This window comes from Helicoverpa zea, chromosome 30 (genome assembly GCF_022581195.2).
Source record: "Helicoverpa zea isolate HzStark_Cry1AcR chromosome 30, ilHelZeax1.1, whole genome shotgun sequence".
In the NCBI taxonomy this organism is placed as follows: Eukaryota; Metazoa; Arthropoda; class Insecta; order Lepidoptera; family Noctuidae; genus Helicoverpa; species Helicoverpa zea.
Window position 1 is genome coordinate 3,681,357 of NC_061481.1, and position 252,068 is coordinate 3,933,424.

Consider the following 252,068-nt stretch of genomic DNA (forward strand, 5'->3'; position numbering starts at 1 on the left):
CTCCTTCAAAAAGCATGAAATAAAATTAAATTATAAATTTAAAAAAACCCCCGACCCAAAAAAAGTACGCAATTAAACTCTATAAAAAGCAAAAAATAACTTTAAACACTACGTAAGTACCAACTAAAGCATGTCAGACTAAACAAAATTTTGTCGTGTCGGGGGACCGCTCTTTACCTTTAAAAATACTTACATAAATCAAATGATACCTACCTAATTACAACACTCGTATAAAAACACAATTATATACAAAGTTATAAGTAGTATATATAATGTAGTAGTATATAATTACTTCTAACGTTAGGCTAATAAATTAGAGCGGTCCCCCGACACGACAAAATTTAGTTTAGTCTGACATGCTTTAGTTGGTACTTACGTAGTGTTTAAAGTTATTTTTTGCTTTTTATAGAGTTTAATTGCGTACTTTTTTTGGGTCGGGGGTTTTTTTTTGTTTATGCGAAACCTGATACACCTATCTAGTATTTTTATGTAAAGAATCTATGTACGAAATTTCAAAACCGTATCATGAAAAATCACAAAGTTATAAGCTTGTTAAGTTACGGGACTGTCCGTAAAAATACATAATCATCACAAAACGCACATGCCGCGCAACGCGATAGCACTGTGCGCTCGCGCCCGCTATGAACTCGCCGTGACCTTTGTTGTGCGAGAATAAATACCTATTTGTGGTGTCCAACATTCAAAGTTTTTTAGATAATTTTGGGGAAAAATATAACATGGTGTAAAAACTATTGGAATCGATTCAGTTACTGATTCTGAACAAACTATATTGAGGTTTCGAACAAACAAAAAATAACGTTGTATAAAACAACTGAAAACAATAATTGTTATTATAAAATGGCATCAAAATTATAATAGAATTTCTCTATTCAATGTATGCCAATAACGAGCAAAACAAAACAGAACAAAATCATTTTGACACTATAACACACGGCGAATTTTATTTCAAACGCTGGCAACTCAAATCAGGTAGGCAGGCATGCTCATCCAATCACCACTTCAACTCGTGCGCAGTTACGAACATACGTCTGTAGACGAACCCCGTGATTGTGTACAATAAAAACAAACTTATTCTTGGAAAACCGCGCCTAACGATAGTTTCCGTCCTGTATTTCGGACTAAATAGTGCTGTGCCTAGATCTGTGTGTTTGTGAACTGTGTGGATATAATAAAACTACTGGATTTTTTTGCATTGAATTATCGGCGCTTGCAAATCTGAGGTGAGTGCCCCAAATACATAGGCCTTCACTTTTTATTTGCAATTTTAAGTTGTAAAGAACGTACTTAGCGGAACGGATCGTTGCTTGGTTACTAAAAAAAACAAAGAAGCGTCAGAATTGAGAATTTAAAAATAGAATGTTGTGTCAAGTTGGCGGGGAAAGGTGCTTATCCATACAAGTTCTGAGAATTATATAAAACCTACTAAGTGTGGATTTCAATAAGCAAACTATCCTCTGTTTTGTGTTTCAAGATTGAAATTTGACTGGTATGAAGCGAATGTCAAAATTCGGAAAACGGATTGGTTATTGAAATCAGAAGAACGTTTCTGTTGCCCTGTTGCCAAGTATTGCTTTCACTGTCTTGTAAATGTTTGTGATGTAAGTTAAGTCTCAAATATTGGTTATAATTCAGCTGTAGGAAATGTATCTAGATATGCCAAGAGTAGATAACAACTTTTATAACTTGATTACTTGCAAAAATTATTCATTTTGATGCCAAAAACACTAGACAATAAGTTTACTATAGGGAGAAGTTAAATTAAATATTCATTCTTTAATATTAAAAGATCGAACGGTCCTGGCTGTCAGATGTACCTACATCTTTGGCAGTCCTGCTTAGTACCTATTGGGTTACCCAGGTAACTGGTTTGCTTAGGTCAGGTAGGCAGTCACTTCTTGTAAAACACTGATACTCAACTACATCCGTTTTGACTTCAAGCCGACCTTAACATAGTTGGGAAAAGGCTAAGCAGATGATGTTGAATATAAAAATACTGTTATTTGTAGCCTGTAGGCAAAATGCTCTTCAAACTAGATACTTGAAACTGTCAAAACACTGCATAAATTCTATTTGCTTTGGCTAGAAACTTTTTAAACAAAACTATTTCTAAACTTAGGTACGAGCAATGGCCAACCGTGACTATGAAAACTCAAATAGGTACTTAGTATTTTATGTATATTTATTTTTCACATGATTCAATATTATGTTTAAAGTAATATTTTTTGTTGTATGACAAAATATGCAAATTAATAACATTATGAATAAGAAATTTAATAGTTTCTTTTATAATATTAACCATACTTAAGTATCTTACATTCATAGATTTAGAACTTTGACTTGCAATGCATGACAGATAACTAAATGTTGTACTAGCCGTTTTACCATGGTTTCACCTGTGTCCCGTGGGAACTACTGCCCGTATCAGGATAAAATGTAGCCTATGTTACTGAGGAAGAGTTAAGCTTTTCAACAGTGAAAGAATATTTCAAGGATACAAACAAAAAAAATGATTCCCCTTTATTTATTTTATTTGTGTTAGTCACTGTATACATAGGTTATCTAGCATCCCCAACCTTTTAACTTGTATACTGTTCGTACTATTTAATAAACAAATGATAAACTTATGTGTAGTTGTTACTAGACTTCTGTCACGTCTGCATTGACTGAGATATACAAAAACGTTAACTAATAACACAAAATTGAAACAGGTTAAGTCATTAATCTCCATACTATATGATAAAAAAAGTTGTGTATTTAAAAACAAAAAAACCCGCCTGCAAGAAAGATCTCAATAAGGTAACTAAAAAGGCATAAACGAGTTAAATAATTACAATTTGGGGAATTAAGGGTATTGGGTTGCCTGGGTAACTAGGTTGAGGGGGTCAGATCATCAGATCTGGGAATCAGGGCAGTCGTTCCTTGTAAAGCACTGGTACTCAGCTACATCCAGTTAGACTGGAAGCCGACCCCAACATAGTTGGGAAAAAGGCTCGGAGGATGATGACATATTGATTTTAGGGTCTCTTCCCAATATCCTATCTATCTATCTGTTTTGCTTACTACAGATAGGAATTTGACATAACTTGTATGAGACTAATGTCATAGTATAAAGATACTATGCTAATGTCAATGTGGAGTTAGTCGCTGTGGAAACGAGACAGAGATATCAACAAAAGTGAGTAAGATGAGCGAAAACGTGTTTTTTAACAAAAAGTGGCGCCAAAAATGTTGATGACGGCATTTAAATTACAATGTCAAGACGTATTCTATGAAGGTGGTGTTTTCCTTGTGGTAGGTATGAGCGAATTATTATAATATTTGAACGGATGAACACATGCCATGTATCCATGGATAGTATAGTATGTATAAACTTCCCAAACTTCACTCATAATGGCATGGTACGCTGCAACTCCTACACAGCGATTGTCATTTAAATTTAACCCTTAAGACATCATCCTCCGAGCCTTTTTCCCAAACTATGTTGGGGTCGGCTTCCAGTCTAACCGGATTCAGCTGAGTACCAGTGCTTTACAAGAAGCGACTGCCTATCTGACCTCCTCAACCCAGTTACCCGGGCAACCCAATACCCCTAGGTTAGACTGGTGTCAGACTTACTGGCTTCTGACTACCCGTAACGACTGCCAAGGATGTTCAATGACAGCCGGGACCTACAGTTTAACGTGCCATCCGAAACACAGTCATTGGTGTCTAAGATATACTTAGAAAGTACATACAAACTTAGAAAAGTTGCATTGGTAAGTAAATTTAACCCTTAAGACGTATCTCATACAAAACCATATTATAACGTCCATGTTAAAAGCCAACGGCGTGGTGACAGCTATTTTGCCGTTCATATAAGCCATGACTTTATAAAATCTTTTATCATCTACTTACACCCAAACGAAGTTTTTTCACCTGAAAACGAAAACAAACAAAATAACACCTCTTGTCATTAAAGTCAATCTGTCAGCTGTCAAATCGAAAATAAAAACAAGATGGCGCCGTTTGTTTTTATTATTTGACCCTGTTATTTCTTAGAAATCGTTTCCATGTGTTAATTTTGTTCGCCCACTCTCTGTTGCCTAGCAGTAAATTAAATTCATCTGGCCTTCTCGGATAATAACAATGACCATACGAAATACAATACAGCTCCGAATGTTTGAAAGGCAGGGGACAAGTTTTTTACTTTTTCACGCTCAACTGTTGAGTGGATATCGTTGCAACTTGGCACACAGGTAGCCCCCGTTTTGGGCTACCAAATATGATAGTTTTTATTTCGTAAAACGTTTACTTTATTCTCATGGAAAGATTATAGTGCCGCGACGAATTAATTTTATGTTTTTAAAGTATGTCTTAAATATACAGCTTGCCTTGAAGATACATAATTTGAAGCCTTTCTCTCTCCGATTCAGTTTGGATTGCCTTCCAATCCTATGTTAATCAGGCAACAGAAACCTGTATTCATAACTTTGTTGTATGTAAGTATTTATATACTCTGTATAAGCCACTACTAAGTTGCAAATTGACACCTGCCGCCCTTAACGTAAGTGCTTTCAATTGCTATTGCAATATAACTGTCATTTTGATAGCTCAATGACATGCCGGTTCGACTGTTTCGTTGGTCTAGTGGTCGAAAGCGCAGCTGCTGTGTCTTGTCTTGAGTTAGATTCCCTGGTCAGGTCGTTATCACCTTGAGGGTTTAAGAAGCTTCCACAAAGCAGGCAGCAGCCTGGAAGTTGGTGATTGATACACCCGTGCATGGGAGTCTTGCTTGTGATCTCTCTCCGGTCGTGTCGGATTGCCGTCTCATCAGGCTATGAGAGTGGACCTATACCTGCGCAAATGCTTGTGTACTACAATATGTCCTGCGCAGTCGGCTGATCTCCTTATATGGGAACAGCCCTCAGAGAGAGAGGACGCAGTCCATCAGTGGACGTCTTTCGGTTGTAACAACGGATGTAATTACTATATTAATACGCACGTCTTTTAAAATGTCATTATAACTATTAGATACTAAACTTAGAGTAACAATACATTCTGATTTGGGTCATCAATCAAACTAGACGACAAATCGTCGAACGACTCCTAAATTGTTTAGGAGGCAATAAAATATTTAATTGTCAGTCATTATAGTACATAAGATATCTATTAGGACATCCTGGCGGACATTTCCCGTTACGTAATACATAGTAGCGATATATAGGTATGTCATCTGCCGAGACTTCCCAACTATGTTGGGGTCGGCTTCCAGTCTAACCGGATGCAGCTGAGTATCAGTGCTTTACAAGGAGCGACTGCCCTATCTGACCTCCTCAAGCCAGTTGATACATACTGGCTATATATCTGTCTGTAAATCAAATTAAATTAGATGAAACATCGTTTTAGAATACTTTGAAATGTATAGAAAGATAAGGTCCTGCGGGACTGCGGCATTGTTCGCACGAGATACCGCGGCCCTGGTACATAAAGGGCTTAAGAAGGAACATGGTGGGTTTTAGTCAGTAAGAGTCTGACACTCCCTCACGCTGCACCCACAGCGGGAACGGTCATTTCATGATTTCACATACCTATAAATTGAAATTCTGTCAGCTTATGAAAATAAGAAACGGCGATAAACAAACTCCCCTGCATCACGGCTATCTATTGCAACTGATTTAATTACACTGTTTATTATTTCAGCATATGCAAATGATATTAAAAAATTATAAATATAATTTCATCATCTTTCAAATTTATTTTTATGTAAAAACAAAGATAAGATAAACGTGAAATAATGCTTCTTCATCTTCTGACTAGCCTTTTCTCAACTATGATGGGTTCGGTTTCCAGACAAACCGGATGCAGCTGAGTACCAGTGCTTTACAAGAAGTAGGTAACTGACTGCCTATCTGACCTCCTCAATCCAGTTACCGGGGCATCCCAATATACCCCTTGGTAAGACTGGTTGTCAGATTTTCCTGGCTTTTGGCTACCCGTAACGACTGCCAAAGATGTTTCTAAAACCTAGAGTTATTTCGGTCCAACCCATTTCCATTTGCCGTAAAAGAGTCGTTCGTTTTCAGCGACAACCGACAACAATTTGAATTTTCAATCAAACGTTTTGGTGTTCCATTTGATTTTCCATTCACTCATTCATTCGAAAGGCAGTGGTCCAACTGCCAGCGGGAAAAACTTTCCATCGGCCATTTTCTTTCTGAAGAAACGCACAATACATAAACTTCTATTCTATTCTTTTCAATAAATATACATTACTTGATAATGAATGGAATGCCTTTTATAATAGTAGACTGTTCTCACGACTAGCGACGACCCTCTTTTGCATCACAAAACTGAGTGACTGCGTATGAAGCGAGTGGCTTCTTATCCTTGCTTATTAATTACCCAACAAAAAAACCATAGTAATCAAAGAGTAATTAACGTTTTAGGAATCTAAAAACCTTATAATGTCTAGCCAACTTTTCTATAGATTCTTTCTCGCTTGTCACTGGCGGTCGGACCACAGCCTTATGGTAAAGTTGAAAAACACATAAGTGTTTGCTTAAAGAATGCAAATTGTCTCCTTGTGTTAAGGAAAGTCAAAGGTTCAGCCACACAAATTCTTATTTTAGCTTCATCTGCATACATCCTTGTTTAGCAGAATAATAAGTTATTTTTCATGACGAAATGTCGCAGAAGTTAAAATGTCAGATTTCCCGCGCGTTAACTTTAAATGACAAACAAAATTCTTGACATTGACAGTTGCTGTCAAAATCTATATAAACTACAAAACTGCGTTTCGTTTTTGTTATCGTATGACACCAAAGAGGTTTCTATAGTGTCATAAAACCTTGTTGTTGGACCCAACATGGGTAAATGGACAACATATATGTACTTTTGGGAATCCCTATCCTCAATAGTGTCTAAATCTTATGTCCAGAATTCGCTAAACCGGAAAACCAAGTGTTTTTGCACAAGGGGAAAATATTAAGTCACACGGTAGCCATGTTTTTAAGTCTGACTAAATCATTATGTAGAATTGTAGATCAATTCGTTTGAAATTTGATAAGTAATATCTATGTTATCAGCAACAAAAATATCTGTGTCTTGTCACGAAATACGAGTCCTTGTGATAAAGTTCGCATTTATTACGTGTCAGCCGTTTTCCCGCGTTTTCATCCGCATCCGGAACTACTGACCTGCCAGGATAAAATATAGCCTGTGTTACCCGGAGATCGTGTAGCTTTGTATGTACGCTTACTGTGCCAGTCCGACATGCTCTTGTATAATGTTTCTTTTATTTCTTGTATAATATTTGATACGTAATCGAAGTCCAGGACATAAAGTTGAACCAGCAAGCCGGGAGTAGTTAGAGGGATACCCCTCTTAAAGTACCAAAAACGCGTCTTTTTATGAAATTTGATGTAATTTTTTGAGGACGTCCCTTCATGCGCGGGTCCGATTCGCAATTAGCCAGTTTTTAATATCTCACAGAAAGCCTTTTGTTTTTTTAACGATAATTTTCATCCAGAAACTATAAAAATAATCTTGAATTCCGAACAAAATAGTGTACTAACTTAGTTACAACATAAACAAAGTTATTGATGACTCCACAAAATAGTTTTCCCTCTCAACATTCTTGGCTTCAAGCCACTGCGTGCGAGAAATTCCAAGTGCATTACCTATTTAAATTCACAACATACAGACAGTACGACGTCTTGTATGTATTTATAGCTTCAATACATGTCCTGCTAGCCGATTATCGGCCACGGCGGCTGTTCTCGTGCAAGGATCAGCCAGCTGCGAAGGATAGTGCACAAGCATTTGCGCAGACACAGGTGTACTCTCTATTCCTTCACTGTCATAACGTGTTGGGACGGCAATCCGACACGACCGGAGAGAGATCACAAGCAGGACCAAAATTTACGTACTCTCCGATGCACAGGTATATCAATCACCCGATTCCAAGCTGCGGGCTGTTTTGTGAAAGTTTCTAAATCCCACAGAACGATTTCAGCGACCCGGGAATCGATTTCGAACCCAAGACCTCGTACACAGCGCTATTACGTTTCCCACGATTGATCCCTATGATAGATAGGTTTCATACTTATACAACAGATAAGTAATTATAAAACTAATCAGTGTGATTTATGTCCGTATATTATCTATGACCTCTACTTATCTGGTAAGTGGCCAGTACTTTCTAATGATCATTTATTAGAGGCTTCACAGACGTTTCACACCAAGTCATTATTATACCATTCATGTTCAGATCACATCTCATCTTATACCATTTAAGCATGGGGAACCAAATGACTAGCGGAGATGTTATAACACAAACTCTCCTTAGAAAGTATCGTCGCCAAAATGCGGGTGTTCGGGGGACGAACTGACAGCTGTCAACTGCGCAAGACATTCCGTGCACCTAAAGACAGGCCATTTCAAGAAAGAAGTCCCGCAGAAAATTGTGGAACTATATCGAGGGTTCCCGGGCTAATTGGTTTAAGCGACATTTTGGGTGATATTGAGTTATATATATATTTGGAATCAGCGAATTTTTCTCCGTCGAATGGTGCCGGTTTCATTAAAATCGGAGCACTTTTTTGGCGCTTGAAACAATTCTATTTTCGTGGTGATTCCTTAATGGCAGTGTATTAAACGACGTGGATTTTGCATTTTTTGTTAAATTATGCACTTGAACCATACCATCATAATAATAACCGAGACATAAACCAGTCACCCTATCTCTCATAAATAAGTCAATGAGAGTTAGAGCGTTTTTCCTGTATCTACTTTTTTTATTAAGAAGTAACTTGAATCATTTTGCCTTCCCACTAATCACACGGTGTGATGTCACTTAAACCAATAGTCCGTGACCCAAATAAGACAGGTTTGTCGCTTAAACGCTTTTGGCTGCATCTATTTTGAACGCAGGGTGCTACTTAAAGCAAATAGTCGTTTTCGTTCAGATGTTTTGTTTGGTCGTTAAACCATTTAGTCCTACTTTTTTTTTAAATGTGTGTCGTTTAATACTGATGATAAAATTAATGATGAATAATGAAACATTTTGCCAGTATTCATAAAAATACGAGTCGGTCTTTCAATCACAAAATTTTAATATGGTACATTTCAACCATGTCATATGATACCATATTCATTTCATCGACCGGGTGTCAAAAATCGTGATTTTTCAACTGGACTATCGTGCGCGGGCGCTTCAGTCTCACTCAAGAGTGCGCCGAGGACTGACGTGACGCTTTGGGCGGATGCTTTGGGCGGCGGCGACCTCTCGCGTCCGGCCCTGGTTCAGGCCATGGTCCGGGGCGAGAGGGAATGGGATGCCGTCGCCTCCTTCTGCGAAGCGGTCATGCTCGAGAAGGAGGAGGCGGAACGCCAGAGAGTTCGCACCTCTCATCCCGGCCGCCGCGCTGGACCAGGTAGACACCATGGGCGCCGGGTGTCGCGAGATGACTCCCGGCCACCGTAGGCGTGGGTCTGTGGGCGGTGAGTTCGGGTGGCTCATCGTCCCTCTGTCTTTCTAGACGACAGACCCGTGTCGACGGCGCGCGTTGTTCCACGCGCTCCTCAAAGAGATGTCAGCAACCCCAGCGGGGCCCAGCAGGGCCAAGGCCTGCCGGGGCTGCGGGTTGTTCGAAAGAGATACCGCGGCCCTGGTACATAAAAGGCCTATGACGGAACACGACGATTTTAGTCAGTAAGAGTCTGACACTCCCTCACCGCTGCTAACCCACAGCGGGAGGGGTCATTTGATGATTTTACGTCGATAAAAAAAAAAAAAAAAAAAAAAAAAAAGGACTGACGTGACGCGCGCAGGCCGCCAGTGTTTACATAAAACGCTCATCAAAATTTAATCGTAAGTACTTTAATAGGCGTAGCAACCAGTCTTGCATTTCTTTTTTGAGGCTTGATATAGTTGGCTTCTTCTCAACCTGAACGCTATGGTAAGACGCGTTGTCCATTACAACAACAGAACTTGGCAGCAACTTATCTTTTAACTTTTCATCTACCCACTTATAAAAAGTAGGCCCGTTCATATCTCCATGATAGTCGCCAGTTTTAGCATCTGATTTGAATATAGTCAATGCATCATCCACCAAGCCATTTCGACTCCCAGCGTGGAGAATTACCAATCGCCGTCCTTTCCCAATATCAGCATGAATTCCGGATTCTGAAGATGATTGCCAACATAGCAATACTACCAAAGAATGTTTAATAGACACAGACATAGAGGATGTCGATGAAAATGACAACTAAGTACCTGCATTATTTTTCATTACACTTGATTATTGTTTTCAGCAGCAGCTGTGTTTTATGAATACGAGAAGTTTCTTTGTTGATTTTATATTTTTTTTTATTTTAAAATTTTATTGTTATCATGTTACTACAAGTTTATTATGTTTAATTATACTTTAACTCAGTAAAGTTTTAGGATAACTAATGAATAAGGTCATAAACAATTTTATTATAATCGACGTTCCCACATTGAGACTGATTTTACTTAATTATAATACAAAGTACTAAAATTTAACTGATTTTGTTGATTAAGACTAAAAAGTTAATAAATATTATTTGATGTTCCTATTGAGACTGGTCTATAATGATTATAAATCTAAATAAATACTTTGATTGATATTGTGTTGTTTTTATTTATTTATTTATTCGATATAAGCACCTTAGATTTTTGGCGATTGCGATATATCCAGGTTGTTTTATCAGCCATTGAAAGTCTTAGATGTAAATAAACATAGACATTAAACGTTACAATTTCAATGTCACATGTCACATAAGTAAATTAGCCTGTCAGTCATTTTGGTCTAAATTGGTAGTTGAGATAAATACCTTGGTTCTATTAATTTTGGGTTTCGTTACTTCATACTTTTTGGCTTACTCTGTAAATAGAATGCGTCGTCGCTTAATTTTTTTTCCCTGTAGCCAATTGTAGTTATGAAGTCACTTAAATCGTTTTTCCTGTTTCTAAAAAAGGGCGGATTGTTTTAAGCGACATTTATCTTTGCAATTAAAGGTCCGTTTTATTTGGTATTAGCATCAACAACTAGATATTTTTAATTAAAATTCAATACCGTTTACCCCATTAAAATAACTGCAGAAGTTTTTTTGTTATGATTTTTTTTTCGAAATTTCAAACTTTAAATGGCTCTCCTGTAAAGTTGCAAAAATGTCGCTTAAACCAATTAGCCCGGGAACCCTCGATATATTTTTGTACGTATTTACTGAACTATCGCATAAACACTAGCGCTGCGTCTGCGGGACTTCTTTCGTAAAATTGACTTTAGGCATTATGTGACACTAGACCACAGATATCGAAAACGCGGGAATCCTCAAGTAACAATTCAATTAGAATGTACCTAAAGATTGCGTTAACAATTCGGATAGATAGTATTTATTTTAAACTTTATGTGAACCGCTGTATAATAAGTGAAAGTTAAACAACAATAAAAGTTAAATAATGAAAGTTTTGACTCGACTTAACGATAGTTTTTGTCATCCCAGGCATTCAATATGGCACACCATTTCAAAATCTATTAACATTTTTTTTGCATACATTTTAATCTTGATATAAATTCGCTGTAAAAGTAGTTGTACAACCAAAAAGTTTCGTATATATCTGTTATGACTAAAAAAGAGGTTGCATTAAGTTGTCTTTACTCTGTGCTAATATTATAAAAAGGAAACATTTGTTTCTATCATAAAAGCTGCAAAACTTCTGAACCGTTTTAAAAATTCTTTCACTGTTGGAAAGCTTCACCTTCCCGAGTAAAATAGGCTATACAAGCTGTTGATTTGCATTTGTGCCATATTTCAGGAGGAGGACATACAATACGTATATAATCGATTGGAATTACAGTAGATGGGAAATAACTAATATGCACTGCTTTTTTGTCATTGTAAAGTCGTGGTATTTCAGAAGTAATCCAATTTTATGAATGTAATTTATGAGTGATCGTTGCGTATGCTTTGTGTTTGCGTTTGTGTGAGGGCGCAGCACGGTTTTAAGGCCATTAACACACGCGCCAAGTTTAAATAAGGCTAGATGACATTTAAGGAATTCCGACAAAAAAATTAAAGAAAAAAAATTGCGTACCTACCAATTTTTTTATTGATTTGGGTCGAGAATCATTAGCATAATTACCTCCTTGAATATGGCACGGATGCAAATCAACAGCTTGTATTTAGGGCAGTAATTCCCACGACACACGGGTGAAACCGCGGGAAAACAGTTAGTCTGTAACAAATATGTATTAGGATTACATCACATGAGCATTCAATGCGAGAAAACAATCCTTTACTTTGCATGTAATAAGTAATTTATAAAGGCTTATGTTTAACTGATCACCAGATATAGTAACAAACAGCAGACAAAAATAGTAAATGATCACCAAAATGAAACTCGCATTTTAATGTAAAACTATCACCAAAGTTTTAACACTTTGCTATCCTATTTAAGTGAAATTACTCCAAAATAAATCATGCGTAAGCCAAAAATAGTAAATGATCACCAAAATTAAACCACCATTTTAAAGTAAGATTATAACCAAACTTTTTAAATTCTGCTATCCTATTTAAGCAAAATGAGTCCAAAAAAATCATTGTTATCCCAAAAGTAGTAAATGATCACCAAAAGTAGTAAATGATCATCAAAAAAGTTTTTACATCTTGCTATCCTGTTTAAGTAAACTGACTCCAAAAAAATAAGTTCGGCCTGATAAAATAAATGTAATAACATTTTGGGGACCCTTTTCCTGCACTAGCGTGGAAAATTGTCTATTGCATGCCTCTAAACAGTGCGATAAGAGTGTATTGAGAAACACATTCTTCTTCTTCTTTCTCCTGCCCTGTTCCCAATTTTACTTGGCGTCGGCGCAATATGTCATTTTCTTCCATTTTCCCCTGTCACTCGTCATACTGACACTCACGCATGCATTGCAAGCCGGACACATAACTTAATATGGCATCATAATACTTTATTTGGTAATAAGCCTACATTTTATGGCAATCACAGTGACTTATTTAGGCAAAAATAATACATTAATTTGGTCGTCAAGAGTTGGTGATCATTTACTAAATTTGGTGGTCGAATACAATTTAAAGTGGAGTCGTGACTAAAATAGCTGGTACTATTACATTTTTAGACTTTATTTTTCTGGTGTTCAGTAGATATTTCTGGTTGCAAAACTTAGGGTATCAAAGCATTTTATGGTGGTCATTATATTTGTTCCCCATTTATAAACAACCTATGTACACAATTTTATAATCAGTTTCCTTATAATGTACGTTTATATAAACTAAGAATATATTGAACAATAAGTATATGTCCAGACCAATTAAGTAGATAAAACTACTGTTATTATTATTTATCAGTATTTATATAGTAAGTATATCGCTTTTTTAACGATGTCAAAAATCATCAAATGACCCCTCCCGCTGTGGGTTAGCAGCGGCGAGGGAGTGTCAGACTCTTACTGACCAAAAACCGTCGTGTTCCGTCATAAGCCTTTTATGTACCAGGGCCGCGGTAACTCTTTCGAACAATCCCGCAGCCCCAAGTCTATCTTGAGCTATTATTGAACATCTTTGGCACTCGTTATGGGAACAGAACCCAGTAAGTCTGACAACTTGGTTGAGGAGGTCATATAGGCAGTCGCTCAATGTAAAACAAAACTGCATTCGGGTAGACTGGAAGCCGACCCCAACATAGTTGAGAAAAGGCTCAGGAGATGATGTACATGTATTAGACCATATAAGACAAGTATTTTTTTAGATGACATCCAAACTAATATTATAAATGCGAAAGTAACTCTGTCTGCCTGTCTGTCTGTCTGTCTGTCTGTCTGTCTGTCTGTCTGTCTTTTCTTCACGCCTAAACTACTGAACCGATTTGTGTGAAATTTGGTACAGACATAGTTTGAAACTTGAGAAAGGACATAGGATAGTTTTTATTACAAAAAAAAATAAAATTATTCCGGACATATAGCGCCATCTATTGGTCAAATCAAAAATCTGCTGGTAGTCACTATTCCACGCGAACGAAGTTGCGGGCAAAAGCTAGTAGTTTATATGCAGTCAATGTCAAAGTTCAATCTCTATAAAACAACAGATAGGTTATAGAAAGACGTCTAGACAGTAAGTAATCTGTAGTCTGGGTTCGTTGACACGAGATAGATTATATTTGGATTGGTACCAATATTTTTTGCTGCTATTGTTACGGTCAAAATAGTCTTCGACTTTACAGTAATTCGACGACTGAAAGCTTAGTAAACGTCTGAGATACTATTAAATACTTTTTAGTGAAAGACTTAGTAGTGCTGACAGCTATTTGTCAAAAGTATTTTAAACTAACGAAAAAATAAGGTAAAAGTTTGAGTCTGACACGCGCTCGATGAATTTTGTAGGTACCATAACCTGTCTATGATGGTTAAAAAATACCTGTTTGTTTATGGAATATGGCAGTCTAATTTTATTTTTTTCGCGCAAGTTACCGCGGCCCTGGGTATATAAAAGGCCTACGATGGAACACGACGGTTTTTAGTCAGTAAGAGTCTGACACTCCCTCACCGCTGCTAACCCCACAGCGGGAAGGGACATTTGATGATTTTTGACGTCCTTTAAAAAAAAACTGGTAGACAGTGAAATCTTGTGACATCTCTCGTGTTATCAGATAAAAAAATATACTTAGCTATGGGAAATTTTAATCCGACTTAATTAACTGCTGATTAAATCTAATTTCGTCTCATTATAAAAAAAAAAAAACTAAATACCTAATGGCGAGATTGTAGACCTAACAAAAAACTAAATTGTTATTACATAATACTTATATTACTCATATCTTCCAACTATGGGCGATTCTCTGTAAGCTCGTAATCGGCTGTCCTGACCGATTTTTTCAATAAATAGTTTAATTCTTTAAAAAACATTCACATTTTATGAAACTTTAACCCCGAAACTTCACGGGCCCATTGTTTTTATAACCATAATTATTTTAATTTTTTTTCTAAACGTTATAGAAGCTCTAAAAATACAGTCCCCTGGCTGTCCCTTTCACTGCATTGACACCTAGAAATGCGATTTCCGAAAAAGTTAATGAAACTACATTCACTTGGCAGTTAGTATCACAAACAAAAATAATCAAATTATATTATTTTCCTAAAACAAGCACTCATTTCAACTTTATTTATTTTAATAAACTCCTGTAAACTTTGTCCTGAGAATTTTAATACAGTCCCCTGCCAAAAATTTAAATCAAAAATTAAGAAAAACTATAATGTTTTATAATCGGTTTATTACTGAAACGAAACGCAATTGTTATGAAGTTAGCAACCTTGTCAAATGCGGTAACGAGAGGCCATTATGTTTAGTGCCAGAGCGTCATTTGTGAGGTGAAGACGCATTTGGGCCGCTACCACACACATTCCTCTGGTAAATCATTCTGTGTAATTTAATTACTTAAATTATCTCTATTTATAGTTAATTGTTACATTATTTATGCCTAAATTGATCGGTAGGTTCTTAAAAAACAATAAGCCGCCGGTTTTATAAATATTGTGAAATCTAACTGAAATACACAGTCCTCTGACAACAGTCCTCAGTCTAAAAACGCAGCAGGGGACTGTTTAACAAAACAGGGGACTGTGTATTTTGCGTATTACTTCAAAAGTTTTCATGAATTGTTTGTGTAAATTGATTCGCTAGTCTCTTTTATAAATTTAAGAATCAAACTATCATTGCTTCGCATTATTTTATTCTTTTATAAACTTGAATTATATTACACAGGCTGATCAAACGCACGTGATATGGCTCTTAAAAAGAAGAAGCTATCCCGACTGGAATTACTACAGAAAAAGAGAGAAACAGAGCGGCAGGAGCGGTTGTCTTATCTGACCTCCTCAACCCAGTTACCCGGGCAACCCAATACCCCTTTTTTAACGACGCTAAAAATGATCAAATGACTTTTTTCCCTTTCCCTTTGGCTGTGTTAACAGCGGTGAGGGAGTGTCTTTTGCTGAGTGAAAATCCGTCGTGTCCCGTCATAAGCCTTGTACCAACTCTTTCGAACAATCCCGCAGCCCAGGCGGGCCTTGGTCTTGCTGGGCCCGGTGGGGTTGCTGACATCTCCTTGAGAAGCGCGTGGAACAACGCACGCCGCCGACACGCCGACGGAGGAACGATATGAGCCACCCGATCTGGACGCCCATAGACCCACGCCTACGGCGGCCAGGATAAGTCTCGCGACACCCGGCGCCCTTGGTGTCTACCTGATCCAGCGCGGCGGCCAGGATGAGCGGTGCGAACTCTCTGTCCGCCGCCTCCTTCTCGAGCAGTCATGCTCGCAGAAGGAGGCGACGGCATCCCATTCCATCCGACCATCGCCGAATGCGAGAGGTCGCCACCGCCTAATGCCTCGATGAGGACCCGGCGCGGCGGTGCCCTTCCCACGCAGGGCACTCCTGGACTGTGTGGTCCGCTGAGTGGTAACATCCGGGCGCCTCCTCACGACCGATTCGATGCAGATACCTCCCGAAACAACCGTGTCCGGTGAGGACCTGCGTCATGCGGTACGTGAGGGCGCCATGACTCCTCCCGAGCCACTCCTCAAAGAGGAGACTTACCGCTACTATGGTGGCGTGCCCTACCTCAAAACCCCCGCTAGACTGGTGTCAGACTTACTGGATTCTGACTACCCGTAACGACTGCCAAGGATGTACAATAACAGCCGAGACCTACAGTTTAACGTGCCATCCGAAACACAGTCACTGGTGTCTGTGATGTTATTAGAAAGTACAAACAAACTTAGAAAATTTTGCATTGGTACTTGCCTGGCCTGGAATCGAAGCCGCGCCCTCATACTTGAGAGGTTGCTTCTTTACCCACTAGGCCCACCACGACTTTTTCGCCGGCGACGTCATTAGTAAGCAGTTCAGTAAAGAAATCGAAACGCTCAAAATCGCGATACATATCTTTGTATAGTTCACAGTAACATAAACATGAATGTCAGCGCTCTTCATACTGCTAACATATTAACTTACAACAATTACCAGGAGTTGTTGGAAGATCTATGTTGCGACCGGTATAATGAGGATTGTTTGGCGAGATCGTGCCATGCTTGCGGTAATAAAAACCCGAGCTTTTGATAATAGAAAAGTCATAAAATGTGGGTTTCTGTTCACATTCAAAACAGTCCCCTGATGTTTCAAACAGTCCCCTGTCATGATTTTTTGGAAAATCGCTAATAACTCGGAAAATAGGTACAAATTCAGTGGACCTCCTTGTCTAACTAAATAAATAGTTAATTTTCTTTGGCATAGGACTAGGTTATTTGCCAAATTTAAAAAAAAATTGCCAGGACAGAATTTGTATGGAGCTGAACGAGCTTACAGAGAATCCCCCCTATATATTAATTGTACAGTCAACTTCAGGTCAGTGGTAACAGTTTTATAGGAAAATCGTACTTATTACTATTGAGTTAAGGTGCATGACAGTTACCATTGTGATAGTGATGTGCAGTCTATTGTACCAACCTTTGTACTTCGAGCAAGCTATAATTTTGCAAAAATATCAGTTGGCATATACTCCATGCTGTATTATCTTTGTTTTTATCATCGCCCTTGATATTAAAGTATTATCTAACAGTACCTAACACACGATATCAGATAAAATGGTGCCATTTTGTAACACGATGAATGAGATTTACCTCAATACCTACTTTATTTAGTCATTCATGTCAAAGATACAATTACTGGAATTTCTTGAAGCCATCTATTCGACGTTTTGTCAAAAGTCGTTTTTTTTTTCTAATAGGCCTTTGCAGGCTAGTCACACTAGTTGCACGGTTCCAAAAAGTTGGTCTCAAGATGAAGAGCCGGCAAGAAACTCCATAAGTATATGTGATAAGTGTGTAAAGCTCATGTTAAAATTCAATCTACAATTGCAGAAATACGGATAGATTAGGTTATAGAAATCCATTGTAAGAAAAATCAAAAAGTGTTTTCAAAGTAGGCTGAAAATCAGCACTTTTCGAACGTCAGAATTACATGAGACAGTCTCCAAAAACGCCCACCCTTCACCACTTCCTATGCGTTATTGCTAGAAAGAAGAAATGGTGGAACAAACTCCCCAGCAACACATGTCTGTCTGTCTTATATCATCCTCATCCTCCGAGCCTTTTTCCCAACTATGTTGGGATCGGCTTCCAGTTTAACCGGATATAGCTGAGTACCAGTGCTTTACAAAGAGCGACTGCCCTATCTGACCCCCTCAACCCAGTTACCCACTCGGGCAACCCGATACCTTTGGTTAGACTGGTGTCAGACTTACTGGCTTCTGACTACCCGTAACGACTGCCAAGGTTGTTCAATGTCTTATACAGAATCTTAAAAGTTAAAATCTAAATACATTTTACTTAGAAACATTAGTACTTGTGTGACCTAGAATCGAACACAATCGTTCTTGAAAGGTGGGTGCTTAAATATAACTGAACTATTAGCCAAAATAACAGGTAAAACTGACTAAAAACTAGCCAGATTATTGAGCCTTTTAACCGCACACATTTCACTTCAAAATAATAGATCACTTAGCAATTGTTTCAGTATGAATACTTTTTGCTGTAAACTTTTTTGCTTTGAGGATATGTACCTAGATATAGCACCTATATATACGGATAGTCAGAAGCCAGTAAGTCCGACTCCATTCTAACCAAGGGGTATTGGGTTGCCCGGGTAACTGGGTTGGGGGGTCAGATAGGGCAGTCGCTCCTTGTAAAGCACTGGTACTCAGCTGCATCCGATTAGACTGGAAGCCGACCCCAACATAGTTGGGAAAAGACTCCGAGGATGATGATCCTAGATACAGTACCCATAGAGTAAAGGTACCAAATGTTTTGGTGTAGTTGACAGCTGGCAGTATTCAAGGAGAATACGTTTGTTTTTCAACTATCAAATGACTGACAGCCACTGTCAAATGCACCAAAACACGGTCTACTTGTTTTATCTTGAATCAGAATCAAAGATGAAACAAGAAAATTACATACAATACAAGCTGTTTTGCTAATTATATTATTTTGTATACCTACGTTAGTGCCATTAATAAATATAAAAAAAAAAACCATATATCGACAATCGGCATCACTTATTTATTAATTTAAAAGTTATCGAATGGCGTATTACAATTATTATGACTCAGCACTGAAATCAATGCGCAACTAAACGTATTACGACCTCTTCTTAACTACTTTGAACTGTCAATGACAAATGAACAGATAAGTGGGGACATCCTATCTTACTAATTAACAATTATAAACAAGAAACTTACTTCAGTCAAAAACTACTCAATAAGAGTGTAAATGTTTTGAAAACATTTTTTTTTTAGCCTGTGTTGCCCAACTGCTGGGCAAAGGCCTCCCCCATAGCCTTCCATCTTTCCCCATCGGTCGCCATTTGTGACCAGTCCTTGTGGAAGCTGTCTAGGTCTTCTCCTCCAGCGTTACCTTGGTCTTCCTCTTGGTTGCCTTCAATCATCAGGGATCTGTTTTGTGGTGATGTTGGCCCACTTATACTTTGAAAATATGTAATGATAAAAAATAAAAACTCATTTACTCAAAATAGGCTGAAAATCAGCACTTTTTGAAGGCACCCCTCTTACTATGTGATATTGCTGGGAAGAACAAATGGGGCTGCGGGACTGTTACGCTAGTTACCACGGCCCTGGTACATAAAGGGCTTAGGAAGGACCATGATGTGTTTTAGTCAGTAAGAGTCTGACGCTCCCTCACGCACCACCAACAAGGTGGACAGACGACCTTATAAAGGTCGCCGGAAGACGCTGGATGCAGGTCGCCACCAAAAGGTATCTGTGGAGATCTTAGAGGGAGGCCTATGTTCAACAAACAGTGGACGTCCTATGGCTGAGATGATGATGATAATCATGACTCACGCTGCACGCACAGCGGGAGGTGTCATTTAATGATTTCCCATAAAAAAGGGACGATTAAATAGGGGGATAAACTCCCTAGCAACACAATTCTGTCTGTAAGGTTTTAAGAACCTATTCTATACAAGTAAAAAACATAATTATGCAGGAGCAACCGCGGGCGGATACTATGAAGCAAGTGGGTCGCCATTTTGTCTCAATGGGCGCCGAGCGTCATTACTATTACTCAAACCGCGCATAAGGTCATTCACAGCAATTGCGTGATTAAATAATCGTCTTTGATTAATCGATAAATGATCATTCGAAAGTTTGAACCGTTCTATCGATGTTTGGTTTCATATGAGATACTAGGTTCAGCCCGCGTCGAGTTCGGTTATATCGCGTTTCTAAGGGAACTCTTCAAAAGTCCGGGATAAAAACTATCCTATGTTCATTCTCAAAGTTAATTCTATTTCTGCACTAAATTTCATTAAAATCAGTTCAGTGGTTTAGACGTGAAAGCGTAACAGACAGACAGACTTACTTTCCCATTTATAATATTATATAGTAGGGATAATTGTATCCATCCGTAGTTGTCCGATCAGAAATTTATATTTGACAATCGAAAACCAACGGATGGATCGGTAATTGAAATGCGCATTCAATATTTTAAGTTAAGACAGTTAAACTCTTACTTATTGTAAGTTGCAGATTCATGCAACATACTCAGAGTGAGCTACACAATGTTTGTATGTCGTCGACACACTCATTTCAGTTCCATTAAAATCCATTTAGTAGTTTTAGCGCAGTTTTAGTGTGAAAGAGTAAGGTAACAACCATACCCACATACACACATCATCATCCTCCGAGCGCTTTTCTCCAACTATGTTGGGGTCGGCTTCCAGTCTAACCGGATGTAGCTGAGTACCAGTGCTTTATTCATATTCATATTATTTATTTGCATTCCACAATGTATAAAATAGGTGTAACTTTACAGAAGCGACTGCCCTATCTGACCCCCTCAACCACATACACACTTAATTATATATACATTGAATTTATAATATTAGTAACATGCAGAAGCCGTGGTGGCCTAGTGGGTAAAGGACCAATCTCTCAAGTATGAGGGCGCGGGTTCGATCCCAGGTCAGGCAAGTACCAATGCAACTTTTCTAAGTCTGTATGTACTTTCTAAGTATATCTTAGACACCATTGGCTGTGTTTCGGATGGCACGTTAAACTGTAGGTCCCGGCTGTCATTGAACATCCTTGGCAGTCGTTACGGGTAGTCAGAAGCCAGTAAGTCTGACACCAGTCTAACCAAGGGGTATCGGGTTGCCCGGGTAACTGGGTTGAGGAGGTCAGATAGGCAGTCGCTTCTTGTAAAGCACTGGTACTCAGCTGAATCCGGTTAGACTGGAAGCCGACCCCAACATGATTGGGAAAAAGGCTCGGAGGATGAGTAACATACAGAAGCTATAAAAATACAACATGTAACGTAATTAACGCACACCCTCAAACACCCCAATTAGAATATTATGTTATAATCATAATACATACACTGAATTTTCAATTTAACATGTATATGCATTGTTATTTACTAAATTATAGTTCGGCCATTCAGAGAATGCGTTCCTGACACGTCGCGATTGAACTGACGACGTAACTTTGCAATGGCGTTGCAGTTACGATAAAAATATTTTTGCTGGTTGTTTACCGTTTTAACAATTGAGGAGCATTAAAACAACATTATTATATCAATAATCAATGAATGTTATTACGTCGTCAGTTCAATCGCGACGTGTCAGGAACGCATTCTCTGAATGGCCGAACTATAGTTATACCAATTCTTGGAGAACTTTTTGGTCATACTACTACGCACGCAATAAAGCGCCGCGCGCCGCTCGACTCGACACAACATAACGAAACTACGGAAAAAGCCGACAATACACGAAGTCTTATTACTTTGAGTTACGGTCTATTTGAATTTGTTTTGACTGTACAGGGTTAATATGACAATAATTTCCGTAGTTTTAATTATTTTTGGGATAAAAAATTACCTATATTAAAAATGATATAAATCGATTCAGTAAACGATTCTGAACAAACTAATTTCAGGATGTGCGTTAATTAAGTTACATGTTGCATATAAATTACACATGTCTTCATATATTTTTTGTCCATTATGTGACCGCAAAACAGTGAAAGTCGTCATTAGTATAGTTTTTATATGCGGTGTTTATATGCTGTAATGATATAAAATTATATGTTTTGACATATACATAATCATAAATATGGTTGCTAAGCAACGAAGCTCAGTAACCTGTCTAGATGTTGTGGATGTAGCTGAGTACCAGTGTTTTACAAGGAGCGACTACCTATCTGACCTTCTTAACCCAGTTACCCGGGCAGCCTAATACCCCTTGGAAAGACTGCTTGTCAGACTTACTGGCTTCCGACTACCCGTAACGACTGCCAAAGATGTTCAAATGACAGCTGGGACCTACAGTTTATCGTGGCCTTCGAACCAATAATGAACAAATTGACGAGTAAATTGCTTACAATTAGTTTAACGGGAAAACTTCTAACAAATTGACAGATGTCCATAGGGGTATACGTTTATGTTTGCAAAAACACCCGTAGATTTACATACTTTGAACATTTTTGAAACATAATGTTATTTTTTTGATATTTTTTCCTTCTAAGACGTTTTTTTGTTTGTTCTATTTTGATTTAATTTAAAAGGGTCGACTTTTTATTAAGTTATTTATTTTTTGTTTGCAGGTAACAGGCATTTTGCTGATTGATGGTACAAAGTTTAAAAAAAAAAAAAAAGCAAATTCGAGGACATTACCTACCACATTTTGAAAAGGTATGTAATTTTAGCCATTTTGGGACGTAAAACAAACAAAGAATTTAGTAGATTACTAACTGGAATCAAAATATCGAGGAAAAAAACCATAGACTAAGATTCAGAGCGATCAATACTTTTTATTACGAAACTTTTTTCTTTTAACGCATTAATAGACAAGCCTAAGAGAGTAAAAAAAATAATAAGTTTCCGTTCATACTAAGAGTGAATGACTTTTAAAAGTGTTTATCAAGATGTTTTTAACACAATCAATTAAGTTTAACGCGGAGTTATATATTATTTAAAGTAGATTGAAACCATTAGTACAGTAACTAGTATTAGTAAATTCTACCCGTCTTTTGATTGGCTTACTGGAGACAGAATTATGACATTTGCTCTATACAAGTAATTAACGTCAAATTCCTATCTCTTGGCAACTGATACATATAATATAATATATAGAATATAACAGCTATTAGAATATATAAACGGCATTTGACGTTAAAAATCATCAAATGACCCCTCCCGCTGTGGGTTAGCAGCGGTGAGGGAGTGTCAGACTCTTACTGACTAAAAACCGTCGTGTTTCGTCATAGGCCTTTTATGTACCAGGGCCGCGGTATCTCTTTCGAACAACCCGCAGCCCCGGTTTGAGAACCCTCATAGGTATAATAAAAATATAATGGCGTCCACGGCCGATTTCGGCCACGGCAGCTGTTCTCATATACGGAGATCAGCCAGCTGTGCAGGACATATATAGTGCACACGCATTTGCGCAGACACAGGTACACTCTCTATCTATTCCTTCGCTCTCATAGCCCGATGGGACTCATTGGTATAGGTGTGTCGAAAGTTTTGCGCAATTGACAAAACTGACAGCTGTCAGTTTTGAAGGGGAAATAGAATATAACGTTGTTTGTACTAACTGAATACCTTAATAGTTACATATAACTTGAGAAAATTACCTCGGTACTTTCCTGAACTACCCTTTTCACGTTCGACTAACTTGCTCAGACTTGAGAGGCAATCGATTTCACTACTGGGTCACTTTTTCTGTAACAACGTGACTGGCTTTTTACCCAACTAAAAATAATAGTTTAAAAAAACTAAAAAACACGCTTTTTATAGAAAAACGAACTAAAAAATAGAAAATAAATTTTAACGAATTTAAATTAAGAAAACAGTGTTAAAAATTTCAATGAATGTAAATTAATAATAGTGTGAATACAAAAAAAAGATTTAAAAAAAAGCGTGGGGTGCATGGTGTCAATAGTTATAAATATTTTATTGACAGATATGAGTACAGTGATTTTCATTTCGATAATATCTTAAAAAGCACCCCACGCTTTTTTTAAATCTTTTTTTTTTGTATTCACACTATTATTAATTTACATTCATTGAAATTTTTAACACTGTTTTCTTAATTTAAATTCGTTAAAATTTATTTTCTATTTTTTAGTTCGTTTTTCTATAAAAAGCGTGTTTTTTAGTTTTTTTAAACTATTATTTATTTTCTACTTTTTAGTTTGTTTTAAAACTATTATTTGTTTTGTAGAATTAAAATTCTCTTTAGTATACAAAAAAATGTCAATATTAGAGAAAACGGCTAAAGATAATGATTGGAAATAAAAATTAACACCGAGTCCTGCCTTATCGACTGCAGAGAAAAATTCTAGAAAATTTTAATTAATTTTCTTACCTTATCGACTATAGATGAAAACTATATAAATTAACAAAAATCATATTTTGCAAATTGAAAAGCCTAGAAGTCGGTGTCTAATGGATGTTACTAAGTTAATTTTGCCACCGACTTCTAGGCCGATGCACCTAAAATTAGTTTTTTTTTTGCTTTTTAGTGTTTTGGGAAGTCGGTTGAATTTTTTTGTAAAAAGGTTATTTATTTAAAGCTTTTCAGTGATACGAATAGTTGTCACTATCCATACAAGTGGGAAGTTCTCATCAATACAAAGAATATAAGTCGTAACGAGGTATTTTACATATTCAGTTGTCGAGTTCCCTCGACTTTCTCTGGTCTCCATCATCAGGACAGCTCCAAACCTTCACTGTTGCATAGGTCTTGTCAATACAAATAATTTAAGTCCAAACACGAGGTAGTTTACATATTCAGTTGTCGAGTTCCCTCGACCCTCTCTGGTCTCCATCATCAGGTCATCTCCAAACCTTCACTGTTGCAAAGGTCTTGTCAATACAAATAATTTAAGCCCAAACACGAGGTAGTTTACATATTCAGTTGTCGAGTTCCCTCGACCCTCTCTGGTCTCCATCATCAGGTCAGCTCCAAATCTTCACAGTTAAATAGTGCTTTTAGGCGTACACCTGAGTGTCAAGTTTTTACCCTATGTATGCCTACAACTTTTGAAGGTTGCCCTCTATTTCTCAGGGTTTCCATCATCAGATCCTGACCTGATGACTATGGGACCAACTGGCAGCTATTCCGAGTCGAACAAAAAAAGAATCGCGTAAATCGGTCTATAAACCTCGGAGTAATCGATGTGTATGTGTAACCTCCTCCTTTTTGGGAAGTCGGTTAAAAATGGAATAATTTTATCAAATTGGTGTATTGTCATCGGTCCTCAATAAATCTACAAAGTTTGAACGAAATCTGGCTGTTTAAAGTGGGTCAAAATCGCGCCCAAAGAAGTCGGTTACAAACATACAGGTGAAGCTAATAAAAAGCGTGTAAAAAATTAAGGGTAAATTCGGTTTTACCCACAAAATCGGGAAAAAATTGTCCCGAAATTGTAAGAAAAACACAGCAAGACCCGTTAAACGTTCAGTATTTTCAAAAAAGGAGGCCTCTATCACGACTTAAATTATTCTTATCTAGTTCAATGCCGTAAGAAAATAAAGATTAAGATCAAATTTATATAATTTGTAGGATTTCTTACCTACAAATTATTTTATTAGGTAAATATTTTATTCTTCCATGTTTTAAAATGTCAATCAATGGACCACAGATACCTAAGCATTTTGTTGTTCTGTCCCTATCAATATGAATCATTATTTGAATTTGCGTCACTAAGTATGTTAGTATACTTAGTTCTTTTAATCGTGGTATACCGCAAGTGTTATTATGTCCCTAATGTAAACAACTTTTAAATCGACTTCAAACAAATTAATAGTTTAAAAAGCACTACAAAAACACGCTTTTTAATAAACAAGTTAGAAAAGGAAAGGAATCTCGGAGAGCAGAGGAATTTAACAATCTTCCAAGGATCATAGGGTCATGAAAATTGCCAGCTGTATGTAGTTCTGATGACAATACAATAATATGGTACTGTCGAACTGATCTGATGGTGAGGCCGGAAGATATGAACTGGAACTTCATCGTATCATAGCTGTGTTTTTACTTGTTAGGACAGTCTTGTACTGACTTTTTACGTGTATTTATAAAAGCGTTTTTTTAGTGTCTTACTATTCATTTATTTCAATAATATGTGATTTTGGAAGTCGATTTCTCCCATAGACTAAGTACCCCAAACATAGACACCGCTGCATCAGGCCGAGACATTGTCGTGACGTTTTTTACAAGCTGTCAATTGCGTTCCCGCCATTCGCCATCTTGGATTTGGATTTGAGAAGGAAAGAATGCGTTTGATTTACATTTGCAATTTAAATGACAACTAGAATAGTTTTTTTTTTGTGGTCCCAGTAGTTTCTTTTTAAGGATATAAATAAACTTTTTTGGTTTGGCGCCACAGCGAATTAATATTGGCACCATGCTCTTCAAATAAAAGCATTATGCCGTTTATCGACCACGGCAGCTATTCTCCATAAGGAGATTAGCTAACTGCACAGGACATATTATAGTGCACGCACATTTGCTTGGACACAGGTGCACTCACTATTCCTCCACTCTCATAGCGCGATGGGACGGCAATCCGACACCACCGAAGGGAGACCAGACACTAGACAGACATTTACGTGCCCTTCAATGCGAACCTATCCGTCTGCGGGAAGTTGTTACCTCGGACGCTGGTGGAAGCTAGTAAATTATATTATCATTGTGAGTGTGATGCTACACGTTATCTCACTATACACATTAATATGAGGTCAAACCAATTAAGCGTTTATCTTATTCGTTTAATTGGACATTAATACATACTTACTATACCAGCTGTTTTCCACGGTTTCACGCGCGTCCCTTAAGAAGTTATGCCCGTCCCGGGATAAAATATAGCCTTTGTTGACCGATGCGATGTGTTTGACAAATTATAGCTCTGACAACAGTGATATAATTTGTCAAATCGCATCGGTTCATCCAGTACTTTCAGGTACAAACAAAAACATTTTCGTGTTTATTATAACAATACTTCATAAATTTTAAAATTGACTGTAATTGAACGACATTTAAGCCACATTTCGCCTTAATACCTACTTACTTACGTAATTAAACCATATACACATTGCAGGGTACCGTTTATAGTTTCGCATGTCCCGTGTCCCATGATGTATCTTCACGCTTGCACGGGACATCATCGGAGGATGATGTCCCGTGCAAGCGTGAAGATTTTTGTGAAGAATTTGATAGCTCCGATGTACGTACGTCATTCGATCCGTTCCGGGAAGTTAAAGATCACTATACACTATAGTATTGTATGTATACGAGGCATCAATAACTCACTTGTAGCCAAATTTTGGACAGCGATTTTCAATCTAAACTTTTTGCAATCCGTCGATCGATCCCGAATCTGCATTTCTATGCCTACCGATACTTGAATTTCAGATTTGTCAAAGATGGATATGTCAACTTAAAAGATTGGATATAGAAATTGTTAAAGAGTTACATTGTCACTTAACCAATTCGTCCTCCCAAAGATAAGTTAAAAAAATTGGATCGCCACAACGATCTGCCGATAAGTTACTAATAAAGTGTAAATAAACAAAAGAAGATCAAATCAAAGCCGGTTTTAGATTGCTTATAGAAAGCGGTTGTACGTATGTGTCTATCTTCCTTAATACATCACGATTGCAGTTGCTCTGAGTCACGCCTGTCAGGGATAGCTTGATAGCGAGTCATTGGGAAAGCCAGGAATGTTCCAAGCTCCAATGCATATGAACATATCACTAACAATACATATAAGAAACAATGGTTTATTTGTCTTTATGTAGGACTACAATTAAAAAGATGACATCAATAAGTAATTCTAGACATTACTTTCCAAATTAAACAGACAACTTATCGGAAGAATACGTTGACAGCTTTCGTATAGACAATTATGTCAAACTGTCATATTTATTTCTCAGATAGAAGTTAACTGATGATCGAAGCTAATATAAGCGTGTTAAGATCCCGACGAATTGAAAAACTCCATTTTTTTTTAAGTCTGTTGAAAACTGGCCTTAAATAGATTAAAAGTATAGATTTTCCAATTTATTTTGACTTTAAAGTTCTCGGGTTTCTTTACTTTGCACTTTTTCGACTAATTTTTCGACGCACTTTATTATAGTTCGGCCATTCAGAGAATGCGTTCCTGACACGTCGCGATTGAACTGACGACGTAACTTTGCAATGGCGTTGCAGTTACGATAAAAATATTTTTGCTGGTTGTTTACCGTTTTAACAATTGAGGAGCATTAAAACAACATTATTATATCAATAATCAATGAATGTTATTACGTCGTCAGTTCAATCGCGACGTGTCAGGAACGCATTCTCTGAATGGCCGAACTATAGTTTTAAGTTTTTGTTCGGCTTTTTTTACTTAGCACTTTTTCGACGCACTTTATTACTTTTAAGTTTTTTTTTTTAACGTAAGTATAGATCTGATTTGAGTTGAGTTTTTTTTTTTAAGATAATAAACAGCTTTGCACTATTTATCGTATCACTTATCTCCAGTCTATACTTATAACAATTTTGCTATCACTTTGAACTGAAATTCGATAAAAAACTGCAAGTTTTAATCAACGTATTGTCGTGTGGTTTTGTTACTGCAAATTAATTGACGTCAAGCATTTTTGATAGTAAACAGATAAGTTATATATTTATATTTACAGCGCATTTTTTTGACTTAAGACTTATGTAGTTATGCAGGCGTTTTATTTTATCTATGGATAAGTATTGACAGTATTAATTGATGTGTAAAATGTCGTGTAATGCTTTAATTTTGTGACAAAACTGGATTCTATCTATACATCCGTATTTTAGGCAATTAAAGTTGGTAGAATGCAGCTGAGTACCTACCAGACCCGCAGTACCCGCAGCTAACGCAGTTACCCGGGCAACCTGAAACCCCTTGGTAAGACTGGTTTTCAGACTTACTGGCTTCTGACTACCCGTAACGACTGCCAAAGACGCTAGCCTATCCTAAAACCTCTGAACCGATTTTAAAAACGTATATGCACACTACCCTTGAGTAGTAATCTGTGCCTCGAGTAACATAGGCCAAATTTTTCTCGGTAAGGGCCCGCAAGTTAAACCACGGGAAAACACCCTGTTGCGTTTAATTTTACATAACAAAACGTAAACGAAAAAGTCGTGGTGGCCTAGTGGGTAAAGAACCAACCTCTCGAGTATGAGGGTGTGGGTTCGATTCCAGTCAAGTTCGATGTCAGGCAAGTACCAATGCAACTTTTCTAAGTTTGTATGTACTTTCTAAGTATATCTTAGACACCAATGGCTGATATAAAGGTGAAGGAAAACATCTTGAGGAAACCTGGACTATAAAGTCTGTAATCACCAACCCGCATTGAGCAAGCGTGGTGATTAATGCTCAATCCTTCTCCGTGTGAGAGGAGGCCTGTGCCCAGCAGTGGGACGATAAAAAGGCTGTAACAGTAAAACGTATTCTTTACTACCATATTCCGTAATTATTAATCTCCGTCTTAATGAATACTAAGGAAAAATATCTTGAAAGAACCGATATTATGCAGCTATGCATTTTAAAGCTTTGCCTTTTTAATTCGTAGTATTTGTACAACATGACCTCGATGGCGCAATGGTCACCATGCCGATCTGCCGTACATGAGGTCCCGGGTTCGATTCCCGGTTCGGTCGACATTTGTGTGGTGAACATGCTTGTTGGCCGTGGTCTGGGTGTTACAATATGTATTTATAAATATGTGTATATATGTAGCTATATGTAGTTTATCAGTTGTGTTAGCACCCATAACACAAGTTAATAAATAACTTACCATGGGGCTAACCGACCGTGTGTGAAAAAGGTGTCCAGACATTATTATTTATTTGTGGGCAAAAATGGAAATAACATAGTACTACGCATGAGCGAGGCTAAGCCACTGGCTTGCTTTACAGATGTCTAAGTCAAAAAGTCGGTAAAAAAAAAGAAAATGATTTTATTAAATATTTTATTTATTTATAGGTATTTTTTGAGTTGACGTTTTTACCAGTCTACCTTAGGGTAGGTAGTGATGAAATATAAGTATTATTAAATGATTAGTGGTATTAATAAAAGAAGAATCAGTAAATGGATTACATGTAACTACGAGTAAGTTTACCATATCATTAAAACTTGCTGTCTCACACAATCATTTGAAACTGACAGTGACAAATATATTCGCATGCAATCATCTTGTCACTCTACTCTGCAGTCATGTCAATTGATTTTAAACCCTATTTCAACGGCAACAAAGTTGATAATAGTTTGTTTAAGGAAAATGCACTTCGCTTAAAAACTTGCATGGCCTACTAGATATGCATCTGTACCATGGAGAACAAAATGACTAGCGGAGGTACCATAACGGAAAATCTTGTAAGACAGTAGCGCGCCCAAATGCGGGTGTGCGGGGGTGATGAACGTGACATTCTGCGCCTTCTTTGAAGCCGGCCTTTTTTGTAATACCAAAAATCGTTGACAGATGTCTCTAGGAACTGCCGAGGCTGCGGGTTGTTCGAAAGAGATACCACGGCCCTGGCACATAAAAGGCCTACGACGGAACACGACGGTTTTTAGTCAGTAAGAGTCTGACACTCCCTCGCCGCTGCTAACCCACAGCGGGAGGGGTCATTTGATGATTTTTGACGTCGTTAAAAAAAGAAGATGTCTCTAGGAACCCGAATACCTCGTTAGTTCACTCTGAGGTTAGAGTCTAACTGATCGTTTTGGTCATGGCCACTGTATGTATTTGACCTAGGAGAAGGCGCCTGTATTATGGCATCTCCGCTGATCTTTCTTTACTCCGTGGTTCATACCATTATGATACACACTACTTACTCAGTTTCTTGTTGCAAAAAACCGGTACGAAAGCTTATACCACGATGTTGGTGCGTGCTCTGTTTATTAGTTGCAAAATGGCCGACTTTATACTCTGTGTGAAAGAAATTGAATCTCTTCAATGATATTGCCTCGTTGATCTAGTGGTCGTACGCACAACTGTTGTATATCAGGCCTCGGGTTCGATTCCCAGGTCGGGCCTAAATCGCTTTGTGGGTTTTAGAAACGTTCAAAAAACAGCCTGTAGTCAGGAAGTTGGTGATTGATTCATCGGAGCGGTCCTGTGCTTGATCTCTCTCCGGTGGTATCGGATCACCGTCTCATCGCGCTATTAGAGTGAAGGAATAGTGAATGCACCTGTGTCTGCGCAAATGCTCGTGCACTATAATATGTCCTGCGCAGCTGGCTGATCTCCTTATATGAAAACAGCCGCAGTGATTGACAAGCGGCCTTGAACGCCATTATTTATTCGACTGCTATGTAGGATTAGATTTTTCGAGTGAATCTTGTATTTTTGTTTGCATTTGATATAATTTATTGCCTCATTTCTTCAAAACGGCAAAACAGATGACGATAACCTGGGCATCGTGGCATCATCATCATCTCAGCCATAGGACGGACAGCAGTGGATGCTGAACATAGGCCTCCCCCTTAGATCTCCACAGATACCTGTTGGAGGCGACCTGCATCCAGCGTCGACGGCGACCTTTATAAGGTCTACCTTGTTGGTGGACGTCCTACGCTGCGCTTGCTAGTCCGTGGTCTCCACTTCAGCACTTTTCGACCCCATCCACCATCTGCTCTGCGAGCAATGTTAGCATCGTAGAATTTGTCTCAATTACCCAAGTGTTCTTAGACAAATGACGTCCAAAAAAACAATATGGCGACTGAGATTGAATCGCCCTAGACTGAAGTATTTTTTTCCTACAATATGGGTATCAAATTAAAGACTTATCATGATTTAAAATGCCTTACGTACTTAAAAATTTTTTATTTCAATCTTTTCAGTTTTTATATGCGTATAATGGTAGGCTAATTTCGACGTCGAAAGTCCAAGGGCCGTACTATCTATCTGTATTTAAATTTGACATTAACCCCATACAAGTTATGTCAAATTTTTGTCTCTAAGTACTAAGCAAAACATCAGATGGTTAGAATATAGGGAACGGCTGTAAACACACTTTGTTTTAGCAGCGGTGAGGGAGTGACTCTTACTGACTAAAAACCGTCGTGTTCCGTCGTAGGCCTTTTATGTACCAGGACCGCGGTAACTCGCGCGAACAATCCCGCAGCTCGCTGTAAACACACTTGCTTCTATCTCCAGTATCCATTAAATTAACTTTTTTTGTTATTTTTTTATAAGTTTTAAGGAGCTGGATGCTAGAAGCCGAAAATCGATCTCAGTGGCGTGCACTTGGAGAGGCCTATGTCCAGCAGTGGACTGCGATAGGCTGATGATGATGATGTTATTTTTTAATTATTGATTTGCAATTAATAAATAAAAAAATACATAATCTTATTCCACAGAGCATAAACTAGACGCTTCTATATTTAGTCTGTTGGACTGTCAATAACAGTTCTCCTATCCCGTTAGTCTAAAATTCACCATGAAGGTTGTAAACTTTAAACTTTTTGCCGATTTAGCTGAACGCACGAATACAATAACCGCAAAATTAACAGGTTAGATGTAACCACTGGTTAGAAACTAACTTCCAGTCTAACTGGATGCGGCTGAGTCATCTCCCGAGCCTTTTCCCAACTATGTTGGGGTCGGCTTCCAGTCTAACCGGCTGCAGCTGAGTACCAGTGTGCCACAAGGAGCGACTGCCCTATCTGACAGCTGTCAATTCAAGGGAAATTTCTTTTTTTTTTCAAAGGCGTGTGTGCTATGTTCAGTTTCAGACAGCTCTTTTGCTATTGTAGCGATTAAACCAAGGAGTAATAAAAAGTTATTTGGAAAACTTCTTTGTAATCATAAGTAGAAAACCGGCCAAGTGCGAGTCGGACTCGTGCACGAAGGGTTCCGTAAATTACAGTTAAATCAACCTATCTCAAAAACTATAAGAGATACTTTGATCAAACCAAAAATCGTTGAAAGAGTTAATTAGCATGCATCACCTCTATTTTTTTTAGAATTTTATACCCCGTAGTTATAAAAATAGAGGGGGGGGGGGGACATACTTTTTACGACTTTGAGAGCTGATATCTCAAAAACCGTTCACTTTAAGAAAAATGTTTTTTAGAAAACTTTATATCATTTTAAAAGACCTTTCCATTGATACCCCACACGGGTATGTACATCGAAAAAAAAAATTTCATCCCTCAGTTACATGTATGGGGGGCCCCACCCCCAATTCTTTTTTTTACTATTTAGTGTCATATTTTTGTAGCGGTTCATACAACACATATTCCCATCAAATTTCATCACTGTAGTACTTATAGTTTCCGAGTAAATCGGCTGTGACAGACGGACAGACGGACATGACGAAACTATAAGGGTTCCGTTTTTGCCATTTTGGCTACGGAACCCTAAAAACGTGCTCAAGTATTGGTCACTATTAATTACCAGTCACCCTATGAATGTCAAAATTGTACGATCGAAGAGTACAAGGATATTGATGGCTTTACTTTTTTATTCCCAGCCGAGTAGAAAGGGTAGAGTGTCAATTCTCATTTTAAACTTTAAAGCAAGTAGGTAAATATCTTCATAATGCGTAGAGTTCGGTTATATCGCGTTTCCAAGAGAACTCTTCAAAAGCCATGTTCTTTCTCAAGGTCAACTCTATCTCTGTAGCTTTTATTAAAATCAGTCCAGCGGTTTAGACGTGAAAGCGTAGCAGACAGACAGAGTTACTTTCGCATTTATAATATTAGTAGGGGTTTAAAAAATGGCCCTGTGCATGCCCCTATTGCAATAAAACCATAGTGCCAGGAAGATCCTGCTTAAACGAGTATGCCAGAAAAGAATAAAAACTCAAATTATGTACTTCCTTAAGTAACAACAGAATATTCTGTCTTCGGGAAAATTGATGCACAGAACTTAACGCAATTTATTTGTGAGGTACCAGTAAAGGTCAGATAATAATTCTTGTAACATAAGAGCATTAATTTATATCCTTATCTAAAGTTATAATAATGTCCAGACCGATTGACGACCACAGCATACTTTCTAAGAAAATTATTATAGTGAACGCACATTTGCTTGGACACAGGTGCACTCTCTATTCATTCTCATAGCGCGATGGGACGACAATCCGACACCATCGGAGAGAGATCAGACGCAGGACCGATATTAACGTGCTCTCCGATGCACGGGTGTATCGCCACTATCTTCCAGATTCCTGGCTGCTACATGTATAACTTTCTTAAAAAGTTAAAACCCCCAAAGTATTTTCGTTTATTGTTGCTTTTGCTGACCTTCTTCTTCCTCATGCCCTGAGTGCCTAGTGCGAGTTTTGCAAGTTAATTTTTTCGATGCGAAAATTATCATACCATTGAATCACGTAGCACTTATCATAGAATTGTTTATTTAATAAAGTCTGTCATCGGTACTTGGTCGTATAACACTCCAGCTCACTTTTGCGAGTATAGGCATTATTAACCGGCAAAATGAAAGAAGAAGTAATACCTAAATCATGTGACGTAGAATACGACTCTTTATTTCAATAGACTTATAATTACGTATCGAGTTGCGAACGCACACAAAACTCGGAATCAGCACTCTGTTCCCAATTTTATTTGGGGTCGGCACAATATGTCATCCTCTTCCATTTTCCCCTGTCACTCGTCATACTGACACTTCCCCCCCCCTATTCATGTCATCTTTCAGGCAATCCATCCATCTTTTCTTAGGTCTTCCTTTTCCTCTCCATCCATCTACATTCATACTCAGCACACACTTTGTTGCATGCGTATCATCCCTCCTCATTACATGCTCCTACCATGACAATCTTCTACTTCTCATCTTTTCTGTAACTGGTGACCACAGAAACAAATGAACACAGAAACGTGCAAATGACTTTGTAGGGATAACCAGTATGCTAAAATGTAGTGATTCGAGACCACTTCAACGCTTGCAGTACTAATATGTTTATAAATAGCTCGTGTCGTTGATAAACAGACATATTATAGTATATGTGCGTATATGTATGTACCGGTTTGGAGTACACACACTTTATAAACGTCCCACGCGAGTTCGTTCAAATGACAATACTGTTTTCGTTGCAAAAGAATTTTGTGTTTATTTTTCTTTGATTATTGTTTTTATTCAACATGGTGGACAGACGACCTTATAAAGGTCGCCGTCGACGCTGGATGCAGGTCGCCTCCAACAGGTATCTGTGGAGATCTAAGGGGGAGGCCTATGTTCAGCAGAGGACGTCCTATGGCTGAGATGATGATGATGATTGTTTTAATAACAAAGTCCTTTTTCTGTCCCCTATGTCCTTATATCCCCATGTCCTATGCAACCGATTTTCATCTGTTTTTTTTTTAATATAGAGAGTGATTAAAGAGGAAGGTTTATATGTATAATAGCATACATTAAAATAGTGGGGAAATACTGTTACCCCGTGCGAAGCCGGAGCGGGTCGCTAGTTTATAATATAAGGAAAGATTTTGATTGACATAAAAAAAAATCTTAGCTCTATTTGTCAAGCCTATTAAATTAATAAACTTATTGATGGCTGGTTATAACATCAAAACAATATAGATATAAATTGTCTATCAATAAAAGTACTTTAGCATTACATATTACTAGACAGGGCTGCAAAATAAACAGATATCTTGCCATTCAAATATATGTCTTAGAAACCAATGAATAGGGATCATATTCTTTCAAAAGTCAGTATAGAATATTTATGCATACCAGTTTTATCTGAGCTCTATGGTATATGAACACTCGGGGATCCCCGCAATGTTAAAATATTGTCAATGGTTTTATTGTAAAGAGGTTTTATATGTTAAGGGTAATCCCTCAAACTAGACCAACATTATCTATGTGTTGGTCTAGTTGATTTTCTAGCTTTTTTCCGCTTTCAGTGGAAGCTATTTCCCATACCCGGAAAAATATAGTTATGTCACCCGAGCAAAGCGCAGCATCCCAACAGTAATATATTTACACTTAAGTCGTGGCGGCCTAGTGGGTAAAGAACCAACCTCTCGAGTATGAGGGTGTGAGTTCGATTCAGGCAAGTACCTGAAGTACCAATGCATCTTTTCTAATGTATGTACTTTCTAAGTATATCTTGGACACCAATGGCTGACAAAAACATCTTAAGGAATCCTGGACTATTAAATCTGAAATCACCAACCCGCATTGAGCAAGCGTGGTCATTAATGCTCAATCCCTCTCCGTGTGAGAGGAGGCCGCAGCCCAGCAGTGGGACGATAAAAAGGCTGTAACGGTAACAGTAATTCGTGGTGAAATACTTGATTATACCCAATATGGCGGCAGCGCGAAAAGAATTTACACTAAGTCAAAAGGGCCATTTTGGCCCCCAAATATCATGGAAAACAAAGAAACATTTTTTGTTTTCACTTGACATATATGTATAACACACACAAATATGTAAAATTCGAGTTAATACAATTCAGATGAACTGACAGATAAGACGCCATTTTGAAAGACCTTTTAAGTCAAGTACGCCACTGTTTTGGCATTAAATCATGTTATGTCCTTAAAAAACTTGAATCGTGTTTTCAACCTTTTCTAATTTTAGGACTTTATATTATTTTGAAAGAGTTACCGCGGCCCTGGTACATAAAAGGCCTACGACGGAACACGACGGTTTTTAGTCAGTAAGAGTCTGACACTCCCTCCCGCTGCTAACCCACAGCGGGAGGGGTCATTTCACGTCGTTAAAAAAATGACTTTTATTATACTAGTGTTTTTTCCGAGGTTTTACTCACGTCCCGTGGGAACTACTGCCCGTACCGCGAGAAAATATAGCCTATGTTACTCGGGAAGATTGTAGTTTTTCAACAGTGAAAGAATTTTTCAAATCGTTTCATTAGGCCAAACAAAACAAAATTTTTCCTTCTTATTAAAATAGAAATAGCAATTTTTCATAGTTTACGTTTTTATTATACCAACTGGTGCAGGCAGAGATTTGAGTAGAAACGTGACATAAATAGTATAATCAGGCGTCAGTCAAAATGCTAGACGAATACTAGGTATTCATTAATCCTAAAGGTGATACGATTTATAAGAAGTCACTTTATGTAATAGTCAAAAGTCGTGGTGGCCTAGTGGGCAAAGAACCAACCTCTCGAGGATGAAGGCGCGGGTTCGATTCCGGGTCAGGTAAGCTCCAATGCGTCTTATATGCTAAAGTCATCTTAATAGACTTCTTCTAATAGTCTTCAAACTATCTGTTTATTTCTTTAATAGGGATAAAATACTGGGAAACTACATACGTAAGAGAAGGCATAAATTAATCCAAGTTGACTTGACAAAAATGGCCGCTGCTCAGCTGTCATAAGCTGTCTATGGTCAGCGCCATATTTGATATAAGTACTTAGCCTCATTATTGTCTTCTCGCATTTAGCCGGTTTTTTAGGGTTCCGTACCCAGAGGGTAAGACGAGATCCTATTGTTTTCGCTCCTCTGACCGTCCGTACGTACTGTCACCAGGCTGTATCTCATGAACCGTGATAGTTAGAGAGTTGAAATTTTCACGGATGATGTATTTCTGTTGCCGCTATAACAACAAGTACCTACTGAAAACTAGAATAAAATAAATATTTTGGAGGGCTCCCATACAACAAACGTGATTTTTTTGTTCATTTATGCTCGATATCGATAACGGCAAGGTAGATGCGGTTTTATAAATAATGGTACGGAACGCTTCGTGCGCGAGTCCGACTCGCCTTTAGCTGGTTTTATTTCATAATTCCCAAAATTAATCTAGTTTACTTAGAATACAGGTGTAATGAGGTTTACAACATGCACTTACATCTTTATTGTTGGTCAAAATGGTCACTTTATTTTTGAACACAAAAACGTTATGTTTTTCCTCAACGCTTAAAAAGTGTGATCTTAATAAAAAATACAAAGGTATGCAAATTAAAACGGATAACTCAAGTCTGGGACTGTCAAAACAAGATGTATTCTGTAAAAAAAACATAACTTTGTCGTGTAAAAAAACTTCTGAAAAACACGCTTTGATAAATGCACGTAAAAATCATTGCAAGACTTTTCTAACACAGACATAGTTATGATACGATGTTCGATCATGAAGTTCCAGTTCATATCTTCCGGCTTCATCATCAGATCAGTTCGAGAGTACCATATTATTGTATTGTCATCAGAATTACATACAGCTGCCAATTTTCATGTCGCTACGATCCTTGGAAGATGGTTTTTGTTAGCTTAGATTCCATTACATAGTTAACATACAGGTCGACCTAATAAAAGCGTGTTAAAAATAAGTACGACTTTGACATTTGACGTCTTAAAACATAATGAACATAAGTATTTGACGTTTATACATAATGCTTTGTAGGAATTCGGAATCTAGACGATAACCTATCATATTTTATTTGTATTTCTACGAAACATAATTTTAATTCACGTTGAGGAAATCTTAACAAGATCAATAAAGACACTTATAATAATTTAGATTATAAACTAATAATAAACATAAATGTTTAATGCAACCGAACGTAAATCTGATCGGACTGACGGTAATGTTACGTCAATCCGCCATCTTGGATGCGTACGATGTTCGAATTTCAAAATTCTAACGCGGATGCCATATTTCTTTTTTCTTTTATTACAAGCTTGTTATGTGAGAAGAGGATGTGCTGAAGTCAATATAGAATCTATTTTCAACCCACTTCCCTAAAAAGAAGAGGTTCTATATTCGATGTGCTTTTTATACATGTCCAGTGATTTTTCTCTGTCATTTGCCAACTTATTTGAAATAGGGACAATGTTTTTTTTACCTGCTGTAAGGTCATATATACGTCTAAAAAAAATTTATATTTGCCACATTTTAAAAGATAATTTTCCCACTTTTAAATGCAGTATTTTTACATGGCAACTTTTTTTTTGAAAACCTTTTGATGTTCGTGTGTCCAGTCAGAATTCATTATTTTTGGCCCTAGACTTTGTTGATTTTTGCTCTTAAAATTTCTTCGGTGCTGTAATACTTCTCATACATCCTAAATAGGTTTTGACCTGATTGACATACATAACCTCTAATATTTTCCTTAACGTTTCAAAACATATTTTTCAATTATCTTTAAGTTACTATTGTATTATATAATACTCTATTATTTGTTAATAGTTGGGTAACTACATAGACTTATTATGTATTATGTCCGTGTCTGATCCGGTTGTAACCAGTTCATGTTTTTAAATGTCAAATCTATAGTTGTCTGTTTTAAGGCCTTCGTACGATTTTCCTTGCATTATTTACAAACTTTTATTTACCTTCAATGAAGGTTTTATTTATGTTTTATGAAATCAACTTACTCCTTAATTTTTATCTACAGTAATAAAATAAAGAGGAAACATTTTTTTTGTTATTTTTTATTTTAGCTCTGAAATTACTGAATATACAAAATTATAAAGGAGATGGCCAAAAAAACACCCAGAGTCGACAGGAACTTCATATGTATGATTGGATTCAGTATAATTTGTGGATTTTAAAAAGTATTTCAAATCATCTAAAAACCATGGGGTTCTCTTTTTATAACGTTTTTTCGATCAAGATTTTAGTTCACAAAAAAGTTTACTTTTACTGTTTGATGTTTGTTAGAAGTTGAATGCAGACTCGTGATTGGACCGTTTTACATTGCTAAGTCATTTGTTATATTTGACAATGTCACATGGCGCGATTTTCAAAGACAATTTCTCCAAAAACATTTCATAGCCAGTTGTGAAGGTTGCATGGAACTGCGAAACCTCTCCAAGTAGGTAAGGTCGGTGCTTAATCGTATCTGGAGTGGTTAAATACAAGACCTTTTAATCACCAGGCCAACTCTGAAACTATGGGGTTATTACTAGTGGCTTGTATAATGTTAGTTTACTTTGCTTTTTTATGTCCCTTGATGTTAATAATCTTTAAAATCAACATATATTCAACATAATCTGTTTTTGCGATGATATGAAATAGCTCCTATACCCCATGGATTTCAGTCTGGATTTTTTGGCACCATCAAAGGTCTATCATAAAGAACCTATTGGTAACCATTTCATTGCTGTCGATTCTGGGTTTTTTTTCTATGAAAATTTGGCCATCTCCTTTAAAAAACCCCCGACCCAAAAAAAGCACGCTATTATTATGACAAAAGGTTAAAAACGCTAAACCCTATAAAAAGCAAAAAATAACTTAACACTACGTAAGTACCAACTAAAGCATGTCAGACTAAACTAAATTTTGTCGTGTCGGGGGACCGCTCTAATTTATTAGCTTAACGTTAGAAGTAATTATATTCTACTTCTTATAACTTTTTATATAATTTTGTTTAGATACGTGTTTTTTTATACGAATGTTGTAATTAAGTAGGTATCATTTGATTAATGTACTATTTTTAAAGGTAAAAAGCGGTCCCCCGACACGTCAAAATTTAGTTTAGTCTGACATGCTTTAGTTGGTACTTACGTAGTGTTAAAAGTTATTTTTTGCTTTTTATAGGGTTTAGCGTTTTTAACCTTTTGTCATAATAATAGCGTGCTTTTTTTGGGTCGGGGGTTTTTTAAATTTATAATTTAATTTTATTTCATGCTTTTTGAAGGAGCTACTTAATTTTTCCTTCTTTCATTTAATTTCTTTTATTTTAAGATGTGGTCGCTATATGCGATCTCGGCCAAAGGAAGCTGTTTAACAATCCTCATGACAAACTGGCTCTGGGAGAATTGCACAGATTGAGAAACAATAAAGATTATCCTTTGGTAATTTTAGACTTTCAGCAAAAATACATATAAATCGGTTTATCCGTTTCATTCCGGCATTCCAGGGTTTCATCCGCCACATCCTATTTCCTGCATCAGGTTCTAGTCAATTAGAAAAATGAAGAGAGCTAGTCAAGACAAATTCAACGAGCCCAAACTCGATGGGTTTACTAAAAGGCAGTTCAGGGTTACGTCTCCTATCTTCGTGTCCTAACAGCAGACCAGCTCAGTGGTTCCAGAAGACATTAGTGTTTCAAATGTCTGATCCCACATATGCTTGCAAGTAAACTGAGCGTGTAACATTCCTATCACACCTAACAAACGAGCTGATGACCTTGAAGACCTGAACCGATTTCTACCAAACATAGCTAAGAACACTCCCGAATGACATACCTTTCAAACAAAAAAAAACGCATTACAATCGGATCATCCGTTTGGGAGCTACGATGCCACATACACACACACACACACACACACACACACACACACAGACACGTCAAACTTATAACACCCCGTCGTTTTTGCGTCGGGGGTTAAAAATATATATAAACATAAAACATAATATAAAAGAGCATCGATCAGGCGTCGAAGTATTACTCCACATCACTGTATATACGTATTGTGTGTACATAAACTGTTAAATAAATACCGTACTTAATAATCTAAAAAAAAAAAAAATACTGAATCTATTTGAAATTTATTTAACTGTTGGAAACCTACACTGTTCCCGAGTAACATAGGCTATATTTTATCCCGGTACGAGCTGTAGTTCCCACGGTACGCGCGCCAATGAAACCTTTAGGATCCAAACAAGCACACAATAATGAAAAAAATATTAGTACAGAAGTTGTAGATGAATTCAATAATTTTCATAAAATAATAATCAAGAATCTAAATCAACGAAAACCGCAAGAAACCAAGTTAGTAAAATAGTATAGGAGATAGGAACCCATTTTCTGTTATCTTTGTTATATAAGTAATAAAAAAAATTACACGCCTGTCAAGTTAGTTTTTGTATTGAAAAAAAAAAAATACTAACATCCGAATTGATAACCTCCTTGATTTTGGGAAGTCCAAAAACGTAGTTCGGCCATTCAGAGAATGCGTTCCTGACACGTCGCGATTGAACTGACGACGTAACTTTGCAATGGCGTTGCAGTTACGATAAAAATATTTTTGCTGGTTGTTTACCGTTTTAACAATTGAGGAGCATTAAAACAACATTATTATATCAATAATCAATGAATGTAGTTACGTCGTCAGTTCAATCGCGACGTGTCAGGAACGCATTCTCTGAATGGCCGAACTATAGGAGGTTATCAATTCGGAAATACATATTTTTTTAATATTTAATTTTGGTAAAATCTTTTTCTTGAAAATATCTGCAAATGACATCTAATAGTGAGATTCAATAGAAATAGCAAATGACAAAAAAGTGGGATCAATGGAGAATCGGGAGCTGTGGGATTTTCGCGCGAGTTACCGCGGCCCTGATACATAAAGGGCTCCAGAAGGAACATGGTGGGTTTAAGTCAGTAAGAGTCTGACACACCCTCACGCTGCACCCACAGCGGGAGAGATCATTTCCCTTAAAAAAAGTTTTATCTTTGTCAATTCACAAGAAATAAATGCAAACAAAATTACCTAAAGAAAAAGTTGGGTTACTTCCGAAAAACACTGAAAGAAACAATCATTATTTACTTTAATATTGCTCTACAACTCGATAGCCAAGTAAATACAGCTGTAACCTTGAGATCGGCTAGATAATTTATACATTTTCCATAAAAAATATATTTTACTTAGGAGTTTATGTAAATTCTATTGAGTCCATTTTACAATGCCTTAGAAAACAAACAAAATTATAATATTTAAAGGCCCTTACCTGCGTTTTTCGAAATGGTTCGATCTGCATAATTTATTTATTAAAATTATACTGCGAGATTCATCAATATAGTTCTCGTCACAAAAACACGCTTCTAAAAAGTCCAAACGCAGCTATGATACGATGTTCCATCTAGAAGTTCCAGTTCATATCTTCCGCCTCCATCATCAGATCAGTTCGACAGTACCATATTATTGTATTGTCATCAGAACTACATACAGCTAACAATTTTCATGACGCTACAATCCTCGGAAGATGGTTAAATTAGTTACCTTAGATTCCATTACATAGTTACATACAGGTCGACCTAATAAAAAAACATGTGCCGATCACATAATCAAATCTATGTATTTAATTTAATTTCACTTTTCGTTGTAATTTTTATACTCTAGCACGGGCTCACCTATCCAAACCAAATATGTACTTAGGCTTTATTCGGAATATTTAGTAGATGGTTTATGTGAAGTTTTATCCCGATACAGGCAATAGACTTAAAGAAAATATGAGAAGTAGAAGATTGTCATGGTATGGGCATGTAATGAGGAGGGATGATACGCATGCAACTAAGTGTGTGCTAAGTATGAATGATCTACATTGGGATGGAGAGGAAGAGGAAGACCTAAGAAAAGATGGATGGATTGCCTGAAAGATGACATGAATAGGAAGGGAGTGAGTGCCAGTATGACGAGTGACAGGGGAAAACGGAAGTGAATGACATATTGCGCCGACCCCAAATAAAATTGGGAACAGGGCAGGAGAAAGAGAGAGGCAGTAGTTCCCACGGGACAGCAGTGACATCGGAAAATGGCTAGTTACTTAAATTAGCAGGAGGATGATGATGATTCTCGGTATATAGGTGTCAATGTCAGTTACTCAGTTCTTGCGTTTATCATACAGATAATATTTACATACGTACACATATAAATAATCCCTGTTTAGCCAAATGAGCTGATAACGACAGCTTTGTAAAGATAACTAGGCTTACAACATATGTAACTCGCTATAAATGTTTAGGTACCGTTTCCCTCGATTCATGATATAAAAATGTCATCACTGTTCATGCACAAAAGATGCAATTTCGGGAACATTTCTGTTTTGCCTCGCAATTTGTTACTATCAAAGGGATGTTTCTAGTAGCCCGTAAGGGTGTTTCGGAATGCACGATAGATAGTTGTGTCCTGTCTGTCATTTGAACATCCTTGGTCGTTACGGGTAGGCAGAAGAACAACCAATTTCAGCAAGGGGTATCCGGTTGCTTTTGTAACTGGCTTGTGGAGGTCAGATACAGTCGCTCCACATACACCACTTGTTCTAGCTACATACGGTTATACTGGAAGCCGACCCCAACATAGTTGGGAAAAGGGCCGTAACTCGCTAATAGAGGAGCCCTCAGCCCTATATTCAGCAGTGTGTATGATAGTTGGCTGATAACAATGCTTGTACTTCAAAGGGGACAGACAAAACAGATTGTAGGACACAAAAGTATGAAAATACTCGTAAACTCAAGTCCTGACGTCAAGTCGTTATCAATAGCGATGATAAACAAAGGAAGTGCGCTGATAACAAGCTAAATTAATGTTTTTCAGCTGACTAATGTAACATTTAGCAATGTATTTTATAAATGTTTAGCAAACATATAATATTGAATACTGAACCGGTTGAACCGGACTCAAGCGCAGCGTAAGATGTCGACCAACAAGGTGGACAGACGATCTTATAAAGGTCGCCTCCAACAGGTATCTGTGGAGATCTAAGGGGGAGGCCTATGTTCAGCAGTGGACGTCCTATGGCTGAGATGATGATGATTATGATGTCTAAACCGATTTTAATTCTTTCAGCGTTAGATAGCTCTTCGAGAACGGCCTCTTTTTATCCGGGTTTGAGAAGTTACTTCTAAATATTACAGCCAACTCAAATCCTTGAAGACACCAGCTGGGATTTCGGATTTTTAGGACAGAAGAAAAACGAGAAAGATTCAATAAATATCATAACAAAGTCTTCTTATTGAGTTAGCTGCAGGTTTAATCACCTAACAAGCCCTAGTGTCAGAGTTAACTCAACTCCGCCCGACGGCCTCTGACGTGGAATTGTAACAACGACTGCTACTGAGTAGCATTCGGGGACGCCGGCGACACGTGCCCTCCCAGGCACGGGGGTGTAACACCAACTTCCAGAATCCGGGCTGCTTTGTGAAAGCTTCTAAAACCCTCGAAGAGACATAAAAAATTAAATGACTATAGGTGAAGTGATAAATCTCAAATTAGCACATAAGGTCATAATTATATTGCAATATTTCAATATGCAAATTAATGACCACTTAGAACAACAACTTGCTATCCAATAGTCGACTTTATACTCTCAAACATAAAGTACAAATTCAGTTGACAGTGACGGATTCACAGAAGAAATGGATCAACAGTCACTTGTCATTTTAAAATACACTTTCTGTGTCTCGTAATAAGGTTGCTTTTCCTGTAAAAAGTGTGTTGTAGCAGTGCCAAACAAAAATAGACTTAGTTGGCACAATGTTAAGGTTGCAAAATGCATGAGTAATGATCTAGTTTTTTGTACTGGCAAGGATTAATAGTATATGTAATACATCCTATTAAAATATAATAAGACTTTAATTTATCCTGTTTTTGCACTCAGAGTCGAGGAAACAATAATCTCCATTATTAATAATAATAATTAGCATGTAACAATGCTTTTGGTTCTTTAATTATTAATAGAAATACGGGCTTATTAATTTTATTTATAGTAATAGATGTACTGCTATTATAAGATAATCCTATATTCATATGACAATTTTAAGCTAAAACTACTGGATAGATATCGATGATATTTAGCCTATATATAGACAATAATATAGCCTATATTATCAGCCACATGCCAGTTAATCCCTTTTTTTTAACGACGTCAAAAATCATCAAATGGCCCCTCCCGCTGTGGGTTAGCAGCGGTGAGGGAGTGTCAGACTTTTACTGACCAAAAACCGTCGTGTTCCGTCGTAGGCCTTTTATGTACCAGTGCCGTGGTAACTCTTTCGAACAATCCCGCAGCCCCGGCAGAATGCCAGTTATCCCTGTGGTAACTTATCTGGCACCTCTTGCTAAAAACTATTTATACTAAAGGATCGATAGGCAGTGCTTTCGCAATCCCTATGCGTACTGAACATCTGAATCAAGCCAGCTTTTGCCCTTTTGCTCCACGCGAGGTTTCTACAGTCTTGGTAGCCTAGTGGGTAAAGAACCAACCTCTCGAGTATGAGGGTGTGGCTTCGATTCCAGTTCAGGCAAAGTTCCAATGCAAGTTTTCTAAGTTTGTATGTACTTTCTAAGTATATCTTGGGCACCAATGGCTGTTAAAAAGGTGAAGGAAAACATCTTGAGGAAACCTGGACTATACAGTCTGAAATCACCAACCCGCATTGAGCAAGCGTGGTGATTAACGCTCAATCCTTCTCCGTGTGTGAGGAGGCCGCAGCCCAGCAGTGGGATGATAAAAAGGCTGTAACAGTAACAGAGATTTCTACGCTACTTTTTAACCATGTGCTGAAAGTAGTAGTAGACGCGGGTGTGTATTAGCTATTAGCTAGTATGTCTACATCTGCTTAGCCTTTTCCCAACTACGTTGGAATCGGCTTCCAGTCTAACCGGATGCAGCTGAGTACCAGTGTGCCACAAGGAGCGACTGCCTATCTGACTTCCTCAACCCAGTTACCCGGGCAACTCGATACCCTTTGGTAAGACTGGTTATCAGACTTACCGGTTTTTGAATTAGCTGAGAATAATGTGGAAAAATACGCAAATGTATAAACTATGTGTTGATATAAATAAAACACCGGTTCTAGTTTAGATAACAACATTATTATCATTAACTATTGTTATGTAAAGCCCCGCAAACTAGTTTTATTTGTGTTATTTTTAGTTTCGGTTAAGTCATATACATAAAGTAGTTTTTGCAGAACTTAATAATCTTCGTCTATCAAATGTTATTATTCTTCATGGCAATGTCGTCGATAAATACATTACCGTATTATCAAGAAGAGAAAGAAGAAAGAAAATACCTCATCCTCCGAGCCTGTTTCCCAACTATGTTGGGGCTGGCTTCCAGTTCTTACAATTATTTATTACACAGACAAAACAAAAGTAAAATACAGACAAAAAACTATGAACAGGATAACAAAGATTTTTGACGGAGAACAAAATGACTACCTATTGTCATAACACAAAATCTCTTAAGAAAGTAGCGCGCCAATATGGGGTTTCGGGGGACGTTACTATAGTCTGTTTTTTAATCTCGTAGACTAAATTGACACTTGCAAAATGTCAAACTTTCTAATAATTTTGCTAGCTCTGTGGTGCAGTGTTGTACTTACGATACCGGTTCGTTGAATCGTAACTTTTTACAATAAGTCATCCTGAAATAATGGGCTTATCCTTGATGATTACGCATGGCTTTGCGTGGTCAGATATCCCTGGCAGTTTGTAGCACGTCGTACAGCCATGTGTACGTACGTGAATTTTAAATATAAAACTTTGAATGAATATTAAATTCGTCTATTATAGATAAAAAGTTACGATTCAACGAACCGGTATCGTAAGTACAACACTGCACCACAGAGCTAGCAAAATTATTAGAAAGTTTGACATTTTGCAAGTGTCAATTTAGTCTACGAGATTAAAAAACAGACTATAGCTCTGCCCTTACAAGCCTTCTTCTATAGAACTTGTCCATTATTTTCAAAACCAAATCACCAATCAATCAACGCCAATCTTTGACAGATTGATTTTGAATTGAGAAGTAACCCGAACGCATCGTTAGTTCTACTGATCACGGCCACTTGGCCTACGAGAAGGTCCCTGGCCTACCTTAATTATGGCATCTCCGTTGTTTTTCCTTCCTTCCGTGCATCGATCGAAATTGCCTCTTCTAATGGGTCGCCATTATCACGCTTGAAGCAGAACCCGATTTTACTCTTTAAAGTCTACATTTCCTCAAGATGTTTTTCTTCTAGGGATGTAAAGATTCTTCAAGACACGGATGAAACAGCGAGGCCCAGCAGGGCCAAGGCCTGCCGGAGCCACGGGATTGTTCTTAACAGTTACCGCGGCCCTGGTACATAAAAGGCCTACGACGGAACACGACGGTTTTTAACCCCCGACGCAAAAACGACGGGGTGTTATAAGTTTGACGTGTCTGTGTGTGTGTGTGTGTGTGTGTGTGTGTATATGTGGCATTGTAGCTCCCAAACGGATGATCCGATTGTAATGCGGTTTTTTTTGTTTGAAAGGAATGTCATTCGGGAGTGTTCTTAGCTATGTTTGGTGGAAATCGGTTCAGGTCTTCAAGGTCATCAACTCGTTTGTTAGGTGTGATAGGAATGTTACACGCTCAGTTTACTTGCAAGCATATGTGGGATCTGAAATTTGAAATACTAATGTCTTCTGGAACCACTGAGCTGGTCTGCTGTTAGGACACGAAGATAGGAGACGTAACCCTGAACTGCCGTTTAGTAAACCCATCGAGTTTGGGCTCGTTGAATTTGTCTTGACGAGTTCTCTTCATGTTTCTGATTGACGAGAACCTGATGCTGGAAATGGGATGTGGCGGATGAAACCCTGGAATGCCGGAATGAAACGGATAAACCGATTTATATTTTTGCTGAAAATCTAGAATGACCAAAGGTTAATCTTTGTTGTTTCGCAATCTGTGCAATTCTCCCAGAGCTGGTTTGTCATGAGGATTGTTAAACAGCTTCTTTTGGCCGAGATCGCATATAGCGACCCCATCTTAAAATAACAGAAATTAAATGAAAGAAGGAAAAATTAAGGAGCTCCTTCAAAAAGCATGAAATAAAATTAAATTATAAATTTAAAAAAACCCCCGACCCAAAAAAAAGCACGCTATTATTATGACAAAAGGTTAAAAACGCTAAACCCTATAAAAAGCAAAAAATAACTTTTAACACTACGTAAGTACCAACTAAAGCATGTCAGACTAAACTAAATTTTGACATGTCGGAGGACCACTTTTTACCTTTAAAAATACTTACATAAATCAAATGATACCTACCTAATTACAACATTCGTATAAAAAAAAAAACACGTATCTAAACACAATTGTATAAAAAGTTATAAGAAGTATATGTAATGTAGTAGTATATAATTACTTCTAACGTTAGGCTAATAAATTAGAGCGGTCCCCCGACACGACAAAATTTAGTTTAGTCTGACATGCTTTAGTTGGTACTTACGTAGTGTTAAAAGTTATTTTTTGCTTTTTATAGGGTTTAGCGTTTTTAACCTTTTGTCATAATAATAGCGTGCTTTTTTTTGGGTCGGGGGTTTTTTTAAATTTATAATTTTTAGTCATTAAGAGTCTGACACTCCCTCACCGCTGCTAACCCACAGCGGGAGGGGTCATTTTGGAAATTTTTGACGTCGTTAAAAAAAATACACGGATGAAACAGCAACCGGAATCTATCTTATAACCTTTGACATTTTGAAAACTACATATTGCCAGAAGGCTTCTCACAATTCGATTGTCTAGACGTCAACACTTCAGCACTTTTTCAACACCCACGACTGACAGTTCTTAGACAAATAGCAGTCTATCAGATATTTTACTGAGCTTTCTAATTTTTTGAAGTGCTTCTACCAAATTCCCACGAATTCGTCTGTTCCCTGATCCTATATTAAAGTACTAGGTGTTTTCCCGCATTCCGTGGGAACTACTGCCGGCACAGGGATACAATATAGCCTATGTTACTCGGAAAGAATGTAGCTTTCCAACAGTGAAAAAATTTTTCAATTCGTTTCAGTAGTGTCGGAGCCTTTAGGCTACAAACAAATTAATGTTTCCTCTTTATTATTTACAATTTAAAACAGATTTATGTTTTGTGATTAGAGTTTTCAATTTTGACATTAGCTAAGTATTTTTGACAAATGTTACGAACTGATCTGATGATGGAACCGGAAGATTATGAACTGGAACTTCATGATGGAACATCTTGATGTCAAAATTCAAATAGATAGATAGATTATCGAAATCCACTACCTATACATAGTTGTTTTTTCTATATATTAGTTTGTAAAGATAACATCTCACGTTGCTGTTATAAATCAAAACAGTCTTCACCTATTAGGTATCGTACGAAAATATCTGCGTATTGACTCATACGAGTTTAAGGTCATATGGGTACATACATACTTATTTAGAAGTTAAAAATAGACAGTAAAAAAACAATCATAAATATATATTTTTTACTTCAATCTTCGTATCACAGTTGCCATTTTAAGCCTGCAAACTAAACTGTCGGCCCGGTGTTTTAGAACAACATTTTTAATAGAAAAACGTGAAATCAATCTAAGTTTTTAGTCGGTCTGATACTGGACGAATACCTGATCGTTTTTACGTGTGTATAGTTATCGGCACGAATCTTGAGCTCTGACCTACATCTGCGCAGAAGTGATCTGCATTTGCGGCTTTTCGTTCAGTTTTTTCGAGCGAGAAATTGACAGGAAAATCAGGCTTTTCCGCTCGGAAAATACGATCAGTGTGAAAATATTTCGCTGTCCGCTTGTCCCTATATTGTACCTTTAAGTCTATGTAAGTATTAAAAGCTCATTAAGAGGACGAATTGGAATTTTTGGCGCCAAGGATCTCAATTTTTCTCAGTAAATACAAAACGGATCAAAATAAAACTTGGTTACCTGAAAGTTCGTGATATAAACCTTATTTTGTTAGACGTCAAAACATGATTAGGTAACTTTTATAACAGAGAAAAATATATCAAACATACCTCTTTTTAAAAAGAGATTCACATATTATGGGCAAACGGGACCGATTTAAGCCTCTTAACTTTTTTAGTAGTTGAGTATATACATACTCTTTAAAATTGTAGAAGGAATTTTTATCAAATTATCATTTCAAAATAATAAAATTACAAAACCATTTTGTCGCTTACGACTTTTAGTTATAAGCTAGCGCGGGTATTGTTATCCTCGCCCCGCTCAGACGCTCCGACCCCTTTTGGCGCCTTAGATGCGCGTGCCGGTTATGGAATTATTGTTGACCAATTCGTCGCCTTAAGAACGACTTGTCAAATACAGTATTTAAAATTAGTTTTAGTTATATCATCATAATCATCAGCTTTAGTATCGTCCCACTGCTGGGCTGCGGCCTCCTCTCACACGGAGAAGGATTGAGCGTTAATCACCACGCTTACTCAATGCCGGTTACTGACTTCAGACTTAGTTTCCTCGAGATGTTTTCCTTCACCTTTAATCAGTCATTGGTGTCCAAAATATGCTTAGAAAGTGCATACAAACTTTAAAAAGTTGCGTTGGTACTTGACCTGATATCGAACCTACATACTCATACTTTAGAAGCTTCACTAAGCCACCACGAATCATAAATAATTTTTAGATACATAAAGCAGTGTAAACACTTAACACTCTTGTCACCCATCCACGTAGTGACCGCGTCAATTGTCGCTTAACCTTGAATCTTCAGCGCAGAATGATATCATTACATACAAAAATAGAAATAAAGTACTTAAGTAGATTGGACACACATACGACCATAGATAAGTAGATGAACGATAATATTTATTAATGTTTCCTTAACCGATATCTATACTATCTATACATATAATAAATCTGTAGAAAAGTCGTTTTTATACATAGAAAATGTTGAACTAGCCGTTTTCTCGCGGTTTCACTACCCGTACCGGGATAAAATATAGCCTATGTTACTCAGGAAGAGTGTAGCTTTCCTTTAATGAGTCTTTAGGGCACAAACAAACAAAAAAATGTTTCCCCTTGATTATACGCACATACATAGAAGGCCTACGACGGAACACGACGGTTTTTAGTCAGTAAGAGTGACACTCCCTCACCGCTGCTAACCCACAGCGGGAGGGGTCATTTGATGATTTTTGACGTCGTTAAAAAAATATATGTATTAGTATAGACAAAACACATCTGTTTTTTCTGAAACTCGTCAACATATTATTAAAACAACGCTCTTATTTCACAAGTTTCGAAACGACATTTTACCGGGAGAGCTTTAACATCCCGAAATCTATAAAACTTGTATATAGGACGAGGACTTCTGCCAAGGTTAGGAACAGTCCATTTGCACGTCGCTTCTCAGAAACTTGCTGAATTCAGATCTATATATAACGTCACTAGCTCTTCCCTTTGGTTTCACCTGCTTCTAGACAATTTGTGTACCAAATTAAATTTGAATTGGTTAAGTCATTTCGCTGTAAGGGCTCAATAGACAGAAATAAATTGTCCTTCCAAATAAATTGTCGGTCATCCTTAGGGCAACTATCAGCCGACAGTTACAGTGCAGTCTATAATGAGTGTGGCTTAAAAAACAAACGAACACACTTTACATTTGTTATAAGTATTAGTAAAACTAGTCATGCAATGCACGTTGGCTGAATGCCAAAATCTAACAATTTGTTGTAGATAAAACGACGTGTTTTGGCTAAAATGTGACTAGTTCTGGGTACAATGTCAATTTGATGTTTAAATAATTGATTCTGAATTTGTTGGCAGCAGGGAGAGCAAAATTACTAGCGGAGATGTCATAACGCAAAATCTCCTCCGAAATACGGGTGTTCGCTCCGTCCTTACATGTCTTATACACTATAGACTTATAGACTTTCACAAAGCAGCCCGGAGCCTGGAAGTTGGTGATTGATTCACCCATGCATCGGAAAGAACGTTAATGTCGGTCCTGCGCCTGATCTCTCTCCTCCTGATCTCTATCCGGTCGTGTCGGATTGCCGTCCCATCGGGTTATGAGAGTGAAGGAATAGTGAGTGCACCTGTGTCTGCGCAAATGCTCGTGCACTATAATATGTCCTGCGAAGTTGGCCGATCTCCTTACATGAGAACAGCCGCCGCAGCCGATAATCGGCTAGGAGGATATCATCATATGCCCTATATGGAACGAGCCCATTTATTTTCAAAAATTAATCAATCAAGACCAATCTTTGACAGATTGGTTTTGATTTGTAACTGATCACGCCTACCGTACGTTGCTTGACGTACAAGATGACCTACCTTCCTTATGGCATTCATACTATCTTTCCTTCCTCCGTATTGGCAGTCATTTGTTATGGCAAGCCCTACAAAATGTTCGAGGTGCGAGTCCACAGCTAGCATGTGTTCGAGCACAAAGGTTGCAGTTTCGCGGACATTGTAGAAATGTTTGCATGCAGTGTGTTACTGTTTGCTAGAGCGAGTACACCACGAGATACATTTGTGTGCGTCACAGTGCCGCACACCGGTGGAATCGCGAAACCGTTATTGGTTCATAAGACCTAATTTTATTATTGCACTCTCATTTTCTAAGAAGAATGTCTATTTTGATGGCCAAGAAATTTCTTCGAAAAACGTTTTCTTTCAATACATTATTTTTACTGTCGAGTTAACACTAGAATAATTCGTATTGAAATATATATTGCGAAAGTCACACTTCAAAACGAAAATCACATTTTTTTTCTTTTAGAGAGTAGTTCACGGAATTCTGTCTTTTAAGCTATTAATTTTAAAAGAACATGTCATCCAAGTCCTTTCATTTATGATTCAATAATTAATAGTATGTATTTTCTTTGTTTCAGATGTAAAACCGAGCTTGGAAAATAAAAACAAAATATAACAACTATGGGAAGTGCCAGAGTGTCAAACGCCAAACCAATCCCAATGGAGTCCACAGATAAAAAATCTTTTAAAACAATCATAAAAAACCTCTTCGGAAAGAAAAAGGAAAAACCAAAAATCGATAAAAAAGAGAAAATAGAAGAGAAACCTGAAATAAAGACAGAAGTCAAACCACCAAAAAATACGAACACAGTCGCCGCCATTTTGGAGAACCTCGATAAATTACATTTGGATGACAAGAAGCCCGTTAAAGAGGAATCCTCAGACAATGAAGATGACGAATTAAATAACTTCGAATTCAAAATCATTGAGGAGCCTTTCAAAGAGAGGATACACTCTCATTCTTCAGAAGACAGCGGCTTCTCCGACACTAAAGAGGCGGAGAATGTCGATAAACCTGAGAATGAGGATAAAGCCGAGAAGGATGAGCAAGCCGAGGACCTGGCGGAGGAATTGGAGAAGTTGGGGCTAGATGAGGACAGTAAGAAGAAGAAGAAGAAGCAGACAGTCTGTATTTCTCGAGGACCTATTAAGAATAAGTTGACGAACTACTCTTCAGTGCTACCTTACCCTGCACAGGATCAGGATTACAAGGTTAGTAATTAAATTAATTTGTATAGTATCCCCTAGTATCCTCACAAGCCTAGATGAAAATAAACCTGTTTCATATTCACCGTCTACTGAGCCTTTTCCCAAACTATGTTGAGATCGGCTTCCAGTCTTACTAAATGCAGTTGAGTATCAGTGTTTTACATGGAGCGACTGCCTATCTGATCTCCTCAACCCAGTTACCCGGACATATCCCTTGGAGAGACTGATATCACTTTCTCGCTTCTGACAACTTGCTTATGATGTTTAAATGAGAGGCGGGACCTAGTTTATCGTGCCTCCCGAAACACGGAAGAATTCGTTATTATAAATATGGTCACACATCCACGTACCGACCGCTTCAAGCATTGCTGAACTTTTATGATCGATCGATCCGCGTGGCTTTGACTTTGCCACGAGCTCCCAAAATCATTGTAAAGAATCTAAAGTAGGTACTTCTATCTTACACGTTGACGCACGCAGTAACAACAATTTATATCAATTATTAGCACTTGTGTACTCTCTCTGGTAGTTTTGATAGCGCAGCCAAACACATATGAGTCATCTACATAAGACCCCACTGACCAATTCAGAGTCGACCTGTACCGTGATTATCTTGTGTTGACTCGAAGGCAAGATAAATTGGTGGGTCCCGGCTGTCATTTGAACATCTTTGGCAGTCGTTACGAGTAGTCAGAAGCCAGAAAGTGACAACCAGTCTTACCAAGGGGTATAGGGTTGCCCGGGTCACTGGCTTGAGGAGTTCAGATAGGGCAGTCGCTCCTTGTAAAGCACTGGTACTCAGCTGCATACGGTTAAACTGGAAGCCAACCCCAACATAGATGAGAATAGACTAGTTATACGATGATGGTGTATTGTTTGAAGTTAAATGTTTGCAAATTAATTAGATAGGTAGGTATTTGTACTATAATTTTTAACGGATGACGTACCACGTGATTTGTCACACGATTTATTTTTTCTTCAAAAACGTCCCCCAAGCCCAAGCGTGACATCTTGTCATGCGCTCTTTTTAACTCATGATGAAAAATTCGATACGTCATGGAGAAATGTCTATGGTACTCAAGTGACATGCTTTCTCTTTGATTCTGAACGAAAGCGTCTAAAAATCTCTAACGGCTGCCATAGATAAAAATAAGAGGAATATAAACTTCTTTATGCACTAGGCCACCACGACTTAAGAGTGTTATAATCTGTGCTAATATTATGGCGCCAAAAGATATTATAACACTTATAACAAGAAAAATAATCCATTAAATAAAATATATTTGACCTAACGATTATCAATAAAATTAATTAATTTTAACTAAAACGATGTTTGCAAATAACATACAATTCATTCAGTAATATAGTTCAAACTGGCTATAAAGAAACAAGGTTTTATACTATACCTAAACCACAAACAAAATTAATAGCATGAAGTTTTTATACGTATGCGTAAATACTTTGACGTAATAACTACAAAATTCTAAGAATACTTTTTATCATCTAGGGTTAAACAAAACACAAAAAAAATGTAAGCTAGTTCATCATCTGCCTAGCCTTTTCCCAACTATGTTGGAGTCGGCTTCCAGTCTAACCGGACGCAGCTGAGTACCAGTGTTTTACAGGGAGGGAATGCCTATCTGACCTCCTCAACCCAGTTACCCGGGCAACCCAATACCTACTCCTTGTTAAAACTGGTTGTCAGACTTACTGGCTTACTTACTGTCTTCTTGGCATCTGACTACCCGTAACGACTGCCAAAGATGTTGAAATGACAGCCGGGACCTACAGTTTATCGTGACAGAAGAACTCGTTGACATTCTGTCAAGATGGTCACCCATCCACGGACCGACCTCGCCAAGCGCTGCTTAACCTTATATTCCTCACGGCTTTGACTTAAATTCGAGCTTTTCAAAATCTAAGATAATTTTATTCGTTTCTCGACTCGTTAATTCGAATTTAAATCGATCCATGTATGCAGCCATTGTTAATATTCATACAACGATGTTGGATTTTTGCACAGCACATTCTATGCGGAAAAACAACTTGATGATATACAAAGTACTGTATTTATACGAACGACACACAAGGCCGGCTGCTAAGTTTTCTCTCGTAGATACTAGATGGCGCTGATTTAAAGAGAAGAGTTTACGTTTGTGTGTAATAGATGGCGTTTAATTCAATGTTTAGTTTTCTAGTTTCGAACCCGGGGTAAAAGTTATTGCATTACAGCCAGTTTCTTCATCAAAAGTTAAAGCCAAAGTAAAAGTCAAAGTAATGTCTAAAGTAAAAGTAACGGTCAAATTCAATTTTTCTATTAGTTTTGCTGTCACTTTAGCCTTGAAAAAACGTATTTGACCGTTACTTTTACTTTAGACATTACTTTAACTTTAACTTTTGATGAAGAAACTGGCCGTTAGTCAAAATATTCAAAGAAACATTTCAAAACATTCAAAAAAAGTAAATTAATGTTTGTCATAGCTCCTAGCGGCAAACACCGCACTTTGAAGTATGGAAATCGATAAAAAAAAAAAAAAAAAAAAAAAAACAAATAATTAAAAGCAGTTCACCACGAACATGTTACAAACCAAATCACTTTCTTTTGTTTCAATTAATAATTTGGCGCGAAACTTCGCCATCTTTTTTTTACAAATAATTTTGTTCATAGAGCTCTTTACTATTTGTATGGTTTTGTTTAACCGTTACCAATCTTACCTAGGGGTATTGGGTTGCCCGGGTAACTAGGTTGAGGAGGTCAGATAGGCAGTAGAGTAGCTCCTTGTGGCACACTGGTACTCAGCTGCATCCGGTTAGACTGGAAGCCGACCCCAAAATAGTTCAAAAAAGGCTAGGCTGACGATAACGTTTCGTTTCTTCGATGACGTTTTTACCTGTCGTAAAAAGGGCGTTGTGACGTCAATATCTTTTACCTGTGTTTATAATCTACTTAAAATATATCGTCTTAAGGAAATTAGATATACCGGAATACCATAACAGGTAAGGTTCTGACGTAGGTGCGCGGGAAAATGCGAACTCGAAAGAGTACGTACGCAAGAAGTTTTAAATTCATTCATACCTGAAACAGCTTATGACTAAGTATATATTTTTTATATTAAAAGACCTTGAGTTTGGAGACGATAGGTTTGAAAATAAATAGTAAGAAAACACGCTTTTATAACTGCACGGTCAAAGTTAATTACAAGATCTGTCTTACACAGCTATTATACGATGTTCCATCATGAAGTTCCAGTTCATATCTACCGGCTCCATCATCAGATCAGTTCGACAGTACCATATTATTGTATCGTCATCAGAACTACATACAGTTGTCAATTTTCGTGACGCTACATCAACTTTCAAAATATTAGGAAAGCCGTGCGTGAATTTCTCTAAAAACGCAGATGAAACCGCGGGAATATAGTTGTGATCTGTGTCCATAGAAAACAATGTATTTACTCGTATTTTTGTGTACAAAGAGAACACCTGCTTCCATTATTTGCAATGCAAAATGAACAGACAATCAGTCAATATTTTTTCAGTAGTTTTCCAACATGTTATAAGCACATTATGTCTATTATTATTGTAATCGACTTTGACCTTGAAAAGTATAGGTAAATATGTATTTTGGGTTTATTATTTTAAATGGCGTCCTTGACAGCTGTCATTAATTTTGCGTGTCGTACAATGTGCCTACTATAAAATTTGAATTGATAAAAAATATGATAATTTGCAAACTTTTAAGAGGGCTATCACAAATTTTCGAGTTTTATACGAGTTTTGATGCGTCATTATGCTTTGGATATAGTCACAAAAAAAAAAACAAAAATAAGATTAAGAAAGTTTGATCATTTATCTTGGGGCTGTTTTCAATAAATATTTTAATTTGTCCACGTACATCAGTAAAATCTTTGTCTCTGCAAAGGATGTTTCATAAAATGTTGCTTTTGGGAATCTTTTGATGCTTCAGTACTACTAGGATATAGCAATTTAACCATTTATAAAAATGTTCAAGATACAACTATATCTTGTACTTGTGCTTGCTTACACCAATTTATTACAATTCATACAGTAATACACCAAAAATAATTCTATAAAACTGAGAGTTACTGACAATTTTCCGTACAAAACTATATTTTTTATCTATGAAAGTATAATCCAAATTCAAATAAAACATATTTAATAATTAAGGTGGTATTGTTATAAAGCTTGAAAAAAATAATTGGTCTATTTAAAAGTAAAACAATATTTTAAAATAATTTTTGTTTGCAATGCAAAAATCAATATAAATCTTGTGACGCGCGGTGTTCAACTTTAGTCAGCGCCAAGCGCTTATCGAGGGAGGACGTATCGCTCGCTGTTGCGCCGCGCAAACTCGCCGGAGCTCGAAAAATATAGCGCAACCTGCGCAACGAACTCGTTTTGATACTAGTGAGTTTTTATTTTATTTATTAGTTATAATGATCTGATTGAAATGTAATATACACAAGTATTGACCCATGATATTGTAATGCGAAAATGTTATAGATTGGGTTCTCTTTTTTTGATGTTGGTTATATAGAAATATGTACGTAAATGTCATCGTCGTTAGTTTCGCTGTTGCATAATAATATTATTGGATATCTTTGATTCTTGCAGGATAATGAAAGCATATTTAATTCAGATTATCAGACTCAATCGGATACCAGTACAAATAATATGGTAAGTATTTTTTGTCACTCGCAACAGACATATTTGTTTTAATAAACTATTTACATTCCTAGTTTTTATTGTTGCAGGAAAATGAAGATACAATACATGGAAGACGAATTATAGATTTTAGTTTTTTTATAAATCAATTACTTATACCTAATTGACAAACATGGTGAAAAGTTTGGTTGTCGATTAGATAATTTAAAAATTGTAAACGATTATTTGTTTATTGTAACTCAATCGAGCTATTCTAGGTTATAAAATTCATCGGTACAAATAATATTTCATAAACTATAAAACCAATAAACTATTTCGAAAATAAAAGTGGCAAAGTCTCAAGTTTGTTTGTGCCGCGTGGCGGTCCGCAGGTGTGCGTTGCGTATTTCACTAGACGCACACGCGCGCAAGTGCTGCCGGCTATCGTCTAATTTACCTAAACCTGAGCGATTCGATTTTGTAATAGCGCTCTTAATAAATTAAATGCTGTTTAATGTTTTCGCACAAAAAATACTTAACGGATTATAATTTTTTTGGCTGTCATTTGAACATCTTCAACGGTCGTTAGGGTAGTGAGAGATGACAACCAGTCTTACCAAGGGTACTGGGTTGCCCGGGCAACTGGAATGAGGAGGTCAGATAGGCAGTCACTCCTTATAAAAGACTGGTAATCAGCTGCATCCGGTTAGACTGCCGACCCCAACATAGGGCTCGGGAGATGATGATGGGGAAAATATGTATATTTTTGTTTGTTTGTACTATAAAAGGCTTCGAAGCTACGGAACCGATTTGAAAAATTATATCACTGTTGGAACACTTTTCCCCAATAACATAGGCTATATTTTATCCCAGTACGGGCAATAGTTCCCACCTGCCGCGGGTAAAATCGTATAGTACCTCAATATTTAATTACTTAATCAATCACCTTTTAAACAGCCGCTTTTCTCGAGTCCTTGTATTTAATTCCACAAATGGCTTAGTTTTTATTTGACAATCAAATAAATTCGCGCCAAACTGTGAATACGTAATAGCTACGTGTTAATTAGAAACCGATTCACATTTCTTCTTATTACGTACATAGTTTTTGCGCTCAGTTTGAACTATTAAAAAAAACTTAACACCAAATTATAGACGTAAACAAACAAAAAATATAAACTCTGCGTCAGAGAGGTATTTGCTACGACATTATGAAGTCACTTCCATAAATTATAGTTTATTTATGGCTACATAGACACGTAAAATAAATTACTAATAGTTTAGAAAAACACAAGAAAAACATGCTCTCATAAAACACGTAAAATCATTACAAGACTTTACTAACAAACACAGCTATGATACGATGTTCCATCATCAAATCAGTTCGACAGTACCATATTATTGTATTGTCATCAGAACTACATACAGCTGCCAATTTTCATGACGCTACGATCCTTGGAAGATGGTTCAATTAGTTACCTTAGATTCCATTACATAGTTACATACAGGTCGGCCTTATAAAATCGTGTTTATAAAACCGCACTCACAGCTCTAAACAGGTTGAGTATTACCTAAGTAAACAACTAATTATAAACCGTTTATTTTTTCAGATAAATCAAATAACAACTACAAACAAGCACACATTATCTGGCGGCCAGGTGTTAGTGAACCAATGCCAGACTACAGACAACTTTTCCGAGGTCAAACAGGCCTTAGAAACTGTACAAAAGAACTCACAATACCTACAAAATGACAGAGAAACATACCTAGAAGATGTTATGGAACTAATCAAAGAAGAAACGAACAGTAAATCGATACCTAAGGTAATCGTAACACCCGAATACGATTACCAGCCCTCAAATATCGATTACACGCAAAAGAAATCGGTAACAAACACCTATCTTACCGATTATGCAGAAAAATCGGTTCAGCATAACGAATTGATGCAGTTATTAAACGAAAACTATGACTTTTCACCTGAAATGCCTCAAAATAATGGTATGGGAAGCTTCGGCCACGAAGAAATCACTCAGATCATGAATTACGTACAGAATGAATACAGCAACACTTCAAATGATGCTTATGTTACAACGGACTACGCTTTCCCCACTCCCCCAAGGTCGGAAGCCGTTCCGAGCCCAATGTCAGCATCCCCAGGGTCATTTTACCCCACGAATTCAGAATACACACTATCCCCCGAAAGGTCCCCTATCTACAACAGCGATTATGAGAAATACCAAGAAATCCCCCATTTTGATGAGGAAAAAGAAAGCACAGATAAAAAATCGCGGGAAAGGACCGCCTCTATGTCGTCTATGACTTTAAAACAGTTTAAGGATATGCAGAAAGATATCGTTTACAACTTTTCTAAGAAAGATTGTTGTCAAGTAACGAGAAAGAGTTGTCAGGAAATATTCCAGGAACATTTGCAAAGGGTTGAAGAAGGTGTTAGGAAGAATATGTGCCTGGAAATGTCTAAACGGGATCTGAAAGAAGTTTATGGGTAAGTTTTTTTCATCATCATCATCATCATCCTCCGAACCTTTTTCCCAACTATGTTGGGGTCAGCTTCCAGTCTAACCAAATGCTGAGTACCAGTATTTTACAAGGAGCGACTGCTTGTCTGACCACCTCAACCCGTTTACTCGGGCAACCCAATACTCCTTGGTTATGGTTCTCAGACTTACTGGCTTCTGACTAGGTACCTGTAAAGACGGCAAAAATGTTCAATAATAGCCGGGACCTACAGTGCCTCGTGTCTCAAAAAGTAAAAGAACCGTTTTCATTTGAACTATATAATATTTTTAAAGGAATCGAAATATTTTCTTAATTTACTTCCTTTTGAATGCATTTTATATTCTAATTTTAACATATAATCTGACAAAGACCTTTACAAATTAAATAGCTTGCAAGCTTGGAATCGCTTCACATTAGAACGATTTTCCTTAAATAGGACATATAATATACTATATATACTTATATATATGTAAATGCGAATAATATACTTGTTTGATATTATTTTTCCTCGTTTCGACGCAGTTGCGTCAATCACTTGCAAAAACTTAATATGGAGAAAATATATAAATGATTCATAAACAAGAATGATCTATTAAAACAATAAAAGAAAATCTTTATGGTCGGCCAACGGTACTCTAGTGCGTCATACTATCAGATGTGGTGTGGCTAACATAATAATTAAAAATAAATTATAACTTAAAAATACTACAAAAATACACTTTTATGAATGCATTTAAAATATTTATAAGACTTTACTGACCAGTCCAAACACTGCTGTGATATGATGTTCCATCATGAAGTTCCAGTTCTCCTCCATCATCAGATCAGTTCGACAGTACCATAATATTATTGTATTGTCATCAGAACTGCATACAGCTGCCAATTTTCATGACACTGCTATCCTTGGAAGATGGTTATTACTTAACTTATAGGCGTCGTCTTAATTGGGAGCGATCGTACGATGGCGCGATGCGTTTTTCATCTCACGATCAAAATGGTCGTACGATGACATAACAGGTATCCTAATAGATCGCGCGATGTCTATCGTGCGATGCCGTCGCTCGATGGCTGGCGTCGCGCTTACGCCACTTTAACGATGGCTCTATATAGAGATGCACAGTTTTTGCTGTCGGGCAATATTGCTTTAAAAATTGCAGTACCTACTGTGTGTCACTGGTGTTGGCCCTTGCCCCTTTCGTCCCGCGCCCTTCGCGCGTCGACGCATCCCGTATGTAACCAATTAGGACACTCAAAAGAGATCTGTTGCTTTGATTACATGGTCGCACGATCAAACGTATCGTACGATCGTTATTAAGCATTTCATGTGCTAGCAATATTACTTGCGAGGTTCAAATAGGACACTGATGAAATCTGTATGTTTGAACTCATCGCGCGACAATAACGCATCGTGTCATCGTACGATCGCTATCAATTAGGGCGACGCCATACACACCTCTTTCCTTTATTAAAAACCGGCATTTATTTTTATGTTATTTTTATTATTTTCCAGTGTCCTCCACCATATAATATTGAGTCTATCGACCACCTCTGACAAGGAGGACATGCAGTACGGACTCTTCGCTCTCATATGCGACAGATTGCTGGCTCAGAACCCTGCTCTGTTCGTCGGTGATGGTAAGTTGAAGGTCAAGGTCGAAAAAGTTGAAGGTCAAAAGTGATAAATGTCTAAGGTCAAATTAATAAAAGTGATTTCAAATTAAAATTAAATTATTAAAAACCAGTGTCAATCATCTATTCATTTGGTGATTTGCTTCCCAGATATATTATTTTGACATTATCTCATATATTATGTGTATCCTTTGTTGGAGTTCCTTACTGGATAAAATAAAATCTCATACAACACTGTTTAAATCCTATCTCTTGTAATCAAATCCACGGATAGTTTGTTTATTGAAATAGGCCGTAAATTGTTTTTGATAATTCACATTCAGCTTTGCATGGAGCGACTACCTATCTGACCCTCGAAAACCAGTTACCTGGGCAATACGATCGCCCTTTGTAGTGCCTACTGGTTACGGATACTATAATGAGGGAACATATTTACTTTATTTTTTTACCTTAAAAGCTTCGGAACTACTGAGCCTATTTGAAAAATTCTTTCACTGTTGGGAAGGTATTCCCGAGTAATAAATATAGTTAGGTACCTATGAAGCAATTCCCCCAGTTCTAGACGCGGGAAAACAGTCTTGTAACAAAATTGTTTACTGCACAACCAAGCCAACTTTTAGACTCATGAAATTCATCAGACTTACTGTGTGATGGTCGTTTCCCATATTTTATTTATCTGTTGATTGGCTATCTAGAGATAGAATTTCTCCACAAGCCTCATATTCCTATCTCTAGCAAGCAAATCAACAGACAGCATATTAGGAACAGCCGTAAGACTAAACAATAACCGATGCTTCTCTCTCCACAGCAGGCCTAAGTCTTCTGAAGTCAGCAGCGCTGCGGTGTCCTCAACGGCCGATCCTCACTCGATACCTGGTCCAGTGCATCCGAGCCGCCATTAAGAGCGATCCCACTGTGCTTACTACTAAGGAGTTTGTGTTTCATGAGGTACGTCCAGTCTTCTTCTTATGGAGTAAGCATCATTATCCGAGCCTTTTCCCAACTATCTTGGGGTCGGCTTCTAGTCTAACCGGATTCAGCTGAGTACCAGTGTGCCACAAGGAGCGACTGCCTATCTGACCTCCTCAACCCAGTTACCCAAGCAACCCGTAACCCCTTACTTAAACTGGTATCAGACTGGCTTCTGACTACCCGTAACGACTGTTAAGGATGTTCAATGACAGCCGGGACCTACAGTTTAACGTGTCATCCGAAAGCAGTCCGAAAGAAGTCAGTGAGCAGCAGATTTTAATCACCTAATAAGTCCAAGCAGAATGCACCACCTTCAGGTTCCCAAGTGCCGGTGGGAGTTCATATTGGCGATGAAGTCAAGGGCCATACGGCTAATTCGGTAGACCCCGAATCCCACATGATCTCCCGAAAAAAAAGTCCTAGTGTCAGAGTTTTCTCAAAGAACCTTGACGGCCTGCGATGTGGAATTGTAACAACGACTGCTACTGATCCATTCCATTGATACCATTCGGGGACATCGACTTTACGTACCTTCCCTGACATAGAGGTATACCTAACATCCACCACCACACCACCAACATCCAGACTCCTGGCTGCTTTTGTGAAAGTTTTTAAAACCCTCAAAGCGATGTCAGCCAATAAGTTAAATTAGGCGTCATCATCACCCTTTTTTACAAGAAGCAATGAGCCTTAATCACCAGCACGCTCAATGCGAGTTGGCAATTGCAGATCTTGTAATTCGGGGTTCCCCAAGACGTATTCCTCGTGGAATGAATGCGAGTGAGCGAACTGCGCTGGGACTAACAGTCGGTCTTGAAGCCTAAACAATAACCGATGCTCCTCTCTCCATAGGCCAGTTAATTAACGGTATATTCTGTTTTCCAGGTGGACGCTCTAGGCGACAACTTGGTGACGGCCTGTGCTCGGGCCGGCGACCGCTGCGCCGACGTGCTGAGCGAGCTATTGCGTCCCAGCGACGCCCAGCCGCCGCTCTTCCGTCCGAACCACACCAACGCTGATGGTGAGTAGTACTCACTCTATACTGTGTGTGTATACTAGCTGCCCGACGTGCTGAGCGAACTGCTGCGTCCGAGCGACGCCCAGCCGCCGCTCTTCCGTCCGAACCACACCAACGCTGATGGTGAGTAGTACTCACTCTATACTGTGTGTGTATACTAGCTGCCCGACGTGCTGAGCGAACTGCTGCGTCCGAGCGACGCCCAGCCGCCGCTCTTCCGTCCGAACCACACCAACGCTGATGGTGAGTAGTACTCACTCTATACTGTGTGTGTATACTAGCTGCCGACGTGCTGAGCGAACTGCTGCGTCCGAGCGACGCCCAGCTGCCGCTCTTCCGTCCGAACCACACCAACGCTGATGGTGAGTCATCTCCCGAGCCTTCTCCCAACTATGTTGGGGTCGGCTTCCACTCTAACCGGGTGCAGCTGAGTACCAGTGCTCTATAAAGAGCTCCTCAACCCAGCTACCCGGGTTAACTGCCACGTAGGTCTAGTGGTCGCAAGCGCGACTGCTATTTTATGAGGTCTCGGGTTCGATTCCCGAGTCGGGCAAAAATTGTTTTCATAAACTTTCGCAAAGCAGCCCGTAGTGTGGAAGTTGGTGGTTGATGCACCCGTCGCTAATGTCGATCCTGCTTGTGATCTCTCTCCGGTGGTGTCGGATTGCCGTCCCATTATTGCGCTATGAAAGTGCACCTGAGTTTGCGCAAATGCTTGTGCACTACAATTTGTCCTGCGCAGCCGGCTGATCTTCTTATATGAGAACAGCCGTCGTAGCCGATAATCAGCAACACAACAATATTCTTGATCTTTGAATTTAGTTGCAGACCGTTTTTGACATAGAAATTATACTATAATTAACTATTCCTTATTACATTCGCAGGTTATACAGCGTTGCATGTGGCGAGCAGTCAGCACAGCGCGGCTCGCCCGCGCCTGCACACGGCGCACGTGCTCATCGTGCACGGCGGCATTGAGATCACTGAGGGGGTGAGTGTGTATATGTGTACATATATCTAGTGTATTCTAGTGTATTATCCTCATCATCGGCCTTTTTATCACCCCATTGCTGGGCTGCGGCCTCCTCTCACACGGAGAAGGATTGAGCGTTAATCACGTACGCTCAATCCGAGTTGGTGATTTCAGACTTTATAGTCCAGGTCCCCTCGGGACCTCTTATTAGGTCGATTCAAGGAATTCGACCTTCAATAAGCCATTATGTCCAAGACATATTTACAACGTACTGACAGACTTAGAGTTTTGGTACTCACCTGACCTGGAATCAAACTTAAACACTCATATTTGAGAAGTTGATGTTTTACTCGCTTGGCTCCTATAACTTTCCCAAGACAGTTTAACGAATACGTTGAGCCGAGACGCCTCTCAAACCGCGGGTAACTAATACTACTAGTAACTAATGATTCTTATTTACCCTCAGGACCTAAAAGGCGGTGACACAGCACTCCACCTAGCAGTGAACTCTCCGAACTGTGACCTTCAAATGATCCTCATGATGTTCAAGCAGTTCGAGCGCAAGGACTGGAGGATGTTGGCGCATTATCCTAATCTCAGGTGAGTCAGACCACTAATATACTAACTCACTCATGTGTTATACCAACTCACACATGTGTTATACCAACTCACTCATGTGCTATACCAACTCACTCGTGTGTTATACCAACTCACTCATGTGTTATACCTACCCACTCGCGTGTTATACCAACTCACTCACGTTTTATATCAACTCACTTGTATTGTATCAACTCACACATGTGTTATATCAACTCACTCGCATTGTATCAACTCACTCATGTGTTATACCTACTCACACATGCGTTATACTGACTCACTCATGTGTTGTGCCAACTCACTCGTGTGTCATACTAACTTACTCATGTGTTATACCAACTCACTCGCATTGTATCGACCCATGCATGTGTTATACCAACTCATACATGTGTTATACCAACTCACGCGCATATTCTCACTCACCGCCCACTCATCAACATCTGCCTAATCTTTGGCAGTCTTTACGGGTATTCAGGAGCCAGAAAGTCTGTCAACCAGTCTTACCTAGGGCTATCGGGTTGCCCGGGTAACTGGGTTGAGGAGGTCAGATAGGCAGTCGCACCATGTAAAACATTGGTACTCAGCTGCATTCGTATAGACTATAGACTGATAGCCGACCCCAACATAGTTGGGAAAAGGCTCGGAAGATGACGTTTTAACCACGTGATTTACATTGTCGGTACCTAAGTACCAGTCACCCTTAAATATACAAGCTGTTGATTTACATCCGTGCCATAGTCAAGGACGTAATTATACTAATGATTCTCAACCCAAATCAACAAAAAAATTGGTATTGGTTTATTCGGAAATTCGTCAATGTCACCTACCCGTTTTCAAACTCGGCGCGTGTGTTACTGGCCTCAAAACCGTGCTGCGCTCTCACACTAACGTAAACACAAAGCATACGCAACGATCACTCATGAATTTTATTCATAAAATTGGGTTATTTCTAAAATACTATGACATTACAATGACAAAAAAAGCAGCGCATATTAACTATTTCCAGTTTACTGTAATTTCAATCGATTATTTACGTATTTAATGTCAACCTCCTTAAGTATGGCACACATGCAAATCAACACCTTGTATAAACATTCAAATATAAGTTATCAGCACTAATTTAATTTTATTTTGTTTCACAGCACGAAAACGCCCCTGGATCTCGCCCGCCTGGCTACAAAATCGTCGACCAGACAAAACTACCCCATCGAAGTGCTGGAATTCCTCAAAAAATGCCGCTAAACGTACAAAATACACCAGAAATTACAAGTAGTGCCTTATAGAATTCAAAAAATGAGTTACAAGAATTTTTTAGTTATGCACTTTATAAAGATAGAAAAACACTGGTACTCCATTTGAGTAGACATTTACAAAAAAAAACAAAAATATGTTTTTTTTTTTATTTAAAAACTCGATTAAAAATAAAATGCAATTGAAAATATTAAATCAAAAATACAAGAACTTATTCAGTTATGCAGTAGTTTATTTGTTTAATATGTATTTGTGTTAAAAATCCAATCAAGATTATTTTATGTCTTTTCAAAAAGAGTATGAATCCGTGTTTTTATTGTTGTTTATAAATACTTTTCGGGACTCTGCAAAAGTGGTCCGTTTTGGGGTATTTTCGTAAGTTAAACGGTAAGTCTGACAAAGAATGTCTGAAAATGCAGACTGAACAAACGTTACGAATCTTCGACTAGGTTTTCGCTGTGAAAACCTAAATTTTCGAAGTTTACACAAAGTAACTGAATGTGGAACGAAAAAGAGGTTGTTGAGGATTTTATGATTGCATTGAAAAAGTTCTCAGAAGTAAGGAACTCTTGCATGGAGTTAGACATAAACTGAAAACTGGTTTTAAAGCTACGGACATGACAATGACAAAAAAACGTATTGAAAAGTTCGTATTCTAAAACGTTAACGTAAAAAAACCTTACATAAGTTTTTTTTATCGGGATGAGTTAGTTATTCGAGGTAATTCTCGAAGCGACCTTTTGAGGTGCACTTTTATTCCTCAGAGTGCACCTGTTAGTAGCGCTAATAACAATTACTACTAGAAGGTGCCTCGTCAGGTCCGGTGCACATCAAAACGGTGCCACTTCGAGAAATACCTCATTTTTTAACACTTATATGACAAAACAAAGAATTCGGAATTAAATAAATCACAAAAAAAGCAAACATAAATTCACAAAGGAATGGAATATAAAAAAAAAATACCATTAATGATAAGTTTCGAAAATGACAAATTCGCTCGCAAAATCGAAAAAAATGAGCTAGAATATATTCTATGACGGAAAATGAAATTGTATATATTAAAAAATGATAAAAGTATATTTTTTGATAATAACGAGTATATATTATTACATATTTTGAGAAACTGGTTGTGCGTTTAAGGAATCGTTAATTTTGTTAGATTTAAAATAGCGTTTACGATATTATTTCGCGCCATTTCTATGATTGGATAAATATTTTGAAAATGATTTTTTATTTCGAACTTTAAACCATTGAAATTATCATCCATTGAAACCATTAAAATGATTTTTTTTTATTGGCCTAATGATAAAAAAAAATACAAATATGTCAAACTGGATTTTGGGCGCGAAAATAAAAGTTTTATAGGTTATTAATTTTAGAATTAACTGTGCGATCAATTAATAAGTATTAAATATATTGTTATTAAGTCATTTTTACAATGTTTTTAATCAATAATAAAAAAACCCAACCAAGGGGCAAGAATAAAAATGGCGAATCTGAAATGAGTGTTTAAAAATAATGTAATAATGGCCTAAAATTTTTCAGTCAAAATATCTATACATTTTGGTACCATTTATTTTTATTTTTTTTATACTTAGAATTAAAAATAATGTTAATTACGACCTGGGGCTTACTATCATAATTACTGATTATTGATGATTTTGACATAATGAGATTTTAGCACAAGTTATCAACCAATTTTGAAAAAAATATGCCAAATAAATTAATCAACGTAGGTGAGATTCCACCGGTGTGTACTGTAACGCACACAAATGTAACTTCTGGTGAACTCGCTCTAGCAAACAGTAATACATTGCGTGCGAACATTTCTAAAATGTCCGCGAAACTGCAAACTTTGTGCCTGAACACACGCTAGCTAGGTGGACTTACGCAGACTTTTTTGTTCGCGAAAAAATGACGTATGAACGAATAAGTTTTGGTGGAATCCTACCTTTTTACGTCACGAAATTAAAAGTTAACGAGATTATAGTAAGCCCGATTCTGACGCTTTGATTACAAAAAACAAAAGTTTTAAATTGACTTTCCTAAACTGTGATTTAATAGGAATAAGATCAAGCGTCAGAATTATAGGTTTTTAGATATTAAGCTGTGGCTTAGATTAGGGCCTTTTATTTTAGTGGTTCGAAGTGAGCTGGTATACAGTACGCTCAGAATACGACTATTGTATTGTCATCAGGACTACATACAGCTGCCAATTTTCATGACGCTACGATCCTTGGAAGATGGTCTTAGTTACCTTAAATTCCATTAGGTACAGAGTTACATACAGGTAGATGAAAGCGTGGTAAAAATCATTGTGGATATAAAATATTAGGCGTACTGTAGTTCGTAGCAACTGGTAAAGAGCATAAAGTTTGACATAATAAATGTTTTAGTGTTTTATACTGAAACAAAAAGTTACAATTATGAATAACATAGATGATAACCATTTTATTAAAATAACAATTTAGTTTTTAAGAGTACCTAGTGTTAAGTTTTCAATTTGTTTTGTTTATAAAAGTTATATATGTATCAAAATAAAGCAGACGAAAAATAAAGCACAATCTTATATATTTCTGTATATATTTTCAAAAATACTGGTGTTACAGTTTTGATAAGTTAATAAATATGTGCTTTGTTGAACTTTATTCTTCATCATTTGAATAAAAAATGATTTTCGTTTTACACAAAAATGCAATTTTATGTCTGCTGTGAGAGCAATGTGAAATTTTATAATTTTATGATCTCTATTTTTGTCATTTGTCAAGATAAATAAAAGTACATGCATACGAAAAACAAATTGTTTTATTTTTTGCCATTTCACAAGGCTTGAAGGAAGATCCTTCATGAAAATTAAATGGAACTTACTTTCAGATACGTTCTCTACATTAAAAAAATATATACATATATCAAAATCGGTCCACCCAACTCCGAGTAATTGGTTAACAAACTTGAAGTTAATTTATTATAAACTATGTATAGAAACTAACATGTCTTATATTTCCAAAACCCCTATAGATTACACATAGATATTGATTGATATACAAAAAAGGTTGTTGTATATCAATGGTTAACGCATAATGTTTTATGTAGATCCATCTGATCCGTATTTAAGCCGGGTATCCACTTAGGTTCGCCGTGGTTCGCGAACGCGCCCGCTCCGCAAACCAAACATAATGTCGTGATCGCGGAGCGCGACTGGAGCACGATCGGAGCACGGCGGAACGCTCTGGAAGCGGTTTTTTGCGCGAACTCAAAGTGTGGGTCCACACTGCGAGCCTAGCACGGTTGCGACGACGGGCGCGAAGTATCAAACATATAAAACTCGCCTTTGCGTCCATATTGTAGTGACTAAGGCGGAAGCCTAGTGCGATGGGACTGAGCGAGACAGCGCGCGTAAGTTTCAAACACTTCTATCTTCGCGTTCTGGCCACACTACGGGCCTAGTCATCGAGCGACTCAAAGCGCGGGCGGCGGGGGTAACAAACCAGTTCGATCTTGTCGTTCGGCGTATGTGTGTTTATATTTGTTTGTCTAAAAAATGGCGATGAATACTGAATCGTTCATAAGTGCAATTCAATCTAAACCACCGATCTGGCAAAGCAAACATCCACAACACAATAATCGCACAATAACAAGAAAGTTATGGAGTGAAATAAAAGAACAATTTCCTGGAAGTGAAGGTGTTGCACTCCTGATGTACGTCAAACCGCTACAAGAGCTCGCGCCTTCACTGTGGCCACCCCACGCCACCGCTCGCCGCGCCTGCCTAGGCTCCAGTCACCGCGCTTGCAGTGTTGACCCACACTAAGGGGAGCGCAGTTTGTTCACTGATGTTGCAGCCTAAGTGTGTACACTGTACACGTCCACGTTCGCGGAGCACACAGTGTTCGCAAACCACGGCGAACCTAAGTGGATACTAGGGAATGCAATCCCGACTCGAGATTGCAAATTCGAGATCACGTCTAATTAAAAAAAAATTAAATTCAGATGACTGAAAAAGCCAATAACTGCTTGTTTGTGATAGTGAGGTTAATTAAAATAACATATTACTCGAAAGAAAATAAAAACCTTTATTCTTTAATCTTACCAACTAAATAATAATCAGGTTGTAAGGAAATTAACGTAGGTAAATTAGGTAATCAAAACAATAAGCTTATTTCAAAGGAATTAGGAAAAAGAGTGATTTTGAAAATGACTCCTTAAAAAACAAAGGGTATTAATAGTTCCATCTGCTAAACGGCATCTAATGTCCGTTGCAATGTACCCCGCTGCTGAGAATGCCCTCTCCGACTCAACGCTGGTTGACAACAGCGTGGCGAAGCAATTATATGCAAACTGCAAAAATCGCCCCCTTGTTCCTCCACACTCAAGCAAATCCATTTCTTTTTTAATGGTAGATTCTAATTTGTCTAAGCTCGTGGACGTATATATACGTGCAAAAGGACTTGGTTGTGTGTGTGTTGCGTCGCTAACCACTACCGCCCAATCCCGTCAATCTCGAACGGGATCTCGTCATATGATGCGTCGGGATTGATCCCGAAAAATTACACGAGATCTCGCGAGATCGGGATCCCGCGGGATCGGGACTGCATTCCCTAGTGGATACCCGGCTTAAAATATACGATTAGTTAGATACATAGAACGCAAAGCCGGGTCCAGAGATGTATCATCTGCCAGATCCGATCACCGTATCCGTATCGTCGACGCGTATGTGGGCGCGTAATGATACGCGATCTCGATACGCCGTTATGATACGACCCGTCCCATGTCGAGTCGGATTTTGTTCGATCATCAAAGGTGACTACATGACTATTGTGAAGATACGGAGTCAATAGGAGGTGTCCACAACTTCATACGGGGCATGATACAATACGCAGATACGGTACGGTGATCGGATCGGGCAGATGAGACCTGTCTGGACCCAGCTTTAGATTCCTTCATGGTCGTTATTATAGGGTATTATTACCCAGATTGGAGGTTATTCACAGCAAAATAAAACAAAAAAGTAGAGTCTTCAACTGTTTATTTGTTTATTCTCATATTTCGAGATTACTTTGACTCATGCACATTTTCTTTACAAAACTGACATCACATTCACACACACATATATAACGGGAATATATTCAGAATTTACAATTAAATGCTGATTCTATTGTATTGACAAATTTTAATGCCACAGTCTAACAACATTTAGTAGTACAATGTTTTCGACAAAATCGAGAAGGAACATTTATTTAGACTGTGACTTATTTTCCTACGGGGTTTTTAATCGTTTATTAAATAGTCAATACATAACTATACATTGGTGTTTCTGTTGCCTAGAATTAATCTTTTTACAAAAACACTCCGTTCAGTACTGAATTTAAAATTCATGGCGTCATCCGCCATTTTGGATCGTAAATTCGACACTGTTGTAAGTATTTACATTGTTAACTTAGAAAATAATATTAAATACAGCTGCTTATTTGAGTTATTTATAAAGCTTCTTTAGAATATTTACAAGGATTGTGCGTTGAGATTTAACTACTATTTTTACATTTAAAAAAACTTGGCATCTTATATTAGACTGTACAATCGATCTATTTAGCATCGAAAACATTTTAAATTCAGTACTAAATTAAATTTATAAAAAGTTCCGATCTTATAACCTTTTATAAAAAATTCGATCTTAAAATATTATTTCGAGATGTCAAAAATTTATCGATCACATCTTTTTTTTATACATTTATTATCAAAATTGAAAAAAGTAGGTCACTTGTACATTCGGAAATCTGAAAAATTATAGAATGATCTAGATTTTTTATCTAGAAGCGAATTTATTCAAATTTTCTCGAGTCAAATGACATACTTTTAGCATTTTGATGTTATCACAGAGTGTAAATGTACATAGCTTTCTAAAATTCAAGGCGATTATATTAATGTATTTTCAAGGAATTGTATGCGTAAGAAAAAATATTTAAAACATATACTTAGCTTTAACCACAGGGTGAAATGGACCAATGCACCGTTGACACATTTTCCGAGACTTATAAAAATATAAAATTATAAAAGAAATTGTGATTCGAAACGCATGGAAAGTATGTCATACGCATACAATCCCGAAATTTGCTGTTTTTTTACTAAAAATTCCACGTTTTTTTTTGCAAAGAAAACTACAAACTGAGATCATATTTTTTTTACAATTTTTTTCGTAAATTTGTATTTTTTTTTTGTCATTTATACGTTTATAAACTACCATACGATATTAAGAAAATTGATTACTACTACTGAAAATAATAAAAAGTAATTGAAAAATAGAAATAATAATGCCAATTTTTTTTTTTTACTCTTGTCAAGAGCTTGTCGCGAATGGAAATATATTATTTATAATTAAAAATTATTTTTTTACAATAACTTTAATACTTAAAATTATAGATAATAAGATGTACTTACAAAAGAAAACTTCGGTGGATATTTTTTTTTTCACTTGTTTTCCTCATTTAGATACATTCACTCACTTTTATGTGACTCGATTACTTACAATTAGAAACTGAAAGCGACATTTGGGGAGCAACTGCGGCGCAACAGTCGGGCAACTGTCGCACAGCTGTTGGGCAACTGTGGGCCAACAAAAACCTCACCCATTCGTTATTAAAGCTCGCCAATTTTATCCTAAATAAATTTAATACTATTTAATATTTAACCATAAACCGCAGTCCTACCCCAGATCTCGCCAACTTAAGAGCTAGTAAAAAATATGGAATATTTATTTTTTTTGAACTTTTTTTTCCTCTAATAAGAATAATCACAGTAAGGAAAGCTTCGGGTAGACGGAGAACGTTCCTTTCAAATATATTAATAACAAAAACATTAGTAAAGCTATAAGAGGGACTGATGATATTAAAGTTTTTGGGGCTAAACCGTGGAGCAAGTTTATACTAGCTTACGAAAGCCCCGCAAAACGAAAGAAACGTTATCCGTCGCAATGCAAAATCATCATTAAAAAAAAAAACAACTGTTCGCATTGAATAATACTCCAAATATTACTTTTATTAACCATTAAAATTTTGAACTGGATTTTTTTGAATTTTAAAATTGCACCATTTTTTATAATTTTTTTGTCCTTTTTATACGGATTACACTAACTTATGTTCTTAACATACAATTGAGCGGACGGGGCGACTGCGTGACCACCACGCGACGGTAGAAAATTGGTCACGACATTTGAGTATTGTGATATAGTTAGGTCAAAATATCGGGCAAAACTGTCCTAATATCGGGCAAAATTGACCAAACATTGGGCAAAACTGTCCAAAAATCGGGCAAAGTTGTCTTTATTGATCTAGCGTCTAAATTATCGAGAAAAATAACCGTACCATATCGCAACCTCAACATCTTTCTCTTCCCCCCTTTATTTCAAGTCGGGTAACTTCCCCGTGGCACCCACACAGACGCAGCGCCGCTCTCACTACACACGCACACAAACACGAACGGATCACATACATTTTGACAACTTCAAAATTAGGATCGCGCGTACACGCCGAGAGACATAATTCCTTTTTTGAAAAGTAAATAAAAAAGAAAAATACTTAAATTTAGAACCACGGCTTTTTATCTCTTGTATATAAATTAATTAACACAGTATTGTATTTTTTTTTCGAATTTATTAAATTTAAACGTAAAATAATTATTATTTATTAAATTTTCGTTAAATCGGAGACGAGATGTAATAGATTGGTTCAGTTTAACTAATTCTCTAGAAAATTAACCCTTAACGAATTAAATGCTTAACATATTCGGAGTTTTCTGTACCAACCGTATTACGGACCTCGTCTTCAATTTTTCAAAATTTCGACTGCATGGACCCAGCTTTCTAGATATGTTCTACTTGCCATCAAAAAGATTTATTTATCAAGTCTAACAATAAACTATTTTAAACAACTATAATACCTTTTAGAATTCGAGTTAATTAAAAAATAAATGTCAAAATAACCAATTCGAAATGTCAAAAAATTTAATGAAAATTAATATTTGAATTATTCCAAAAGGTTGTATAGTTACAAGCTGCCAGGTACAAGTTCAATAACTTTAGAACTACCCTCCGAAAATATTAACAGTTTTAAAAATACCGTTCGAAGCTAGTTTAGAGAACTTATCGATAAATTTTGACGTATCGAATCGTTGCGTTTATCGATATTAAGAAAAATATCGATTTAAGTATCTAATGTATTTTCTAAATATACAAAGATAGAGTTGGAATTCAATAGTTTTACGCACGATTTGATACGTTCAAAATTTCAACCGGTTTCAAGTTTTTCAGAAGGGAGAATTTGCGAAGTGCAAAAAATTCCAAAAGACCTTTGGATTTTTTGCAAATTATCTGCTGTTAAATCGCTAAATTCCACCCACATAACTTAGACACGCTTATGTTAAGACTTTTTGCATCGAAATTAAACCTTATACACAGTACCGGAAGTCTTTGATATCAAAAACCACCTTATTTAGAATCTTCTTTTCTTAAAGTCGTTGAACCATAAACTTAACAAGACCTAGTTCATTTTGACACCTAACAGTTTTTCTTCGAAACATAACCTTTTCAGACTTCAAGTGTATCTTACAGCGTGTTTGACGGATTTCAGTATTCTCTAGCTCCGGATTTCCGGTAATTCCGTGCTGTTAGATCCGGCGGCGGTAAGTACCGGTCGCGGTGGCTGGTGGCTCGTGGCTAGTTGTCGCAGTACACTGGGAGGACGGGGCTGCGCGGCCAATCGGATGTCTCTTCGTTTTCGCTGCTTTCACTGCCCGATCTGGTGAGAAATGGTTGGGTTAGTTGCTGATTTATATAAAGTAGGTATCTGTCATAGTTTATGTGAAATTAATATCAAACTTTAATATGTAATCGCAAAATCAATGGATAGAGTTCCTTATGTATGTGATGAATTCTAACTAATATCATAAATATGAAAATAACTATGTATGTCTTTTGGTATGAGCATGAGAAAGGACATAGGCTACATTTTATCCAAGTGCAGAAAGTAAGTAGTTCCATTGGGACAGAGGTGGAACAATGGAGGTCAACAAGTCAACACTAATATGTATTTATATCAACACTTAAATAGAAAACTGTGCTTGTTAGTACCCTAAAATAATAAAAAAAATCACTACTAGGAAGCTAGACTATCCCCGAGAAATATATGCTATATTTTATCCCGGTAAGAAATTACGCCCGGATGCGGGTGAAACCAGAAATAGCCAGTTCTACATATAATTAGATGGTTTATGTACCTGTTCCTGGTGGGCGTGGAGTCGACGGCTAGATGTTGTTCCTCGATGGTCGGTAGCACTTCCCGCAGACGGTCCGTAGGACGTAGTACCTGGGTAACAAAATAGTTATATGATTAATTTGTTAATTAAATATATATGTAAGAAACTTTATAGCTTATTATCGAGGTATGGAGAAGATAATCTCGTTTTTTTATGCACACCAAAATATTTGCAGTTGTTACAGTCTAAAGCTAGAAAGTCTGATTGCCAGTTTTACCTAGGGTATTAGGTTGCTCAAGTAACTGGGTTGAGGAAGTTCGATAGGCAGTCGCTTCTTGTAAAACACTGATACTCAGCTGTGTTACCTTGGACTTTAAGCTCGCTTGAACATAGTTGGAAAAGGCTAGACAACTATGTTGGAGTCAGCTTCCAGCCAACCTCAGTACTGTAGACAGAATATTAAGTATATTGTACTTATGTTGAGCGCTGACTTTTGCACTCAAGTACAACGCAACGGTAGTTTTTTGTTTTTTATTTTTCTTACTGTTGACGCTATCTTGTATATGCTTTAGCTGGTTTTTTAACTGACTTCTTAAAAAGGAGAATGCTATCAATTTTGATGTTATTTTTCCTCGCTCATATCTCCCGCATTTCCCAACCGATTCAAACGATACTTTTTTCATCTTTGTCCACATGCACAGCTTACCTTGAGCGTCCTCTCGGACAGCCTCCACACGAGGCGCTGGCGCTGGTCCCGGCGCGCCTCGCAGCGCTCGTAGCGCGCCGCCGCGTGCCGCACGCGGGCCCGCGCCGCCGCTAATGTCGTGTCGCACATCTGTGGGACAATGGTAGGTATTAATATCACATATAGTAATATCATATTAAAAAAAAGAAAAGGATAGTTTTCGCAATAGTAAATGGTAAAAGGGTAAATGTGTCGAGACGTCGAAGTGGCAACGTTCGGTTGTTTTGCATCACAAGAATAAGTATGTGTGACGACGAAGGTTAATAGTGATACTATAGTTCGGCCATTCAGAGAATGCGTTCCTGACACGTCGCGATTGAACTGACGACGTAACTTTGCAATGGCGTTGCAGTTACGATAAAAATATTTTTGCTGGTTGTTTACCGTTTTAACAATTGAGGAGCATTAAAACAACATTATTATATCAATAATCAATGAATGTTATAATTTTGTGCCAAACTGAGTGTCAAATAACTTGGTAAACAATATTTTTCTAAATCTATACTGCGCTATTACAAGGTTATGTCAGCGGTTTATATTTTGTAGTGCTGTGCTAAAAATAACAGGCAAGTATCGTAATCTGTTCTTATACAGTTATAATATAAAATAATACGTTTTGATTTTCTTTTTAAGAATTGGAAAATAATGGACTATAAGACTTAATTATAACGTTTATGAAATATAAAAATAAAACTATGACCAAACCGCATTTTTATACTTAGATTAAAAATGGTAACCCCAAATGGCGTTATGGGCCGCCATTTTGTGACGCTAAAACAGTCGTCCGTTGTCGTTTCGTGCGCATAGACCACGTTTTTCAAGTGTTTTCGATCTGTTTTTATTTGATTACCCGGCTTTTGTTAGACCGAGATATCAGGATTGATTCTGTTATTGATAATAATATAATTATACATGTAGGCGAAGATGATGATGAAGACACCACCTCCTCAAGCAAATCGGAGTCTGATTAATATTCTGTTCGCACATTCAATTCAATGTACTTGTAACAAAGAATAAATAAAACAATTTTATTATATGAATATTACCTTTTTTTGGTTTCCACTTAAATAACTAAAATATAAAACAAATGATTCCGCCAATTTAAAACGAAAATAATCTTAAAATAATGCGGCGGTTCATTTTGAAGGAACGGTAACGAACTCAGTGTTATGTTGTGCCCATCACTAGTCGTGACTAACTGATAGGTGTCAGGAACGCATTCTCTGAACGGCCGAAGTATAATTAGTCCACATTTTAGATTGGCAAAAGATATTGAAGACGTATTTTTTTATTGTAACTAAACATAGACCGTCTTACCACAAAAACTTTTAAACGTCAGTTTAAGCCTTGTCTAAAAAAATGACAAATTATGACGTTGACATATGGTTCATTTTGCAGCCACAATTTTTTTAGACAAGTGTAAAATAGGCGTAATAAATATTTACTAAGATTATAACGCAACAAAGAATGAGAATGGGGCTTCGTGACGTCACGTCTACCTAAAATTTGTTGTTTAATATGACGTAGCACAAAATTCAATCATTTATGTCAATAATTGTTGTATCTTCATTACTATGTGTTTGTGAGAGAAAAGATACAGGTACAGTGTACGACATTTAACCCGTTGTATGCCGCGAGACACAATTGATTTCCTATTGTTCTATAATTAGCGGCATACAAGTGGTTAATTGCTATAAAGTTACTGACTACTTTAAGCAATTTTGATGATATACAAAAGATCCTTAAAAAACACAAGCTTGCACTAAAAAGGCTTATGTTTTATATTATAGTTAAATAATAATAAACTTACATGGCAGTGCAGCTGTATCTGCCGGGCGAAGTCGTAGAGATAGTACGCGTGCTCGGGGATCGCGTCCGTCGCCGCCACCGACCACTCCGCTAGCTGTTGCTCTGTGCAGACAAACATTGTGGAATGTTAGTACATGGTATATTTCATCACATATGGGCGTTCAAAATGACATTAAATTAGAGTTTAAGTTAAATAAATCAGGGGAAAAGGCGGATAAGAAATTGAGTGAAATCTCATCAAGCAAGTTGCTTATTTGGTTTCGTGAAAAACATAAATGGAAATTAATGAAACATTGGGAGCATTAGCATCTATATAAAAAGTAAGCTATAATTATTTTTCTAGTTCCTTAAATTAGTATATTGAACAAGCAACTAAACTCTTCAGCTTTATTGGTAAAGAGTATCTGTTCAGATCGACAACCACTTCTTTTTGTGCCAGTATCTTTAATTTTCATGTTAATTTGCTTTAGTTTTGTAACCGAACATTTTGTCGCATATTTTTCTGTCTGTTTTCTAAATGTGTGTAACTATGTACATAAATGATCAAATAAAGGTAAAAAGTAATGCTCACCTAGTTTATAATACAGCAGCACTAGTGCGAGCTCGCTAGTTCGCACGTTGGCGCAGGCCGCGTCGCAGCTCACTATCTCCAGCAACTGGACTAACTCATCTTCCTGTTCACAAATTATATTATATGTTAGATATTTATTCTCTTTAACTTTTATATAGTTGGTTATGATGTCAATAACATAATCATGGAGTAAGGAAAGATGAGAGGAGATGCCAAAATTGCAGGCAGGTCAGGCAATGGTCCGTGGTTGGGTGACCATATTGTCAAGAGTTACACCATGTTTCGGAAGGGTAAATTGGAGGGTTCCAGTAGTCATTTGAACATCTTTGGCAGTCGTTGTAACTGTGTGTGAGTGTGTAACTGGGTTGATGAGATCAGACAGGCAATCGCTCCTTGTAAAGCACTGGTACTTATATATTAGCTGTATCTAGAAGTGACGGTGGTCTAGCGGGTAAAGAACCAACCAGGTCAGGCAAGTACCAATGCAACTTTTCTAAGTTTGTATGTACATTCTAAGTATATCTTGGACACCAATGGCTGATAAAAAGGTGAAGGAAAACATCTTGAGAATCTGTCTTATCTTATCTTAAGAATTGTTGAGAAGATGTCTGAAATCACCAACCCGCATTGAGCAAGTGTAGTGACTAACGCTCAATCCTTCTCCGTGTGAGAGGAGGCCGCAGCCCAGCAGTGGGACGATAAAAAGGCTGTAACGAACGAACTGCTCGTGTGGACGCCAGTGGCCCAAAGTTGGGAGAAAGGCTCGGGAGGTGATGATGAGGTGTTTACCTGGCAGACGACAGGCAGAGTGCCAGCATGGAAGGTGAGCATGGCCCGCAGCAGTCGCAGCCAGTCGAGCGCCGTATGAGCTCGGCAGCCACCCACTAGAGACAGCTTATCCACGATAACTCGCGACATGCGGGTGACGTCGCCTGCTGTGCATGCTGACTGAGAGATTGATACTGAAACAATTACATTGTAATGTTAGGAACTTGTCATGGAAAAATTGACACAGTCAAAATCGTTTATTGAAAGTGCCCTAATAATGATAATAATGGCGTCCACGGCCGATATCAGCCACGGCGGCTGTTCTCATTTAAGGAGATCAGCCAACTGCGCAGGACATATTTTAGTTCACGAGCATTTGCGCAGATACAGATGCACTCCCTATTCCTTCACTCACATAACCCGATGGGACGGCAATTCGACACGACCGGAAAGAGATCAGGCGCAGGACCGACTAAAATAAAATAGCCACTACTTTTGTGTTAAAAATTACATAGGAATCCCCAAAATCGCCACCCTTTTAAAGTGTTATGGCTCGGAAGAAGTGGGGACGCACCTTCATCTTTGTCAACAAACTGTCTATAGTGACAGTGACAGTGCATGGTACTCACCCAACTCCTCAACAGAGATGCTGCGCTTAGTGTTAGTGTCTGCGGCGTACTGCTCGAGCGCGATGTTCATACACGACACCGTGATGCACGGCACGTGGCACGGACGCACCTTCATCTTTGTCAGGAACCTGGACAAGAGCAGTAGAGAATTTTGTTAGTACATGTCTTCTAGAACTTTCGAACAGTCTATGTCATTCCACAAGATCCCACCAGCAAGATCCTCATGGGACCTATTGTAAAACCCAAAATACTTTTATGGTTATCGGCAAAAATAGGGGTTGAACCTTTTAGGAAATAATAGGAAATTAAACAACCTCGTTAAAGAACGCTTCGCACACGGCGCAACTTTGGTTGAGGTATCTAACAACTTTTTGCAAGGTTTCTGTTAGGAAAAGGTGCTGTAAGGCCACAATCCTATTTGATAGTATGTAAAGAGCCAGTTGTTACAGCAATAGTTGCTTCATATATAAAGCGCTATTTGTTGTATTTGTTATCGATTCCTTGCTGCTCTGCGGACCTATTATTTGAATGTGCGATGCGGGATGCGGTCTACCCAAGACCCGGATAGTTTGCGCTTATTGGGGAAAGCCCATGTTCTACACGGTAAAAATAATGATATGATAATTTAGTTGGAAGTCTCCTCACCTGTCGAACAAGTTGATGGCAGTGATGAGCACGTCGGCGGGCAGATCGAACCACACCTTGAGGCAGCGCAGCACGTGCGCCGCGCCGTCGCGAGCTCCCGTCGTCACTTCACCATTCTGTTGACGAATGTTACAATATGAATGAGTATGTAACACATGATAATATATAGATACTAGTGACCCGTTACATACATCGCTACGTATGAAGAACCCCTCGACCAATTTTGTGCAAACTTCACATAAACCATTTTCTGAATACAAACAAAACCTGAATATTTGGTTTGGATAGGTGACGTTCTTGATAAAATTTCAACGAAAAGTGGCATTCGTTTTTATATAGGTACATAGATACATGTTGGATATGGGTATTGCTCTGGTGAAAAACGCTGGTACTCAGCTGCATCTGGTCAGATTTGAAGTTGACCTCAATATAATCGCGGCCAGACCTACAAAACAGAGGGCTATTCTCATACAAGGAGATGAGTCAGCTTAGCAGGACATATTAGTGCACGCACATTTGCTTGGACACAGGTGCACTCACTATTCCTTCACTCTCATAGCGCGATGGGACGACAATCCGACACGACTGACCAGTCGCAGGACAATTTGCTAATGATTTCTTTTCTAATTAAGACTGAACTGGTAAAAACTAGTTTTCTTAAGGTAAAACAGTAATGTTTAGCGTTAACAACACAAACATAGTTGAGTTCTGACCTCCATACAAAGCATCTTATTGGACCTTCACAACATGTTAATTCGTCAACACATTGCTAAACATAGTGTTTTTATATGTATGTGTACTTGCGTAAGAAATGCTTTGAAATTAATAAAAAAGCTTTACAAAATAAATACTTCAATAATATTCTTTAAATTTTCTCTCATGTCTTACAAATACTATGCTGAAAATCGCATCAAAAACTGCTCCCGATAATCGCGCACTACGTAATACAGGCCAAACTGAGAACCCCCTCTTTTGAAGTCCGTTAAAAAGTGATATTATTAGGGTTACATTTTTTTTCCTTTTGAGGTCATCATATGCTTAGCTATTTCCCAACTATGTTGGGCTTTCAGACCAGCCGGATGTAGCTGAGTACTAGTTTTTTTTTATATGTAATATTATGATACGTTCATTTTATGTATCACACATACAAAATAAATGAATGACTTCAACTATGATGTAAATGATGACACCACACCGGAAAATCTTCAGGTGGTCCAACAACCATATAGCAATGACGTAACGTATTTGGTGCGTGTATCGGAGCGTCGAGATAAAATCGTATGCCTTAATGGAACCCCACGGCCTTGACCAATAGAGGCGAACGCACGTGTACTTCGCGTGTAAGTTGTGGACTTTTATAATAGTGTTTATTTGTGTTTAGTGTTAATTATATGGGTTAAGGGGAGAAACTGTGGCAATGTTGCAAATTATGTATAAAAAAAAAACATTAAACAAAAAATAAAATCGGCTTCAAAAGTTGAGTTGAGTACCAGAGTTCTACATGGAGCAACTGCCTATCCGACCTTCGCAGCCCAGTTACCCGGGCAACCCAATACCGTTGATAAGACTGGTTGTGAGACTTACTGGGTTGTGACTACCCGTATCGACTTCTAAAGATGTTCACTGACCCCCGAGACCTTCAGTTTAGGGAGGTTAAAACATAACTGTGTTTAACATAAGTCTTGGTAGCCTAGTGGGTAAAGAACCAACCTCTCGAGTATGAGGGTTCAATTCCAGGTCAGGCAAGTACCAATGCAACTTTTCTAAGTTTGTATGTACTTTCAAGTATATCTTGGACACCAATGGCTGATAAAAAGGTGAAGGAAAACATCTTGAGGAAACCTGGACTATAAATTCTGAAATCACCAACCCGCATTGAGCAAGCGTGGTGATTAATGCTCAATCCTTCCCCTTGTGAGAGGAGGCCGCAGCCCAGCAGTGGGACGATAAAAAGGCTGAAACAGTAACAGTAAAACATAACTGTTGATGACTTACCTCAGATTCAGCCGGCAAACACAGCTTCGGCTGCGTCTTATGCTCCAAAAGCAGGTACTCATTGAGTGTCGCGTACAGTCGCTGCGCCTCTTCCTCGGGCGAGCGCTGCCGCGAAGTGGACGCCTCCGACTGGCCAGCATCCGGGTGCCCCGCGCCCGATCTCAACATTATCGGGATTATTGGCGCGAGTTGAGGGTGAATCGGCACCTACAGAAACAAAAATTATTAGGGTCTTTCTGGAATGTTCCTCGGTAGTAATTGTTGGAGAGAATCTATACAATAATTTCTTGTTTATAATCATCGGCACGAATATTGAGCGCTGACCTTCACCTGCGCAGAAGTAATTTATTGGGTCCCTTTTGTGGTATGAAGTGAGGCGTCATAGCCGTCACTCGAAATTGGTTCTTTGCTATAAATCACTTCTGCGCAAATGAAGGTCAGCGCTCAAGATTCGTGCCGATAACTATACCCTACTTGATTTTGTGGCAGAGGTGTGGTAACACCATGCATTCTATTGTGAAAGATTTGATTGAAGTTATTCATTCACTTGAGAAAGTGGTATCTACATATATCGGTATGAATCTATAAATTATTCTTCGTCTTAGACAGAAATATCTCCTTTACACACTTCACAATGCATTTATGATAGAAGTGATGACTGCAGAAAATTGGCTTTGTGAATACCAAATACACATGTAGTGAAAGAATTTGATTTGAAGTTTTAGCTATGCGCCTGGGGAAAGCGGCGTCTATTCCGGAATTCATTCAAGTCTGAACTAGTCTTACTATTTAGAGATGAATCTCTCTGTTTAGAATATGCGTCATTATTAATTTGTGAGGCTATGAAAATTTTATTGATGACAAATATAACAGTCACGATTTTAATCTACCGATATCTTCTTTAACGTTAATTTGAATGATTTAAGACATTCCAACACGAGTCATCTAATTCTACTTTCTCATCACACGTAACATATTGTCGAACCTAAGAATTTTCTTTACTATAGATGATAGGTGGATTTCAAAAACTCTGACACTTTAATAAAATCCTGACCAAGGTATTGGCCGGATACTGAAACGTCACTTAATTTTAAGTGCTTCGCAAATGTCACTGTACATAATCTCTGCATCACGTACGTTAATTGTTCAGACAGAAAGACAAGAGTTGAGAAAGAAAAGTGTCCGCCAAAGTACTTGCAGAACGCAGAGTTAGGCTGAGATTAGGTGAATAGATGGAGTGAGAGGCACTTTGGCTTACTTCGGATAACTTTGCCATTCAACACTCCTTCGTTGGGTCTATCCAACTTTTCCTTTTACAGAAACTTTGCGATTCGTATGGCGGACGCTTAAGCCTTAAAGTTAAGTAACATTTCAGTATTTCTAAGTAACCTATATAAAAAAAAAAAAACACAATAGATCCTTACCTAAGCTCGTGCAGGAGCAATCAGCGGCTTCTTGTCGTTGTATATGCCCGCACCGATCCGCCCACAGCTCGACTTCCCGAAGATTTGAGCGACCGGGCGCGAGGGCCCTAGTGCCTGACACAAGAGAGAGCGCGGTCAACGCACTGCAGCCTGGGTAGGCCGCTGAGCGATGATACAGGGTGGAAGGATAGAAGGAAAGAGAAGATCTTTGGATGAGGTAAATGGCTTTACTGATACGTGAAATTGCAAAGGTAAGATCAATGTATTGATGCTAAGGACCTGAGATTAAGTCGTCAATGTAAACGAAGACTAAGATTGGGTAGTGTAGATTCTTTTTAAACAAATATCAGAGATCTACAGTGGATTTTTCCTTTTATTGTTTTCAATAAATTAATTGATAAATAATTCGTACTTGATTATAGTCGAGAGATTCAAACTAGAAAATACTGCAAATACTGATTAATCTCAATAGGAACTTTTTGAGGATTTCTAGAGGAATTAAAGGATTTGTTTTAAGGATCTGGGGAGATTCAAGAGCAAAAGCTCAAGAAGGCTACCGGGAGCAATGTTTTGTTGAAAAACAATTGCCCAGCCGCCACTGCGCCTCTCAAACAGGTCAGATACGCTACAGCAGTGGTTGAGCACTGTTGTAGGCCGAATCTATGCGCTCTAAGCGAGACGCAAGACAAGCGTTTAAAAAAACACAGTTAAAAGCCACGGTCTATCCCTTAGCCCTAGTACACACTGGGTTAAAACCTCCTGGTAAAACCCTTTGTACTATTTTTACGTGAACTTTTGACAGTTCGATCGCAGCAAGCGACACGGGCTTCTTGACAGGGAATAATTTGCAAATAGCAGTAGAGAATCTTTATAAGTTACCTGTAAAATTTGTACAATGAATATGGCATATGGGTTGGTATGATATATGAACCTTTGAAATAGGTACTTAAAAATATCAACTATGTACAACCTTTTTTGAAGTCAACCAGTGTCTTATGCAAGGATTTGACAGTTCATAAAATATGTTAATAATTTTTTGCATTATAAATACCAGTTCAAGCGTCGAGGAAGTTTTTTTCTAAGTAGCACCTGAACCTACGCACTTTTTGTAGACATGTACTTGAAAATACGTTAATATAATCAATATAGTTGCTGAGTAATACAACCTGTCGTGTTCTAGCGATGCGGATAATATTATGACTATAACCGAAGCTTCCGCGTGACGTCATAGATAACAGGCAGTCAACAAAGATATTTTTATTCTTTTTAAAAGTAAATAACACTAAAGAGGTCTTATTTCATGCAGTCATCATGACTATCTCATGTTAAAAATGAGGACTAACTCCGTCTGTCGTGCTTTCACGCCAAAAATACTGAAACGATATAAGTTTTGTACATAAGACAGACAGGACATAGGCTACTTTTTATGACACTAAGGGAAGTAGTTCCCTCGAGACGCGGGAGAAACTACATTAAGTGCAATATTTAGATGAAAATCTACTATGTATTACATAATAATCTAGTTAGACACTCATTAGACTATCTAAATTCTTTTATTTATCTACATGACTGACAGTTTCCTAATCAGTTAAAGATAAAGTACTAATTTAAGTTAAGAAATCATTTAAAACCTAACGCGCAAAAGTCGTTCCGTTTTACGTAATTGATAGATTGTGTTTTACAGATAAACAAATGTCAAAAACAATACGTGAATGATAAGTGAGGTGTTTGTAAAGTGAACTTTGAACTAATGTTGATGCTTGCATTAATATGCGGAATCGATTGAAATATAGCTTGATATTTTATTTTGTTGGTTTTAGTTTTAAATATTAACGATGACCAGCCATTTAGACGTCAGTTTTAGTTTGGTTATCATTCTACATAGTTAGATGGTGCAACCCACCCTAAATAATTACAAATTCTTCTTCCTCCTGCCCTGTTCCCAATTTTATTTCGGATCGGCGCAATAAGTCATTCTCTTCCATTTTCCCCTGTCACTCGTCATACTGACACTCACTCCCTTCCTATTTATGTCATCTTTCAGGCGATCCATCCATGAAATAATTACGAATTAAATTCAAGAAATATTTGACTCACCATTAGCAACGAAATTGTACTATTCAACAAAAATCTAGAACTTAATATTATAAGTCACTTAAAAACTTCGTGAAAATAAATAAAAAAATATATTTTTCGCAGGTCAGGTTTCCCGCTCAAACAAACAATAAAAACAAAAATTCCTAACCACAGATGTCACAAATTAAATGCAAATTAATCACGTAACTTAATAATGAAACATAAACAGCCTAGTTACGAACTCAAATTAGCATTACTAATTAAAAAAAGAAAATAACGGTTTTCAACTGTTTACTAAGCGTTAACGTTATTTTAACACGTTATTTTATGCAAAGAGGTTAGTTGAAATTGTGGTGCCAGAGATTAAGAAAAAAAAGTTACGTGGTATATTTTCACTTTTTATTTTAGTGATGCTTGAAAGTATTATTTATGTGTTTTAATTTATTTATTTTTGTCGCTAAACTAACAGCAAGATATTTAATTTTATTAATTTCAAAACATTTTAATTTAAAATAACGTTTCAATCATTTTGAAAGGCAAATCATCATAACTGTTCTAAAATTCTGAATTCAAACAGCACAAAAAAAATATAAAATTCAATTTCTACCCTCAAAAGAGGTCGCATTGATTTCCGTCAACCCGTTCTCTGTGCAAAATTATCAAGTAGATCGAGGTAGCTAGTTCACATCCCGAGGGCGTTGACCCGAGCCTGGCCAACCGCCGTGACGTAGATAGACTCACTTTCATACTAAAATCACTGTTTGACTCATTATCATAAATAATGTTTGATGTTGAATTTCGCAGTGTTATTGCGCCAATATTTAGAGAAACTTAATATAAACAGGACTGTTATATGGACGGACATGTCTTGCGCTACATTGAAGTGACATCCATATTTCGTTAAATATCAGGTAAATATAAGAACTTCAGGCCCACTCCTTTTTAATACGCACGATTGGCTGAACTAAGGACCTGTTGCTAACTAACTCTTCTTGGCAGTCGGGTAAAAGAGTACCTAACCAAACTACGTTAAGTACTTGCCAAGTGAAAATACGTGCTATGCAAAATGCAATTCGTCATCATTATGTACTTCTTTATCAGTCCTTTGTTGCTGTTTTTTAAATAAAAAATGTTATTGCAACGAAAACATTAATCAGCTGTTTTTGTTGATATTCTGAAAATTTATTATGATCCTTTATTAACTTGTTTGACATTGAATAGGTACACATGTCCCCATCATCTGCCGATCCTTTTCCCAACTATGTTGGGGTCGGCTTCCAGTCTAACCGGACGCAGCTGAGTACCAGTGTTTTACATGGAGCGACTGTCTATCTGACCTGCTCAACACAGTTACAAGTTCTAGCCACACTTCTTGTCGTCATGAAACATTGCGCGAAACGCTGCGCAGAAACCACTTTTAGATACCAGAGGGTGGGCTGCGGGATTGTTCGAAAGAGTTACCGCGGCCCTGGTACATAAAAGGCCTACGACGGAACACGACGGTTTTCAGTCAGTAAGAGTCTGACACTCCCTCACCGCTGCTAACCCACAGCGGGAGGGGTCGTTTGATGATTTTTGACGTCGTTAAAAAAAAAGAGATACCAGAGGGTGACGAAGGCGCGGGAGGGGTATGTATGAGCCATGAGCCGCGAGTGGTCGGAATTTAATCCTAACTTTTCTTCTTTTCTCTATCTTCAACGTCGTTTTCAGGACCCTGGCACTGCTTCATACCCTTCACCAAGACATTCCTCCCAGACCGATATCTAGACACACGGCAGTGTGTCCGCCAAGTTCGAGCAAAAAAAGCGACACACCGGCCGTGGGTTATATTACACGAACCATTTCGGGCCAAATTCGACCCCCCTATAACTCAAAATCTATTTTATTTACGCATATCAAATTTCTAGTATCTGTTGAGACCCCCTCACTTATCTAAAATACAAAATTTCATTAATATACCTATTATAGGTCTTGAGATATTGACGTCAGAAAATCGCTATTTTTACTATACACTCACTGACTGACTGACTGACTGACTGACTGACTGACTGACTGACTCACTCATCAAAAACCTAGACCACTTCCAATGGTCGTATTGACTTGAAATTTGGCATGGAGGTAGGTCTTTATGTCAAGGTAAAGGGAAAAATCTGAAAATGGCCAAGTGTGAGTCGGTTTCAAAATAATGAAGGTGTTTATACCCCTAAGGAACTAAAACGAACTAAATTTATCTATATTTATATAATATATCTTCGAATGGTCGTATTGACTTGAAATTTGGCATGGAGGTAGGTCTTTATGTCAAGGTAAAGGGAAAAATCTGAAAATGGCCAAGTGTGAGTCGGTTTCAAAATAATGAAGGTGTTTATACCCCTAAGGAACTAAAACGAACTAAATTTATCTATATTTATATAATATATCTTCGAATGGTCGTACCGATCTGAAATTCGTTACAAAGGTTTGTATTTAGTCAAAGTAAAGTAAAAATCTGAAAACGGCCAAGTATGAGTCACTTTCGAAAATAATGAATGTGTAACTTTGATCCACGAACATAATATATGATAACATGTCATGTCAGTCTGTTGGTAAATCTAGTACATTTAGTTAATCTAGTTTATTTCTTTGTAAGAAGCATAGTGCATATTCAAAACTTAATAATAAGAAAACAATAAAATAAACAACCTTACAAAAATAAATGAAATCCCACCCAAAACAAAAATGTGAAAGACTGCCAAGTTCGATAAAATGGGAATACTTCGCCTATAAAAGAAGTGAGATCTGAATAAGTACCAAGTTCCATACACATACCTTAGTTAAAAATAGTTCCTTTTTAATGATGTTACTTGGCAAGTTTCAATAGAAAATTAAATACTTGATTCATTGCGTTTAGTAGGTTTATAACAAGGTGTGTGAAAACTTGCCAAGTAACATCATGAAAAAGGAACTATTTTTAACTAAGGTATGTGTATGGAACTTGGTACTTATTCAGATCTCACTTCTTTTATAGGCGAAGTATTCCCATTTTATCGAACTTGGCAGTCTTTCACATTTTTGTTTTGGGTGGGTTGACTTTAGCGAACACTATCCTACCAAGTTCAGTTATCATACGATATATCTAATAAATAACATATTTTCTAACGTCATTTTATTTGTGCAAACAATATAATTTACATATCTAAACGCGTGGAAAAGATAAGCAGAGTTGTATGTCTTACTGCTGACTATCACGTTTGGCGAATATCTTTACGTGTCAATTCCTATCTATATAGTGTTACATAGAACGATGTTCATGGTAAGTTTATTTTGAAGACACGTTGTTTTAGAATATTTAATTGTGTCCAAAAGAAAACATACCAATATCTAAGAACCTTATAATATGACTATGCTATCCATTCCGAGTGTGAAAACGAACCATCAAATGACCTTCTCGTCTTACTTCATTGTCAAACTCGTATAGCCTCATCAAATAACTTTGCTACTGAAGTTGACACAAATGGCCGACTTCAGAGGCATTTTTATCTGACATGTGTAATTCTGACTAATGCCTCACCCTTTTTCATTGCAATTCCAGTACTCAACCATGTTTTATAGCCGTAACTGCACTTTACAAGGCTAGAGAATTTAGACATACCATCGAGATTCTCAGTGCACAATCTAAAAGTAGACTTTTCTAAGAAGATTCTCATTAACTTTGACCGGGCATTCGCCCACAGGCAGAGATAGACTGTTTGAAAACAAACTATTTATAAGACAAACAACTATTGCGAAACGGGTTGCGTAAATATTATGTAGCATTGAGATAGTTTTGTTAAACATCACTCTTGTGGCTAGCTACCAGAGATTTCAGCAGAGATATTAACTACCATAGAGTACCTATTTTGTAATTTTTCTATTTTGTAAACCAGATATTTCAGCAGAGATATTAACTACCATTAAGTACCTATTTTGATATTGTTTTGACTATCGTGAAGTCACTAAATAGCTAACTTCGGAGCGCTAAGTAATTTGACGGTAACAGGGAGCCTGATTTATGCCCCAGGACGCGAAGGAAACCGCGGGGAACAGCTAGTGTTATATGTTACTTCAGAAAAATATTTCATCAGCACAACTGAGTGACCATTCGCTGTATAAGAAGTAAATAAATGTGTGGAACTAAAGAATTAAGTTCTAGGTATAATCGAGTCTGCGGAGTTGTTCGAAAGAGTTACCACGGCCCTGGTACATAAAAGGCTTAAGATGGAACATGGTGGGTTTTAGTCAGTAAGAGTCTGACACTCCCTCAAGCTGCACCCACAGCGGGAGAGGTCATTTGAAGAATTCTCATAAAAAAAGGCTAGTCGACTGACGTAAAATAAACTGATAATAATGATGATATTTCGTTTATTTATTTCAGCAATAACATTACTAACGGCCTATCTAAAACCGTTGACGAGTAGGCGTCGAAAAACATCTGAAACTCGATAATGCATAGTTGTTTTCATTTAAATTCGGATGTCAATGAACTTCAACCGCTGTGATTATGTAAAAACCGTTATTTTTTCTAGAAACACGTTATTTTTGTTAGGCTCGAAATATTGTGAAGTACTTTAGCAGTTAGCACGTTTTCTGAAAGGGTGTATAAACTAAATTGGTGGCTTAGGAAATCTCTATTTCAAACATTCTTCATCAAATGACGACATTAGATCCTCATTAAACTTCCTGAATTAAAACGAGATTGAAAAATAAAAAAATAAGGCCCCAGATTAGAAGACTTCCGTACCTATTTGACCCAGACATACGTAAGAGATTTGTGTAACTAGCACGGCACTAGTTCTTCATTCAATACTAGCAGTTTTCACTCGCATCTCATGGGAACTGGTGCCGGTACCATGATGAAATATAGCCTATGTTACCCAGGGATAAAGTAGTTTCAGCAGCAAAAGGATTTTTCAATAAGAAGTATGTATAGATAATTAACACAACCCAAAAAAACTGCAATTACCACCATATTCCCATACGCATAAACAGAGCTAACATACCAATAAACGCAGTAAATCTTAGCAAACAATAAACAATTGTTCGCGGTTTCCCCCTTACGAAGCGCAACTTTCACTACTGGACATGCTCCAAGCGACCATTGTGACGGAGAAATTCAACATGAACACACATGCATGGTTTCAGTGGAAATGTACATAATTGTGTGTGTGGCTTAATTATTCGCACTTTCGTTTGTTTTAGCGTTCATCGCCGGTTCTTGTTTGTAGTTGTGATACTAGGAAGTGGTGAAGGGTTGGCACTTTTAAGGGTGCTCTATAACTACAAATACTCAAACTTAGCTTCTACTTAAAGTATGTCTATTGAAGAATTTACGCCAAGCGTGACAGATACAAAATATTTGAGCAATCCTTAAAATTGATCAGCGTTTCAGTACTCGGCCATTAGTAGGCTAAATTCAATAAACGTTCTAAAATTTGTGATTCTTGATACATATATCTTATCTCAGGAGATATTTGACGAATTGAATACCATTATCACAGTTATCTGCAAAAAGCTAGGCAATGTTGTGCCTATATATATTTTTTTTAGTCCTATTTAAACATATAATTAATAATTTTTTCTTAAGGCACGATAAACTGTAGGTCCCGGCTGTCATTTGAAAATCTTTAGCAGTCGTTACGGGTAGTCAGAAGCCAGTAAGTCTGACAACCAGTCTTATTAAGGGATATTGGGTTGCCCAGGTAACTGGGATGAGGAGGTCAGGTAGGCACATGAGTTTCTGTATGATATAAATTACATATTTATACATAATAAGAGGAAACTGCGTAACACTTCCAAGCGTAGTTGTTATTATTATAATAATTGTTTCAATGCGACAAAATAAGCCGATTGTTCTAACATCAGTTTATGTACATACAAAAGCGTATTATATTTTTTCCCTGACCAAAATGAGATCATGGCAATGATTACACGATAACAATATGAGAAAAATAGGGATTTAGTTGAGTGTGTAGGTAATTACATCATGCTATATTTTTCTATCTATTTTCTATCTATTTACCGGGTTAATTAGTGATAATCTATAATTCATTCGTGGGTTACACTCAGTTAAATTAACTTAAGAAAATTTTGTTAAAACTACTAGTATGGTGAATTTTTCCATACTCATTAGGCTTAAAATTATAACAATGTGTGGCACTTAGTAACAAACAACAAAAAAATAATTAATAAAACAATGAGCAGTATAAAAACGTTTTGGAAAGCCCGTACCTATTCGCACGCATATTAAATACGGGTAGGTAGACAATTACACAACTGTGACGTCACAGCGTCAACGATTTTATGGTGAAGCTGGCTTCTTATGTAAAAGGGAGTGCCATCTTCATAAATGTATACGTGACAATTGAGCAGTTAACATCACCTATGAATTGACATACTTTTTAACCCGATGTATGTTGGAGCGCAGATATACGCGAGACGCAATTGATTTTCTATTGTTTTATACGACACTGAGGTTATGTCACCTAAACGCCATTTTTTAGGCTAGAGCGACTCTCTATTGTTCCTAAACATCTCTTATTTTGTTACTAAATATTCAGTCTATACTGGTTTTCAAGGGTAAGGAGCAGTCGTATTGTCGAAGTAGGCTATAGTTATAGTATAATCTAAAGTACGTTTGTTTGCTTGAAGCGCTTATCTGAGGAACTACCGATCCGATTCAAAAAGTTTACTTCAATGTTAGACAGCCAATTTATCGAGGAAGGCTATGGGGCTACTTTTTATCCGCCTGCGCGAAAAACTTGCTACGGTTGAAACGTCGGGTGGATGCTTGCCCATCTACGATTCTCAGGCCTAAGATATTTTTTCTTAAAAATCTTGTTTGACAAGTCCATTAATAATGAATAGTTTATCGTCCAAAGAAAGTTGTACGAATTCTTCGCATAATTTACGAGGACATCAGCAGATCTGATGACTTTTAATAAGCTGTCATTAAAATGAAAATATTTGAACGCTCGAACATTAGCTAAATATCAAACAATTCATTAGTTTTAGTAAATAATCCGTCTTCAAGGACCAAAACAAAACTATGACTTCAGAAAAACTACCATAGCGTGTAAACTGTCAAGAATTTACCGTTACAACATGGCCGCTATCATAGACTACGCCGCGTCGTTCCAAATTCAAACATACGTCTATTCCGGGGAGCATATTGGCGCGAAATTGGGACAGAGCTGTTAAACGAAATTAATGGCCGACCAAGTTGGTCTTATGAATTATGTTTTTCACGTGTATTTGTTCATAAATATGTTGTTTTTTATTGAAATAATGTATTCGTGGCGTGATCTCCCGCTAAGTCTGCTCGTGCTTGATAATGTGTGTAAACAATTTAAATAAACAGATAAGAAAGGTTTTAACATTACGAAATATGACATTTGTGGCGTTTAAAACCAGAAGCTGTGAAATGATAATTACTTATTACTGTTCTTAAACAGTAATTTTCTGGATTCATCCACATAGCAAAATGACGTCACAGACAAATGCTGTACTTTAAAACATGCTATCCTAAATCCAAAGTTTTACCATTTTGTGCTACAATGCCGTGTTTTTCATAGAAAATTATTCACGAATCGGTCCACTTAAGTTACCGGAACACAGCTGCCAAGATAACGGACAAGCTAATCGCGCGACCAGTCCTTTACGGCGGTTTAAAAATATATGTCGATGACATCACCGTACTGAACTGATGGCAAAAACTTTTCTATTGTCTCTCTTTAGATACCTTTTGAAATTTGAAGTTAGAACACAATAAAGCATTGTGTTGGAGAGAAAATTATCTTACTCAAAACACTGGTAAAATCTTAAGAATGTAAGTTAGATACTAGACAAGATTCTGTATCTATCGTATCTTATCGATTGGGAAAGAGATAAAAACTAGGCTGGAAAATTTCACAGAAACAACATTGAGATTAGAATTTTAACTAGACGTTGAACAAGTCCAAATCACGAAACATGTCTTTTTTTGGTGGTAAAATCATCAGATTACCCCTCCCGCTGTGGGTTAGCAGCGTGAGGGAGTATCAGACTATTACTGACTAAAACCCACCATGTTCCTTCTTGAGCCCTTTGTGTACCAGGGCCGCGATAACTCTTTCGCACAAGCCCGCAGCCCAAAACTCCCTCCTCAGGTAAGAAATGCAGATGATTTAAAGAAATGGGTACAATTTAAAGATGAAAGTTCGCGTGTGTCCAATTCTGAACCTGTATCATCCTGCTACTCAGCCCATAACCAATTTGGGCAAATAAATCATCAGCACGAATAGAGAACTGGTTTAGCCAGACGGCACGCGACACGCAATTTCTTTCGAACGATTTCGACGCGTCCCCCTTAATTGGTCTTCATTGGACTTGTATAATATGCTTTACGAAGTGGGATGATTTAAACAAATACTTCTAACAGTCTTCAAGAATGCCTTCAAGCATAGCTGCATCACCAATACATAAAGTGCTAGATATAATTCAAGAGGATTTTAAAGCTAAATCCCATATAATTGGGTAGCAAACAGGAAGGTTTAAAATGACCATGGCTCGAGTTACTTACAGAAAAATGTTATTCAAACGAAGACAAGATCTAATTGTACTGTTACACAAGTATTTGGCACAAACAACGAATGTTAAAACTAACGTGCTTGTATTTTTAGAAGCAGGTAAAGTCTAAGGGGCCGGACGAGCGGACGTCTTCAAGTTCAAACGGAACCCAGAAATAACTGAGACTAATTAGGATGGCGAACGGAGAACCCTTTGTATGTCTTAGTGAAGTGAAAACGTTTAGAATCGAGGGAATTTTAGTTATTTAAAGACACAGAAGCTCACGAAAAACTAGCTTGAATAGGTAATTTGATTTGATCATCATAATAATTTGGAAGAAGGACGACATCCTCTAGAAAAGATGGGACCATACAAGTCCAACAAACTAAAACCTATTTGCCCCAATAATCCAGTTGTATGACTAGGGGACCTAAAATACTCATACCAATACCAGGACACAGATGATTGCAGGCAAGTTAACTAAGGTCGTTCAAAAATACCTAACTGGGTACCTTGGCCTGCACGCGAGCACGTTGTCAATGAAACCGGTCAAGGGTGGTTCGGTGTCAACAAAAATATGTTCAAGAAATATTGTTTTCTTAAATGTGAGAAGAATCATTGTCGTTGTCTTTTCAAAGTATAATAAGTAACAAATGAAGTATCTAATAGCAAAGTTCCTTCATTACGTTAGTATAAATTATCATATTCATGCTAATAACAATAGGAAGTGGAAATCTGACAATTAAATGGGCGCTCAAAGTCCAAAACACGGTAAAAATGGTTCTGCCCTTGAAGGTTTCTGTGATTAACGGAATAATTAACAGGCATGGCCTCTTGGATTAGGACAAACTCTTCTAGATACAGACATTGTAAGGACTCAAAATCATCCTTCAATTGCCCTTAGCAATCCCTAACCGTGGTAGCATTCTCAAACAATCCCAGAACAGGTTATGACCTTTACCAAATATTGCGTACGAGTGAACAAATGAAATTGAGACATGCCTAAATGCTTACATTGTTAGCATTGGTACAAAGCAGTTTACGAAATGGAGACATCGCGTTTTCAATACGATACACGCAAATCAAGGCCAATTTTTTGCGTACTGCAAATGATACAAATTTTTAAGTCAAGGACTTAGAAAAAACTTGATTTTTCTACTAGCAAACTCTCTGAGGCAATTTAGAAAATGGACTAATTAAATATTGCAACAACACTTCCTATGGTTATGAAGGAATTACTTAGCAAGTAGTAGTAGTTAAACTACGTAATTTAGGCTCAGTGAAAACGATGTCGAAGAAGATTAGCAAACTGCTATGTATGCCATTTGCGATATTTGTACCCAAAGCGGTTGGATCGTGGGTAGAATACTAAACAGTTAGAATGGGTACGAGCGATTGGCAATAGAGATAGAATTCGCGTTTGATGCACAACTGTACATTCTGTATTGAAATGTTCTTTCAGCTTTTTTCACATTTTTCGACATGTTCCTAGCCAGTCTTTTTAATGCAATCTTGCAGTGCAATTACAAAATGTATGTGAGTAGTAGAAAGCTGGTTTATTGTTCTTTCGATATTATGTTTCACCCACACATAGCGCTAAATATGTCGAAAATAGGACCTCGAGATATTCAGAAAACAATTAGTAGAAGAAAAACAACTAATTTTCACTAGAACAAAACACCTTAATTTGGTCATGTTTGTTTGTTTTTCGCGTAGGTTGATACGTAATATTTCCACGTACATTTTGGCAAGTGAAAATATTATGAAAATATCTTCATTTTCATACGTAACATGTTTCGTAATCTTACAATGCCGATGTACGTTCAAAGCCATGGACGATTGCCCATGTTTTTTTTCTTTCAAATTGTTCAAGGTAGCTTGTTTTCTACATTATGACCTCATACTCTCGAATGATCTGGCTATAATCGTGTTTGTGTGAGTGGGCGCATATTGTATATTTTAATACTAAGATGATGCTGGTAGGTTTACTTTTGATTTATTTTTTGGAACCAGTTGTGTCGATGTTTGTTTGAAAATATTTGTGTCTTAGGTCAACTTAAATAATAATATTGACGTTAACATTTTTGTTGCTTTATCCTATTTCATAAACAAAGTTTGCAGACGAAATATTCTTATATCTGAGGAAAGGGATCACCAAAGAAACGATGGATGGATTGTGTGAAAGACTGTGTTATAACTGGAAATAATGTCACTTGTGCGATGATGTCAGACAGAGAAGTATCGAAAGGGAAGACACTCTGTAACCCAAAAGTGAAACTGGAATAAGGGCAGTATCCTTGAAAGCTGAAAGATTTTCTTAAAGATGTTATCACAAGTAAACATTTCGTACTACGTAGAAAGCTAAGTATAGACGTTCATTATCTATCACTCGCTATCGCGTATCAATTTAGGATGTAATAACAAAAACATGTAGAAACGTCATGTTGATCAAAATGTCACCTTCAGATAATAACAACAGTTGTTGCTAACTTTGCAAATTGATTTAGACGCAATTTGCAGCTGGGCGAAAATTTTCACTTTTATACTTATTGGAATGCAAGACTAAACTGAAGGTCCCGGCTGTCATTGAACATCCTTGGCAGTCGTTACGAGTAGTCAGAAGCCAGTAAGTCTGACACTAGTCTGACACCAGCCAAGGGGTATCGGATTGCCCGGGTAACTGGGTTGAGGAGGTCAGATAGGCAGTCGCTTCTTGTAAAACACTCAGCTGAATCCGGTTAGACTGGAAGCCGACCCCAACATGTTTGGGAAAAAGGCTCGGAGGATGATGATGATGAATGCAAGATTAAGAGACGCGGACAAAATCACCAGGAATACAGAGGGGTAGCAATTATTGAGCAGACTCTAAAGAAGGTTAAGAGAACATAATTATATATTTTTTTAATTTAGATGGTTAATGATAGAATCATCGTCTGTCTAGCCTTTTCTCAACTATGTCGGAATCGGCTTTCAGTCTAATCGGATGCAGTTGAGTACCAGTGTGGCACAAGAAGCTACTGGCATCTGACCTCCTCCACCCAGTTACCTGGGCAACACAATACCCCTTGGTAAAACTGGTTTTCATACTTGGATCGTTTCAGTGATATATATCAATGATCCCTCGTAATCGAGATATTCTTTCTGAACAAGCAACAAGTAATGCTTGATGCAAAATTCTAATTAAATAAAACCAACTTCTAATTCAAGGGTAGAGTATCGACCATGAAAATAACACAGCATTTATTACTTGCACTTTATTACACAATTGTTACCATGTGGGTAGGACATAAAACACCAATGACGTTATCCCGCTATCGGTACATCTTGACATGTTCAGCGGACAATGTTAGAAACCCTATATTGTGTTGCTGTTGCATAAATATGGTTGATTATTGATTACGTGAATAGTATAGAAAAAGTCCCTATATTTCTGTAATAATGGCGTCCAAACCAAGTTCTGTGTGCTCGAAGGAGACCAGCCAGCTGCGCATGACATATAATAGTGCACAAGCATTTGCGCAGACACAGGTGCACTCTCTATTCCCTCACTCTCATAGCACGATGGGACGGCTATCCGACACGACCGAAGAGTCGTCAGTTCGTTCAAGTACCAGACCGATTGCTAAACCGTTTTCTTTAGACTCCTTATAGTTTGGACTACAGGCTGTAATATGCCCTCAAAGTTCAGGACTACAAATATCATCATCCTCCGAGCCTTTTTCCCAACTATGTTGGGGTCGGCTTTCAGTCCAACCGGATTCAGCTGAGTACCAGTGCTTTACAAGAAGCGACTGCCTATCTGACCTCCTCAACCCAGTTACCCGGGCAACCCAATACCCCTTGATTAGACTGGTGTCAGACTTACTGGCTGTATATATATGTAGTATTTAGCTCAAATACAAGACTGATGACTGCACAAACTAAAAGAGACAGGTAATTCAATCACAGTAAAGTATAACCTCGTTCGGAGGTCAGCCTCATCGTTTTAGTAGCAGTCGGCCTTAAAACATTTGTTTTCCTTCCTTTAATCGCGTATCCTATGGCTTTATTTCCTAATATAGTATGCTCATGACTCGTAGCTAATTTACCAAGGTTGATTTACGTAGTACGTGTAGGTTGAATTGACGTCAAGTCATTATAATTCTTGTCAAATATTGTTGCTGCTCTTAAGTTACTACTGTTCCTAGTGACTTGACGCAAGCCAAGTGTCCGAACAATATACTATTATGCGTTCCCAAAGCTCTTATTAATAACTAGCTTCCGCCCGCGGGTACGCCCGCGTAGAGTTCGGCTATATCGCGTTTCCAAGAGAATTCTTCTAAAGTCCGGGATAAAAACTATTCTACGTTCTTTCTCAAGGTCAACTCTATCTCTGTACCAAATTTTATTAAAATCAGTTCAGTGGTTTAGACGTGAAAGCGTAACAGACATATAGAGTTACTTTCGCATTTATAATATTAGTAGGGAAGTAGGGATCTTTCTTGCTAAAAAAACCTGGTAAAAACCTTCAACATTTCATAGCAAGACACCGTCCACGCTTCAGAAAGCATGACCCCATTGACCTGGCCAATAATTCGTACTTCTTAAAGGTTCTTATATTACGTGACGTCATTCTTCTGACGTTGACAGACTCGTTGCTAGGCAACCGTTTCAACTCTATTGATAAGGCTCGTGTTCTGTTAAGCGGAACGCATTAGAATGACGTGGTTTTGTATGGGTGTAATTTCAAACGTATGCTTTAGTTAGTGAGTTATTTAATATGGTTTCTGAGCTCATTATGAGATTGATAAGTTCGTCTTTACAATTTCTAGAAAAAGGTTCGTCGTGCTGCCTAATATTCTAAAGCTGAAGTTTGTTTGAAACGCGCTAATCTTAGGAACCACTGATTTTAAAAGCTCTTTCAGTTTAAGATAGTTTCAGTTCGAGCAAGGCCATTTTTTTTGAAGGGGAAACCTACATACGTTTTACCTACAGATTTTTTACATGTGTTAAAAAAAAAAGTAGCTACTATAACTATTTGAATACACACTTCTAAATACATTTTCTGCCTTCAAAACGACTACAAAAACCCACTAACACGACACTTACACATTAATTTCGGCATACCAATTAACTGAATAAATTACAGTCGATATAAAAACTTACAATATACATGTACTCAAACAAGGCCAGTTGTTGCGTTCATGATAACCAGTGAGGGGGGATATAAATAGGTCAGCGTTGTAGTTTACTTTAAATCCTTTTGGAGAACAGTGGCAGTTCTGTGGTATTTTAATAATATGGAAGAGACGAACATGCTTTGCCTTTTAAAATTTTCAGTTCTGCATATTTTGGAAATTCGGTTTTATAAAAATGGTCCAAGATAATTACAAAACTTTTCTAACAAGTATAAACACAGCTATGAAACGATGTTCCATCAAAAAGTTCCAGTTCATATCTTCCGGCTCCATCATCAGATCAGTTCGACAGTACCATATTATTGTATTGTCATCAGAACTACATACAGCTGCCCGTTTTCAAGACGCTACGATCCTTTGAGCATGGTTAAATAAGTTACCGTAGATATAAAAGCGTGTCAAAAAGAGAAAACAAGCCAAGATTTCTTCAACCAGAAACATGAAGCTTTGACAACATTTTCTTACTTCGCAAATAAAAATACTTCGAAAAACATCGACCGATTTAATAGAAAAATACAAAAACAGCTCGCCACATTAATTTTGCAAATAAAATGGCTAGACTGCAATAAAATTTGCATTTCAAAACAACATACTCAAACTCAAGGTCGCCTATCCAGGCTGGTTTTAATAAAATTGAATATTTAAAGTTCTACTAGCTTATCCCGGTGACCCTCGATAATTTAGCGACCTTATAAAATGAGGTCGCTATACCAAGAGTCTGATTCAGAATTTTAAACTTTACGCTCTCAATACGTAATTATAACTCGGCTGAAATAAAGAGCCGTATGGTATGGCATATCAAATGATTTGAATATTACACCTTCATTCATTTTGCACGATAATAACGTTTGCTATTTCGTGAGAGAGCGCGTTTATAATGCGATCAAAAGCCGATGACAGCTTTATTTAGCCCCGACAAAAATCTAGCTTCCTTATGAAATGAGGAGTCGGCAGTCGCCAGTCTTATCATGTGGCCAAGTGTGTTAAGCGCCTAACACATCCCGCTGAATGAAATAGTAAATCAGGGACAAGGCCTTTCGTACTACGAAAACGTACTATTACTAGTAAACGTACAATTTACGTTCATGTTGCTCTATTTAGTACTAACGAATCGACTTTTAATTAGCTATAGTGACGTAACCAGTGTAGAATAGGTGAATTTTAACACGCTTTTATTAGGGCGACCTGTATGTAACTATTCAATGGAATCTAAGGTAACTAAAACTATCTTCCAAACATCGTAGCGTCATGAAAATTGCCAGCTGTATGTAGTTCTGATCACAATACAATAATATGGTACTGTCGAACTGATCTGATGATGAAGCCGGAAGATATGGACTGGAACTTCTTGATGGAACATCGTATCAAAGCTGTGTTTGAACCTGTTATAACCTGTAAAATACCAACGGTTCTATGATCACTAGATGAATAAAAAACTAAGAACTTTCGAGAACGATAGCATGGAGGTGGAACATAAAATTCAGTCACTTCTCAAGTTCTCAATAACTGCACAAAAACAGCAGTTTCATATAAAACTTCTCACAAACATTAACTTCACTACAATGGGTGCAAATGTATTTTCTCATTCTATTGTCACAGATTTCTTTTAGACACGGATGGGTGAATTCGTATCGAGTATCGATATGTTTGCACGTTGAACGTCACGACCTGTCGCCCTCCACTTGCGTAGTTGAGTAAAAAGTAAAGACTATTTGACTTTGAAGTTTTAGTTAAGGGTAACTTGACATTCTTAAGTCTCTTATATTCGGAGCTTGGGAGTTATTGGAACTTCTATGATAGTAAGAAGACAGCTACTAAAAGTATCCGTGTTTTATCTTCTAGCGTCATGTTTCTATTTGAAACAGAAATCATCAGAAGGCAGTTCCGGGGAAAAATCTATTAAAAAAATCCGTACGTTAATCTCTGGTCTAGAATTAAAACCATTTCCTCATACACTAGGAAACTGTCACACCTTATCATAGAGCAGCACAACCGTTTTTTTTTTAATCGAAACTTTTTATCATGCTACCTACATGGAGGCACCAATTTGTTCAAGGTCTATGCTATTTAGAGGACCAAAGCATGTAGGTTATCATACAACTGGCGTGTCGCCAACTGGTTAAAAAATAAACCACACTTCATAAAAGGTGACCGCGGTTTTTCTGCGTTATTTTTATTTTGCGGTTACACAAAAACATATTCTAGATTTTTTTGCCAAAATACAGATCATGTAGAGAAAAGTCTAGAATTCATACAATCATGTCCACACTTTGCAAGTTACACTGTTAGTTCTCAAAGTAATAAAAGGCGAGCTTATTTGACAACTAGAAAACACAATGACACTTATGGACGCAGTCAGAGACATTTAATGGTTACTTAAGCCATTCCTTAGAGAAGAATTCTTCGACAATCTGACTTAAGTAGGTAATCATTAACGGCCTTACTACAAAAACTTTAACCACTGTTTTACACTTGTCTAAAAAAAATGTGGCTCCAAAATGAACCATATGTCAACGTCATAATTTGACATTTTTTTAGACAAGTTTTAAACTGACGTTAAAGTTTTTGTGGTAAGACGGTAAATGTCTCTGAGTGTGGGGTATTAGATCTTTATATTTAACAGCACCTGTAAGGCAGACTACGTTTGAAAAATTAGACAGTCCATGGCCAATTAACAAAACGGAACTGAATTCAAATTAAGCATTACCTACATTTGGAGGCTCTCAACCACCAAGGTTTTGAGCGAACTTTCAAACACAAGTCGTGAGTATGAACACCATAGCCAATTTTTTAAGGTAAACCCGTCAATTGCGCATACATTTCAATTAAAAACCTTGGTACTGTCATATGCTAGCTGAGGTTACTCTTTTGAATTGAGCCTCTATAGGTCTTAGCTTGGATCACCTTTTGATAGGTAACAGATGATCTGCCGGTGCTGCTGGATTGTTCGAGATTTCAAATTTTAGGGCTCCAAAAGGGACATGATGGGATTTAGTCGGTAAGACTGACACTTCCTCACGCGGCACCCACAGGGGAAGGGCTCTTCCAACCAAGAGGTGGGAGATGATAAAAGATGAAAGGACATTACATAACCGTTCTTGGAATTTGAAAAGAAAATACTTAGGAGTCCTTTTAAAAAGACAAACTGTTTCCCGCACTCTCCTAAACCTCGTGATCTACAACTGGACTTCTACTTATCCTTTAGCCAATACCAACCGTGATGCTCAGCGCTTACAAGTAATAGCATTAAAGAGGATTATTGTAACAATAATGATTTCAAGGCAAATTGGTTTTGCGCAGAAATGGCGTCACTAACAATTGTACAAACACGTTTTGCGCTTAACAATAAGAGAGTAGAGTATTTTGTATTGTAGGTGACTACGTCATTGTATGGCAAATGCGCAGTTTTTCTGCTTTACCTAAAGGACCGTAAAATAAGACAAACTTCTCTTGGCGTCATTGGGTTTTTATATCAAAAATAAAATACTTAATATAATTAGAAAAACACGCTTTTACAAATACATACAAGGAAAAACCCAAAATCCATCATGAAGTTCCGGGTCATATCTTTCGGCTCCATCGTCAGGTCAGTTCGAAAGTACCATATTATTGTATTGTCATCAGAACTACATACAGCTGCCAATTTTCATGACGCTATGATCCTTGGAAGATGGTTAAATTAGTTACATTAAATTTCTTTACATAGTTACATACAAGCCTAATCCTGCTAAATCAATATTTACCAAAACTTTCTGTTATCTGCCCTGCCTTTTTAAAGGTCGTCGCTCGCGAAATTACATCAAAGTTATTTATTTCTAAATCTATAAACATAGGATTCCAAAGTGCTGATTATTGATTGTAGCGCATCATATCGACCTATCGGTAGATAACTTCATGTTAATTTAATTAAAGACGAAAACAGGCGTGATCGACACTCTTTAATCTGTGGTCACATCATGATAAGATAGAATCCTACGGCATAGGCGAATACGTCATATTTGTACTCACGAAGCTAACACATATGTGATAAAATGATTTTTCGAATATGAACACATTTTCAATCGACCTTAGGGAAACTCAGTTTTTGTGTAGCGTAGTAGCCGTTTCCCTCGGTATCGAGACCGCGTCCCATGAGAATTACTGCCCGTTCCAGGATAAAAATATAGCCTCGGAATGAGTGCAGCTTTCCAACAGTGAAATAATTTTGAATTCTCAGTAGTTTTCGGAGCCTCTAAGGTACAGACAAACTAAAAAATATATTTCCTCTCAAAGTATAGATAAGGCAGTAGCTATAGATTCTGAACCACTCTTTAAGTTAAGAATTATTACATTACAATATCAAAGAGCGCAGTAATACTGAGTTTTAAGTATTAAAACATTATCAGCAAAAGATTAAAATGATTTTCACATGTTTCAAACGTGATTGTTGTTTTTATAACGTCGCGTCGTTTAATTATCATTGGATGAAAGAACTCGTTTGACGATCTTTGGACGCGTTTCGATGCACGTTGTCTTTCTTATTTTTTACCGACTTCAACAAAAGAAGTGTCTCAATTTGACTTGTATGTACGTTTGTATGCGATTTTCTCTGGTTTGGTATAATAAAAACGATTTTGATGCGGTTTTCAGCATAGTATTTGTCGGACTCATAGAAGTATTAGTAAGTAGGTGTATTCCGTGTATTATTGAAGTCGTTTTTTTCTTCAACATTTAAGGTACAAGTTGGCAGCCGACCGCAGGCGACAACTGCAGACGACATGTCGTCGCTTCATTCAACTACGGAGGGAATTTCATAGAAATACATAGAAACCAGTAGTGTCCTTGCGACACGTCGTCTGCAGTTGTCGCCTGCGGTCGGCTGCCAACTTGTACCTTAAGGAAATATCTTCATTGGTTTATTTATAATTCCTATTTAAAGATTAGTGATTCACACATTTATTTCCGGATTTCTTGAAGTTACCAAAAGTCCTTTCCACAGGCTATAACCAATCATAATCAATTATATGCAAATACCCCACGAAACGGCGAAAGGTGCACATTTTTAAGCAATTTATTCGGGCGTAATGTGAGCATACGATTGACTGAAACCGACATGTGGTGACGGCAGATGGTCCGTATTGAATGTCAGCTGTCCAGTACAAGGGACATTTTTATGGCTTTTGAGTGCTCAGCTTTGATTAAGCTTCCTATATTTTTTAAGAACGCAGAAACAAAAAACTTTTTTTTAACTACTTTTTATTATTAGATTTTTTCTTCGGTTAAAATACCTAACCTCTCCGGAGTCTGACACATACTCCTCCGAAAACTGCATCAAAAATTGGTTCAGCCAAACGAGATATATACTGGGATACTGAGAACCTCCTTTTTTGCAGTCGGTTATAAAGAACACACTAAATAATTAAATACCAAGTCAGTGATTTAGAGTACTTATTGGCAATTTTTTTAATTTTCTTCAAATACCTTGAGCTATGTTTTGACTGTGCTCCTCATATAAAATATCTAAAGATTATTTGAATGAAAACAACTATATGTATAAACTTGTTTACGAACGTATAATTCGGCGCAGTTTCTTAGTGACTACGTGACTTCTCGCATATAACAACTGTGCCCGTATTTATCCGTGTTTCAACAGTTTTGCCATTGCATTGAAAATCTATCCCTACTAATATTATAAATGCGAAAGTAACTCTGTCTGTTACGCTTTCACGTCTAAACCACTGAGCTGATTTTAATAAAATTTGGTACAGAGATAGAGTTGACCTTGAGAAAGGACATAGGATAGTTTTTATTCCGGACTTTAGAAGAGTTCTCTTGGAAACGCGATGTTACCGAACTTGACGCGGCAGGATGCTATTAGGCTATATTTTATCCGAGTAGGGTAAATACGCCAAATGTCGGCCCCCTTAGCGATTTTCTGATTGCGGTTCGCTATAGCACCGTCAGTTTCCAACGAAAGATAGTTTCTGATGCGGTTTTGGATAGTTTGATTCATCTATGTCATGTTTATAGGCATAAGATTGATATTTCTACGAAAAGAAAAAAGTAATAAGGCTTAGATGCGTCGAGAACAGAAAAACCCTAAAGTCGGCCATTCACGGCCCAAGGTCGGTTGCGTTTTTTCCAAATGTCGGCCAGGTATAGGTTGTTTTAAATTAAGGCAGTGACAAATATTATTAACATGATTTATTTTAGCAGAATTATAATATAATACTAAGTATACATTTGTAATTGTATTTGTTTAATTTATAGTAAAATATTTTTTTGTTTCCCCTAAACAAAAAAAGTCGTATTCACGACCAACCATTTATATTTTTTAAGCTAATAAGAACGGTTTAATAGATAGCAAGTATCAAACTATAAAGCTACCATAAACATGCCTACAATACTGTCAACTCCTACATTTAAACTTAACTCCTATACGATATAATGAATTATAATAAATAAATTATTTCATTTTGAGAAAATGAAAAAATATAAAAGTATTTTTTCATCAGCCTGTATAGTGGCGCTTGAGTTCGAGGCTGGTCGACATTACGATTATTTACGATTCTAATGTCGGCCCCTATTTCTTGTACCTTATTTCTCGAGATTCAACTAATATCACCCCGGCCGTTATTTGGCTATTAAACGTAAAATAGATCTGTTTGCCTATAAGCTTTGCAAATTCTCTTGTTAAGCCAACGGAATTAGTACAATAGGAATTTATAAAATAGACTGCATTTGCTTTAAGTCGGCCACGGCCGAGACTCCGGTTTTAAGTCAAAACTGTTGTCCTAATGGCGGCCTCCTATTTTTCTTTGAAAAATATACGCAAAACGCTGAAAAAACTATCTTAAAATATAGTAAAAATAACCCATTAGTGACAATCAAGCTTAAAACAAAAATAAATAAATGTTTTATCGTTCTAATATCAATCCCCAAAATGTGAGTATTCACTTCGAGTAAGCTACTTTACGTGCGAATTTGATGTTTCAACGGCGCAATCGCTACTGACGCTCAGTATGAGAAGAGTAAGTGACAGAATCGGATAGTAACGATTTGTACGTATAGAGTATAAACCAAGGTTGCAATTCGAGGAGCAAAACTAACACTTAATTACCTTTTGAATGAATGCAAGCTGAAAATGTACAGACGGCCGAAGTTTGGGGGGAGGCCGACATTTGGCGTATTTACCCTACGAGCAGTAGTTCCCACGAGAAACGGGTCAAACCGAGGAGAAACAGCTAGTGTAAAATATACTGAGGATCTGAATGATGATATTATTAACTGAGAATCCAAACTAATATTATAAATGCGAAAGTAACTCTGTCAGTCTGTCAGTCTGTCTGTCTTTCTGTCTGTCTGTCTGTCTTTTCTTCACGCCTAAACTACTGAACCGATTTATGTGAAATTTGGTACAGACATAGTTTGAAACTTGAGAAAGGACATAGGATAGTTTTTATTACAAAAAAATTATAAAAATAAAATTATTCCGGACATATAGCGCCATCTATTGGTCAAATCAAAAATCTGCTGGTAGTCACTATTCCACGCGAACGAAGTTGCGGGCAAAAGCTAGTGTAATTATATTCCAAAGGAATTCCTTCCTGAATTATCATAGTAATGCCACGACCTCTTTAACAAAAACATACACAAAAGCCATAACCTACTTTTAAAACCATAGACATTGCACGGAAACCTCTTTAGTCACGTTTATCGAAATGCCTGTAAACTATTCTGTTGTATGTTCGAGTTTTAAAACTAAGATAAGCCCAAATTAGGGCAGATAAGAATGTGTCGAAACGTTACTGCGCGTCTGTGTTACGTTATACGCAGCATTATTGAAATACCAACATAAAAACTCGTAAAGGTCTTAATCCCTAATGTTATAAATGGAAAGGTGACTGGGTGTCTGTCTGTAGTACTATCGCGATAAAATAGCTTTGGCTACTTTACTAGTAAACCCTAGTGCTGGACCTACAGGATTAATAATAATGTAATAATAATAATGTCGGGACACCTTTTTCACACACGGTCGGCTAGCCCCATGGTAAGTTATTAATTAACTTGTGTTATGGGTGCTAACACAACTGATAAACTACATATAGCTACATATATACATATTTATAAATACATATCATAACACCCAGACCACGGCCAACAAGCATGCTCATCACACAAATGTCGACCGAACCGGGAATCGAACCCGGGACCTCAGGTTCGGCGGTCCGGCATGATGACCATTGCGCCATCGAGGTCGTCAACGAACTGACGAGATTGTTCGAAAGAGTTACTGCAGCATGCAGGGTTCTAGTAAGTCTGTCACTCCCTTATGTTGCACAGAAAAGGTGCACAATATAAGATAGTTTTAAGTTGGTGCTAAAAACATTATGGTATATTATGGTACATTATTTCCAAAGGTAGTCTTAAAATAAAATCTTTAAAATTGGCTTGCACATAATGAATTTTAATACCTAAAATGACATCACTGTTATAAAACACACAAGTATTATAGTATAATATTGTAACGGTTATTTTAAAAATAGCATGATTAATGATAAGGCAGCTATTATCCTGAACATGAAATGTAAAATATTGCATTAATATCTAACTAGAGGCACTGAAATACAGTTTGATTTCTGTACGTTAATTGCTGACTATAAAACTGTCTATTAGGATTCAACCTAAATTCGATCTGAATGGGATTAGGTATTTAGCTGTCACAGCATAACAGAAAAGACTTAATTTCAGATTGAAAACTGTTAATATTAAGTGAATGGTCTATCTAAACTTTGTAATAATCAACTTACAAAAGTATGACTCATGCTTAAAGAATTCCGTTACTCAGTCCTTAAGCTGATGAAACTGTCAAAACGAAATAAATAAGATCACCCTTTTGAGTTTGGTTTAAAATAAAATTATGATTCATTCGGTAAGCAAGATTGTGTTACCATTTATGGTATGAGAAGAGAATTTTACTAATTAGATGACATTACGAAGTTACAGAGTATAGTTATCAGCACGAATCTTGAGCACTGACCTACATCTGCACAGAAGTGAAATTAGCAAAGCACCAATCCCGAGTGACGGCTATGACGCGACGCGCTGCGGGCCAATCACCGCTTTAGCCCGCCCCCGCGCCTTACTTCATACCACAAAAGGGACCCAATAAATTACTTCTGCGCTGGTGAAGGTCATAGCTCAAGATTCGTGCCGATAACTATAATTCCGTATTGTGTTGGATTTTTTATATTACTCATTAAGGTACGTCTTGGATGCAGCAACAGCAATACTAACTTGTATGTTTCTACATGATATTGTGTAGGTGCAAAGTGGCAGCAGCATGAGCAGTCCCCTTAGATATCTATGATTTCACAAAATCGCTGTACACAGTATATGTGTGGTCAGTAATTCAGTTCCAAAATGGGCCTTCACCTATTCTGTGGTATTGAGGAATAGGTTATAACTGACCTTTGGACTCCACATAGTACATGTAGAACAAATATGCTATGAATGTCTATTATAATTTCAAATAATAATAAAAGTAAAGTAAAATGCAATTTTCATTCAAGTCAATGAACTCTATGCGGTGGTAGTTGACCCCTGAAAAATTTTGGTATACATTGTAGTATTGAAACTGTAAACTTGTGCCTATTGTCTTATATAAAACTAGCGACAAACCCTGGTTGCACTTGGGATATTATATTCATGTATTTTATGTACACCTCCTGAAGAATAGCTTTCTATTACTAGAAAACAGAATAAAAATCTATTCAGTAATTGTCGAGATTATCGCGGACTAATCAATCAAATTCATACTTTTTGGTAAGACGATGAATTAAACTGAAACATTAGACAAGAAAATATTGTGTTTAACATTTGTTTAATTTAAAAAATTGAGTTTCAAAATGAAAAATTAAAACATCGGATATTACACCACACTTTAAAATTGAAGGTTAATCATAGGTACCTATTTAAAATGATTATGCAATAAATTGAACATGCTTGAACATGACATGTGCCTCTAATTTTAGCTATCGGTTCAAATTAACTCATATTTCTCAAGAAATATCTTAGAAACTGCATAGGTGTCTGGAATTTTCTAGAAACAGTGCATAGAGCAACATAAATGAATTTTGAATATTTTGTCCGAGGGCATTTGCAAAAAATTGAGAAATAATCATGTTTTAAGTGTAATTTGACGAAAAAAGTTTATTAAAAATAGTTAAATATAGGTTTTAATCCGATACTTTGACGTTATCAAGGTTACATAAAAACTATATATAAAAATCCTACATAAGGTTTCGAGTCTAACTTTCTAGTTTCAAAAAACTTTTAGAAACCTCCAAAAAGCGTCGATTTCACTCCTATGAGCACCTAAACACATAGCTTATGCTAATAAAAGACATGCAAACACGGTGTTTCACCATAAAAGACACTGGTTGACCTAAAAAGTGGCGTAGCAACCAAAGAGGTTAGTTTCAACAAAGAAAATTTTATACATAAAGAAAGCGTAATGGTCGACGTCTTGAATGAGTTAAAATAGTTAAAAACTTACCCGGATGCTTCCGTGGTGGGTTTTTGTAGAAAAACCACCCTATAAGAGTTGATTTTTTTGGTATACACCCTTCACGAACTAAACCAAGAATGCTTGACAGATGACTGATGGTACAAAGATGGCGGACTTGGAACGACAATTACGTCATTCCGCGGGAAAATCAAAACGACCGTTACACTTCCTTTTTATGTTATTTTAGGTCAATTAATTAAAATAAACACTTATAATTAAAGCTTACCTCATAAAAAGTGAAAAGATGTGTGATAATAAATAATAACTGATGTGTTTGGCTAATACATCAGTAAATTATTCAGTCCGATTCTTCGCGCTGTTGCCAGATAGGTATTGCGTCAGACAATGTATAACGTTCAGAATTACACATTTCAATACACTGGAGCATTACTTTATTACTACACGCACGAAATTATCACAGCTTTAACTTATAATGCTAAACTTTCATGTAGATCCTCGGGTGTAGTTTTCTCTTATAAGAAAACTAGGAATGAAGAACGGCAACGTCGCTTTTTACACTCTTCGAACAAAGGATTACTTTACTTAAAAATCAATTTAATAAGTACGGCGTTGTAAAATAACGATAACTATTGTTGTAAATAAACTAACGGTGTATAGTAAATTACAAAATGTTGAAAATTCTAGACGCGTATCGTGACAAGGTATAAAAATAACTGACTCGCTTTGAACTTGTTTTTGTTTCGTTTGTTCTGGCGTTGTAAACAATGGGGGTCAGTGTTGCTGTTTCAAGAAAAATGGAATCCTACCATTTTAATGGCATCCTCACACAACCGAAATGGGTTTCTGAATCAGAAAGTCAAAATACCGGTCTGAAATATTATGAATAATATTATATCATGTCTTCTGAAATTCGGTATCGTATTCCGTATGTACGTAAAGACGAGCATCCTTTTTTTTTCAAATTGTAAGTTTCAGACACACGTTTTTTCGTAATTTCAGTCATGATTCTGAAAAAAAAATGTCCTCGGGTAGGTCATTTGTATATGAAGTTAATTCCACTTTCTTAATTCAGTGGCAAAAAGTTAAAAGTAAACTTTAGTAAACATTACAAGAAGAAACCAAATTCCAGACTGAAGTGTGTTTATACAGAATCTTATAACGTTCGAGCATTCGCGTTGTGATGCCTCATAGAAACGGAAATATACAGAAACACGGGCATGCAATGGCCGGATCTCAAAAATACCTTATTCCCTTTCTTATGTTTTAATAATATATATCGGTTTAGTTTTGGCCTGAAAGCGTGACATACGTGAGTTACTTTTGCATTTATAATATATACTAGCTTCCATCCGCGTAGAGTTCTGTTAATCGCGTTTCCGAGAGAATTCTTCAGAAGTCCGGGATAAAAACTATCCTATGTTCTTTCTCAAGGTCAACTCTTGTTTCACGGTCAACATTTTTTTTTAAAATCAGTTCAATGTTTTAAACGTGAAAGCGTAACAGACAGACAGATAGAGTTACTTTCGCATCTATACTAATATTATAAAGCTGAAGAGTTTGTTTGTTTGAACGCGCTAATCTCAGGAACTACTGGTCCGATTTGAACAATTCTTTCGGTGTTAGATAGCCCATTTATCGAGGAAGGCTATAGGCTAGGCTTTTTATCCCGGTACGGGAAGTAGTTCCCACGGGATGCGGGTAAAACCGCTGGCAGAAGCTAGTGTGTGATAAGCCGCTTGCGCTTATTGCTTTTATATAAGTCTAGGGTAGCGCACATTCTTAACTTATATTAGGTACACTGATCATCAATCGGCTGGTACGTGGCGTGCAACACGAAATGGCAAGACACAACTAATTTCACGGAAGACAACAAGAGCGTTAACGACTTTGGGAGTTGAAAGTTAATACGTCATACCTTTGCATATTAGTAGGAAAAATATAGTGACATATCCGGTCGTGTCGGATTGCCGTCCCATCGCGCTATGTGAGTAAGGAATAGTGAGTGCACCTGTGTTCAAGCAAATGTGTGTGCACTATAATATGTCCTGCGCAGTTGGCTAATCTCCTGACATGAGAACAGCCGCCGTAGCCGATAATCGGCTAGGAGGACATCATCGTCATAGTGACATGTGATGGATGTGAGAGGATCAAACCTTTGGGACATTAGCCTTTTAACTTGTTCTTAAAAGATACGAAAGAAAACAAACGTATTAGTTCATAAGTGTATTTATTCATACTTAGTAATAATGTAAAAATATTATGTAAATAGCTTAAATTTATCTAATTATAACTTATTATGAAACTTAACTAAACCAATAACAATGACAGCGTTGTTAGTCATTATCAGTTTCAATAACATCTTAATTTGCGTAGTAAATAGCAACTTTATTGCAACGGAGAATAGAAAGGTTACAAGATAAACATGGTTGAATATAACAAAAAGAATCAAAACCATCATTAAAGTATTTTAGAAATTCAATTTACAAATTATACACACAAATCGAGAATTCTAACTAAATTTTGTTCGCTACAAACTTGAGATCTCATTCATCGTCCCTTAAAGTAAGATTTTTCCACGATTAAGAAACTACCGTTTTGGTAGATTTAAAAAAGTGTAAACACAGGTTATCGAAAATTTATTCCGCCTTGACCGATATTCATTATATGGAGAAATATATAACAAAAATGTATGAAACAGTAATTAAAAATATTACTGACATTTAGAGATAATACATTGAAAAATGTGAATGCCATATAAACATTTGTTGGCCCTTCAAAATAACATGTCTTACAAAATCATTAAAGTTATACTGAACTTATTTATAGCCTATGTTATTCGCAGATATAGCTTTCTATAGTTCGGCCATTCAGAGAATGCGTTCCTGACACGTCGCGATTGAACTGACGACGTAACTTTGCAATGGCGTTGCAGTTACGATAAAAATATTTTTGCTGGTTGTTTACCGTTTTAACAATTGAGGAGCATTAAAACAACATTATTATATCAATAATCAATGAATGTTATTACGTCGTCAGTTCAATCGCGACGTGTCAGGAACGCATTCTCTGAATGGCCGAACTATAATGGTGAAAGAATATTTAAATCGGTCCAGTAGTTTTTGAGTTTATCCATTACAACCAAACAAACAAACCAAGTTTTCCTCTTTATAATATTAGTTATGCATAAATTGTATTTGTATTTATTAAGTGTCACTTACAAACTATTTCTTGTGATATAAACATGATAATAGATAACTTAAACAGATAAAAAATGCATAAAAATATTGCGTGCGCCTTAACAGAACAGAAAATAAAAACATTTATTTCCTAAAAGGCACTTGACTTACGAATCTTATAAATAATTATACATTGTAATATTTTATTCTCAATACTACTTTCAGTAGTACTACAATATAAGGCAGTCCCTAATATTCTGTCTATCTGTGGATTTTCTTACTAGGGATAGAATTTTGATACTAATCCCATAGAAGTACTGCCAAATTGCTGCGGGATTGTTCGCGCGAGTTACCGCGGCCCTGGTACATAAGAGGCCTACGACGGAACACGACGGTTTTTAGTCAGTAAGAGTCTGACCTCACCGCTGCTAACCCACAGCGGGATCATTTGATGATTTTTGACGTCGTTAAAAAAAAGTACTGCCAAATTCCTATCTCTAGTAAGCAAAACAATAGATAGTTAGAATATTCGGAATGGCCGTAGAACCCAGTTACACCATTTAACTATAACGATAACCATACCATAACCAACCGTATACTTGCCGCCCAGTGGTCAAATCGACGCCTTGGCTAATGATTTTTTTTGTGGGATATCATGAAATGACCCCTCCCGCTGTGAGTTAGCAGTGTGAGGGAGTGTCAGAGTCTTACTGACTACAACCCACCATGTCCCTTCTTACGCCCTTTATGTACCAGAGCCGCGGTAACTCGCGCGAACAATTCCGCAGCAGTACATTGACATCTGACATTGATATCTGAGGGCGACTGCACGTGCGTGCTGCTGCCTTCGATCCAAAACGGTTTTATATAAATACATACAAACCAGTAGTGCAGCTGCGGCCGACTTCATGCAGTCACGGCATGTGTGGTCGGTAGCCAGCATTTTAAACATACCTACAGACTTTTTCAGTATTTTGTAGACTATTAGCCTTTAATTTCTCAAGAAAAATCGTGTCCCTTCGTCCAGCATACTCATCATGGAATCCTGATATTTCATGAATGTCAAAAAACTGTTCTGAAATAGTGCTAAATAGTGCCCAAAGGAAAAAAATAGTGCTCTTGTACGAAGATATAGCCATAGTTCGATGAGTATGCTGGACGAAGGTTTCGCCCAGCATACTCACCTCCGTCCGGAGAATCTGTATACGCTTCAAACATAATTCATACTTCAAAAATTAGTTCCCAAATAGTGCCAAACGGTGCCCAAAAAGAAAAAACAGTGCTCGAATAACTTCGGAGTTATAGGCTTCGTTCAGTGAGTATGCTGGGCGTAGGTTCTACGCCCAGCATACTCACCTCAGTGCGCGAATATCGAACGAGCTATAGGTACAATTTACGTCTCAAAAAATTGTGCTTGAAATAGTGCCCAATATCAGTCCAATTTTTGCTTGACTTTTGACCTAGAAAACCATTAAATTTGATTGTAAACTTCTACATACATTACATTGAGTACACTCGAATACAATATTATTAACTTTCTTTCTAACAATTTTTGTCTTGTGTAAATTATTAATTGTCTATGTAAGGGAGTATTTACTTTAGAATCGCAATATTATTAATTACACATTATTTTAATAATACTTTATAATAATATGATTAAGCCTTCGCGCGTCGCATGGGACCCCGGTAGCTAGGAACAATGATTTTATATATTTTGTCTAGATCACGGCGCTTGAAGGATTAAGATATCAAATGAAGTAAATCATGCATGAAAAATAAAGTTGCTGTTATTAATGCTTACATTACAACTGACAAAATTATTCAAAATAATCATTTTCCGGGTCAAGGACGGTACCACAACGTTTACGGAATTGACCTGTATTCCTCATGTGATAAAGTTCAATACATATAGTGTGGCAGTAATGGATGCACGTACGGTCAATAGGTATGGGGCTTACGACGCGCGGCGCCCGCGACGCAAATGAATATGTTTATGTTTAAATACTAGATGGCGCTGCCCTAACATCTTACGATTATTAGACAAGACTGATCTGTATTTTGAAGGTGATAAGGGTCCATTTTGTGTCACAAAGCGAAGCGCGAGTTAACTAGAATTCTGATTACTTTGGCCCTTTAAATAGTAATAAATAACGTAAGTAATTAAAAATGTTTTTTATTGCTAAACCTTTCATTGATGAAACTATTGGAAAGAGTTTTAAAAATTTGTATAACTATGTCACAGTACTAGTTTTGACTGGTTATAAGTTTTGCCTGCAACATATATACAAAAAGAAACTGTATAATTTCCTTTATACAATTTTTCAAGATATTAATTTTATTGGCTGCAAATGACTGTTTTTATTCAGACAAACACACAATGCAATGAAGTAATAGACTTCATTTACGCTTAAAGTTTCATTCATTTATTATTATTTATAAAATATATAATAATGCATTTAATCGAAAGTTTTTAACATGTGAGAAAATACCATAATTATTTCCAATAACATGAAGTCTACAATTAGAAAGTTTAATATTTTTGTCCAAAAACATGTGTCGACGACTGTACCCCATTTTACGTTAGTATGTAGAAGTTTACAATCAAATTTAATGGTTTTCTAGGTCAAAAGTCAAGCAAAAATTGGACTGATATTGGGCACTATTTCAAGCACAATTTTTTGAGACGTAAATTGTACCTATAGCTCGTTCGATATTCGCGCACTGAGGTGAGTATGCTGGGCGTAGAACCTACGCCCAGCATACTCACTGAACGAAGCCTATAACTCCGAAGTTATTCGAGCACTGTTTTTTCTTTTTGGGCAACGTTTGGCACTATTTGGGAACTATTTTTTGAAGTATGAATTATGTTTGAAGCGTATACAGATTCTCCGGACGGAGGTGAGTATGCTGGGCGAAACCTTCGTCCAGCATACTCATCGAACTATGGCTATAACTTCGCAAGTACAAGAGCACTATTTTTTTCCTTTGGGCACTATTTAGCACTATTTCAGAACAGTTTTTTGACATTCATGAAATATCAGGATTCCATGGTGAGTATGCTGGACGAAGGGACACGAAAAATCGCATAAATAATCTTATTCTTCCTCCTGCCCTGTTCCCAATTTTATTTGGGGTCGGCGCAATATGTCATCCTCTTCCATTTTCCCCTGTCACTCGTCATACTGACTCTCACTCCCTTCCTATTCATGTCGTCTTTCAGGCAATCCATCCATCTTTTCTTAGGTCTTCCTCTTCCTCTCCATCCATCTACATTCATACTTAGCACACACTTTGTTGCATAATAAGTACTATAAACCTTCATTGATCATTCTTTACAAGGCGTTTTAACTTTAAAGAATTTCTGTATAGAAGTCTGCACCAAATTATCCGGTGATTTCTCCTGCTTTATATATTTTCTTTTTTTAATTGGTGTTATATCAATTTTCGGTTTAACCGTCGAACACTTTTCAGGCGAAAAGCTCAACACATATTGCTTGAACTTTTTAGATTTCTTTTTCTTTTTTGAATCTGTAATTTTCAAACGTAATTGTTCCTTCCTCCATTTAATCTTAACTTGAATATTTTTGTCTTTAATAGAAATATCTTTATCTTTACGACTTTTTTTACGTTTCTTAGATTCGTATTTCAAAACCAATTCCTTATCCTCAATTTTCCGTTTCCGATTTTTTTTCTTAGAAGATTTTTTTGGTAGTTTATTTTCTTCTACACCGGTTTCATTTTTCACACGTTGCAACCCTACCTCATTTAAATACTGGTCTTTAAAAGTTTCCATGTCAATATCAATATTTTCAGCTTCCAATACTTCTTTATTATACGGACTGAATTTAAAAGCGCATTTTTTGCTTATTTCCGGACTTTTGAGTTCTAATTTCTTTAAGAATTCACTGTTTTGACTATTTTCTACTTTAATAACATCTATGTTTATAATTTCGTCATTCGCTGAGATTTCTAGACTGGAATCTTTTTGTATTTCTACAGTTTTGAGTTTTTTCGGAGTGTGTAGTATAGGGTAGTTGTCACAATCTGGATTGTATTGCCTGAAAGCTATGGAGGGTGATTTTTTAGGCGTTGTGTGGTAAAAGTCTGCATTTCGGTCTAGTCTGTTTGGCGTTTTGATGTTTTCTTTGTCCGACTTCGATGGGGGCGTGTCCTGGGAAAGAAGATATGTGTTAATTGGAGTATATTTTATTAGATTCTTTTCACTGTATTTTCAAGCATATAAATCTCGTGAAAGGTCTAGTTAGAATGTTATGAATTGTTTGAATTGACACGTAAGGGTTTCTGTAATTTAAACTTAGTAATACATAAAGTGTCAGCAACTTATCTGATTGTAAATGCTATCTGCCAGATAAAAACTGCTTATAATTTCTGACAGATATTGCTAATATGCTGTCAGATAAATTCCTGAAAGGCTATCAGACTTTATCAGTAACCAGTGAAACTAGCCCCAAGTAGCATCAACTATATTTTATCCGGGTATTGGCAATAGTAATTTATACAGAAATAATATCAAAATTCAATCTCTAATCCAAAATCAACTGTAGGATAGCATATAGGAATCCACTGCAAGCCATAAAACTTATAGGTAAATATAAATGCATGCTTACGTCTAATATTTCAATAATTTCCGTGACGTCACACTTCTTAGGCGAGCTCCACTGTATGACGGGCTCCTTCTGTTTCGGCTCTTGCAGTAAATTGTCGAATAGACCGTTTAGAATGTCACTGTGGACGAAAAATAAATATTATTTTAGTTTATTTTGCCTTAATATTATTATGTATGTATATCACAGTAAAATATCACACTTATAATAAAGGCGAAAGTTTTGTATATATGTTTGTTATTTCTTCACGCGCAAGCGGCTTATCACAAACTAGCTTCTGCCAGCGGTTTCACCCGCATCCCGTGGGAACTACTTCCAGTACCGGGATAAAAAGTACCCTATAGCCTTCCTCGATAAATGGGCTATCTAAAACTGAAAGAAATTTTCAAATCGGACCAGTAGTTCCTGAGATAAGAGCGTTCAAACAAACAAACAAACTCTTCAGCTTTATAATATTAGTATGGATCAGGATAAAATATAGGTAACATTTTAATCGGATGCGGAAAGTGGTTTCCTCGATACGCGGGACAACCCACAGAACATAATTGATCTATACTTATACTAGCTTCTGCCCGCAACTTCGTTCGCGTGGAATAGTGCCTACCAGCAGATTTTTGATTTGACCAATAGATGGCGCTATATGTCCGGAATATATTTTTTTTTTTGTAATAAAAACTATCCTATGTCCTTTCTCAAGTTTCAAACTATGTCTGTACCAAATTTCACACAAATCGGTTCAGTAGTTTAGGCGTGAAGAAAAGACAGACAGACAGACAGACAGACAGACAGACAGACAGAGTTACTTTCGCATTTATAATATTAGTTTGGATTAGAGAGGATTTTTTTTGTTGGTACCATATAGGCTCCGAAGATACCGAACCGACATGAAAAGTCTTCCTCTGTTGTCAAGCTTTACTCTTCCCGAGTAACATAGGCTATATTTTATCTCAGTACGGGCAGTAGTTCCCACGGGACGCGGCTGAAACCGCGGGAAAACGGCTAGTCTATACTTACTTAACAATCTTTCTCTTCTCACTCAAAGGTTTAGGCTTCCTAAACTTAATTCTTAGCTCTTCAACTAACTTCTCATTCAGAACCGCCTTCTCACCAATTTTACTCTTCAAACTATCTTCTAACATTTTAATAGGTGACAAATATTGATCAAGACTTCTAGGTGACAGACTTTGGAAGTCGTCACCGGCTCTCGAAGTCTGCTTGAAGACTTTCTTGATTGGCGATTGACTTTTTATGTAGTTTTTGGAATTTTCGTGTTTTTTCGGCGTTTTCAGGTTCAAATCTTGGCGACTTGATGCTGTGTTTGTTGCTGTAAATAATATGGGAATTTATTTATTAAATGGTTTACCAACAGCTTGTGTAGATAAAGCTTAGAGTATAATTTCTGTTATTACTAGGACTTATACAGTCGCCAATTACAGGTTAACCAACTTACACAAATTAACGATAGGATATAAAACTAGAAGAAAATTGTATGTACTGTAGTCCTTTCACTCTTATACTACTGAACATATTTGAGCTTGAGAAAGGACAAAAGCCGTTTCTCGAGTTATCCAGGTGCTGGAAGTAGCTTCCGGAATACTGAATACATTTGAATGAAATTTTGTACACATATAGTCTAGGTAGACCATGACAGAGATCAGTTATCGGGTTATCGGGGTGCGGGAAGTAGTTCCTTTGGGACGCGAATGAGAGCGTGGGGAATCGCTAGATACTGTATACTATATTGTGTAAACAATTCTATAATATCCAAGTATAAGTGATCTTATTATAGGGAAATATTAAAACTAAGTATCAAAATATTCATCCGCATCGCTGTCAGCTGGGATCGTGCCCAAAAGGCTGGCTGCATTGCCACGCTGGATGGCAATGCATATCCTTTGACCGAAGTATAGGCCAGCCCTTTGGTCACGAGTGGACTCCTCTAATCGCTTACTAATTTCTCGAAAGAGTCTGTGGGGGCTTGGGCCCCATGGTCCCAGGGTTTCAACCCCAAACGGCTCAAAAATGCAATTGCCGGTGAGGTTTACATATTTGTGCCGCTTGAGGTTTTCCGCGGCTGCAGCAGCTGCACCGACACAGCTCGCTTATATTGTGTATAAGTTTTGTAAAAATTATTACTTACATTCAAATTCTATTTTTATTTCAGTTTTGATACTTGCACTCAATCCTGAAGATGAACACGATGGCCTGGAAATAGAAATAAAAGTATTATTACTAAAAAGCTGAAGAGTTTGTTTATTTGTACGCGCTAATCTTAGAAACTACTCGTCTAATTTGGAAGTCTTTCCGTTATAGATAGGCTATATATAAAAAGAGATGTTATTACATTCTTTTGTTAGGTAAAACTGTATGTAAAAGGTCACAGATAGCAATATCTTCAAATTACAAGCAGCGATTAACTGATAACCAGAAAATATACACTTGGATCAATCGATCATAAGGTAAAACAACGCTTGGCGCAGTCATTCCGTGGATGGATGACTATCGTAGAAGCCAGAAAGTATGACAACCAGTCTTACCAAGAGGTATCGAACTGCCTTAGTAACTAGGTTGAAGAGGTCAGATAGGCAGTCGCTCCTTATAGCATCCGGGTAGATTGGAAGTCGACCCCAACATAGTTGAAGAAGGCTCGCCAGATGACGATGAAGTTGTGTATATACTATTACTTACAAATTGTGCACATTAGTATGCTGTTTAGTCCTCCGTAGCGACATTCGGGACGGCATGAGTGGGCCGCGCCGGCCACGAGACGAGCTCTGCTGTTGTTCCCGTACTATCACTGAAATATATCCAATAACTTATTATTAATTGTATAAATGTTTAATGGAAGATTACAGAAAGGACATTTGTTAGAATATACTCCATTTGAGTATGTACCTTACTAAATATTTACACAAATACAGGTAAAAATATAAAAAGTCATGTGTTCAAACATGGCTGCTAAAAAGCAGTTTTTGAAGGTAAAATTTACAAAAGACAGCGCCCAAAACGCTGGCTCTTCACCACTTCCTATGTGCTTTTGCTGAGAAGAAGTATGTAATAATTTTTTTGTAGAATGAATATAGAAGTCTATGATATAGCATAATATCATACATAAGACATATACGCAAAATACTACCCTTTACATAGTCGGGTAAAAATATACGAACAAATTTGTATTTGTATTAACATCTCACCTGCTTCAATACAACTCGCCAACTGTTCTATATGATCAGGCGCCGCCGGAGTGCACACCGGACACACGAACACATTTGTATTTGTATTGCTTGTATTTGTATTGTCGCTGCATCCTGCGTGTGTGCCGCTTGAACCGCAGAGTAAGCAGAGTTTGATGCACCATGATCTGTGGGAAGTGAAGACTAAATTAGGTGGTTTCACTACTAATATTAGTAAACTAGTTAATTTTAGTGAAACTTAGCAGCAATATAGCTCAAAAACATAAGAAAGACTAAGGCCTCGGCCTCGAATTTAGCGGGCAGCGGGGCGGCAGCGGCGGCGGCGCGGGCGGGCACCGAGTGCACGCTCGGTGCCCGCCCGCGCCGCTGTATTCGAGGGCCGGTCCATATGAATATACGCGTAAGATCCTGCCGCTCCCGCGCCGCCGCCGCTGCCGCCCCGCTGCCCGCAAAATTCGAGGCCGAGGCCTTATAGTCTACTTTTATCTATTTACGATAAATAGGCCGGTGAGGGATGTGGAATAGAATTAATAATAAAAAGTAGTAGCTGTTGCCCTAGATTACACTTAAGTCTCGAGGGAACTACTTCTCGTGCCCAGATAAAAATTTGATAAATGCCAATAAAAAATTAGTATTGAGTAAATGGGCTATTTCCCGCCCGTGACCATGGGCTGTAAAGGATCCGAAACGTCAGGATTATATAAAACTAGCTTCTGGCAGCGGCTACGCCCGCGTCGAGTTCAGTTATATCGCGTTTCCAAAAGAACTCTTCAAAAGTCCGGGATAAAAACTATCCTATGTTCTTTCTCAAGGTCAACTTTATCTCTGTACCAAATTTTATTAATATCAGTTTAGTGGTTTAGACGTGAAAGCGTAACAGACAGATAGACAGACAGAGTTACTTTCGCCTTTATAATATTAGTAGGGATTAATATAACCGCTATAAAATCCGTAAAAGTAGTTTTATTTCAATGTCTTACTCGCGTAAGTCTTAGAAATCAACATTGTATATCATATTTTACCCCGCATCATCATCATGGGCCCTCCCCATAGGACAGAGGCAGTCGGCGGCGGAACATTCCACGTCGCGCTCGTATATCTCCGCAAATGCATTCTGTTCTAGCTCCCACGCTGCGTCTCTGTAATTATACAGTTAGAAAATATAAATATATTTTGTAAATGTTATTGTTTTTTAAAGCATTTTTTTAACTTGATAAAACCAGCCAAGTGCGATTCGGACTCCTGCACAAGGGGGAGAAATATAAAACAAGTAAACTTCTTAAGCCATGTATTCACTGGGAAACAATATTTCAGATACACAGTTTCTGAAACAGCACGTAGATGTTTACAGCAACAATGTTTCGGAAAGTCTTCGTCCACATCGTCCACAGAAACAAAATTATACGTTTCTGAAACAAAATTATTTGTTTCAGAAACACGTAGATATTGTTTCTGAAACAGTGTTTATAAACAATTGTTTCTCAGTGAATACATGGCTTAAAATATTCATTTCATTGCAAATAAGTATTGGTGATAGTGTTATAGCAGAAACAGAAATACATCAACTGTGAAAATTTCAACTGTCTAACTTGTTAGAACTTTGTAATGAACTTTGACTATTTTTAGGTGCACATATATTATTAAGTTTCATTTTGACGTGATAACGTCTTTAAAATCGTTTTAGTCGGGTGACATGTTCAGAAACTTGTTTCACACCAAAACCTCACGAGCGCGATCGCAGGTATAACGAGAGAGAGACGGACCGATCTCCCGTCTCATCTCGAGCGCTGCCAGTCATTCCGTGAAACTTGTCACGCGGAATCCTCACGAGCGGAGGCTGGCATAGCGTTCGAGTGAGTGGACCGATCTTCCGTCTCTCTCACTCTAGCGGCATACAAACGAATGGAGATTTTTACACCCGAAATTTATCATCAAAAGTGTGAATAAAACGATAGATGTAATTTAAAATTTGAAAAAATTGTTATCTTCATTAATTCCTTACTTCCCAAAAACTTATATCACCAATAAGACGTTATCACGTAAACATCTCGATCGTAAATCTACTTTACAAACAACCAATTTTTTTTTAAGCTACACTATTATAGCAAAACAAAAAATTACATAAATATATAAATAATATTCACCTGTCCGGTACATAGTATCCTTGAGTGACAACTGCTTCATAGAAATTCTCCTTATCATTACAGAGAGGACACTTCAAGTAGTGCATTCCTGCACTGAGGGCCATGCGCTGGAAACATAAAAAATAGATTTTATACATAAATCATACTAATTTATAAGATAGATGAAAGTTTTTGTGTGTATGTATTTTATTTGGTATATCTTTAAGGCGCAACGGCTGAAGATACTGATTAAATTTGAATGGCATTTATGTTGTTCTGACTGATAAATTAATGACTGGTTGTTTTCACGTAGTGTACTGGGGAAACCATAACCATCTTATCATAACGAGTTCTTCCGCATTTTGGAAGGTACCATAAATTGGTGAGCGTTGGCGTTTGAACATCTTTGGCAGTGTTTACATGTAGCCAGAAGCCAGTAAGTCTGACAACCAGTCTTATCAAGAGTTATTGAGTTGCCCGGGTTGAGGAGGTCAGATAGGCAGTCGCTCCTTGTAAAGCAGTGGTACTTAGCTGCATCCGATTAGACTGGAAGCCGACACCAACATAGTGGGCGAAAGGCTCGAGAGATGATGTTGTTACCTGTAAGCAAGTCCTATGGAACCAGGCGTCCCGTGCACAGCAGGACGGCCAGAAGGTGTTGACTGAAGGGTACCCTTCCACCGGCTCGTAGCATATCACGCACACTGACTGTATTTCACATTCGCTAGCTGAAAATTTACAAGAAAATTCTAGAGAAATTGGCTTGGTCGTTACGGGTAATCAGATGTCAGAAAGTCTGACAACCAGTCTTTGCTAGGGTTACTGGGTTGAGGAGATCAGATAGGCAGTTGCTTCTGGTAAAACACTAGTACTAAGCTGCATCCAGTTAAGACTAAGATCATTTGATCACAAGGATAAGCAATTCTTAACACGCGGTCGGTATGTGGATGTCACCATCTCGTTATGACGAGTTCATCCGTGTAGGTATATGCGTTTACAAGAAGCCAGGAAGTCTGACAACCCGTCTTACCACAGTTAATAGGTTTGCGCAGGTAACTGGGTTAAATAGGTCAGATAGGCAGTAAAACCATGTAAAACTGGTACTCAGCTACATCCGGTTAGACTGGAAGCGGACCCCAACATAGTTGAGAAATGGCTAGTCAGATAATTACAGTGCATATACACTTACAGTCATCATCAGCACAGCTGACGGCCAACTCCTTAAGATCCTTGAAGTAAGGATCTTTCTTCTTAATCTTCTTTTTGTCACACAACATCCTCTGCTTAGCTTTAGCCATTATAGTAGGGGGGATGCTCTGTTTCGGCGCGTGCTGTTGGCAGAATGACCTGAAAATAATGCATTTAATAATTATTAGACTAGTAATCTGTGTAGGCCATGGTGCTCATTTTATTTTTCACTAGCCGTTTTCCCGCAGTTTCACCCGTGTCCCGCCGGAGCTACTGCCCGCACCGGGATAAAATATAGCCTATGTTACTCGCAGATAATATAGCTTTCTAATGGTGAAAGAATATTTAAAATCGGTCCAGTAGTTTTTGAGTTTATCCATTACAACCAAACTAACAAAGTTTTCCTCTTTATAATATTAGTATAGATATTTGGCAATAGGCATGATGACAGTAATCAAAAATCATTAAAATAATATATTTATTAAATTAAACTTGAAGCTTGGAATATAAAACGCGCATTGTTTTCTTTATTAATAATGTGATTAATATGTATTTTTATAAAATAAAATTACGAAATAAGGCAATCAATTGTTTACTTGCGTCTTGTAATTTCAGTCGTGACGTCACAAGTGACGACATGACACTGACAAGCGTTTTCGCGCCGGATTCAAAGTGGACAGAGAAAAATGCAATTATTTGATAAAAAAACTTCGCATTTTCTTAAAATTAATAATTTTTCATATAAAATAGACGTATACCTACATCATACAAAGGAATTTAAAAATTTGTCATCATGCCTATTGGGTACTCAGAAGCCGGAAAGTCTGACAACCAGTCTTACCAAGGGTTGTCTGGGTAACTGGGTTGTCAAAATCAGGTAGACTGTCATTACATGTGGCACACTGGTACTCAGCTGCATCGTTATATTAGAAGTTGTTTTTATGGAAAAATACTCAGTACACAAGTATATCTCTTAGTATACCTCACATGACTGGCTTTTTGAATAGTAGAAAGTATGATAAAGTAATTTTTACAAAGCATGCTAAAAGTCAGCACTCTTTTAAGGTAATTTTTCAAAAGACTACAGGAGGCCTCCAAAGGCCCTTCACCACTTTCTATGTCTTTTCACTGTTAACAAGCTGAAACCAGCACAATTCTCTCTACATGGTTTGAAGTAGCAGTTCTGTCAATAGAGAACTTACTTGTAATTCCCGTAGAACAGTGAGACAGCATTGCGTTCTCTCCCGCACGGCAGATGGAACTGCTTTCTGCACTGTGAGATCGAGCAGCCAAGGTTGGCGCCGCCGCGACTACAGTAGGAACACCTCTGAAAACATAGTCGGTAGTTTTAGGTTAGTAGTTTAGGAGATTATTTTTTAAACCAAATATAATAATGGCATCTAGGTTAAATGTGTTAGTGGCTGTTGTCAAGCATAAGATCACCTTGCTAAGAAAAACATATTATAGTTCACATGCATTTCAAGAGACCATCAACTAGTTCAAATTTCAACTTGGTATCTCCACACAGTCCCAAAACAAAAGACATGCATGACAGGCTAGCAACAAAATAATCTTATAATAGCTCCGATTTTTCTATGGTGGAGAGCAGAACCCTAAAATTGAAACAAACTGGCATAGCTTGTTGGATAGCTAGACTACGCCTGGGTAAAAGGCTTATACTGTTTCCAGTTACAGAAAGTAGCTTCCATAGAATATTGGTTAAACTGCAGTAAACAGCTACCGACGTACCACAAAAACTTTTAAACATCTGTTGAACACTTGTCTACAAAAATGACAGATTATGACGTTGAAATAAGGTCCGTTTTGCAGATATACTGTTTTAAGACAAGTGTTTAATAGATGTTTAAGTTTTTGTAGTAAGGCCCTTAGTCTATACTAATATTAAAAAGAGGAAAACTTTGTTTGTTTGGTTGTAATGGATAAACTCAAAAACTACTGGACCAATTTTAAATATTCTTTCACCATTAGAAAGCTACGTTATCTGCGAGTAACATAGGCTATATTTTATCCCGGTGCGGGCAGTAGATCCCACGGGATGTGGGTGAAACCGCGGGAAAATGGCTAGTCTTTAATAATTTACTTACATGTTTCTTAGCCCTCTCAATTTCAGCCAGTATGTCTTCATACAAGAAACCAAAGAGGCCTTCCATATCTCTGCCTTTTTGTACCAAACATGATGATAATAGCTGAAATTCATAAAAAAACATTTTAAGATCTACAAGTTCACCTATCTAAATTACTCTTGTGGGTTTAAATGGATCCATTATAGCACATCATCATCATCATCATCTCAGCCATAGGACGTCCACTGCTGAACATAGGCCTCCATAGGGTCTTTACAGATACCTGCATATAGCACATAATATAAATAAATATATACATGTAAAGAGGTATGTATATTACTTTTGCATACAAGAAACTAATACTGAATCTCTTGATGATACTTGGCAGTTTATATGTTTTGTGGTTGTAGGCTGATGACCCCAATTAAAATAGTCTTTTAACAATGTGTTACATAGATATACATATAATATGCAGATTCATACAATTGATACTGAAGAAAACTAATAACAGACATACACCACTGGTGTCTGCAAAATTCCATCTAATAATGTAATAGTAACAGCCCTTTCACACGGCAGTCCAGTTTTGCGGGACCGGCAGTTTACTGTATCCTGCAAAACTGAACTACGTGTGAACACAGCGTCCGTTTTTGCAGGATTCCCGCTTTTGACTGGACAAACGATCCAGTTTAAAGTGACAAAACCGAATCGCACAAATCGACGGGAACAGCATTTTGCAGGATCCTGCATGCGGTTTGCTCGTGTGAACGCTAACATATAATATCTTTTGCGATCAAACGGGATCCTGCAAAAAACGGTATCCTGCAAAAAACTGGACTGCCGTATGAAAGGGCCGTAACTTTGTTTCTCGATCTATCGCGCTTTCACGCGAAAACTACAAAACCGATTTACATAAAACTTGTTATGCAGCTAATACAGAACCCTAGAAAGGGCAACGGTCTCTTTTTATTCGGCTGCGGGACGCAGGTGGAACCGAAGGAACAGCAAGTAGGACATAATTTCACTTTACTTACAACACAAAAATAGTGACATTGTATGTCTCCAATAGCGTATAATTTGCCGTACGTTAGCTCGTCATCCACTTCGCGATTGCAGAAACCGCACGGCAGTTTCTGTCCAGTCACTATTTTAGCAACTATTTTACTTTTAGTTTTGCGCGGTGCCATTTTGGTTAGCTTTCACTTCCAAGACTTTTTACGCCATTACATTGGTTGCACAAGTATATCTATGAAAACAGATATATAATCACTGATTTTACACACTACTTAAGATAGCAAAAGACTCGTAATTTGTTTAAAATCTTGATTTTTGATGAGATAGATAACAACAAACAGAACATGGCGTTTCTATTTGTGTTTGACAGTTTTTGGCGGGAGTTGCTATTTTTGGCAATTTTTAATTCGTTCGGAACTTATAAAGGTAGCAAAAAAGCTATTTAGCGAGGCAATTTCTACTCAAACGTCGAAAACAGATTACGATTATTATTTATTTCATGTTTATAGAAATAACCTTAGTTGAATAATAAAATAAATACTGTGATTACAAATTATATCAATGCCGAATTTCTGAACGAAAACCATAGTGTTCTACAACTTTTTTTATCAGTGCTGCCATTCACAAAAGTCTATTTTTGCCCTCTTCATGATCTCAGTGTTTCGAATAAAAATAAGCTTGTCTATGACAAAAATTGGATTAAAATTATGTGCAATTAATCAAACAAGCAGCAACACTTTATTAAAAACGTCAAGAAATCTAAAAAAAGCCGGAAGGCAACTTAGTTTTTATTTTTATTGTTATTTGTTTAATTATTATTAAGATACTACGTTAATAGTAACAACCATAATTTTATCTAGTCTTAGAGCTTATTTCGTGTGGAGAGTAATTTAATTGCAAATATCTGTGCCTGTGACGGGTTTATGGAGCCATAAAACTGTTGATATAAAGTCCTTTGTTTAGGAAACAGCAATTTCTTCGTGTTTTCTCGTGAACTGGGTGTGGAAAAGGCATTTGGGAGGCGTTTGACGCGTGTTTTTATTGTTCTTTGTTAGAAACAAGTGTGGAAAGTGGTCAGACAAGCTTATTTCAGCTCGGTTTTATGGTCGAAAGGGGTAAACCATTTCGTCATTAAAGTTTATTCATTTGCCGTCACGAATATGGCTGTATTGCTCAACGCTCGTTGTGAAAACCGTCTGAAAGGTATTCGGAACAAGAAAACTCCATTAATAATCCAATAAGAGTCTTGTAAGTTGTGTAAAACACCCAAAATGTCGGCCGTGGGTGATAACAAAGAGATTTGGTCGGTGAGCGGCGATCGACTCGATTCTAAGTACGAGAAATGCCGTAATATAACAGAGGAGATATACAAAAGGATAAATATTACATTTCAAATAAAGAAACTGGAGACAGAAGCACAAAGTGATGTGTCGGACCACAGGTAAGAAACACATCTTATTAAGTCACATTTTCATTACAAATTACCATATATTTCACTCAAAAACAGCTTCTAAAGCTAGATATTATAAGTAAATACAGTTTAAAGTGGTTTTGTAAGCTGATTTCCAATTAATATCAGCATGAAATCCATCGGCAGTCTTCAAGGCCAAGTTTCACAATATCTTACGACAAACTGTTGAACATTATGTTACATTAGAATAATATTTTGTATGAAAAACAGAGTTACCTTGTAGCTAATAATAGGTTAGGCATATTTTAAAATATTTTGTTGATGTAGGATCTATAGCTAAAGCCCAAAGTACAGCTATATATAGCTTTATGAAAATTTTTCTTAAAAATCCTCGTCTTTCCATTTTCAATATGAAATCAGAGAGAATCAGTGAGGAGAAACAAGAAAACAATCCCAAAGCTAAGTCTGTATGATTAACAGAATTAAAAACTTTACTGTAAGTAATGAGAAATAGGTTTATTTTAGCCACGAGAGTCAGAATGCACTGTGTAGCCACTATGATAAGGCTGCACCTAGTTCAGCCAAAAAAAATGACAGATTATGACGTTGCAATAAGGTCCATTTTGCAGCCACATCTTTTTTTAGACAAGTGTTCAATAGTTGGTTAAAAAATTTTGTGGTATGACTGTTAGTGGCTAACTTGTTTAACTTCAGTTTAATACCTTCTCAAAAGGAAAATAGATGTAGTCGGCTAAACATAGGTGTAGCCGCACCCTGGTATATACGTAAACTGTAACATACATAAAAATACAACATGTAACGTAATTAACGCACACCCTCAAACACCCCAATTAGAATATTATGTTATAATCATAATACACACACTAAATTTTTAATTTAACATGTATATGCATTGTTATTTACTAAATTAGCTATACCAATTCTTGGAGAACTTTTTGGTCATACTACTATGCATGCTCGACTCGAAACAACATAACGAAACTACAGAAAAAGCCGACAATACACGAAGTCTTATTACTTTGAGTTACGTTATTTGAATTCGTTTTGACTGTACAGGGTTAATATGACAATAATTTACGTAGTTTTAATTATTTTTGGAATAAAAAATTACCTATATCAAAAATGATATAAATCGATTCAGTAAACGATTCTGAACAAACTAATTTCAGGATGTGCGTTAATTAAGTTACATGTTGTATAAAAGGAAATTATTAAATATTCATAGCAGCCTTGGTATTGTTTTCTACGTGAGGCTTGACCTATGTATTTTAAATTAATGATAGTAAATTAATTTTAATATAATTAAATTAAAATTAGGAATTCAGTGATTTCAAATCAAATCATTGCCTACCAAAACTATTTAGATGCTGATATCAGACACTTAAATTGATGCAAGAATTTGAGGATAAGGTTATAACTAGTTGTTTTTACCCATCATGGAGAACATTACACACTACCCAAAAGTAATTATAAATGAGAAAAACACTGCTCATCATGTAATAGTATTTATTTTATTTGTCAGAATAATGTTACAAAAGATCTTAAATTTATTACATGTCCCAATTATTCTACCGTTTTCGGTGTACAAATACTTATAGACTACGGATTATACAAATAATACAAAATTACATAATATTGTAAAAAAATACAAATTATATAAACATAAATTTAAATTGAAGGTCAATCTTTATCATGTCAATCTTTATAATTTAGAAAATCATTTACTGAATAAAAACATTTGTCCAAGAGCCATGAAAACATTCATCTTTTAAATTTATTAAATGTAAGCATTCTCAATTCTGTAGGAAGTTTATTAAAAATTTTATTTGCCATGCAGTATACATTTCTGCTATATAAATGTATGCAGTTATGTGAAAACTATTAAAGCAATTAAAATGAAATTTGGCACAAATAGTCTAGACTCTAGAACCTTAAGAACAAATTTTACTTTTAATGGTGGATGTTTTAGTGACATTCGACCTTTAAAAAGTACATACTGATCCTACTTAGACTCAACTCAACCTACTTAGAACAGTTGACTATTTATATTTTCTTTTTTTTATATGCACCGTTCTCACCTTCCAGTGACCAAATAGACAGCAATGACATCAGCAACGAGACAGATCTCTTCGCGTGCGATAAGAGTGACACCCTCAGCAGCAGCACGGAGGCCGAGAAGCCAACCGTGACGTGTGAGAAGTACATTAACAATAATAATAATGAGGAGTTGAAGAAGAAAACTGCTGTGGTCTGTAAGAGGCCGAGGAAACGGTACGTGATAGTAATAGGGGGTATTAGGTTGCCCGGGTAACTGGGTCGAGAAGATAGGCAGTCGCTCCTTGTAAAGCACTGGTACTCAGCTGCGTCCGGTTAGACTGGAAGCCGACCCCAACATAGTTGGGAAAAGGCTCAGAGGATGATGATGATGACCAAATGATCCTTCCCGCTGTGGTCTGCAAGAGGCCTAGGAAACGGTACGTTATTTAGATCATCATCTGACTAGCCTATTCCCAACTATATTGGGGTCGGCTTCCAGTCTAACCGGATGCAGCTGAGTACCAGTGCTTTACAAGGAACTACTGCCTATCTGACCTCCTCAAACCCAGTTACCTGGGCAACCTAATTCCTCTAAGCCAGTAGTAATTCATTTAAAAAAGTATTTTTTTTACCATGAAAAAGTGATTAAAACCACTACACATGAGTGTATCGAAAAACCAAAATTTCATATTTTTCGGCTAAATCATCAGATCAGTTCGACAGTACCATATTATTGTATTGTCATCAAAACTACATACAGCTGTAAATTTTCACGATGCTACGATCCTTGGAAGATGGTTTTAGTTACCTTAGATTTTATTACATCGTTACATACAGGTCGACCTAATAAAAGTGTGTTAAAAAATAATACTTATACCATAATCTATATTACAGTTTCAGGAAACGAGTAAAGAAGCGCCAATCTCGCACTCGGAGTGACTCGGAAGGCTCAAGCGACGAAGCCCTGCCACTCAGCCGCATCGTCGAGGTAGACAGCAAATTGCTCAACACGGAGTCACCGGACAACGTTATGGGAGTACCTAACATTGTTATTGTCACCAGAGGTGGGTGTATTAAGATCCTATGTTCATCTGCCTAGTCTTTTCCCAACTTTGCTAGGGTCGGCGTTGTCATCCAGATGCAGCTTACTTTGTAACTTTATAATTACTATTACTTTATTATTTTTATCCACGTGCGGGAAGTTGTTCTCACGGGTCGCGGGTACAGCTGGTTGTCTTAAATACTAACTAATTTTGTTATCTATATAAATAAAAATGAATTGTTGTTCGTTAGTCTGATTAAAACTCGAGAACGGCTGGGCCGATTGAGCTGATTTTGGTTTTAAAATGTTTGTAGAGGTCCAGGGAAGGTTTGAACGATACGAAGTTCGCGGGAACAGCTAGTATTTTATAAAATAGATAGTTATATTTTGGAGTACTAGAGCAAAGAAAAGATTTCTACTACAAAGGTAGTCGTGACATTTTAAATCACTATAATTTATTTCACAGATCTTAAACCAAAAATACAAACAGAGAAGAAGTCTCCAGCCAAAACTGCAACAGAAGTGACGAAGGAAAGTCCTCCCCCCTCCAAACAGGAGAAGGAAATAGGAGGAACTCCCCCCGTCAAAGCTCAAGAGGAGATAGGGGTAACTCCCCCTATCAAAGCTAAGGAGGAGAAAGGCAGTGGGGAGTGGAAGAGCTGTTCTTTGTGCAGTCTTTCTTTCAGAGGGGAGAGGGGACTGAGGTAAGAGATATTTTTCAATAATCTTCTATCCGCCTTTCAAGAAAAAGATTTCAAAATATTCTGTTCCTTTCGTCTACCTCATACCCGTAGATAGTTTAAAAAAATCACATTATTTCACACATTATAAGAAATACTGAAAACTATAATCCCAAATTTTTTTCGGAGCAGCATGCTTTCTTTTCCCATACTCTTCTATCTGCTTATAAATAACATTCTTTCGTGCCATGTCGACTGTCACACATTCCACCTATCGTTTTTCGTCTTCCCCTTCCACTATATCCATCCACATTTATGCTTAAAACTTTCCTCAAAACATTAATTCCTCCGAATCACATGCCAATTTTTTATATAACTAGAATTTAGGCGACTTTTTAAATAGACAAACCTTATTTTCATTACAGACGCCACATGACGATGTCTCACATAATAAACCAAGAAGAAACTAAGAAGTCCAATAAACCCGAGCAACGAGAAAAAAACACTTTAGACGGGTAAACCGCAGAAACGACCAGCCGCCACTTTTAACCGGCCAAAGTGCAAAATTTTACGTCTAACTGTATTTTCGCGTCCGTTTTTTAAATGAAAGCCAAGTGGTACTTTTTTGAACAGCCACTTCGTAAAGTACCACTTCTAAAAATGGCGGCTGTTCGGATTTTTTATTATTATTAAATGTTTTTTAAAGATAGTTTATGGGAAAGCTAGTTTTGAAGTTTTTTGGTAATTTTATTGTGGAAAAAAAATGTGATTTGAATGTGGGTTGGCGTGCAATAGGAGGCCTTGCTGGAGGGACTGAGTGCATGTACTTTTAATTTGTTAAAATATTGTATTAGAAACGGAAAAAAATTCTCTTTGATGATCAAAGTATTGTCTTGCTAATACATACTAGGTTGGATTTTATTTATCGAAGTAATAAAAACCCATAGGAAAGTCTATTTCGTTAAAATTATATGCACTCTGTACTTTTCTGAATAGTGGTACTTCGTAAGAATATTAGTGCCAATGCTGTCAAAACAATTGTTGGGAATAATATAAATAAGAATTTAAAGACGATGGCTCTCTAAAAAGCGAAACTTTTTCAATGATAATTTGTCATATTTGACTTTAATAAAAGTGCTTGGATTCAATCCAAAAAAAACGTGATGAAAAAAAATTACTACCGGTGTTTGAAATTGTGTGGTATATAAGGATTAGTATATTTCGATAATTGCCTGATTTATATATTTTAAACCGACTTTTCCGGAAAAGGAGGTTCTGAATATTTTGAAGAGAAATACTGAAAATCACTCAGTACTATATGATTCAGTGCTATTTATGAAATAAAGAAAAAATGCAAGCCTATTGGTAGTATTTGAAATTTTGACGATTGGTACTTTAGTGATAAAAATGTTGACAGCATTGGCACTTTTAGTGTCAGGGTTGAAAATATCTGTGATCGTTCGGCGCATTGTGATGTAGGTTAGAAATTGAGGGCGGGGGACGTAAGTTTATTTTTTAAAGGTCAAAAAAATATTATTATATACAAAAATAAAATATTTGACGTTTTTGTCTCAGTTTTGAGGCGATCATAGAAGCAGTTGTGTTATTTAGAAGATGTCAAAATTTTTGGCGTTTATTGAAATTGCAAATATCATTTCATATTTGGCAAAGCCATTTTAAGTAAGGAGTCCAAAAAATAAACTTATGTCCGATTATTATTGAAAGTAAATAAAAATGGTTCGGCATATACAAGTACAAAATTCTATTTAGTAAAAAAAGAGGAAGAGAAAGGAAATTGAAATTTTTCTAAAAAGCGAAAATATTAAATTAAAAAATATTGTCTTAGATTTTAGCTTCTTCTATATTTAGAGTTTAAGGATTAAAACCGTTTTTCCGATCTGTCTAGCTGTGTTGCCAGTTAAGATAAATGTGGGTGTTGCAATATGAGAAAAAAATTTTTTTTTCTTAAAGCGGTGCTATTTTTGTGTTAAGTCGAGATATTAATGTTAAACTAGTCAGTTTAAATGTTTGCCACTTATTGTTCCTAGCGTATTTGTTTATGAAATGGCTTTGAGAGAAGTTACTTGAAAAATATCATTATCATCATTTTTATCGTCCCACTGTTGGGCAGCGGCCTCCTCTCACACGGAGAAGGATTGAGCGTTAATCACCACGCTTGCTCAATGCGGGTTGGTGATTTCAGACTTTATAGTCCAGAAATACTGAAAACTTTACTTAACTTTAAGTTTTTACTGTTGCACAAATTTTAGTTAGTGTAACAGAGCTAGAATGATGCACTTTAAATTGAGTGGCGTTTCAGTATCCGGCCCTAAGGCATCAAGGAAAATTAAAAACAGAAAGAACAATGTATTAAGTATGTACTATAAAACAAAATTGAAAAGTTACTCTAAAAAAAATTGGTTGTTTGTAAAGTAGGTTTACGATTGAGATGTTTACGTGATAACGTCTTATTGGTGATATAAGTTTTTGAGAAGTAAGGAATTAATGAAGATAACAATTTTTTCAAATTTTAAATACATCTATCGTTTTATTCACACTTTTGATGATAAAGGACAATGGGCGATTCCGGTCCAAATGTCCACCACGAACGAGACCTATTTGGCTAGATAGCCCGTTAAATATAGAACATTTTTTGCTATGAAAGTAAAAAAAAATTAATGCCAGAAAAAAGTTATAGCAAAATCAAATAAAACATTTTATATATTTTTTCGATTTCAATTACTTTTCGTGATGTTCGATTCTCGTACTTTCTGTAACTTCTGACAAAATAGAATTGTTCATTATTAGAGAGAAGACACCACCAGTTACATTGAACTTTCTTACATCCAGGCACCGCTGAGTATATTCAAGTACTTCTGGCGCCTCAATTGGTTAGTGATTCGTACATCCATCGGGCAAAAAAATATGGGCTGTTTATATGCAAATGTGTCTTACTCATCTTAGTTTTAGATAAAGTGCGGAAAGGGAAGTGGAATAAAATAAAAAATAATTATGATAACATACAAAAACTACCGAAAATTAAGAATACATTTTTGGCTATAACTTTTTTTTGGCATTGTTTTTTTTTTACTTTCTTAGTAAAAGTTACTCTAAATTAAGTGGACTATTTAATTATATGGGTCTCGTTCGTGGTGGACATTTGGACCAAACTTCATACATTCTTGCCCAATCTCCTTTCGGGTGTAAAAATCTCCATTCGTTTGTATGCCGCTAGAGTGAGAGAGACGGAAGATCGGTCCACTCACTCGAACGCTATGCCAGCCTCCGCTCGTGAGGATTCCGCGTGACAAGTTTCACGGAATGACTGGCAGCGCTCGAGATGAGACGGGAGATCGGTCCGTCTCTCTCTCGTTATACCTGCGATCGCGCTCGTGAGGTTTTGGTGTGAAACAAGTTTCTGAACATGTCACCCGACTAAAACGATTTTAAAGACGTTATCACGTCGAAAATATTTTAAAGTGTCTCGCGTTTTATGTGCATTTTTAGGGTTCCGTACCTCGAAAGGAAAAAACGGAACCCTTATAGGATCACTTTGTTGTCCGTCTGTCTGTCTGTCTGTCTGTCTGTCTGTCTGTCTGTCTGTCAAGACCCTTTATCTTAAGAACGCGTGAACGTATCAAGCTGAAATCACATGGAATACTCGGGTCTATTGTCCCTTTAAGCTGTGAAAATATCAAACTTTTAAGCCAAGCCAATCAAAAGATACAACCGATTATGTCGATATTTTCAACAAATTTTCGACACTCGCAAAGGAATCAAAACCTACAGGGTACTTCCCGTAAACTCAGAATCTTGAAATTTGGCATGAAGCATTGTCATATAATGCAAATATAGGAAAAATTGCGAAAATCACATTTTTTTGTTATATAATATAATAAAAATATTTTAATAAAATGAAACTTACTACCTTATTTCTCACGAACGAATAAAGGTACCAAATTGAAATTTATACCAAATACCTAGGTCTATTGTCCCTTTAAGCAATGAAAAAATCAAACTTCTAAGTTAACGCGATCAAAAGATACAGCAGTTTTACCTACACCTTAGACGAATTTCCGTCACACGCTAGGGAATCAAAACCTACAAGGTACTTCCCGTGAACTCAGAATCTTGAAATTCGGCACGAAGCAACGTTATATAGTACAGATAAAGGAAAAATTACGAAAATGATAAATTTGAAGTTACATAAAATATTAAAATAATATTATTTTTGCTTACATGACATAAAATATTTTTTTAATAATTATAAACTTACTACTTACCCTTTTTCACATGAACGCGTAGAGATATTAAAGTTTTGATAAAAAGTGAAATTCATATCAAACACTTCTTAAATATAATGGCCTCTAAACTGTGAAAATTTTTAAATCATTCAAAGGTCATTGGGCACCTTAGTCTGGAAACCATACCCACGGCGGATACGAACGAAATATAGCACAGTATAATGATAAAGGCTCTGATTTACTATGGCATTAGTCGCATCAATGTGAACCATGGGAATCTAGAGAAAATCAGGTGTAAAAATCAAATATTTTCCTCATTTCAATGGGGAATTTAAACGACCACGTTTGACGGATTTGAGAAATCATTTCTTTGTAGTGAAAGAGTATACTCGCCGTTTATTTCCATTGTCATCAGGTCAGGATCTGATGATGGAAATCCTGAGAAATCGAGGGCAACTATCAGAAATTGTAGGCATGCATAGGATTTAAACTTGATTCTCAGATGTATGTCTGGTGATACTATCAAACAGTGAAGGTTTAGAGCTTACCTGATGATGGAGACGTGAGAAAGTCGAGAGAACTCCTTAACGGTATGTTTTTAGTAACGTCGTGTTTATATTATTCGTATTGACGAGAACTTTTCACAAAAGTTAAAAATAAAAACTTTTTACAAAAAAAAAACAACTTCTAAAAACAACAAGAAAACTGTTTATATGCATTGGTCTAGATCTCGGTGGTTAAATAAATATAGATGCATCCTCTAGACACCGACTTCTAGACCAATGCACCTAACATCTTTTTAATTTCTTTCTTGCTTTTGTTTTCTTGTTGCTTTTTTATGTTTGAAGTTGGATTTGTTTGTAAAATGCTACAAAATAAAGCCGACTTTATAAAACAAAGAAAGGGACAGAATACTTTTGTCAAGGCTCTAGAAACGTTAAGCCAGCAGCCCCGAATCCTACTCTCTAGAGGTCGTTGTTACAATTCGACAGCTACAAGTCGTCAGGCGGTTTCGAAAAAAACCTGAAACTGGGGTTCGTTAGGTGATTAATCCCTCAAAAATAAAAGATCCCATTCCTGCAATGGCTGCTTTAACCCAAGTTAGTAGTGAATTCTCGTCACCTAAAATAAAATAAGCTCCAACACAAGGTTACGTTATAAATTGTAAAGGAGTTCCGATAACTATATCTGATCTTTGCTATCGATCCCACAATGGCAGTCAAACCTATCTATGTGGAAAGTCTTCGCCAATACGAATAAAATAAACCCAAACACGTGGTAGTTGCAACATACCGTTCAGGAGTTCCCTCGACTCTCTGTAGTCTCCATAATCAAATCAGCTCCAAACCTTCACTGTTAGCCAGTACCCTCAAAAATACACTCACATGTCTGGTTATGACTCGATGCGTGCCTACAATATTCAAGAGTTGCCCTCGATTTCTCAGGGTTTCCAGATCCTCATCAGATCCTGGTCATCCGAATTGGCATCTTCCTTCTTTATGAAAATTCTTTAACAATAAAAATTAGCATTGCAACCTGTACAATCCTCTGAAACTGCTTGTCTTTTATATTTTTCAAACGATCCTGGACATTCGTCTCCATGGAATTTTAATAAAATATTATATTCAAAGAAACGTCATACCATTCTCCACGATTTAAAACTACTTTGATTCATGTCCGCCACTTTTCACAAAGCGGGTCAGATATGCCCAATGACCTTTAAGACATAATTAGTTATTTTCAATCAAATTTCTGAATGATGACTATAACATGTTGTATATAAATAACTTTAATAAAATAACTTTTACAAGGTACTGGCCTACTATTTTAGTTATATTATAAAATAAAAAATATTAACTATTTTGACTCTCACGAAATTACCATAACTAAGATTGTTCTAAACTTAACGGTTGGCGCGAAACTCACTTTTTATCTATACAGGATTTGTACGGAACCCTCGCTGCGCGAGTCCGACTCGCACTTGGCCGGTTTTTTGTTACTGAAAGCAATTGTCAACTGTACCAAGAAACGGTCCTACTATAAGTGACTTCTCAGCAAAGCCATTTTGTTTGTAAAGTGAATTAAAAGTCTCGACGATAATTCTTAATTATAACAAACGCATTTCCCGTTTCAATAGTTGTTAAATATCAGCTTTTAAAATATTTTGTGTTGAACATAGCACTTTCATACATAGTTGCAGGATAATTGGGTAGATGACTTTTTCAATATTTATTTAATTTAAAGGTCGTCCCACATTTATCGACGGAATTGGCTACGGGTCAAAAAAGCCTTTACATCTACGTTATAAGAGTGTATTAGTGACACTCTTACCATTCGCATCGGCTCGGTCGACGCGTCACGACGGCAAAACGAGCCGTTTGTATAGCTGGGGCCCGATTCTCCTAAGTTAATAATGTCAAAATTGAATAGAAATCGAATCGCAATAGCAGTTTTAACCATATCGGGCATTATGCTACTAATATAAGACCAATCGTATTCCAACGACATTCGATTGGTTTGCGATTAGTCTGTAATTTTGGTCTATACGGTAGTATTGCTCTACAATCATATTGCAATCGTAAATCATTTGCAGACAAAATGATTCGTTATTAAATGACAGAAAAGGATAAAAACGTTTATTTCGAAGAAAAAATAGCGGAATGCCACATACGCTTCAATCGTAATTGGATCTCAATCGCATGTGAATCGTATGTCGCTTAAGTAAAATTAGGAGAATCGGGCCCCTGATCAACTATAAGTCGAGTAGTGTGATGAAACGCACTTTGCTTAAGTCGATTCCGCGTGATAAGTGTGGGGTGACCCTTATTATCGAATGTCACATTTGATTAAAAACTCTATAATAGACCTGACCGAATCTGTCTTACCAATCGAACATTAACTTTCCACTATTGTGATAAGGTTGAAAATCTATTGAAAATATTTGACAAATTCGAGGTAAGTCATATTCTGTACTTGGCTGTTGTCTACCTAATTATATTTTTTTCTACGCATCGCACAAGGTATGAGTATGTAGACCGTACCAGCCATTTTCACATATAAAACCTTTTTTAATAATATTTGATTCAAATGATCTCCAGTATGTGTCATCGGATCTTTTTGGTGCAATCTTTGGTGTTGCCATACTATTAATTAAAAAATATACTATTTTTATTTTTTTCCTATAGCAACTTAGAGTTCTTATAGAAATAAAGATAGATAAATAAATAATACATTTGTTCCGTAGAATTCACGCTTTATATTTGCTTGACTTGTGCTGTTTTTTTTAAACTGAAGATGTACTTGACATTATAAAATCATTGGATTGTATTTAAATGCGCAATTTTTGCAAAAAAAAAATCTTGGAAAAGTTGCGCTTTTAAAATGTTTGTTCCTTAAATTTGTTTTTATTTTTACCCGACTCAAGAAGGGTTATGTTAATGTAAATATTATTGTTAAATTAAAATGCTGTTTTTATATAAAAGTTGTCATATTACTGGTTTAATCCATATTGGGTGGGCAATGCACTTGACTTCTATGTGTCTTAGTTATGAAAATTGCCGATTGCAATAACCTATCTCTGGATTAGCTAACTAGAGATAAAAACATTACTTGTATGGAGTTAGTATCAAAATTCTATCTGCAATAAGCAAATCAATTGCTTATTGAAATCGGTTGATGACAACCCGGTAATTGCATACAATATTATAAGGGAAAAAGTTAGAATTAGCTGTTTAAATGATTTTATGTACTGATTTCTAATAATCAAAAAGAATTAGCAGCCTGAAAAGCACTTTTTAAGCGTCAAAATTACATAAGACAGCCCCCAAAACGCCCACCCTTCACCACTTCCTATGTGTTATTACTGGGAAGGAATGAATTCTGAGTGATATGTCAATTTTTATAAAAAAAATACAGCGACCTAAGTTTATGCATTGTGCATAGAATATTTTTATGTTTTTTTTTTCTGTTGTTAGTATTGATTAATAATTTAAGTTTGACCGTCTATATACCATAGAGTGAAGAGCAAGCTGTGTCTGTGGTCTTAGATAGGAAAGAAGGAATTTTAGAGCGAGTTAGAAATAGGTTTAATGTATGGTATATAGATGAATAAGCATATTTTTTGATTTTTTGAGATTTTTGGGGGACCTATTCTTAGTTTGGAGTAAGCTAGAAAAAATAACTTTTCAAAAGACTCACTAAAAGAGAGCAGGTTCTCGATTCAACTTTTTATTGAAACTTGGAAGCTACACTATCCCCTGGGTGACATCTACAGGAAACATTTTTTATTTGTGCCCAAAGGCTCTGAAACTATTGACCCGATTTGAAAAATTCTTTCACTGTTGGAAGGCTACACTCTTCCCGAGTAACATAGGCTATATTTTATCCCGGTACGGGCAGTAGTTCCCACGAGACGCGGGTGAACGGCTAGTTCTATATATGGTAGGTCTCCCAAACGTCTCTCATGGTGATTTTATAAGTAATTCTAGTCTAAATCTGTTCATTTAAATAAGTGTGGTTTAAAGGTGTGGATATCAATATAATTATATTTTTAAACACGGTTTCTGTTAAACCATATTGTCATTAAGTTTAAAATTGTTAGTCGATAATCGTTTATCGAATTGAAGTTGATATTCGATTGTAATAATGCGGAGTTATATAACCTATCCGTTTCCGATTAGAGATTGTTTTTTGATAGAATATATTAGAATCATCGGCACGAATCTTGAGCGCTGACCTTCACCTGCGCAGAAGTGATTAATTATTAGCAAAGAACCAATCCCGAGTGACGGCTATGACGCGATGCACTACGGGCCAATCACCGCTTTACTCCGCCCCCGCGCCTCACTTCATAACACAAAAGGGACCCAATAAATTACTTCTGCGAAGGTGAAGGTCAGCGCTCAAGATTCGTGCCGATGATTATAAGAGCGTACGCTCGGAGGAAGGAAAGATAGCGGAGATGTCATAAGATGCCATAAGGAAGGTAGGCCAGGCGCCTTCTTACAGGTCAAGCAATTTACGATAGGCGTGATCAGTTACTAGAACTAAAGAATCGTTCGGGTTCCTTGGCAAAACCAATCTGTCAAAGATTAGTCTTGATTGATTGGTGTTTTTTCGAAAAGAATCGTTCCCCTAACACCCGCGCTACTTTCTTAGGTGATTTTGCGTTATGACATCTCCGCTAGTCATTTTGTTCTCCATAGGCTTACGTCAAAATTTAATCCCTAATCAACGGATGGACAAGTTATAGAATTCCGCCGTTAGTCGACTTTTGATGCCATCTCATGTGGTCATACTGTAAGTCATCGGTTTAAAGTTGTTATTCTATCATTTGCACTCGATGTTACAATAGTAAGGCTTGCTACTCGACTTGGGTTTAGTCGATTTTTTAGAATCATTCGTAGTCGAGTAAATACATTTAGTCGACTATTTGTCGCGTTTTCACTAGATTCTATTTTATTTTTTAATGAAATCACGTTTGAGTATTAAAAATAGTTTTTTGCCACAAAAGTTTAAATAACTAATTTCTACCATTTTGAAAACTTACATAACCATTTTGTTGGCTGGCAATACTGAAGGTCACACACAAGTGTTGCCAGATAAAACGATGTTTAGTGAAAACGCGGCAAATATCGACTTTTTATTACATTTTTAAGCGCAGATCGCTCAATAATGATTAAGGTAACTTTTTAAATGTCAAATTTTAATAGATAGGTGAATTTCAATGAAATGTAGGTATCTTGCCACGTTGTAAGTGTATTTGTAAAATTTGTGATTTTGGAGAATTAACAAATATTCTATTGTACCTCATCATCTCCCCAGCCTTTTCCAACTATGTTGGTGTCGGCTTCCAGTCTTACCGGATGTAGCCGAGTACTAGTGTTTTACAAGGAGCGACTGCCTATCTGACCTCAAGCCATTTAACCGGGCAACCCAATAACCTTATGTAAGGCTGGTTGTCAGACTTACTGGCTTCTGACTACCCGAAACGACTGCTAAGGATGTTCAAATGACAGCCGGAACACACCAGTGAATCGTGTCTTCCGAAACACGGAAGATGGACAGAAGGAACATCTTTTTTTAACGACGTCAAAAATCATCAAATGACCCCTCCCGCTGTGGGTTAGCAGCTGTGAGGGAGTATCAGATTCTTACAGACTAAAAACCGTCGTGTTCCGTCGTAGGCCTTTTATGTACCAGGGCCGCGGTAACTCATGCGAACAATCCCGCAGCACAGAAGGAACATCTATAACTCAATTTTTGTGTTCAAATTTTTTGTTAATAAAGGTAAATGAAATATTAGTTAATTCTCCAAAATGCATGATCGTTGATAAGTGAAACCATTCGGCCAAGCCTAGCAAAGAGGATGTACAACAAAAAAGTTTGAAACCCTCTATCTAATTGTGATCCCAGAATAAAAACGTTTATCGATATTTGAATAAGTCTTTTATTTTTATTAACCGACTTCAAAAAAGGTTTTCACTGTAACCTGTATGTAGGAAAGTACTGCCTCGGTGATATAGTCGTCGCATACCGGGACCGCTGAACACGAGGTCTCGGGTTCGATTCCCGGATCTAGCCAACATTACTTTGTAGGTTTTAGAAACTTTTACAAAGCAGCCCGTAGTCTGGAAGTTTGGTGATTGATACCCGTGCATCGGAGAGCACTTTTATGTGATTCTAAGCCGCAGTCAGCGCGCTTGCCGCTACCACACAACTCGGCTCGCAGCCCGCGTGCTGCAAGCGAGCGGACCTCATGCGTACAGCGCGCCGACGGCATGCTCATTACGCGCCGACTCCGAGTCGGCAGCGAAACAACGTCATTACGTCGTGTTCAATCATAACTGTCTTAAAATAATATTGAGTTTGCGGTGACAGTAAGCTTACACCTCGCGGCCGGCGCGCGGACGGCGAGCTGGCACCTTGCGGACAACGCGTAGTTAGCGCGCTGGCAGTTAGCCGAGGCGACGCCGTGCTGTTGCGGTGCCGCTATAATGTGCCATGACCTTAAAGGTCTCAGCACACATATGGGATCGGAAAGGGATCGTAACCGTAACGCCTTTCGCCTCGCTGTCAACCAGGCGTCAACCTACCGTATGCACGTAACGAAAGCGTATCAGCAGCGCCTGTACGTCAACTCGGCTACGGCTAGGCGACACCGCGCTTACGCCTCGCCGCCCCCTGGCTGACGTGCAACACGAATGAAATACTCCTTGCGAATGGCGGCGTCTTTAGCAGGCAAGTCGCGGGAGGGGAAAGGGGAAAGGGTGGACGAAGAGATGTGAGCTCGGGTACGGAGAGACGTAAGCGCGGGGACGGAGAAACGTAAGCGCGGGGACGATGAGCCGTAAGCGCGGGAATTAAAGTTCGGAGCCTGTTCCGAGGCGAGGCGATTACGTTATTATTCCGATTAGTGTGCGTTGCAGTAGGGAGTTTAATACAAACCATTCTGAACGGCTCGAGGCGATACGGTGACGATCCCTTTCCGATCCCATATGTGTGCTGAGACCCTAAGCCTGATCTGGGGATACTAATTTGTAGTATCAAATAAAAAGAAAATGTTTTCGTATTATATATTTATTTAAACTATTTACACGCACACATAAATAACAATAGCAATGAAGTTATCTTAAATTTACATAATCTTTTTACCCGACAGCTACAATACCTCTTATTAGGTCGACCTGTATGTAACTATGTAATGGAATCTAAGGTAACTAATTTAACCATCTTCAAACGATCGCAGCGTCAAAAATAAGGTTGATTGACCTCTGTAAGGGGTCATTTAACCCTTTTTTCGGCTTTACGGGTATTTTTGTAACAACTTGTGTACCGGTTCCTGACAGGGTCAGCTTTTCATGTTTTCCTCCATTTCATTCTATTCATGACATCTGTATCGGATACCTGGGGCACGATTCTGCTAATTTTACTAAGCGACATACGATTCACATCCGACTGAGATTCAATCACGACTCAATTACGATTGAAGCGTATGTGGTATATAATGAATCATTTTGTCTGCAAATGATTTACAATTGCTTTATCACCAATCGCAAACCAATCGAATCTCGTTGGAATACGATTGGTCTTATATTAGTAGCAGAATGCCCGATATGGTTAAAACTGGGGCCCAATTCTCCTAAGTTAATAATGTCAAAATCGAGTAGAAATCGAATCGCAATATGATCGCAATAGCAGTTTTCACCATATCGGGCATTCTGCTACTAATAAAAGACCAATCGTATTCGATTGACATTTGATTGGTGTGCGATTGGTCTGCTATTTTGGTGATTTTGGTCCATACGGTAGTTTGCTGTACAATCATTTTGCAATCGTAAATCATTTGCAGACAAAATGATTCATTATTGAATGACAGAAAAGGATAAAAACGTTTATTTCAAAGAAAAAATAGCGGAATGCCACATACGCTTCAATCGTAATCGAGTCGGGATCGGATATCAGTCGAATCGAGTCGAACGTGAATCGTATGACGCTTAAGGGCTTATTACACTTGACTAAATTCAGTAGCCTAATTAGGTTTGTCTAATTAGGTTTCTAAATGATTAAATGAAATTTACCTTCCTAAATGCGATTACATTTGTCTGAATTTAGTGACTGAATCATTTAGTCGACTGAATTTAGTCAAATGTAATAAGCCCTTTAAGTAAAATTAGGAGAATCGGGGCCCTGCTATTGCGATTCAATTTTGACATTATTAACTTAGGAGAATCGGACCCCTGTACCGGATACATGGCGTTCTTTCATGTCTTCAGTCAGTCGCACTCAAAAACACGCACGGGTTTTCATGTAATAGCTATTTCAATAGATGGATTAATCTGAAGAAAATTTAGGCAAAAATCAGTCCGAATCTTCCTTACAATAATTAATATTATTCGACTTAATCTTATGAAAAAATTGAAAGAATTCCGACGTCGGACCAATGGCGCCTTTATTCGCCCAAGATTTTAACGTTTTAGCTAAATCTTCAGTATGTATACTAAGACTTAATTTTATATTCTTATCCAGCCTAGTTCTATCTATAAATGGTCTAGTCGAATTAATAGTAAGATCGGTTATAATAGGCGGGTTTGGTCCTAGAATATTATCTATGTATTCTTCGTCATATTTTTTGTGTGTGTAGTCGATTCCGCTTTCGGTAATGACGGGGATGGGTGCGTAATCGGGTATTTCCGTTAAGTGTTCGGCGTTGGCGTTCCAGGCTCGGTCGTTGATGCGTAATAGGGATTGTATGTCGCGGCCTGAGAGATTCGCGTTTTCGTATTTCTTGTAGCCGAGTCCTGCGAACAGAGGAAATTAATTAATTAATAATAATAAAAAAAAACACTAGTAAGACACGCTGTTATAAATGCGCTGTTTAAGTTCAAACACAGCTATTTTATTTTATTTATTAGGTACAGAAACAGATAACAGGTTATACAAGAAATAGAAAATAATAAGAAAAACACAATAAATGAACCTGAGACCCAATTATAACTGTACACAGCTTACACAATAAACAATGCTACGTTCTACTTACATAAGTTGTTAAAAATGAAGAAAATGAATTTTAATGAGACATCTAACATGGAAATTTTTGTTCTTATTACTATGATTTAAGATTACAGTTTGTTGAAATTGAGTAGAAAATATTTAAATGTGGTAAATGATGCAACGTTTCTATGAAGTTCCAGTTCGTATCATCCGGCTCCATCATCAGATCAGTTCGACAGTACCATATAATTGTATTGTCATCAGAACTACATACAGCTGCCAATTTTCATGATAATTTACTTGGGTGGTAAAATTAGTAAGGATTGATACATACTAGCATTGTGCTCGTGGTTGCACCCGCGTCCCGTGGTAACTACTGCCCGTACCGGGACAAAATATAGCCTATGTTACTTGGTAAAAGGGCTTTGTTAGTGTAGATTCTGACAAACAGGTCACAATATGAACATACCTTCCACGGTAGCCTTGAGCAGCCCCGCAGCAGTCACACTGGAGACGAGAGCCACCGGCTGTCCGGGCGGAGTGGCCACGTACAGCACCGACCCTTCCTTCTGCTCAGAGATCAGCTGGATGCTGAGGAACATCAGGTCTCCTAGCAGCACTGTTTGAACCTGTGGTGGACGGAGAAGGGTTATTTTTAGTCTATAATAAAGAGAATTTTGATGAGACCTTGTGGCTATAAGATTTTATTATAAGGTTAAACTATGTGGTGGACCAAGATGGTCCATATCATAACAAGTTCTTCTGTGTTCCGGAAGGTACAATAAATTGGTGGGTCCTGGCTCTCATGTGAACATCTTTGGAAGGTAGTCAGAAGTAGTTTGGGTAGTCAGAAGCAACCAGTCTAATCGTGGAGTATTGGATAACTGGGTTATGGTACTGGGTTATACGCAGTCCATGTACTAGTATTCAGCAGCATCTGGTTAAACTGGAAGTCGACCTCAACATAGTTGGGAAGTCTTGGCAGAAACTGTATAAACCCACGAATAAATATAAAGCCAAACTTACATCTGGTCTCATGAATCTTTTATTCTTCTTGAGTGCTTGTATGATCCGGCCCGGAATATCTGTCATGGAGACAGGCCCCAGTTCCTCCGATAGCCTGATGGTATGCCACGTCCGGGGTTTTGTTGCTACCACTGTAAAATAGAAGCGACATTATCAATACTAGTTTTATAATGTCAAAGTGCGCCATTTAGTTAGGGTCTGTGACAGCCTTTTTATCATCCCACTGCTGGGCACAGGCCTCCTCTCACACGGAGGTTTAGTTAGTTAGGGTCAATATTTTTTAATTAAGCCTCCTATAGTAAGGTTAACCTTCCTGTGTGAGAGGAGGCCTGTGCCTGGCAGTAGATGAAAAAAATTCTGATGGTGACGGCAAAGAGTTTGTTTGTGTGAACATGGTAAGCTCAGTATTGTATTGCTTGACCTAATGTAAGTAAATACAGTAGAATGCTGATTAACAAAATTGCCAATTATCCGAATTGGTTCAAGCTACCATGTACCTCAATTATTGTTGTGATTGTTTATATTTTGTTTTATTTTTGTTAAGGCCTGATATGGCTGCAACGGACTCTGATGGACATGTGCAAGTGAGTCTCATTATAGAACTGTGATTGTTAAACTTTATTAATTAATTCAGATAATAGGCTTTCTACTGTTAAGTTTATGGAGGAAAGCTACAGGCTGCTTCTGCTTATGTATCACCCCCGTCTTGAAGGAACTACTTCCCATACACAGACAAAATTAAAGCTTATTGGGAAAAAGTAGCTTGGCAACAGCGAAACCATTTTTAAAATTTGGAGCCTTAAGAGCCCTGCCTCACTAGGACGCCATGGCGACGTCGCCAGCGGCGCAAGTCTGGCTACCTATGGCATCCAAAGGTCGCCAAGTCGAGTGGCCATGGCGTCTCGACAATCGATTGTTTACGTCGTCGCTGAAGAAATCGCACTCTGACTGGCGACCACACTGGCGACTGAGTGAGGGAGGTGCACTTTACTGTGTACATTATATTGGCAAAAGTGGCAACATCGCCAAGCTGCCAGAGTAGCCAGTAGCCACGTAGGGAACTGTAGCTCGTGGCCACGCTTCCAATTTGGCGACGTTGCCAAACCGTCGCCAAGTGAGTTAGGTTCCATTATTTCAATACTAACTGCTTGGATACGTAGCCGGCGACGCCGCCATTGGCGTCCTAGTGAGGCAGGGTTCTTAGAGTGTACATACAAATGTTTCCTCTTTATTAAATAAGTGCAGAAAGTATACAATTATAAATTAGTACAGAACCTTACATAGTTACCTCTTTGCATTGAAGTAAAGACAAAAAAGAACTTACATTTCAACCTCAACCTCGCAACGATATCTTCAATTTCCTCCTCACACAGTTCAGCAGACACATGCTTACAAAGCACCCTCGCGAGACTAGCCGGTAACATCGGTAGACGCGCGTTACGCACTGCTGCGGACAAATCCCGCCAAGGCACGCCGAACTCCGGCAGAGCTATGGCGCCAAACATCTCTAGAGGCATCTTGCTTATGATGCCTTGTAATTCTGACAGCTCTGCAATTTGAAAATGGAATCATAATGTTTGTTTACGTATGGCGTGTTTGGTTTTGGAAAAATTTGTTTAAAAAACACTAGCTAAATATGATTTTATGAGGCGAAAGAACTATTGCAAGAAGGCCAAATTCAGCTATGATGTTAAATAATAAAGTTTCAGTTCATATCTTCCGGTTTCATCGTCAGATCTGTTCGACAGTACCATATTATTGTATTGTCATCTGAAATACATACAGCAGACAATTTTTATGACGCTACGATACTTGGAAGATGGTTTTAGTTACCTTAGATTCCATTACATAGTAACATACAGCTCGATATAATAAAAACGTGCTGAAAACTTAAATGGTGATTAATTAAAACAATAACGACTACAACGAACGTTAACAACTAAATGTTGATAAAACTAAATTTATGCACTTTTGTATGCGCAGAAGTCAAAATAAAAATACTAACACGCATCTATATGCACATCAATGTAGTGATCCGTTTATCAACTCATGTCATTGTCCTAAAGTCCTTAAAACGAATAATATTAAATATCTGGGTGTTATAATTGACAATACTCTTTCCTTCAAACAACACATCGAGAGCTTGGTGTCTAGAGTACGAAAATTAATGTTTGTTTTTAAAAAACTACGCACAATCGCAGACAATAAGCTAGTTACGCAAATTTATTTGGCCCTTTGTCAATCCATCCTTACGTATTATATTACTTCTTGGGGAGGAGCACCAAAAACTACAATGCTTCCTCTCGAACGAGCCCTAGAGAGCACTTTTAAAAGTAGCTTACTTTCGTCCTTTCCTCTTTCCCACAGATCAGCTATATATTATCTTGCAATGTTTTAACTGTCAGGCAATTATTTATCATGCACGCAATACTAACACAACACTCTCAGCTTTCCTACAATCCTAACATTATAAACAAAAGACGTGATGTGACGAATGATATAGTTTGCAGTTCAAACTCCACCTCAAAATATGTGTATACGAATAGATTCTTTAGATTTTTAGGCTCATTTCTGTACAATAAACTAAATAGTGAACTAAACATTTATAGCCTTAACTACTTTAAATGCAGAAAAAGTGTTCGTAATTATCTGCAAAGCCTGTCTTATGATAACACGGAAGACCTACTTACAGTGTGTAAATGAAACTGCTAACGCAAACAATAATAAATAAGTATTAGGTATAAGCAAAGTATGTATTCTAATCGATGTTATATAGCTATTTAATTTTTTGTATATTAGATGGTCAATTTATGTAGTCAAATTAGCAATTAAGGTCTCTTTTCGCTTGAGACACAGGTTTAACCTAGTTCAAGCAATTATAATGTTAGCACATATGTCTAGATTTTAAGAAATAATGTTGTTTAATGTGAACTTTGGTAAATGAATAAATGATTTTTTTTGAACTTCTGATTACAACAACTTACTATTTCTCTTGGTGGTATGCATTTTGAGTCTATTCCGTTTTAACCCTTGATGAATTTACACTCACTTCTATTATTATTTCACTGTTACGTTTATTTTATTTCAGCTCAAAATAAGTTTGAGCAACTCTCTTCCGTTAGCGATTTGAGAATTTTGAAATATGTTTGACAGATTTGGTTTCGTTTTGAAATTCGTACTATGCAAACAAACCGCAGCTCTACAAAGCTACAAGAAATATAACAAAGTAAAGCAAGAACACCTACTTCAAAATAAAAGATAATAATAGTGCTTTTGTAAAAGTTGAGGGTCAAAGGTAAATAAAATATCGTGTTATTTAGCCAGTGACTGCGAGTATCACCGCTCTTATGTGTTCCCTAGACGTTCAAATACAAATTACAAACCCAAGCACTAAGCAGTGTCAAAATTAAACGTTGACTACTGAAAAAAACCAATGACGGATTTTTTACGTTCCGTTCATTGATATAGGAATATAGTTCCGTTTCACGACTATTTCTAATTATTAATATAACGTATTTTTTAAATGATTGTTAGCTCGACTGCTTAGAATATAAAATAATTCAGTGGTTTAGTATAACTCACTTCGCATTGACAGTATCTATTAGTAAGTTAGGATTGTATAAAATAAAACAACTTAAATTCTTAAAAAAAATACAATTATTTGGTAATTTTAATGTACAATATTCATTTTTACAAACAACTGTTAAAACTAAAGAGAGGTTAAGTGCTTTTTAATTAATTTACAATCACAATTAAATTAATTAATCCAAAGCTGAATTTGCAGAAACAATAACTTTTGATAACAATAGATTTCGAAATTCTCAACTCATGAACATGTTAAAAACATTTTTTTGTAAAAGAACTCTAGTAGCCAGAGACCAGCGACTGCCAGATTGGTTATTTTATAAAGGCTGAAACTTTGTATGTGTATCTCTATCTACCTTACAGTGTGTTGACCGATAGAAGACCGTACTACGAAGTTTGACTGACAGTTGTTAACACGTCTGTTTCAGCCTTTATAAAATAACCAAGGTCCAGCGGTCGCAATTATATCTTGAACAATTAAAATCTTCGAATATTTCAAGCACCAATGTTTACATTACAATTTCCCTCTCTTTACAATTTCTGACACTGTTTCATACATCTATGTCTAATCCCTTAATATAATGCTCTATTATAACAGGGCCCCGATTCTCCTAATTTTACTTAAGCGTCATACGATTCACGTTCGACTCGATTCGACTGAGGTCCAATCCCGACTCGATTACGATTGAAGCGTATGTGGCATTCCGCTATTTTTTCTTTGAAATAAACATTTTTATCCTTTTCTGTCATTCAATAATGAATCATTTTGTCTGCAAATGATTTACGATTGCAAAATGATTGTACAGCAAACTACCGTATGGACCAAAATCACCAAAATAGCAGACCAATCGCACACCAATCAAATGTCAATCGAATACGATTGGTCTTTTATTAGTAGCAGAATGCCCGATATGGTTAAAACTGCTATTGCGATCATATTGCGATTCGATTTCTACTCGATTTTGACATTATTAACTTAGGAGAATCGGGCCCCAGCTGAAGGCAAAAAAAGAACCCGCCATTTTTAATTTCGGGGTTTCATTTTAGCGCCGATAAATGAATAAAAGAAAAATAATGACATTATTATAATATTACAAATATTTCCTGTACTTTTTCTTGCTTTCTGGCGAAATTATTTAGATTTCAGAAATGTTTTATTGCTATCTTTCCAGCAGAACAATATGTTATGTAGCTGGACATATGCGCTCAACATGGTAGGATTTATAGCCAGACTGCAGATTTAAAAAAAATGTCTTTTAATCTCTAATCGAAATACAACGGTAGGGATAGATCGGTTATTAAAAACCGCGGTATCTACATAAAAGTACATTATGGACGACGTATCTTGGCGATGCTAGATGTTTGGGTAGTATATTAAAAACATTTGCTACAGCGGTATTTCTAATTCTCTCACTTGAGACTTGCAAAACACGTCGGACATACCTACTGTAGCTTTTATTTTAAAGATTTTAGAGAACGTTCATATCTGACGGAACATGCGTCGCATATTATCGGTCGCGTAACGCTAAAATAGACAAATATCCGATAAAACATTCAATCATTCGCACCTTACCTTACCGATGATGCGTTACTGTTTTCCGGTCAAATATGAACATTCCCTTACTGTGAGTTGCACTATTTTACTATGATTAAATGGTGCAACTCACCATTGCTTTTGTTTGGTAAAAACTAATTTTTTGGTAAGAATGTCAATGATAAAGTAGGTAAGACATGAAATCTTCAAACCCATTTTGGACTACAAACTCTCACAGAGAGCTTTAGCCTAAGAAGTGGTACTGGGGACATTATATAAGACACGGAGGAAGGAAATATAGCAGAGGTGCCATAAGGAAAGTAGGTCACGCGCCTTCTTGTAGGTCAAGCTACGTATGGTAGGCATGATCAGATACTAGAACTAACGAAACGTTCAGGTTCCTTGTCAAATCGAAACCAATCTGTCAAAGATTGGTCTTGATTGATTGGTGATTTTAATTTTGAAAATAATGGAACAGTAACGTTTCTCGTCCTCCGCACACAGCATTTTGGCGCTCTATTTTCTTAGAAAATTTTGCGTTATGACATCTCCGCTAGTCATTTCGTTCTCCATTATATCAAACCAACCATTATCATCATTATAATTCTATATTTAAAAGAAAACACAAAATTAAGAATATACAAAAACTGTTCATTCCAATCAAATTTTCAGTATCAATATATTGCAATCATTTTCTTGTTCTTTCACCTCATACTTGATATCCGCTACCGGTTTCCATATTCTAGGCGCAATAGGCACTTCTTTAATAACCTCTTTAGGCGATTTAGGGGACATAGGTTTAGGCGACACACTAGTTTTGACCTTAAATTGTCCCATTTTAGTTTTAACAACCTCCTTTTTCTTGACACTCGCTTTAGTTTTTGGTGTACTTGATACATTCTCTGTGTTCGCTTTAAAGTTTTGGTCCACAAAGTTCTTATATGAATCATTGAATGATGAAGGAGATTGTAACTGTGCCCGCAACATTGCTATTGCTTGTTGATCATCAGATTTTTTAGTTTCTTCATCTATTTTTTCGTCACTTACTGGTGCTTCTGTCTTCTTTGCCACACTCTTTTGAGGCGCAGCTGATATTTCCTTAATAATATTTTCAATATCTTCGTTTGCCTGTAAATCATCAAAGGACACAGTCTTATTATTCGTCAGACTATTTTTGTGTCTCGTTGCCATCCCATTTTCTAGCACCTTATCAACAAATTGAGAGCTTTTTCTAGCTCTTTTCGCAACTGGTTTAGTGTTATTTTCATCTTGGATTTTACGTTTATTAGGATCCGCTTTCAAACTATCTAGAGTCTTCGAAATCTGATCATCTGTTAAGCATTTACTTATCAACGGTGTACTACGGTCTTGTCCTTCTGCATGTTTCAATATTGATGTCATTTCAAGAGCCTTCCCGAGCAACTCTCTTAGGGGTTTCCCACTAACATTGGCTGCATCAAAGAGTATGCATGATATCATCTTTTTGAACTGTGTAAAGAGTTCATTATCTTCTTCCAACTCCACTTTCATTTCTTCTCTATCTTGGGTGTATAAATTTATGCTGTATTTCATATGTTGTGTTAACGGTGCTGTGTCTACCTTATGACCTTTATGTTCCTTATAGTAACAAGCATGGAAGCCTTTAGTGTATTCTCGGAGAGTGATGATTGAACAACAGGCTTCCGTAGCAGCGGTTGGGCCGAGAACTTGGTGAGAACAGTGGTAAATCTCTTTGGATTTCATCTTGTTTAGTTTCACAAAGGTCACTCCAGTCTGATCTTCTAAATCTGCTTTCCAGTTCATGAAATCTGAAAATTGAATTAATTCAATTGTAATAATATAATTGTGCTAATCGTGGTTAGGTAGTTTTATTTAGTGTAACTGTGTTAATCTCTTTATCTGCTTCACTTTAATACTGATAGTAGATACTATTTCATGCAGCTTAAATAAAAACTGTTTTTGTCTATCTCCTCTCTTTTCCTCTATGCATGAAAATTATGATCGCAAAAACCGGCCATTCAGTTTTAAGCAGGCCTAGCATGACAGCACAAAAGGAATGCCATAAACTAGTTTAGGCTTATAACGATAATTGTGTCCCAAATTTTTCTAAATAATACGTTTAAAACATACCATCTCTCGTTGGAAAGAAAAAATTTTGTGCTCCGTCCGCATGGTAGCCCTTAACGTGATGTTGGAATAGAACGAGCCCCGTGAACACCTGACGGCAGCTGAGACAAGCAAACTGATCCTTGTTCGAGTGTTGCTGTGGACATTTGTGCGGCTCTGTGGAGCGTATCTGTTGGCTGCAGGATGCACACATTTCTATGCGGATCGGTTTTACTAAGTCTGGGGCGTTTGAGGAGCTGAAAGAAAAGAGGTTGATTTGTAAGTATTTAGTATGAAAAATAATAAAGTAAGTGAGAGTGAGTTGCACCATTTAACTCTATAAGTAAACTAAAACTAGGCATATACATGTTGCCCACTGGAAATGGTAGTTATTGTAACTGAAAATTTTAATTGGGTTGATTATCCAATCCTGAACTAATATTATAAATACGAAGGTTAGGTTACTCTGTCTGTCCAGCTTTCACAGCATTATTAAACTGATTTAATGTTGAAATCTGGTATACAGGTAGTCAAGAGAGTAAAAAGGTTAGGCTAGTTTTTTATCTGGGTGGGCATATTGGGTCTCTCGGGAAGTGGGTCAGACCACAGAGAAAGGTATAGCGCCTATAGGGAATGGCTATTCTATTTAACTGGTCTAGAAATTGATACTATTTAGTATCAATGATGTCTTTTCTTTCTAACTTTGTGTTGGGATTGCATTTGCAGTCAATAGTTTAATTTTGTATGTTTTCCTTACAATATTTGTGAAGTAGAACATTTAAAGGACAATTTTCATATTAAAACCACCTTATCACATGTTTTCAGGACCCATTTAGTCAAAACTAGCTGATCAACAGATAAAATTAACAATTTAAATGACACCCTCTTTGGTCACTGTGTAAACAAAGGCAAAAAGTATATAAACTTACACTTTTTCTCCCTTTTCATTGACACAATGTTTCTTCTGTATATGTCTGAACGTTGTAAAGTATACGGGGAACCTCTCGGAACATACTGGACACTCGAATTCAGGCCTTTTTGGTGCGCTTGGCGAATTTCCCGCTATTTTCGGCGCTGATTCCGCAGTTTCTTTCGCCTTAGAAACAGGCGAGTTTACCCTCTTCAGCATATTTACAGGAACAACCTTTTTCTTCACAAGTTTCACATTTTCTTGCTTCTTACTCTGCTTTAACGCCTCGGGCTTCACATGTAAAAATTTATGGTGAGATTTCAAAGCAGGCACTGTAAGGAATTTTCGACCACAAACGTCGCATTTTACAGTCGGGCGGGGTTTTATTTGTTTGTTAACGCTTACGGGTGTCTTAGCCCCCATTTTAAGAACTACATTCAGTTGTGTTACTTGAGTTATCTGCTTAAATTAACGAAAATAACACGAAAGCTTCGCAAAATTTGTAAAACAGTCAGAAACGCCACTCAGCAGATTAAAAAAAATTAAATAGAACACGCGTTCCAGTTCGAAGCTACAGTAAATAATGTGATTTTAAGCATGACTTGTACTAAGGTGACAGTGATTTGTGACTTCTTTTTGTGTTGTATATTTAACAGTATTAATTTTATAAGTAAGCACTTAGTGAAACTCAATTTAAAATTAATTTAAACACATTTGGGCATTTCCATAAGCACATTGATAGACAATAACTCGAATGCTAAGGTTTTTAATACCATTCAACCGATTTTTTGTACTGGAACGTCATTCATGACGCATTTTGACAGTTTAACAAAAGATCACCAATTTCTCTAAAGGACTTATACACTAGCTGATTTTGTCGCACGTTTACGCTTGGTTTTTCGACACGTAACACATTTCATGCTCTAGCGCAGTGGTTCTTAACCTTTTTGACATGAGGGACCACTTTAACTAAAGTTTGTCTTGCCGAGGACCACCTCATCGGTTTACCTAAATTAGCACTAATTTCTTTATTATTTATCAAAAAAAAAAACTGAATTTTTGGGTCAGTTCTACTCAAAGCTAAACGCATGTCGGCAGTTGTGTAGGTAAGCAAATGCAAATAAAGAAAACCTTGCCTATGGAGTTTCCAAATGCGCGAGCGAAGCGAGCGCGAAATTTTTATCGGACTTAAACCAAATATTACGTAAAATGTAGCCCAAACGTACTTAACTTTTTGTTTCTTAACAAATGCAAAAATAATATGCTGAATACTCGAGCGAAGCGAGCGCGAAATTTTGTCGGACTTAAAACAAAAATTTCGTAAAATTTTGTTGACAAATGCCAAAATAAGGGCATACAGTTTCTGAATACGCGAGCGAAGCGAGCGCGAAATTTTAATTATTTTTTAAGACTCAAAATCAAAATTACGTAAACTGTAGCCCAAACATATATTTTCGTGAACTAGGTACGACACACCCGTTATACGTCCATGCCAAAACCCCCGCTCGCAATTATTAGTCGATAAAAATTAAGTTAGATAACGTATAGCAACGTCGCGAAGCTGCCGCGGAAATGCTTCGCGGACCACTTGGAATGCCTCCAGGGACCACCAGTGGTCCGCGGACCACCGGTTAAGAACCACTGCTCTAGCGTCAAAACTCTATGGAGCGATTCTAGCTGTCATTGTTAACGCTTGTAACATTCAACGCTCAAAAAAACCGCTAGTGTAAAAACGCTACTACTAAAGTAGTTCATAATTATGTGATGGTAACTAAATACAACTATAACTGGCTGACTAGTGTTGTATTGGAAGTATATTTTACCCCTCTATAAGTTGAAAGAATCTAAACAAATCTAATAAAGAGGAGTATTTTTTTGCAAACAGTAGTAGTGAATAATGGGGTGATTAAAAAAATTATTTCACTGTTGGACTGTTGCTAGATTATACCCGAGTTACATGAGCTATATTTTATCCGAGTAGGTACGATCAGAAGTGTTTTATTGTGTTACCCGGGTATATTGAGTTGCTCGGTTAACTGAGTTGAGGAGGTCAGATAGGCAGTCGCCTCTTGTAAATCTCTGATACTCAGGCGCATCCGGTTAGCCTGGAAGCTAACTCCAACATAGTTGGGAAAAGGCTCGGGAGATGATGGGCAGAAGTTCCCACAAGACGAGGGTAAAACCGCGGGAAAGCTGTTATCCCGCGGTTTTTTAGTTTACTACAATACACAAGCTCTGCCTATATGATACCTACTTACTTTAGGACGCGGAGATGTGTAGACTCTAAGCCCCTTAAGTCGAAGAGCTCTGTTAAATTCACTTTCATGAAAATGTTCTGAACAAAGGGATATTCCCGTAACACTTGGGCGAAAATCTTCTTCGTCTGCGCCATCCGACCAAAGTTGAATCCTTTCTTCATTTGAGGGAAATCTGTGATGAAAGTCAGTATTTATAATAAAAATAACATCGATATCAATTTATCGAAATATTTATATTTCTATTCTAATAATAAAGAGGAAGTATTTTTTTTTGTTTGTCAATCTTGTGTTATATGCAATATCTTTTTTAGCTTTGGCATTTTGGCAAAGGGCCAGTCACAACGCCATCTGACGAGTTCTTGGAAACCATTTTTTAATTCGCAAACAGAAAATCTGATGTGAACAAATTCCAAATTATTTACCTGTGATAAGCCAGATTTGATGTTACATGTCTTTTAGCTCCACATCCTACTACGCTGCATTTACCAGGCATTGTAAATTATCCCTGCTAATCTTCTATCTTATCAAAGTGAGTCGTATAAGTTACATTACTCAAGAATGGCTGAACTGTTGAAGCTGAAAATTAGAGGGGAGGTGCTTAGACGCGGGAGAAGAACATATTTGACACCATCCGGCTACGGAAAGCATCTTGGGACGCAGATGTAGTATTGTAAACGCAAAACGCCTTTACGTAAAAATGCTAGACCGATTGAGATAAAAAGCATGGAGGTAAAGGCAGTTGTGCAAGCGCTGTAAAGGGTATCCCTTTACAGCGCTTTCACACTGGAGGATTTTCCGCACGACTTTTCTAAGCCACAACGTTTGGTTCGTACGAGCGCTGGGGCCCGATTCTCCTAAGTTAATAATGTCAAAATCTAATAGAAATCGAATCGCAATATGATCGCAATAGCAGGTTTAACCATATCGGGCATTCTGCTACTGATAAAAGACCAATCGTATTCGATTGACATTTGATTGGTGTGCGATTGGTCTGCTATTTTGGTGATTTTGGTCTATACGGTAGTTTGCTGTACAATCATTTTGCAATCGTAAATCATTTGCAGACAAAATGATTCATTATTGAATGACAGAAAAGGATAAAAACGTTTTAATATTATTTAATATTATTTTTTAATATTATTTCAAAGAAAAAATAGCGGAATGCCACATACGTTTCAATCGTAATCGAGTCGGGATTGGATCGCAGTCGAACGTGAATCGTACGTTGCTTAAGTAAAATTAGGAGAATCGGGCCCCTGTAAGTAAACGAATGACAATTACCGGTACAAAAATGACGTTTAAAACTAATCGACAGACTTTGGACGCTCGGAAAGTTTCACGTACGTACGGAAAAACCGCGCGGTAAACCCGCCAGTGTGAAAGAGCTGTTATCCTGCAGACGAAAATACTGTACTTTTATATGAGTACCCTCGATAATTAGGGACGCGGAGGACGTCGTGGGTGAAATATAGTCTTTAATTATTTCACAATATAATAATCTCACTCGCAAAACAAAAAGCTGTAGCGGTTGCAATAAACAACCAAAGATATTGTGAAAACACTTTGTAAACGGCACATTAAAATGGCGAATCAAAAATGGTGGATGAAAATGACAGCTGGGAAGTTGCCACTGACAATCGTATAGTTATCTCATAATAATACTTTATGTTAGACGAACACAGCACTATACTTATAAGCTTTCACTTTATATCCGTCACTGGAGATACGTTGTAATTCTCACAAGGATATTGTAAGGGGGGTTACATACAAGCTTTTTTGTTACTTATATTATTTAAAATTCTATTCATTTTAGGGCTGATTTTTCAATCATCTATCTGAGGAATAAATATGGCGGTTTGACATATTTTCCATACAAAAGCTGTCAAAACGGTTAAAAATATTCCTCAGATAGAAGTTATCTGGCGATTGAAAAATCAGCCCTTAACATAATTTCCAAAATAACAACAATCGGCGTGTTTAGGTCTTAAAAACACAAAATGGCTGACGATATATTTTTTATAACGTTCTTGGTATGATTTTGTGGGACTTTTAACATGAGGAACTGCTATTGTGTGATGTCTCTCTCTTACGTACTTTTGTCAGAGAGAGACGACGATATTGTTGTTTTGTCTTGCCCTGCATATTTATTTACTTTCTAAAAATCTTTTTTGTACAAATATATACTCCTTGATCTATTTAGAAAGCAGTGTAGCATTAAATAATCTTGATGTGGTTTATTACAAACTCAATCTATACTAATATTACACAGGTGAACAGTTTGATTGTTTGCTTGAATGTACTAATCTCGGGAAATACCAGTAAGATTAAAAAAAAAAATCAGTGTAAGATAGCTCATTTATCAAGGAAGGCAATAAGTAATTTTTTTATCCGGGTTTGTGTAGAAGTTCTTATGGGATGCAGATGAAACCACTAGCAGAAGCTAGTTTAAAATATAAAGACAAAAAAAAACTTAATGATTATTTTAAGCAGTAGTTTATTTGCACTACATTTGTTTGACGACTTAAATTATATATGTATTTGTGTAAAAGTAACACTGTCAAGATAATCTCACAGAGATCAGTCGGTAATATGAACAATAAAAATGCATTTTTTTTTCAAATTTATTCTTCCATAGCTTGTACACCCCATAGTTTAATTTCATCTTCACAAGCTGTTATGAGACAGTTATCAGTGGGATGATGACTTAAAGACACCACCGGCTTTTTATTTACACTATGTACTAATTTCTGTGTACACGCGCTACTTATTAAATCATAATAAAACACTTCGCCAGTAGCAGAACCACAAATAATATGACTATCTTTTTCATTCACAGCATTTTCAAGCAAAAAGTCTTTACTTTCATGACCAGTAAATGTATTTAGTATCTCCCCGGACTCCTTGTCAAATAATTTGATTGTACTGTCTGCACAGCTTAGAATATAGCATTGTCCATCTCTAGTTAGGCTTCCATAAGTTACAATATGGCCTATGTAGTCAGATACCATTTTTCCCATTCGAATATCATACAATCTTACGTGACAGTCAACAGATGTAGTCAAAACTTCATGGTCGGTAACCTGTATGGAAGTAATAGTGTCCTTAGCATCTTTTAAAACTTGTACCGGCTCTTGTCTACGGCTGATCACGTCCCAGAAACAAACGGTATTGTCTATTGAGCCTGAAACCGCCATTGTTGATTCTTCATTGTATTTTATGCAAGTTACTGAGCTTGCGTGGCCGCGGTATCGTCGCAGAGGCTGTCCTGTCGTCACATCCCATAGAATTACGGATTTATCAGCACTGCAGGATATGATTTGACTGCTATCACAGGAGCCAGCGGCATCCAACACCTCGTTGGCATGTCCTCCGTAGGTTTTCAGTAATATCTGACGATGAGGGTTCCAGAGTTTGATTTTCTTGTCTGCGCCACATGTTAGGCAGTATGAGCCGTCCACGTTGAAACGGACAGCGCGAACAACTTGCTGTTTACATGTTAGGGTAGCTAACGTTGTTAGTTCAGTCATTTTTCAAGTAATAAATGCCGCTGAATATGAAAATGCGAAAATGCACATTGTTTGTTTTGAAATGCACGTTTGACATATATCAACATTGACAGTGACATCTGAGAGCACACCACAGATAAAAAGTCGAATGATAAGGTAAGGTGGGAAACTACTTTTCCTAACGATATCAAATGCAAATTACATAAAAATTACCATATATTGCCATTTCAAATACAATGCGCTTTACCAATTCCACAAAGTACACAAAAACAATTTCTAATATCAAAACCAAAGTAGCACCATCTCTTACCATTTTTCTGAAACACAAACAACTAACGCCATCTGTCGAAATTTTCCCGCATCACAACATCCGTTGTAGCCATAATGGCCGATCATCAGTTGTATGCGGTAACAATTCATTATATACGGCTGTTTACATTGACACACTGACTCAGTTCCATTATGTACGTGTACTATGTGTATTTGTGAACACGCTGAGTATAAGGGAGAACATTTGCTCGCGACATGGTACATTGTAATGATTCTAAATGGGTCACGTTTTATGTTAACGTAGGAAATCTATGCTGTTTAAAAGTATTGAATTATCTTCTGATCGCAGTGTGCAGTTTACCTATTTAAATAATGAGGTTGTTTGTTCTTTTATTGATTTTTTTGTAGCTAACATTTAATACCTAACTCAAGATGACTTATGTATTAAATTACCTATCACAAAACATAAAGCGTACTGGACAATTTTCACGGACATCATGAAACGGTTTGACAAATACCTCTATCTGTCTTTGGTTACACGATGTAATTACGACTGCATTGGTTTGACCGCAGTGTAAATGCAATGTCCAGGGTAGGAACTAAAGCCTACCAGTAGGTACTAGTTTCCAAATACCTACCTACGTCAAGAGAAGTTACAACAATGTAGTAATTGGTCATCTGGTCATAATTATTAGAGGAAACTTCCCGAAAGAGAAAAGGGGGTTTCCACTGCTATGAGGCAACATAAGGCTAAAGAATAACTGAATCTTTTTCAGAAACGTATGTAAAAAGTAACAGAAAAGGTTTTCATTTTGTTGAAATCTCTAAAAAATCAACTGCCAGCCTTACATTTGCCTATGTTCAAGAGTAGACTTCGTAGGCATAAATTACAGTCATTAAAAGACAGACAAGAATAATATCAACTCTAAAACTGTCAAAACAATTCATATTTCCTCACTTTTAAGCACTAATAAACTAACATTTGCGTAGATAATTACAGTAATTAACTAAAGATAAACCATCTTAGCAGGACTTTTTATTTAAAAAAGGAACTACATCTAAAAATCTATGTCAAAACAATTACCAAATCAATTGAAAGATTATTTTCCGCACCTTTACATTTCTTAACACGTATTTGTGTAAAAAATCATATCAAAATTGTTAATCTTCATTCAAGTGGCTTCCCAAATGGAGTATACACTAACATAAAGGTTTAAAGTCTGAATTTTTCGCCATTGGGCCAGTTTTCAGGCCGTATAAGTCTGAAAGCAGGTCAGTAGGTACCTCACGTTGCGGGTGCATGCAGTCGACATAATGCGGAACATTTCAGCATAGACCTGACCGACCTTCATGGTAACGGACTACGGACTTTTTGGATAAAATAGAACTGATATTGAAAAGAGGTTGTTATTTTAAGGTTGAATGTAGCTTTTTAGAATATGAGTAGTTAGAGCACAATTAGGTGTAAATCAGGGGGTTTCAGTTAAATTAGACTAATGTCGATAAAATAAAAATATCTTTACGTTTATTTTAAATGAAATATTAAAGCTAAGCTTAGAAGCTCGCTTTTTTGAGCATCTTTCTTTTGAATTTTAATTGTTAAAATAATTTTTTTTAAGAAATTGTCACAAGGCTTTTAATGAAGAAATTAGGGGATCAATCTGGGAAAATCCTGGAAATAATAGCGTAAGTAAAACAAATAAAATGGTAACTAAGTACTTATGTTTGTTCGAAAATATATTCATTTGTAAAACAAAGGGTGTCAAAAGCATTGCAAGGCTTCTGGCAGATAGCCGTCTGTATCCTCGGAACTGAAATATGAAATAGACATACATTTGTATTGTATTCTGTTATCACTTAAAACAATTGCTAAAATATCTCTCAGTAATATAGGCGATCTTTTTACGGAGAAATTCCCTCGGGAGATGGGCGAAACCGCATGAAATAGCTATAATAAGTAAGTATATTAAGATTTCGTCAGCTATTTTTCCTTCAACTCGCGCAACCGGATGAAAGTAGCATCCAGCATTTCTCGATAAATCTAACGCTAGCTAATTCGTTTTTCAGCGTGATATGCTCAATAACTACAAGTCTCACTTGTAAAATTCTTACAGTGTTAAATAGCTCATTTATCGAAGACCGTAGGCTTAATCAAGCTAGGTACAGACGGCATTTCAACCACCCGGTTGCGCGGAGTAGTTCCCATATAACTCGGGTCAAACCGCTGGCGGAAGCTAGTTTCAGCATAAAGGTTGAGTACCTACCTATAATAGAGTTATTGCAGGAAATAAAAAAAAAACAAACGCTCTGACGCTCTGTCAATAATTGATGATTGATTGCGACGCAGAGGTTTTTATAGAAATAAATAACAGTGATTGTTTGCTTACCTATTTCAGTATTAAGCAACTAAATACGATTTTCTAACTGACTTCAAAAAAAGGAAGTTCTCCGTTTGACCTGTATGTATGTATGTATGTTAGTGCGCAATTATCATATCTCGCGTTTAGCTCAACCGATTTTACTACGGTTTTTAGCATAGCATTTGTCGGAGCTCGCAGTAAGGTTGGCTGTAAGAGAACCCAACACTCGGTTAAGCTCGCCGTTGTGCATAATCTCTCTGTATTTCAGTGTCAAAATGTATTTATGTGTGCAATAAAGAATAATAAAAAGGTTTAAGGTACCTATGATGTTGAATTCAGTCTGATTGAATTTATCTTCTTTCAAGCATGTTTTAAATACATAATCTGTAATGCGTCATATTTAGTCATCATCTCCCGAGCCTTTTCCCAACTATGTTGGGGTCGGCTTCCAGTCTTACCGGTTACAACTGAGTACCAGTGTTTTACAAGGAGCGACTGCCCTATCTTCTGGCAGCATAGACCCTACATAGTTGGGTAAAAGCTAGGCGGATGATGATGAAGGGAAACTACGGAACCCCACAGTGAGAGTGGCCCGTCACGCTCGCTTGGCCAGTTTTTTTAAGTACCTAGTAAGTTTAGCTTGATATTCTTGTAACTGCAATGCAGAGATAACGCGTGCCTGATATTTTAAGGGTTGTTTAAAGAAAAAACTGTTTGAAAGGGACCCTATATCATCTAGTAGTCTAATATACAAGGATTCCCAATTGATGTCAATGTTCAGAATTGGTATTGTGTCTTGGGTTCGATTCCAGAGTCGTGTATTTTTTATTATGGTTATAGTCTTACTTCTTGACTCCACATGTGAAAATTGAGCTAGAATTTGTAGCCATAATGTTTGGAGAGATAGGTATTGAAATATTGACCTTTATAATTAGCTTATTTTCTTTTAAAGTGATGAATAACTGTTTCACCCGATTCCCATTAAACCTACTCCGGATGAAGTTACCCATAGCCTATCTTGATAAACGAACTATGTAACATTCAAAAATTGTTTTCAAATCGGACCAGCAGTTTCTGAGACTAGCGTTATCAAACCTAAACATTAGTATAGGTTTAATACCTCCTATGGTGATCAATTCGTCAATACCTCTAGTAGATCGAGATCCAAAACAATACTATTATTTTCCCATATGTACGAGAAAAAGAATAGCAAGGAGTGACAGAGAACACTAGATATTTGCCTCTCAGGGTTTCATTTCAAAAGTTACCAAGCAGAGTTGTAATTCTACACTTTAATGTACCGCATTTTTTTTTAAATGAGTTATCAATAAGGTTTTCAAGATTTTCCAAGACTTACAACCTTTTTCTAGTAAATTGTACGCGTGGTAACTCAAATACTGCAATATTAAGTACTTACTGGCTGAAAACATGACTAATGTACTCTAGAAGTAAGAAAAATGTGTATTGTTATACTAGATAGTGTACTAGCGTTGAAAACTGCCCCAATTTCGAACAGGGTTGCGCCAAAACTTACAGAAAACAGCCCATTTTACAAAGACTTAAAAAAAATGCGAAATTTATATTTTTTTGTCCCCCGATTTCAAATACGGAACGCGGCATGCGCGCGCATCCTACATCGACCGATACGTTATCGGCAGTTCTAGTCCGACCGCTGCCACGGTTGGACGTATGTCTCAATGGGCGAGCTGCAATACCCAGGGGCCCCAAGCGTTGCTGATGACGAGAGACAGTACAGGGCGCCCTTCCGACGGGCCCCGCAGTATAGGTGGCCCGCGCCACAGCCGCCGCAGCCCTCGGCCTTCGCCCCTTGGAGGAGGGCGCCGGCCCCTCCACGACCTCCCGATTACCGACGAAGTGCATCGTACCCTGGCAAACCTGATGACACCTACCAGGTAAGCAAACGTATTCACATACAGCCTGAAATGTCAAATTGTCAAAATAGGTTTCATGTTAAAAAGTAAACTACGTGTTATCTTGTTTTTGGTGTTAGACTGGTATTATGGTCTAGGCAGACTCAATTTAGGTCGTTTGTAAATGTTCAGCGTATTTCGTGCGGATTCACATATGGCCCTATTGTAACGTGTGTTATCAATGCGCTATGTTTTATTCGAGTTTATATTTCGATTTACAAGACTGAAACTATATAATTTGAAAGACTGAAACATAATTTTCAATTTGAAAAAATGAATTGCTTAAAAATGATTTAAAAGTAGAAAGTGTTTTAGGATTTTTTTATACAAGACTTCCCTATGCGAAATATGATAATCCATGTGTAGAATTCTAGAGAGAATTGTAATTTAAGTTTTTTTCTTTTTCTCTTATAATGCAACGGAAGTAAATTATCAAGACAAGTAATTAAAATTTGAGTTTTTTTTTAAATTCAGTGATTATATTAATAAGAGATTTTGTATGAATATAGAAAGTAACGTTTAATTACAGTTCCTTTGTTATTTAAAAAAATAAGCATTTTTGTTATTACTGCAGTTATGATTATACAAATTTTTAATTCGGTACTTGATAAATTCGCGATAAAATAATATGTGAAGTTAATTTTTACAGTTTACTCATGTAAAATTATTGTAACACATAAAACAAATCATATAATATTTACCAATATAGTGAACATTTTGAAAAATTAATAAAAAAAGGTGTGGACACTTATTTTGTTGTCTATTAATAAGTATTTTATTTTCTTTGCTAAAAGGCGTTTATATCCGCAATATACCTACTTAAAAATGTAATTTGTGACCAAAACGTACTTAGGTACTACATTTTAGGGAGTGGTCAAACTTACCTAAATTGATACTCTTTAAATTGAAGAATTTATGATAAAACATTTACATAAATCAATAGTATTTCAGTGTTTTACACGACATTTTCAGACAACGATTTTGTTGGAATATGATTTTTTTTTAAAGAGATGTAGATGATTGTACTAGAACAAAAAAGTTCTCGATAAAATATCCAGAGAGTGCTGAATTATATATTTTTTCGTGCAACTTGATCACTAGAAAGTATAGTTTGATTTTAAAATTGAAAATACTTATTTCGAAGATAGGCTTAAAGCATTTTGAATAGAAGGAATTCCCAAAAAAAAAACAAATTAGGCCTCTAGATGATTTTTTCTAAACACAATGAAAAAAAAAACTTTGTATCAGATGATCCTTGATTTCACCACTAGGTCACCATTAACATCACTTCATATTAACACTATCATTGAATTCCTTAACTTCGTTCATATTATAGTTATTGTTAGTTTGCGAATTGATTGTAAAACGACATACCTACTAAAACCTATTCTAATTTGTGTTTTAAACATAAAGCAAATAAACATATTTAAAAAACGCAGATAAAAAAAAAAACAAATAAACAAAAAATAACGTAGTTTTTTTTTAGTATGTTTTTACTTAAAATGCATACTTAATAGACGTTTCTGAGGTAGCATAAAACCTACTTTGGTTGAACCTCCTCTCACTAACAAAAGGCCGACCAGCTCAGTCCTACTTTATGTCATGTTTATAACAGAATATTGATTTTTACGGAGCACGTGGCTCACAACTGGAGGACGCGATACTTATCGCTACTGTTAGATAGAAATGTATTCATTTACTGTTATTTAGATTTATCAGTAATATACGGTTTTAAATTTTTATGGTAACTGGGTTGAAGGGGTCGGATAGAGCAGTCGCTCCTTGTAAAGCACTGGTACTCAGCTACATTCGGTTAGACTGGAAGCCGACCCCAACATAGTTGGGAAAAGGGCTCGGAGGATGATGATATGGTTTTAACATTTTACCCGACTGTATCACGTCAAAAGAGTTGTGTGTTTATTACTTTTGGATGTAAGTGTAGGCGCGATTGACTGAGCTAAATCGTTTTGGCAAAAAATGGATATTTCTGTAGGTACGAATGTGCGTCAATAAGTCAAAATATGTCATTTTGAACGATAAGACCATGATAAGACTGAATTTTGGTTATTTTATGTCTAAGATAAATAGAGATGTAGTTCTGAAAAAAAGTAATCTATAACATAAAGAATCTGCATGTTATATTGTATTTGCGTATCAAATGATTTTCATCAAAATCGAAAAAATAAATGTGTTTGAAAATGAGATGTAACAGTTAATAAAAAAAAAACAAATTATCAAATTGTCTATGACACAAAAAAGTTTTCAACACAAACATAAATAAAACAAGATAGTAAAGTCGCCGAAACATTTCAAATTAAGAAGTCCGCAAGATTCGTAGCTGCGTAGCGTCGTAGCGTCTCGTAGTATCTCGTAGTCTTGGGCTACGTCACTTTGTTCCCTAAACAAATCTTAGGAACCATTTTCTTAAAGAAACATTCAATTTATTGTAGCTAACTTATTGGTTTTGTTCAGAGTTTAATTCAGTTTTGAATTACTTACCAGGTAAAAATCCAAATAAAAACTACCTACATAAATGATATTTATTATGCAAATAAGTCAAAAACAACACTTTTACACGTTAGTTACAAGCGAGATAGAGAGCGAGCGAGAGAACAAACACAGAAACGAACTTAAAAATTAGCATCTTAATTTTGTCTTTGAAAAAATACTTCATCACGATAAAATTATCCTATATTTTTAACCATCTACACCTAAGCGAAAATTTGTGTCCGCCATTTTATAAGGCTAAACAGAGTTAATCACGCATTTTCTTAGTTAAAACACTTTCTAAACAAAATACACTATTAATATACTGTATTCCCTTTACAAAAATATCTTCACCCATCTTTCTGCAGTCGAGTAAAATGAGCGACAAGCCATCCCTTACATAGTATGAGTTGACAGTCAGCTGACATCTACTCTCTCACTCGCACACCAGACAAAATCAATAACACTAACCTATATTTAACGATTAAATTTTCTGCTACAACGTTATACATTATATTCTTGTCTATTTAGGTTAGTTTTTTTTCATTATCAGGCCTTTTTAACACGCTTATTAGGTCGACCTGTATGTAACTATGTAATGGAATCTAAGGTAGCTAAAACCGTCTTCCAAGCATCGTAGCATCATGAAAATTGGCAGCTGTATGTAGTTCTGATGACAATACAATAATATGGTACTCTCGAACTGATCTGATGATGGAGCCGGGAGATATGAACTGGAATGGTTCTTACGTGCATTTATAAAAGCGTGTTTCTTATAATGTTTTCAAAACGATTGATTAATTTAGCCTGAAATATAATCACTTTAATGTTTAAACGTCGCCTGCCAGTCTTTTCTTATAGAAATCGTTGTTACAATTTCCAAGTCAGAGGCCTTCAGGCGGATTTGATCATAATTTTAAGCAGTAGTTTGTTTGTTTAATATGTGTTTGTGTAAAACAGTTCTACCAAGATTGATTTTAAGTGCCTGCTGAAATGGATTAAATCTATAGGTCACAAAAGATAATACGATTTTAATATCGTTAAATTATTGGATTTGAGAACAAAGTATTTGTAATATTGTTGTAATTGATTTTGATAATATTAACACTTTTCATTTGGTTTAGGGTTCCATACTCGACTTTTGACCCTTATAGTTTAGAGCCTATTGTGTGCGTTCGCGCAGCGGAATGTTGTTGAATTTAAAGATTTTAATTATGCAGATAATTAGTGTAAGACGTCCTATAATTGTGTATGGTAAATAAAAATTTGTGTATGCAGCCATTGTGGAGAAATTCACCAAAAACAGATTCCGCTGGGCGAACGTTGGCGAACGTTGTCCTGGCGGAACTTTTTTTAATCCATAGACTTTAGAAGAAAAGAGATGTGTCCGAAAATTAGTGTGTATTTGTGTATAATTGATTATGTATGAATGAAATCAGTGCATGCATAAACTTCGGAGAAATTCAAGTTTCCGCTACGCGAACGTTTGGCCATTAGCTAGTTTTCATATAAAGCGCTTACATAGAGAGCTGTAGATTTTTACATACGTTGTTTTGAATTTGTTTATATTTGTTTAAAAAACAGATTTAGAAAAAGTCGTAGGGTTTAAAAGATAAAAATATAAACGTAAAATACACTTATTAGGTCTTAGTTCTTAAAGTATGCAGTTTGGGGTCTAGATTTTCACGTTTACACAAACCTTGTAAGTGTCTCCAACATGTTGCCAAGTATCAATGATGTTCCGTTAGTAATTAAAAAGTTATAGGATATTTTACCATGAATAGATCACTGTTTACAAAGCAGTCGAATATCACGACGTTCTAAAGGAATTGCATGGTAAAATGTATGCCAATAATTAGTTTAATCATTCAACTATTCACTTGCAAAATTTCATGTCATTAAATTCAGTAATTAAAGAAAGACAATTATAATACTGACGGAGCATCGAAAACCTACATAATCCGACCAAGTTCGGATAGCTACAAAAAAGCGGCCGTGCCATATGTCTAAGAAACGTTCTTAACTTGGAAGGTTAGTATATTTATTAATATGGTACAGTTGCGTACACAAGCTTTAGGCAAAAATAAAACAATTGCATTTCTTGAATGAAAAATATTTTTTTAATAATAACGCCACTATCTACGACATTTTAGTTAAAATACGTAACGTTTATTAACGTTATTTTTAATCACGTAGTTAAGTAATTTATGTAAGTAATAATGATAAAAATATTTTTGTACACGGATATTTAAATAGAGAAGTACTTGTTAATTGAAGATTTATTTTTATCGTAGATAGTGGCATTATTATTAAAAAAATATTTTTCAATCAAGAAATACAATTGTTTTATTTTTTCCTAACGCTTGTGTACGCAACTGTACCATATTAATAAATACTAACCTACCAAGTTAAGAACGTTGCTTAGACATATGTCACGGCCGCTTTTTTGTAGCTATCCGAACTTGGTCGGATTATGTAGGGTTTCGATGCTCCGTCAGTATTATAATTGTCTTTCTTTAATTACTGAATTTAATGACATGAAATTTTGCAAGTGAATAGTTGAATGATTAAACTAATTATTGGCATACATTTTACCATGCAATTCCTTTAGAACGTCGTGATATTCGACTGCTTTGTAAACAGTGATCTATTCATGGTAAAATATCCTATAACTTTTTAATTACTAACGGAACATCATTGATACTTGGCAACATGTTGGAGACACTTACAAGGTTTGTGTAAACGTGAAAATCTAGACCCCAAACTGCATACTTTAAGAACTAAGACCTAATAAGTGTATTTTACGTTTATATTTTTATCTTTTAAACCCTACGACTTTTTCTAAATCTGTTTTTTAAACAAATATAAACAAATTCAAAACAACGTATGTAAAAATCTACAGCTCTCTATGTAAGCGCTTTATATGAAAACTAGCTAATGGCCAAACGTTCGCGTAGCGGAAACTTGAATTTCTCCGAAGTTTATGCATGCACTGATTTCATTCATACATAATCAATTATACACAAATACACACTAATTTTCGGACACATCTCTTTTCTTCTAAAGTCTATGGATTAAAAAAAGTTCCGCCAGGACAACGTTCGCCAACGTTCGCCCAGCGGAATCTGTTTTTGGTGAATTTCTCCACAATGGCTGCATACACAAATTTTTATTTACCATACACAATTATAGGACGTCTTACACTAATTATCTGCATAATTAAAATCTTTAAATTCAACAACATTCCGCTGCGCGAACGCACACGAGCCTATTCACCTTATTCATCGAACGAATAATAACCGGTCAGAGTTCTACACCAATTTAACAACGGTCAAAAATCAATAGATCATATCCATCCTCCGAGCCTTTTCCTAATCATGTTGGGGTCGGCTTCCAATCTAACCGGATTCAGCTGAGTACCAGTGCTTTACAAGAAGCGACTGCCTATCTGACCTCCTCCCGGTTACCCGGGCAACCCGATACCCCTTGGTTAGACTGGTGTCAGACTTACTGCCTTCTGACTACCCGTAACGACTGCCAAGGATGTTCAATGACAGCCGGGACCTACAGTTTAACGTGCCATCCGAAACACAGCCAATGGTGTCTAAGATATACTTAGAAAGTACATACAAACTTAGAAAAGTTGCATTGGTACTTGCCTGACCTGGGATCGAACCCTCGCCCTCATACTTGAGAGGTTGGTCCTTTACCCACTAGGCCACCACGACTCAATATGACGAAATTAATAGATCATAGATCTGTTAATATATGAACCTCCTAAAATATTTATTCTAGCTTCCAGTACCGTATTATCATTGGATACGGAAGAAACCACGCTAAACAGCCAGTTAATAATATTTACACTAGATAAAGAAAAATAAACAGAAGAAAATCTCTATGCTTGTTTATCAGTGGCTTTAACAAACGGAATAGAACCATAGACAACTGTAGGCTGTATACTCTATGGTATGTAAAACACTATTGTTGTTATGACCTAGAAAAACTTATTCTAGTCAACTGGGTTGGGGTCAACTTCCAGTCTAGGTATATGAAGCTGAATATCTATATTTTTTATTGCATGTATTTCTAGTGGTTAAAATAATGATAATGGTGTCTAGAATGATAATCGGCTACGGTGGTTATCCCCTCTATGGCTCAAATTCACCGACATCAAGAACATGAGTGTGCTTAATACATATGTTTACTATCAATTTTCACGTTATTTTTTTATAGTGAACAGTGATTTCAAGAAAAACAGACGTTTATGTCGTCAGTGAACTTGGGCATAAGGAGATTATTGTTAATAGAGGAGATAATTATTGTAGAGTTAGCAGGACATATTATAGTTAACAAGTGTTTGGACAGACATAGGTGCACTCTCTTAGTCCTCATTCACGGTAATCCGACATCAACGGAGAGAGTTCAGGCGCAGGACCGACATTAACGTGTTCTCCGATGCTCGGGTGTATCAATTACCAACTTCCAGACTACGGGCTGCTTGCTGAAAAGTATTTAAAACCCACAAAGCATAACTGAGAATCGGACTCTAGACCACGTTCACTGCAGTCGCACTTGTGACCACTAGATCCAGGGCAGTTTAAATATATCGATTGAATCAGCTGATTTCATGTGTGTGTGTGTGAAACGCCCTATTTACGAATTGGCACAACCCTTTGCAAATTCGTTGTAACCCTTAGTGAGGTTGAAGCTTAAATCATGTTTAGGGTCGGCTATTGTAAGTAAAACATAAACAATTTAGTGAAAATCATTTTTTGTCGAGTTTAGAAATAGTAGGAGGTGCTCTCCGCAGTTTTACTCTTATCCCGAGGGAAGCACTTTCCGCATATCTGTAAAATGTAGCCTAAATATTATTCTAATGTATAAGTTGCATTGATGTCGGAAAAATACGTTTTGAGTGAAAGAATATCAAACATTCACACAATGAAGTCTGAGTTAATTAAGTAATCTCCGAATTTATACAATTAATGGGATGTTACATGCTGCCATTCGAACATCTTTGACAGTCGTTACGGGTAGTCAGAAACCAGTGAGTCTGAAAACCAGCCTTACCCTGCCTTTGTAATTGGGTTGAGGAGGTTAGATCAGAGGCAGTAGATCCTTGTGAAACACTGGTACTCAGCTGCATCCGTTTAGACTGGAAGCTGACCCCAACATAGTTCGGATAAGGCTAGGAAGTATTGATTGCGCTGTGATGCGAATTATTTGTTTATTTTTGTTCAATATTCTAGAAACATCTACCTACTTAACTATTAAACCCATCGTATTGCCAATGATGTCCAATGACAACCGGGACCTACATTTACACCTACCGGAGCGCAGATACACGCGAGACGCGATTGATTTTCTATTGTTTTACAATTACACACACAAGAGGCTAAAGCCGACATTTTTACCACATCAGCGGCAGTATGTGTACACAATTTAAAGTCGGTATCCGTTCGTAAGGAAAACAAAGTGAGAACAATGGTGACTACTTGTGTTGCAGAAACACAAAACTGACCAAAATGTTTGTGTCGACTGTTAGATGTGAATGCGTGTGAAAAGGGCTGGAATTCTAGATATTTATACCGTTACTGTTACAGCCTTTTTATCGTCCCACTGCTGGGCACAGGCCTCCTCTCACACGGAGAAGGATTGAGCATTAATCGCCACGCTTGCTCAATGCGGGTTGGTGATTTCAGACTATATAGTCCAGGTTTCCTCAAGATGTCTTTCTTCACCTTTTTATCAGCCATTGGTGTCTAAGATTACTTAGAAAGTACATACAAACTTAGAAAAGTTGCATTGGTACTTGCCTGACCTGGAATCGAACGAACACCCTCATACTCGAGAGGTTGGTTCTTTACCCACTAGGCCACTACGACTTAGATATTTTTAGCCGATTAAAAAAAAGGAGATTCTTATTTAGGCCTCTTCCATCCTCCGAGCCCTTTTCCCAACTATGTTGGGGTCGGCTTCCAGTCTCACCGGATGTAGCTCAGTACTAGTGTGTTACAAGGAGCGACTGATATCTGACCCCCTCAACCCAGTTACCCGGGTAACCCAATACCCCTTGGTTACACTGGTCTTCTTATTCTTATTTAGGCCTGTATATGGTTATCTGGCGTTTGGTTGAACCAATTCTGTGGGGTTTCTAATATCAAGCAGTGATAGGGACAGGTTCAACGTTTCATACGCTAGTATATTATTTGCTGACTCTATCAAGCTGGGCTGCTTAGCGAATACTTTAAGGTTTTCATAACAAAACGACTTAACCAATTTAGGCCATATTTAGCATCGAAATAAATTAAAACTTAGGGCTCCACAAAGCACATTCTACATCCATTATCTGCTTATTTCTATAACGCCTCTATCTATTGATTAGCTTAGTCTAGAGATTGAATATTGACATTACCATCTTACAATAGGTACTATGTCAAACACAATATCTCTAGTAAGCTAGTCAACAGATATATAGGTATTAGACATTCACTTTATATCCTTGGGAAAGCAGAAAGCAGATAAAACGGATACAAAAATTATGGTAATGTTATAACAGTCTACATCCATTATCTACTTATTTTTATAACCTATTCATCTATTTTCCTACTATATCCAGTAATCAAATCAACAGATAGTTAGGTTTTAGAAATCCGGCCATCCTAGTAATGTTATAACCCAAGTACGCAGAGATCAGGTCACCCGGGTGCCCTATATACCGTCACTCATCGAGCACTCGTCCCGGGTTGACCCACTACAGCAAAGTCATGCGTTGTACGAAACATTGATTTTATTGCCACTACTATTTGTAAAGGGTCGATAATTTCGATAGTTATAGTGCTCTGTGAAGTCAGAATGACTGACAGCCAGCCTTACAAAGGGGTATCCGTTTGCTGGGGTTCAGATAGGCAATCACAATACTTAGCTGCATTCGGTTAGACTAGAAGCTGACCACAACATAGTTGGGAAAAGGCACGGCAGAGGATTCTTCATTTTGTCATGTGTAGGTAAGCTAGACTAGTGAAATATTCTTCAAATAGGTATTATTAACATGAATGTTTCGATATGTTGTGCGGATGTTTGTTTCAAACGTACTTTATGAATCTTTACAGCGATTTTCTACTACAGGCGTTTTTCCATAAAATAAACACTTATGGCCTTACTACAAAAACTTTAACCACTGTTTTACACTTGTCTAAAAAAAATGTGGCTCCAAAATGAACCATATGTCAACGTCATAATTTGACATTTTTTTAGACAAGCCTTAAACTGACGTTAAAAAGTTTTTGTGGTAAGACGGTTAAGCTTTACCTCTCTTTGAGATTTTATTAAGTTACTTTTATGCAAAAACTGCGGAACTAATCACAGTTAAACTTGGCCCACAATGCTCTATATTTAATTTGGAGTTCTATAACAAATCACTTACTCCAATCACAAAAAAAATGAAAGATAGGTTATAGAATTCCGCAGTTATTCTCTATCATTATCTCTATTTCCAAATTTAAAATTAATATACCACCATAGACAGCATACAACTTGAAATCGAACCTCATTTCATTGCTCAAATCATCATGGCTGCAAATAAACCGATATTATAAACGTGTAATATAAATATCTCCCCGTGAAGTTACCCGGACGGCCTATATAACATGTTTTGAAGGCTGCCTCTGACCTACATAGCGAACCGCAGTGCGGCGCCTCGCCTCGAGAATCCAGATTGCGCGCGCGAAAAATTTATACCATACTACCAAGTATTTTGTGCTGGCAACATTATTGGTTGTGGTGCAGCGTGATCTATGGTCAGTTTATGAAGTAGGTTGGATAATATATGAAATAAATGGTTTGTCATAAAAACAGATACTAAAACTGAATCAGATATTCGGATGAATGATGGAATTTTGATATTATTTTTTTTATTGAAATTAGACCGATTAGTTAGAGAGATCAGAGTGTTTATATTAATGAACAAATTCTAACGCTTTTAAACATACAGTTTCGAATAAAACTACTTACACAAATATACTAATTTTCCTTATTATAATTAAACTAATCTTATCGCTTTAGTTGATTCTGTATATAGGTCAATATTATCAATGTTTTTACATAAAACATATTATCCTCATCTGGGGGCACGGAGTAGTTCCCACGGGACGCGGGTGAAACCACAGGGAAAAGCGAGTTAGTAATATTAATCAGCATTGTATTTGTAAGTAGTTATAAAACAGTATCTTTAATTACGGAGATAAACTTAACCCGTCTTACCACAAAAACTTTTTAACGTCAGTTTAAGACTTGTCTAAAAAAATGTCAAATTATGACGTTGACATAAGGTTCATTTTGGAGACACATTTTTTTTAGACAAGTGTAAAACAGTTGTTAAAGTTTTTGTAGTAAGGCCAAACAGGTTTTAATTTTTTTTTGCATAAAATCAGTTTTCTAAAATTAAAAAATCCCGTCAAAATCAGAACAGGAATTTCGAAGTAAATACAAATATATGTTAACAAACATTCGATTTTCGTTGTTTTTATGAAAAATACTTCAAAAGGAAACATTTAGAGCACACTACTTTAGGACACTGCAGACTAAACAGTCAACTGACTTGACCCGATGGTTGGCAAAAAAATATTTTAAGAAAAATATTGATTCTATAGTTTTCAGTCGGTCTGATACCGACTAAATTTCTGATCTTTATAATGTCCCCTGCGGGGCCTAATCGGGTCAAGGCCCGCCGGGGCTACGGGATTGTTCGAAAGAGTTACCGCGGCCCTGATACATAAAAGGCCTACGAAAGAACACGATAGGATCTGTGCGTACTACCATTCATTTTCGTACTGCATACCTGTATTTAATACTCCAACGAACTATCGGCGAGATTGAAAGTTTGGAGAGTATTCTTAACGTGCACACTCCATAGTCTACCTAGCCTTTTCCCAACTATGTTGGGGTCGGCTTCCAGTCTAACCGGATGCAGCTGAGTACCAGTGCTTTACAAGGAGCGATTGCCTATCTAACCTCCTCAACCCAGTTACCCGGGCAACCCAATACCGCTTGGTTAGACTGGTGTCAGACTTACTGGCTTCCGACTACCCGTAACGACTGCCAAAGATGTTCAAGTAATACATTTAACGTGCACACTTTTAGGTATAAAAACAAAAAAATATCGAAGCCATAAAAATCATGGCGACTCATTGTTATCGCGACCATTTAATATTATCTACAAACCTGGTTTTTGTACGTACTGATAAATATACTTACACATATATTTTTGTTCCTATTTCACGCGGTTTTTGACCACGTCCTCAGGAAACTACTATTTAGATAAAAATATCCCATTTGCATTCGCTGGATGCAGGTCGCCTCCAACAGGTTTCTGTGGAGATCAAAGGGGGAGGCCTATGTTCAGCAGTGGACGTCCTATGGCTGAGATGATGATGATGATGATGATCCCATTTGTACCCTAAAGTCATTGAAACTGCTTCACCGATTTGAAACATTATTTTGATGGTGGAATGCTACAGTTCTCCCGAGTAACATAGGCTATATTTTATCCCGGTACGGACAGTAGTTCTCCTGGGACGCGAGTGGAACCGCGGGAAATTGGCTAGTAAATAAATAAAATAAAAATAAAATAAATAAATTTAAATAAAATAAATTTATTAAAAACACATAGTTCAACAAAACAAAACAACAATACAAACAAAACAAAAATAATAAATACATGGGTGACTCGGTAGGTTTATGAAGTTCAAAAAGATATTTTTTATGTTATTTTATCTGAGTTATATTAATATTATCTTTATACTTATTATATAATTAAAGATAACATAATAATATGACATAATTATTATTGCTGTTTGACCTATATTTTCTCTTAGATAACCATGTATAAACGAGTAGTTGATTCTCGCGGTTTCACCCGTGTCCTGAGAGAAATTCTTCCCATATCTGGACAAAATATATAGCCTATGTTAATCGGGGTTAGTGTAGCTTCCTAACAGTGAAAGAAATTTTCAAATCAGTTCAGTTGTTTCGCCGTCTTTTGAGTACAAACAAACAAGTTCAGATTGCCTTTTAAAATATCGAAGAGCAAATTCAATTTACTGTTTCTTGTCATAAAATAACCAACATAATAGATTTAGTTTCGTAGTGCACGATATACTGTAGGTCCTGGCTGTCATTTGAACATCTTTGGCAATCTTTACGGGTAGTCAGAAGAAAGTAAATCTACCTAGGTGTATCGGGTTGCCCGAGTAACTCGGTTGAGGAGGTCAGATAGGCAGTCGCTCCGTGTAAGACACTGGTACTAAACTGCATGTGGTTAGACTGGAAGCCGACCCCAACATAGTTGGGAAAAGGCTAGGCAAATGATGACATAGATTTAGTTAAATTTCATATGGAATTTTGTCTTAAAACATTCCTAACAATTTATAGACATCTGAAATACAAAACCATATACATATTAATTGTATTTTCCATACAAAAACATTAACGAAAAATATGTTTCTTTTTCAGATTTAGAAAAGGAAATATTACCATTGTAGTTAGCTATTTAGAAATTTTCACTCCAAGTCTTATCAGTGTACGAGTTTCAAGGTTGGCAGCCATATTGGTTTCGTCATTTAACGTGGAAAAGCTGTCTGTCTCATTCTAACGCTGAGTGTTAGAAAGAGAAAGATATACTTTTACGAGGATGGCTGAAATCGTTCAGATTCATCTGGTCGACTATTTTCTTTTATTTGTGGTATTTAAATTGTTGAATATTTAACTGGTTTTATAAATATTAATTGATTATTATATAGATATTTGAAAATAAATAGATTATCCTGCACAAATATTAATTAACATTAACATAATATTAAAGTTGCCGTTAAATGCGTAGAAGATAAATGCATGATTGATCCGAATATTAAAAAGCTGAAGAGTTGATTTGAACCCGGTAATCTCAAGAAGTACTGACTGAACCAATTTGAAAAATTCTTTCAGTGTTAGATAGCCCATTTATCGAGAAAGGCTACATACCATAGGCTATACTTTTTCGGGCACGGGAAGTTGTTCCTAAATCCAATAGGATGTGAGTGAAACCACCGGGGAAAACTAGTTCCGCCTTACCACAAAAACTTTTAAACGTCAGTTTATGCCTTGTCTAAAAAAATGTCAAATTATGACGTTGACATATGGTTCATTTTGCAGCCAAAATTTGATTAGACAAGTGTAAAACAGGGTTTAAAGTTTTTGTAGTAAGGCCAGTTATGTCTTATGTAGGCATACTTTTGTAGCCCAAAATGTTTTGACAGATGTGTCATCAATCATTTGGTGAGAAAAATTCCTACAAGTAAAGTGCCTTTTTGATTGATCGGTCGCAAAGTACCGTTAACTTTGCGAAAAATAACAGTTTTGTATGTCAGATTGATATCAATTACTACTTCGCACACCCGGATAAAAGTTAGCCTATAGCCATGCTTAGTAAATAGAATGTATAACACAGAACTTTTAAAAGTCGTGGTGGCCTAGTGGGTAAAGGACCAATCTCTCAAGTATGAGGGCGCGGGTTCGATCCCAGGTCAGGCAAGTACCAATGCAACTTTTCTATATGGATAGATAACATAAACTTATAAGTGAGGATGAAATGGTCGGTTTTAATTAGATCACTAGCCCGCGGCTTCGCGCGCGTCCAGTTCGGTTATATCGCGTTTCCAAGAGAACTCTTCAAAAGTCCGGGATAAAAACTATCCTATGTTCTTTCTTAAGGTCAACTCTATCTCTGCACCAAATTTTATTAAAATCAGTTCAGTGGTTTAGACGTGAAAGCGTAACAGACAGACAGAGTTACTTTCGCATTTATAATATTAGTAGGGATATAAGTGAGGATTAAATGGTCGGTTTTATTCAGATCATGTTCTTAACAATTCTACCACCATCTCTCCTGCTTACACTATAAAATCTAGGTTATCTCCCCGTTGACACAATGTGCGCAAACATACCTTATCATTATATTTTGGGAGTTATGCATACCAAATTAACGTACGTCCTGCATGGTCGAATCAACGCGAATGCGATGCTATCCGAAGCGATTTGAAGGATGAACTGACTGACTGAATGACTTTAAGAGCTCACACTGCAAACTTTTCGTCGGCCGATAGTTTGTTTGTGTCCATAAATTAGTGTGAAGATGAATGGTAGTGCGCACATTACAATGATCAGGTTAGTATTTAGTCGGTCTACGACTGAAAACTTTGACCGGAATCAAGATTTTTATAACAGAAAATTATCTTGTCAACTGTCGGCCGACTGCAATGTGTGGCCATTCTAAAAGAAATCGCCGCTTTACGTTCGGAGTCAAATCGATCACATGGCTCGCGAGACGTTGTAGCACTGTTTTTGCAAGACATCCGAATCTCCTTCACACGGGTAGAAATAGAGGCCTTCCCCATGAATCCTTCATCTATTGGTTGGACTCTTTGAAAAACCCATTCAGTAGTTATTGAGTTTATTGCATAGAAAGATTATAATCCCTACTAATATTATAAATGCGATTGTCTGTCTGTCTGTTACACTTTCACGTTTAAACCACTGAACTGATTTTAATAAAATTTGGTACAGAGATAGAGTTTTAAAACCATTTAAACTTGCCATGTATTTTAAGGTACAAAAGTATGAAGAAGGTTGAAAACCACGTACGAACAGTTAACGTAAACGTTCTGTTAGTACATTACAGCTGTTTATCGTACATTCACCTGATATGAATGTAAATTTGACAAACTCGCACGAAACTCGTAAAGAACACGAAATATCTTGTGTTTGACATCATAACGAAGTGACATTGACGTTTGTGAAACGTCAAATCACAACAATATAGTTGAAAATGTACTTTGTATCAGAATTTTATGAATTTGAAGCTTACTTCTGATCTAAGAAACGATGAAGGGGCTGTTTGAAAGTTCACTGTTGGAGAGCTACACTGTTCCGAGTAACATAGGCTATATTTTATCCTGGTAGTAGTTTCAAATGGAGGCGAGTGAAACCGCAGGAAGCAGCTAGTCTATACTAATATTATAAAGAGGAAAACTTTGTTTGTTTGTTTGTAATGGATAAACTCAAAAACTACTGGACCGATTTTTAATATTCTTTCACCATTAGAAAGCTGTATTATCTGCGAGTAACATAGGCTATATTTTATCCCGGTGCTGGCAGTAGCTCCCACGGGACGCGGGTGAAACCGCGGGGAAACGGCTAGTATCTAATATAAATAAAACCCTGACAGTATTTCCAAGTTCACCATGTTTCTAGTTAAACAAAACGATGAATTGTATTAAAATGTAACCGCGTCGCCCTCAAAAGGAAATGAGACTTGTCAAACTGACATCTCCTCGTGTCATGTGGTTGACAGTGTCTTCCGCCATCTTGTATCATCATGACAGCTAACAGAATGGGATGAAAGGAGACCCCAAACTTGCAAAAATTTTGAATTTAGCCATAGGCTTTGTCTAGCCCCACCAGGACTGCGGGATTGTTCGAAAGAGTAACCACGGCACTGGTACGCAAAGGATTTCAGAAAAAACAAAGGTGGGCTTTAGTTAGTAAAAGCCTAACTCCTTAGTTCAATGGGTATAGAAATAGATTGAATACAGTAGTTGTATAGACGACGGCGGATCAACCTTCTATAATCTGTCAAATTTTACCAATCGAACGTTAACCTTATATTGTTGTGATAAGGTTGAAAATGTATTGAAATAAATTTGTCAGATTGAGATTGTTGACGTTCTGTCGTCTGATGCATAGTAATTTTTAGTTTGCAAATGCATTTATAATTAACTTCAGGATTAGCTGAAAACCAGCCATATAAGAACCAATTACACACCTGTAGGCACCTTCTTCCTCCGAGCCTTTTTCCCAACTATGTTGGGGTCGGCTTCCAGTCTAACCGGATTCAGCTGAGTACCAGCGCTTTACAAGAAGCGACTGCCTATTTGACCTCCTCAACCAGTTACCCGGGCAACCCGATACCCCTTGGTTAGACTGGTGTCAGACTTAGTGGCTTCTGACTACCCGTAACGACTGCCAAGGATGTTCAATGACAGCCGGGACCTACAGTTTAACGTGCCATCCGAAACACAGTCAACTATAGGTACCATGTTTTCTATTATAAATGCCTAGGATCTCATCCAAAATTCACAGTCTACATAAGCAAAGTTGCGGTAACAGCATACTTAACATTCTTTCAAAGATTTTGTTTCAAACATTCCCACACAATTTAGGCATACAATGTGACGTTTAACAAAACGAGGCTAGTTAAGATAACCAGGCAATCTGTCATCAAACTGTCAATGAATTAGGAAAAACACTGATAAGATTACATGAATACCTTTAGGTAATATAAATCACATATTTTATGATAAAGATTATATATGATGAGACATTTTCCTGATGTACCTAAAATACCTTCAATGCCTAAACACAAATTTTCGTATCGTTTTGTCTCTACGAAATTTGTAATGGGGCACATACCTACATGTCATTGGTTGATAGTTTTACACCTAGTAAAGTTATCGGCACGAATCTTGAGCTCTGACCTACATCTGCGCAGAAGTGATTTATTAGAAAAGAACCAATCCCGAGTGACGGCTATGACGCGATGCACTGCGGGCCCGTACACTCCCGGTGGGCAGCGATGAGGAGTTTTTTGATGCCATTTTATTATTGTTTTTAGTTGCATGTATGTATAAATAAGTTTATTTTTACGTCATGTAAATATGTACATATAATTCCGTTTATGATTGACGTTGAGATATTCCAAAAAGCATTAAAAAATTTCATAGAATTATAATCTCATCCGCAAAAACTGAAACTCGCGTCCGCAACAGCGTGTGATACATCCCAAATGATCAGCGAGTTAAGCCAGACCTAGATAACGTATAGAGAGATCACCTGCCCACAGATAACGCGGTAGATAGCGATAACAAGTGATAAAGCAAACAAACAGGTATTTCGACAACACTTTCCTGATATTAGGCTAGTTTTTTAAAAGGGGAGATATGAAGTAGAGTTAGTACAAGTGGGTTTAAGGAAGGTTTGCTATTTACGTTAATAAACGAAACTACAGATTACATTTGTACTTCAAAACTTCAAACTCCAAAGCGACTGGATAGATGGACTAGATGGTCATAGAATTTAACTCGAGATAGCTCTGCCTAGATCTATCATATTACCTATATTCATTCTTAAGTCAATTAACTCTCCTTTTTTAACGATGGCAAAAATCATCAAATGGTCCCCTCCTGCTATGGGTTAGCAGGTGAGGGAGTGTCAGACTCTTACTGACTAAAACCGTCGTGTTCCGTCGTAGGCCTTTTATGTACCAGGGCCGCGGTAACTCGCGCGAACAATCCCGCAGCCCCTCTCGATACTCCTTGCCAAGACTTTTTTAATTCTACCAAACTGACGTGCCTACACATTGTCATAACCATTATGCATTTAGGTTCCAGATACCAACTGCATTGCCATGTTCTACGCAAATATGAAAATTGCTAGACATACTTATTTCCTGGCATACAAAAAACCACAGATAACATTTAAATTTTGACAGCGAAAAAATATAGGTACAATGTAGGTATCTTGAACATATTTCTGAGAACCCTGTAAAATTCAAAACATGTGCTCGAAAAAATTTCTCGATACAAAAAAATTGAAAACTTACCTCTTGAAATGATCTTCCAACAAAAATATTACTGTATTACTTATCAATGTACATTGATAAAATGTATAACATTAACTTAAACATATATGTAAATACAGAACTTAGTTGATTTTCATTTTTGACTACTCAACTCATATAGAGCTATTAATTTATATAATGTTACGAACGTTACGAACGTCCCGTCATCAGGCTTCTCTTTCGTACAGTCAACTTCAGGTCAGTGGTAACAGTTTTATAGGAAAATCGTACATATTACTATTGAGTTAAGGTGCATGACAGTTACCACTGATGTGCAGTCTACCGTACGTATTTTGTTTTGGGTGCTGTCTTAAATACGCTCTCCAATTCACAATAGCTTTTAGACACCCATCCATGTTCGTGCCGCGGCAAGCGATCAATAGATAAGCACAGCTGGTATTTAAAAATCAAAGTTCCACCTCTTTTCAGTTGAAACATATGAAACACTGATATCGCTGAAATATGATCTTATCTGAACGATGACACATTGTATCTAGTAGATAGATTATGTTTTTATAACCAGAGATGTAGAACTAGTTACTACTTCACTCATCCGTATGAAAAGTAACCCATGTTTGTTATTCTGATATCTTCTTCTTCCTCCTGCCCTGTTCCCAATTTAATTTGGGGTCGGCGTAATATGTCATCTTCTTTCATTTTCCCCTGTCACTCGTCATATGTTATTCTGATGTATACAAGCAGTTTTTGCGTGAAAGAGGAACAAACCTTTTCACATACAAACGTTCGCATTTATAACAGCCTCCGCCAGTGGTTTCTCTCGGTTTTCGAACGAACTTGAAAAAAACGATAATAGGTAGTCTACATTAATTTTGATATACATATAAAGTTACAACAAAATCCATCAAGTAGTTTTCCATGAAAGACGAACAAACTTCAACACCTACAAACTTTTGCGTCTATAATATTACCTACATGGATATTCCATGGATATATAGTATGCAGAAAGGCCGTATGGGTGCGTCAAGTAGTTCCCCAGGCCGGGTACATAATGAAAAGTTAAGTACCCGTGCCGAGATCCCCTAAGCCGTGCGTCGATAGGAGCCCCTAATTCTGCCGCTAAGTAGGTCAGGCCCCTAAGAATTTGGGGCACTGCGGATGTAAGTGTATGGTAAGTGATGACGGGGATCCTCTAAAGTTAATTCATTTTTAACCTTTTTGTAAAGAGGGGTGGTATAAAAAATGTACACCTACATAAGTATAGGAATATTATAACGCTTATATCCGCAAAAAGTTTGCTTCAACGCGTTTATTTCAGGAACCATTGGGTCATGTTCGTTACGTGGTTCGTTCTGCTCTGTTAGTATAAAAAAACTGAAATTAAATCTTCTTCTTCTTTTTGATTAAGCTGCAGGTTTAATCACCTATCAAGCCCTAGTGTCAGAGTTTTCTCAAATCCGCCTGACGGCCTCTGACGTGGAATTGTAACAACGACTGCTACTGAGTAGCATAGCAATCATAATGCGAGTAGGCTTGCTGCATTGAGTTGAGTACACACGAGTTACGTAATGCTGAATTGTTCGTGAAACTGAAAACATATTTGTTTTATTGCTTTTTTTACGGCGATGTAAATTCAAGCTGCATGGATATTGAGTTTTTTATCCTGCAATGTTTCATAGAGAAGCCATTTTGAGACATTTTGAGAGTATCGAAATAAAAGTTTAAATTGAATAGTCTTTGTTTAAATTAAACAGATATTAATTAATCAATTAATCGACCCAATATCTTTGATTTCAATATTCTTAATGGTGATATTTTTAAGACAAGTTGAATCCTTTTGTTTATCAGCGGATTTTAATTAGATTTTAAATTAGGTCCTTCTTGGTCATATGCAGTATCTAAGCAAAAGTAAGAGTAAAAGTCATTACAAGACTTTAATAACAGGTCCAAACACAGCTATGATACGATGTTCCATCATCAAGTTCCAGTTCATATCTTCCAGCTCCATCATCAGATCAGTTCGACAGTACCATATTATTGTATTGTCATCAGAACTACATACAGCTGCCAATTTTCATGACGCTACGATCCTTGGAAGATGGTTTTAGTTACCTTGGATTCCATTACATAGTTACATACATACAGGTCGACCTAATGTTGTAAACAAAACTGTTTTGTGTTCGAAAAACACTTAGTTATATAGATACACATACATAGATAGATCCATATATGTACCTACTTATTAATGAAACTTGTACAAACACAATTACATTATTTCAACAGCTGAAGCTGAAAGTAAATAAACAGCAATATTACAAGGATACTAGTTTTGATTATTAACACGTATTTTGAAAAGTCTTTTACAACTCTCAGTCTGTCTTTTCGCAATAAATTCAAGAACTACAGCATGATTTTTAGGGTTCCGTACCCGAAAGATAAAACGGGACCCTATTGTTTTCGCTCCTCTGTCCGAGCTGTATCTCATGAACCGTGATAGTTAGGGAGTTGAAATTTACACAGATGATGTATTTCTGTTGCCGCGTTAACAACAAATACTGAAAACTAAAAGAAAATGAATATTTTGGGGGGCCTCCATACAACATACGTGTTTTTTTTGCTCATTTCAAATAATGGTAAGTACGGAACCCTTACGCACCCGGTGCGGACTTGGCCGGTTTTTATATAGCTGTTATTAATAACTGGGATAAGGAGGTTAGATAGGCAGACGCTCCATTTAAAACACTGTTAGACTGGAAGCCGACCCCAACATAGTTGGAAAAGGCTAGGGAGTAGGGAATGCAATCCCGATCCCGCGGGATCCCGATCTCGCGAGATCTCGTGTAATTTTTCGGGATCAATCCCGACGCATCATATGACGAGATCCCGTTCGAGATTGACGGGATTGGGCGGCAGTGGTCAGCGCCGCAACACACACACAACCAAGTCCTTTTGCACGTATATCTACGTCCACGAGCTTAAACAAATTAGAATCTACCATTAAAAAAGAAAAGGATTTGTTTGAGTGTGGAGGAACAAGGGGGCAATTTTTGCAGTTTGCGTATAATTGCTTCGCCACGCTGTTGCCAACCAGCGTTGAGTCGGAGAGGGCATTCTCAGCAGCGGGGTACATTGCAACGGACATTAGATGCCGTTTAGCAGATGAAACTATTAATACCCTTTGTTTTTTAAGAAGTCATTTTCAAAATCACTCTTTTTCCTAATTCCCTTGAAATAAGCTTATTGTTTTGATTACCTAATTTACCTACGTTAATTTCCTTACAACCTGATTATTATTTAGTTGGTAAGATTAAAGAATAAAGGTTTTTATTTTCTTTCGAGTGATATGTTATTTTAATTAACCTCACTATCACAAACAAGCAGTTATTAGCTTTTTCAGTCATCTGAATTCAATTTTTTTTTTAAATTAGACGGGATCCCGAAAATTCCGGGATCCTGCGGGATTGATATTTCTAATCCCGCGGGATCCCGAATTTGCAATCTTGAGTCGGGATTGCATTCCCTACTAGGGAGATGATGACATAGTTACCACTTAACACGGCTGTGGGATTGTTCGCGCGAGTTACCGCGGCCCTGGTACATAAAAGGCCTACGACGGAACACGACGGTTTTTAGTCAGTAAGAGTCTGACACTCCCTCACCGCTGCTAACCCACAGCGGGAGGGGTCGTTTGATGATTTTAGACGTCGTTAAAAAAAAAGGTACCACTTAACACTTTAGGCCGATCCCAGACTCTCTTGATCCTTGCCCATGCTTGTTACTTTACTTGTAAGAAACATAATTATTTTTATTTTTTTTATTGTTTGCAGGAACGCAGCGGATTAGACAATATGCGGTCGTTAGAACACTACTTAACAGATATTATGAGGGCAGACACGTCAGACCACATGAAAGGTAAGACTTATCTGAAAAATATTCGCATTTCAACTATTCAAATCGCAATTTACAAACCTACATTCAAATTCTGCGCAGCAAACAGCCAATTAGTTTCTCATTTAAACCAAGAGATGGCGCTGTTATCAAAATTAATGCAGTGTAAAATTAAACTAAGTCGTATTTGCAATGCTGAATAAATTACTTTTGAATACACAATGCTAAGTATTGTGAAGTTGCTGAAATGCTGAAGCTATTTGTGTAATACCAATCGAGTACCTAGGTTGCAAGAGTAACCTTAGGAAACTGAAAGTTTGAATGAATTTTGCGACTGGCATATACATATGTCAAATTCCGATGTAAGTTAAAATCATAGATATAATATTACTAAACAAGATTGCGCACGCTCAAAATATATATTTACGAAAATGAACTCTATTCTAACGCAATAAGGTACTAAATTGGTTGCATAATACACAGAGGCAAATCCGAGCCGAGAGGGATAGTTCGAACGGAGGCTGTTTGTCTCTTTCTAACACCTTGCCAGCATAAAAAAATGTTGTGATCAAAAGTTTTGTCTTCCCAAAAACAATTGAATCACTTATATTTTTATCTTATTTTAACAATTGTAAGTCAACAAATTAATAACAATCGCATTAATTTATTCGTATTTATTATTAAAACATAAACAACATAAATTTTTATTTTGCTTTTTTTTATTTTCTAGCGGTAACCCTGAACATTCTTGGCGCGTAATCAGCATTTAAAATTTTGTTTATATTTTTTTGTATTAAATCAATTTAAACTATTAAAATGGTGAAAAAGTGTTGCGTTTCTACTTGCAAAAGTGAATCCTATGGTGGTTGCAATATATCATTCCACAGGTTAGCTAATAATAACATTTTCGTAAACCAAACAACTAGGGTGCCCATGAATTCTTGTAACGAGTCAAAATATGGGTGATGGATTTTAAAACTGTTGTACTATTGTTATAGCTTCCCAAAAAATGAAGAAAGGCGACATAAATGGCTCAGCAGTCTATATATGAAGTAGAAATACAAAAAAAACAGTCTTCACTTCGAATCTTCCTGCTTTTATACTGCTAATTTCCGCTAATTATTAAAAGCCTTTATTAGTATCTTAAGGTCACAAACTGCGTAAGTTAAAACTTCAATACTAATCTGTGTTTAATAATCTTAGCAAATTCGGATTTGTCTCACATAGCTTAATCTCATAGTCACCCTATTAGAAAGAGACAGACAGCCTCCGTACTAACTGTTTCACTCGGCTCGTTTTTTGGGTTTATATGCGCAGTCCTGTTTACTAATATTATGTCTATGGTTAAAATTGAAGCCTGAAAATACGTAGTTCCTACAGTAATTCCTTCAGGACACGAAAAATGTCATACTTACTTTATATTTTAGGTGCTCTATGGGGTACATAGCCAAGTAGGTAACACCATAAACATTAAACTCCTTACTAAAAGCAGTTTATGTATGGGAATCGAGAGTAAGCGGTCAGCCCTTCCTCTAATCTCCTATGAGTTTCATAGAAATCTAAAAAGTTCTCGAGTATTATGGTGAAATCCCACCAAAAATGTATACGCGTTGACGCTCTATAGGTACTAGATAAATCTCTGAAATGACTGTACCGATTTAGTCAGGACTTTCACTGGCAGTTAGCTTGTGAACCAAGGAGCAACTAAGGCTACTTTTTATCCAGAAATGGATACTGCCCTCTGCTAAAAATATTTATTTACATTCGTTAGAGTTTTAACTGGAGGGAAGCCTTGGACAGCTTCCTCTCGGACTGGCCTCAAGCAGCGATGGATAGAGAAAAGTGGAAGGCTTTGGGGGAGGCCTTTGCCCAGCAGTGGGACAGCATAGGCTAATAAAAAAAATGAGTTTTAACGTTAGTTCCATAGTTACAAATTACGTAGTTATGTATGTTTGTGTGACAAACACATAGTGCGTTGTTGACCAATAGCATTGTGTGGGTGCGAGTCGCGGGACAGGCGGAAGCGAGTTATGTGCGGCCACGGGAACAGCGATTTTGATGAATGAAGTAGTTTTTAATGTATATTGGTGTGACTAATATTAAAAATGTGAAAGTTCGGTTGTGTTTGGATTTTGGATGTCATTCAAGCAAAACGTTTCGAATGGATTTTGATGAAACTTGGCAGTATCGCCATAACTTTTGCGTATCCATAAGGCTTAGATTGCTCAGTAGTTACTACGGCCAGTTTCTTCATCAAAAGTAAAAGTCAAAGTAATGTCTAAAGTAAAAGTAACGGTCAAATTCGTTTTTTCAAGGCTAAAGTGACAGCAAAACTAATAGAAAAAATGAATTTGATCGTTACTTTTACTTTAGACATTACTTTGACTTTTACTTTTGCTTTTACTTTTGATGAAGAAACTGGCTGTAAGAGAACGGTTAAAAGCAGGTTATGCAGGTACATATATTCTATTAGGTTATCTATATCATATATACGTTCTATCAGCAATTTCGGGAACTATTTCAGGCATCCGTATAAAAGATAGCCTATAACTTTCCTCGATTAATAAACTATATCATAAACAGAAACAATTTTTCAATTCAGACGGGCAGTTGATAAGATGAGCTCCTTCAAGCAGATAAACAAACGTTGCAGTTACATACACAGATTTAGTAACTTGATCATTTAATATTGTACTTATACGTTCCTCTCGCTGTAGTAATGGCCACACACTCATAATATCGTCATGTTAATGCATCGTGACTTCCCTTTTAACATCCAGCGTACGGTCCACAGCATTACCTTCTCTAAGCGCTAACTTCACGACTGTATGCTCAAATATATGAATAGAAGCTGCTCTAAACCTGTCGCGAGGATTTGGGATAAGTGACCATAGTTAATACTTATTATTTCCCGCAGTTTGGGGAAATACTTCTCCTGCCGGAATAAATATAGCCTTCGTTACTCGAAAGTATTGTAGCTCAGCTTCTCAACAGTGAACATCATCTCCCGAGCCTTTTCCCAACTATGTTGGGTTCAGCTTCAAGTCCGACCAGTCGTGTCTATTTTCTAATGTCTAATGACTCAGTAAGGTGAAGGAAAACATCCTGAGGAAACCTAGGCTTTGTATTAGGCTGGTTCTAGACATGTCGCGATATTTTGGGAATTGTCCTCATAACCCTTATTTTTTGAGGATTCTCTTCATAACTTTATTTTAATGCACTGCATTTGACGAATATTTTTCGATAGGTAGTCAGTTTTTATTCGTTATCATTAAATTATTAAAACATCTAAGTACATTTGAACACCAATGACAGTGTTTCGGAGGACACGTTAAACTGTAGGTCCCGTCTACCGTTTGACCAGCTTCGGCAGTCTTTACGGTTTAGAAGCCAACCAGTCTTACCAAGGGGTATTGGGTTGGCCGGGTAACTGGGTTGAGGAGGTGAGATAGGCAGTCGTTCCTTGTTAAACACTGGTACTCAGTTGCATCCGGTTAGACTGGAAGCCGAACTCAACATAGTTGGGAAAAGGCTCGGGAGATGATGATGATTAAATCAACATTGATCAGCGAGTTACATCAGTAGAAATAAAAACTGTAATAAATAATATAAACTTGACACAGATTGTTTCGTCGCTAGTACTTCGTAGCTATTTTATTGTTAGCGTTAGCAAAGATGTTTTAAACAAACGTTCTAGATGTGACTAGATTTGATTTAATTAATTCTTACTTATACCACAAACGCAAAAGTATTTTTTTCTGCCTCTCTGTCTTCTATTTAAATGACATTTGGTAAGTAACATATTTACTAGATATCCTTTTTCAGGCTCTACACAGGGCCTGAATAGAGACATATCTGGTAGTAGGCTACTTTTTATTCGAGTACGGTAAGTCCGCTCTTTAGTTTAAGATACCTACTATTATTTTTGCCTGTAGCTGAAAGCAAGATCCTCATTCATTTTCTTAGCTACTATCCACACGCTTATCTTTAATCATACATGCTATTTTATCTTCAACCAAAAAACAAAAACCCACCACCCAAACCAAATGTTTTTCTCTCATCTAAAATTCACAAATGACACGCCACAGCCTATTTTTGTCCTCGAAAATGTCCTAAAACACTCTGTTTTTATTTAACAACCGCATCAGCATTACAATAAAGATTAAACTTCCGTGAGTTGAACTCATTTGTGTCGGTTTAGGCTACGGAGTAAGGAAAGATGAGCAGAGATACCATAATTTAGGTAGGTCAGGTGTCTTCTTCTTGGTCAAATAAGTACGGTGGACATGACCAAAACGATCAGTTACAAGTGAACTAATAAGGCGTTCGGGTTCTTTGAGACAATTGTCAATGATTTTTGTTATGACAAAAAAATATTGGGTCCAAAGAAGGCGTGTGAGGGTGAAGACATAACGTTCCTCGTCCCCCGCTCACCCGCATTTTGCCGCACTAAGGCCGACAATACACGGACCGCTTGAAGCAATCAGGGGCGATAGCTTCAAGCTGCGACTGCACAGTAAACTGCAGAGTTCTATAGACGCACATACACGAACCGCTCGAGCAGTTGCAACTAATTTGGGCGGTCGACATCTAGAAGCTTTCGCCCCATACTGTTTCAAGCGGTCCGTGTATGGAGGGCCTTAGGAGATTTTCCGTTATGGCACCTCCGCTAGTCATTTTGTTCTCCATGGTTAAGGCTGAGCGTTCGTAACGAGGCGTGATTAGCCCTCCCTTATGGCGTGATCAAGTTTTATTTTTGAGAGTGATACAATATGTTGTAAACATAATATGAAATGTTTTGTTCAGAATTCATATTTGACCTTATTAAGGCTCTTAAACTACAGAATTTATTTATAAAAATATATTTTACTGTAAGGAAGCTGCACTATCCCCGGGCTATATTTTATCACGGTAATGTTGCAATAATATCAAAATAATTTGTTATTAATCTATCTAGCGTCGTAAGCAATAACTTGTTGTCTTGTAACTCTGTGGAAAATAAATATTTTGTCAATGGAAAACGCCACTGTGTCTATTATTCACAGGTTATAGGCCCAACACGCTTCCACTTCCATGATAAATATTTATCTAAATAAGTAAGCCCGCAGTTTTCTCAAACCACTTATCCCCCTATGTATAAGGGTTTTCAATATAATTCTTCTAACATTAAAATAAAAAAAAAATACAAATCAGACAACAATTTCTAATATTCCCACTCGTCTCACAAACTGCGCTGTAGCCACATCTAGTGGTAGTGAGCTACGCGCGTGCGCGTTACACAACAAGCCTTCGCGCGGCCTTGAGCGTTTTGTTAACCAATTACTTACTGTAAGTACGAATGTACCGATGACTGCTGCATTATATGTTTGTTGTGCATGTAGTTTACTTGTTTTTCCGTTATTTTCTAAATCTACTATCATCGCCCTCCGAGCCTTTTTCCCAACTATGTTAGGGTCGGCTTCCAGTCTAACCGGATTTAGCTGAGTACCAGGAGCGACTGCCCTATCTGACCTCCTCAACCCAGTTACCCGGGCAACCCGATACTCCTTGGTAAGACTGGTGTCGAGACTTACTGGCTTCTGACTACCCGTACCCGTGGGAACTACTGCTCGTATCCGGATAAAATATAGTCGATATAACTCGGGTACATGTTTATTGTGCATGTAGTTTACTTACTTTTCAGTTATTTTCTAAATCTACCTACTATATATCAGGTGTGTCGTTCACAATCACATTAAATGAAATACGTTATATGCTGGTATAACACAAAGAAAAAAGAAACTAAGAAAAAAAAGAATTTTTCAAACAAAGTAAATAGAATATAAATGTGCGAAAATTAGAATACCATATAAAAGTCAGGCAGTGGACTAGATTTAAAATTATGTTACTAGACTGTAACTAATGTTCATATATCGGGTGTGTCGTTCACAATCACATTAAATCATATCGCATATACTTTATGATATTCTATGACGAATTGTAAAAAAAATAACCTAATCCATTCAGTGGTTTAACCACAGGAGTCATTTTTCGTTATTATAATTTACAACATCATGTGTAAAGCAGAGATAAAGTTAGGAGTATCGTATGATTTGATCAGTTGACAGCTGTCAGTTTTCAAGGGAGAATTTCAGTTGTTTGTAATGACTGACTTTTATATGGTGTTCTAATTTTTGCACATTTTTATTCCATTTACTTTGTTTGAAAAAAACATTTTTTTATTTTTACGTATTTTTCTTTTTTCTTTGTTACAATCGACATATATTAACCAGTATATTAACGCATTTCATTTCATGTGATTATGAACGACACACCCGATATAAGTTAAAAATATATACTAAAATACATAGATAAAAACTTCAGAAGGAACTTAGCGTCTTTTCGCTTTTTCGATTGCTTATAAGAATCATAAAAATTATAATTTGGCGGGATGAATGAAAAATAGTAACGTAACAATTTTTTTTGGCTCTGATGCAAAGTGAATGTTTACGAACCAAGATTAATGTGGATGTCCGAATTCTAATGATATTAATACATTTACATCACTTATTTCATTTGCCTACTAGTTGTTAACCGCGGTTTCACTCATACGGTCCCTCCCTTAAGAAATTACTTTAAGCATTTACTATGTCTACATTTTAGTATATGTATTTCAGGCAATATAGATCTAAAATTTTTTGTAGCCTAAACGGTCTAACATTGAAAACTACAACATTCATAAATTGGTATGATGGGTAATTTTTACAGGTTAAGCTAGGCCGTTTAGTTAAAAAAACTATTGCAACTGAAAAGTAGTTAACAGTGACAAATTTTTCCACCTAACGTAAGAATTATTTGGTTGGGATACTAACAAAACGGCCTAAACTAGCTGGTCTACATGAGGTCTTATTACTTTTGTCAAGTTTGACTCATAGGCACGTCTTAATGGTATCAACCTTTTTATCTCTGAGATATGAAATCTACAATCAAACTATCTACTCTATCAGTTCTTTTGAGGAAAATATTGCGCCATTGCAGTACCTACACGGCTGAGGGCATAAGAAAAACCATAGACATTTCTCAATACAACGTGACATTTCGAAAATAGGTCAAAAATGCATCATTTGATAGTCCCTTAATATATCTCAAGCAGAATAAAAGCTAATAAACCCCTAATATCAATGCAAAATAACCATTTAGACGGCTGACATTTTCTCATTTGGCTCGCTAGTCTAAATCTAGTTAAAAATAACTATATGTTACTAAAACCGTCGGCTACCTCGTGACTTACCAACGCTTAGAATTTCCATAGCAACCGACTAAATTGAAAACATTCGTACCTTTAGTTCAGCACACGTCTGAAAAAGACTTCTGAATTTGGCTGTGTTTGTCGCCTATTATTATACTTTCAAATTCAAGAGGTCGTGTCATTGAGAAGTTTTGATAGTGGAATGGGTGTTTGTATTTGGTCGGTTAATCGATAACAATCGAGTGGGAATCTGTGATGCGCGCTGTCAGTAGGTGAGCGCGCGCGAACGAAGCGCATGCGTTTGAAACTTTTTAAAATATACGAATTTAGAACCGTGGGCGTTGCGCGTTCGGTCTATTTTTGTAAAAAAAAAATATCGTGCGAGCCGTTTGGAGTGCAGTGAACCCTGTTACAAAATTTTAAAGTGTGTATTTTTTATTTTGTTGTGCAAAAGAAAAAGTGGATTTTTAAATTCGGATATCGATTTTTTTTTGGTAACACACTGGCTGTTTTATATACTTTTTGTTAGTATCGATAATAACAATCGATTAAACTCGAGAGGATGTAACATTATTCCTTTGCCTTGAAGTCGTAATTAATTAAACATTAAAATAGATCTCACCTAGTTTTAGTAAAAGTCCTACAGTATTAACGAAACATAAATAAATATTGTTTAACATGAAAAACTAATGTAACAATGTTATTTTTAAGTTCTGAATGGCATTTTGTCACGTTGCGTTGTTTATTTTTTTGCTACTCATCTATAGACAGGAGACAATTCTTTTTCGTTCTATTTAGAACTGGCAAAGGTACGGAGAGCGATAGAGTCTACTTCTGACCATAGATAATTAATATTCAAATTAAATGCAATGATTAGTAAATCAGTGATTTTATAATTCACTATTAAATGCAAACAGCTTTATGAATATTCAATAAAATAATTAGGTACTTTTTACATTTAGGTTTTGAATTATTTAAAGAAAATAAACATTTTGACCGTAAAACCTCCTTGGTTTTTAGAAGTCCTCTAAAAAAGGATATAAAATGACTTCTCAAGGGTTAAACTGAGACCCCTCTTTAATTGAAGTCGGTAAAAAAGTTAGTTAATCTTACAAGATAATAAGTTAAACACTGTAATCTGTCGTAATAGAGTTCTTGTCTGATAATTATTGTTATTAACTGTCAGGTGGTGGTGATGGCCTAGTGGGTAAAGACCCAACCTCTATTCGCCACTTTTCTGGGAAACTGAAATTATTCGGATGTAGTAAGACACATAGGGATATGAGATACATACAAACAGCGTGTATTTTTTTCTAAATTATATCTACTATCAAATTGTGCTAAAACTAAGTACCTATAGTGTAATAGTATAAACAAATCAATCCTGAATTTCCATTTTAAAGTGTGTTTCTTCATTTATTTATTTATTTGATTTACACGACTTCAAAAGTCACTTACATAAATCAGAGTACCTAGATAAGTCAATTTCTAACAAAGGAAACTTAAAAAATAAAGAAAATTGAAAAAGAAAGATAACAACAAAAAAAAAAAAAGAAATTAGAAACAACATAAAACGTTACAAAAAATTAAGTAAAAATTAGTTACATTAATTACATATATTATTCGTGACTATCCTAAATGTAGAGATCTGATAAAGAGCATAAGCCTACTCATTTTTAGATAGAACTGAGGTAAATTCTCTTACTACCAAAAACCAGAGACCTGTCGGATAAAAAAGCTAAAATAATACCCTCAGGATAGGGAAAATTAGAATTCTATTACAAGAGTTTAACATCAAAGTTACCTTATTTAATCTACTAACATACTCGTGGCTTTTCCGCACGTGTTGCCATTTATATAAAACAATTTTCCCCAAAATGTTTAGTTTCTCCCTCCCGGCAACAATTTCCCGGGACGATACCTGGTTATAATTTTTTCCAGGAAGTGATGCTTGCTCCCTTAGGTTATGTTAATACTCATCTGCCTAGTCTTTTCCCAACTATGTTGGGGTCGGCTTCCAGTTTAATCGGACGCACTTGAGTACCAGTGTGCCACAAGGAGCGACTGCCTATCTGACCTCCTCAACCCAGTTACTCAGACAACTTCTTGTTAGGACTGGTTGTCAGCCTAATTTCTGACTACCCCTATAACGACTGCTAAAGATGTTCAATGGCAGCCGGGACCTACAGTTTAACGTGCCCTCCGAAACACAGTACCTACAATCTCTATACATTGTGTTCCATTCCCGCTAGTATCTCTTTCGAACGATCCTGTATCAAGAAAAGCCTTTTTTTTTTCAACGACCTCAAAAATCATCAAATGACTCCTCCCGCTGTGGGTTAGTAGCGGTGAGGGAGTGTCAGACTCTTACTGACTAAAAACTGTCGTGTTCCGTCGTAGGCCTTTTATGTACCAGGGCCGCGGTAACTCTTTCGAACAATCCCGCAGCCCCAGCAAAGCCACTAAGTAGATGCTTGTATAGAAACGTCACAATTGTGTGACGCAACCGTCCCTGACACGGCCGGAGTTTGTTCAAAAACAACGTTATGTTACAAAAACAATAGAGACACTTTTTGGGTTGAGGTGAAGCAAAAACTTTGAGTTTTTTACTAGATGTAGTACGCTCAATGTTTGGTGAACATTTACTTAATAATTGGGATTAAGATTATTGTAAAATATTGAAATCTAAGGAGTGATTTTTTGACGAGGGAAATCGTTTGAAAAAAAGCACGTCGAAAAAATATATAATATAAATCATTAAAAGAATAAGTCCAAACACAGCTATGATACCATGTCCCATCATGAACTTTGAGTTCATATCTTCCGGCTCCATCATCAGATCAATTCGATAGTACCATATTATTGTATTGTCATCAGAACTACATACAGCTGTCAATTGTCATGACGACGCTACGATTCTTAGAAGATGGCTTTAGTTACCTTAGATTTCATTACATAGTTACATACAGGTCGACCTAATATAATCGTGTTAAAAATGTCTGAAATTGTACTGAGAGAGTGCTGTTGGCGACTAAATACTAATATTTAGTGTAAACAACGAAACTGTGACCAATGCTGACCTTGAGTGTTACGAGAGGTAGACCGATAGACATATTTACGTTACGCTCTGCCTAAACGTACACCTTTTTTGTTTTATTTATTGTTCTTGTGGGAAATCATCAAATGACTGCTCCCGCTGTGGGTACAGCGTGAGAAAGTGTCAGACTCTTATTGGATAAAACTCATCATGTTCCTTATGAAGCCATTTGTGTATCAGGGCCGCGGTAACTCTCAGTTCAAGCATAGGCCTTGCTCGACGAAAGCAATTGAGGCGAATACGCATCTTTGAGGTAACTGTGATATGTAGATCATTAAATATTATTGTTAAGACGTTAATTGATTTGCCGATAACGTATCTCATATTTAAATGTTGATGTTGAACGTTGTTTGGAGAGGTTCTTTTAATTAGAGAAAAACCTAATCGTCTTATTTATCTTAGGACTTCAGAAGGGATTTTTTCTATTGTTTTTTTGACATCTTAGAAACTTAAAAAAAAAATAAGGATAGGATAGCAACATATAACTCCTCCCGCTTTATGATGGCTTAATAGAGCGAATATAATGTCAGTCTTACCCTAAAACATAGGTACCTACAAGTTCCTTCAATCGCCCTTTACGTTTCATGTCAGCCTTACCAAGTTTACCGACTCCCTTAGGTACAACTCTAATCGTCTTACAACTGCATATATTAATAGCAGTTAGATTCCTGAGCCGTTCTGACTCGCCCGGGAGTTCGGCCCTATTATAATATGCCACATAAAGACACGCTCGTATTTGGCAGACACTATATTATTGCGTCACAGGAATTCATTACGATACGAGACAACATATTATTTAATTTAGATTTGATAATAGTCTGTCTTAGCATCATCAATATCATCATCATGAGCCTTTTTATTGACCCTCTGCTGGGCTGCGGCCTCCTCTCACACGGAGAAGGATTGAGCGATAATCACCACGCTTGCTCAATGCGGGTTGGTGATTTCAGACTTTATAGTCCAGGTTTCCTCAAGATGTTTTCCTTCGCCTTTAATCAGTCACTGGTGTCCAAAATGTAATAAAAATAAATATGACATTAATGTATGTCACACTAAAAATAAAAATAAAAAAACCATCATCTATTTTTAAATAATTCAATAATTATTATTGTGTGTCCGTAATACAGTCTAATGTGAAACACGATAGTTACTGAAAATAATGGAAAAACACGGCTTTTAGTTGATTACAATATAATTTATTGGAGTGCTTTACCAATCAATACATTAAAAATATGCTTTCTATTTTAATATGTAACCAAAGTCATTTATTTTAAGAGACAATTGACAGCTGGTAGATTAGTTTGAATGTCATTATTTAAATTATGAAGATAGCATTTTGTGTTTTGAAACATGAATTATTTTTGTACAATCTACCATCAACAATTCTATAATCTAAAAGTCATTGAAAAAGAAAGGAAAGTTAACCTATCCTTTATTTATTGCTATTTAAGAAGTAACACAAAATTACTTATTTTCAAATAAATAGATATGAATTGAATGTATTGAAAAAAAAACTGTATTTCTGTCATACATGGATCGTGACTTCAAAAAAAAATGGCTGAAAAACTCTGACACTCTATCAGCAATCTTGAACCACGACTTTAAAAAACAAAAAATATCAATTAATAGTTTAGTTAGATACTTACTCTCAAAAATAGTGAAAAATCGCTTTTCTATGTAAAAAAAAATTCTGCTACTTCAACAATACAAATTCACCTGTACTACGTACCTGCAGCAGAGTATACTAAATATGTCTCGTTACGTAAGCGTGATGTGCTCACGCGCAGCCCAATGCGTTAGGTGAAGGTTGACTTTTATTGCGATTTTATAAAACAACTAGCCGTTTCCCGCGGTCTCGAACATCCTGTGGACACTTTTTGTGCAGTTGGGTAATCATAGAGCTACCGAATAGCTTGTTTGAGGTAGAGGTATTTGGGACAGGATATATTTTTTATAGATTTGGGAAAAAATATAACGAGGATTCATAAATTCAATTCGAAATAATTGTAAAATCGAGTCAAACGTTGTTTTCAAGTCCGCAAGTGTGATGGTGTTGCGTTAAAAATAACAGATCTGTGGATGCACCATTAAATAATTTAAGGGGTATCGTACCCTTGCCTACTCCTATTTTCTCGGTAGATGTCTTATGGCAACACCAAATAAACAGCTTATTCGGTGGTTCTACGAAAACCAACTCAATATTTAAAACCTAGAATTCTAGCAATATTTTTTTGTAAAATACAGAAACCTATTAGTTTATCGTGAAACGATGTCCCGATAGTTGGAATGGATTTTTATTAAACTTAATGATTACGATGTTAAATACCGTCACATAGTTGATAGATAAGAAATAATTTTATCTTTAGTCATCAGTTCTGATTATATGGCGTATCGTAAAACGTGAGATTACGCGTTATAGAACCACGTTCGTAAATAAACAACGCTATGGATAACTATTTAGTCATTAGCTATATTAACTTTTAATATACTAATAGTACTTATATTTTAGGTATATTATATTTTAGGTACTGCTTAACTTAGATAGCCGTAGTAATAAAGATCATCGAACCATTTTCAGTTGTCAAATCATCGATTTGACCAATACGCAGCGGTTCCATGGCTGGCTATGGTTTGGTTTTCGTTATAGTTATATGGTGGAACCTATCCCTTGAGGATACCCATCAGATAGGAAAACTGTTACTGTTACAGCCTTTATATCGTCCCACTGCCGGGCACAGGCCTCCTCACACACGGAGAAGGATTGAGCGTTAATCACCACGCTTGCTCAATGCGGGTTGGTGATTTCAGACTTTATAGTCCAGGTTTAGGTATAGCATAGGAAAAAGTCGTTTAATAATCCGATTTTATTTTTCAGGCTTCTGCCTGAAATTTCTTCGATGCCCTTGCAATTTATTCAGCTGTTTCAACGCAAATGATGGTAAAAGTAAATAAAGAATTTAACTTATTGAGACCGTAGTGTACTCACTTAGAGCGCTTACCAACACGCGGATTTTCCGCTCAGTTTTACTATTTTATCACGCGGAACCCGCACTGTGTGATGGTTCCTTAAAATGAGTACAAAATGTTCATACCTTCTCAATTTTCCAGCAATTTGATTTTTGAAAATCCACTTTTTTTTTCTTAAAGCCAATAATATTGTGTTTACAGTGAGTGTGTTATAAAATGTGTTTTTGAGTTATCGATTTGAATAAGTGACAGTGAAAAAATAAATTGTGTAAGATGATCAACGAACATTTAGTCAGTAATATGGCTTATTATGGTAAGTTTTAGATAATGTATGTGTGTGTGTGTGCACATTTATACATAAATAAATATGTAATGATAAAATATTCTTAGGTATATCCCGACCGTTTTTAGTGCAGTTGACAGGTGCTGTCAGTCAGTATAAACAACTTTGTTTTCCCTTGAAATTTAACAGCTGTCAACTGCACGAAACATTCAGCACACTACATGACAGAATATATAGAAATGCAGAAGATAAAAATGGATAGCATTATAACTCTATAATACCTTCTTATAATTCCTTTTTGGGAAGTCCTATAAAAACATGTTAAGTGTCAAATTTGACATCTAAGAATACGTCAAAATGACATTGTCAACGTCAAAATATCAATAAAACGTCAAATCTTATCGAGCGTTGAAAAAGGGAGTGCCATTTGACCTCCGTGACCCACAAGTTGACCTGCGCAGGTGTACAGCGCGATAACTCTCTACTGTAATAGGTCAATTTGAATTAGTCTGGCTTTTTACCCGACTGTTGAACAGGGCTATGTTATTGTACATACTAAAATGTAGAGCTAGGTCTGGTTAAGACGCTTGCATCTTATAGAAAAGCTTGAAGGAGGTTCTAACTTAATAGAAGAAATTATTTTGGAGAGAGCCTTTTCCCAACTAGGTGTGTTGGGGTCGGCTTCTCCTAACTAGGTATATTGGAATCGGCTTCTAATCTAAAAAAATGTAGCTGAGTACCAGTGTTTTACATGGAGCGATTGCATATCTAACCTTCTGATGCCTGTAGCACACCTCCGCTGCGAAACCCAAAGGGCGAAACCGCCATAGTTTCGCTGTGAGTTGTGAGTTGTTGGGCGGCGAAACAATAGCGAAATTCCCTGCTCTAACGTACAAAACTGACTATGACGTTGTCTCTTTCTAACATGATTTCGCTCATTTGCTTAGGCGCCGTCTACATCTCCGCCCTGGCGGACAACTGGCGGACAACGAGCGGAGATGTAGACGGCGCCTAAGCAAATGAGCGAAATCATGTTAGAAAGAGACAACGTCATAGTCAGTTTTGTACGTTAGAGCAGGGAATTTCGCTATTGTTTCGCCGCCCAACAACTCACAACTCACAGCGAAACTATGGCGGTTTCGCCCTTTGGGTTTCGCAGCGGAGGTGTGCTACAGGCATGAACCCTCGGTATACCGATACCCCTTGGTAAGATTGGTTTTCAGACTCGCCAGCTTGAGACTACCGATAAAGACTACCAAAGATAATCAAATGACAGCCAGGACCCGTCAATTTAACGTGCCTTCCGAAAAACGAATACTTTGACGAGCAAAGGCATATTAAGACGAAGAGAATCATTAGATAGAAGATAGATACTACACTGTGTCCAATTCAGATCAGTGATCGCTCATTACCAAATATGATCTGATTTTTGGTAGTTATTATGCTTCTTACGGCCGTTTCCAATATTCTATATATCTGTAGATTTAGTAACAAGAGATAGGACTTTGGGTTGGAGTGTAGCAAAGGGTGTGCAAGGCTTTTGGGACTTAGAAAATTTTTAGTAATCTTTAGGGCAATCTTTAGTAAGGACAAAACTCGACATCCATATTATCACACTCTTTCAGAATATCTAGAAAATGCTTGTCAACATTGTCACAGCACTTTCTAGTTAAAACAACAAACACTGTTGCGTCAATACATTTTTTTATTATCAGCCTCGCATTTAGGTCACCCGGGCTGTGGTGTCCTACATTCGGTTGTCATGACAACACGGCCATCTTGCGGTTGCCATGGTTACGCGCATGCGTAGCGCAGGTTGATAGGCGTGTCTGCTAGATGTATGTTTGGGCATTGCAGGCTGTATTCGATAATTTATTGGTCATTGCTCCTTTTATAAAAAAATAGTAGCGAGTTCGATAGAGTCCGCGCCATGAAAGAGGTTCGATAGATGGGGCGCTAATGTCTATGGCATTGTTTAGTAATTACTAAATTCTAGGCAAAATTAAATAGCTCTACAATTTTCCGTTACGCACTCTATGTTAATCAGAAGCCATTAAAAATCCCATTTTCAGTTGTTATAAGTATGCTCTCGTATAAGTCATCTGCTTAGCCTTTTCCTAACCTATGGTTCCTTGGGTAACAAGACCTATATATCTAAGTCGATGAAGCTCAGCAGGTACAATTTCGATTTTATAATCGACTTTCATGTAACATCAGCAGCCTTGATATTGTCCCAATACAGAGGACATGCCAGGATACAGGGTTGCCCGAGTTACTGGGTTGAGAAGATCAGATAAGTTGTTGCTCCTTGAAAAACACTGGTACTCAGCTGCGTCCGGTTAGACTGGAAGCCGACCCCAACATAGTCTGGAAAAGGATCGGCAAATGCTGATTATGACAGGGTACAGGGCTCATAGGTTCTCATATAAAGCAAGAATGATCGTTTATCCCTAGCGCTCACTATTTGCTCAAAGCGATCTCAGTCTTTAAAGTTCAAGTTTCCTCAAGACGTTTGCCATCGCCGTAAGACACAACCGTTGTTATTTTCCTCTAAAATTTTCCATCAATACTGAACAAAAGAAATATTACAACATTGGTTAATTAGAAAGAGTCAGTGAGTTGGTTAACACGCTTTCACCTAAAAGACAAAACGATTTGATTAAAAACTGATCTCTGACGTAATATTGTACTCTCTCCTTCGGTTCCAATGAACGTTTCATTTTCTATGTTTCGTTAATCGTGGCTTTTTAACTGACTTCCCAAAAAGAGGGGAGCTGGTTTTCAATTCTTCGGGATCTTTCTTATGTATGTTCACCGATTATTCAGACGCCTGGACCAGTTAGTAAAATTCTTTTTTTTGAAAAATTGAAATAAACATAGCTGCTTCCACTAGACACTGACTTTTCTTCTTTTGGTTTTATTTTAGCCATATACTTAAAATCCACAAAATTACTCGATTAATTTGGCTGACAACATATTGTAAGGGATTTCTAAAGAATGGATCGCATATGGCTACGCGTCATGTCAATGTGTGAGTGTAAAGGTGTCGGTGGCACTCGCACATCACAAATTACACCTTTTGATTCATATTAAAGCATCTCCAATCTAATATCTATTCGTATAAGGTCTATTTTGCAATGTAGATGAAACAGGTTGCAAGCCAACCCCAGACCAGCCATTCCTTCAATCGATTTTGACGTAGCGCGCGCGAATCAGCTGATCGCGACCCGGCCGCCATTGTTAAAAATATGGTATGATTCATTATGGTTACAACAAGTGGAATAACTTCAAAAAATTGTCTGTAATAAATTATTGAAAATAGTCGACACTTGTCGTGTTATTAATAACTCGAAATAATATTAATGAGGTGCTGAAAAACAAGTTGTTAATGGACGCAGTGTCACTAATGATCTAAGGGCCGGTTTTTCAATCGCCGGATTACTTTGAACTAGGAATATGTTTCATGTTTTGACAGCCTTTTGTATAGAAAATGTCAAATCGCCATATTTATTCCTCAGATCGAAGTTAACTGATGGTTGAAAAATGGTCCCTTTAGACTGTTAACTGATAAAAACCTAAGAAAACATAACCGTTTTTGGCAGTTAAGCCAAAAAGCAAGTAGGCCTTGGACTTTTTGGATTTCCTTCTCACTTTTAGATAGGAACCACCAGTCAATGACCTTTCAAAACGCGTTGATTCCTACAGGATGACAGCTACACTGCAATATAAAATCTAGCATAGTTTATAAATAACTAGTCCTGCAGATCTAGCTATAATACTAGGCTGAACTCATATCTAGGTCACTTGACATTTAGGTTACCTGCAACTGACATAAGTTCTGAGCTGTTTAACAAGAAGATTATATTATAGCCGCCATTTTGTATTTAGCTGTAATAGCGGGAAACTATTTTGAATACGGAACAATATGGTGGACGTGATGCTTTCGCGTTTTGAAAATTGTTGTAGCTTTTTTGGTGACATGTTTACGTTATAATAAGCTAATTTAGAACTGGCGAGTTTAAAACTGCAATTTTCACATGTATTTATTACATTGTTTTCACAGGTGCTTTATAAGAAAGTCTGATTGACAACCAGTCTTACCTATGGATATTGAGTCGTACGGGTAACTGGGTTGAAAAGGTCAGATATGCAGTAAGTAGCTCCTTGTGGTACACTGGTACTCAGCTGCGTCCCGCTAGACTGGAAGCCGACCCCAACGTAGGTGTGAAAAGGCCAGGCAGATGATGATATGGCAGGTGCCATACCATAGTTCCTCAAATCCTAGTTTACTGACATCCCATCACAATAAATAGCCCAGTACTTTTATCCAATAGTTAGCAATAATTATAAGCATAGAACCGCATTGTCTTTGGGTACATTTCTCCATACAAGGTCAACAGGGACAATCAAAGGGGCTTCAGCATGTTGGCTTTGGCCCTACGATCGCCTCCCAAAATCCGGGACTCTATAGGCGTCGTCTGCTAGTCATACAAAATAGCCTAAGTTATCTGGCTTGTCTATGGTCTGTGCTTCCAAAACAGCTTATGATTTACGGACACAGGAAAAATATTGCTTGCAATTAAATAACTGCTTACAATTAAAGAAGGCATCGATATATACAAACGCCCTAAGTATATACAAAATCTCTGCTAAATTAGAAAGCGTGTCAAATATCTCAAATTTCTTCTATATCTGAATGTAAACCTAACCTAATTCGATATAGCGTAAGGGCTAACAAAATCTAGGGAGGCGCGGCGTACGCATGCGTGGACGAGCACGTGCGGGGTCACTGACCTTGCTATCATCACACGGTTTTCGGATACGACACGAAAAAAAATGTCGTTTAAATTTTTTGCCGACTTTTTGAAAAGGAAGTTTTGTCTTCATTAATTTGGATGTTTTTATATTGTGCATTTAGTTACTGTATGATTTACCAACCTATTGGAAGTATTGTTTTTTCACATTGTCATCAGGTCTAGGATCTGATTATGTATTTAAAAGTAACTGTATTGAAAAATGTACCTTCCTATTGTTTTTCCCGCACTCGGTATGTCTATTCTATAGTCATGTTAGTTAGGTACACTACCTTAGAATAAAAATGGTCACACTCAGAGACATTTAATGGTTACTTCAGTCGTTCCTCAGTACAGTTTTTCTACGAGAATCCGTCACTAAGGAGTGACTTAAATAATTATTAAATGTCTCTGAGTGAGGGGGTAAGTAAGTCCAGAAAGGCTGAACCGATTTGGCTGAAATTAGGTAGTTAAGCATGTAGCTGAGACCCACGGGAAGGACACAGGATATCCCTATTATCGCCGTATATTTAGTCGCAGATGAAACCGTGATCGTAAGTTAGTAATAAATAAAACTATTGGAACATTTAAGGTCAGTTGCACTCTGCTAGCTATGGTTTGGTTATTGTTATACCATACTTAGGAAATGTTCATATCAGACGGAATGAAATGAATATGATAAAACATCCAATCATTCACACCTTACCGAGTCGATCATACATTGACTATCTGTCGGCCTCGTTGGTCTGCCTCTGCCTCGTTGGTCTAGTGGTCGCAAGCGCGGCTGCTGTGCTCGAGGTCTCGGGTTCGATTCCCGGGTCGGGTCGAAATCGCTTTGTGGGTTTTCTTAAACTTTCACAAAGCAGCCCGTAGTCTGGAAGTTGGTGATTGATTCACCCATGAATCGGAGAGCACGTAAATGTCGGCGGGTAAATGTCGGATGATCCGGCGCCTGATCTCTTTCCAGTCGTGTCGGATTGCCGTCCCATCGGGTTATGAGAGTGAAGGAATAGGGAGTGCACCTGTGTCTGCGCAAATGCTTGTGCACTATAATATGTCCTGCGCAGCTGGCTGATCTAATAATATGAGAACAGCCGCCGTGGCTGAAATCGGCCATGGACGCCATTATTATCAGACTCTTATTGACTTTTTAAAACCCACCATATTCCTTCTGAAGCCTTTTATGTACCAGGGCCGCGGTAACTCTTTCGAACAAGCCCGCAGCCCCGGCTGGTTGCAATTGGGTCTTATAGTTGGAACTATAATATATAACTGAGCCATTTGTAAAGAAACTAGGGCGTGAATAAGGCTTAGCCTCTAACTCGATAGACTCAGATGCCGTTAATCCATTTTACAAGACTCCGGTCTATTCTCGTGGCAATCCTATTACAATGCTAACCTCCGGTCTTCTTATGACACCCTAGTACTCTTTCTTAGCACCTCTAGAGTCTACAGAAATGAAATGAAATGAAAGAGAGAAACATTGCTGAAAAAACAGAACTGAACTTAGAGCTGTTTTTGTTTACAAAGATATTTAATATTTGTATAAAAAACTATCCTTTAACTCAGCTTTCAATTAATTAAAACTGCATAAAATCGGTTCATCTGTTTTATAGCTGCGGTGCCACAGAATGACGTTTACGTGTAGGTACGTAATGATCAAACTTATACTTAAGAGCACTCTTTTGCGTCGCGTCGTCAGGGTTTATAAGCCTATGTAAAGAAAATGAAGTTTTTTGAAAAGATACATAGATAGTTTTTCAGAAATTGCTTCTTCAAAAAGCCAATGGTTATCACTGCTAATACCTATGATGTGTCCTCAGGCTCACGGTATGACAAAATATGTAAGTAAATAAGTACTAACAAGAAATGTAAAAAATCTTGGTTGTTAAACGTCAGATAGGCAGTCGCGGCTGCGGGATTTTTCGAAAGAGTTACCGCGGCCCTGATACATAAAAGGCCTACGACGGAACACGACGGTTTTTAGTCAGTAAGAGTCTGACACTCCCTCACCGCTGCTAACCCACAGCCGGAGGGGTCATTTGATGATTTTTGACGTCGTTCAAAAAAAAAAGATAGGCAGTCGCTCCATGTGACTCACTGGTACTCAGCTGCCTCAGTCTGGAAGCCGACACCAACATGAGAAAAGGCTAGGCAGATGATAAGGACGAACTAGTAACTACATAACGCGAGTAAACCCACAGTACACGAGTAGTTATTTAATTTATTCACGGCACGTTTCACCGTCGTGTTGCGCATGAAGACAATATAACTATTGATTTTTACTCGCTGTGACCTACAAACCGATATATCTACGTATTAGAGAGCATATTAGAGTAGTTCGTCTATGATGTGATGACAATATAAACAGAGTATCACGCTTTTTCAAAAGGGTGAAAGCAGAAGTAGGTATGAAGTTAATAAACCTTGTTACTTATATACTTTTTTGAGAACGGCGATCCGAGGGCGAAGTTTGAATGTTTCACAGATTCAGATTTTGGTGAAACTTTACAGTAATATAATTACTAGCTGTGCCTCACGGGTCCCCTCCGCTCCGTGGGAACTACGCCACGCATCCGGCCAAAATGTAACTTATAGATGCACTTCCTTTGGCTCTACCTAGACTATCCGTTTACTTCATTTGAATCGATAAAGTATAATAGTATTTTATAAACATAATCTTAATTTATTTAAGCTAACATTTTCTAGTAAATAATATTTATAAACTATATTTACAAAATTAAAATTATTCTATAACTTAAAATCTGCGAACTGGAATAAAATAATAAAACGAATAATAAATAAACAACCGAGAATCGATAAAGTAATTTTGGCGTAAAAGCTAGACACATACCATCTTACCACAAAAACTTTTAAACGTCCGTTTAAGCCTTGTCTAAAAAAATGACAAATTATGACGTTGACATATGGTTCATTTTGCAGCCACAATTTTTTTAGACAAGTGTAAAACAGGCGTTTAAGTTTTTGTAGTAAGGCCAATAGAGTTACTTTCGCATTTATAATTTGAGTAAGAATTCATCAGAATAACACATAAGCTCCTTTTTATCCAGATGTACAACGCATTTATCACTCAGCAAATCAAATTGCCGTAGGTATTAGCCGTTATTAATAATTAACGTAATTAGCCGTTCCTTCTAAAACCAAAACCATCTAAACCGGAATAAACCCACTACTGCTGAGTCGCGCGTAGTCCCGCGTCGGATGTAGCTCAGCTGAGAGGAAGCGCCCCGTTACTGCGACCTCCGACCATTACTGACAGGGTCACTCGGTAGGGACACCAAATTATGGTAAAATGAAGGAACTACCTCACATCTGTAGGTACTAATATGAGAGGAAATTATTTCTATATTAACTCAAAAACTGATGGATTGATTTGAAAAAACCTTTCACTTTTAGAAAGCTAAATTATCTCCAGTAACATGCTTAGACTATATTTTGTCCGGGTAGTTCCCACGGGACGCAAGTGTAACCGCGGTAGAACAGCTAGCGAGAATATAAGTTGGTTTGTTTTATTAGAATTAAACTTACAGTGAAATTCTTAATTACCAATGTTTTTCAGTGCTTTCTAGATTAAAACTAACCTCATAGTAAAATCGAAAAAAGTTGTTCCACAAAAAATGTTGCCATAACAAATAAACAATTCTGCACTACCTTGAGTCATATCGACCGCTGTGGGAATTAGGTCTTCCGCAGTTCATTTATTATTCAACTTCGAACTAACTCATTATAATGACACGAGTATGCATGAAATACATCATTAAATGCATGACATGTGTGTGCTGTCCCATACAGTGACCGTGGGCACACTGTAGGTAATTATTGGGCTGGCAACAATGTACCTGTCACAATGACTTTTCATTTTGACGGTTGTGCTTGTTTCCCGCGGTTTTATTATAGCGTAGCGATATCGAAGGAGAACCTTATTTGCCCTTCCCCTGAAAAAAACCTGCAATTTTCTTTATGTATTAAATTGTACCTTCGCGCCAAAACTTTTGATCCGGGTGTGGCAGACAGGTTGTCTCTAAATACAATAAAAATAAACACAAACTTCTGAATTGAGATCCAATTCTTCTTTGAAATCGGTTAAAAATATGCCGTCTTACCACAAAAACTTTTAAACGTCAGTTTATGCCTTGTCTAAAAAAATGTCAAATTATGACGTTGACATATGGTTCATTTTGCAGCCAAAATTTTATTAGACAAGTGTAAAACAGGGTTTAAAGTTTTTGTAGTAAGGCCCATGATGTTTACCTAATCACGAAAGCACATTAATTGGTGTATTAAGTTTCAAGGCGAGAACAAAATGTTGATTAACCAGTACTACTGATTGCAAACGTATTATTAGCTTTTTAATATCCGGATAAGGCTTATACTCTCTAATCAGGCTGTAATAGCTCCGCGACTGCAGTTTTTCAAATTAAATCAAAGACACTTAGGTACCTTTTTTTTAACGACGTCAAAAATCATCAAATGACACCTCCCGCTGTGGGTTAGCAGAGGTGAGGGAGTGTCAGACTCTTACTGATTAAAAACCGTCGTGTTCCGTCGTAGGCCTTTTATGTACCAGGGCCGCGGTAACTTGCGCGGACAATCCCGCAGCCCCGGCAGACCTTGGCCCTGTTGTGCCCCGCTGGACACTTAGGTACCTACGATGCACACTAAATAAATTTACAATCCTGAAGTTAGCCGTATATCACGCCTCGCGCATGCGCGTAGAGTTCTGACCTTCTTAACCCAGTTACCCGGACAGCCTAATCGCTCTTGGTAGGGACTGGTTGTCAGACTTTCTGACTACATATGACAACTGCCAAAGATGTTCAAATGACAGCCGCAGCCGTGCCGTACATATAACGTGCCTTCCGAAACACGGAGGAACTTGCCATAGAGTGTTACTAATCCATGGAATGACCGCGCTAAGCGTTGCTTAACCTTATGATATATCGACCCGTATTACTTGACCACAGGCTCCTAATAAGCGGCTGCGGGATTGTTCGCGGCCCTGGTACATAAAAGGCCTACGACAGAACGCGACGGTTTTTAGTCAGTAAGAGTCTGTCACTCCCTCACCGCTACTAACCCACAGCGGGACATTTGATGATTTTTGACGTCGTTAAAAAAAAAGACTCCTAATAAGCAATAGGTATTCATGAACATTCATAAGAAAATGATCTACGACAAGTCGTAGTTGTGCGGCGAACGTTAATGCGTCAATATAGGTACTCAGCATTGCGACTATTGGCTTTGTACATATTACTGCAATTCGACAAATTCTACCAATACTAATTAGGTTAGGTACTTAATAAGTAGGCTTAAGACTGTGGTAACTACTTCACGCATTTGCTTACAAAAATTCTATGCTTCTCTAATTTTTCTTAGGTTTTAATTCCTTTTCTGATTCATATTCTTGTTTGTTAGTAATCGAGTCAAATAGGACATGAATTGGCTCAACTAAGTATTTTGTAAAGTTGTTTCCCATATTCTGTTAGAGCTCAACTCATCTCTATTCTTTATCAAAAAGGTTGTATTGATTAAGCGTAGGCAAGACCAACCAAAGAGATTTGTTAGATAGAGAATAACCAATGAGGTATTATATTAAATAGTTTTTATTAAAAACCTTATTTATTTATCCACCTCAACAATTTCGCAAATAAATACAGACAAACTAATTAAATATTCAACCGTCTCCATTCTCAAAATCGCGCCAAAATCGTTGCGACAAATCGCAAGTGTGCGGAGAACGTTAACTCGAGTCAGCATTGCGACACTTGGCGTGTTAGTGTGTTCTGCGCGTTCTGCAATACGACATTGACTATGTGCTATATGCGATACGGTATGTCAAGGCGACTGCATCGTTTTAGAGGTAGGCAGAAGAGTAACGCACTACATTAGAATATTTTTAATCGATTTTTTGTTGCTTGGATGATTTGGCGGGTAAAAAATGTATGGAAAGCGGGTCGAAAGAGGTTCTGTTTAAAATGGTCAAGGCTTTGAATGTATACAGCCTATTTATGTGTCATATTTTAAAAAATATGTGTAATAAACATGATTTATAAAGTTCACTGACTTTTGGCATTAAAATTAAAATTAAATACACAATCATTCATAAAATACCACCACGTTCATTAATAGCGAAGTTATTTCAACTTTATTTAGCAGTTATTCAAAGCGGTTCCTATCGATACTCCATCGAATACCGCTGGCATGGCATGCTAGATTTAAAAAGTAAATGTTTCAAATTTGGAACATTTGTCGATCCTGCTTTTTTTTCATTCGCGTAGTCCGTTGCAGCGGGGGTCACACGTTTTTCCGAAGAAAAATATTGGAAACCATTTTTGCTGAATTTTTCAAATTAATAAACCCGCAGTTTCGAAAGTAATTGTGTAAAATATTATGTCGGTGCATACTATCCCTCTGGTTACACCTTTCATTAGAGGCCCGAGGTTCCCGTACAGAAAGAGTGAGTGTTTTGTTTTCTATTTTATATTCAAGGTTGTTGTTTCAAGGCATAAGCAGAAATCTCATATTCTTAAAGAAATGATATAATTTTAATGAGAGTAAGAAACGTGCGTTGCCATTCGTGACCCAAATGTCACTATCTTAATGGAACAATCTTACCTCACAATTTTCGATAAGTATAAAGCTGTATGATAATTTTACGCAAGAATTTTGCTTTAGATGGACCGTGTTTTCAGATTTTTTAGTCTTAATATTTGTAATAATTGGAATTTTACTGTCACATAAAAATTAGAATGACATTAATTCCGTAGATATGAATTGCGCCATTTATAACCTATTCTTATCCTTATTTAAAAATGTATTAAGATGAAACCTTTATGCTTTTATAGTCATAGTTCAACATTGTAAACTCTGTGTGAAATAAACTATTTATTTATTTATTTTATTTATTTATTTAATTATATATTATTTTGGTCAGTGGGTCGTCTTAGTTTGTTTATGCCACTCTATGATAACATATTTATTTTTCAAAACGATACATAAGTAGATGATGTCTTTCAGCAAATCACTGAAAACATAGCTTTTCGTCGACTAGCTTATTTTTTTATATGCACATTATCTTGCTAGTAATTAATTAATATTATTTATTTATTGCTAACTATGATTTGTTATAATAACTAAGATCATTGCAATAATTATAATATTTTATAACGATAATAATCTTGGAGCTGTGTGCCCATCCCGTGAGTAATTGCGAGCGATAGAATCTTTATTTGCTGTTTAATTCAATAAATTATTTTTGAAATATTATCATGCACTTCTATCAAACCAGTTGTAATAAGCGCATCATTAATTTTTATATTACATACTAGTTGTTTTCCGCGGTTGCACTTGCGTCCAGCGGAAACTGTTTAGGTGCGCATATTTTTTATGTTTGCAATAGTTTCGGCGCCTTTTGGGTACCAAAACATAAAACTTCCAAATTTTTTATCAGCAGATTTTGAGATTATAACGTCACAAATACACAAACGTTACGTTCTTACATACATTCTGATATCCGCCATTTCACCCGCGTCTTTGGGAGACTTTTGACTGGACCCGGACAAAATAGAGCCTATGTTACTCGGGAATAGTCTAGCTTCCCAACAGTGAAAGCATTTTTCGAATCAGTTCAGCAGTTTCGGAGCCTTTACGGTTCGAACCAACAAACAAACAAAAAATAATTCCTGTATCATATTAGTGTATAGTATCCCTACTAATATTATAAATGCGAAAGTAACTTTGTCTGTCTGTCTGTTACGCTTTCACGTCTAAACCACAGAACTGATTTTAATAAAATTTGGTACAGAGATAGAGTTGACCTTGAGAAAGAACATAGGATAGTTTTTATCCCAGACCTTTGAAGAGTTCTCTTGGAAACGCGATATAACCGCACTCTACGCGGGCGAAGCCGCGAGCGGAAGCTAGTGTAGATATATAATCAAAGATTAGTACACAAGTGTGTTTAGCAGGTAAGGTTGGTAATTTAAATTATCCAATAACGATTTGTCTCCGAAGTTTCACAATTAGGCATCTGGCAGCCATGTTAGCTTTAGTGTCAAATCGATTGCGAAGCTATAATTTATCGCTTAACGTGTTACGAGGTATTGGCGAGGTTTACTTGGCGATCATAATGAGTGGTCTTACCACCTTTAAAAAAATACAGGTATTAGCTTTAGGCAGGTTAGCATCCATCAATCATACCTACTTACTGATTTTTTATCAAATTAAAAAGAAATAACATTAATAAAATTAACGGTATTTTGAGCGAGATGGTGTCTCAAGTTAAATTAAGAAAATATCGAATACAAAATACTCCACCATTTAGGTATTAAATAAAATAATAATTAGTATAAGTAGGTAAATTGCACACACACAATAATTATACGTAACAAAATAATAAACCAATTAAAAATAACCTATAAGTCTTGATCACAATCGACTTTTACCAATACCTACATAAATCTATCAATTCCTTTAGACCACTAAAGAAATCCCTATAACAGTTTAGTAGATAGCTTTGACAGACAGACGGGTATTTTGTTATAATAAGTAGCCATTTCGGTGTCAATGCTTTCCTCGTAAAAGTCTGTGCGCTAGAGAAACCTCATATGACGTAGATTGCAGGACTGTTTTGATAAAAACGTATAAACAGAATGTGCCAAAAAAAATAAAAAATGTGTAAGGATTTTCATTGGAAGGTACCTGATAAAGAGTCTATTACAAATGAATTAACACAGGACTATTATATAAAAAACCACTAAATACGTAACCACTTCCTACACTTTGATAAAAAGCCTAACATGTTAGTAAAGTTTCATAAAAATCTGTTCAAAACACAGTAAAAAACATCCACTCATTAAAACTTACTCATGTCATGACTCAGATGTCATGTACAAATTTTCATAATAAACACTATTCTACAGTCTAGTTTTTGCATCAAATGTTGTCCTATATTCGATGGCACACGGTGTCACCCTCACCGGCAGGACACACTGGATTTGTGGTTCGATGACCTGTAAAAACTGTGACCTCTGTCCTAGGGTCACTTGGGGTCGTGACTGTTAACCAAATATTATGTTGTAGTCAATTTTGTCGAATTAAGTGTATAATATGTAGTAGGCGTTGATAGGTTTTAATTACATATCAGTACCTTGATATTTTCTATTCGATTTCATTAGAATAAAATATTGTATCTTGCAATAATTATGCGAAGTACGAGTACTCCTACATGTTCATTATTACTTTCATACTAAAGGTATTGTTTCGATAAATAAACACTTGTGGACATTTAGAAAGTTCAGCATTGTTCCTTAGCTATTAGGCGGCTATTACAACTACTGCTGTTAATATTACTATGAGTTGTTCCTCCCAAACCGGGAGTGATGGCGGCACTTCTTTCCGCTCCCAGATAAAAAAGCCCTTCTTTATCCTTATACATAAATATGTACTTACAGATAAGTTTCCAAAAATCTTTCAGTAGTTTTTGCTTGAAAGAGTAATAAACATCCACACCTCACGTTTTACTATTAGTATGACAATATTAAGGTGGTCTTCCATTGTCCGCAGGCAAGTCGCCGTTCTTCCCCGGCGTGGAGGAGGCGGCAGTGGCGGGGGGCGCGGCCGGTGCGGGCTCGCCCTCCGTGCCAGACCAGGATGTGGTCTCCCGGCTCTCGGCTGCTGGTCAGTATACCTTGCAGAACGAAGTATAAACAGTTTCCCTTGCAAAAAGGCTGGGCTAACTTCGCATCCGCCAAGATCTTTTATTCTGACAAAATCGCTGATTTATTTTGTCCCTCGCGAACCCAAACTCGTCTTGACGGAGTCTATGCCCAACCCTCTCCAGTCATTTATTCTTAAGTTAAAGGTTTGTCCCAATCAGTTGAAATCTACTTTGATCAACAGTCAGTCGTCAGCCGCATGCGACAAACGCATGTGTCGAAAATCCACCTTTAGCTTTCCTTTCTGATAGTATTTGTTAACTTTCATGATCCACAATTACATTTACAAATCTTACTTGGAGCTGAAGCTCACTTCACATTTAGTATCAATTCTGTGGTCCCCAAACAAGGCGCTGCCTGTATCTTGGCGATCTTTACCAGGGGACACAGTAAAGAAAACGAATCAAATAACAAGTTCCTGGCTTATTTTAAATGTTTGTTTTGCTTCTCAGGTCTGTCAATGTGTGTGAGCGCGCTGGGCTCGCCGGCTCGCTCGTCGCCCGTGTCCGCGGGCTCCGAGCACGGCGAGCGGTTCAGCCGCAAAGTCTTCGTGGGCGGGTTGCCCCCGGATATTGATGAAGGTGAGTATAGTCAATGAAGCAAACACTTGCTCACTTGCTGGGGGGTTTGTTGCGCCACTTATCATATCATGTATTGCATTCCATAATGTACATTTGGTGGAAAATATAAAACAATAGAGGTAGTCACAATTATGGACCCTGATGGGCACAGCAAAATAGTTAGAAGAGGGGAAGGCGTTTAATGTAATATAGTAGTATGTAGTATATTATTTAAGTATTTACATATTTATATTATAATATTACGTATATTTTTGTGCACTTCTTCCCAGTAATAACACATAGGAAGTGGTAATGGGTGGGCGTTTTTGGAGCTGTGTCTCATGTAATTCTGACGTTTGAAAAAGTGCTGTTTTAGCGTACTTTTAATAAAAGATTTGCGATTTTGATTCTGCTTCGTACTGCTGATGTGGCAAGCCATGGCTGTATACATTTATGAACTGGTACACATCATTCCGGTAAACGACATAAAGCAAGCAAAGTGAAGCAAAATGTAAAGTAATTATTAGGTGTTAGATTTTCTGGTTTCCTAAGTACCGACCTTTACTGTCGCTGTTGCTTTTGCGTCTTTTTGTGAAAATAAATAGTTTTCTTTCTTCTTTCTTTCTTTCGTGTCCCAGGAGTAACAGCTTAGCCAGTCTAGAAGAAGAACAGAATCTCGGATATTTATTCACAAACAGTAGCTAAACATTAGTCACTTTTACAAAGTCAGTTAAAAACCCAATCACTCGAACCTTGTTGTCATTTGGCAAACGGTCAATTTGTTTTCATTATCATTGGCTACCTTTATTTTTTATGACTGACATTATTCAGCTACATACCTTTGTGATAAGCCCCGTAAATAAGCAAATATTTCGTTGTGTTAGAAGCCTAGTTCCTAGCCTTAGTTTCCATATTTGAATATATAAGAGGTATATAACGATTTTTTTCATGAGAAGCCGTCAAATGACTTCTCCCGCTGTGGGTTAGCAGCGTGAGGGAGTCTCAGACTCTTACTAAAACCCATCATGTTCCTTCGTAGGCCTTTTATGTACCAGGGCCGCGGTAACTCTTTCGAACAATCCCACAGATATATAAGGATATTGTATATTTAATGAGGAAGTTGTCGATAGCAGATTGGGGCGTAGATTTGAGCCCGGCTGACCTACAGCGTGCTCCATTGGGAAATATACAGGACGCAACACGTAGGATTCTCTGAATTTTGTGTAGGTGTAGTAGGTAATACATATATATAACGCCTCTGCCCTAGGTATTCTACTGGGAATTCTAATATTGAGGTACTTGAAAGTATTGATCGATTTTGCAGAACATACATAACCACACACTTACTATTATACTATAAATGCAAACTTTGTCACTCGTCCATCTATGCCTGGTTTATATGTACTTTAGAGCCCGAGAAAGGACGTAAGCTATTTGACCTAGTTGCAGAAATCGGTTCTCCCGAAATGCCGATGAAACAGCTTGACTATACTTCTATACTACTACCATAAATAAGAAGCATTTTTTTTCTTTGTTTATCCCCCAAAGGCTCCGAAACTGCTGAACCGTTTTCTTTTGGGAAACTAGACTATTTCCGAGTAACGTAGGCTTTATTTTGAGTTTTAAGTTCCTGCGGGGCATGGGTAAAGTCAACAGTAGTATGGCAACAGTTATAGTTCGGCCATTCAGAGAATGCGTTCCTGACACGTCGCGATTGAACTGACGACGTAACTTTGCAATGGCGTTGCAGTTACGATAAAAATATTTTTGCTGGTTGTTTACCGTTTTAACAATTGAGGAGCATTAAAACAACATTATTATATCAATAATCAATGAATGTTATTACGTCGTCAGTTCAATCGCGACGTGTCAGGAACGCATTCTCTGAATGGCCGAACTATAGTTGGCAATATTTCTCAAGATACAAAGCTCAGATTCCAGCATTATAATAATATCAGTTTACCCACAACCAGACCTCACAATCCCCTGGACATCTGATGTAAATATCCAACAATGCTCATTCAGGCATTGTGAATTTATCAACGGACCATTATCGGGACAGGTTGACGCGCTTTGTCCTAACTGGGTCACTAGATACGCAGATACCATTCAAATGAGTTATGAGATTTGATTGAATGGGCCTCTACCCTCTTTGGGCCGTGTCAGGGATTTTAGGAGTTGAAAGTTTGTAACTGAAAATGGGAAATTGTAAGGCAGCCTTTATGGTCTAGCTATAGAGGTTACAATAGGCATGATGACAGTAATCAAAAATCATTAAAATAATATATTTATTAAATTAAACTTGAAGCTTGGAATATAAAACGCGCATTGTTTTCTTTGTTAATAATGTGATTAATATGTATTTTTATAAAATAAAATTACGAAATAAGGCAATCCGCCATGATATCTTGAACACCAATCAGAGCTCGTGACGTCATTTCTCAAAACAACTCGCGCGAAAGCGCGAACGTCACATTTCGTTATTGTGAACTTCCACTGCGATCTTTGTTTTTAATTAATTAATTGTTTATAACACGAGTTATGGAGCCCGGATTTATCAAGGCAAACAGCGCTAATTTGCCTAGAATTGATATCATAATGCTGGGAAAGTTTTTGGCATCGAATAAAGATTTTTGTTCAGCTGAATTTAGAAATGTTAAAACTTCCATGTAAGTATACTAGTTTAATTAAAAAACAATGAGAGATGAAACCTAACCTCGAAATAGTTATTTACATTATAAACTATGCTAGAATCTAGAGAACTATGTAATAACTTACATCAAAGTGATCTTCACAAAAAAAAAGTTGTACCCTGGGCAATATTGCTTTTGAATCTCGCCTTGCAAGTTTAAGCCACTTGTTTCGTATTTTTTTATTGTGAGGAACGTACACAAATAACTTATCAGGAGTTGTTTTGGATGTGTTCTTACACTGGGGGACCCCACAACACCTATGCGCTTTCGAATTCATATTTAATAACACAAAAAACTTAATTATTGCACGAGCGTTGTTTACTTGCGTCTTGTAATTTCAGTCGTGACGTCACAAGTGACGACATGACACTGACAAGCGTTTTCGCGCCGGATTCAAAGTGGACAGAGAAAAATGCAATTATTTGATAAAAAAACTTCGCATTTTCTTAAAATTAATAATTTTTCATATAAAATAGACGTATACCTACATCATACAAAGGAATTTAAAAATTTGTCATCATGCCTATTGTGTCAGGAACGACGAAACCAAACTGCTTAAGTTGGTTAATATTTCCTTATGACTCTTTTATAAAATTTCACCTCTACTGGCCGATTTTTAACATCCGTGTGTACGTGAAAACCACATGAAAATCCGTTCAGTAGTTTTCGATGTTACTGCAGGGCTGGGTGGGAGTGATAGGGTCTGCTGGCCATGGTCAATCCGTGACATATTGCATAATAGGTACTCTTATATCAAATCTCCTCTTTGCCTCGAAGACCACGTTAAAAGCTATCGGTTTCTACTGAAAATCAAATAGAAACCCATTATTTCTCCTCGCATTTGAACAACCTTTTTCCTATCGACATAATAATCGCAACGATGATTAGTTCCACAAACATTAATAACCAGGTCAATATCGACTTCCAAGTACTGGCCTTGGTGCTGCCATTACGTTGCAGTTGCCTGGCTGTTGTGGCCCCGTTGCCTAGCAACCGTTGTCGGTCAACTTCTAGCTTTGCCACTCAATCATTTATAAGAATGAATGCATTTCGAGTTTCGGTTCTGATTGTTCTATTAACAACTTTTGTAGGGGAAATTTTCTATTTCTGTGCTTCAGTAAGGCAATCTTCTACTCAAACAGTACTCTCTAATTTTGTACATAATTACATTATTATGTAACAGATGCGCTGCTTGTACTGAAATATTACGTACATTGCTCTATAATAAAATGAATCAGCAATGTCTTTAACTGCGGAGTTCAATAACTGCTGATTTGCTTAGGAAAGATAGGGACATTTGATATTAGCCCTACAAGCAACGTCCATTTCCTATCTATAGTAAGCAAATCCACAGATAGGTTATTGAAATCCCAACGTAAGACGATTATAGTTCGGCCATTCAGAGAATGCGTTCCTGACACGTCGCGATTGAACTGACGACGTAACTACATTCATTGATTATTGATATAATAATGTTGTTTTAATGCTCCTCAATTGTTAAAACGGTAAACAACCAGCAAAAATATTTTTATCGTAACTGCAACGCCATTGCAAAGTTACGTCGTCAGTTCAATCGCGACGTGTCAGGAACGCATTCTCTGAATGGCCGAACTATAGGTGTCGGTAACTTTTGATCATAAGATGTCAATGCTGTTTGAAGACAAAGTTTAGGAACGGCGCATGATAGTCGGAAGTTAGACAGATTCCAGTGTGTAGCAGTAAAATAGATGATTAGATAATAAGCCTCCGGCTACAAGCTAATAAAGGTTTGTATGACGTCACGCGATGGCCGCCGTGACACGTGTCAAGTTGTAGGTACCTATGCGGTTCGATCGCAACGAGGACGCGCGTGGGAAGCGTGCAGTTTTACTTCATACTCCATATCGACCTAATGGGATGCGTGCGCTAGTCTATGTGCACTAGTTTTAACTAGAATCGTATATGCTGAGTAATCTGACGGTCAGCTGGATAGATCTAGGTATATTTAGGTTACCTTATTGCAGGGATAAACTGCGATTGTAGCCTTTGGGCCATGAATAGGTATTAACGAAGTAGGGCTGATTGAATTACCTACAATTTTCGTCAACTAGTGTTGCTTGTCCGAAGTTGGCTGCTATAGACATAACGCTAGGCAAGTGCGATGTGTCAAAAGGCTGAATTCAGAGATGCAAAGTTATTTGACGGTCGAAGATTCTGGGCACGGAGCAAATACAATGTATTGGTATTTTCCCGACTGTACAAATGCCGACTTTTTGTTAAGAGGCCAAGCTTTTTTGAGAACGGCTGCTTTCATAGCCGATTGTTGAGAATTCTGACTCTAGGGGCTGCATTGGCTTGCAGCCCTGCAGGCCCACATGACAAGAAGTCATTGATTGATATACCTAACATGTTAAATTATTGTTTCAGATGAGATTACGTCGTCATTCCGACGGTTCGGGCCGCTGGTGGTCGACTGGCCGCACAAAGCCGAGAGCAAGAGTTACTTTCCGCCCAAGGGTTACGCGTTTCTACTGTTTCAGGTATGTTCTCATTCAATGTTCAATTTAATCACGATTTTAAAGGTGGTGTTTCTCAATTAGAAGGTAAGGAGGTAACATTGTTTCTCTGCCCTTATTCCCATTATTTATTCAAGGCCAGTGCAGCATTTCTTCTTAGAAACCTTCCTATCTCATCGTCTTTCACACAATCCATCCATAGTTTCTTTTATCCTTTGTTGTTTCAACACAAAGAGAATACATATTTATGAAGACCTTTTATTTAATGCAGAAGGAAGGTACATACACTCTCAAATTCATGCAAAACTTAATGACTTGGTTTTCTTTCAAGTATTAAAAGAAGCTACCAAAAATTTGCAGGACGAGAGCTCAGTAGCGGCTCTGATGGAGGCGTGCATCACAGACGACGACAAGCTGTACCTGTGCGTGTCGTCGCCCACCATCCGCGACAAGCCCGTGCAGATCCGGCCGTGGCGGCTCGCCGACGCCGACTACGTGCTCGACGCCAGTATGCCGCTTGATCCACGCAAGACTGTCTTCGTGGGTGGCGTGCCCAGACCTCTCAAGGCTGGTGAGTGAGATTCCAAGCCAGTTTGAACTAGGTATCCCTTTGTATTGTCGATCTTGTCTTGGGATAAAGCTGGTGAGTCGCCTCCGAAAAGAGTTTGAACTAGGTGACCCGGGAGTAGCTGGTATGGATATGGTCGACCCTCGCAAGACTGTCTTCGTCGGCGGGGAGCCCAGACCTCTCAAGGCCGGTGAGTAATCCTCGAAGCAAGTTTGATAAGCTGATCATCGTTCGTGTCCCGGGATATGCCAATGTAGATATTTGGCTGCCCCCCACTGAGAGTGGAGTGTACATATTGGAGCAGGTCTTCCAGATATACGCTATGCTTTTGCGGTGTCATCGCCAACGATTCCCGTTTGAGACGGAATGGATCCTGTGGCTAGCCTATATTCAAATCTCAGGACAAGTTGAATGATTGGGTGCTGATCGGTTTGTTCTGACTTCGCGGGCGGAGTGCCTCGGCGCTTGAAAGCTAATTAGGTTGTAGATCTTATTAGCGAGTCTCCCAATTATCCTGTGTTTTCGGTGAAGATTTTTGACAGGTCAAGCAAGATACTGATGGCGACAAGATACTATTATTTTTAGTCGTTTAGTTTTTACATTTTGTTTATGAGCTAAAGGTTATTGCCACAATAACATTGCTGATTTATTATTTTCGATTTCCAGCGGAGCTGGCGATGATAATGGACCGGCTGTACGGCGGCGTGTGTTACGCCGGCATCGACACCGACCCAGAGCTCAAGTACCCCAAGGTCTGTACCACTATGATGTACCACCTACCTAGTATTCACTAGTTCTCCCCGTTTTATGTTGTACCAGCTAATGTTACCCGATTTTACATCGTGAATCATTTTCCCGTAGCTATGATACGTATATGAGAAACACGATGCTAATTGCAATGTATGGTAGTTTCTCGAAACAGAGATTAAAAGTAAATAAATTTCAAAGATTAGCATGATCAAAATGGGTTTTTAGGATGATTATCATGAATAGTTACAGCGACCAACTGAGGGAATATACTATTATATAATTCTATCTAACAAGATATTATGTATGAGGAGTCATGTTTTTTATTTCCCAACAGATAATAATGATGTATGGTTGCCTAAGTCCATTAAAAAATTTGAAGATTATCTTTAGCTTAATCCACTGTTATAAATTAGGGTGGTACAATATAGGTTGTGTATGTGCAGGGCGCGGGCCGCGTGGCGTTCTCGAACCAGCAGTCGTACATCGCGGCCATCTCCGCGCGCTTCGTGCAGCTGCAGCACGGCGACATCGACAAGCGCGTCGAGGTAAACACACACTACATCAACATCGTCAACATCGTAGTCGTCAAAATCGTTGTCATCATCATCAAAATCGTTATCATCATTATCAAAAACATCATCGATATTAGCATTTTAGTAATGGACTTCATTATCAATATTGTCGTCAAAAATAATTGACATTTTCAACCGCCGAGAACCTGGAACTTCATTCTTCTTCATAATTCTCTTTACTTTTTTTGTAGAGACTTTATTTCTTAATCCTGATTTCACACGTAGATCATGATCGTGGGACTCATGGTAATGATTATTGCCATCAACCAACATTTCTTTCCATAGCAATATGAGATGGACGCATCTTCGAACACCTATAATTCATATACCGTCATAATCATTTTCACCATTGATATTATTAGCCAACATATGCATTATAGTGTAAACTTTGAATCGTCTCGACAAAATTCTTCATGGGATGCTTTTTAGTTTTAGTTTTTTTTTTCTGAATAATTCATTTATTTGGATAGATATTTACATATTTACAATACCTTTATATAAAAAATACTATCGTAATAAAAAAAAAGAAAAGTTTTTTCTTTTAAGTATTTTTTAATAGTTTTTGATTAAAATGTAAATATGATTAATCCATTGGCTCTTTAATTAATAGTTGTACGTGTACGTTCCAGGTGAAGCCGTACGTGCTGGACGACCAGATGTGCGACGAGTGCGCCGGCGCGCGCTGCGGCTCCAAGTTCGCGCCCTTCTTCTGCGCCAACGTCACCTGTCTGCAGGTGCATAACTACTACTACTATGTATCAAGTATTGCTCTGGTCACAATATGTAGATCCTCGTATAGTTATCGGCACGGACAATGAGCTCTCGGCGGAAGAGTGGGGATCGCTTTGCGCTGTACACTTATGGCAATAAACCAATAAATCACTTCTGTGCAGGTGAAGGTCTCAATATCCTTGCCGATGAATAAAGCAAATATAGGGCACTAGCTTCCGCCCGTGGCTTCGCCCGCGTAGGGTACGGTTATATCGCATTTCCAAGAGAATTCTTCAAAAGTCCGGCATAAAAAATTATCCTATGTTCTTTCTCAAGGTCAACTCTATCTCTGTACCAAATTTGATTAAAATCAGTTCAGTAGTTTAGACGTGAAAGCGTAACAGACAGACAGAGTTACTTTCGCATTTATAATATTAGTAGGGATATTACTACCAAGTTACATCAAAATCCAACTACAAATATACACACATACAGCCTCAAAAATGTTTTTTATTATAGTTCGGCCATTCAGAGAATGCGTTCCTGACACGTCGCGATTGAACTGACGACGTAACTACATTCATTGATTATTGATATAATAATGTTGTTTTAATGCTCCTCAATTGTTAAAACGGTAAACAACCAGCAAAAATATTTTTATCGTAACTGCAACGCCATTGCAAAGTTACGTCGTCAGTTCAATCGCGACGTGTCAGGAACGCATTCTCTGAATGGCCGAACTATAATAAATACCAATAATAAAATGAAAATAAATGGCATTCAAGTCTAGGAGGCCTTTTAGGACCCTATTTGGATTTTTCAGTGTTCCTGCCGGAAGCTCTGTTATTTAATTTCTCATTTGATGATTTGCCAACCCCAAAAAGCTTAATAATATATATTTTAATATATAGCAGTATATACTTATAACTTCTAGATTAATTTGTATCGAACCTTACTTGCTTCGTTAGATAGGGACACATTTCTGAGAATTATGCATTCGAGATACCTACCAACATTTAAATAACTATAGTAACTTCCTCTAACTTATACATATCTTTGACAATATTTAAAATGTGATAAAAGCTAACTTAACATTGTCTTGTCCTCCTTCTTATAGCTTGACTATCTTTGACAATGTTTTCTTAAAATTTCATAAAAGCTAACTTAACATAATATTGTCTCCAGTACTACTGCGAGCACTGCTGGGCCACGATCCACTCGCGGCCGGGGCGCGAGTTCCACAAGCCGCTGGTGAAGGAGGGCGCCGACCGGCCGCGCGCCGTGCCCTTCCGCTGGTGTTAGTGCTCTCTGTTTAACATAGCTCCGCTCTCGAACCTTAAGAAAACGGGGACTTTTGGGACCTTCTGGACTCTGTTTTTGGGGGTTACAGACTCTTTTGGGGTCCTTGTTAGAAGTTTTGGGATGTTTTGGGCTCTTAGTTTGGGATATTTTGGGTTTCTGAGACTCCTTGGTAGAATTTTGGTGTATTCTGGACTCCTTAGTGTAGTGCTTTTGGGGTCTTCTGGACGCTTGAGTAGTGCTTTGGGGTTTTTTGGAGACCTTTGTAGTACTTTGGGGTTTTTTGGACTCTTTTGATAGTACTTTGGGGTTTTATGACTCATTAGTAGTACTTTGTGGTCTTCTGGACTCCTTAGTAAAACTTTGGGGTCTTATAGACTTCTTAGTAATACTTTGGGGTCTTCTGGGCAACTTTCCAATACTTTGGGGGTCTACTGAACTTCAAAATGGCACTAGTGTTTTAGACTCCTTGTCTAAAACATGCCGCAAGAGATTATCATAACTTCACAGCCTAGTACAGAAACTTGGACAGCTTTACTATCCTTGCTAAATCAAATTGATTAGTTCCCAAAAACAACCAGAGGTCGAAAATGTCACCCGAAAACCAAATCAGTATTAGTTGATTAATTAATGTATAATTAGTGAGAGAGTGGAGCGGCCGCGCCTTTTCCGCGGACCCTAACGTGTTGTACTCTAACGGACAGTACTTGAATACCTGTACTAACAAGAGCCACGGTTTCAAAGAACGGGGAGATTCTAAAAACTACTAAAATGGTAGATTTTACGTGGGGTGAAACTGGTCTCCCCAAATCAATTCTTTATTTTTGAGTGGTGTTATGTTCCCTTGCAGAAAATTGATTTGTATTTGGGGTGTTTGCCTCATTGATAATTTTGCCATTTAGGTTTTTAAAAAACTGCTAGAAGTCGGTGTTACTTCGTGTAATTTTGTTACGCGACTTGTGGAAATATACCTAAAAATATTCACATAAAATGTTTTAACCAAAGATTTTATTTTAAGCCCAGCAGATGTTTTCATGATTAAAAATAAAAAATTCTTTAATAATCCCCGTTCTGAGTAACCTGGCTTCAATATACCTCCCACGCCGCAGTCTCGTTGCAAAGATGAAATATTATCCACCAACGAAAATAATTCACCTTTGCAAACAATATCTGCCCAATTCACACACCGGGATATAGTATGGAATGGTAAAAACTAGTCTAATATACTGGCAACACTGTAGTATGCAACACCTTGTTTTTGTTGCTGGTAACATTGACTTTGCCTTGTCAACGCTAACTAAGAAATGCAGAGAGATGGACTGAGCATGGAGATTGACTACCTTTGAGATTTTTAATAATCGGGAAAAATAAATTGGAAAAGAGAAGAACTGTCTTCATCTCTCTGCACTTTTGTCAGTAGTCATGTTATGGTTAGGGAAAGTAAAATCCATGTTTGTATGTCTGTGTGAGTTCCCTCGTTTGGCAGCGTTACCATACTGAGTGATTGTTATATAAAGTGTTCAAATAAATATATCTGACTGCACTTTGGCAGATAACGCACTAGGCAGCAGCAAGCAGCAGGCTGCGCACCCATCTTTGCCCAAACCCGCGGCCGCCGCCAGGCTATTCTAGCCGCGTCTACCGGACTGCTGGCTGTCTAGTGCGGTATCTAGTAATAACCACTTCGAGTTCTCCTGCCTTAAAAACCAGGCGTGAAGGTATACCTATCATTATTTAGACTAGTTTTTCAGACAATTTGCACCAACCGGCTAGGATTTTTTTATGATGGCAACACCATTTTTCACACTGGACTGGTCACACCGCCAGTGTGGGGGATTGACTGCTCAGCTAAACGGACATTCGTCGCGACTCGTGGTCTTTGGAATCGATTCGGGAATAATCGATTGTTCGATGAGTTTATCGAATGTGTTGCGGCTGACGATTATTGTAAGTGCTATAAAATAGAAGCAATTTAGTAGGTAACTAATTTTTTGATTATATTAGTGTGAATATTCGACTCGATACTGTCCTTAAAGTCCGACTGCAACATATACGATAAATGGTCCGAAAACGATATAACATTCGATTGCAAAGTAATCGATTTTTCTAGTCGATAATCATTGGCCACATACCTCTGATTTTGCAAACTTCGCCATTGGCGCCTAGCAAATAAAAATTGCAACATTATCCAATGTTTAATGTTAAGAAAAATATTATAGAATGGAAGTACAAGGCGTCGATTCAACTGACTCGTTTTGGCGGGATTCCGCCATTTTTAAATATTGGTAACTTTATTACGTGGCTTGAATACACCAAGATTTTCTTTAAGTGCTATTAGGATATTGTGTTACATTAGAAATAGGTAGATAATTACTTTAAACAAGAAAAGCTGTAATTTAAGTCTAGTAAGAGCAATTAGTTGGACTATGACACGTAATAAAGCTACAAATATTGCCAGTTTATAAAAAATCTGCTACATTGGTAGAATTTTCGCAAAACCGGGTTTGTTGACGAAAAAGATTCGATTTAAGCAAAATATGTATCCAAAACTTAGCTAGATGTCCGTTGTCATTTGTGGATAGGTAAGGTCACGAGGTGACGCAATCGCGGCTCGTCGCACGACAGTCGCATTTGTGTACGCTCACTTATCGTAAGATACTAAGCGTAAGACATAAGTGAAATGTCTAATTTTTTGAAAATAACTGTACCTGTGTAGCTAGAGACAATTTCCTCATATTTTTCCTTTGTTTTTACTATTGAATTAGAATTCTCGACTTGGATATTGTTGCGGTTGTCTTATTGTCCCGTTCGTGTTGCGGATGACGCGTTTCAAACGATTTTCACATTTATTACTTGAACGTTGCCATTGACAAGGTTTGTGCTTTTTCCAATCATTCCCTGTTTGAGTCCTGTATGAATTGTAATATTAACCTTACGAGACTTGTCATTGCAACGCACGAGTGACGCCAGGGGGTCTGTTCTCTTGTGTACTCATCCCGCTTTCGAACGTGGACACCTAAAGGATTAACTATTGGGCTCGTTTTGATTTCGACAAAGGGAGGCGGTAGGGACACGTTTTTAGTACAAACTTAACAAAACGGTTACCAATTTGGCTGTAGTCTTGCTCTGCAAGTGGTGGGGATGCGAGTGCGGCGAACTCGTCCAGTCCTGTCTTGTTAGGAGAATTGAGTGTTCATGAGATTTAGAGTAGTTTGAAGTTCAAAGGTTTGGTAAGTCTGTCCGAGTCCGGCTTTCTGTGGCACATTCACACGACTCGAGTCCCAGCTACCTGACTAAAGTTCGCGCTCGACGGTCCCCACGTTTTATTTTTAGCGTTAAAAAGTAATATATTGAAAAAAAAAACTATTTTTTTGAATTCGCCGGGGTAGTGCAATAGATGGTAGCATAGTATTTAATTATCGGCACATACTAGCGGCGTTTAGTTTGTTGCAGCCAGGGCCGCTAGTAGGTCTGTTTGAAACTATTTAAGATTATATTAACCTTATTAAACCTAGTGTAAATAGGAAGGTTTCACAATTTTTGCCTTCGCGCTCGTTCACTTGGGATTGAGATGGAATACATTTTTTGTGGAGATGTGACTGTGTTTACTGCCCGAAGCAAATATATTTTAGCTACAACATCTAACTAATAAATTTGTGAGCCTGGCTCCAGTCTCTATATTGCCATATTGATATAGTTCACCACCTAACTAAAGTATATTCGCCTCAATAGCAGTAAACGCTTTTAAACACCGATGTTTAATTTATGTCGTGAAACGTCCTCACGGATCAATCGCGCGAGATTAAATTATTCACATAACTATTGAACTCGAAACGTTTTGAAATTGTTTGTGTTGGAGGGAAGACAGATTAAAATTCCTGGCAGACTGGACTTACATTGTGCCTTGTGGAACACCGTTCATTATTGAAAGTTGTAAGCAATGGCTCAAAGTTCGGTAGTTTATTCTGGGTCACGGTTCAACGTATAGAAACGCTTACGAATTTCAATATGTTTCTACACAGTTGGTTCTGTACACTTTGTTTTTGATCGCATTTACAAGCGGAGATGCCATTTTATATATATCTGGTTTACGAACTGCTACAGGTCCAATGAATCTTCTTAGAGACCTGATTAAAATGCATCTCAAATTGAGTGTAGCAGAATTTGAACTCAAAATTTTCGATATCTTTTCAGTATAACGTGTACTTAAATCTTAAAATTAACAACGGATACACACTGTGTGGAGTTAGATAACGTATCCCGAAAGACCACGGAAATAAAATAGACTGTAGTAAAAAGACTTGCGCGGATTTTTTGATAATTTTTTTCATGATTTCGATGCGGTTTTTCGTGTTGTGTGGTACCTTTTTTCGAAAATTATCATGAGGCTTGATAGTGCCTTGTTGTGGCGTATGAGTTCGGTGTACCCCTCCCGACGTAGCTCGAATATTGGAGGTCTGATGGACCTCCGAAATTGGGTCGTTTTACTGTTCCTTGTGACGAGTCAAAATTATTATCGTCGTTTCCCCCGTTTGGCTCGCGTTTCGGTCGAAATACGGGTCGGTTTTACTCCAAAAAATACCCTATTTTTTATTCTTCATCATTGTGGCCGGGGTAAAACTGGCCCCCACTAAACGTTAAGTAGGTACAATTTGTATTAATAGTAGAAGCATTTTAGTAAAAATTTGCCATATAGGCGCGTCGCGAAACTTTTTATGTCGATGAAGAATGTTCAAGTATTAATCAATTAATGTAGACAAAATATTTGAAGAAAAATAATATTAATATTATATTTTTCTTAGTATTTAGATATGTATGTATAGTATTTCGGTACAGAAAGTTTCGCGGCGCGTACAGAATTTATAAAGTCGCACGCAAATGTGTGAAAATCTCTTATAAACGATGGGAATTCATTCTAGAAATGAAGTGGAGCCAGGTCATGTTATATCGCTCTGGTGTAACTTCCAAATATATCAATCATTTTGTAGATTATCTGGTTTCTTCGTCCATTTCTAGGTGAATTTCAGATCTGTTAGTAAATTAATAGTTTCAGTATACATAATAGCAAATGCGAATACAATTTCTCTAAATAAAAAATAGAAGTTTCCTAGAAAAATATTTAAAGACACGCCTTGATCGCCCCGAACACCTTATATAGGAACCATTTTCACTTGCGCACTTTGTATCATTAATTCATTTTTTGTCGACTGATTTTCGTTTTTCTACTGCATTTTCAAATTTGGTAGTTTTTCAACGGTTTTGTGGCAACACTTTTGAAAAATTGATTTTTGTTTGTAGCCTTTTGATTCTGCGTCGCATCGGTGCGTTGAGTTTAGACTAAATTTATTTTTATGTTTTTCTTTGTGAATTTCGTACACTCGTTCGATGTTTTTGGTGGTTCTTTTTCATGAAATTGCTCAATGGTTTTTTTTTGTAAAATTGTTTAGTACTCCCTACCCCCCACCCCCCTAGTTGAAATTAGTCTGGCGGGCGATGGTTGAATGTATGGTCGCACTGTCCCATTTTGTATTTTTGTATTTTTATAATAAAAAAACGTAAATAATGTGAATTCGGATGTGATTTTTTTACTTTAACGCGCAACGTTGTAGTGATCGCTTGGGTTTAGAACTTTTTATAAAAAAATAATGAAAACGGATCTTCAAGTTGATAAGCCAAAATAATCCTTTGAGCGTAGCGGTGGCAACTAGTTCGGGAATAAATAAAAAATATTAATCAATACTTTACTATGACTATTATTCAACATGACAATTGACTCTATAATACGAAGAAAAGATCTAAATGAGCTATGAAAGCAACGAATCCATTAACAGATCAATATTTAAACTACGTTCAAAGCTCTGAACCTTGAAGATCTGTTATGCCCAGCGGTAAAAAAACTTAATAATTGGTGTTAGTATTAAACCGAGGTGTGTTTGGGATATGTGGTCTGCCTGCGAGCGGTGGGCTAGATTTGCACTACGCCTAGGGCTTATGACGACTGTACCGTCATGTTACGCTGGTCACCGGCCATTGTAAACTATGTGCCTGTATATCCATCACTAAAAGGCTAGTATTCTCATGAAGTTCCGAGGCTGGAAGCTCCCACAAGGAATCTGTTACCCATTTATTGATAGAATAGTTTACAAAATATGACTGTGTGGCCAGCAGCAGTACGCTTATTTACCAATTTGGTAGGAAGCGACAGATTTTTAGTAACTAATTTTGCTATTTAGTTGAATTAATATATTGCGCGGGGGAAAGTTTCAATTCGCCCTCCCTTCTTTATTATTATTATTGTTTTCTCTTGAGGTTTTTATAACCTGTTTTCTCTTGTCTGTTGTAGTTCTTAATGTCGCCTCGCATTATTATAGTTTTGACTCTCGTTTAGTTTCTTATTATGTGGAGATTTTGACACAATGACGCGGCCGAGTTCGAGTGTGGCAGACTTCAGCAGTAGTTGGTAATGTTAGTTGAATTGTAGGGTTGATAGATTGTTTGTGCACCGCGTCATTGTGGCAATATGTCAGGGCAATCGTCTACTTTTGATGGCATATGTAGCGTTTGAAAATGAAAATATTTTTTAGTTGATTTGGAGCGTGGTTTAGTTTGTTGAGGCGGGGCGACGGTATTCTCGCACGTACCTTTAGTCGCTAGTTTGTAGTTGTTGTTTTGTCGGCGCCGTCGCTAAGCGGCCCTCGTTCACGTTTGTACGTTGTCTGTTTTTTCTATGGACGGGTGTGCTGTTCTCATTAATTTTAGATCGTAATTTTGTCGTTTGCATATCACTGCGTGCGGTCACAGCAGGGGGGCGTCGCGGTGTCATTCTTATACATTTTTTGACGTGAAATTTGTATCTTTATAAATGAATTGTTGTTGTTGATCGGTGTATCGTCCCCCACGTTACTCCCGAGTGAGTTTCGCACTTCACATGCATGTAAATAGGAGTTAGGAGAAAACAAAATTTAAGAAAATCCGCAAAAAAATAATGTTTTTTACGATTATGTCGGTGGCGGAACAGAGTTAGGAAAAATTTTTTCGTCTTAGCGTCGCCCGAATCGCCCGGGTGAGTTTTGTAAATTCTTGTGCTAGAGTTTTTAGTGAAATTAAAGAATAGCAAAGAGTAGCGCAATTTAAACTAACCTAGTTGAGTCTAATAATGTACCTAATATCTTGTACCGTTGCTAGGACAATATTATTGTGTTTTTTAAATAATAAAAAATGATTGCACCGTTTTATCTTCAGGTGTTTTTTCACTGTTTACTATATAATTTAAACTATATCGAAAGTTGCGGTGGATCTAAATTTATTTTTTTAAATAATATTTTCGAATTCAGTGGTCTCTTGTTCAGGTAATTGTTGGAACACTGGAGTATTTGTCAAACGATTAGAAGCTTTATCTGACCATTTATATCTGAGACTTCATTTTAGACAAATATAGAATATAAGTTTGAGTAAAATATGAAGTCTCTTAGTATTTACTTAAATCTTATTGACACTCGTTTGCATTACTTGAGTGTTCCAGCATTTTGTCTCTGGGCATCGTACAAATACCAAGTTTCTACTAAAAACCACTCACAGAATGTTATCTATTTCGTAGAAATTATTTCGTCCTAAGATTTTTACGATGCACAGCGACGGTTCTATCTCCGAGGCCACATTATAATTTAAATTGATTTAAAATAAGATTTATATATTTTTATATGCAGTTGTTTCATTCATTGTTATATAAAATCAATTTTGTTGATACTTGATATGAAATTGAAACAGTTTTTTTGCCAAACTTTTTTATTTGGTGCCTTTGGGTCTAATGTGTGTTTCTGTAAGCGTTTTACGATACCTAGTGACAGCTTTAGTGAGAAATAATTAAGATTAATTTTTAAGCTTTCTTTTTAGACTTAAGTACATTTTCTAAATGACTGTGCAGTGCCGGTGAAGTTGGGAATACGGGAAACGGTGACAGGCAAAGTATATCGCATGCTATCCGTGCGTGACTTGTCAGCGCCTGTCACTGTTTTAGACAATTTCAGGCCATTTTTAAGCATCTTTATTCCCAGTACGACTGCTTCCGTATTACCCTTCACCGCCGCTCGACATTAGTTCCAACGGCACCAAACTGCGTCCCGTGCCCCTTGTGTTGGCCTCGACACTCGCTTAGTCTCGTTTCACGCCCGTGACTTACTTTACGACTATTGTGAGATATTAAAATGAATTTGAAACTTTCGCTCTGTGTTTGTATTGTAGTTTGCTTTCTGGGGTAGTGCAATTGTTTGAATTTGTTGCGGGGATGAGACTGTGCTTTGCAGAACATATACCTACAGCTTTCCCATGAATAAGCCTTGAGGAAAGAGATTTTCTGGACACTATACTTTAATAGTCGTACCGTACCTCCTACGCCCATGCACGAGGTTACTATAACACCTAGTAGGAGAGTAGTGGCAGTAGGTAGTGATGTCTTGGAAGTTTTGTGCAAAGCACAGTTTTATACAAGCCCAAGTGTGTCACAGATTATTTTTGTAAGTACATTATTTTTATTAGCTACATCCTTCTAGTTTCGACCAAAGACAGTATGCGGCCCAAAGTTACCTACCAAAAAGACATAATTGATTCCTATTTTTTACTTAATTTCCGGTGAAAAATCGCTTTTTTGTAAACATTTTTTTAATCACCCGCTTGTTTTGATGTATTTTTGATGTTATTCCTATTTATTTTTTACCAATTTTTTGTATAACTTTTTTATCGATTATTAGGTTTATTCACTAGTAGTGTTAGTGTTACATTTTTTCAGTATTTTTTTCGAGTTTTTTTTTCTATTATAGGTAATTTTACACAGATTAGTATAAGCTTTCAGCGAATATAAAGTTTTTGCACGTTGGCCGTAAAATAAGGTATATTTATGTATATTTAACTTGGAATAAATAGAAAAATGTAAAAAAATCTGTTTTAATATTGCAAATTAGATTCAAATTTCTGAAAAACGGAGCTTTATTGTTTTCCTTTTTAATTTTTAATTCTTATTAAAATGTATTACGATTTTTTATATATTTGTATTTATGTAAAAACTACATAATTATTGTAGATAAGTAGTTTTGGATTTACCTGCGTTTTTCCTTATTTTAAGAGTGTTTTTTTTATTTTATTTTGTTGTTTGATAGTATTACTTAGTGTTACGCTTATTGGGGACTACGGTGAGGAAGAATATTTTACAATCTGACGGTAGTCAGAATGTTTTGACACGATTGTAATGTTCCTAACTATAATATATTGTATACCTATTTGTGTTTATATAAGTATTTTGTTGAAAATATCACTCAAATGTATTACAACTATTATGATTATACAAGTAGTTTATTGTTATGTATTCAGTATTGGTATTATATAAGTACTTAATTTTTGTTTATTATATAAATCTGTAAAAGTTCGTGTATAAATAGAAGTCACAAGCTACCGTGAGATTTAAAATAAATTTTATGTATTCAATATGCGCCCTCAGGTCCCCAATAGGCCAGTAGGTATTGTTTAAAAACTGAAATACTTGAATTTTTATATGAATTTTATTAATATAATATGGTATTTTACTAAATATTAGTCCAATATTAAATCTTTACCTGCTTGTTTTATTTTTTAACCTTTATGAAAACAAAATTTTAGCTCAACTCAACTTTTGAAGCATGGCCTGGTCAGCAATACGACGTAGGTATTATGAATGGTACACCTATGAAACTGATCATGGGGATGTACCTAGTATATGGAGGTACACAAACTGGCAAAAAAAATGCATAATTACACGAAATAACAACAATACTGACAAATCTAATAATACCACTACAGTATACTTACCATAATAAGAAAATGTCAGTAGAACCCATAGATATAATATTACTAAACAAGATTGCGCACGCTCAAAATATATATTTACGAAAATGAACTCTATTCTAACGCAATAAGGTACTAAATTGGTTGCATAATACACAGAGGCAAATCCGAGCCGAGAGGGATAGTTCGAACGGAGGCTGTTTGTCTCTTTCTAACACCTTGCCAGCATAAAAAAATGTTGTGATCAAAAGTTTTGTCTTCCCAAAAACAATTGAATCACTTATATTTTTATCTTATTTTAACAATTGTAAGTCAACAAATTAATAACAATCGCATTAATTTATTCGTATTTATTATTAAAACATAAACAACATAAATTTTTATTTTGCTTTTTTTTATTTTCTAGCGGTAACCCTGAACATTCTTGGCGCGTAATCAGCATTTAAAATTTTGTTTATATTTTTTTTGTATTAAATCAATTTAAACTATTAAAATGGTGAAAAAGTGTTGCGTTTCTACTTGCAAAAGTGAATCCTATGGTGGTTGCAATATATCGTTCGGGGTTAGCTAATAATAACATTTTCGTAAACCAAACAACTAGGGTGCCCATGAATTCTTGTAACGAGTCAAAATATAGGTGATGGATTTTAAAACTGTTGTACTATTGTTATAGCTTCCCAAAAAATGAAGAAAGGCGACATAAATGGCTCAGCAGTCTATATATGAAGTAGAAATACAAAAAAAACAGTCTTCACTTCGAATCTTCCTGCTTTTATACTGCTAATTTCCGCTAATTATTAAAAGCCTTTATTAGTATCTTAAGGTCACAAACTGCGTAAGTTAAAACTTCAATACTAATCTGTGTTTAATAATCTTAGCAAATTCGGATTTGTCTCACATAGCTTAATCTCATAGTCACCCTATTAGAAAGGGACAGACAGCCTCCGTACTAACTATTTCACTCGGCTCGTTTTTTGGGTTAATATGCGCAGTCCTGTTTACTAATATTATGTCTATGGTAGAACCTGACATATTTGGTCATGCATGATGGATGGTACATTAAAATTTTAATCCATAGGAGGAGCAGGAAATGATATTCCTTCTCTCTCGTGATGGTAAGACGAGGAGTACGCGCAAAATACTACCTACTTATTCAATCTACAATAAACACGGACTAGTAAAAAAGTACGTGTCAAAATAAAACTTTTTGTACTAGCCCAGAAGGAGCGATTCGTAGCGATTCTGTCGAGAGTTCGCGCGCTAGTCCATAGTGCTGGCAATGTATTGGCGCCTAGTATCTCATTAACGCACGAAACGGTTGCGAGTACGCTCCGGATCTTTATTTATTCAGAATTACAACATTTTTAATAGCTAATACAACTACTACATGGAGTGCTTGAGTTTTTGAGAAAGTAGTACCTTAGGCATGCGCCACAACGGATACCTCGGCGATGTACGAGTAATCCGCGAGTTGAAAAAAAAAAAACAAAAGTAGTTTTTGAGCACGATTATGTTAGCAACACACAACTGTCAGTGTCAGAGCTGTCATTGATTAATGCGGGGTTGCGTTCCAAAACATATACATATACCCACCCAGAGAAGCTTTAAGACAGAGAAAGACATATCGTATTCTTGAGAGAGTAAGTGAGACATGTATTTAGGAAGGATGGTAGGAATCTATTGTGTAAAAAATAACAAAATGGAACGTCGCTAATTTGATGTTTGGTTGTGAGTTTTTATGGGTTTCGGTTCTATATGGCTTCAATAACAACAAGTAATGGTTGAAAATAAAGGAAATTATTACCAGCCTGCCATATTCCAGGGGCCAGAAGGCACGAAATATGGTATAAACCCATTCGCGACCGGCGAATCTCAAAATCCGAGTGAAACATTTCAAAACAGAAACACCGACAGCGGACAATATTCGTTGTTTTGCGAGCACTGCAACCTGCCCTTCGTAGACGCCACTGAGTATGAGCACCACAACGTTGAATTACACGGCAAGAAGAAGGCTCTATCCTGCAACCATTGCGACGCGACTTTCCGGAGGCAAGACCATTTGAAGCGGCATATACACAGTCTTCATAACAACCAAAAATACTGTATTTGCCCTGTATGCAGCAAAGACTGTAAACGACAAGATATTCTACTGAAACATATACAAAGAAAACATTCAACGACTACAGAGGTGTTTCGCTGTAGAGACTGTAGTTTTGAATGTGGAACACTAACAGATTTGGAAAAACACGAATTTACGCACGTTTCGACGGATAGACACTTATGTCCGCATTGTGAGACTACATTTAAGAGACGTGATCATATGCTCAGGCACGTGAAGTCTCAACATATGAAGCTATTAATTGAATGCCCAGTTTGCAGACAGTCGTACAAAAGAAAGGACCATGTTGTCAGACATGTGCGGGAGAAACATAAAATGGGATTTCTGAATGGAAAACTTGTTAAATCGGCTGATGTTGTTTAGTCTCCAGTAATGGAGAAGTTGTAATTTATTGATTGTACTTATAAGCAGTTCATAAGATGTCTTTTGTAACTGTGAAAATATTAAATTAATGTGAATGCTTCAACTGGTAGCATTAAATTCAGATATCAAAATAGTTTTCTGATGTTTTACCTAAGTTAAAATTCAATATGAGGCATGATCTTTTTGTTTGTGGCAATAATATACCTCAAAGTAGTATTCAACATTTTAACTCTGAGAGTTCTTACAATTTAAATTTTAATATTATCCATTAAACAATTTAATGCAAAATCCCTACAAAGTATAAAACAAAGTCGCTTTTTCTGTCCCTATGTCCCTTTGTACGCTTTAATCTTCAAAACTACACAACGGATTTTGATGCGGTATTTTTCAATAGATAGAGTGATTAAAGAGGAAGGTTTATATGTATAATAACATATATTAAATAGTAGGGAAATACTCTTGTCCCGTGCGAAGCCGGAACGGGTCACTAGTATAACAATATATCAGATCATATTTGAATTTTAAGAAGTTGAACAAGGATAACGAAAAATACTTTAAGGTATATGCTACCACAATCAATAAGATCACACCTTATATTGAATTCTAACTTAGGTATAAGGGCAAAAATCCATTTTGTATTTGTATTTCCTACTACCAGTTGTAATATTTTCTTTAAAGAATGATTGTTATACACTTTGAGAATAATGATGACAAATTCTGCAATTTGTGTGTTTAGTAGCTCAAAGCTAAGAGTCAACTGTGTGTGTGAACACAGCTTTTTATAACCAATGTGTCCTGAATCTCTTTAATTGATAAGTAAATTATTTTGATTCTGCAATCATCAAAAAGTTCCTTTAATTTGATTATAATTTATTTTTCATCAGGATTGATGGGTTTTATGTTGTTGCCGGAAGACGCTGGATGCAGGTTGCCTCCAACAGCTATCTGTGGAGATCTAAGGGGGAGGCCTATGTTCAGCAGTGGACGTCCTATGGCTGAGATGATGATGATGATGTTTTAGTTAAAGTACAAGGCATTTAGTGTATGGGTAGACCCTTCTAAAGGCTTATTTATTTATTTTTATCTTACCTACTTACTTGTAGTTTTTGTCAGTTAGGTATTCAGTCAGAGATGCTATGTGGTATAGTACAAAAGTAGAAGAGTTGTACTTACAATAATATTATCCTTTTGTAAATCTGCTTGAGCAAGTGTTAGAAAAATAAAGGACAGATTACAAGATTTGGGTTTTCATTTTCATTCCTTTTCCTTCCATGATGTGTTCAGTGTTCTCCTGGCCGATTATCGGCCAAAGCGGCTGACCACGGCTGTACTCATTATAAGGAGATCAGCTAGCTGCACAGGTGATATTGTAGTGGCAAGTATTTTCGCACACAGATGCACCCAGTATTCCTTCACTTTCTTAGTCCAATGGGTCAACAATTCGACACCACCGGAGACACGTCACCCTTGTCATCAATCACCAGCTTCCAGACTGGGCTCCTTTTGTGAAAATTTCTAAAACCACAAAGTGATTTCGGCCCAACCCGGGAGTCGAACCCTAGTCTGGCCGAGACCTCGACTACAGCAGTTAGACTATGCGACAACTAGACCAACGAGGCAGTTAAAATTATTGTGTCGAACCTAGGGCTGCCATCCGTCCGGGTTTCCCCGGATTTGTCCTCGTTTGGAGACCGTCCGGGCGGGGTTTCAAGAAGTGTCCGGGTTTTCCCCGGACTTGTTTTTTTCATGTAAAGAAGCTCTCATTTAATTTAAGTACATGTTAATCGTAAATGGATTACAAATTAGGTATTATTTTTTTAAAAAAATCGTACTCGTTCGGTTTAAAAAATGCGATTTACGCCAAATGTCCGGGTTTTTAATGTTTGTCCGGGTTTGGCGAAATTCGAGATGGCAGCCTTAGTCGAACCACACACACTCATACATGAAAGACAAGTGCTTTGCTTCTAGGTACCACTAGGCCAGGCTAAACAGTATACAATGAAATACAGCAAATTGTTCTGAGATTATTTAATAAAAAGTAAACAGAAAATATCCTAAGTATTATATCATACCACTTAGTAGAAATAAAATAAATACTGTGTGTTTCATTTCGAGTGAAAACTAATAACATATACAATAGGAACAAGGTGTAGGGTATCTTAACTGAAATACACAGGGCGCCCTTGAAAGCTTTAACAATTTTAACTTCCTTGTTTCAATCAGTTAGAAAAATACCTTCCCACGGAGTAAGGAAGATAAGCGGAGATGCCTTAATGCATGTAGGCGCCTTCTTCTAGCTAGGTCAAATTCGTACGGTGGGCATGACCAAAACGATCAGTTACTATAGTTCGGCCATTCAGAGAATGCGTTCCTGACACGTCGCGATTGAACTGACGACGTAACTTTGCAATGGCGTTGCAGTTACGATAAAAATATTTTTGCTGGTTGTTTACCGTTTTAACAATTGAGGAGCATTAAAACAACATTATTATATCAATAATCAATGAATGTAGTTACGTCGTCAGTTCAATCGCGACGTGTCAGGAACGCATTCTCTGAATGGCCGAACTATAGTGAACTAACGAGGCGTTAGGGTTCCCAGAGGCATCTGTCAACGATTTTTGGTGTTACAAAAAATGATCGGGTCAAAGAAGGTGTATAAGGGTAAATACTGTAACGTTTCTCGTCCCCCGCTCACCCGTTTTGTTCCTGCCCAAGTTTAATTGATTTTATTCTTTTATCTACACCCTGTGGTCTCTGTGTACATATAACAAGCAGTTTCAATTAAATAAATATTTTAGTTTTGTGATGATTGTCTTAAAAAAAAGTAAAATTAGTTTAGCTATCAATTCCTAGTGCATATTCTAACAAAAAATTGCTGAATTCTTTTTTCAAGGAATCAAGCTAGGCATTTGTTTCTCTATGAAGTTAACAATATTATGTTTTGATCTTACAATTTTAATATTTTCAATAACAGGCTTCAACTGGTAGACAGAAATTCAAATACCTATGAAATGTTTTTGTTTTACCTGGGTTAAGCTCTGACATTAGGCATGAAAGTTATCTAAGGTAAGACATTAAAAAAAATACATCTTATGTGAGGTCTAAAGAAATTATTTACCAATTTTGCTATGTTGAAGCCGTAAAAGCTGCTTCCGAATTAAAATGAAATAAATTAATGTTAAACATAATAAAATCTTACATTTAAGTACTAACAAAAATAAATATAAAAAGGTTAAGTTACTAGCTTAATATTCACATAAAACTTAATACAAATATGCCTTGGTAAAGCCGACATTATGAAATCGAAAATTTTTCTAAAAAAGGTTGGCAATTTGGCAAAAATACGATTTTTTACTATTTCACTTTCAGAATAGGAGATTATAATTTATTTTTTTATAGAAATGCCTTACAGATAGGAGTTAACAAACACTTATCTATAGTTATCGGCACGAGTCTTGAGCTCTGACCTACATCTGCGCAAGTGATTTATTAGCAAAGAACTAATCCCGAGTGACGGCTATGGCTCGATACGCTGCGGGCCAATCACCGCTTTACCCCGCCCCCGCGCCTCACTTCATACCACAAAAGGGACCCAATAAATCACCTGCGCGGTGAAGGTCGGAGCTCAAGATTCGTACCCGTCGTCGACCAAACTGAAATAGACAGAGAGCTCAAACATTTTTTATTTGTCTATTTTGGGAAATAAATTAAAAGCAACTTTAAGATCAAAATATGTGCAAGGGACTGATAACTTTTTTTTGTGTAGACAAACTTGTAAACTATTCTGTAAAACATATATATTTTAATACCTATAAATTAAGGAATATTATGGAAGCTTTATGTAAAACTAGTTAAGTTAAATTCTATTATTAATAGCTTTAGTCTTATGTTCTAAATAAATCCAATAATTATTGCTCTTTGCTGTCTTAGAAATACAAACAAAGTTTTATATACAATGTTGGTAATAAGTAGATACCTATATATGAATTTCAGTATTAATGAAGGCACATATTGGTATTATTTATAGATATAGAATAATATGTAAATTGGCAATCCAGTGATTTTAGTGAAAATTTTTCCAAAAATGAAATATACTAGTTGAGAGACTTTTTTATGCGAGAGTAAAAATGTGCTGCTTTCCTCAACTTAAAAATTGGTATATTATGTGTTTTTTTTTTTCATATAGCATTCAAATAATTTTTCAAAATATTGTTGTTTTTTTTAAGCATTTGCATTTGCTACATACAGGGCTGCTACAGGCCCCTATTTCATGTTTTGGAGTCAATATTTATGGATCTGTGTCATGCATTGCCAATCTATTAAATAGTAGCAGGGTCCTAAATCTATGATTTTATTACGTATTCCCTTGCACACATCTTGAGTTACAAAAATTGTTAAATTAAATATTTAACATGATTGAAAATATTATTGCAAATCCTAAACATTGCAATTCTCGAAACAAATGTTTTCAAATATTATATGTGCTTTTAGTATTGTTGTACATTAAACCTGTATATTAAACTTTAATACATGGGCTTCCAGAAGTCAACAGTAAATTTTGGTTACTAAGAAACATTTTACATATATTTATCTGTCACACAACACATGTTATATGAACCACCCAAAACTGTAGTTGTTTAACCAGCACAGACATAACGTAATAAGAAATCAATAGAAAATAACTTAAGAATTACTTTATACACAATAATCTACAATTATTTACTAGTTTTTAATCTCTCGAAGTACTCATAATGAAACCTTAAACTAACAAAAATTTTCTATAAAATCATAATTTTTTGTGAATGCGTCCTAAATGGCTGCGTAGAGATTCCTCTGCCTTAAACTTTAGAGAGCATAGATCACATTGAAACGTCACATTTTTAAAAGTATGTTTATTTTTCACATGTTTGGCTAAACCCTCTTTGCTTGTAAACTTTTTCTGACACTTAAAGCACGAATTTTCTTGCAGAATCTGCTTCAGTTTCAAATGTCGACGCAAACAGTAGCGGGACTTGAACGTAATAGCGCAACTCTCGCATTTCGACTTACTCTTTATCTGATGATGCGTTTGACAATGCAGATCCAAGTTACTCTTCTTACTGAACACAATTTGACAGTCATTGCACTCGAAGGTCGCTGCTTTCTGCTGTATCTCGTGGTTTGAAGTCATGTGGCGAAAATACTGACTGTTTTGTGTAAACTTCAACCGACAATACTGACAGGAATAGATATATTTTCGATCGTCGAATATAGCAACGGGGTCGTCGAGTTTTCGTGATTTTAATGCGGGTCTCGTTATCCTGATCCTGGGGCCGGTTCTCACTGGTTTTTTATTCATAACTAAGCCGATTTATCAAGCTTTCATACTATAATTGGACAGTTTTTTAATAGATTTTGTAAAATCTACACGTAGGCAAAGACACTTGCACAAAATTGTCTCACAAACACCTTATACTTGTAACCACACCGATATCTGTATTTAATGCTTGACACTGTTTATTTCTATTATAAATTATGTAACACTAGTAAATATTTGAGTATTTTTAAGTATTATTTTTGTTAAATTCGATGTAACCACAATCCTGGACGTCAAAACGTAAGTTTGGAGTGCGTTTGGAAACTCGATGTTGGTCTACTTTCACTTTAATTTTTTTAAGTATTTGTCATACTATTCGATACTTATTTAGAATGTTATCGTTATTTATTTATATGAGTATTGAAATAATATTTGCGTTGTCCTAAATAATAATAATGCGCGTAATATAACAAATATATTTGTAGTAAGAATTAAAAAGATATAATTTGAAATGTTAATGATGTCATGCAAAGTTTTCGAATTTTCTAAATTTTAATGAGTCATGTGAGAGTGAGGCGAGGGTACAATGCAATAATAATAATTGCTGTAATAAATCATCACAAACAAAAGAAATACATGTGTTGTATATAACAAAAAATTACGGTCGCCTTTTTATAAAGAAAGAAGATACTCGAAGATCGAATCATGCGTTGATAACGACACCTAGCGCTAACCTTCGCTAGCGGTTTCAAACGCCTCCTGGGGGAACTATTTAGAGGCAATTATTTTTACTAGGTGCTTCCTGCATCAGAATAAAAGTAGGTAGTCAATAAGTTGCCACCATAAAAATGATTTTGAAAAAAAAAACGCCTTCAATTCATTCACCCTATTCTCTTAAGTCTGTCAAATAATAGACTAAAACCGGAGGTTCAGCCAAACTTGAGATAATCCAGCCCAGACATCCTACCTACATACATGCGGCTGAAACTGAGAACCTTTTTTAAGTCGGCTAAAAACCTATTGGAAGGAGGTTGAAAACGTTAAATACTCAGTTAGTAAACAGAGACTACCTATAATTAACTAGGTACCTACAATTAACTGACTGCCTCGTTGGTCTAGTGGTTGCAAGCGCGGCTGCTGTGCTCGACGTCTCGGGTTCGATTCCCGGGTCGGGCTGAAATCGCTTTGTGGGTTTTCTTAAAACTTTCACAAAGCAGCCCGTAGTTTGGAAGTTGGTGATTGATTCACCCGTGCATCGAAGAGCACGTAAATGTCGGTCCTTCGCCTGATCTCTTTCCGGTCGTGTCGGATTGCCGTCCCATCGGGTTATGAGTGTGAAGGAATAGGGAGTGCACCTGTGTCTGCGCAAATGCTCGTGCACTATAATATTTCCTGCGCAGCTGGCTGATTTCCTTAAATGAGAATAGCCGCTGTGGCCGAAATCGGCCGTGGACGCCAGTATTATTATAATTAATTAATTAGTATTATTTAATTGTTATCAGATTACATAACTAATTATGTCAGTAATAAGTAATCAAGATCAACAAGATAAGCTTTGAATGATGTGTCATTCATTGAAGCAATGTTTTCATTTGATAATTAAGTAAGTTTAGTAAATTGTCACGTACGAAGCTACTTGTCGTATTTAGAGTCCCGTATGAATTCTCTGAAGATTTTACTATGGACTACCTGTTTTCCCGTGGTTTCACCCGCTTGTCGTGTGAACTACCGCCCGTGCCGGGATAAAATATAGCCTATGTTACTCGGGAAGAGTGTCGCTTTTCCCGACTAAGTATCATGTAGGGATCGGCTTTCAATCTAACTGGATGCAGCTGAGAACTACCTAGTGTTTTCATGGAACTACTGCCTTTTTGATAGCTCAACTAGGGAAACCCTTTGGTAAGACTGGTTATCAGACTTTCTGACTACCTACCCGTAACGACTGCCAAAGGTGTTCAAATGACGGGATCCACCAATTTATCGTACTCTGAAACACGGAAAAACTCGTCATGACAAGATGGGCTCCCATCCTCCGGCCGACTTATTTAGTGAATTTATTTTTCTAGCTTTTAATTTGAAAGAATCCGTTCGGCGTGTTTAGGTACTAAATAGGTAGGTAACATATCCTAAAATTGTGTAATCCCTTCTAGGGCCCTGCAAACTATCTAAATTAAAGCTACGGAACCTTTTAACGTCCGTAACAACTCACCGATAACACCATACTATTAAAATTACAAAGAATTTTCAATAAATGGTGTAACCGAATTATGTAATGCTCAAAACAGCTGTATAAAATCCGCCATGTTTGATTCAAAACCATAGTTCTAAGTAATTTATTGAAGGGCCAAGGAAATGGCATACAGTCTCATCACATTCACCCTCTTTGTTTTATTTATAGACTTTAGTGAAGTTCTAGGGAGTGAAAGAAGTAAAATTATCGATACTAAGCAAGGAAAAGTTGAAGGGTATCTGTCTAGCAATGGCATGTACTACGAATATTGTGGAATTAAATATGGAGTTGTCAAAGACAGATATAAGGTGAGTGATTTTATTTATTCTCTTATCAGCCGTTTCCTGTGTTTTCTCCCGCGTCCTGGGTAATTTCTTCCCGTATTTATCCAGAATCAGTATACCGGATAAAATATGTTACCCGGGGATTGCTTCTGAAGCTTCCCAACAATGAAAATATTTTACAAATCGGTTTAGTATTTTCGGAGCCTTTATGGTAAAAACAAACAAAAAAGGGGTTGCTTATGCTAATATTTATTTATTTTTTATATGCTTTTTAAAATTAGGTATTTTATTCGTTAAGTTTAATGTCTTCAATAAAACGTTTTAGGTAAAATAACGTCCCAAACTAGACGCTTAATTCTTACAAATTCTAGTATAATCAAGATTATTTAAAGTTACTTAACAATATTAATGGTGTTTTGAAATGACTATTCACCTACCTACCTTATGATAGCTACAGATTTTATGTATTATCAGCAATGAAACTAGTATTTTTACTTATGCAATTGTTTTCAGGCTCCCGAAGACCCACCTTCCCACGAAGGAGTATTTACAGCCGACAACCGTTTCGTCCTCTGCCCCCAATTTCCCGCCAACGACGCCCTCGCCGCCCCCAGCGACAACCAAGACTGTCTAGTCCTCAACATTTACGTACCAACCTTCTGTAACACCACCCTACCTGTCATGGTGTTCCTCCACGGAGGAGATTTTGGGGTCGGCAGTAGCTCCCCCGTTTTCTACGGACCCCATTATCTAGTCAGTCATGGGGTAATCGTTATTTCAGTGAACTATAGACTTAATGCTCTAGGGTTCCTTAATTTGGGAATCAAAGACGCTCCGGGTAACGCCGGTTTGAAAGACATAAGGGCAGCTTTGAGATGGGTGAAAGAAAATATTAAAAACTTTGGTGGTGATGATGAAAATGTGACAGTATTCGGCAATGGTAGCGGCGGAGTGGCAGCAATATGTTTGACTCTCTCAGATTCCTGTAAAGGTCTTTTCAAACGGATTATTTCAGAAAGTGGTAGTCTTTTCACTCCTAAATCGTTTGATGCCAATCCTTTGGCCACTGCGTCACAAGTCGCTAAATCCCTTGGCGTTAAAACTATGGACCCTGCAGAACTGTTAAACATATACACAGACGTACCAATTAATAAGTTAGAAGAAGCGATTGGAAACCAAATGAATGCTAAATCCGTGTTTTTACCGTCGGTTGAAGAATATTTAGACGACGAACCTTTTTTGTGCGATACTCCTTTTAATATCATCACCTCGGACGACTTTGAGGCTGTCCCCGCCATTTTTGGTCTAAACACTGTCGAAGGATTGACTTCCACTTTAGATTATTACACTATAACAAGTCAGATAGACAGAATTATGAATGAAGACTTCTCAGTACTCGATCAAAAGAGTTTCAACGTGTCGAAAGAAGACAAATTTGAAATCAGAGAGATATTAAAAGACACTTATTTTGCGAACATAAGTTCGGAAGAAAACATCGTTGGTGGATTAATAAATATGAATTCCGATTTCTGTTACGTTGGGCCCATGTCTTTATTTGTCGAGTTGTATTCCAATAGCTCTGACGTTAGTGTGTATCAGTATATTTTCAATCATATGGGTTATAGAAACTTGGGGCGGCTTTTGACAAATACAAGTTTGCCAGCGACTACAAATATGGATGAATTGTTCTATCTATTTGAGTTGGAAAGGCTGCCGCTGCCAATGAGTGAAGATGACGCCAGAATAGTCACCTTTATGACCATGATGTGGACTAATTTTGCTAAATATGGGTAAGTTTTTCTACTTTGTTACTTGTAGCCTTTACTTCCCGATTCTTAAGAATTTTCTTGCCTCATGTATGAAAAAATATGCTGTCTGACCAAATATCTCGATTGGTGTAACGCTATTTACCGTTAAAGAGAACAAGTTGTTTTGCATTTAGGTATAACGTTAAGTCACACCTGTGCATTCATGCACAAAAAATAAATTAGGAATCAGCAGTGTAGGCTCTAAGAAATCTAGACCACTAGACAAGGAGGTAGTATTTCGTTGCTATAATCATCATCATCATCCACCTAGCCAAATATGTTGGGGTTGTTGTTTTATAATCTTAAACGAAATTAAATAATTCCATTTTCAGAACGCCGACCCCCGAAGCAGCAAATGGTGAATGGTTACCATACCCCCATAACCTGGCTATTACTTTGGAGCCCCAATATGTAGCACCTCTGACCCCGGAGCGAGCTGTCTTCTGGCGCTCCATGTATTTCAAATATGGCGCCGAGATTGAGCGGGAAAACTGACAGTTTGAAATGACAGGAGCATTTTAATTTTAAGGGAATTAATTTAATTAAATAAATGTACCTAATGTATTGTTTTATATGCGTTTCTTTTATTAAAAGTATTTATGTAGTATTGGGATAGTTAGGGTATAAAAGCAAATGACGTACTATAATTGTTTTTATTAAAAATCTACGCAAAAGTATTAAAATACATATAATTGTTTCGTTGTGCAAATCTTAAAACTACATAATTTAATATTATAAATATTTCCTTATTCATTTCTTAAATTGTAAACAAATTATCGACATCTCGAGGTTTATTTTTTATACAATAACAAGTAGATACTCAAAACTTAAAACACATAATTTAACTACTCAAAAAATTACATTCTTTTGACATTGTGCAAATGCAAAATAAATAATTTTCCTCTCCGTAGAAATATTTTTAGTCAAAAGTGTAGATACTTTGATAATGTTTATAATTCACAAATTACTTTTCAAGATGTCAATTTACTACGATTTACATATTAATAGACATTATGTTCCCAAAATCATTTCGGTATTTCGGTACAAAACATAATACCTCTTTGAAGGATTAAAAGGCACAAATAAGGCACTTAATTTTATGATAATCTGCCATAAAAAACTGGTTTCAATGCATTCCGAATTCTAAGTCTAACTTTGTAAGTCAAAATAATAATTTACTTAATTATTTGATTACATACTTATATTACAAAGCCTGTCAACAAGGCGTATTAAAATACAACAACAACAATATTACAATCGTATATAAACTTTATCATAGACTTTTTATACACAGAAAATCCTTCTCCTTATATACCTCACCAAACTTCAAATAATCCTAAAAGGTTCAACCTTTTACAACCAGAGACAAGAATTTAACGCGATGACAGCAAACTGACAGCTTTCAACTCGAGCTGTCACTGTCACTTTCGCTAGTGTCATGTTTCTTTTTGTTTCGTTTCTTGTCTCTGTGTCTGTCGTCGTGTTTGTCTCTCCTAGGGCTCCGTTTGGGGCTGTCCCTGCGAACCCGATGATGTCAAATACCTGAGTCGTCCGTTGTATGGTGAACGTTATTCAGAGATTCTTCTGAACTCTCTGATTTTTGTTTCTTCTTGGCTCTGTGAAAGAAGGTTGTATGTAGGTAGTCCTAAACTTAAGATACAGAATTAAACGCACGTGCAGTATACAAGTCTGGTGGAGACCTAGTATCCTAAAGCACCAGCAAGTACAAGTGTGCGGGTTCGATTCAAGGTCAGGCATCTTGGTCATCAATGACTTAGTAATGGTAAAGGAATACAATTTGAAGAAACCTGGACTTTAAAGTTGTATATCGCTAAAGGTGGATTTTTGTCTGACTCTCCCTTCTGACCTACAGCGAGAGGAATCATCTGATGACTTCTGATTTGAAAAATAATACCTATTCATACTTACCCCTTTTTCTTCTCATTTTCAGTAGATATTTGGTCTTTGAATAACTTCGATAGTTCCAATTCTTTTATTTCATCAGAATTGGTCAGAATTATTGCTCTGTAACAAACGAAATGGACCATTATGGTTACAGTTTTTAGAATAATTACATAAAATTGACGATAACCATATTTTCACTTAGCTGCACAGATTTTCATTATATTATCGCATAATTCTGACGTTTATCTTACTGATACATTTACTGCCAAAATGAAGATCAAAATCGTCGTATTTCTCAATACATAGCATCCCCATAGGTTACTAGAAGACTTGTAACAAAATATACCTACGATGTTTGTTACTTTGACTGCGACAAACAAATTAGAAATTCGTTGAAAACGCTAATTAAAAACCAAACATTAGACCACCCAATGTCGGTAAGTGGCTATAACTCTATCTAGCTGGTCAAACACGCGTTCTTTCAGAGTCACACTACAATGGCGCCCAACGTGGGACACACAAAAACTAACAAAATGAAGAATATGACGATCAAAATCGTTATCATCTTCCGAGCCTTTTCCCAACTATGTTGGGGTCGGCTTCCAGTCTAACCGGATTCAGCTGAATACCAGTGCTTTACAAGGATCGACTGCCTATCTAACCTCTTCAACCCAGTTACCCGGGCAACCCGATATCCCTTGGTTAGACTGGCGTCAGACTTACTGGCTTCTGACAACCCGTAACAACTGCCAAAGATGTTCAATGACAGCCGGGATCGACCAGTTTAACGTGCCATCCGAAACACAGTCATTGGTA

The 252,068-nt window shown here is 37.0% G+C and overlaps 10 protein-coding genes across 18 annotated transcripts; 4 read left to right on the forward strand and 6 right to left on the reverse strand.

Moving 5' to 3' along the window:
* Nucleotides 1-994: 994 nt before the first annotated feature.
* Nucleotides 995-70,455, forward strand: LOC124644648. 2 transcript variants are annotated; one of them, XM_047184141.1, is made up of 10 exons: nucleotides 995-1,241; nucleotides 22,723-22,810; nucleotides 53,410-54,043; nucleotides 60,313-61,205; nucleotides 62,730-62,854; nucleotides 63,657-63,796; nucleotides 64,706-64,841; nucleotides 65,723-65,829; nucleotides 66,278-66,411; nucleotides 67,551-70,455. In XM_047184141.1, the coding sequence occupies exons 3-10, from the start codon at nucleotides 53,453-53,455 to the stop codon at nucleotides 67,648-67,650; spliced, it is 2,226 nt and encodes a 741-aa protein (XP_047040097.1). In that variant the 5' UTR covers nucleotides 995-1,241; nucleotides 22,723-22,810; nucleotides 53,410-53,452; the 3' UTR covers nucleotides 67,651-70,455. The 2 variants fall into 2 exon arrangements, with proteins under 2 accessions (XP_047040097.1, XP_047040096.1); XM_047184140.1 differs by lacking the exon at nucleotides 22,723-22,810 and having other exon boundaries at nucleotides 996-1,241.
* Nucleotides 70,456-72,668: 2,213 nt separating this feature from the next.
* On the reverse strand, nucleotides 72,669-112,476 carry LOC124644576 (cyclin G). 2 transcript variants are annotated; one of them, XM_047184042.1, is made up of 11 exons: nucleotides 112,082-112,476; nucleotides 85,492-85,605; nucleotides 84,068-84,274; nucleotides 82,073-82,188; nucleotides 81,428-81,555; nucleotides 80,820-80,992; nucleotides 80,031-80,133; nucleotides 79,461-79,561; nucleotides 77,612-77,740; nucleotides 76,927-77,015; nucleotides 72,669-76,448 (listed from the first exon to the last, which is right to left on the reverse strand). In XM_047184042.1, exons 3-11 carry the CDS (start codon nucleotides 84,233-84,235, stop codon nucleotides 76,367-76,369), a joined length of 1,089 nt encoding a protein of 362 aa, XP_047039998.1. In that variant the 5' UTR covers nucleotides 84,236-84,274; nucleotides 85,492-85,605; nucleotides 112,082-112,476; the 3' UTR covers nucleotides 72,669-76,366. The 2 variants fall into 2 exon arrangements, with proteins under 2 accessions (XP_047039998.1, XP_047039999.1); XM_047184043.1 differs by lacking the exon at nucleotides 112,082-112,476 and adding an exon at nucleotides 111,844-111,983.
* Nucleotides 112,477-118,070: 5,594 nt separating this feature from the next.
* LOC124644602 lies at nucleotides 118,071-129,579 on the reverse strand. Its single transcript, XM_047184086.1, has 13 exons — nucleotides 129,241-129,579; nucleotides 128,228-128,329; nucleotides 127,325-127,449; nucleotides 126,124-126,281; nucleotides 125,535-125,662; nucleotides 124,956-125,062; nucleotides 123,834-123,950; nucleotides 122,812-122,978; nucleotides 122,306-122,414; nucleotides 121,758-121,822; nucleotides 120,632-120,941; nucleotides 119,621-119,738; nucleotides 118,071-119,163 (listed from the first exon to the last, which is right to left on the reverse strand). Exons 1-13 carry the CDS (start codon nucleotides 129,391-129,393, stop codon nucleotides 118,318-118,320), a joined length of 2,505 nt encoding a protein of 834 aa, XP_047040042.1. The 5' UTR covers nucleotides 129,394-129,579; the 3' UTR covers nucleotides 118,071-118,317.
* Nucleotides 129,580-129,955: 376 nt separating this feature from the next.
* Nucleotides 129,956-136,759, forward strand: LOC124644605. Its single transcript, XM_047184093.1, has 5 exons — nucleotides 129,956-130,661; nucleotides 132,738-132,923; nucleotides 133,584-133,753; nucleotides 134,198-134,435; nucleotides 134,837-136,759. The coding sequence occupies exons 1-5, from the start codon at nucleotides 130,492-130,494 to the stop codon at nucleotides 134,928-134,930; spliced, it is 858 nt and encodes a 285-aa protein (XP_047040049.1). The 5' UTR covers nucleotides 129,956-130,491; the 3' UTR covers nucleotides 134,931-136,759.
* A 10,531-nt stretch (nucleotides 136,760-147,290) lies between these two features.
* Nucleotides 147,291-152,327, reverse strand: LOC124644604. 2 transcript variants are annotated; one of them, XM_047184091.1, is made up of 5 exons: nucleotides 152,158-152,327; nucleotides 150,498-150,722; nucleotides 149,174-149,304; nucleotides 148,617-148,776; nucleotides 147,291-147,954 (listed from the first exon to the last, which is right to left on the reverse strand). In XM_047184091.1, exons 1-5 carry the CDS (start codon nucleotides 152,177-152,179, stop codon nucleotides 147,515-147,517), a joined length of 978 nt encoding a protein of 325 aa, XP_047040047.1. In that variant the 5' UTR covers nucleotides 152,180-152,327; the 3' UTR covers nucleotides 147,291-147,514. The 2 variants fall into 2 exon arrangements, with proteins under 2 accessions (XP_047040047.1, XP_047040048.1); XM_047184092.1 differs by lacking the exon at nucleotides 152,158-152,327 and adding an exon at nucleotides 151,864-151,882.
* Nucleotides 152,328-154,881: 2,554 nt separating this feature from the next.
* Nucleotides 154,882-161,341, reverse strand: LOC124644603. 3 transcript variants are annotated; one of them, XM_047184089.1, is made up of 6 exons: nucleotides 160,995-161,341; nucleotides 159,989-160,142; nucleotides 159,567-159,738; nucleotides 157,328-157,599; nucleotides 156,423-156,655; nucleotides 154,882-156,100 (listed from the first exon to the last, which is right to left on the reverse strand). In XM_047184089.1, exons 2-6 carry the CDS (start codon nucleotides 160,057-160,059, stop codon nucleotides 154,953-154,955), a joined length of 1,896 nt encoding a protein of 631 aa, XP_047040045.1. In that variant the 5' UTR covers nucleotides 160,060-160,142; nucleotides 160,995-161,341; the 3' UTR covers nucleotides 154,882-154,952. The 3 variants fall into 3 exon arrangements, with proteins under 3 accessions (XP_047040045.1, XP_047040043.1, XP_047040046.1); XM_047184087.1 differs by having other exon boundaries at nucleotides 160,981-161,341; XM_047184090.1 differs by lacking the exons at nucleotides 159,989-160,142; nucleotides 160,995-161,341 and having other exon boundaries at nucleotides 159,563-159,579.
* A 562-nt stretch (nucleotides 161,342-161,903) lies between these two features.
* LOC124644689 (WD repeat domain-containing protein 83) lies at nucleotides 161,904-163,169 on the reverse strand. The gene has a single exon (XM_047184199.1). The coding sequence runs from the start codon at nucleotides 163,091-163,093 to the stop codon at nucleotides 162,188-162,190; it is 906 nt and encodes a 301-aa protein (XP_047040155.1). The 5' UTR covers nucleotides 163,094-163,169; the 3' UTR covers nucleotides 161,904-162,187.
* A 4,195-nt stretch (nucleotides 163,170-167,364) lies between these two features.
* On the forward strand, nucleotides 167,365-237,035 carry LOC124644400 (translational regulator orb2). 4 transcript variants are annotated; one of them, XM_047183722.1, is made up of 11 exons: nucleotides 167,365-167,615; nucleotides 189,618-189,702; nucleotides 217,632-217,745; nucleotides 218,236-218,364; nucleotides 223,443-223,555; nucleotides 223,892-224,102; nucleotides 224,766-224,851; nucleotides 225,293-225,394; nucleotides 226,051-226,155; nucleotides 227,318-227,429; nucleotides 228,984-237,035. In XM_047183722.1, the coding sequence occupies exons 1-11, from the start codon at nucleotides 167,400-167,402 to the stop codon at nucleotides 229,061-229,063; spliced, it is 1,353 nt and encodes a 450-aa protein (XP_047039678.1). In that variant the 5' UTR covers nucleotides 167,365-167,399; the 3' UTR covers nucleotides 229,064-237,035. The 4 variants fall into 4 exon arrangements, with proteins under 4 accessions (XP_047039678.1, XP_047039679.1, XP_047039680.1 ...); XM_047183724.1 differs by lacking the exons at nucleotides 167,365-167,615; nucleotides 189,618-189,702 and adding exons at nucleotides 196,441-197,400; nucleotides 203,172-203,283; XM_047183725.1 differs by lacking the exons at nucleotides 167,365-167,615; nucleotides 189,618-189,702 and adding exons at nucleotides 196,441-197,330; nucleotides 203,172-203,283.
* Nucleotides 237,036-243,390: 6,355 nt separating this feature from the next.
* LOC124644621 (zinc finger protein 782-like) lies at nucleotides 243,391-245,338 on the reverse strand. The gene has a single exon (XM_047184109.1). The coding sequence runs from the start codon at nucleotides 245,065-245,067 to the stop codon at nucleotides 244,516-244,518; it is 552 nt and encodes a 183-aa protein (XP_047040065.1). The 5' UTR covers nucleotides 245,068-245,338; the 3' UTR covers nucleotides 243,391-244,515.
* Nucleotides 245,339-247,359: 2,021 nt separating this feature from the next.
* LOC124644579 (acetylcholinesterase-like) lies at nucleotides 247,360-249,919 on the forward strand. The gene is made up of 3 exons (XM_047184046.1): nucleotides 247,360-247,563; nucleotides 248,053-249,329; nucleotides 249,680-249,919. The coding sequence occupies exons 1-3, from the start codon at nucleotides 247,378-247,380 to the stop codon at nucleotides 249,840-249,842; spliced, it is 1,626 nt and encodes a 541-aa protein (XP_047040002.1). The 5' UTR covers nucleotides 247,360-247,377; the 3' UTR covers nucleotides 249,843-249,919.
* The last annotated feature ends 2,149 nt before the right edge of the window (nucleotides 249,920-252,068 follow it).

What these genes read in the sequence shown, in the direction of transcription:
- LOC124644605 (XM_047184093.1), top strand. Translation starts at nt 130,492, where the DNA reads ATGTCGGCCGTGGGTGATAACAAAGAGATTTGGTCGGTGAGCGGCGAT. An exon ending in CATTGTTATTGTCACCAGAG is followed by an intron (nt 133,754 to 134,197) that starts GTGGGTGTATTA and finishes TTTATTTCACAG; the next exon opens with ATCTTAAACCAAAAATACAA. An exon ending in AGAGGGGAGAGGGGACTGAG is followed by an intron (nt 134,436 to 134,836) that starts GTAAGAGATATT and finishes TTTTCATTACAG; the next exon opens with ACGCCACATGACGATGTCTC.
- LOC124644604 (XM_047184091.1), bottom strand. Translation starts at nt 152,179, where the DNA reads ATGCATACCACCAAGAGAAATA. An exon ending in TGCGAGGTTGAGGTTGAAAT is followed by an intron (nt 149,305 to 150,497) that starts GTAAGTTCTTTT and finishes TCTATTTTACAG; the next exon opens with TGGTAGCAACAAAACCCCGG. An exon ending in GCTCAAGGCTACCGTGGAAG is followed by an intron (nt 147,955 to 148,616) that starts GTATGTTCATAT and finishes CTCTGTTCGCAG; the next exon opens with GACTCGGCTACAAGAAATAC.
- LOC124644603 (XM_047184089.1), bottom strand. Translation starts at nt 160,059, where the DNA reads ATGCCTGGTAAATGCAGCGTAGTAGGATGTGGAGCTAAAAGACATGTA. An exon ending in TCAAATCTGGCTTATCACAG is followed by an intron (nt 159,739 to 159,988) that starts GTAAATAATTTG and finishes CTTTCATCACAG; the next exon opens with ATTTCCCTCAAATGAAGAAA. An exon ending in AATGAAAAGGGAGAAAAAGT is followed by an intron (nt 156,656 to 157,327) that starts GTAAGTTTATAT and finishes CTTTTCTTTCAG; the next exon opens with CTCCTCAAACGCCCCAGACT.
- LOC124644602 (XM_047184086.1), bottom strand. Translation starts at nt 129,393, where the DNA reads ATGGCACCGCGCAAAACTAAAAGTAAAATAGTTGCTAAAATAGTGACT. An exon ending in TTGAGAGGGCTAAGAAACAT is followed by an intron (nt 127,450 to 128,227) that starts GTAAGTAAATTA and finishes CTATGTTTTCAG; the next exon opens with AGGTGTTCCTACTGTAGTCG. An exon ending in CTGTTCTACGGGAATTACAA is followed by an intron (nt 126,282 to 127,324) that starts GTAAGTTCTCTA and finishes CATTATTTTCAG; the next exon opens with GTCATTCTGCCAACAGCACG.
- LOC124644689 (XM_047184199.1), bottom strand. Translation starts at nt 163,093, where the DNA reads ATGACTGAACTAACAACGTTAGCTACCCTAACATGTAAACAGCAAGTT.
- LOC124644621 (XM_047184109.1), bottom strand. Translation starts at nt 245,067, where the DNA reads ATGAATAAAAAACCAGTGAGAACCGGCCCCAGGATCAGGATAACGAGA.
- LOC124644576 (XM_047184042.1), bottom strand. Translation starts at nt 84,235, where the DNA reads ATGTTGAGATCGGGCGCGGGGCACCCGGATGCTGGCCAGTCGGAGGCG. An exon ending in CATCTCTGTTGAGGAGTTGG is followed by an intron (nt 80,993 to 81,427) that starts GTGAGTACCATG and finishes TAATTGTTTCAG; the next exon opens with TATCAATCTCTCAGTCAGCA. An exon ending in TGTCCGAGAGGACGCTCAAG is followed by an intron (nt 77,016 to 77,611) that starts GTAAGCTGTGCA and finishes TTTGTTACCCAG; the next exon opens with GTACTACGTCCTACGGACCG.
- LOC124644400 (XM_047183722.1), top strand. Translation starts at nt 167,400, where the DNA reads ATGGGCGAGCTGCAATACCCAGGGGCCCCAAGCGTTGCTGATGACGAG. An exon ending in GCCCAGACCTCTCAAGGCTG is followed by an intron (nt 224,103 to 224,765) that starts GTGAGTGAGATT and finishes TTCGATTTCCAG; the next exon opens with CGGAGCTGGCGATGATAATG. An exon ending in CGCCGTGCCCTTCCGCTGGT is followed by an intron (nt 227,430 to 228,983) that starts GTTAGTGCTCTC and finishes GCACTTTGGCAG; the next exon opens with ATAACGCACTAGGCAGCAGC.
- LOC124644648 (XM_047184141.1), top strand. Translation starts at nt 53,453, where the DNA reads ATGGGAAGTGCCAGAGTGTCAAACGCCAAACCAATCCCAATGGAGTCC. An exon ending in CACAGGATCAGGATTACAAG is followed by an intron (nt 54,044 to 60,312) that starts GTTAGTAATTAA and finishes TTATTTTTTCAG; the next exon opens with ATAAATCAAATAACAACTAC. An exon ending in GCGCATTATCCTAATCTCAG is followed by an intron (nt 66,412 to 67,550) that starts GTGAGTCAGACC and finishes TTTGTTTCACAG; the next exon opens with CACGAAAACGCCCCTGGATC.
- LOC124644579 (XM_047184046.1), top strand. Translation starts at nt 247,378, where the DNA reads ATGGCATACAGTCTCATCACATTCACCCTCTTTGTTTTATTTATAGAC. An exon ending in TTGTCAAAGACAGATATAAG is followed by an intron (nt 247,564 to 248,052) that starts GTGAGTGATTTT and finishes AATTGTTTTCAG; the next exon opens with GCTCCCGAAGACCCACCTTC. An exon ending in ACTAATTTTGCTAAATATGG is followed by an intron (nt 249,330 to 249,679) that starts GTAAGTTTTTCT and finishes TTCCATTTTCAG; the next exon opens with AACGCCGACCCCCGAAGCAG.